The following is a 288,358-nucleotide window of genomic DNA, read 5'->3' as shown; positions in this document are numbered from 1 at the left end:
AGCACATATTTACATAAATAAATAAATTAACCTGGAACTCAGGTTGATGGCACAGCCAGCTCTAGGAAAAGTTCTGATTATTCCAAAATTATACATTAATAATCAAGGTCAATGGTCTTTTGGGGGACTTTCAGTGCAGCAGAATTGTTTTCTTTTCACCCTTCTCCAGATGTGTGCCTCCACACAATACTAACTCTGAGCTCTACAGGCAGATTTTTTACCACCTCATGGCTTGGTTTTTGCCATGTCTTCCCAAATCACGTCCAATCAACTGAATTTACCAATGGTGACTCCAATAAAGGGGAAAAAAAATCTAAAAGATGAATGTGAAAAATGGGAGCTAAATTTCACATGTCATAAAGTGTTTGAATAATAATGTTCATGCAAAATTTTAGTTTTTCCCTTTTTGATAAATTAGCAACAATTACGGTATGTAGTATTGTGCGCAGAGTGATGGGGTAAAAACTTTTTTTTTATTTCATTTAAATTTTAGCACACTCAACATGTAAAAAAGACGAAAAGATCGGAAGACTTTCTGAATGCATTGTATGTTTATCTCAAGCAGACTTACATTCACTTACTGTAGGTTTACCAATCACCAGTTCATTCTAATCAATGTGGGCTTTATGGCAGAGGGGCCAGAAGGAAACCTCCCTTCAGAAAAAGACAATAAAGGTTCACCTGAAGTTTCCAAAAAGCACCTAAAGGACTCTCAGACTGTGTTTTATCTGAAGGGAATGAGGCACTACTAATAACCTGCCCAATACCATCCTTAGTGAAGTATGGTGGTGGCAGCATCATGCTGTTGGGCTGGATTTTAGTGCCTGAAAAAGGTAGACTGGGCCAAAGATTTACATTTCAACAAGACAATGGGTAGATTTACCAAAACCTGTCCAGACAATGGGTAGATTTACCAAAACCTGCCCAGTAGAAAAGTGTTGAGTTGCCCATAGTAACCAATTAGATTGCTTCTTTCATTTTTGAAAAGGCCTCTGAAAAAAGAAAAGAAGTGATCTGGAGAGGTTTTGATAAATTTCCCCCAATGACTCTAAGCACACAACGAAGACAACAAAGAAGCAGCTTAGGGACAACTGTGTTAATATCTTTGAGTGTCCAAGTCAGAGCCCTGTCTGGAGAGATCTGGCTGTAATTACTGCCAAAGGGGCTTTAAGTACTGAGTAAAGGGTATGCATTCTTATGTCACTGCAAGATTTTAGTTTTTCCTTTTCAATAAATTGGCAAAGGTCTCTAACATTCTGTTTTCACTTTGTCATTGTGGGGTATTTTGGCCTTAAGGACCCAGCCAATTTTCTTTTTTGTGCTTTCCTTTTTTCCTCCTCCCCTTCTAAAAATCATAACGCTTTCAATTTTGCACCTACATACCAATATAAGGGCTTGTTTTTTGCTTCACCAATTGTACTTTGTAAAGACATCACTTATTTTATAACATAATTTGCGTTGAAACAAAAAACTTGTACGGTTTAGATAACCATATATTTTAATAGTTTGGACATTTACGCACGCGGTGATATCACATATGATTATTTTTATTACATTATTTTATTTTAAAAAAATAGGAAAACGGGGGGTGATTCACACTTTTTTATGGAAGGTATTAATTCACTCTTTTTTTTTTAACACTGTATTTATTTATTTTTAGCCCCCATAGGGAGCTATACCATGAAATATTTTGGTTGAATATACTGATCAATGCTATGCCATAGCATAGCATTGATCAGTGTTATTGGTGCTCTGCTGCTCCAGCCTGCAAGGATGGCTGGGGGCATAAGACCACTGATCAGATGGTGAGGAGGCAGGTAAGGGGCATCCTGCCATCCTCTCAGCTGATTGGGACATCAGCAGAGCTAGCGGGATACTTTTATTTTAGGTTAAGACGCCGCAATCAACTTTGATCGCAGCATCTAAAGCTTTAATACCAGGCATTGGCCCGATCGGCAGTGCCAGGCGTTAACCCTGGGCCCTGGCTACTAAAAGCAGTTAGGACCCACTGGATTTGAAGCGTGCTCAGCTCTTGAGCACGCTTTAAACCATGGTAAAGGGACCAGGGCATACAGGTACACCCTGCGTCCTTAACAGGTTAAATGATGGGGAAAACTTAAATTATTTTTTTTATTTATGCACAAGACCACAACACAATAAAATGTTAAAAAAGTGAAAGGGTTTTAAAACTTTCTCTCTCTCTCCCCTATATTCTATCTGTCTGTCTGTCTATCTATCTTTTTTCCTAATAAAAAAAAAATACAAGAAATAATATGAGGGCAATAATATAAGGTAGAATAAATGTACCAGGTGTTCTTTTTCTGCAGACAATCTTCTATGTTTCTATTTTCTATGCTGCCGGCCAACTGGCACATGCCAAGGCATGCTTTTATTTTGTCAGAATGCATGTCTGTGTTTAGATTCTGAAATACCAAAACTTTTTACGTACAGCAAAGACCATAAGGCCACCACTTTAAGAGCAGAAACAACCAGTCTATCTGGATTCAGAATGCAATTGTATTGGTTTACTGAATTCCACAGTTTTGTTTGTGTCTGTCTTTTTCCAGAATACAGTATAAATGACACAGAACAATTTGTCTTAAATGATAGTGATGTAAAATTCTGCTGGTGGTATTGTCTAATGGGTACAAAAATCTCTAAGGGGATGATCACAGGGGTGGCAGCACGTACAGCTGTACCCCACATGTCATCAGGGGCATGGCTTGTCAGGGAAGACAAGAAGAAGCCAAGCACCCTGTGATCAGTAGTTGTCTTGAGCCAAATAGGATCCTGGGAAAGGCTCAAGACAATACTCATCCAGAGTCCAGATGAATGCTTATCCTGGGGGACAATGAAATCACAAAAAAGGGTTCGATCCCCCCCCCCCCCCCCCCACACACATGTAAGACAAGTAAATCACTTAAGATATAACTTGGCTTCACATGTTCAATAGTGAAGAGTTAATAAAAACCTGGGCAATCCCTTTAAGGCTACTGAAACTGAGACGCACATCATCCTTCTGTGAACATACTGTACATGTCCTTCAAAGATGCAGTACAGATGTAGCAGAAATTGTTTTGTTATCACAAATTTTCCCTAGGACTGGCAGTATTACTGAGCCTCCCAAAGGCTGCAGTTATATTATCTATTGAAGACTCCACCCTAAGGCATTATGATGGCATGAAGAAAGCTGCCAGCAATAGGCTTGGCCACTCTTATAGGGTGGTAATTTGCCATGTTTACTCACTTGTATTTGTAATAGATCATAAAGGCTTCCACATTTCAAAAGTCTCAAGTAGCCCCAAATTTATTATTTCAGTTGTGCAACACCTGAATGACAAGTTAAGATCTGCTACACCTGTTAATTTGTAATATAATTCTAATAAATATACAAAGTTGTAAATGATCTTTTTTTTAAAAAATAGACAAGCCTTCACGTGCTTCTCAGCTGCTGTATACCTAGTAAGATGTCATTTTGTATTTTCAGTCACTCACATACAGTTTTCTCTGCTGCCACCTCTGTCTGTGTCAGGAACTATGCGAAGCAGGAGAGGTTTACTACGGGGATTTGTTCCTGCTCTGCACAGATCCTGGCATGGACATAGGTGGCAGCAGAGAGCACCGTTTCTGAATGGAAATACTTCATGACTTTCTCCTGGGCATACAGCAGCTGATAAGTTGTGGAAATCTAGAGATTTTAAAATAGAAGTAATTTACAAATATGTACAACTTTTTGCCACCAGATGATTTGAAAACAATTTATTTGCATTATAAAATAATTTGCATTGCATTCATGATATTATTATATTAGTGATGGGCATTTAGACAAAGTAAATGACGGCCATTTAGTCAAATAGATTAGATGAATTATTTCCAAAGTGTTGGGGCTGGCGACCCATCTATTGCCTAGATGGATCATCCTGAGTGTCCCCTGTGGGCAGATGGTGGCAGTAAAATAGATATGATATGTTGTTAGATCTCCCCATGTTTACACAAGAGATTAGTCACAAGCAGAGGTGTCTGGCGTTATCTAATTCTCCCTATTGAGAGTGCATGCATGCTTTGCCAAGCAGAGCATGCACGTTATGGGGTGGGGAGGGGGTAGCTGTTGACCGGACAGCTATCTAAGGCTAGCTTTAGGCTATTACCTTTCTGCTTTTTTCTGAAGGAGCTTTTGTGCCATATCTATATACTATATTTATCGGCCTATAACACGCACCCTCATTTTACCAAGGATATTTGGGTAAAAAAAGTTTTTTACCCAAATATCCTTGGTAATATGAGGGTGCGTGTGTGTGCATGCGTATACCCCGATATACCCCCCAGAAAAGGCAGGGGGAGAGAGGCCGTCGCTGCCCACTTCTCTCCCCCTTCCTTTCCTGGGGTGTAGAGCCCTGCTGCCGGCCCTTCTCTCCCGCTGGCTATCTGCGCCGCTGCCCATTCTCTCCCCCTGGCTATCAGTGCCGGCGCCGATAGCCAGGAGGAGAGAAGCGGCACCGGCAATGGGGCAGCGGCGCCGATAGCCAGGGGGAGAGAAGGGGCAACGGCACCCATTGCCGGTGCCGCTGCCCCGTTGCCTCCCCCATCCCCGGTTGTATAATTACCTGTTGCTGGGGTCGGGTCCGCGCTGCTTCAGGCCTCCGGTGTGCGTCACATGCGTCGTTGCTATGCACTGCACGGCTCGGCACAATGACGAGTGACGTCATTGCGTCTCGCAGCGCATAGCAACGACGCAGGGGAACGCACACCGGAGGCCTGAAGCAGCGCGGACCCGACCCCGGCAACAGGTAATTATACAACTGGGGATGGGGGAGGCAACGGGGCAGCGGCGCTGGCAATGGGTGCCGCTGCCCCTTCTCTCCCCCTGGCTATTGGCGCTGCTAGCGGCACCGATAGCCAGGGGGAGAGAACGGGCAGCGGCAACGATAGCCAGGGGGAGAGAAGGGCCGGCAGCAGGGCTCTAGACCCCAGGACAGGCAGGGGCAGAGAAGCCGGCAGTGACGGCAGGTCTCTGCACCTGCAAAGCTGCTGCAGTTCATTGATTTAAAGCGCCTGCTTTAAAAAGTGCGTGTTATACGCCGATAAATACGGTATATAAAACTCAATGTGTGTACGTATGTGTGTGTATGTGTATGTTCCAGCATCACGTCCAAACGGCTGATGATATTAACATGAAACTTGGCACACATGTTACTTATATGTCAACATCAAACATATGATAGGTGATTTAACCCTTACTCACCCTTATTTGCCAGGGTTGGGGTTTTTGTTCAAAGTCCCATACAAGTCTATGGGAACTATATTTTGATATTGGAGATATTTCGATAATACTTGGTCAGATGTTACTTATATGTCCACTTAAAATATACGATAGTTAAGTTAACCCTTAACTACCCCCATTTGTGAGGGTCGGGGTTTTTGTTTAAAGTCCCATGCAAATCAATGGATAATGCATCCACATAACTTCCACATAACTTCCGTATGGCTTAAAGCGTACCTTTCATAGTGCAAAAAAAAAAAAGAAAACAAGTGATATGTTACTCAGGACCCAATCCTGATCATGTGCATATAATTTTCATGTGTCTCGACCTATATATCCAGAGATATAAGCATTTATCTGCTGGTTAGTTACTTTTTCATTGTGCCGGCTGGAGGGGGCGGGTCAGTCTGTCTCCCTCACAGGAGCAAGCCTGTGCAGTCAGCCAATCAGTACTCTCTACTCTGTAACCCTTTCCTCTCTAGTTTTATGCTATATCATGTTACACAGGGAAAGATACTTGGAGCTTGCCTGCAGTAATCAGAAGACATTGGCCCTCATTTACTAAGAAAATCGGGTTGTAAGTCTATGTTGCTTTCTTACCCGACTGCTTTTTTCCCCTGGTATTTATTATTATGTCGCATCCTGTTTGTCGCACGTGGGTTTTGTAGGTTTTGGTTTCCAACTCCTCTGAGCTGTCGGGAAAAAATCCACAACAATTCAACTAATTCGGGTTGGAAACCTTAATAAATACGTGGGAAAGCTAAGAAATGTCGGGTAACGCCCCTTTTTCGGGTTTGGGAGAATCCACATCGGGTCCGTCGGGAAAAAATGTCGCATGGTGTCGCAGACTGGCGCAGGATGTCTGCGACATGGCGCAGACAAAGATGCGACAAAAATACCCGACAAAAGAGGTCGGGTTTAGAATAGTAAATGAGGGCCATTATGGTGAATTCATAACAGGATAAAATTCATAAATATAAGAATAGATCTTTATAAAATTAGTGCAAGGATTTTTTAGATAAAAGTACAGAATTTTTATGAATACATGTTCTCTCTGTTTTACCTTCTCCTTGTAAAGCTGGATGCAAATCAGCATAGCTTTCACTATGTGTGTCATTCATCTTTCACAGACTCCTGAATGTCTGATCAACTTCTTTGTCATTCAGGAGTCCGAGAAACTTTTGACTATTTCAGCATGCTGGGAGTTGTAGTTTAGTAACAACTGAAGCTGCAATGTTTGTAAATAATTGTGTTAGAGCAGTGTTGCCTCCAGCTGTTGTAAAACTTCACCTCCCAGAATGTCCACACATCCTTTATCTGTAGTTTTGCATACACTCAATAGAAATCTCCTATACTGGATACTGGTATGCTTTACGGCCGGTATCCAGTATGCTGTAAAATCTAGACTAGTCTGTCTGGCTAAAAGACAGGCGACCCCTAGTGGTGGCTGTTTTGAGCTTGAATTTCAGGTGAATTGAATTTTTTTTTAACAGGTGTATATTGTGAAATGTCATATTATAATGAGTCCTGCAATATATGAAAAGTTTTTAACAATGACAGCGCCTCTTTAAAATATTTCAATAATACCTGATACACATATTACTTATGTCAAATAAAAAGATATGATAGTTAAATTAACCCTTACATACACCCTTACATAAAAGATGGGTTTTTGTTTCAAGTCCCATGCGAGTATGTGGGACTTCCAGTACCTTACTCCACAAGCTCCGTTCTGCATCTCCTGGTGAATGTGTCAATCCAGCTTGCAAGCCATACCCCATCTCACACAGAGAGGAGGTCTGGATAGGAGGTCGAGATATGAGGATGGGATATGAGGTTGAGATATGTGGATGGGATATGAGATCAAGATAGGAGGATGGGATAGGAGGTTGGGATATGAGGACGGAATATGAGGTCGGGATAGGAGGTCGAGATATGAGGTCAGGATATGAGGACATGATATGAGCATAGGATATGAGGTCGAGATAGGAGGATGGGATATGAAGTTGGGATATGATGACAGGATATGAGGTCAGGATATGAGGACGGGATATGAGGATAGGATATAAGGTCGAGATATGAGGACGGGATATGAGGTTGAGATATGAGGACGGAATATGAGGACGGGATAGGAGGTCAGGATACGAGGTTGAGATATGAGGACGGGATAGGAGGTCGAGATATGAGGTCGAGATATGAGGACGGGATAGGAGGTCGGGATAGGAGGTTAGGATATGAGGTCGAGATATGAGGATGGGATATGAGGTCGGAATATGAGGTTGAGATAGGAGGTCAGGATATGAGGACGGGAAATGAAGTAAGGATATGAGGTTGAGATATGAGGACAGGATATGGGGTTGGGATATGACAACAATATATGGGAATGGGATATGAAGTCAAAAGCTTCCTCCTTTGTTGATTAGGATGGGATATAAGGACGGGATATGAGGACGGGATAGGAGGTCGAGATATGAGGTCGGGATATGAGGACGGGATATGAGGACAGGATTGGACGGAATGGGGATGGGATAGGAGGACGGGATATGAGGATGGGATAGGATGGGATGAGGACAGGATAGTAGGTCGGGATATGAGGATGGGATATGAGGACCGGATAGGACGGGATAGGGATGGGATAGGACGGGATAGGATGTCAGGATATGTGGACGGTATAGGAGGTTGGGATATGAGGTTGAGATATGAGGATGGGATATGAGGACGGTATATGAGGACGGGATAGGAGGTCGGGATAGGAGTTCAGGATATGAGGACAGGATATGAGTTTGGGATATGAGGCTGAGATATGAGGACGAGATATGAGGATGGGATATGATGATGGGATAGGAGGTCGAGATATGAGGTCAGTATATGAGGATGGGATATGAGGTCCGGATATGAGGAGGAGATATGAGGTCGGGATATGAGGTTGAGATATGAGGACGGGATATGGGGACGGGATATGGGGTTGGGATATGACAACAATATATGGGGATGGGATATGAAGTCAAAAGCTTCCTCCATTGTTGATTTTCCTCCCCAACAAGGATGAGGAAGTAAAAACTGGGCAATGCCGGGTACTCAGCTAGTCTTTAATAATGAAGAAAATATTTTTTATAACAAATAATCATTCTTTTGTGCTTATGGTGCTTATTATCATTAATTTTGTATTATGACTAGAGTTACATACATGCGGCTTCTGGCCTCGGTGAAACTGGGAAAAAAATTGCCACAACTGATGGCAGAAGTGGATCAGTTGGCATCAGTTGTGCATCATCCGGTGTCTGTTATTTGTGATCCCCGGACGGAGGAACCCAGCAAGATGGGTTCCCCTGTCTGTGCCGTCTGGCAACTTCAATCATCCAGCATCCAAACTGAGATGCTGGATGATTGTTAACTGTCCCAATCAAATGAATGGGATCAGTTCTTGCTTCATTTTTCCCTCCAGTGAATTTTCTGCAGCGCCGGAGGGGAAAAAAACTGACGACACACATATGTAGAGGAAGCCATTAGAGTAGTTCTTCACTTGCAACACGTCAGACTCTGACTGCTTTTGGATTTACGGCATGTCCTCTGCAAGTAGTCTGTATGAAGCAGAAAGGCACTGTCAGCAGTATAACCACTAAGGCATAAACGACAACATATAATGCATATTCATTCCATTAGCGTATAATTTCATTTTATGAGATCAAATAGAATAATGTATTTAAAAAAGCAAGCCAAAGATTGTTTTCCCGGGGAGCTCTGTTCTTGTAAAACAACTTTGGTCCCTATGAAAACTGGGAAGCTGGGTGTAATCTGGTGAGTCCATAGGGAAAGCTATGGGGAATGTAATTAATACAAGAAGTCCCGTCTAGACCAGGTCAGATCTGGGATCTCCTGCTTGAATAGACACAGATCAGCTTACTGGCTTCATTCTGCCTTGCTTTGATTTCTATCTGCTGCATCATTCGTAGAACATAATTCAATTTTCGTTTTTACTACACAATCCCCGTTTTGAAACAAAAACAAAAAAATTGAAGCCAGCCAACTAAGAGACTTATGGATTCCTTTAGCTGTCTGCCAGATGCTGTGAGGTTAACCACTTAGAGCACAGCAACCCTCCTGGAAACTGCTGCTGCCCCTTTAATTTATTTATTTTAACTAGGTTAAAAGTCCCATTCTACTTTGTAAATTGGTGAAAGGGAAAGGATCCTTCCAGCCTTGGAGAATAATATCTACTTTGGAGACGTCCATGTTGTTAGTGATATATTCTGGCAAACAACTGCTCTGAGTAAACAACACTTGATTCATAGGTGAAATGCATCATAGGGAATGTGAAAAGCTGGGGATTGTTTCTTTCTATCCTTCAATAAATCCAAAATGTGACCGTAATGCAGTATATGAACTAAGTCGCTCTGATAGATAACTGGTCATAAAATCAAAGGCTTTGTCTCAATTTTACCTTTTGGGTAAGATTGCTCTACAGATGTCACCCACTCCTTTGTAAACACTGCATAATCTGCAGCATATTTGTTATTTCCATTGTCAGGTCCTGGAGAAGAACTTCTAATCTAATATGTTCCAGAACTACTTGCATCGGAAGCCCTTTAGCCGGAGAAATGTTAAACAGTTGTCTGTTAAAAGCTGACCCTTCACCCCTACGAAGGTAAACCCTGAGGACAGGACACAGTAGCAGCATGACAGGTCTACATTTGCTGCCCCTTGATAATATAAGCTTTGGGAGGCAGGGACTGCATGACTGGATCAAGAACCTTAGGGCCCTGTTTATTTCTCACAAATTCTCATTCCTGAGTGGCCCATAAACACATAGAAGGTGTGAACATGTTCACAAAATTTATAAAATCTAAAGAATACCTGCCATTTCAAAAGATTTTAAGAATTTGCATGGTTTTGTTACATTAACCCTTAAAGGGGTACTCTGGTGGAAAACTTATTTTTTAAATGAACTGGTGTTAGAAAGTTAAACAGATTTGTAACTAACTTCTATTTAAAAATCTTAATCCTTTCAGATTACTTATTAGCTGTTGTATTATACAGGGGACATTCTTTTATTTTTGAATTTCTTCTTTGTCTTGTCCACAGTGCTCTCTGCTGACCCCTCTGTCCGTGCCAGGAACTGTCCAGAGCAGCATAGGTTTGCTATGGGGATTTTCTTCTGCTCTGGAAAGTTCCTGATACGGGCATCAGGTGTCAGCAGAGAGCACTATGGACAAGAACAAAAGAATTTCCTCTGTAGCATACAGCTGCTAATAAGTACTGGAAGATTTAAGATTTTTTAATAGAAGTAATTTACAAATCTGTTTAACTTTCTGGAACCAGTCAATAAAAAAAAAAGTTTCCCACCGGAGTACCCCTTTAAGATGGGTGACAAGGTGATTTCATGTGTTCTCACTGCTGTAACTGAGCCAGTGAAGGTCCCTCCATGGTGCATAGATATTTCCCAAGCTCTCTAATTCAGGGGTTGGGACAAGAACTGGGCTGTTTGTTAATAGTACACAATATAGTTACTTATTCCTTTACTTCTCTGACCAATCATGTTACAGATCACATAGACTATCACATTGAGAAAAGTAGTTTGAAACCACAGTGACACTTTACAGCACATCAGACACAATATATATATTATTGCTTTATGGGGCTTTTATTACTTGTAGGGTGAAGAAAATGTTTCTCTAAAATCTAATTTATCATTTTTTTTTAATTAAGGAATCAATATGCTTTATTAATAATAGTGGTATATATAAATCATATGTAGAACAAAACAGCTTTGTTAAAAATTTTCATTGCCTTTTTGATTGTTTTCACTTTAACAGCAAAAACAAATGACATGGGACGGATACATTAAAAGTAAAACACCATTTCCAGTCAAGGGTGGATTTACCATTCGGAGGTGGGCACTCACATTTGCAATTACAGCATTTGCAAATTTTTAACTACATAGTTACATAGTTACATAGTTACATAGTTAGTACGGTCGAAAAAAGACATATGTCCATCAAGTTCAACCAATTGAAGGGTAGGGGTGTGGTGCGATATTGGGGAAGGAATGGGATTTTATATTTCTTCATAAGCATTAATGTTATTTTGTTCCAGGAATGTATCTAATCCTGTTTTAAAACTGTTAATTTTTCCTGCTGTGACCAGTTCCTGAGGTAGACTGTTCCATAAGTTCACAGTTCTCATGGTAAAGAAGGCATGTCGCCCCTTGAGACTAAAATTTTTCTTCTCCAGACGGAGGGAGTGCCCCCTCGTCCTTTGGGGGGTTTAACCTGGAACAGTTTTTCTCCATATTTTTTTTTATGGGCCATTAATATACTTATATACATTTATCATTTATCATACGTTTACCCTTAAACGTCTCTTTTCAAGACTGAACAATTGTAACTCCTTTAATCGCTCCTCATAGCTAAGATGATCCATGCCCCATATTAGTTTAGTCGCGCGTCTCTGCACCCTTTCCAGCTCCACAGTGTCCCTTTTATGGACAGGTGCCCAAAACTGAACAGCATATTCCAGGTGAGGCTGTACCAATGCTTTATAAAGGGGGAGTATTATGTCCCTGTCCCTCGAGTACATGCCTCTTTTGATACATGACAATATCCTGCCTGCTTTGAAAGCAGCAGCCTGACATTGCATGCTATTCTGTAGTCTGTGATCTACAAGTACACCCAGATCCTTCTCTACCAGTGACTCTGCCAGTTTAATCCCCCCTAAGACATACAAAGCATGCATGTTATTAGTACCCAGATGCATAACTTTACATTTATCCACATTGAACCTCATTTGCCAAGTGGATGCCCAGACACTTCGTCTATCCAAGTCATCTTGTAACCTATACACCTCCTCTATAGACTGTACCTTGCTACAAAGCTTGGTGTCATCTGCAAAGATAGAAACAGAGCTGTTAATGCCATCCTCTATATCATTGATAAATAAATTAAACAACAGCAGTCCCAGTACAGAACCTTGGGGTACACCACTAATAACCGGGGACCAATCAGAGTACGGATCAATGACCACCACTCTCTGGGTACGATCCATGAGCCAGTGTTCAATCCAGTTACAAACTAAAGTTTCCAAACCCAAAGACCTTAACTTACCTGTCAGACGTCTATGAGGGACAGTATCAAATGCTTTAGCAAAATCCAGAAACACTATATCCACAGCCATTCCTCTGTCAAGGCTTCTACTCACCTCTTCATAAAAGCAAATTAGATTGGTTTGACAACTTCTATCCTTAGTAAACCCATGCTGGCTATCACTTATAATACTATTATCCCCTATGTATTCCTGTATGTAATCCCTTATAAGTCCTTCAAACAATTTACCCACAATGCACGTTAAACTTACCGGTCTATAGTTTCCTGGGGAAGACCTAGAGCCCTTATTGAAGGGCCTTCTCCAAAAAATTTTATGCAATTTGTTAACTCAACCTTTGCGTACCATGGAACTAGAAAGAGCAATAGGGGTTCCATACTAAAGCTCAGGCTATTTGATGTGGTTAACACATTTTTAGTCTACTGTACTCTATGAACATTAAAATCCCTGAAATATGCATTCTGTGTAACATTGTCTCATTTCTATTTACTAAGACTATGGGGAGATTTATCAAAACCTGTCCAGAGGAAAAGTTGCTGAGTTGCCCATAGCAACCAATCAGATCGGTTCTTTCATTTTTCACAGGCCTTTTCAGAAATGAAACTAAAAAAACAAAAGCAGACGAGCGCTCCAATGTGCAGTGATACCAAGATAAAGGATCCACAGGTTGGATAAAACTTACTAATTTTCGTTGTGCAACAACCGAGGCACAATGTTCAAAGAATTCAATGGACACTCGCGTCCTGCAGGCTCAAATGATGTAAATGGAGAATCCAACTTGGCTGCAGCTTCAACCCTTCACTCACAAGTTCATGTGGAGTCAGCAATTTACAAAAGGTTCCCACACTAATTAAAGTGCAGGCTATAGGGATGGGCAAAAAAGCACTGCCATGGATAAGGTGCGAAGATAAGGTGCAAAAATTAGAAAAAAAGTGCTAATTTATTATAAACATGTACATGTTTATAATAAATTTGCACTTTTTTTTTCAAATTTCTGTTAATTTTTGGGAACCTTTTGTAAATTTTTTCATCTGAACAGGTTTTGATAAATCTCCCCCTATGTTTACACAGTAGAATTTCTGCAAATCTGCACAAATTGCACCATCGGAATTGTGGAATTTTGTCAGAATTCCAGCAGAATTTCTATGTTCACAGATAACAGATTTCTGCCAAAATTCAAGCCCCACTGAGTTCAATGGGCTTCTGTTCCAGAATTTGACAAAATATAAGACTGGTTCTATATTTCTGCGGAAAGCAGAAGTTCCAATTTCAATAGGCAGTAAATTTCAGCGGGATTTCTTCAGCAGAATTCTGCATGAAAATTCAGCGTGTGAACATGGCCTAAAACTGAATGAAGTCATAGAAAAAGTTTTAAAGGGTGACTCTGGTGGAAATCAATTTTTTTCAAATGAGTTAATGCCAAATAGTTAAACAGATTTGTAAATTACTTCTATTTTTAAATCTTAATCCCTCCAGTACTTATCAGATGCTGTATGCTCCATAGAAAGCTATATTTGTTTCTGGAGTTCTTTTCAGTCTGAACACAGTGCTCTCTGCTGACACCTTGTTCTGTATCAGGAACTGTTCAGAGCAGAAAAGGTTTGCTATGGGGATTTGCTTCTACTATTTTTTATTTATTTTATTCATTTTATTTATTTATATAGCGCCTACAGATTCCGCAGCGCTTAATGGACCGTTCCTGACATGGACAGAGGTGTCAGCAGAGAGCACTGTGATCAGACTGAAAAGAACTCCAGAAAGAAACACAACTTCCTGTACAGCTGATAAGTACTGGACGGATTAAGATTTTTAAATAGAAGTAATTTACAAATCTTTTTAATTTTTTGGCACCAGTTGATTTGAAAAAAAAAAATATAAAAAATGTTTTCCACCGGAGTACCCCTTTAATCATGTGTCAGAGGGGTTTTGGGTTTTGTGGCTGCTAGTTTTCTACCCTTTGTAGCTTCTGTGCTTCAGATGCTTCAGATAAAACATCTACATATGTAGGAAGTAAGCTACAGTAAAAACCCAAAACACCCAAAAACTATTATTCTTCCTGTGAAAGAATGAATTTCTTATTCAAGTGATGAGATTACAGATAAATAAAAGCTGTAGCTACTGTATGAACATCTCTTAAAGGGGTACTCCAGTGAAAACCTTTTTTCTTTTAAATCAACTGGTGGCAGAAAGTTAAACATATTTGTAAATTACTTCTATTAAAAAATCTTAATCCTTCCAGTACTTATTAGCTGCTGAATGCTACAGTGGAAATTCCTTTCTTTTTGGAACACTGATGACATCACGAGCACAGTGCTCTCTGCTGACATCTCTGTCCATTTTAGCAACCAAGCATAGCAGATGCATAGCAGATGCATAGCAGATGTATGATAAGGGCAGCATGGTGGCTCAGTGGTTAGCACTGCTGCCTTGCAGTGCTGGAGACTTGGGTTCAAATCCCACTAAGGACAACAATAAATACATTGTTATTATTATTATAATAACGTCAGCAGAGATAACTGTGCTCGTGGTGTCATCAGAGAGCATTCCAAAAAGAAAATAATTTCCTCTGTAGTATTCAGCAGCTAATAAGTACTGGAAGGATTAAGATATTTTAATAGAAGTAATTTACAAATATGTTTCACTTTCTGCCACCAGTTGATTTAAAAGAAAAAAGGTTTCCACCGGAGTACCCCCTTTAAGGTATATTTGGATCTAGTGATATCAAAATGACATAAATATTTTGTATAAATTCGTTACCTTTTAATAAGGTTGCAGTATTTCCTCACACTCATTCTGTAACATATTACAAATCGTAACAGATGGACCCTGTAATGGCTTGAAAAGCAACATGCGGCTGGACTTGATGTAAGAAGGGGCTAAGGCTTCTCTCTCATTACTAGGAATGGGAATAATAATGCTTCTCATTGTATAGGATCCTTACAAATCCCACAGGACTCCACTGGGAACTGCACCTGCTGAGTCCGGCCCATTAATAACTCCTCTGTTTCTTGAGCCGCATCCAGTCTAGTATCTGTTTACAAATGTTTTCACCGAGGCACCAGTCTGTAATGAAGGCGCGGTGTCAAAGGTCTGTGCCGAGGCCAAAATATTATGGGGAAGGGAAAAATTTATCATGTGACAAGTATAGCAAGTGTCAAGCGAAAAGCCGATATTTGTCTGACAGAATTTGCTGTTGATTTTCACAGCTTAGGTTTACATTTAAATGACAGGATAGCCCCAACTGTAATAACAAGCAAAGATTAGACACAATGTGGATCAAAATAGCCAAGGCAGGGTTTGAACTTTTGCCTTATACTCTTTATTTTTGAACTGATCAAAACTTTTACAGGCCAATAATAAAATACAGTACAAATTGGGCCCACGACTACATCTACCGTATTTTTCACCGTATAAGATGCACTTTTTCTTTCTGGGGGGAAAAAGTTGGTGCGTCTTATACGGCGAATACACACCTATCGCGGCGGTCCCTGCGGCCATCAACGTCCGGGACCCGCGGCTAATACAGGACATCACCGATCGCGGTGATGCCCTCTGTTAACCCTTCAGACGCGGCGATCAAAGCCATCATCCAATAGGAGCGGCGTGCGTAGCGACGTGATGATGGCCACGGAGAGCGTGGATCCCGGGGAAGAAGACGTCCGGAATGATGGGGACACCACGGGGACGCGGCGACAGTGATGGAGCGATATCCAGGGCAGTGGTGACGGGTCCAGAGCGGCGGGGACACGTAAGTATTACTTCCTATACAGTGGTCTTCAACCTGCAGACCTCCAGATGTTGCAAAACTACAACTCCCAGCATGCCCGGACAGTCAACGGCTGTCCGGGCATGCTGGGAGTTGTAGTTTTGCAACATCTGGTGGTCCACAGGTTGAAGATCACTGTTGGGTTCAGAATCTTTTTTTTCTAGATTTTGCACCTTGGGTGCGTCTTATATGCCGGTGCGTCCTATAGGGCGAAAAATACGGTATATGACAAAATAAAATAGTGGTTGCCTATAGTAATATAATACACGTTTAGTCCCTTCAATCCTCATATACACGTATGTGGGGAGAATAGTACATTGCACATACATGCAAGGAGCTAAGTCAATGAGTCCAACAGCTCCGATCCCAACCTTTTAACCCCTTCAGCAACATGATCATTAGGGCTCCCTTTGAACAGCAATCACCACTGCAACATTCCATTTACAGAGATGGGCAAGCCTACATGGACAGACTGGAATTTACCTAAGGCGTTGGGTCTGTGTAGTGCTGATGCACGCTTATATATACATTGATATGGTCTTGCAGGCTTCCTGACCATCGTATAGTCACAAACTGTAATGTACTTTCATACAGTAGTACGTACTGAGCTTAGGTGCCTTTGTGTCCCTACTCTTCAGTAAGCCCCCTGTTGTGGCTTTAAACAATAGTAGACAACTCTTGCCTCCTTCCCCAGATAGTAACATACCATTTCTGTTCAACAAAATGGTAATAAGGCCTTTTTGTACCCTCCACATAAAATATGGCCCTATTGTGTCCCCATTAGGAGGCTTAATGAGAAAAAAAAATGAAAATAAAGAAAAATCTCGCTTCTCCCTGTTCCCAATTAGAGATGAGCGAACTTACAGTAAGTTTGATTCGTCACGAACTTCTCGGCTCGGCAGTTGATGACTTTTTCTGCATAAATTAGTTCAGCTTTCAGGTGCTCTGGTGGGCTGGAAAAGGTGGATACATTCCTAGGAGACTCTTTCCTAGGACTGTATCCATCTTTTCCAGCCCACTGGAACACCTGAAAGCTGAACTAATTTATGCAGGAAAAGTCAACAACTGCCGAGCCGAGATGTTCGTGACGAAACAAATTTACTGTAAGTTCGCTCATCTCTGTTCCCAATACTTCTCTATCCTCTTCATGCAGGATGTAACCCAAGGCAGTTACCCAAAGTGTGCACTGGAAATTTGTAGTTCCCAGCTCCCCTTGTAGGCCGCTGGTCTAAAGCAGCCTACAAGATGAAGTGTTGGCATTTAAAAAAAAAAGTCATATCAACTGGTGCTAGAAACTGAAACAAATTTGTTAATTACTTCTATGTAGAAATCTTAACCCTTCCTGTACCTATTGGATGCTGTATGCTCCAGAGGAAATTGAGTTTTTCTTTTCTGTCTGACCACATTGCTCTCTGGGGACACCTCTGTCCATGTCAGGAACTGTCCAGAGCAGGAGAAAATCCCCATAGCGAACCTCTCCTGCTCTGGACAGTTCCTGACATGGACAGAGGTGTCGGCAGAGAGCACTATCGTCAGACTGGGAAAACAACTTAACTTCCTCTAGAGCATACAGCATCTGAGTACTGGGAGGGTTAAGATGTTTAAATAGAAGTAATTTACAAATCTGTTTAACTTTCTGACACCAGTTGATTTGAAAAAAATGTGATTAAAATGTTTTCTACCGGAGTACCCCTTTAAGAACAAATGGCTCTCCATTCTGTCATACAGTGATGTTCCAGGGATCTGGAGTATGTGACCCACAATAATTATAATGAGATAAATGATCAAATCTTATTTCAATCTACATGATCAAATTCCAACTTTTTCATGTCCTAATACGGCATATAGAAATGTCATGTTAAATTAGCTATATATCTTTTTTTTTTTGTTCTAATTACTGTATTTTTCGTCCTATAGGACGCACCGGCATATTAGACGCACCCAATTTAAAGGTGCAAAATCTAAAAAAATAAAGATTTTGAACCCAATAGTGGTCTTCAACCTGCGGACCTCCAGATGTTGAAAAACTACAACTCCCAGCACGCCCGGACAGCCCGCATCTGAAGGGTTAATACAGGGCATCACCGCGATCGGTGATGTCCTGAATTAGCCGCGGGTCCCGGCCGTTGATGGCCGCAGGAACCGCCGTGATAGGGGTGTATTCGCCGTATAAGACGCACCGACTTTTTCCCCCCAGTTTTGGGGAAGAAAAAGTGCGTCTTATACGGCGAAAAATACGGTACTTCAATTTATGTTTTATTGTTTGAAAAAAAAAGTGTCATACACTAGCAGATTGACTGGCTGTTATGAGGGTCTAGTGCTATCAGTCTCTCACTATGCTTTTTTGGCAGCATCGGGGAACTCTGCTCTAAGGTCCTGTGATATATATACCTGTATATATATATATATATATATATATAAGATAGAGAAACAGCAATGCTTCAGCTCACCCCAGGTACGCACGGACAGAGCGCGGACCTCGCCCAATTGAACAGCAGAAGAAAGAGGAGTCCAGCGTCCAGAAACTCGGAGGATAATATTTATTCACCAGATGGTCATAACAGGAACACAGGGTACAGTGACGCGTTTCGGCTTTACAACAAAGCCTTAGTCATAAGTGTATGACTAAGGCTTTGTTGTAAAGCCGAAACGCGTCACTGTACCTACCCTGTGTTCCTGTTATGACCATCTGGTGAATAAATATTATCCTCCGAGTTTCTGGACGCTGAACTCCTCTTTCTTCATATATATATATATATATATATATATATATATATATATATAGTTTACAATATTAGTATTCTATTGCATTAGTAGGAAACTGTGAATTGTCAACATGTACCAACCTCTGCATGAAATAACATACAGCAATAAGTAATGGCATATAGATAAAATACTGCAGAGTATATACTGGTTTTCTTTTGTCTGAATGGGGTTGGTAAAAGTATGTGAGCTATTACAGTCCTAATTGACTGGTGGATGAGTGTTAATGATTTATTGTCTGGGTACAAATATTAAGACACCAATAAGAGCAAGTTGTCTGGGTGAGCCCGGGCCAGAAATATGTGTTTATTCTCTTGTAATAATCTAAAGATTATGCCATTAACTCCTGTTTCTTTTGTTTCATAGCCATGAGAACAGATTGTGTTCAACTGTTTCTCCTAGTCAGTTCCAGCTTCCTACGTATATTAAGCCTTCCTCAGACTGGCTTTAATACTCTGTTTGACAGAGACATAAGTGACAGAGCATAATGGCCTGCCGTCTGCCAAATGTAAAAGAGGACCTGACACCAGTCCTGATATATCTGTTTTAGTAAAGAATAACTACTAAAAAAAAAAAGCAGAGTATCTTTTTTAATAAAATGTGTATAAATAAGAAAAAAGTAAAAAAGGAGGCACCGATCCATAAAAACTACACGCCCAACCAAATCACTATCACCTGAACATATCCCAAGAAAAATAGTCCTACTAAAATGTCCATGGGGTGGTGCCAGGGCAGAAAAAGAAGCATTCAATAAACTATAAGTAATAAACTGACAGTCGTCCTGCACTCACCACAATCCACCGCTGTAGGAGAAGAGGCCTCATGGATCCAAACAGGGTATGAACGGGGGCTCAGAGGCATCTGCCTCTGAGCCCCCGTTCATACCCTGTTTGGATCCATGAGGCCTCTTCTCGTACAGCGGTGGATTGCGGTGAGGGCAGGACGACTGTCTGTTTATTACTCATAGTATATCTTTTTTAATAATTCTGTCATATGTGACTCCTCTATTAGTCCTCCTGGCAATGTATCAATAAATTATCAACTATTTGTCTTGTGAAAGGGGAGTATCCCAACAAAATATGCACTGTCAGCACAGATTGGACAGTGAAAGACTCTGTAGCAACAACCCCCAAATTAGTAACACCCAGTTCTATAAAAGATGAAAATACTTACATAGACATGCGGGGAGCATAGTATGTCTGTTTTAAACACACTAAGCAGAGGTGTTCTGGGGCTAAACTGAAAGCTGACAGCTAATGCTGCATAGCTAACAGGTCCTCTTTAAGGACTAGTCTGTCTATCTTCTTTATTCACCCTTTCTTAACATGTCATGTACATAATGCACTGGGTGGGGAAGTATGATGCAAGAACAATAGGTGAACCCACCCAATACATGGCAGGTGTCTGGTGCTTTATAGATATCCACCATCAATGACTAGCATCAGGGATCAGTCCAACATCAGCCATTTAACTCTCTAGATGCCCCAACTGGTAGCGATCTCAGCACTAATAAGTGTTTGGACAGATGTCGCACATGCCAGAGCTTTGATCAACACCTGTAATGCAAATGCAGGATCTTAATTAATTGTAAAGTTAGACCGTGGCCTTCTAAATGCCTCCATGGCTGCCATGAAAGATCTGCTAGTGTAGTCTGCCACAAGTGAGCTGTGCTGGTAGAGCTCCTATTTAGCAGCTTGATGCAATACCTTAGTATTGCATGTAATTGCATAAGCAATTAAATGATTGCTTATATAAGTCCCCTTGCAAGACTAACAACATATTAAAAAAAGTAAAAAGAATTTTATAAAAGTATAAAAAAAATCCCCAAATTAAAATGTTACATGTTTGACAATACTGCATGTGGAAATGTTCAAACTATTAAACTATAATGTTATTGATAGATAAAAGCAAACTATTCAGAAGTTTGATTCTGCTGGTTTGCCGAATGCTGAGAAAAAGTTCAGGTTCTGGCTAAACTAGTTCTGTCTAAATTTGTACTTCACCGATAGCCAAAAAATTATTTATACCATGGTCTAAGAGCTCCTTAAGCCATGTATATCACTGTTAGGTTACCTTGTAGCGTATCTACATACTTCTGAGCTGTTTTTAAGGCAGAGTTAATATCAAAGTTACGGTAACATGTATGGCTATGGGTAAACAGATGGTACCCAGTGGTAATAACAGGTTGAATAAAAACACACTGCACCAGAAAAATTTTTATGCTTTTTAAATTCATTTCATGTTTAGGCAATAGTAGGAGGAGAGAGCACACCACGTAGCTAAGCAGGTAAATGCAAACATACAATACCGTGAGGTAGTAAATGGGAGCTTCCGGACCCAATACAAACAATGTTTATTTGCACATACAGTGGGGATCAAAAGTTTGGGCACCCCAGGTAAAATTTGTATTAATGTGCATAAAGAAGCCAAGCAAAGATGGAAAAATCTCCAAAAGGCATCAAATTACAGATTAGACATTCTTATAATATGTCAACAAAAGTTAGATTTTATTTCCATAATTTACACTTTCAAAATAACCGGGAAAAAAAATGATGTCTGCAAAAGTTTGGGCACCCTGCAGAATGTATAGCATGCACTGCCCCCTTTGAGACCTGCCAGAGTCATGGATTGTTCTCAATCATCATCTGGGAAGACCAGGTGATGTCAATCTCAAAGGTTTTAAATGCCCAGACTCATCTGACCTTGCCCCAACAATCAGCACCATGGGTTCTTCTAAGCAGTTGTCTAGAAATCTGAAACTAAAAATAGTTGATGCTCACAAAGTTGGAGAAGGCTGTAAGAAGATAGCAAAACATTTTCAGATGTCAATATCCTCTGTTCGGAATGTAATTAAGAAATGGCAGTCATCAGGAACAGTAGAAGTTAAGGCAAGATCTGGAAAACCAAGAAAAATATCAGACAGAACAGCTCGCAGGATTGTGAGAAAAACAATTCAAACCCCACATTTGACTGCACAATCCCTCCAGAAAGATCTGTCAGACACTGGAGTTGTGGTACACTATTCCACTATAAAGAGATACTTGTACAAATATGGCCTTCATGGAAGATTCATCAGAAGAAAACCTCTTCTATGTCCTCACCACAAAAATCAGCATTTGAACTTTGCAAATGAACATATAGACAAGCCTGGTGCATTTTGGGAACAAGTTCTGTGGACCGATGTGGTTAAAATTTAACTTTTTGGCTGGAATGAGCAAAGGTACGTTTGGAGAAAAAGGGGAACAGAATTTAATGAAAATAACCTCTGTCCAACTGTAAACCCCTTAAGGACTCAGCGTTTTTTCCGTTTTTGCATTTTCATTTTTTCCTCATCACCTTCTAAGAATCATAACGCTTTCAATTGTGCACATAAAATTCCATCTGATGGCTTATTTTTTGCGTCACCAATTCTACTTTGCTGTGACATTAGTCATTTTACCCAAGAATCCACGGCAAAATGGAAAAAAATTATAATTGTGCAACAAAATTGAAGAAAAAATGTAATTTTGTAACTTTTGGGGGCTTCCATTTCTACGCAGTGCATTTTTTTGTAAAAATAGCACCTTATCTTTATTCTGTAAGTCCATACGGTTAAAATGATACCCTACTTATTTAGGTTGGATATTGTAGTACATGCAGGAAAATTTATATGTTAAAAATTCTCATCCTCTAACCCGTATACATTTTTTATTTTTCCGCGTACAGGCCAGTATGAGGACTCATTTTTTGTGCTGTGTTCTGAAGTTTTTATCGGTACCATTTTTGTTTTGATCGGACTTTTTGATCGCTTTTTATAAATTTTTTCATGATATAAAAAGTGACCAAAAATAAAATATTTTGGACTTTTGAATTTTTTTTGCACGTACGCCATTGACCGTGCAATTTAATTAATGATATATTTCTATAGTTTGGACATTTCTGTACGCGGCGATACAACATATGTTTACTTTTATTTATACAGTTTTTTTTTTTAATGGGAAAAGGGGGGTGATTCAAACTTTTATTAGGGAAGGGGTTAAATGACCTTTGTTAACTTTTTTTTCAGTGCTATAGCTCCTATAGGGGGCTATAACACTGCACACACTGATCTTTTACCCTGATCTCTGCAAAGCCATAGCTTTGCACGGATCAGTGAGATAGGGGCTCGATTGCTCAAGCCTGTAGCACAGGTTTGGAGCAATCAATCTCCGATCGAATGCCAGGGAGACAGGTAAGGAGACCTCCGCTTGCGTCCTAGCTGATCGGAACATCGTGATTTTATTGCGATGTCCCGATCAGCCCGACTGAGCTGCCGGGAAGTGTTCACTTTCACTTTCAGATGCGGCGGTCAACTTTGATCGCCCCGTCTGAAGGGTTAATAGCGCGCGGCACAACGATCGATGCCGCACGCTGTTAGCCCAGGGCCCTGGCTATGAATAGCAGCCAGGACCGAGCCGGTGTGATGCGGGGTCACGGCGTGACCCCCTTGTTAACACCAGGACCGGGCTCAGGGCGTACAGGTACACCCTGAGTCCTTAAGAGATTAAGCATTGGGGTGGGTCAATCATGCTTAGGGGTTGTATTGCAGCCAGTGGCACAAAGAAAATCTCACGGGTAGAAGGAAAAATGGATTCAATAATATTTCAGCAATTTTTTTATGCTAACTTGATGCCATCTGTGAAAAAGCTGAAGTTGAAGAAAGGATGGCTTCTACAAATGGATAATGATCCTAAACACACCTCGCAATCCACGGGGGATTACATCAAGAGGCGTAAACTGAAGGTTTTGCCATGGCCTTCACAATCTCCTTAATTGAAAATCTATGGATAGACCTTAAAAGAGCAGTGCGTGACATGCAGCCCAGAAATCTCAAGGGACTGGAAGACTTTTGTAAGGAAGAATGGGCAAAGATACCTCAAACAAGAATTGAAAGACTCCAAAAAGTGTTTACAAGCTGTGATAGTTGCCAAAAGGGGCAGTACAAGATATTAACTCTGCAGGGTGCCCAAACTTTTGCTGACGCCATTTTTTTCTTTTCTGTTATTTTGAAAGTGTAAATGATGGAAATAAAATCTAACTTTTGTTGACATATTATAAGAATGTCTAATCTGTAATTTGATGCCTTTTGGAGATTTTTCCATCTTTCCTTGGCTTCTTTATGCACATTAATACAAATTTTTACCTGGGGTGCCCAAACTTTTGATCCCCACTGTAGAGGAAACAGAAACAGTGTTTTAAAAATTATCAATTTTTTGGGAGTAGCAACAGAATTTCTGCCTGGAAAATGAAGACGCAGTGGCTTTTAACACACTGTGAAAAATAATTCTCCTATTTTGGGCGTAGTACACTTGTCACACTTAACTTCCAATAAAAACATATTTTGCAGATTTTGCTTTTCTGACAGAACAAATGCAGAATGTTCTCTGCTGCTTTACTACAATTATTACATATGTGTGCTTCTACCCATATCTGTGTTCTTTACTGCATATTGTCCCTCACAGAGATCTTCACCTATCACTCGCTATCTCTAAAATGACTATTAATGCCATGTGCATAGACTTAGACCCTTAAAGTGTACCTGTTGTTAACAAAAAAATATAAAATGCTTTTGTAAAATATAAATAATACGATTATGTGTATATTTGTAATATACATTGGATAAAAAAAGTGTATATTTTTGTCCCTGCAGCAATTGTCTGTGAGTCTCTGTGAGGAGACCAACTACAGGAAGTGTGGCAGGACAAGCAGTGCTCTGTGCACTGAGGACAAGCAGGGCTTTGTGCACTGAGGACAAGCAGAGCTCTGTACACTGAGGACAAGCAGGGCCCTGTACACTGAGGACAAGCAGGGCCCTGTACACTGAGGACAAGCAGGGCTCTGTACACTGAGGACAAGCAGAGCTCTGTTCACTGAGGACAAGCAGGGTTCTGTACACTGAGGACAAGCAGGGCTCTGTACACTGAGGAAAAGCAAGGCTCTGTACACTGAGAAGAAGCAGGGCTCTGCGCACTAAGGACAAGCAGGGCTCTGTACACTGAGGACAAGCAGGGCTCTGTACAATGAGGACAAGCAGGGCTCTGTGCATTAAGGACAAGGGGGCTCTGTGCACTGAGGACAAGCAGGGCTCTGTGCACTGAGGACAAGCAGGGCTCTGTACACTGAGGACAAGCAGGGCTCTGTACACTGAGGACAAGCGGGGCCCTTTACACTGAGGACAAGCAGTGCTCTGTACACTGAGAACAAGCAGGGATCTCTACACTGAGGGCAAGCAGAGCTCTGTACACTGAGGACAAGCGGGGCTCTGTGCACTGAGAACAAGCAGGGCTCTGCACACTGAGGACAAGCAGGGCTCTGTGCATGAGGGACAAGCGGGGCTCTGTACACTGAGGACAAGCAGGGCCCTGTACACTGAGGACAAGCAGGGCTCTGTACACTGAGAACAAGCAGGGATCTGTACACTGAGGGCAAGCAGAGCTCTGTACACTGAGGACAAGCGGGGCTCTGTGCACTGAGAACAAGCAGGGCTCTGCACACTGAGGACAAGCAGGGCTCTGTACACTGAAGACAATTGGGGCTCTGTGCACTGAGGACAAGCAGGGCTCTGGGCATGAGGGACAAGCCCCCAGCTCACACAGCAGGATGACTGACAAGCCAGGAGCCTGCACAGAGTCCTGCCTGTCCTGCCCTCATGTCCCGTATTTGGACTCCTCTTAGAAACACACAGGCTACAGCTGCAGGGACAGTATTTTTTCACCCAAAAATATACAAATGTTTTAATCAATGTATATTTTAAATATACATATAATAGCATTATCTCCATTCTATCATAAGTTTTTCTTAATGACAGGTATACTTTAAACTGCCTCCTGATTTCTGGTTGCCTAGGAAAGTTGTTTGAAAGACATTCATGTGATCCTTCTCCTTTCTGCCATGTGGTTGATGTTATTTTAGTAGGTTCTTCTGACCCAAACTGCCCAAAGTTGGACATCTAACTGAACTGAACTTTTAACAAAGTTCTGGCTGAACCCAGATTCTACAGGTTCAGTTTGCTCATCTCTAGTTATTGATCTCATGCAGTAAGCACCATAGATTATAAAAATACCCAGTGTCAGAATCATTGCTTTATGGACACCTCACATCCCAGAAAAATATTAAATAAAAGGGGATCAAAAAGTCACATGTATCTCAAAATAGTACCAATAAAAATTACTGATTGTATTGCAAAAATAGCCCTAACACAGGCCTATACTGTATAAAAAATTATAATATAAAAGTTATTGTCGGTCAGAAAATGGTTTCTATATGTTTTAAGTGCAATTAACCCAAAGAGTAAAAAGCACACCGCAGGACCATTTGCCTCCATGACCCATCCCCCCGCCCGAAGTTGCAGAATCATTTTTTTTTCAGTTATGTCCCACAAATATTTTTCTTTTATGTATTTTTTTTCATTATGACCAGAAGGGATTAACCATTTAAGGACACAGGATGCCTTGCGCCCGCTCCCCTTTATGACACGGGCTCAGAACCCGTGTCTAATGCTGGACATCACTGATCGTGGTGATGACCGACTTTACCTCTTTAGACACCGCAATTAAAGAATCATCATCGATCAGCTCAGAGAAGCTGATCGGGACCACTGCGGTAAGACTGCGGTGTCCAAATCAGCTGAGAGGAAGATGGGAGGGCCCTTAACTGCCTCCTCGCAGTCTGATCATTGACTCAATGCTCCAGGAAGTCTTAGCAGCTGGTATAGTGCACTTGCAACATGTACTTTTATTTTGAATAACTATAATGAAATGTGAAAATTAAATCTCTGTTATGTATTATAGTTGTAAAGATGCAAACCTTCTTCTCATGAACGATAATGGAGTCATGTTAAAACTTAAGAAACGTGCGCCGATCAACAGTGCTTGTTATTGGGTCCTATGTAAAGAAGTGTTTACACTAACTGGACCATGTAAATATACCATTTTACAAGACAGTTCAGGACTTTTGCAGTTAACACTGGGAGGTATAATCCCACAACCTATTTGCATGTCATGCCTTGTTAATAATGAAATATTCATTCAGGAGTCTTCTGCTCAGTCGGTCTAATGTGGTAACCAGATACCTAGCAAAAAAGCTTGGTGACTTTCTGTTATTTATTATTAGTATTTTCCTAGTGATGCCCTGCCCTGTAGCTGAGCAGAGGCTTGAATAACAAAAAGTAACACTAGTAGAAGGATGACCTTTGGAATATCAATATCCTGCATTACTTGAACTACCAAATTGATCAAGTCTGTCAGATGGTTCAGTACCAGTCAAGAAGCATACAGAAGAATTCCCCAATGCTTCATGGATCTCTGATGTTCAGGAGCTTACATAAAAACAGCTGGAGACAAGAAATGTCAAGGTCCACTAGCGGAAATTAATAAGTTTATATAGCAATATGATATTTAATATCTTGTCTTGTCAGAAGAAGATGAATAAAATCCCAGAATGTGTCTTCAAGCATCTCACCATAAAGCGTCTCTGCTTGTGGCCATCATGATTGTTATTGTACTTCTATAGCATCTCCTAAAAGCCATTACACAAACATGGCATCTAATGTTCTATTAGAAGCAGCCCAGAACCTACAGCACATATAGTGCATGCTTACAGTATATAAGTAGAGATGTAGCGAATTGTTTGCCGGCGAACAGTTCTCGGCGAATTTAGCATGTTCGCGTTCTCCTCGCCGGGCGAACATATGTGAAGTTCGATCCGCCCCTATACTTTAACATTGCAGTAAACTTTGACCCTGTGAGTCAGAGTCAGCAGACACATTACAGCCAATCAGCAGCAGTCCCTCCCTTCCAGACCCTCCTACCTCTTGCACGGACGCCATTTTACCCTCATTTGGCATGCTGCAGGCTTAGGAAGTGGAGGGTCAGAGAATCTGCTCCTGCTGTATAGGGAAAGCGATAGCTAGGTTGCTGCTAGGTGGTGTATTCAGGGTCCAGTTTACTCCTAAAGCACTAGTGTAACATCTGCTTTATGGACAGCACCCAAAAAAGCCCTTTTTAGGGCTCAAATATCCGTGTGATTTGCAACAGCTGGAGGCACCCTGGTTGGGAGGGAACCGCTGGTTAAAAGGGGTACTCCAGAATAAAACTTAAGATCCTTCAAGCAACTAACTACTACAGTATTCAAAGGGCTGAAAGATATCAATCCGTGTGTCTTGCAACAGCTGGAGGCACCCTGGTTGGGAGGGAACCGCTGGTTAGAAGGGGTACTCCAGTATAAAACTTAAGTTCCTTCAAGCAACTAACTACTACAGTATTCAAAGGGCTGAAAGATATCAGTCCGTGTGTTTTGCAACAGCTGGAGGCACCCTGGTTGGCGACCACTGCTTAAAAGGGGAAATCCGCTGGCTAGCTTTTTTTCTTTAAAGCAACTAACTACTACAGTATTCAAATGGCTGAAATATATCAGTCCGTGTGTTTTGCAACAGCTGGAGGCACCCTTGTTGGGGACCACTGCTTAAAAGGGGAACTCCGCTGGCAAGCTTTTTTTCTTTAAAGCAACTAACTACTACAGTATTCAAAGGGCTGAAATATATCAGTCCGTGTGTTTTGCAACAGCTGGAGACACCCTGGTTGGGGACCACTGCTTAAAAGGGGAACTCCGCTGGCAAGCTTTTTTTCTTTAAGCCCTTAAGGACTCAGGGTTTTTCCGTTTTTGCACTTTCTTTTTTCCTCCTTACCTTTTAAAAATCATAACCCTTTCAATTTTCCACCTAAAAATCCATATTATGGCTTATTTTTTGCGTCGCCAATTCTACTTTGCAGTGACATTAGTAATTTTACCCAAAAATGCACTGCGAAACAGAAAAAAAAATCATTGTGCGACAAAATCGAAAAAAAAACGCCATTTTGTAACTTTTGGGGGCTTCCGTTTCTACGCAGTGCATATTTCGGTAAAAATTACACCTTATCATTATTCTGTAGGTCCATACGGTTAAAATGATACCCTACTTATATAGGTTTGATTTTGTCGCACTTCTGGAAAAAATCATAACTACATGCAGGAAAATTTATACGTTTAAAAATGTCATCTTCTGACCCCTATAACTTTTTTATTTTTCCACGTACGGGGCAGTATGAGGATTCATTTTTTGCGCCGTGATCTGAAGTTTTTATCGGTATGATTTTTGTTTTGATCGGACTTTTTTGATCACTTTTTATTCATTTTTTAATGTTATAAAAAGTGACCAAAATACGCTTTTTTGGACTTTGGAATTTTTTTGCGCGTACGCCATTGACCGTACGGCTTAATTAATTATATATTTTTATAGTTCGGACATTTAGGCACGCGGCGATACCACATATGTTTATTTATTTTTTTTTACACTGTTTTATTTTTTTTATGGGAAAAGGGGGGTGATTCAAACTTTTATTAGGGAAGGGGTTAAATGACCTTTATTAACACTTTTTTTTTACTTTTTTTTTTGCAGTGTTATAGGTCCCATAGGGACCTATAACACTGCACACACTGATCTCTCATCCTGATCACAGGCGTGTATTAACACGCCTGTGATCAGCATTATCGGCGCTTGACTGCTCCTGCCTGGATCTCAGGCACGGAGCAGTCATTCGTCGATCGGACACCGAGGAGGCAGGTAAGGGCCCTCCCGGTGTCCGATCAGCTGTTCGGGACGCCGCGATTTCACCGCGGCGGTCCCGAACAGCCCGACTGAGCAGCCGGGATACTTTCAGTTTCACTTTAGAAGCGCGGCGGTCAGCTTTGACCGCCGCTTCTAAAGGGTTAATACCGCACATCGCCGCGATCGGCGATGTGTGGTATTAGCCGCGGGTCCCGGCCGTTGATTAGCGCCGGGACCGACATGATATGATGCGGGATCGCGGCGCGATCCCGCTTCATATCGCGGGAGCTGGTGCAGGACGTAAATATACGTCCTGCGTCGTTAAAGGGTTAAAGAAACTAACTACTACAGTATTCAAAGGGCTGAAATATATCAGTCCGTGTGTTTTGCAACAGCTGGAGACACTCTGGTTGGGGACCACTGCTTAAAAGGGGAACTCCGCTGGCAAGCTTTTTTGCTCATTGTCACACTAGTGCAAATCATATTTGGTGTGACAGTTGTGCAAATTAAAAAACAACCTTTTTTGGCTGTTAAATAAAACCAGTCGTCAGTTCACGTCACCGTTGCCAGTTTTTTTACCCGCAGGGCAAATTGTGTCACCCTAGTGCAAATCACATTTGGTGTGACACTTGTGCAAAAAAGAAAAATACCTTTTTTGGCTGTAAAATAAAATCAGTCACTTCACTTCACACTTGGGAGTCTTTTGGCCCTTAGGGCTCATTGTCACACTAGTGCAAATCATCTTTGGGGTGACCGACCATAGTGTAAATTTGAAAAAAAAATCCTTTTTTTGGCTGTGAAATAAAATCAGTCAGTTCACTTCACACTTGGGAGTTTTTGGGCCTGCTGGGCTCATTGTCACACTAGTGCAAATCATATGTGGTGTGACCGTAGTGTAAATTTGAAAAAAAAAAATTCCTTTTTTTGGCTGTGAAATAAAATCAGTCAGTTCACTTCACACTTGGGAGTTTTTGGGCCTGCTGGCCTCATTGTCACACTAGTGCAAATCATATGTGGTGTGACAGTTGTGTAAATTTAACAAAAAAATATACAATTTTGACTGTAATAGATTGAATAGCAGTTAGTTGTCTGCAAGCGTGTTTGTCAGGCCTACAGCGTCTACTCTACATCTATGTCTGTCAAGGACATGTTTGAGCGTAAGATGCCAATGTCACAAGGTCACCCCCTAGCCCGGCGTCTGACAGCTGGCTTGTCTGAACTCATAGCCCGCCAGCTTTTAAAAAATTAATTAAAAAAATTTAAAAACATTTAAAAAATAAAAACGTTTTTTTTTTAAAATAGCTAAAAAAATTTTTTTAGCTATTGGGACACTGCAGCGGCTGCAACAATACCAACTTTTTGAGCCATGTGTACATGCCTAATTTTTCTGTTACTCTCTGCTGACATTTCTGTCCATTTTAGCAGCCGTGCATATTAGATGTATGTTAAGGGTAGCATGGAGGCTCAGAGGTTAGCACTGCTGCCTTGCAAAGCTGGGGCCTTGGGTTCAAATCCCACTATGTGCTGACTAAAGGGGGGCTCTAACTATGTGCTGCCTAAAGGGGGGCTCTAACTCTGTGCTGCCTAACATGGGGGAATCTATGTACTGCCTATAGGGGGATCTAACTATGTGCTGCCTAAAGGGGGCTCTATGTGCTGCCTAAAGGGAGGCTCTACCTATGTGCTGCCTAAAGGGGGGCTCTATGTGCTGGCTAATATGGGGAAAGCTATGTGATGCCTAAAGGGGGGCTCTAACTATGTGCTGCCTAACATGGGGGAATCTATGCACTGCCTGTAGGGGGGATCTAACTATGTGCTGCCTAATATGGGGAAATCTATGTGCTGCCTAAAGGGGGGCTCTAACTATGTGCTGCCTAACATGGGGGAATCTATGTACTGTCTATAGGGGGATCTAACTATGTGCTGCCTAAAGGGGGCTCTATGTGCTGCCTAAAGGGAGGCTCTACCTATGTGCTGCCTAAAGGGGGGCTCTATGTGCTGGCTAATATGGGGAAAGCTATGTGATGCCTAAAGGGGGGCTCTAACTATGTGCTGCCTAACATGGGGGAATCTATGCACTGCCTGTAGGGGGGATCTAACTATGTGCTGCCTAATATGGGGAAATCTATGTGCTGCCTAAAGGGGGGCTCTAACTATGTGCTGCCTAACATGGGGGAATCTATGTACTGCCTATAGGGGGATCTAACTATGTGCTGCCTAAAGGGGGCTCTATGTGCTGCCTAAAGGGAGGCTCTACCTATGTGCTGCCTAAAGGGAGGCTCTACCTATGTGCTGCCTAAAGGGGGGCTCTAACTATGTGCTGCCTAACATGGGGGAATCTATGTACTGCCTATAGGGGGGGATCTAACTATGTGATGGCTAAAGGGGGGGATCTAACTATGTGATGCCTAAAGGGAGGCTCTAACTATGTGCTGCCTAATATGGGGAAATCTATGTGCTGCCTAAAGGGGGGATCTAACTAAGTGATGCCTCAAGGGGGGCTCTATGTGCTGCCTAAAGGGGGCTAAAGCACGTTATTCCAAAGAATTTAGGAATGTTAGGTGATTTATGCCCTTTATGGATTAAAACCAGACTCTGCATCAACTATGTAATTTTCCATGGGAGTTTTGCCATGGATCCCCCTCCAGCACGCCACAGTCCAGGTATTAGTCCCCTTGAAACAACTTTTAAATCACTATTGTGGGTTTTAAAATTTGCCTGCCCATTGAAGTCAATGGTGGTTTGCCTGGTTCGCGAACATTTGCGGAAGTTCGCGTTCGCCGTTCGCAAACCGAAAATGTTATGTTTGCGATATCACTATGAAGTAGTAGATTATAGATATAGTAGGTAAAGCATAGGATTAAGCAGCTTTAGACATGTCAGGAGGAGAGTTGGGGACTATTATGGGTTAACTACTATTTTTAAAGACAAGTCATAGTGACTTCTAAAAAGTTTTGATTGTTGGGGATCCAGGTGCTAAGACATCTGTTGATCACACTCTCAACAGAAAGAATGATGTCCCAATAGTTACACAATAGAACCAACACAACATATTATAGATGCCGTAACACCAAATATCATTCTTCAGAGTGTCTGAAATGGTTCAGACAGAGATAAGCATGTGCAATGGAGGAGCTACCTGTGTGTGGAGGGTGGACAAGAAAACTGTGCGAGCTTCTCATGCTTGTGGGTGGATCAAACAATCCTCCTTCTTGGTAATCTGTATGTAACATCGGGAGCCTGTTCATTGTGTGCGTATGCCCTCCCGTAACCACTGTTTCCATCACCTGCTAGCAGCTGCGTCAGAACAGTCAAGATAGGGGGAAATTTGTTAAAACAACCAACCTGTTTTTTTCAGTCATATGATTAGTCCAAACCTGTCAATTGGATAAAATATCTTTTAAATGTGTTGTAAAGGCATGTCTAGCAGTTAATGGTCTCTTAAAAAAAAGTTACCTTACCGGATGGTAGCCTCTTAAAACCTTTATTAGAGGGCACGTAGGGGGATGCATTTTTACACCATCTTGTGGAAAGATCCTGGGAAAAGGGGGATTGATCATTGGTTTTACCCTTTTTTTTAGTAGATTGTTGCCAATTTTTGCACAGTGGTGAAAAAGTCTCAACATTTTTGTATTTAACTCATTTTGGACTCTTTGTACACCCAGACAAATGAAGGTGAATAGAACTTGATTTACATAGAAAATTATACATTTTCTGCATGCAGTGTTTATCTATCTATCTATAATTTTGGGGTTTCCTTTTAGAGGCAAGTTAAAGGGTGCCCCCTATATTCATGCTGATAGTGATAAAGTACTCTTTGGCCGTGGTCTTCCTATATTCTTTGTTCTGCAATGAGCCCAAATTCAGACAGATATGAATTCCTTGGTTCCTCGTGCTGATGAGCTTCAGGGGGCGGTAATGATGCCCAATCACAGCTAAACATACTAATCAGCATTTTAAATGATGTTAATTGATAGCTGTGATTCCTCAGCCTTGTCTTCCTGCCCGTCAATCACAGACTGAGGCTGCTTCTCCCAGAGATAAGAAGGGATTAGAGAGAAGACTATAGCGTATTTTTGTATGATTTGCAACTAATTACACAGCGCTCTGACTGAGGTTATCTCTGCTTTATTCAACAAGTGCTCAGACAAGAGGCACATTTCAGTACAATAAAATGCAGAAGGATGTGGGTTCACTGCTTAGGGCACATGCTCACCAATCCACACTAGTGTTTTCTTGCATCGGCTGTCCAGTACATACTCTGTCAAAGGGGTTGTTTTGATTTTTTTCTTTAAAAGTGTTGTGGCTGAAATAGAAAATAAACAAATAAATACATAATTAAAGTAACAAATCTATGAATAAAAAAATTTAAAAAAATTCCCAATCCCCTGCCTATTCTGTTTGAAGGATTCTGGTTCACCACTTCTAACCACTTGGTTCCTGCTAAGCCCGCTCAGCCAATCACTGACAGACATAGGTACTAAAGATAGTGAGTGGGCTCTTGTTTGTGTTGAGAAAGGAAGAAGGAAATTTTGATCAACAGGAACTGGGCACAGAACACAATAAATAAATAGTCAAAATGTTGGATAACCCTTGTAGTAGAAAAAAGTTAAGAAATATATGTTTTTGTTTTTTTTATCTTTTTTTTCAAATACATTTTTTGGGGAAATGGATCTGACACTTTTATCATGTTTACTGCTGGACACCTGCGGGTGGCTGCTTACGGTGGCACTATTTAGTAGGTGGCACTTTATCTGACATTTTATTCTTTTCCAAACTACTAAATTAGGGCTGTTGAAGACAATGTGGTAATGTGGCAGAGTCATTTGTAGTGCCTGCCTCCTTTGGACTTCTAGGGTCACCCACGGCCCCTGGTAACCTTCCATGGCACTGAACATGTCCTCCTGACAAGCATTTCATTTACTCCACATGCATTGCTCCTGTTTTTAAGCTTGACACAAGAACAGGACAGCAGGAAACAAAAAGATGGCATATTTATCCTTGTCATATTTTTAAGTATAAATGGATACATGAAGCATTATTTAACATAGGGAACTTGTCACCTTCTAGTCTATTGAGCAACCTGTAATTTTGTGAATGTTCAGTCCGTAAAAAACTAAAATAAGGCTCAGTACACATACAGTTCTTGGACATTTTTTTTAATCATTATTATGATTAATAATAATAATAATTGTTATTATTATGGTAATTACAATTTACAAAAATGTCATAGCTATAATTTTTACCACTATGAAATAAATTCATGTCCAAGGCCTTTTATTTTGGCCATGTACAGCTCTAAACTTTAGTCTTTTAGAACTTTTGCATTTTTTTTTTTTAGCAATTTCGGTCTAAACAAGTCTGGTTTGCAAAGTGCAAAAAAATGTCTGAAAAAGTTTACAAATTATGTGTCAAAAATTGACCAAATGACAAGAAAAAAAATAAGACAAACATTTTCTGCCATTTTGCAATGAAAATATAGACGTGTGCACATGTAGCTATAAACCTAAAAAGCATACTGTACAATAGCCCAGAGCATGGCAAAAAATGTCTTTGATATTAACCTTGTCCTTTAATCACAGGAATGAGAAGAATTGTACCCTCACTGGGAAGAAGGTGCCTAGGGGTCTGGGAACAGAACAAAATATCTCAGTGACCTCAATGAGACATCTCAATGCATGTGGCTGGAGTCTAGGGATCACTGATCAGCTGTGAGTGTTCTGTAGCTGTAACAGTCAATGATCGGAAATGAAAGAGATTAGTAAAGATAATGTAAAAATACTCTAGTGTTAATCAGCTATGGACATTACTGTAAATTGGTAAATGGATTTTCTCCTTACTGCTCCACTTTTCTGTGATCCGCCACTAGCCATAGATCTGGAGTTGTGCTTCCAAGCTTTAATTCTTGGCTCTTGAAAACTATGTGGCGGTATGTGGACCTCTGCAGCCATATAGCATGAATGGTTTACAAACAGCCAGTTTTAAAGCACTTAGAAGAGTGAAATAATCTGACTTGGAAGGAAAAATAAAAAGACAGTGCAGTCCCATATAATAATGCCTTGTAAAAAGCACTCAGCCAGTTATCTACGTCTCTACCACATATGTTGTACGTTTGCTAATGCAATATATGTGTATTTAGCAGCTTCTCACATGTACATCAAGATGCCTCCGAGAAATACTGTGGAATGTGCAGCACAAACTGATCCCAATAGAAAACAGTGCTAATTTGATCCTAAAGTAAAGGGAGTTACACAGCTGTTGTAAAGAAATGCACAGCGGTGGCCATTTTTAGAGGCCATAGCACATGACAGAATTTCAGACTTTACATAACATTGGTTTAAGGCTCTTAACCCATTCTTTGCAGTTGATATCCAGTCAGACAAGTTAGGCTTAAACATAAAGACTTAAACTAAATCTAGAAGTTAATATGTCATATGAAAAATAATAAGCACAAGATTCTGAACAAAGAATTACATACATTGAAAAATATAATTATATTTAGAGAAAAACTATACTCGAGGGCAATGTAGACTTATGAAAAATGAAGTGGATGACATATTAATAATGGACAGGAAAAAGGTCAATTGCTACATGGATGCTGTCACTAATCTGACTTTTGCCTGCGTGACCTATACATTAGAAACATTTAGAAAGACAAGACGGGGGAGTGTTATAAGTGGCTCAGCTTTTTGGTAAATTTGATAAACACCTGCAACAATTTCCAAGGCCAAATGAAGAGAACCCAGGCAGACACATCCACAATGCAGCAGAAGGCTCTGCCAGTCTGCTGTTTGGCAAAGTTTTGTTGGCCGTTAGGGTCTTGCCCATTAATGGCATTGTGATTTTGTAAGAATACAGCAGTAAGGATGCATTTCCACTTGGCTTTTTTTTGGGAAAACTGCTGATGTTTATGAGCCAAAGCCAGAAGTGTAATCAGAAGGAATTATAAATAAAAAGAAAAGACTTAGGCTAGGTTCAGACTACGGAATTTCCGCCGGAATTTTCGCTTTGAAATTTCCGGCAGAAATTCTGCTTACTATAATGCATAGTGTAGTGAATGGTTTTCCGTTCACAAATTCACACTTCGGAATTTGTGAAGCGGAAAATCCGGATGAAAAATCCACTAGAAAATTTCTGCCTGAAGAAAGGGGTTGCTCTTTCTTCAGGCGGAAATCCTAGCAGAACACATAGTCTATAGGAGACTGCAGTGTCTGCGCGGTCCTAGCGGAACTCGGAACTCGGAAGATTCCGTAGTCTGAACCTAGCCTTACACTTCTCCTTTCTCATGGGACTACTTCTTGCTTTGGCTAAAAAACAGCAGTAGCAATTTTCCAAAAATAAATTATGAATTATGAAACAGTGAGGTACTTAGCTTGCAATTTGGTGGCCAAATAGCTTGGACCATCCCACCATGGTAAGGTGACCTCATTGGGACGGACCCTACACTATGAATATGCATGTGTGATCAATTCAGCAGGCACTGAAAGACCTGAAACATCCAAGACACCTTATATACACCTGATAGAGGTGGGTGGGGTGCAAGAGCCAACATAAAGGTAGCCACTCCCCCGTATATGTTATACAGACAAAGGATAAGCTAGCCAGCACTATTGATTCCAAACTATTATATGGACCTGGCTTACAGGTGCACACTGCTGGGCTAAATATACAGCAACATATACAGCACCCCACCCACCTCTATCAGGTGTATGAATTGATCACACAGAGGCATATTCATAGTGTAGGGTCCGTCCCAATGAGGTCACCTTACCGTGGTGCGATGGTCCAAGCTATTTGGCCGCCAAATTGCAAGCTAAGTACCTCACTGTTTCATAATTTCATAATTTCATATTTTCATTTATTGTACTACAGCTGTATAGCTTTTCATGTTCTATCTATATACTCATGTTTTATCTATATCTTTGTGCTAGCAGTGTGCTGCTGTATCCTTCTGTTGCTGTATATTTAGCCCAGCAGCGTGCACCTGTCAGCCAGGTCCATATAATAGTTTGGAATCAATAGTGCTGGCTAACTTATCCTTTGTCTGTATTACATATACAGGGGAGTGGCTACCTCTATGTTGGCTCTTGCACCTCACCCACCTCTATCAGGTGTATATAAGGTGTCTTGGATGTTTCAGGTCTTGCAGTGTCTGCTGAATTGATCACACAGAGGCATATTCTTAGTGTAGGGTCCGTCCCAATGAGGTCACCTTACCGTGGTGGGATGGTCCAAGCTATTTGGCCTCCAAATTGCAAGCTAAGTACCTCACTGTTTCATAATTTCATATTTTCATGTATTGCTTTTCATGTTCTATGTATATACTCATGTTTTATCTATATATTTGTGCTAGCAGTGTGTTGCTGTATCCTTCTGTTGCTGTAAACTTTTATTTAGAGATCAGCGCCAGCCTAATACAGAGATAACCAAAGGTATACCAAAGTATCCAAGCATACAATCTAAATTAATATGCCATGGAAGTGCAATTTGTCTCCAAAAATGTGTTTTTTGTCAAAGCTCTAAGCATTTTTGAAGAGTTGATTCTATTGATGAAGATGTGATTTCTTCTCTACTTGTTCCGAGATCCAAGTAAAATGCCTTTTGTAAATGATAAAAAAAAAAAATCTACTCCTGCTGTACTGCGGCCCAAGGGGCAGAGCCACATGATCATTGCTTTTAGTAGCTTTTTTGTGGCAACTTTGAGTCACACATATTTGTGATACTCAATACAATTCTATAGCCAGTGACATAGAGAAACACATTTTTATTTCTTGGAAAGAGGCATAATGGGTTTGAATAAGGTCAACAGACAACTTGATCTGTGAAGGTCTGATGTCTGAGATTCTGCCAAATGGGGGGTGCAGTCCTCTAATACTAAGATCTGGGCATATATGTTTCTATATCTCCCATAAAGAGCAGTGTGATAACTAACACCAACTGATCTCAAAATCAGTGGTAGTCCTATATGTCACCCTTCAGACCTCCATCAATAAGACATGTATAGTCTATCAATGATTATTGCAGGAACATTGCTTTAAATATAAAATTATGAAATAACTGCAGTCATGTATTTCTCGCCTTCTAGGTTTTATCAGCAGACCTTTGAAAATGGAGAATACATTATATTATCACAGTACATTGTAAAGTTCTAATGCTGTGGAAAACTTAAAGGAGTACTCCGCCTCTAGACATCTTATCCCCTATTCAAAGGATAGGGGATAAGATGTCTGATCGCAGGGGTCCCGCGATCTCAGCTACGCACCCCAGAAAACCGGTGCACACTTCGCTCTGTGCCTGATGACTGGTGATGCAGGGAGGAGGCTTTTGACATCACGGCCATGCCCCACTCGTGACATCACGGCCATGCCCCCGCAATGCAAGTCTATACGAGGGAGCGTGATGACCATCATGCCCCTTCCCATGGACTTGCATTAAGTGGGCGTGGCCGTGATGTCATAAGCAGGGCACGGTCGTGACATCATGAGCCTCCGAGGCGCTGCACCCGACGCTCAAAACAAATGCCGGGTGCAGCAAGGAGATCGTGGGGGTCCCCAGCAACGGGACCCCTGTGATCAGACATCTAATCCCCTATCCTTTGGAGGGGAAGAGTACCCATTTAACTCTGCTACATCTGCATTTGATTTTAATAGGAGGAGGTTATACTGTGTCCTGGCCTAGTGTCCTGGCCTAGTGTCAGAGTCATGAATAAAGATTAAGTAATGTAATAGACAGACCCCTATTTTTTATATTCAGGGACTCTATAGTAACAGGGACTGTTCCCCAGAACTGGCGCATGGCAAATGTGGTACCAATATTTAAAAAGGGGTCAAAAGGTAACCCCGGGAATAGACCTGTTAGTTTATCCTCTGTTGTATGTAAATTGTTTGAGGGTTTTCTAAGGGATGCTATTTTGAAATCTCTTGATAAAAATAAATGTATGACCCCATATCAGCATGGCTTTATGAGGGATCGGTCCTGTCAAACTAACCTGATCAGCTTTTATGAGGAGGTGAGCTCCAGACTAAACCAGAGACGTATATTGGGATTTTTTCAAAGCATTTGATACGGTGCCACATAAAAGATTGGTGTAAAAAATGAGAAGGATGGGGCTGGGGGAGAATGTGTGTAAGTGGGTAAGTAACTGGCTCAGTAATAGGAAACAGAGGGTGGTTATTAATGCTACTTATTCTGATTGGGTGACTGTTACTAGTGGGGTACCACAGGGATCCGTCTTGGGTCCTATTCTATTTAATATATTTATTAACCCTTGTAGAGGGGTTGAATAGTAAAGTAGGCATCTTTGCAGATGATACTAAACTCTGTAAAGTGGTAAACACTATAGAGGACAGTGCACTGTTACAAATGGATTTGCATAGGTTTGGGCTGGGAAGTGGAAGATGAGGTTCAACACTGATACATGTAGGGTAATGCACATGGGGAGGAAAAATCCGGGCTGGAATTATGTATTAAATGGGAGAACACTTGCGACAACTGACGTGGAAAAGTACTTGGGAGTTAATAGTAAATTTAGCTGTAGTGACCAGTTGTGAAGGCAAATAAAATCATGGGGTGCATCAATAATGGCATAGATGCCCACGACAAGGAAAAAATTCTACCACTGTACATACAAATCACTAGTCAGACCACACATAGAATACTGTATACAGTACTGGGCACCAGTGTACAAGAAATATATAGTGGAGCTAAAGAGAGGGTTCAAAGGGTAATACAGGGAATGGGAGGACTACAGTACCCAGAAAGATTATTAGAATTAGGGTTATTTAGTTTAGAAAAAAGAAGGCTTAGGGGCGACCTAATAAATATGTATAAATATATTAGGGGACAGTACAGAGATCTCTCCCATGATCTATTTATACCCAGGACTGTAACCATAACAAGGGGGCATCCTCTACGTCTTGAGGAAAGAAGGTTTCTACACCAGCACAGACGGGGGTTCTTTACTGTCAGAGCAGCAGTGAGACTGTGGAATTCTCTCCCTGAGGAGGTGGTCATGGTGAATTCTGTAAAAGAATTTAAAAGGGGTCTGGATGCATTTTTGGAGAATAATAACATCGCTGGTTATGTATACTAGATTTATAGGAACAGAGTGTTGATCCAGGGATTTATTCTGACTGCTATATTTGGAGTCGGGTAGGAATTTTTACCTCTAGTATGAGGGTTTTTTGCCTTCCTCTGGATCAACTCAGTAGGGACTCTACTATAACTATTGCAGGATTAGACTGCTCTGAAGTGAACACTATCATGGTGTCAGAATTATTTTACTGATCAATTGGTGCCAGGGAACAAGCATTGGTGTAAAGTAAAAAAAAAAATTAAAAAAAATCAGCAGACCCATCCATATTTCTTCTGTCTGACATTACATTTGCAGAGCATTTCCCCAATCTCTTTCAGCTCAGCATCCAGTGTAATTCCAGAAAATGGTCATATGGTGGCAGCAGCCACTAAGGATGGTAGCGTCTAGTAATGAAATTCATGTCACAAAGTAAAGGCTTCTTAAACACAATATCTGAATGTTGATTTCCGCTTGGAAAGCTCTTTAATCCCATTATTATAAGGTCAAAACTCAGCTCCAAGAAAAGAAATGTATTTCCAATTTTTAATCCTCCCGTGATCCTCCTTTTCCCTTTCTACCAGGAGATTACAAGCCCTGTTTCTGTAATTTGATTAGTGTACGGCTTCTGTTTCCTTTGCCACCCATATATTCCTCCTATCAAGATTTATTCCCATTGCATGAAGTGTCTGGAAAATGCATGCTGACGCACCCACTCGACTGTCACATTTTGCTGAATTCTTATGCTGAATCCTAATGTTAAATGCTCATAGCTGGTACACATACCCTCACCTTCACCTACCTATTTATTTCTAGGGAAACACATACACACACAAATATATATATACACACACAAATATATATATACACACACAGTTGCATACTAGCACCATTTTACAATACCCCATTGTTTTGGGAATGTGGTAGGAAAGTACAACCAGTCAAACTGTGTACAATAAACCAGTATATACTGAGGTCTTATCTATGAGAGCCCAAAGTTCCAATACCCCACTCTGCCCCTCAAGCAACACTGGCTTGGTTCCTTCTTCAAAGCATAAACAATCCTTTCCATATATATATATATATATATATATATATATATATATATATATACACACAGTGGTCCCTCAAGTTACAATATTAATTGGTTCCAGGAAGACCATTGTATGTTGAAACCAGAACTCTATGGAAACCTGGTAATTGGTTCTGAAGCCACCAAAAAGTCATCCAAAAAGAAGAAAAAGTGAGGATTAAAGAAAAATAAGTAGATAATTAATACAGATAAAGCAAATCCTTACATATCAAAGTAAGAAAGAGCTGCTGGGAGCTGTAAATCACTGTCTATTTTAGTGTTTCCCAACCAGGGTGCCTCCAGCTGTTGCAAAACTACAACTCCCAGCATGCCCGGACAGCCTTCGGCCGTTGGCAACATCTGGAGGTCCGCAGGTTGGAGACCACTGCTATAGGGGTTCATCTTTTAGGGTTTCATAAAGAAAAATCTCCTTGTTCCTTTATGTAACATAAAAGATACTGTATGGGCACCGTGGGTATCAAATTACAGATCTGTAGCATAAGAATCAACGCTACGGCCAAATGCATGAGCCCCAAATCAAGGCAAAGCTAGTATATGGCTAGTTAACTTGCTGTGACATGTTAGAGTGTTAACTCTGCTATATCTGTACCTTTAAAGGGGTATTCCAGGAAAAAACTTTTGTATATATATCAACTGGCTCCAGAAAGTTAAACAGATTTGTAAATTACATCTATTAAAAAATCTTAATCTTTTCAGTACTTATGAGCTTCTGAAGTTAAGGTTGTTCTTTTCTGTCTAAATCCTCTCTGATGACACCTGTCTCAGGAAAAGCCCAGTTTAGAAGAGGTTTGTTATGGGGATTTGCTTCTAAACTGGGCGTTTCCCGAGACACGTGTCATCAGAAAGGATTTATACAGAAAAGAACAACCTTAACTTCAGAAGCTCATAAGTACTGAAAGGATAAAGATTTTTTAATAGAAGTAATGTACAAATCTGTTTAACTTTCTGGAGCCAGTTGATATATAAAAAAAAAGTTTTTTCCTGGAATACCCCTTTAATGCAAATCTTTCTAAACACAGATGCAGCAGAGTTAACAGGTAGACCTGACGCATGAATTAGACGTGTTTACGTGCCAAATTTGTCTGTTAACTCTGCTGCATCTGTTTTTGGATAGACCTGCATGAGAAGTAATTGCTATGATTCTAACTCTGCTACGTCTGTTCATGTTTTCATGTTTTTTTTATAATAGTGAAGGCTTCAAGCATTGCAAATGTCTTCATTTTAAAAGGAAAAGCTGCAATAGAGACATTGATCGTGAGCCCAGCAAAACTTCATAAATATTTTGTTAACGCAGAATTTATAGAACATCTACAGTAAGCTGCTATTACAGACTAAATGGGAAAACATTGGGTAAAACTGGCACGGAAATACTTGGGGTTATTGGTTTTCACTGATCTGAACTGCAGTGTCAGGCTGCGGCTGCCAAGGCAAATAAGATCACAGGATACATCAATAGAAATATAGATGCACGCTGTAAAAAAATAGTTCTACTGCATTGCAAGTCACTAGTCAGACTACATAAAGACTAGTATGAACAATGTTGGTCATCGGTGTAGAAGAAAGACATAGCAGAGCTGGTGCAGGATTAGAAGTGGACAACTTGACTTAGCGTTTTTGCAATCCAGTTCCCGTGTCACGTTTTTTTGAAGGAAACGCATCGCTAAAAACCGTACTAAACCGTATGCAACCGTATATGCCGGATTCCGGTTAAAAACCAAATTGTAATAAAAAACGTATATACGGTTGCATACGGTTTTACACTAAAAACACTCCCAGATAGAAGATTCTAGAAGCTGGTGGAACTTTCGGAACCAACTGCGCATGTGCAAATTCGTAAACCGTATTGTGAAAACCGGATGTAACCGTAAGTGTATCCGGTTGAATACGGTTCTCATAGACCACCATTATATAAAAAACGGATACGGTTTAAATACGGTTTTTCAAACGGACTTCAAACTGTAGTAGACTACGGTTTGAAGTACGGGAAATTAAACGCTTTTAACCGTAACGGATACAAAACGTATGCAACCGCATGATACGGTTAACATACGGTTTGCAATACAAAGTCAATGAGTACGGTTTGCAATACGGTTCCATACGGTTTTGACGCTCAAACCGTATACGGGAACTGTAGTGCAAAAACGTGGTGTGAACCCACCCTTGAGCTGGGTTCACATCACGATTCATACATGCGGGGACCAGATCCGGCTGGGAGATGTGAAAATCGGGTGTTCCCGTATTCCAGCTGGACCCAGCCCCCCATCTCATTCATATGAATGAGCCAACCGGAGTCAGAAAGTGACTCCGGTCGGCAAATTTTTGCCCAGTATCCGGTTTTGTGACCTGACTTAAAACCATAGTATACCATGGTTTTAAGTCTGGTCACAAAACCGGATACAGGGCAAAAATGAGCCGACCGGAGCCACTATCTGAGTCCAGTCGGCTCATTCAAATGAATGAGATGCAGGCCGGGTCCGGCTGGGATACGGGAACACCCGGTTTTCACATCTCCCAGCCGGATCCGTTCCCTGTATGTATGAATCGTGATGTGAACCCAGCTTAATACAGTAGATGGAATGGAGCGACTGCAGGACTAAGAAAGCTGACCAAAAATTAGGGATTGAAGACAATAGATGGTAAAGGTGACATAATACCTATGTATGCAACAGATGTCAAATAGGTTATATCTAGTTATTAATTCATTCATCAAGGAAATTCACTATATCACAAAGAAAGAAAATTCCTGAGCCAAAGTAGAAAAGATTCTTTGCTGTAAGTGGAATAAGAGAATACAACTCTCTGCCTCGTTATTTAAAGGTTTATTGAACCATAAAAGATAAAAAGTTATATGTCCTAGATTTCTACAGTTAATTTAGGAATTTATTCTGAATAATTTAAAATAGGGAAGGAATTTTCCCCAAAGTGACACAATGATTCAATTAGAGATCAACATCAATGTATGTATAGAATGCAGACTGTTCAAACAACACAATGTAACTCCAAGTCAATTACACTTCTGTGAAATCACACTGTCCACTCAGGAAGCAGCACTGATTGACAATCAATTTCACATGCTGTTGTGCAAATGGAACAGACAACAGGTGGAAATGATAGGCAATTAGCAAGATACCCCCAATAAAGAAGTGGTTCTGTAGGTGATGACAACAGACTATTTCTCAGTTCCTATGCTTCCTGGCTGATGTTTTGGTCACTTTTGATTGCAGGCAGTGCTTTCACTCTAGTGGTAGCATAAGACAGAGTCTACAACCCACACAAGTGGCTCAAATAGTGCAGCTCCTCCAGCATGGCACATCAATGCGAGCTGTGGCAAGAAAGTTTGCTGTGTCTGTCAGCGTAGAGTCCAGAGCATGGTGACACTATCAGGAGACAGGCCAGTACATCAGGAGATGTGGAGGAGGCATAGGCGGGCAACAATCCAGCAGCAGGACCGCTACCTCCACCTTTCTGCAAGGAAGAGCAGGAGGAGCACTGCCAGAGCCCTGCAAAATAACCTCCAGCAGGCCACAAATGTGCATGTGTCCACTCAAATGGTCAAAAACAGACTTCATGAGGGTGGTATGAGGGCCCGACGTCCACAGGTGGGGGTTGTGCTTACAGACCAACACCGTGCAGGACGTTTGGCATATGCCAGAGAACACCAAGATTGGCAAATTCGCCACTGGCACCCTGTGCTCTTCACAGATCAAAGCAGGTTCTCAAGGCATTGATGCTATGGACTGGCCTGCCCGTTCCCCAGACCTGAATCTTTTTGAGCACATCTGGAACATTATTTCTCGCTCCATCCACCAACACCATGTTGCACCACAGACTGTCCAGGAGTTGACAGATGCTTTAGTCCAGATCTGGGAGGACATCCCTCAGGAGACCACCTGCCACCTCATCAGGAGCATGCCCAGGCATTGTAGGGAGGTCATACGGGCACTTGGAGGCCACTCACACTACTGAGCCTCATTTTGACTTGTTTTAAGGACATTAAATCAAAGTTGGATCAGCCTGTAGTGTGGTTTTCCACTTTGATTTTGAGTGTGACTCCATATCCAGACCTCCATGTGTTGATAAATTTGATTTCTATTGATAATTTTTGTGTGATTTTGTTGTCAGCACATTCAACTATGCAAAGACGAAAGTATTTCATACGATTAGTTCATTCATTCAGATCTAGGATGTGTTATCTTAGTGTTCCCTTTTTTTTTTGAGCAGTGTATTATAGAATGTATTTATATCACAAGATAGGCCAAGATAACAATAGTGACATAAAATAATTCTGATAATTTCAAGGCCAGCTCTGTATGGTCCTTTTTCTTAACATTTATTCAATCTGAAGATGCTTATAGAAAAGTGGAGCTATTTAGTGCAGTTATAGTACTAATATACAGGGCTTTTTTTTGTGTCTTTACAATAAAGTACAATATATGGCCTCTTGTATTGTTCTTTGTCAGATAGGTTACTGTATTAAGAGAAATCTGAAATATGTATTCTCAGAATATAATTGGCTCTCCTAGATAATATGTCTCTCTCAAGCAGACGGAGAGCAGACGCGTTTTGTGCTTCAGGGTCTTGTGTATAATTGCTTCTCTTTATTGCATCTTCTGCTTCTTCTTTAGAGTGGTATTTTCTGATATGTTGCTGATCACCTGTTTTCATCTTCACCACACGGCTAGCACTTATGCCTGGAAGATGATAGAACATTGATTCTGTCATAGCCAGAACAAGAAAGATAAAAATGGTAACACGAGGCTGAGATATTAAAACATTTGTTCAAGGCATCTGGAGCAATTACCATAACTTTAGTTGTATAACAAAGTCTTGTATTATATAATCATCTCACACCCATCTGTGCCTTAACCACTAAGACAAATGCCATCAGCGCTGGCATCAACGGGGTGGGGGAGGCTGATTGATGAAAGAGAGACATACTTAATATTACATAAACATACTATCTGGTGGAGCAATATATGGAATACGATGAAAGACAATTTATGTTTAAAAATGTTGTGTTGTAAAAATAAATAGGTAGAAAGATATATAGATAGATAGATAGATAGATAGATAGATAGATATAAAGTCCATAAGAAGCAGCACATCCAGATTAGGTGAGGTGGGTGCAGGCACAATTGAACCTCGGAGCCCTGGTTCCTCTTGATAGATAAAGTATAACGGCAGCACACCAAAGTAGTGACTCAATATTGCGTTATTTTATTCCAGGGATATAGAGACAATGTTTCAGCGGTCTCTCACCGCCATTTTCACTTAAAAATGGCGGTGAGAGACCGCTGAAACATTGTCTCTATATCCCTGGAATAAAATAACACCATTGATTCACTACTTTGGTGTGCTGCCGTTATACTTTATCTAGATAGATAGATAGATAGATATATAGATAGATATATACGATAAATAGATACGATAGATACACTGCTCAAAAAAATAAAGGGAATACTTAAATAACACAATGTAACTCCAAGTCAATTACACTGCTGTGAAATCACACTGTCCACTCAGGAAGCAACACTGATTGACAATCAATTTCACATGATGTTGTGCAAATGGAACAGACAACATGTGGAAATTATAGGCAATTAGCAAGACACCCCCAATTAAGGAGTGGTTCTGCAGGTGGTGACCACAGACCACTTCTCAGTTCCTACGCTTCCTGGCTGATGTTTTGGTCACTTTGAATGCTGGCGGTGCTTTCCCTCTAGTGGTAGCATGAGACTGAGTCTATAACCCACACAAATGGCTCAGGTAGTTCAGCTCATGCAGGATGGCACATCAATGCGAGCTGTGGCAAGAAGGTTTGCTGTGTCCTTCAACGTAGAGTCCTGAGCATGGAGGCGCTACCAGGAGACAGGCCAGTACATCAGGAGATGTGGAGGAGGCCATAGGAGGGCAACAAGCCAGCAGCAGGACCGCTACCTCTGCCTTTGTACAAGGAGGAGCACTGCCAGAGCCCTGCAAAATGACCTCCAGCAGGCCACAAATGTGCATGTGTCCACTCAAAAGGTAAGAAACAGACTCCATTAGGGTGGTATGAGGGTCCGACGTGCTTACAGCCCAACACTGTGCTGTAGCATTTGCCAGAAAACGTTTAGCATTTGCCAGAAAACACCAAGATTTTCAAATTCACCGCTGGCGCCCTGTGCTCTTTACAGATGAAAGCAGCTTCACACTGAGCAAATGTGACAGACGTGATGTGAGTCTGGAGACACTGTGGAGAACGTTCTGCTACTTGCAACATACTCCAGCATGACCGGTTTGGCGATGGGTCAGTAATGGTGTGGGGTGGCATTTCTTTGGAAGGCCGCACAGCCCTCTATGTGATTGCCAGAGGTAGCCTGACTGCCATTGGGTACCGAGATGAGATCCTCAGACCCCTTGTGAGACCATAGGCTGGTGCGGTTTGCCCTGCTAGACCTCATGTGGCTGGAGTGTGTCAGCAGCTTCTGCAAGAGGAAGGCATTGATGCTATGGACTAGCCCGCCTGTTCCCCAGACCTGAATCCAATTGAGCACATCTGAGACATCATGTCTCGTTCCATCCACCAAGGCCACGTTGCACCGTCCAGGAGTTGGCTCATGCTTTAGTCCAGGTCTGGGAGGACATCCCTCAGGAGACCATCCAAAACCTCATTAGGAGCATGCCCAGGCATTGTAGGGAGGTCATACGGGCACTTGGAGGCCACACACACTATTGAGCCTAATTTTAACTTGTTTTAAGGACAACCAAGGCTGATTCCACTTTCATTTTGAGTGTGACTCCATATCCAGACCTCCTTGGGTTGATAAATTTGATTTCCATTGATAATTTTTGTGTGATTTTGTTGTCAGCTCATTCATGTAAAGACGATAGTATTTCATTGATTAGTTCATTCATTCAGATCTAGGATGTGTTATCTTACTGTTCCCTTAATTTTTTGATCAATGTAGATAGATAGATAGATATTTCTCATTGTTTATCTGTTGTTTATCTGTTTTGTATTGCAAGCTGCAAATCATTTATTTGCCACAGAAGCGACAATAAGATAATGCCCTGACATATTGTACTCTTTCTATTACATGTGTGTAATCCTTGATCAACACCAGGGTTTTCTTCCAATATCATTTCCCTCAATAGAGGACATGACATCTTTAAGGAGCACAGTGGACCTTTTTCTACCTTGTATTGAAAACCTTTAATCCATTAATGTACATGAGGGATTTTAGTTTATGAACATTCTTCCATAACTTAAAAAATATTTTAGTAGACTGTAACCGCTACAACACAGGACTGTCGCATAGCACATATACCAGATATTTCTATGAATTTCATTGACACATTGACATTTATTAGAATTATTACACAATTGGCACCTATACCAGACTTAACCAGACTTTACATATGTTTTCCATTTTGAAATTACCCAGTACCTCACTTTTGGCTAACAATATAGTCACATTTCCCAAACAGACTATGAAAAGACTCAGCAAGGAACCTTTTTTGTGGCATTTTTTTTTTTACATTTTAAACAATAACATGTGGGTCCCTTTTTTTTTTTTTACATTTAACAAATAACACATTGTGGACTATTAAAGGGAACCTGTCTTCACTATCATGCTGCCTGAGCCATGAGTTATCGGGGCAATCCCTGGCTGCTTCTTCTGCCCCACCAGCCTTGATTGATACATCTCTTCCTGTTTGAGAGAGATCAAGGCTGGTGGAGCAGACAGAAGTCACAGAGGACTACCATGGTGGCTCGTGGTTCAGGCAGCTTCTGCAAGTTCCCTGCTGTGGGTTCAGTCACAGCAGACTTTCTGCATCAAAAAAATCGCATCAGAAACTAACAGAAGATCCCGCCCATGTAAACATATCCTTTAACCCCTTAAGGACGCAGGATGTAAATGTGCGTCCTGGTGCGGTGGTACTTAACGCACCAGGACGTACATTTACATCCTGTGCATAACCGCGGGCATCGGAGCGATGCCCGTGTCATGCGCGGCTGATCCCGGCTGCTGATTGCAGCAAGGGACCCGCCGGCAATGGCCGACGCCCACGATCTCGCGGGCGTCCGCCATTAACCTCTCAGATGCCGGGATCAATACAGATCCCGGCATCTGCGGCAGTACACGATTTCAATGAATGATTGGATCGCCCGCAGCGCTGCTGCGGGGATCCGATCATTTAGAACGCCGCACAGAGGTCCCCTCACCTTCCTCCTTCTGGCTCCCAGCATCTTCTGCTCTGGTCTGAGATCGAGCAGACCAGAGCAGAAGATAACCAATAACACTGATCTGTTCTATGTCCTATACATAGAACAGATCAGTATTAGCAATCATGGTATTGCTATGAATAGTCCCCTATGGGGACTATTCAAGTGTAAAAAAAAATGTTAAAAAATGTATAAGTAAAAGTAAAAAAAAATGTGAAAAATCCCCTCCCCCAATAAAAAAGTAAAACGTTCGTTTTTTCCTATTTTACCCCCAAAAAGCGTAAAAAATTTATTTAATAGACATATTTGGTATCGCCGAGTGCGTAAATGTCCAAACTATTAAAATAAAATTAGTTAATGATCCCGTACGGTGAACGGCATGAAGGTAAAAAAAAAAAAAAAAAAAAGTCCAAAATTCCTACTTTTTTAATACATTTTATTAAAAAAATTATAAAAAATTTATAAAAGTTTTTTATATGCAAATGTGGTATCAAAAAAAAGTACATATCATGGCACAAAAAATGAGCCCTCATACCGCCGCTTATACGGAAAAATAAAAAAGTTATAGGTCATCAAAATAAAGGGATTATAAACGTACTAATTTGGTTAAAAAGTTTCTGATTTTTTTAAAGCACAACAATAATATAAAAGCATGTAATAACGGGTATCATTTTAATCGTATTGACCCTCGGAATAAAGAACACATGTCATTTTTACCATAAATTGTACGGCGTGAAAACGAAACCTTCCAAAATTAGCAAAATAGCGTTTTTCTTTTTAATTTTCCCACAAAAATAGTGTTTGTTGGTTGCGCCATACATTTTATGATATAATGAGTGATGTCATTACAAAGGACAACTGGTCGCGCAAAAAACAAGCCCTCATACTAGTCTGGCGATGAAAATATAAAAGAGTTATGATTTTTAGAAAGCGAGGAGGAAAAAACGAAGACCTTAAAATTAAATTGAGTCCTTAAGGCCAAAATGGACTGAGTCCCTAAGGGGTTAAGTGATGACATTTTCCCCTTTAATGAATTTCTAGTTATAACTAGAGTCCTATGGACCTGATCCACCCCACGAGCCTGTTGTTTAAATACATGGGTCGAGCCATATGCTAGAATGTTACCAGCCATGCACCTTGCATCACTGAGTGACAGCCCCAAATTCAGAAGCAGTCCTATTGACCATGGAATGTATACTTGTTAGTGAAGGATAAATAGACTTGGACATGATGTTCAATAAGAAAATCAATTGTAATAATCTAATAAATGTTTGACCAGAAAAGCTACGTGGAATAGAGTAGTTGGATTCCACCAAAGGATTTGTGCAGGAAAATCTGCTGTGGATTACAGTACAAGGCATGTGGATATATCTTTCCAAATGTCATCAGTATGTTAAGAATTTTTTCCTGCTTGGAAACTGACCTGTTGTGTGGATTTAAAAACTGCAGCAAATTTCTACTTGTATGGAAGGGAAATCCATCCCGGGAGGTCGGGCCACTGGGACCCTTCCTGGTCTCCGGGCTGGCACCATGGTGTTGTGAACACGGAAGCTTGGTGTTTTCATGACGTCACACCACACCCCCTCTATTCATGTCTATGGGAGGTGGCATGACACCTGTGGTCACCCATAATCCTGCATGGAGTAGAGTTTACTCCATGCACCGGATGACTGGGGTGCCACGCCGGAGATCGTGGAGGGGGTCCCAGTGACCGAACACCCACGATCAGACATTTTATCCCCTGTTCTTTAGATAGGAGATAAGATGTTCAGGGGCGGAGTAGAGTGCCCCTTTAAGGAAATGTTATCAGCAGTGGTGTACCTACAATAGAGGCAGCATACGCCACTGCTATTGGGCCTGGTGAATAGGGGGCTGTCAGAGGATTCAGGACAGTTGTACCAAATTCCCCAACAAGTGCAACTTTCAACAGCGGCTACATCATGTTACTTTAGCTGGGGCTTCCTGTGTGGGCAGCGTCTCTCTGTTGTATGACTCTGCCAGCAGCGGGAGCAAAGATAGAAGAAACTGCAGGGAGCAGAGTAGCGGTAGTCTTTGGGGAACAATGGTAGATGAGTCATCTCCTTTTCATGTGCCTACTACTGTATAGGGACAGTATGGGGGCCTAATAGTATAAGGGGGCGTAACTAATATTTAGGGAAGTTTCAGGGCCTAATTACTATATAGAGGCAGTATGGGGTCCTCACTACTATATGAGGGCAGTAAAGTGGAATAATTCTATTAGAGGCCTTAATAGTATATGAGGCAGTATGTAGCTACATAGTATATGATGGCAGTGTAAGGGGCCTAACTACTATACTGGGGAACATAAGAGGCCTAACTACTATATGAGGATCACAGAGGTGCACAAAGTGGTCATTATTATTGTGCGGGGGAATGTGATGTCAGTGGGCTGTAGATGATGTAACACATGGTTCATGATGCCAGGGTAACAATAGCCTTCAAGTTCCAAGGTTTAGATAACTCTCCTTGGCCAAGCGCTGAGGACAATCATAGCCACAATGCATGCAGGGTTACGGAAAAATATCTTTTAATTAGTGACTTGCAACAATTCAGGAACAGTTCAAACAGTAGTGCAAAGTCACAGGAGTTTGCTGCAGGGATCACAGTGGCTTCAGGGCATTATGTGACTTATAGTTCTTGCTGCTAAACTAACTTCACACAAACACAGACACACACACACACACACCCCTTAATTACACATTTCCCTCCCCTCCCCCCAGGGGCGGACTGACAACACTAGGGGCCCCCGGACCAAAAAAAAAGGGAAGGGCCCCTGCTAGGTTCTGCAGCTTGTCAATCTTCTGCCACGCTCCTATTCCACCCAAATCCCACACACAATAAATTAAAATTTATATATGTAAGAAACACTTTAACGAAGGTAAATTTCCATGACCAATAATACTGGTATACAAGGAGCAAATATATACCACCACACAATAACTGGATAATACCACCATACTGTACTGAATTAAACCACTATATACAGACCAGTATACTATAAAGAATCTGTATACAATAAAAGTGATTATATACAGGACCATATGGCCGTAGATATCAGCTGTACACAGGATGTGTATACCATATAAGTGATTACAGTTACATTTTGGGACTCACAATTACGTCTTTTCTGATCAGCAGCATCCTCTTTCCTTTTCTTCTCCGTCCGGATACGACCGCCATGTGGATCTCTTAACATCTGCAGGAAAAACATGTCAGACTCTGCATTTTTTCAGTGCCCTCCCCTCCTCTACAATCTTTCCATCTATAGACCCACAAACTGTAATAATGCCCTCCTTGGTGTCCTACACAGTAAAAGGGCAGGTAGGTAGGTAGCCAGGTAACCCCCTCTTTCCCATAGGTATATGCAGAGTTACACCCCCCCTCTTTCCCATAGGTATATGCAGAGTTACACCCCCTCTTTCCCATAGGTATATGCAGAGCTACACCCCCCCACCCCCTCTTTCCCATAGGTATATGCAGAGCTACCCTCCTCTTTCCCATAGGTATATGCAGAGTTACACTCCCCCCCTCTTTCCCATAGTTATATGCAGAGCTACAACCCCCATCTTTCCCATAGGTATATGCAGGGTTACCTCCCCCCCCTCTTTCCCATAGGTATATGCAGATCTACCCCCCTCTTTCACATAGGTATATGCAGAGCTACACCGCCCCTCTTTACCATATGTATATGCAGAGCTACACCCCCCCCCTTCCCCATAGGTATATGCAGAGCTAAACCCACCCTTCCCCATAGGTATATGCAGAGCTACACCCCACCCCCTCTTCCCCATAGATATATGCAGAGCTACACCCCACCCTCTTTCCCATAGGTATATGCAGAGCTATACCCCCCCCCCCCCTCTTCCCCATGGGTATATGCAGGGCTACACAACCCTCTCCCTCCCTTTCCCATAGGTATATGCAGGGCACCCCCTCTCTCCCTCCCTTTCCCATAGGTATATGCAGAGCACCCCCCCTCTCCCTCCCTTTCCCATAGGTATATGCAGAACACCCCCCTTCCCTCCCTTTCCCATAGGTATATGCAGAGCACCCCCCTCCCTCCCTTTCTCATAGGTATATGCAGAGCACCCCCCTCTCCCTCCCTTTCCCATAGGTATATGCAGAGCACCCCACTCTCCCTCCCTTTCCCATAGGTATATGCAGAGCACCCCCTCTCCCTCCCTTTCCCATAGGTATATGCAGAGCACCCCCTCTCCCTCCCTTTCCCATAGGTATATGCAGAGCACCCCCTTCCCTCCCTTTCCCATAGGTATATGCAGAGCACCCCCTCCCTCCCTTTCCCATAGATATATGCAGAGCACCCCCCTCTCCCTCCCTTTCCCATAGGTATATGCAGAGCACCCCCTCTCCCTCCCTTTCCCATAGGTATATGCAGGGCACCCCCCCCCCTCTCCCTCCATTTCCCATAGGTATATTCAGACCACCCCCCTCTCCCTCCCTTTCTCATAGGTATATGCAGAGCACCCCCCTCTCCCTCCCTTTCCCATAGGTATATTCAGAGCACCCCCCCTTCCCTCCCTTTCCCATAGGTATATGCAGAGCAGCCCCCCTCCCTCCCTTTCCCATAGGTATATGCTGAGCACCCCCTCTCCCTCCCTTTCCCATAGGTATATGCAGAGCACCCCCCTCCCTCCCTTACCCATAGGTATATGCAGAGCACCCCCCCCCCTTCCCTATAGGTATAGGAAAGGTTAAGAAAAAAAAAAGGATGCTCACATGATATCCCACGCAGCGATCTCCTCAGCTGCAGGGCCCACATCTTCTCCCCTCCACAGTACAGGCGCCGGATGAGTGATGTCATCTGCGCTTGTACTGTGTGCTGTGTGGGGTCAGAGGTCACGTCTCCTCTGTGTGAGCTGCAGATGCGGCTCACACAGAGGGGACGCCTTCTCCTGTATGTGCGTGCATTGCACATACAGGAGAAGGCACCGCTGTCTGCTGGGGATCTGGGACGGGGATCCTCAGTAGTTGCGGCGGTGGGTCAGTCCGCCCCTGGCACCCTCCTTGAGAGTGGCACCAGGGGCAGGCCACCCCCCCCCCCCCTTGGTACGCCACTGGACAGAAGTATTCTGCACTGGGAGACCACAGAAATACTTATCGGAAGTTTGTAAAGAGGTGGTGATTGTACTGGAGGAAGGAACTGGACTTCTATGGATAATACTTATGTTACAGAATCCAACAGAAAAGTTTCCAGTATGGCATACAGATATTCAGTAAGGACCTGCAGATGTATATGGGTTGTATATTAAAGCTCTGTACCATGTGCATAGGGTATACCGCTCCTATCAACCAGTCATAATCAATACTTAATACTTTCAGTGTAATAAGAAAGAGGTCAATAGTTGGTTACTATGAACAACAAGGCCACCATTTCTTTGTGACAATTTTGATCCATGGGGCCCATTGGGTAAAAAAAGGCACTGTATAGTTCAGTTCTCATCTGTTTATACAGTGTTAAAGTGTTTCCTTAACTTACTAGTGTTTGTATAACAGTCCCTTGAATTCAACAGAATCTGCTTCAGGGCCAAAGCCATCAAAGACCCTGAAATCCGCAAATGTCATAAAGAAATAAGTGACTCCATAGCGACAAGAATGCTAGCCACAGCAAAAATTATTACACACCGGTCAGCCTTTCTGCAACTCCACGTTTTCACTGGAAAACCTTTACTCTGTTCGTCAGAGGTCAAAGACATATTTGCTAAGTTGAGGTCCTGGAGACAGCTTTATTTAACATAGCATTACTTCCTATTTCACGGCACAGGGTAATAGCTGTTACATTACAGAATTATAACCATAGGTCAGTGTAGCATGACGCTGTTATAATTGCAATTTTATTCAGCACTGACCAGCCTAATAGAATTGTGATATACTGTATATATTGATCAGCCATAACAATAAAACCACCAGCCTGTCCTGTGGTCTGGGGCATTTATAAAATTCCCCAACAATTCTTGCAGTTTGGCAGGGTGCATTATATTGTTGTAAAAGACCACTAAAAATATCATTGTCATGAAGTAATATTTTTTTTTTGCATCAAGTTTTAGGTAGTGTTTTAGGTAGTTGGAAGGAGTTAAATATAATACTCACAAGGTTTCCCATCAGAACATTTCCCAGAGTATGCCACTGTGATGTACTGTATATACAATATCAGTCTCAAGACTAAAGGTGAGCAAGCTTTTCAAAAGAGAGCTGTCAGTTCGCGGTGAACTTTTCATAGTGAACCGGCAATTAAAGGATTAACTTTCGTTGCACAGTGCAGCACAACTTTTAAAATTGTACCCGGATCACACTTTCCTGAGACCCACTGTGATCCTTATTGTCAAAAGTTTCTTTCATTTCGGTAACGCCAACTCCTTGCTAGGCTGAGAGAACAGAGCTCCGCCCGGCAAGGGGTTAAAGCATGAGCTGTGCATGCAGCTGTCCAGCTGCGGGCACAGTTCAGATCCAGCATTGACCTGAGCCAAACCTGGCAATGTTCGAAAGTTTTGTGAGCCCCTAACCTCCCAAAGTTTGGATCGAATCCGGGGGCTTGGTTCGTTCAACTCTACGCAAGACCATTTGCCACACATAAAGACATTTGTATAAATAAACCACACGAAAGAATGTGGGCCCTGTTACACATTTTGCACTAGATACCAAAACCTTTAAGGGGATCTTTCAGCTCTATATCATGCTCAGAGCTTAAGTGTCAAGGAGGGCGTGGTGAGCTGCAGCATGCACGCCTCTACCAACCCTCCTTGCCTCAGCTGATGTAAAAGGAGGGGTGGAGGAGGGAGGAGGCATGAATAGTGCAACTCAGCACTACCTCCTTGACACTTTAGCTCTAAGCATGATATAGAACTGATAGATTCCCCTCCTTGATCACATCTCCAAAATCAACCCGTTAATATACCCTCATTACAGCCCTGTTTTCCAAATGCTCAGAGATAGTATTGAAAATTACATAAGTAAATAGTTCCCAATACACCTGCTTACAAGATGTTGGTTGGAATTCATCATTGTGGGAGATTTTTGTTCACCTTTTTTGTGTGCTGGTAATGTGTAGGAGCACTACATTTATGAAATGGTTGCAGGGCATTTGATAAACTTTGTGCAGGTACACATTTTCTGGAATTTCTCTGGTTTATTCGTTGTGCAACATTTTTTAATTTTTCTTTCTAAGTCTGGGCTAGTGCGTTTTTGCTGAGTGGCTGAGCAAAAATGTGCAACTATTTAAAAAAGTTTGAGTTGATATATACATTACTGCTGCAAAAGACTAACCTTAACAGCTGATCTGTACACATAAAAAAAAAAATAATTTGTAAACCAAAAAGTCACAAAAAAGAGCTTGAGATGCTCCGCAGCACCAACTGTGAGACAAATATACACATAAATACAGCCGAAAGACAATGATTAATTCCCCCCAATGCGCCTACACTAGGACATTTAATTTTCACCTTGCAGATTTTCTTTACTATTGAGCTGATGAGTTTATATAGGAGAAATATTAGTGTCAGCACAGGAGAAATTTTCTTATAGAAAGTGTTTGGGTTGCCAGTGCTTGGGGCAAGCCAAGTATTGTGCCTCATTGAAAGATAAGTCGGCACTGCTATACTGAGTGGTATTACATGTACACCCGTGCAGTCTCTATCCCACACTTCAGATCCACTGTCACTCGTGCTGCTCAATCACTTGCAAGAGAGTGTCCAATATAGTAAAAGAATCACAGATGGCACTCACGATATTGCAGTATGTGAAGCTTATTCCAGTCTGGTCAGGATACAGGTAGGCCGACGGGCCGTTTCTCATTCTCAATCAGCGCTTTCTCAAGAAAAAAAAAGGTTCCATCTCTACATTTTACTGCAACGCACGTTACAATGTGTCACTTTGGAGCCCTAGCCTAAGTTTTTTGGACATTAAGTAGGGAAATGTGATTCAGTATTGATACCTGCACAATGTTATGGGTTTTGATACAATTAGCATGCACCATATGTCTTGGTGAGGGGGTAATATTGGGAGAGTCACCAGTGGAAAAATATCTTGACTGAATACCAGCCTGCCAGTCTACAGCTTCACGGTCAGTAAGATATTTTGTGCATTAAATGAGGTTTAGAGATAATCTTACCACTTTGCAGAGCATTAGTACGACATCCTTTAGATTATGTAGTTTAGTTCTGGACATCAATTAAAAAAAAGATGCTGTGGAACTGACAAAAAAAAAAAAAAGAACACTAAAGGGCAACAATATTCAAAAAACGTAAGTGTATGCATCTTGTGGGGGTGTCATGTGAGTGTTTTGGCTATGTCTTGTGGGGGCTATGAGAATATATTTTGTGTATTATGTGGGCTCTGCATTTACTGTAGCTGCAGAAAAGGGGCTGTATAAGTGCTATAGGGATAATTGTGCTGTTAGAAAAAGTAATTCACAGAACTACTACAGTATCCGTCAGCTGAACCTTCTGCAGGAGGCTACAGTAAGTTTATGGAGCCCGTCCCCTACAGTGAGGAGAGAGATGGGGACTGAAGTGTTTGGCTGAGCATTTTTTCCCAATCATTTTAGCAATCAGTGTAGGTCTTAGCACCTAGACCCTGACTGATCAAAACTTTTAACATATCCCTATGACATGCCAAAAGTTTTTATATTTGTTGAAATATTGAATTGAAATGTTACTATTTATTCTAAAGGCATTACTGTATTAAATTACTTTCTCTAAGTAAATATTCTATTGTAATTTAAAATGTATTAATATTTATAGATTACTCAAAATAATTTTATGGTTTCTCTTTTTTCTGTGTGGTATTTTATCTGGCCTAACATTTTAATGGGGTACAGTGACCCCTCGACCTACGATGGCCCCGACATACGATAATTTCAACATGCGATGGACTCTCAGAGCAGCATCAACATACAATGCTTTTGTATGTCGGGGCCATCACATAAACGGCTACCCGGCAGCGCTGACTGCTTCAGCTGCTGCCGGATAGCTGTTTACGGTGCCCCGTGTGGTTCGGTGATGATCACTTACCTGTCCTCGGGGCTCCAGCACGTCTTCTTCAGAATCCCCTGCATCGTCGGCGCTCTCCATCGACGTCATCACGTCGCTGCGCGCACCGTTCCGTCATTCAATAGGAGCGACGCGTGTAGCGACGTGATGGTGGCGACGGAGAGCGTGGATGCCGGGGAATCAGAGGTCTTGCCGGAGTGTCGGGGACACCTCTGGGACGCGGTGACAGCGATGGACGGTGACATCCCGGGCAGCGGTGACGAGCGGTGACGGTCCGGAGCGGCAGTGACAGGTGAGTACAACTTTCTCTAACAGTGTTCTTCAACCTGTGGACCTCCAGATGTTGCAAAACTACAACTCCCAGCATGCCCGGACAGCCGTTGGCTGTCCGGGCATGCTGGGTGTTGTAGTTTTGCAACATCTGGAGGTCCACAGGTTGTAGACCACTGTCCTATACTTTACATTGCACGGATCCCTCAACATGCGATGGTTTCAACAAACGATGGTCTGTTTGGAATGGATTACCATCGGATGTTGAGGGACCACTGTATTATGAAGATTTTTTTTTAAATCAAATAAACTGACATCAAATTACTTCTATTTAAAAATTTTAAGCATCAACTGCTGTATTTCCTGGAGGAAGTTGTGAAGTCTTTTCAGTCAGACACAGCACTTTCTGCTCTGTCCACGTCAGGAACTGTCTAGAGCAGGAGAAGTGGTAGTATGGAGCATTGTGTCTAACTGGAAAGAATACACAGCTGATAAGTACCGGAAGACTTAAGATTTTTAAATAGAAGTAATTTGCTAATCAGTATAACTTTCTGTTGCAGTTTGATTTAGGGCAGGGTCACACATGCCATATTCTGCTGCGTATTTGTTGTTACATATTTTCCTACCCATTGAAGTCAATGGGTAGCAAAATCAGCTGCAAGAAGTATGCAGCAAAATACCAGAATACTCCTTACCAAGTACAACTTGACAAACCAGGTAACGTAATTAGTAGTTCATTATAGACTATGTGTATTTACCTGTACTTTATATTCATAAATAGATACAAAAATAATCATATTACCTAAAACAAAACGGATTAAGTTTTTATTTCTAATAAACTCAAGTTTGCTGGTTAATGCAGCTGTAGCACTGTTCTTCTATTTAAAGGAGAATACTTCTCCCTTTGACATTGACACTAAATGAAAGGCAATCCTTCCTTATGATTTAAACATGAAGATCTGGCCATGTCATTCTTTACAAGGTCTGCCATATCGTACCATGTAATAAGCTTGGCACCCAGCCACCCTGCTGCCGCACACTTCTGACACAGCTGCCGGGTGATCCTTTCTCTGCGCTGTTACCTCACTCATCTCATGTTTCTGAAAACTTCATGTAGATCTTGAAGCAGCTGCCACTTCATTTCCAGATCATCTCATTATCTGAACTTAACAAATGGTTTTTAAAATCATTACTTGAAGCAGCTGATTTTTGTTTCCATACATGTATTGTTCCACAGATATTTAAGGGGCTATTAAAAAGGCCCTTTGTCCTCTATTAAATCTAAATATCTGTAATGGCTCATGCACACAGCAGGGCCCTGTGCACTGAACTTGTACAGTTTAAAGCAATGCTTATATGTGGCATGTCTGATTTGTACAAGATCTGACATAAAGTAGACATAAAGAGGCATATTGGCACTGTTATGGAGCCATCTTCACCAGAGCCCGCCGCAAGGCAGGATGAGCTTGCTGCATCAGGCAACACCCAGGTTGCTACCCCCAACAAGGCTCGACCACACAGGTAGCTGGGCAAGGTGAGGTACCAAAGAATAAGGCAGTAGGGTAGTCAAACGCAGCAGAAGGTCAAGGCAGGCGGCAAAGGTGCGAAGTCAAATAAAGGTCTGGATACACGGGTAAGGCAAACAGGCAATATGGAACGCTTAACCTCAGGCTGGGGGCACTGAAGATCCAGAAGGGATGTGTGGGAGGTGCAGGGACTTTATAATGTAGTGTCAGGTGCAACAACTAATTATGGACGCACTGGCACTTTAAATTTCAGAGCTCCGGCGCGCACGCCGTAGGAGATGGAGACACAGAGGAGGAGGTGGCAGTGGAGCGTGGTGAGTGACGGGCTGGGATTCGCATGCGACACGTCCCGCGATGCGAATTCCAGCCCCGCTGGCAGACAGGGACACTGCGCTCATGGCCGGAGCTTGAGTGTAACAGGAACCAATGCCCATGGTCAGCATCTGTCGGCATACTATGACTCCTGGCACTAACCACCGCCGGGTCTCTGCTCCCCTGTGTACCCCTTTGGCCCCTGTCATCTGATCTAGACTTGGCCCTCTCATCCTTCTCTTCCTGTTTCCTCTGATGCTGTAACTTCTGGTCTGGCCCATAGGGCAAGCGTGCATACTCCTTATCCTTCTCCTATCCCTGCCTGAGCAATAGTGTAGTTTTACTATAGAGCTGGGGTGCTGTTTTTAAACCTTATCTGTTACTCTGTCCTTGGCCTATGCCTGTTTTCCTGATGTTGTCTCTGCCTGATGATTGTCTACTACAGTGCTTCTCGTGCACTTGGCTCAGACCACGGTCCCTGAACTTGTACCAACTGCAATGTAACTTTTGCCTGTTCCACAACGTGTGTTGCACGCCACAATTCACCTGCCTGTACAAAACTAGCCTTAAACCCACAGCATTCTTGAAATAGCAACCTGATACCCTCTAAGGCCAGGATTACACTACAGGAATTCTGCTTGCAGCAGTCTACAAATTGCTTCTCAGTTCACACAGTGAAATTTCTCTAACAGTGTGGTGTGGATTTGAGTTCCTCCCAAAGAATGAACATGCAGGACCCTTAAGCAAAGTGCTATTGTTTAAATGGTCACTGTCAGATCAAATAAAATGGTTGCTATGTTGTTACTGATGAAAATTAAAGACCTTTTGTGATATGGTTGGTCAATTTTTTTGGAATATTTAATAAAGAAAACGGCCCCTAAAATTCTGCCACTAGGGGTCCCCATACCTACTGGGACACTAACTAGTCCTGCAGCAGCATCAGCTTGTCCATGGGTCGTTAGCCTCAGAGCCCTTGACAAAGCCAACTCATCGGCGAAATGTCAGGGAGGCTATAGTGTCTGTTTTTTTAATCTACCAGTGTTGAACTCTAACAAAATATCTGGACACCGCGCTGTCAGACACCACACTATTAAATAATAATTAAGAAGCCATTGATGCTCCCACTAATGAAGCTCCTGTGATAGAGTTACCACTAGAGTCAGTTAGGATTCTCCTGAGGGGGTTCCCCTTAGGTTGTTGTTGCATGGACAAGACATGACTGAAGGACAAGACCACATGAGCAGACACACCAATCGTCTCCCACCCCTATAAGGGAGGGACAAACCCCCTTCCTCTGAGAGGATTTCTAATACTGTGAGCTAAAGAAAAGAGGGATTTTTATAATAAATATAGGTGATAGAGGCAGAAAAATGAGATGTACATGGTCAGGAGTAAGATATTTAATTTAGTTTTTGTAGGATCTGACAGGTATGCTTTAAAGGATATGTATCATATGGGCAAAGGTGTTGTCAGTTTTCTTGCTTAAAAAAGCTTGTAATGCAATAAACTACTGTGGGGCAAAAAAAGATTTAATCAGCCACCAATTGTGCACGTTCTCCCACTTTAAAAGATGAGAGAGGCCTGTCATTTTCATCATAGGTATACCTCAACTATGAGAGACATAATGAGAAAAAAATCCATAAAATCACATTGTCTTATTTTTAAAGAAAAATAAGTATTTGGTCACCTAAAAACAAGCATGATTTCTGGCACTCATAGACATGTAACTTTTTCGTTAAGAGTCTTCTTGTACTCCACTCGTTACCTGTATTAATGGCACCTGTTAGAACTTGTTATCAGTATAAAAGACACCTGCTCACAACCTCAAATAGTCACACTCCAAACTCCACTATGGCCAAGACCAAAGGGCTGTCGAAGGACACCAGAAACAAAATTGTAAACCTGCACCAGGCTGGGAAGACTGAATCTGCAATAGGCAAGCAGCTTGGTGTGAAGAAATTAACTGTGGGAGCAATTGGAGAAAATGGAAGACATACAAGATCACTGATAATCTCCCTCGGGCTGGGGCTTCACGCAAGATCTCACCCTGTGGTGTCAAAATGATCACAACAACGGTGAGCAAAAATCCCAGAACCACATGGGGGGACCTAGTGAATGACCTGCAGAGAGCTGGGACCAAAGTAACAATGGCTACCATCAGTAACACTCTACGCTGCCAGGGACTCAAATCATGCAGTGCCAGACGTGTCCTTTTGCTTAAGCCAGCACATGTCCGGGCCCATCTGAAGTTTGCTAGAGAGCATTTGGATGATTCAGAAGAGTATTGGGAGAATGTCATATGGTTAGATGAAACCAAAGTAGAACTTTTTGGTAAAATCTCAACTTGTTGTGTTTGGAAAAGAAAGAATGCTGAGCTGCATCCAAAGTACACCATACCTACTGTGAAGCATGGGGGTGGAGACGTCATGCTTTGGGGCTGTTTTTCTGCTAAGGGATCAGGATGACTGATCCGTGTAAAGGAAAGAATGAATGGGGCCATGTATCGTGAGATTTTGAGTGAAAACCTCCTTCCATCAGCAAGGGCATTGAAGGCAAAACGTGGCTGGGTCTTTGAGCATAACAGGGATCCCAAACATATACCGCCGGGGCATAATTAGTGGTTTCGTAAGCAACTTATTTTAATTTGCAAATAAATTATTTAAAATTAAGACAATGTGATTTTATGGATTTTCTTTTCTCATTATGTCTCTCATAGATAAGGTATACCTCTCACATAGATGAGGTATATGATGAAAATTACAGGCCTCTCTCATCTTTTTAAGTGGGAGGACTTGCACAATTGGTGGCTGACTAAATACTTTTTTGCCCCACTGTATACCTTTGTTGAACAGATGCATTGCACTATTGTGTAGTAACCATCTTTTATTCTATATGCTAATGAGGTCTTTGCACTGGGGCATTGCGTTTGTGGCAGGAGCACCTCTGTGCTTGCCCAGGCCATTCCTGTCCCCTCCTGTGGTCCTGCCTTACCAACATGCCTTAATTGCCCCTCAGCAGTGACAGAGAGCCATGGCTGATGCAATAATGTGACAGTCCCTCCAAGACAGTCATGCTTCTGCAAATGTGCAATATCTCACATCGGTATTAACACTAGAGTAAATATCTCAGTTGTTTAATAAATAGGCAACAGCTTTCATGGCCATCTTGCTGCAAGTTTAAATTAATCTTAAATGTCAGAATCCAAGCCTAGAAATGTACTACAGTGGAACTGGGCCAAAAGTATACAATTCTCCTGCAGGGTATGCTCAAGTGCAAGTTATATAATCAATGGGTTGGATGCAGAGCACCCGGTCCATGAACTGAAAGAAGTTAACTGGCTGTATATTAACTGGCTGTATTTACTGTATAGCCTCCATGGACCCGTTAGATATTATGCATACAGTAAATAGCACACTGCTGGTAAAAATCTAGCAGGTATTTTCTATACATTCATTAAGATGTTAACAAATATATGGAAAATACCTGCTAGGTTTTTATAATAAACTGGTATGTTAATAAGTTTTTATATGTAATAAATATAGGTTTTCTTATATATATGTATATATACATGTATATATATATATATATATATATATATATATATATATATATATCTATGTCTTTGTATAGTTGTAATATAATTATGTTTGTTATATGTAGGTATATTTTACGTCATTGTTTTATGTATGTATTGTGGTATTGTGCTATCCTATGAAGGGTTAAGTTTTATTCTTGAATTGGTTAAATTCTATTTATAAAACTGCTACACTTACCTAATTATGCCTAAAGAAGTGGGATTGGCCCGTGAAACACATTGCATGCTGGGTATTATACAAACGTTTACCTGTTCACGGCTTTTTTGAAGTTTTTTCATCGCCCAAGTAATCCCATTGCCAAGTAAGGTCTGGAGAGTTATGGAAAGCATGTGGTGAGCTGTCCTTAGAAATCATTTCCACCTGAGAATGGTAAACTGGGGAAGTCTAGCTGCAGACATGAGCAATTGGCAGACAGTTCTGGTGGAGTATGCTAGCACGCGGACTAGTGTCAGCCAAGGTGGCAGGTTGTGGCTACAACTGAGTTGAGGAGCGGTTGTGTCAAACATCAGCCTGTGAGGGGTCGGTGAACAGCACGCAATGTGTGGTTGGGTGCCCTGAGGCCTATAGTGTGGCCGAGTTGGTTTAGTCTAAAAACAAAGTTTGATAAGAGAAATCTAGTGGGGCAGGACTCTAGCGATAGAGCAAATTTTAACCCAAGTTTAACCCAAGTAATAGCACATCCTAGAGTGTACTACAACCTTCAAGTTTCTTTGCCTTAGAAAAGATCTACTGCATATGCTGTGCAACTAATGTTTTCAGAAAATTCCTCTGTTCAAACCAACATAGCTCCTTAACACGGAACAACTCAAAAAACATGTTACAGACATATGGAACATATTGGCAGATTGTTATGGATGGGCAGGTCATATAGTGAAAAGTGGTATTGAAGACATTTATTGAAAGTTTTTTATTTGACTCTTTTTTATGTAAAAGTTAGCTTAATATTTTCTTTTTGCTTTTCAACTGTTTTCTTTTCATCTCTATTGTATACCCCTGCTTAACTTTAATACTGTTATTTCATCTACATACAATGCCTCCTTTTCTGCTTTGCTTGTCCTCTGCACACTATGACCCGTCTGATCCTGTCACATTGAATCAATGTCATCCCCATACACAGTATCCTGGTCCAGCCGGCAGCCCTGGGAGCCATCTCACCTAATCCCAGCACCGAACAGAGATTTCTACAACACCCGCAGGTCTGAGGGTCACTGGCGGGCTGAAGAAGAGTTGTGTTCATCTCCCTGGGAAAAAAAAGGAGACAAGGGACAAAGCTGGGATGCACAGAAAGGGGCAGACATGAGTTATTAGTAAGGGTGAGCATTAAGCACATATGTGGAATCATCTATACAAAGTTACATAATAAGAGGATTGTGAGGAAAACATGCAAAACTTAATTTGCCATTTACATCAATGGAGCATTTTTGTGAGACCAAAAAGAGCTGCTGGAAGCTGATGAATCACTCTCTATGTTTAGCTTTATGGGGGACTATACTGTATACACATGTACAGTAAAAATAAAATAGTACCACCTTCAACTGGTGCTCCATAGAGTAGCTTGTCCTGACACAGGTGGAGAAAATTAAAGTATATTAAGTACAGATAGAGAGCATTACAGTACATTTAGTGCATTGTCCTAGTTCTAGCTCACAGCTACTACAGTGCAGAGTAGTAGTTGTGTGCCTGAAGAATTCTAATATGTATCTGAGTATTGTGATTTAAACATGAATGGATTGTCACTTTGTATACCCCACTGCTACATCTGCATATACTGTAATATTTGAATGGATGGGTTAAATATTTTGTTTTTGACTGCAACCACTAGTTGTTTGTGTCTGTAAGCATGCGTGGAACATTGGTAACATGACTTCCCTCAGATTAATTTGTGATGTTGGGTGATGATAATGTGCAATTTAACCTTTTTGTGATGCCAGGGCACGGTTAACCTAAACACTGTCCGAGGTTGAGCCACCTACTCCTGGGCGAGGCACAGGGCAATGAATACTCCGACGCAAGGTTACGGATAAATTTACTTTACTGAGGCAGGATAGATAGTAAAAATTTGTTACAGATCAGATTGGTACAAAAGGATGTGCAGGTTAAACCTTGGAAGCTTATTGCCTTGCTGGGACTTGTAATTGATTGTGCTGTATATGACTGACTTGCTGTATAGCAACCCATGCTGACTTTAGTGGCTTGAATGACTGACTTGGATCCCTGGGACTTTAGTGCTTACTGCTAGGCTTTGACGTTCACCCGACGCAGGGGACTTGCCTGAGAGGATGCGTGGTTGCAGGATTAGACTTGTTAGATTGAGGCCTCCTCAGAACACTTCACGCTCTCTCTTCAGATTTTTTCCAAGAATATATCTCAGCTAAGAACTAACTAGCTAACTCCTCCCACCCTATACATGGGGCAAATTTGGAGGATTCCCATTGGGCTGACAAGTCACCTGGTTTACCACTTGCACACTCCCCTAACAACAGTGCTTAACAGGCTTAAAGCAACAGGTACATAGAAAACACCAATACATTAACCATAGCACAACATTACATTATATTGAGTCCTGAATAATGTGGGCCCAAGACGAGCACTGAAGGCAACATCTGCCACACAGGATGGGCAGTATGCTATATTCTGTACTGGGGCACCACAAGTACCTATGTAGAATCTTCTAGAGTGTTTGATGAAGTAGTCTTCCAAGTTCAACCATCTCTCCTTCTAGATTGGAACAATTTAGAAATGCCCAATCAGATCTATCTGTCTGTCTGTTTGTGTACCGTTACATCATTCATCCTATGTACTTATATTGTAAATAGCAATATCAGAACATAATACAGCCTGATTTGCATGCTGTCAATATTGCTTTCACATAACCAAAAAAAGCACCACATATCTATGAAAATCCACCAATACATACCAATCATATGTATGTATATATATATATATATATATATATATATATATATACATATATATGCAAATGAGCTCATCACACCACCTTCACAGGTAGTGTGTCCTGCAAACAGCTCAGGCTCCAGTTAAGAAGTCACAGAACTGATTGGGATTTATGCCAAGCCAGAACTCTCTCCAGAAGGAAAGAGAACACATCTGCAGACAGCTGTTTTGGGGTGTTTGCCCCTCGTCAGTACAGAGCAGATACCCGCGGAGTGCTCTATGGCCTACTTGAATCTCTGTCTTACACCAGAAGTGGTGTCCTCTCCCTGAGGAAAGTACTGACCCCATTCATATATATATATATATATATATATATAATAGCCTGGGGGAGTTGGGTGTAGGGAGTGTAGCTGTGCGGTGAATAAAGGGTGTCTGGTTTACCCTTGCTATTTGTGATGCCAGGGTGAGGGCTCCTCTGTAATGCTTGTCCTACCGCCCCCCTTCCCAAGAGTGATAGGGAGGTATAGAATAATGGAATGTCCACAACTGGAGAGTTTGCTGGAAACAGTTGGAACTTTTACTGAAGATTTTATGCAACTTCACAACAGGAACAGTCTCTACAAATACAAATTCTCTTAGAGATTGACAAATGTTGGGACCTTAAGCAATTTTGAGTCCTTAGACTGATATGCGCTGTTCCACTGGATATAGGGGAATTAGTTGCGGTCCAGTAGTTAAGCTAGCTTTAGCGGGGATTAGTTTAGAACTCACGGTTTAGGTTAGGCTGAGGCCGATTTTCAGGCCTAGCTTGTCTTTGAAAGTTGCGCAGATCTGTCCTGCTAGTCCGGCATCCACTAGAGCAGCAACTCAAGAGAGCGATAATTGGCGACAGCTCCCTTATATGGGCTAATAGAGCTAATTGGTCCAATATTGCTGTCAATCACCTTTACATAGCATTATGGGTAACATGTGACCCAAGGACCTCCAAAGGTCCTCCAACATACCAAAGAGGATTTAACATGGTCACATGACCGAAGGTCCTGCAACGCTAACAAGGTAAGCATACTATACATTATATTAAATATACACATTATTATTAAATATATACATGTATAAACATTACAAAATTAGCATAGAGGAGAGTTATTTGCACTAAAACTTTTATTACGCCAATATTAATCAGTGTCTCTCCTATTGTCCCCTTGTTTACTACAGCTGCCATCCCCCGGAATATGTATGACTTGATATAGTTTTTAATGTGTCTATTGCTTGGTAATAAACTAAATAATCTATATTTTCTTATGATTTGTGCCATTTGGTCTTCAGTTTTTTGTAGGTTTTCACACGACGAGAAAGAAGATTAGGCCTAATACAGTTTCACAGTTTCTAGTTAAAAATCTGATGTGAAGCAAACACTGGTTTCAGCTGCTAAAGTTCACATGAGTTAACTCTGGGTCAGTCATGGTGATCATGGCACTGGGGGGCATATACCCACGGCTTTCTCCTGATCATGCCAAAAGGGCAATTTGTGTCAAGAATCCTGCTCCTGTTCCAAGAAGGAGAATTGTCTAGACATGCCCAACCTGTGTAGGTCCTTATTGGTAGAAAATTACCTATGTTGGACTGTATCTATCACCATTTGCAACATTAAAGTACTTTGAGCATATTCAGAGACTTTCCTTGTTAGTATTACTGCTAACAATTACCGTATTTTTCGTCCTATAGGATATAAGACGCACCAAATTTTTAGGGGCAAAATCTAAAAAAATAAAGATTTTGAACCCAATAGTGGTCTTCAACCTGCGGACGTCCAGATGTTGCAAAACTACAACTCCCAGCATGCCAGGACTGCCGTTGGCTGTCCGGGCATGCTGGGAGTTGTAGTTTTGCAACATCTGGAGGTCAGCAGATTGAAGACCACTGCATAGGAGGTAATACTCACGTGTCCCCGCCGCTCCGGACCCGTCACCGCTGCCCTGGATGTCGCTCCATCGCTGTCGCCGTGTCCCCCGTCGCTCCGGAACATCTCTGCTGCCGGCCGGGTATCCTCGCTCTCCGTCGCCGCCATCACGTCGTTACGCACGCCGACGCACGTGCGCGACGACGTGATGACGAGGAAGCAGAGCGCCGGCCATACAGGGGATCCCTGAACGGAGAAGACACCGAGGAGGCAGGTAAGGTCCCTCCCGGTGTCCTGTAAGCACTAACCCGACTGTTCAGTCGGGGTGTTCGGGACCGCCACGGTGAAATCGCGGCGGTCCCGAACAGCCCGACTGAACAGCCGGGTTAGTGTCACTTTTCCTTCAGACGCGGCGGTCAGCTTTGATCGCCGCGTCTGAAGGGTTAATACAGGGCATCACCGCGATCGGTGATGTCCTGTATTAGCCGCGGGTCCCGGCCGTTGATGGCCGCAGGGACCACCGCGATAGGGGTGTATTCGCCGTATAAGACGCACCGACTTTTTCCCCCCAGTTTTGGGGAAGAAAAAGTGCGTCTTATACGGCGAAAAATACGGTAACTTACAAGAAAACTAAGACCAATCTTCATGCATCCATCCTAAAGTACTGTAACTTTGAAACCCTGTGCTGTGTGGAGAATATATAGTATGGATTGTGCACAGAGGACCCCAGTTACATTTACTGTACTCTTGTTTGCAGGTTACTTGTGTGTCTGGAGTTTTTCTATTGCACACCATCATGTGTACACCTCACTAAGTATATTGCAGGGTCAGGGACTACCAACTATCATGCAGATACCTAGTTACAAATGGTGCAAGGGCTCACAGGGACCCCTACAGGTTTAGCCAGCCACAGAGCCATACATAACTACACTAAAGACTCTGCCTAAGGGTTTATTACCCTCAAGTAATGAATGTAGAGATCAGTAAAACAAACAACTATTCTGGGAAATGCAACCTGGAAACCTCCTAATGGGAGATTAAAGGGTACTCCACTGAAAAAACATTTTTTTTTTTTAAATCCCCATAGAAAACCTCTCCTGCTCTGGACAGTTCCTAAAATGGACAGAGGTGTCAGCAGAGAGCACTGTGGTCAGACAGAAAGGAAATTCAAAAAGAAAAGAACTTCCTCTGTAGTATACAGCAGCTGATAAGTACTGGAGGGATTAAGATTTTTAAATAGAAGTAATTTGCAAGTCTGTTTAACTTGCTGGCACCAGTTGATTTAATTTTTTTTCCAGCAGAGTACCCCTTTAACCCCTTAAGGACCAGGCCCATTTTGGCCTTAAGGACCAGACCAATTTTATTTTTGCATTTTCGTTTTTTTTCCACCTCGCCTTCTAAAAATCATAACTCTCTTATATTTCCATCCACAGACCCATATGAGGGCTTGTTTTTTGTGTCACCAATTGAACTTTGTAATTTCATCACTTATTTTACCATAAAATGTATGGCGCAACCAAACAAATATTATTTATGTGGGAAAATTGAAAAGAAAACCGCAATTTAGCAATTTTTGGAAGGTTTTGTTTTCACGCTGTACACTTTCCGGTAAAAATCACATGTTTTCTTTATTCTGTGGGTCAATGTGATTAAAATGATACCCATGATTATATTCTTTTCTATAATTGTACCGCTTAAAAAGAATCTAAAACCATTTTAACAAAAATTTGTATGTTTGAAATTTCCCTATTTTGACTACCTATAACTTTCTAATTTTTCCGTATATGGGGCGATTTGAGGGCAAATTTTTTGCGCCATGATCTGTAGTTTTTATTAGTATCATTTTTGCTTAGGTTTCACTTTTTATTAATTTTCTATTAATTTTTTTTTGGAATAAAATGTGACAAAAAAGTAGCAATTTTGGACCTTTTTTAAAAATGTTTACGTTTACGCCGTTCACCGTAGGGGATGATTAACAATATATTTTAATAGTTCAAACTTTTACGCACGCGGCAATACCAAATATGTGTATTATTTTTCTTTTACGCTTTTTTGTGGGTAAATGGGAAAAACGGATGTTTTACTTTTTTATTGGGGGAGGAGATTTTTCAAATTTTTTTACTTTTTTATTTGAAATTTTTTTACTTTTTTTTTTTTTTTTTACACTTTTTATGTCCCCATAGGAGACTATTCATTGCAATCAGTTGATTGCTAATACTGTGCAGTGCTATGTATAGGACACAGCACTGCTCAGTATTATTGGTGATCTTCTGCTCTGGTCTGCTCGATCTCAGACCAGAGCAGAAGACCCCGGGAGACAGCCGGAGCAAGGTGAGGGGACCTCCGGCCGCCATGCTGGATGATCGGATCCCCGCGGCAGCGCCGTTCAAAGTACCGCAATGCCGCAGATGCCGTGATCTGTATTGATCACGGCATCGGAGGGGTTAATGGCGGACATCCGCGTGATCGTGGATGCCCACCATTACCAGCGGGTCCCTGGCTGCTGACAGCAAATGGACGTACGTGGTACTTAACGCACCATGACATACATTTACGTGACTGTTGATAGAAGATACGGCACTCTCTGTATAAGCGTGGGTGCACTGTTAGGGTCCCAACCCGTGTAGATTCAAAGAAATAATAACATAGCACTCCACTTTGCGGTGAAAATAGTAGTAATTTTTATTCTTGCAATCCAAAAATATATGTGACGTTTCGGTCAAACATGACCTTCCTCAGACCTATGTAAAATAGCATAACAACAGTATATATCATATACATAAATAGAATAGTCCATCTGAATAGTTGGTTTAACAACAAAAGTTATACACAGAGATCAGAACAGAACAAATTTGGACTAATGCTACTCAGGGATAGGTGAAAGATATTGAGGCAAATCGTTTGCATACACAACATTTGCAACAAAGCGAATTCTTAGTAATCTATAGTAGCGTGTCTACAGAAATTTGCAGGTATTAAAGTGATCAAAATTCATAACATAACATCAATATTGCGCCAATAATATACATAAATCAAAAATTGATGGCTAATCCTAGTACAAAAAAAGGGGAGAACATAACATTACAACCAGGTGATGAAGTTTGTATGACCACTGTGGATGGCTGGGTGACTCACCGGATTGCTGCGGAGGAGAGGTGGAGTTAAGGAGAAGACGGTATCCTGTGACCGTGTGGCAGGTAAGTAGAAATGGCGACAGAAGTCGCATGTGGATGAAGTAGGAAGTGAGATGTGGGCTTTAAATGGTGGAGCTGTAGTGCACTTCCAGTTCGTAGTACCGGAAGTGATGTAACTAGTGTCAAATCAGATGGGCCACATAACGTGTGGCTGGGAGCATGTTGGCTGATGAAATATGTGGATCGGGGAGGAAGCGGCTTTGTGGGAGAGAAGGGTCGATTTGGTACATACCTAAAAGGAAAAAGGCGGCCACTCCCGGCGCTCCGGGCGATACTTGCGGTCACATGACCGGAAGTTCGGCATTTGGAACGCAACTATGCGTTCCACTGCGCTCGAAAGGCGGAAGTGTGGGTATCAGCTGCAGGAGAAGGGGAGAAAGAGCCTGTAAGAGTGGCCAATAAAGTCAAAATGAATATGTAATAAATGGGGGATGATGGAAATGGGCTAATGTGTCAGTGAGAGTGTGTGGAACAAAAAAAGGGAATGAACTGTGGAGATGAGAAAAATAGAGGTGGAAAAACAGGAAAAAAAGGGGGAGGGAAAAAAAGGGGATAGAGAGAATATGAATGAAAATGGAATAGTGATGGAGAGATGATAGAATGGAAGGAAGGGAAGAAAAAGGGAAAGATAAGGATGTTACACAGGTTAATAAATATATAGAAAGACGGGGATGGAGTATGAAATGAAATAGCTGAGATAGAAAATAAGGAAAAGAAGCATGAAAAGACAGAGAAAAGGAGGAGAAAATGTGAGTGTTCTGAAAGGGTGGAGAGGTAATATGTCAGTAATATGATCATAGGTACAATTGTGAGATAGTTGAAGATGGTTATAGGAAGAGAAAGGGAGGGAAAAAAAGGGGGGGGGGGGGGGTTCCAATGTAGGAAATAGATAAAAATCGAGGAGCAGAGAATAAATGGAAGATAAGTGTGATAAAGATTGATAAAATATGTGAGAAATCAAGTGAAAGGGGCAGATCAAAGCAACGAATGTGAACAGAGTACGGAGAAACTAGGAGTAATGTGAGTGATAGAGGAATGAAGGTAGAGAGCACAAAAAAATAACTTATTTTTTTGTGCTCTCTACCTTCATTCCTCTATCACTCACATTACTCCTAGTTTCTCCGTACTCTGTTCACATTCGTTGCTTTGATCTGCCCCTTTCACTTGATTTCTCACATATTTTATCAATCTTTATCACACTTATCTTCCATTTATTCTCTGCTCCTCGATTTTTATCTATTTCCTACATTGGAAACCCCCCCCCCCCTTTTTTTCCCCTCCCTTTCTCTTCCTATAACCATCTTCAACTATCTCACAATTGTACCTATGATCATATTACTGACATATTACCTCTCCACCCTTTCAGAACACTCACATTTTCTCCTCCTTTTCTCTGTCTTTTCATGCTTCTTTTCCTTATTTTCTATCTATCTCAGCTATTTCATTTCATACTCCATCCCCGTCTTTCTATATATTTATTAACCTGTGTAACATCCTTATCTTTCCCTTTTTCTTCCCTTCCTTCCATTCTATCATCTCTCCATCACTATTCCATTTTCATTCATATTCTCTCTATCCCCTTTTTTTCCCTCCCCCTTTTTTTTCCTGTTTTTCCACCTCTATTTTTCTCATCTCCCCAGTTCATTCCCTTTTTTTGTTCCACACACTCTCACTGACACATTAGCCCATTTCCATCATCCCCCATTTATTACATATTCATTTTGACTTTATTGGCCACTCTTACAGGCTCTTTCTCCCCTTCTCCTGCAGCTGATACCCACACTTCCGCCTTTCGAGCGCAGTGGAACGCATAGTTGCGTTCCAAATGCCGAACTTCCGGTCATGTGACCGCAAGTATCGCCCAGAGCGCAGGGAGCGGCCGCCTTTTTCCTTTTAGGTATGTACCAAATCGACCCTTCTCTCCCACAAAGCCGCTTCCTCCCCGATCCACATATTTCATCAGCCAACATGCTCCCAGCCACACGTTATGTGGCCCATCTGATTTGACCCTAGTTACATCACTTCCGGTACTACGAACCGGAAGTGCACTACAGCTCCACCATTTAAAGCCCACATCTCACTTCCTACTTCATCCACATGCGACTTCTGTCGCCATTTCTACTTACCTGCCACACGGTCACAGGATATCGTCTTCTCCTTAACTCCACCTCTCCTCCGCAGCAATCCGGTGAGTCACCCAGCCATCCACAGTGGTCATACAAACTTCATCACCTGGTTGTAATGTTATGTTCTCCCCTTTTTTTGTACTAGGATTAGCCATCCATCTTTGATTTATGTATATTATTGGCGCAATATTGATGTTATGTTATGAATTTTGATCACTTTAATACCTGCAAATTTCTGTAGACACGCTACTATAGATTACAAAGAATTCGCTTTGTTGCAAATGTTGTGTATGCAAACGATTTGCCTCAATATCTTTCACCTATCCCTGAGTAGCATTAGTCCAAATTTGTTCTGTTCTGATCTCTGTGTATAACTTTTGTTGTTAAACCAACTATTCAGATGGACTATTCTATTTATGTATATGATATATACTGTTGTTATGCTATTTTACATAGGTCTGAGGAAGGTCATGTTTGACCGAAACGTCACATATATTTTTGGATTGCAAGAATAAAAATTACTACTATTTTCACCGCAAAGTGGAGTGCTATGTTATTATAAATTTACGTGACGACATGATCACGAGCACCGGAGTGGTGCTCGCGATCATGTCGGCACGTAAATGTATGTCATCGTGCGTTAAGTATCACGTCACCATGACGTACATTTACGTCCATTGTCGTTAAGGGGTTAAAGGTAAAGAACAAGGAGATTCTTTAGTCTTTCTGCCCCAGTCTAGCTAGCGACAAACTGATCTCTGTGAGAAATATAACATATTTCCTGCAGATCATTTATTATAAAAGCAAGTGACACCACAGCTATTAATAGATAAGGTTATGCTGCAAAGAACAATCTTCTGGTTGATGGCTAACCATTTTCACAGGGGATTTCTTTTACCGTGTGCAAATCTGAAAAAGGTCATCTGTGTGCATGTCACATTTCAACTTTATAAAATGAATTTGTTTTTTATTATTTTTCAAGTACATCACTTTTTTACAGTGTCAGAACTAATAACCACTGGGCTCCATTGATAAATTTGGCGTGAGACATTACAAGCCTCATGTTTTAAAATGTTCTCCCAGAAAAGGAATTTTTCTTACAATCAACCTGAACTTCTTGTTCTGTGACAAATGCAATTTTGGCCAGAAACTATGGACAACAAAGACAAGTTTATTTTGAAACAATTTTACAATGGGGTAAAAATATTCTTGCTGTTTATATTCTGAATACATCACTACTGGGGAAGTCTACAAATGAGAAGGATTTGGGTGTATTTGTTCATAGGAATTCAATGTAAACAAGATATTACCTCATATTAGGAAATATAGAACCTATATAAATATCATCCAAAAACTAGGGAATATACCGAAGGCAAAACCTGGTTAAAGCAAGGAAAAGGTGACCTTTGTGCAGGCGCTCAGGTGTCCAAAGGAATTTCACAACCAAGTCATGGAAGTGAGTTGAAGTTTCAGGTTTATTGGAATAAAGCACCGTTTCGGGGTGAACAAACCCCTTCTTCAGATTAGAGATTGATAAAGTACACCAAACAAATTGGTTTTATATAAACTTACTAATAAAAAAACAAAATTGGGGCAGGGTCAAGGGTCAGAGTAACAGACACAGGAGTATGGGCATGAAACGACAAATAAAGATAGTTTCCCCAAGAAGTATATAGTAAACTCGCTGTACATCAATAGATAATTACAGGAATCCATATACCGTAATCTATTACAAAAAAATTACAGCTTTTTTTTCCGTCCGGTTTGGTATAGGAGAGAGGCTTGGCGCACATTCTGTACTCGTTAGCGTGTCGTGGCTCTGATTGTAAACAGAGCGAGGAAGCGGCATGAAGATTGTCAAGGACTCATCGCAAAGGGGCGGATCCTTGCATCATATACACTACAGAGCGAGCGAATGGCTCGTCTGCGTGAGCAAGATTGCGCAAATGGAAGGATAATACAATGCTGGAGAAGATTACCTAGAAAGAAGGAACTTAGACATATAGATTAGTATATTCATAATTAGTAAAAATGTAGATTGATGTGTGCATGATTAGTAGGGATAAATTCATAGATATATATGTGTAGATATATTGCAGAAAACATGCATGAAGTATAAAAATGAGAGATCTCAGGCAATATAATGAGGATGGATAATAAATATAAATAAAAATGACAATAGAAGAAGGAAATGATGTCCGCACTCACCATGCCGTATAAAATTGGATATGCTTTATTAGCATTTTCAGAGTTCCATAAGAAACAATATCAAAAACACCCGGGTGCAGGGAGGGGGAGCTGCTCCTGGCAAGGAGACTGGGAGCGGCTGTCAGGATCTTTGCCAGGAGCAGCTCCCCCTCCCTGCACCCGGGTGTTTTTGATATTGTTTCTTATGGAACTCTGAAGACGCTAATAAAGCATATCACATTTTCTACGGCATGGTGAGTGCGGACCTCATTTCCTTCTTCTATTGTGATTTTATCAGGACTGTTACCTGTGTATGTCCAGCACCTTATCCAGCCACACCCGGGAATACTGATTAGATGTCTGCATAGTGGTTTTTCAGCAGTACCCACCCACTTCCTCTCTTACTACTATAAATAAAAATGAATTAGGGAACCACGGACTACTGAGAAAGGGGTCATTTATCGGCCTATTAGTACCCTGAAACGCATCTGATCTGAATTGGTGCAAACTGGCGTACTACTATTGCCATATGGAGGTCTTTTACCACTAAGAATTCATTCCTAAACCGGCTATTACAGCGGAACTTCACTTTACTAACATCCACCTGTTGCAGCTCAACCTTTGACGTCAGACGCCGGCCCACGGCTGCTCCGGAGCTACCGTCTCTATTCCTTGCCATCGGGACAATTGCAGACATCGTGAGCGGCAGCTCTAAACTCGTCAGGCTGGTGACTCGACCGCTGATCTCTTGCCATTAGGTCTGCTTCGCATAAGACCAGCTAACATCTAAGACGTCTGGAGCTTGCTAGGTGAAAGGTACGCATACCAACTATTGCTGTATATGCCGTATTACTGTTTCCGGACCATTGGCCTCGGATGAGAGGCATAATCACTGCCAAGTCTGTTACTGCTATCCGCAGACACTAAGGGGGAGATTTATCAAAACCTTTCCAGAGGAAAACACTGAACTCTGAAAAATAAAAGAAGCAATCTGATTGGTTGCTATGGGCAACTCAGCAACTTTTCCTCTAGTTAGGTTTTGATACATCTTCCCCTAAGTATCTATTGCATTGTATTGATACGGACAACAGGACTGGAATGAGAACTCCATGTTTATTTGATTCTTAAATCATTGTGCCAGAGTAACGGACGCCAGTTTGTGCAACATATTGATATTTGAATGAATTATATATGTTATTGTTTTACTTCATTCTATGATATAATAGAAAATAGTAAATATTATAAGCTGTACACTATATGTCACAAGCAGTAGTAGTGCATATGTACCATTTATTATTTTAGAGTATTACATGATCTATATCATATTAGGAAAGGCATTACTTCTGGAAAGCAGGTGCAATTTCAACTTGAGGATAAAATATAGCAACTTAATACATGAAATGTATGGAAGATCTTATTTACAAATATAGGTTGTCCCTGCACATAGCTTATTTTGTGGGACCTCAGTGTGTCGATTTTAAACCCCATAATTGAAATGTACAGGGGTGCTTTAAAGTTTTTTTTCTGTATAAATTTCAAGTAAACAGCATCAGATTTTCATTCAAGTCCTAAAAGTAGATAAAGAGAACCAAATCAAGAAAATGAGTCAAAAATATTAGACACTGTTATTTATTTATTGTTCCAATAGCTAATGTACGGGAAATGGACCAAGCATAAATACTGGCTGACAATGTTCAGTTCATTAAACTTAGGGGGCCTGCTTCCAGTATACAAGGCATATGCAAGAATTATTTTTTGACGGAACCTGAAGTGTACTTCCAACCTAAGCATATGATAAGTAGAAGACAATCGGCACCACCTGACAATACTCTCTGTCTGTATAATCAGGAGTGAGGAGAATTTTCAAAAATCTTTGGTGCTCAGTGTTAACACAAAGGAGGATATTTATCATTAGGTGTCTATTGTAGACACGGATCTACCCCTTTACACTGCTTGTCTAATTTACACTCTTGCTCCAGATTTATTGAAGTTGTGCACTAATTTCATGCATTTTGTGCAAATATAGAAACGCCCTCCCTCGTTCTACCGTGCACTCCTTCTCTACCTCACACTTCACAGAGCTGTGGCATTTTCCCGCGGTACACTGCTCACATACCAATCAGAGCTCCTGTCTCCTGGTGGCGGCAATTATGAATTATGAGTGGTATATACAGGAGCCGGCGGGCAGCACAGTGTAGCCCCATGTGCCGCCAGCTTGTTAACTTAATAAATGCGGATCACAGTGGGTCTCAGCAGAATGACCTGCTGCGATCTGCACCTCAGCCCCTGGACTATAACTCTCATCATGGACAGAGTCTATCACACGATGGGAGAAGTTGTAGTACCGTAGCATTGAGGGATGGCACTTGCACATTCCCCGGCTATGGGACTTTTAGGACTACTACTCCCATCATGGACAGACTCCGTCCATGATGGGAGTTATAGTCCAAGGGCTGAGATGCAGATCACAGCAGGTCATTCTGCTGAGACCCACTGCGATACGCATTTATTAAGTTAAAAAGCCGGCGGCACATGCGGCTCCACAGTGCTCCCCACCGGCTCCAGATGGGGAATACTGTATACACTGTCATAATTCATAATCCCCACCGCCGGGAGACCAAAGCTCTGATTGGTGAATAGATTTTCACTGATCAGAGCTCCTGTCTCCCGGCGACGGGGATTCTGAATTATGTGAGCTGTATACAGGAGCCAGCGGGGAGCACAGTGTAGCCGCATGTACCGTCGGCTTGTTAACTTAATAAATGCAGATCGCAGTGGGTCTCAGCAGAATGACCTGCTGCGATCTGCACCTCAGCCCCTCGACTATAACTCCTATCATGAATGGATTATGTCCATGATGGGAGTAGTAGTCCTTAAAGTTCCGCAGCCGGGGGGGGGGGGGGGGGTGTAAGTGCCATCCCTCAGCGCTGTGGTACTACAACTACTCCCATCATGGGACGGACTCTGTCCATGATGGGAGTTATAGTCCAGGGGCTGAGGGGCAGATCGCACTGGGTCATTCTCCAGAGACCCGCTGCAATCCGCATTTATTAACTGTAAAAGCCGATGGCACATGCGGCTACACAGACAGGGAAATACTGTATACAGCTTTCATAATTCTCATAGTAGTCCAAAATAGTTAATATATTATGTTTCCAAAATGCAAAGGGGAATACAAGTTTCACATTCTCAGATGCTTTCTTACACTCTGGAACGTGTCCTCCGAGGTGATGTATATTTGCACAAGAAAAGTGCTTTTGCGCATTTTTGTGCATTAAAAAAAGCAGTTAATAAATCTGATTCTACAGTAGAAAGTGCTCTAAGGTAAATGTAACCGTAGATATGGCTATGAGGAATTCTATCAGATTTTGTGCCCCCCAAAAAAATGCGTTAAAAAATACACACAACAAAGCTCTAAATACAATGATAAATTCCCTTCAAAGACCAAATCAACTTACAAGAAGAAAGGAAATCCATGCCGCTTGTAGCAACAGTTTTACCTTTATTGCTCTATAGCTTGGAGTGCAAATAGGACACAAAGCCAATACTTCCAATATGGCAATTATACAGTGTGAACCCAGCCTTTTGCTTTTACTTTGTTGATTAAAGGGGTTTTCCAACCTTTTCCAAAAATATTTTCAGGGAAAGACAGAATAAAAAAATAAAATTAACTAAAATATTCACCCTCTTATCAGCCCCAGACATTATAATACATTACACACTGGAAGCTACATCCAATTATTGGCTTCAGAAGTCATTTGCAAAAACAAGTGCACATGCCCAGTAAGTGCATGTGACTGTTAAGGCCAGTGATTAGCCACAGTGTCCCATGCACAGGGTACAGAGACGTCATTGATGCTCTGCTGCTGGCGCTACACAGGGTCCTAGTGAGTATAAGGTTGGGTTTCCCCTTGTCAGTTCTTTTTGAAATGCTGCTACTGCAGTTTTTGAACCAAAGCCAGAAGTGGATTCAAAAGGAATAGTAAATATGAAGGAAGGACTTATACTTATCCTTTCTACTGGATCTATGGATTTGGCTCTAAAACTGCAGTGGCAGTTTTGCAAAAAGAGCTAACAAGTGGAAACACAACCTAAGTCCCAACCCCCAATCCCTGCCTCTTGAAAGTGGTTGCAGTGTCCTGCCTATAGTAATGTCGCCAGGAGACTTCTGTTGGACAGTCTAGAGTGGGTTTGTTTTTTGTTATTTTTTTCCCCTCTGCTACTCAGAATTTTTTCTAAATAATTTTAATAATCCTTTATAGGGAAACAAACAGATGGTTCACCTGCACTAAATGCAATACATAGGGTTATACTGTGGGTGAACTGGGTTACATTGAGGTATCACTTACCTGGTCCGGTTTCGGAGATACCTGTTGTATTAGCCAGCAATGCTAATCTGAAAATTTACGTAATGGAGGCCGGTCCTGGAATACCCAGCATCCCTACCTCCTTCACCTCTGCTCCTATATGCCTTTCATGTCAAGCAAGGTGGACGGGCATATCTGTGCAAAGAAGATAGTGGCAGGGATGCTGGGTATGCCAGGTCTTACCGCCATTGGGCAAAATCGTCTATTTCTAGATTAAAAATGACGGCTAATACAATGGGTATCTCCGGAACCTGATCCGTGTAATCCGGTTCACCCACACTATAACCCCTATATGTTGCATTTAGAGTGGGTCAATCTGCTGTCAGTTTCCCTTTAACAGATGAGACTAAGACACAGAAGATAATTGTAGCTAAAAATACTAATAATAATAATGAAAATATTATTAATAATAATAAATACAAGCACATAACATCACCACTAAAAAATAAAGAAAATAAAAGTGTCTTCTGAATTCTTTATTGCTCGGAGCAAATCCATGCTGGATTGTGTAATAGTGTAACAGGTGATTTACAGCAGGGCCTGCCAATAACAGAGTTTATGTTGGAACAGAATAAAATGATCAAGCCAGACATGAAATCAGATCATGGAAAGAGACAGTAAATGGGAGTGAGTTATGTCAGGGCAACAAGACCTGTTAAAGCCTGCTTAGTAGTGGGACACACGAGGAGCTGTCACAAGACATTGCTGTAATTAGATTTCATTACGGATTGACCACCTACCTGAAAAACCAGCTACCAGTTTGGCATCCAGCAAATAATTCTGTCAACACTTGTTTTATGGGTAGAGAAAGTTCCTGAGTTTTATGGCTAAATAAGAAGTTTTGCTAATGAAACGGCCAAGTTTGAACATTCCAGCTGAGAGACAAGGGTCTAGCTCCAGGGGAGCCTGGGTGGGAGACACAGAACAATGGACGGGGAAGGAGCCTTAACCTTGGAATCTTCTTGTTAACACAGCAATGGCATGAAAAGACTTACCAGTGGCATTTCGGGCAGTTTAGAGTCTCTTCTACGTATCCTTTGTTGGAAAGAAAAGGTAAAAAAAAAATAGTGGTTTTATTATAAGTCTCAAAAGTGGAAAACCAAATAATAGAGTTATGTGTACTGGGGCCAGCGGCTTTAACCATGTGGTTTTAGCTCTTGTGCAAGAGGTATTTCATCTCTTACTTATTCTATATGCTGCAAACCCACAGATTTGGGTGATAATCCCTATTGCAATCACCAGATCATGATGTAAAACATAACTTTTTATTTCAATTCGTACAATTGTGGAAAGTGGTTACTATCCTCAGCATATAGAAACCTTGTCCTCCACTGGAGATATTTTCCCATAACAACCAATCCCAGCTCAGCTTTCCTATCTTAAAGGGGTAGTCCAGTGGTGAAAAACGTATCCCCTATCCTAAGGATAGGGGATAAGTTTGAGATCATGGGGGGTCCGACCGCTGGGGCCCCCTGCGATCTCTCTGTACAGGGGCCAGGCTCTTCGGCCAGATAGCGGATGTAGACCTCCGCTATCTGGCCGGAGAGCCTGGCCCCTGTACAGAGAGATCGCAGGGGGCCCCAGCGGTCGGACCCCCCGTGATCTCAAACTTATCCCCTATCCTTAGGATAGGGGATACGTTTTTCACCACTGGACTACCCCTTTAAGATAGGAAAGTTGAGCTGGGATTGGTTGTTATGGGAAAATATCTCCAGTTTTTCTGTCACACAATTTAATAAATTAAGGGTCAGTGTGTTATACTGAAATTCCCATGGTCCCTTTATATTTGATACAGAATCAGGGCTGTCTTTTATTTTGATTGGAACCTGGGCAAGCAATATTTTTGACCCCCCCCCCCCCCCCCCCCCTCCCACAACCACACACAATTGCACAGTCAATCTCAATACCTCATCCCCACCTCCCCCAGCATAGTTTACCCACATTAGGTAGACAGCATAGTTCCATCACATTAGGCTGCAGGCTCACTGTTTTAAAGGCCGTGGCACCACTTTAGAACAGTGAGCCGCAGTGCAGTGGCAGGGCCAGCCCTGCCTAGACCAGCAGCGGTAGCTAGCTGCTTTAGTGTTGGGCTAAAGGGCTAGCTTCTCTGGGCCACCAGGAATGACAGGGCTCAGGGCAGCTGCCCCTTTTGCCTCGCGTTAAAGACGGCCCTGTACAGAATGCCTCATTCTCTTCAAATGCACTGTTAAGACTATACAGTGAATAAAAATGTGGGCACTGTGTTACATTTGCTGAAAACCAGGGCCAGAATTTTCTATTAGGCAATAAAGACCAGTGGCTTAGAGATGCCCCATGTAAAACAGTAGTACCTGATCTGAAGAAAGACCACTGTCTTTTTATTCAAATTATAGCAGGTAGAATATGAGAGGGGGAAATGTTTTCTCCGTTAGAGAAAGAGAAAGATAAGACAGGAAGTTACATGAATTTCTAAACACCCTCCTCATAGTAATTTATGAGGCACCCATAAACACCTTTCTCTTAAAGCAGAAAAGCTTTTTCTTAAGTCTGTACCACTATATAAGGCAAGACTACAGGGGAATAGGCCCCACCCTCTCAAAGTCATGTCTTCCTTTGCTTAAGTTTCTGGGGGGTCTTCGTAGTGGTTGTGTGGGCACTGCTATGATTGACAGCTGCAGTAAAACAGCTGTTGCTGGAATTGGAGAAAGCCCCAAACCCACCTGTTTAAATCCTTGAACACCATGATGAAAAGTGATTAAGAGTAAAAACTTTTGGCACCTTTAATGTAAAGTAAGACAGTAAGGCCCTAAAATAGCAATTTCATTCTGGAATGATACTTGATGTTCGACATATTTCTCTACAGCCAAAGTCTAATATCAGTTTGTGGGAATGTATGTAAGCAGTGAAGGCTTGAAGCTGTAGAAGAGGTCATGTTATGTAGTAAGAAACCTTTTTTATCCATAGGCCCTTACAAGCAAGTGCATCTAAATACAGTAGCAGTCCTTGTGCCACCTCATCTGTATAAGGACTTTAAAGCAAATGTGTGAGCAATGTATGATTCAGAAGATAAAGTTGACTCTTCTTGCAGATTTGACTCTTGAAATATAAAAATCTATAAGAAAGTAGAGTGCCTATTAAACAGAAAGAACTGTTCCAATAATTGGAGGTTTTATCTACATTGTAATATGTAACAGTGTTTACAGCTGTATCTATACAAGGCTGCTCATTCCATTCATTTCAGTTCTTGCACCACATTTGAGCCTTGTGAGGCACAGAGACTACAAACTGCAAAAAGTCAAAATGGCATGCTGACGTGTCTGTGCTCGGAGAGGCATGAGCCCCATTGACTTCCGAGTGTATCTGAGTTTGCTACAAACTCAAAAGCACAAATTGCAGTACCTGAACATAGTCACTAGCTGACTACATTCAGGCACATCCCTATAAAGCAGCAATGATCAGGCATTAGCCTTTACTTGCACTGGTTCCATCCAATTGGTAAAAATAATTTTCACAGAGATATTCCTCAACACATAAAAATGAAATGTTTTCAATATTTTCTCACATAATCACTCACCACTGGCCAAACGTGCAATGTTTATAGCTTGGCACCTTATCACCTGTAGTTTACCTTCAGCTTGCTTGTGGCATGTACTCATATGAAGAAGGCAGTATTATTGGCTGTAGAAGGCAGGATAATCATTGCTCAGAGAGGCTGTAGAATGCCCCCATTGCTCAGAAAAACAAATGATCATATTTGGATGAATACATATTAAAAAGGAAAGGCTCAGCTGGCTTTATCTGGTAAACTTGCATTTTCAACAGCATCACCCACTCTATATTTTTTAGATCATACTGTATTACTATTAATGTGTATATTTAGGTTAGTGCAGTTGATGTTGCTGTCAGTTTTCCTTTAAATCTCTAAATATTAATGTTTTGTTTGGAGATTTAGCCCCTTGCTGTCACAGACTGTCCACAAAGAGCATTAGGATCCAAGTAACAACCTCTCACTTATGTATCGTTCAATTCATGCCGACTATCCAATTTTCAAGAAACTATTAAGTGTGAAAATCACATTGCTAACACACAGTTATGTCTCTTACAACTGGATTGTGCAATGTCATAATGGCTTCCATAGGTAGCAGCAGAAAGGAACTGGCCATGTCCTAGCCGTGTCTCTAGAGGAGAAGAAAGGAGTTAATAGGAATGATGCCCTCAGCTCAACTGGCACACAGAGAAGCCTGGCGCTGGAAGGAAGCCAAGATAATCATGGCTGAATGGAGCTTTCTATGTCCCTGAAGAGTCTTTACAAATTATTGGGCAACAGCTAGAGTTCAAGGGGGCACAGTCTAATGGGAGCCTGTATGATTACAAAGAGCAGGAGCCTGCTCTAATGCTGCTATGAGCCTGTCCTCTTGTCCTGCGCCATCAGTCGCCGCAGCTTCCCTATGCCTATTTCAATTTTAGCCCTACACTTGTTCACCCTTTGTTTTCCCAGCTGCATTTCTTCAATTTCCTTTGCCCCTCGCTGCCCCCACCTTTTTATTTGACTCTTTGCAACAGTCTGTTAACCATTGTAATTATTAGTAATCATAAGTAGGAAGAGGGAGCGAGGATGCCGAACAAAAAAGCTTAGAGCCTCCCGGGAAAACAAAATGGATCTGAACATGTTTCAATTTGGGGGGAATTATTCTGCCCTCTGAGAATTGGTCATACATCATTTCTTCTCACCCTGCTGACGTTAATTCTGTTTTCGAGCTCTTAAATAGAAATGTTCCCCTGTAAATACAGATAACAGCTGCCTGTTGGTTGCAAAGTGTTACTAATAACCAAGGAAGCCGAGGCTGACCTACTTGACATTACACATTAGTTCTGCTTCACTGCGGCTCTGCTTTGATGTCAGCCTTTTTTTTTCCCCCAAAAGTGACTTGAAAACCGCATTTGTGTTCTTTTGAAGCAGTTTTCCCTGTGACGGCTGCCCAGGAGGATGTAGAGTGGCTCATGGTGTGAGAGTGCTGTGCTTTCACACTACACATGACATGGAGATAATAGCAAAAGAATGTTCTACTTATCCAGCGAGCATGCAACCCTCTGTTTTGTCATAAAGGCTGTTGCACATTTATAGTCTTGGGAGATGCTCTTAATATAATAGGAAGTGAAACTAAGTGTTGGAGAAAACCGATTTTCGTATTTGTACACAGATACAACATCTGAAGTAATATTTCTCAGACTTCAAAGTCACCCCAAGATGCTTTTTTCTTGCTTATAAAAATTCAGGACTACGAAACTTTTTCTTACATAGTTGTCATCATACATAGAAGTGAGGAGCCCCACTGCACACATGAACCTTATGCATTATGTCAGAAGTCCTGCACAAATTGTGACATCTAGCAGCAAAGGAGATGAGGCCAACCAGGGATGGGCTCCTTCACTCCCAGGGGCCCCATAACAGCCACATATCCTGCCTCCATGGTACCTATACCCTTGCTAGTCAGCTCTTATACTCTGACCTAGAGAGCTGGGTTCATTTTTAACGCTAAAGCGGACAAATGAAGCAGTATCCATTTGGGGTTCAAAACAACCCAAGCAGGCCATGTTCACCTTGGTGAAGTGAGGACAGAGAAGAGAAACATTAGGAGAGGGGTTGAACAGAGTTTGTATTTCCGGTGGTGCAGATGCGGTGAATGTGACACATTAGGGATCACAACTGCAAAATAATGCCTCAGCAGGGACAAGGGTAAGTTACAACTTAAACCAACAAATCCCGTTCCCGGGAAAAAATACCCTTATTATTACCACACCCTAAAACACCACTTATATTAATGTGTTTATTAAAAGGTATAACCAAAAATGAAAAGTTTAACCCCTTAAGGACGGAGCGTTTTTCCATTTTTGCACTTTTGTTCTTTACTCCTTACCTTTTAAAAATCCTAACCCTTTCAATTTTGCACCTACAGACCCATATGATGGCTTTGTGCCACCAATTGTACTTTGTAATGACATCAGTGATTTTGGCAAAATATATATTTTTATAGTTTAGACATTTATGCACGCGACAATACCACATATGTTTATATTTATTTTTATTTACATTGTTTGTTTTTTTAAATGGGAAAAGGGGGGGAGGGCGATTCAAACTTTCATTAGGGAAGGGGTTAAATCACATTTATTAACTTTTTTTACACTTTTTTTTACACAGTTATGTACATTGATTGTATACACTGATCAATGCTCTGCCATGGCATTGCATTGATCAGTGTTTTCAGCGCTCGATTCCTCCTGCCTGGATCTCAGGCATGGAGCAATCAAACGACGATCAGATGCCGAGGAGGAAGGTAGAGAACCTCCTCGCGTCCACACACCTGAGCTGCCGGGATGTATTTTTTTAAATTTTAGACGTGGTGATCAACTTTGATTGACATCGGTGATGTCCGATATTAGCCATGGGTCCCGGCCGTTACTAGGTGTTATATCAAGGGAGTGGGTGCAGGGCGTACAGGTACACCCTTCGTCCTTAACAGGTAAAAACATCAGTGTCACCAGTCCAACTGTTATAGGTATACGTCACTGTGACATGAGGGTATGCGCCCACAATCATATAACACTGGGAGTATCACATCATATATACTGTTGATGGCTGCAGTCCTAACTACTAAAAGTTGAAGTAGGGAGATACTCCAAAACCTTAGAGACTCTAGGTCTCCACTATGGAAAAAATTGACATGATGGGCCAGGGGTGTTTCTTCTTTCCTATTAATTGTGCCCAGGTTTTGGGGTATCAACTTAAACTTGGTCCACAAAAGGGGAACCTGGATCGATTACTATTAAAAGAGGAAGCCAAAAGAATCCTACAGATTTAAAAGCCTGAGTCCTCTAAGCTTAAATGAAGGTTTTTCCTTCTCAGCTTATTTGTAGATTCGAAACGATAGGACTCTCTCTGATTGTAAAGCGGACTATTTGATAACGGTTTACTAATTTAATAGTGAGACATGACTATGCTATGGAGACTTATATTGTGATAGGCATATTTGGGAAGGGAATGATTCAAGTTTGTTATTGTGGAGAGTGTAATGGTGTATGGAAAACATGATGTTCTTGGTGGGATTTGAACCCAGGACCCTGGGCAGTAATAGGAGCTCTAAGCAGCAAGGAACATCAACAATTGGTGAGAATAACTGTCAGTCAATCTATTTGATTGATCTCCTTTTAGAATTGGAGAAGATCGCTGTCCATAATGAGTATGGAATTTTATTGGATTATGTGTGTGATGTCATGCTTAGTTACCTTGAAGGTAATTGGCTGGGCCTGACAACACATCTAGTATATCGGTAACCATCGATTTTTGTTCCCTCCCTCACTCTGTGATGTCATCGACAAAGGATATATGAGGCCAAACAGTCTCTATTTTGGAAGTCATTAGCCTAGAACTATGATGAAGCTATGAGGAGCAAAACATGTCAGGGGGGCTATTTGTCTGAGTTTTTAATAATCTTATGTCACCAATCATATTTTTAATTATACTTGTTTTTAGGACTGCAGCTATCAACAGTATTTATGATATGATAGTCCCAGTGTTATAAGATTGTGGGCACATGCCCTCATGTCACAGTGACGTATACCTTTTACAGTTGGACTGTGTTTTTAAACGTTTTGTTTTTGATTATACCTTTTAATAAAAACATTATTAAAAGTGATGTTTTAGGGTGGTGTAATAATAAGGGTATTTTTGATTCCTGGAACAGGATTTGTTGGTTTACGTTAGGGATCAGCTACAATAGCTTGCTGCCATGTAAAACAGTGCAAGTGTGCAACTTCAGCAAGGTCTGGCGGTATAAGCCGCACACAACATGTCTGTGATTGAGCAATGATTTACAGCAAAGAGGTTCTGTGGCCCTAAGACACAGAAGACCAAACATCACACCTCACCTAAGGGCATTTTAGGGGCCTAAAGCTATAAATGGTGGCAGTATAGGGGCCTACAACCCCAACCCATTTCTGCTATCCTAATATCCCATTTTTGTCTCAAGAAAATGTACTTTCATTTTCAGCCTGAGCATGTACATTCTCATCCTCATATCTGAAGTTTCCTTTTCGGGAACCCACACATAAATACTTAATGGTTTTTGAAGAGAGTTTGAGGCTTTAGGTCAGTTAGAATGAATTATCCATAAAATCTGAACCCTATTGTTAGGCACATATGACTAATAGCACAGCACAGACACCTAGATACATATTTTAAAAATGAGGATTTAATGGAGGGAAAATTCTTACTGAATTGTTACTCGACAATTCCACTAAATGTCAATACAATTAAAAGCTTCAGTAATGGTCGATCTCAACCTTGAGGCTGTGTAAATGTACAGTACACCTAGCGTATCACAACTGTTGCTACTAATACTCAAGGCTCAGTATAAAATACAAAATTCAAAGAATCTCTTCCTCTAGTGAATTTGAAGAGTGAAGTGAGAGATGAAATTGCTTCCCAAGGTCTTCTGAGGCTGGCACTGACACTGATTGGCATCTCCCATCTCTATGGCAATTTCATTAGCCACAAGGTTATTTTGTCCGCTGTTGATAGGTGTCCATCCCCTTGAAGCTTCAAAGGTAAAAAATAAATCAATAAAAACGTTCTTCACTGGGACTATATTGGTCATCTTTAATACCTGCATACATTGTAGTATCACTTTGCACATGCATATTTATTAAAATGGCAGAATTTTTTTAGTTTTTTTTCAACTGTTTTATCAATCTTCATTTTTTAAATATTTTAAAGAAAACTTTGTATGAACATGGCCCTACACTTGTCTCATCCTTTAGCTCATTAGACATGCAAGTTTTTAACAATAAATTTGTGTCATCAAGTAACTTACTCTCACTACAATATAGGAATCCCACTTATTGACATTAAGTACATGTATCTGTGTCACAAAGTAATTTTAACAAGACCATTCTCATCGTTATTAGTATTCATACTATGTCTTCCTATGAATAAACTAAAAATATCCAGAGGAATATTATTAATAACCTTAGAATAAACTGCCTTGCCTCACTAGTGTCACTGGTAAGTTTCGAGGGTTGAGGACCCCATAAAAATTCTCACCCTCTACTGTCTAAAGTTAAAGCTCTAAGGCTGCATTCACGATTTGGACATACGGCATGCTGTATCCCCCCTGGACCAGTGCTGTACCCTATTAATTCCAATGACCCGGACATCAGCTTTTGCTGCCGGACTGAAAACCATGATCTTCTGCATTTTCAGTGCAGCAACAAAAACAAATATGGGGTGAGGCGCGGGCCTGGCGGGCATGTAGCAACAGCCGTTTTTTTAATTCTCTCGATCTAGCTGCTGTATTCCGCAAACGTAGGGCCGGTGCTAGGAGTTTTCACTACACAGGCAAACATACATTTTGGTGCCCCCCCCCCCCCCCCCCGACAAGATATTGTGTTGAAGGTAGGTAATTTGCCCTCATTAGGTGGATGCTCCAGTAGGTAAGTATAGAATCCCCCATTAGGTAGGTAGAAAGGTAACAACCCCCCCTTCAATAAGGTAGATGCCCCCAATGGTAGATTTTAGACAATCCCCCCTGGTGGGTAGGTTATGGTCTGTGGTAGAATAGATAGGTAATGACCCCTGGTAGGTAGCTAGTGCACCCTGGTAGATAGATGGGGCCTGTAGGTAGATAGTACCCCATTGTAGGTAGGTAAGTAGTGCAGGTATGTAGATAGGTAGTTTAGTTAGGTAGGCAGATAGGGAAGTAGATGGATAGTTTAGGTAGGTAGGTAAGTAAGTAGGTAGGTAGATAGATAATACACATAGATAGTGTAGCTAGGTGTGTAGATAGTGTAGCTCGGTAGGTTGGGATAAAGGTAGTGCAGGTAGGCACAGCAGGTAGCTAGGTAGTGAAGGAAGTTAGTGTAGGTAGATAGGTAATGCAGGTAGGCAATCTCCTTCTTACTACCCATCCCTCTCCTTAATAAAAATCCAACTTTTCCTGTGCAGTATGGTGCGATGTAGATAATTATTTTAATTGAGGGGATATTCCCATTAACACTTATTCTTTCTATACAGGATAAGTGATGATTGCCTGATAAATTGGTACCTCCACTATACAATATAGTTTTATTTTTATTTTTTTTAATCCCCAATCTCACCCCTTCCTTTCCAGGAACCTACTTCTATGACCCAGCCATAATAGTAGATTCCGACCCCAGTCTGGAGGAGCAGTGGAGAACTGAGGGGCAGTATGCTGGGTTTCTGAGGCAGTATATCTGTTGGGACCACCTACCTACTACTATATATGGGGGCATAAAGGAGAGGGGGCTTAAAACTATATGGGGGCAAAGAAATGGCCTACAACTATATAAGGGCAGTATACAGGCCTACAAATATATATTGGAGGCAGTATGGGGGCCTACAACTATATGTAGTGGAAGCAAATGGGGCCTACAACTATATATGGGGTCAGTAAAGGGTCTGACAACTATATATGTTGACAGTATGGAGACCTTTGACTATAAAGAACCTTGTCTTGTAATATGGTCAGCCTACCTGATATGGCTACTTGGATAAAAAATAAAGGTATAAATTATGGCTATTTGAATACAGGTATGAAAAAAGGGAGAAAAAAGATACTTCATCATTAAATAACATTAAAGATTGACCTTGGGGGTTAAGTTCACATGTTCTATCACATGGCATCCGTGGAGTACTATTTTGACCTGCAAGACAAATGTCACCTTAAATCTGCGCTAATTAAATTGACCACTATTATGATATTATGTTAAATTGTCTTTATAAATGAATGATTATGCTCATGTAACATATGGGAAGGATTGTCCAGTCATCACAATATTTAGGCATTTCGGGACCTAGTTTTAAGGTTTATTTGCTTTCCTCTAAACGCCTGTGGCATCACTGACTGTAAAAACGCCAAAAGAGCTGTGGATAGTGAGATGATTAATGGGAGGCGTCCTCTGTATTGTTCTGTATTCTCACATACGCACATTACTGGGGGACAAAGTAGATGACAGATTTGCTTAGATTTCATTGCACTTATTAATGAAAGGAAGCTACAGTTTCATGTGGGTCAAGTCTCCATATGTTCTCTAGAAGTGTTTCACAAAGCCATCAAACAAAGGAAATTTAGAGTGAGCAGGAAAAAAAACATAATTTAAAACTTATATAAAGAGTTGAAAACATCATATTAACTATTACATTTCAAAAACTAGGTTTTTGCTCAGGGGGAAAACGTAACAATTCTCTGTTCAGTAATTCATGCAGCAGTATTCTTATACAGCAGGGAATGCTGAGGTTATTGCTGTGCCGTAACTGCAGAATATAAACATAAAGTTGAATCTAATGCCACATAAAATGTAATAGGGATATGCAAGATATTGCACTGTGTCTTTCAGCTTGTTTTTGTGTTCTCACATGTGGACCGTGTCTTTTTACACCTCTTGCTGTTTATGTATCAGCCATAAATGTGCTATTGTTCCTTGCTGATCCCTAGGGATCATTGATCCCTCGATGAATACCAGGATTCAGGCTTTTGCAATACCACACACAATTGCTGCCGCCTGTACCCTGGTCAATAATGAGAAACAATTAAGACTATATCAAAATAATTATGGTTTACAGAAGCATTTTTAAGACATTCTTATTGGTTTATAAACTCAAATAACATTATTATCGCATTATTTTTTTTTAGCTTAATAGTGATAATAAATACTTTTAGTAGTGATTGTAAAGGTTTTATCGCTATAGAAGATATTCTAAAGTTTGGAATGCTACTATAGCCTTAATATACAGCACTGTATTCATGTTCTGAATAACTTTATTGTGTAATAAATACATAAAACCCTATAACAACTTCATTCTCATTGCATGTACTCAAACAATAGTCACCTAGACAGAAAGGGAACTGCTTGCTAGGTAACCTCATACTTACGAACAGTCCATATTTTGTCTGTTCTATTCTGCAAACTGGACCACAGCAAAACTAACAGGGTTAATTCAACCTCTTTGTCTGGGTGTTCCTGGCCAGTCCTAAGGGTGGGGCACAAATATCCTAATTTTGGAGATATACAAGCAAAAACAGTAACCACATATTCAAATTTCCATGTTTACAGATCACATCAATTAATCTACATGAAAAGTTGAGTAATTTTGTGTACCACACAGAGGAAAAGATTGGAGTGATAGTCAGGCTAGCTGGTAGTAGCAGTCCCTTGATGATTTAGTGATGTCATGAGGCAAGGTCTTCTTGCTATCCTGAAGGTCCCCTTTCACCCCAACAATCCTTTTCTTAAATGGTTTGTACTCATAATGTCAGTTGCAGAAATAAAAGTGAGAAGTTGGTCCCTGTTCCTTTAAGAGTTGCCTTAATAGCAGACATACTGACTGGAAAGTCTCAATTTTTTTGCTTGTTTAGTGGTGAAATTGGTAGAAATGCAGTTACAGACTGGATACAGTAACATTCCATTTAGTTTCTCTCTACTGTGTTGGGCCTTTATCGAATGACAACCTTTTGGATGAAGTGTCCGAAACTTTGCCCAGTGCACATATTACGCAGACATGTGTTGGGTTAGATGGTTCTTAAAAGTGAAACAGAATTTAAAATTTGCTTGTAGCAGGCTTTGGCCTAAACAGACACAGGATAGTAATCCTACAAAATGATACCCAAACAATTATCTCCAAAAGAGATGAGCGAATTTTAGAAAAATTGGATTCGGCCGATTTGCCGAATTTTCCCAAAAAATTGTTTCAGTCCAAATTTATTTGCGGAGAATTTCTATTAAAAATGGCTATTTCTGGTCTACAGAGAGCCTCATTAGGGGTGTCGAACACATTGCCTTGCTATAACAGTTTAGAAGGTAGTAGGCCGGCGGAACGGCCTGTTCTGGCGGTGGGGCAGAAGGTGTCTCCGGTCCAGGTAGGGGTTTATAAAGATTTGTTTTTCTGTGGTGTTAGCCCTCTTGGAGTGCATGTGGCTATTGCGGTGAAGGAGAAGATTTGGGTAAATCAGTATGTGGATTTGTGGACGCTTGTGTCTGCTGATCAACTCCTTTCGGATTGGCGTTGTGACGGAGGCATCCAGGGCGGGCCTCTCGGTGGAGGCTTGGAGGCTATACAGCGTATAGGCCATTGGCGGTCTGGCTACTATGCTGGGTATGTACGTCCCGAGTTGCTATTATAACCTGCTTTCTTTTCTAGATGTGCAGAGGACTATGGTGTATTTTATTGACCACTCCTACTTCCACCAAGCTGCGCAGAGGGCAGAATGCAGGCCAGGTGGGAGATCTTTGGAGATCTTTGGGTTGTGATAAGGTCAAGCCCCACTGGAGGGGTATCCCTAGTATGCGGTGGACGCAAGTCCTGACGGAGGTAGTTGACATCGCCAGATCTGTCCGTTCTGGTGTCATTCTAGTGGTACATGCAGGCGGAAATGATCTCGGTTATTCCCGGGTCCCTGATTTGATCAAGTTGATGAAGGCCGATGTTGAATGGCTTTCTGGTTTATTTTCTGATTTAGTTCTAGTATGGTCAGAGATAGTGCCTAGAGTGTCCTGGCAGGGTGCTCGTAATGCCGATGCCATTGAGCGTTCACGGCATTTGGGGAACTCTTGCATGGCTCGGTTTGTACGACAGAAGGGTGGTATGGTGGTCCATCATAGGGAGTTGGAGGGAGATGACAGACTGTTCATGATTCCGGATGGAGTACACCTTAACGGACATTTTTTTGTCGGGCCTACAGGACGGTTTGGAGCAGGCCTTGTTCCTATTTGGTGGGGGTCGGATTACCGTGTAGGTGTACACGAGCTCCTCGGGGCCTGATGAGTGGAGAGTGGTAGTGTGATGGCCGTAGGCATAGTTGCCCACCGGGAGTCCGACAGCTGGCAAACCGCTTTGAGTGAAGTCGGTTTGATAAAGATTTATTTATTATGTTTATTTAATAAATTAAGCTGTGACCACCTTGGAGCCCAGTAATAAGAATACAAGTTGTTTGTCGTTATTTGGGGGGAAAGTGGGGGAGGGTTTTTCAATGTGGGAGGTAGAATGTTCCGGGCAGTCTGGGGCACTGCGTGTGCAATCTAATATGCCACCAGATAGGAGTGGTGTGTTAAGTAGTACTATTCCTATCAGTTTAATCACTGTTATGTGCCTTTTCTTTGGTTTGATTTTAGAAGCCACAGTGCAGCACCAGAGGCCAGAAAAATTAGGTATGTACACATGCCTGAAAAATTTGTTATTGCTGCAGCCACTGCTGTGGCAGCGGCCAGAAAAGTTGATGTTTGTTTCCCAGGCAGAAAGTGCCCTAAAACATTGCGGCTTGAACCCTATTTCATTCCGGCATTCAGAGGTAAAATACAGCAGGGTGTGGACCATTTTTTTCAGTCCCTTCAGGATCCATCCCTTATTCATCTTAATAAAGGTGAGGTAATCTAGACTTTTTTTTTACCTAGGCGACTTCTCTTCTCAGTGACAATACCTCCTGCTGCACTGAAGGTCCTTTCTGACAGGACACTTGAAGTGGGGCAGGCCAGAAGTTCTATCACAAATTGGGATAGCTCAGGCCACTGGTCAAACCTGCACACCCAGCAGTCAAGGGGTTCATCGCTCCTCAGAGTGTTAATATCTGCAGTTAAGGCGAGGTAGTCTGCTACCTGTCGGTCGAGTCGTTCTCTCAGGGTGGACACCGAAGGGCTGTGGCGATGCATAGGACTTTAAAAGCTCTGCATGTCCTCCATCAACAACACGTCTGTAAAGTGTCCTGTCCTTGCCAGCGTGGTTGTAAGAGGAGGAGGATCACTTTCACCTCTTCCCCTGTTAGATTCCCGTTGTGCTGTGACATGACCCTTATACGCTGTGTAAAGCATACTTTTTAATTTATTTTGGACCTTCTGCATCCATTCCGCCTTGCGGTAACATTTCAGTCGCTTTCTGCTTATACCGGGGGTCTAGTAGCGTGGACACCCAGTACAGGTCATTCTCCTTCATCCTTTTTATGCGAGGGTCCCTCAACAGGCACGACAGCATGAAATACCCCATTTGCAAAAGGTTGGATGCCGAGCTACTCATGTCCCGTTCCTCGTCCTCAGTGATCTCACTGAAGGTATGTTCTTCCCCCCAGCCACGTACAACACCACGGGTACCAGATAGGTGACAACGAGCACCCTGGGAGGCCTGTGTTGGTTGGTCTTCCTCCTCCTCCTCAAAGCTACATTCCTCCTCTGACTCCTCTTTCTCACAATCCTCTTCCAGCATTGCCGCAGGTCCAGCAAGCGATGCTGATAAGGCTATTTCTGGTGGTGATGGTGACCACAACTCTTCCTCTTCACGCTCATCTATGGCCTGATCCAGCACTCTTCGCAGGGCACGCTCCAGGAAGAAAACAAATGATATGATGTCGCTGATGGTGCCTTTGGTGCGACTGACTAGGTTGGTCACCTCCTCAAAAGGACACGAGCCCACATGAGAATCCAGTAATGTGGCAAAAAAATTCCCAGCTCCGCAGAGGCTGTCCTAGCACCACGGTCATACAAATACTCCTTAACGGCTTTTTCTTGTTGGAGCAGGCGGTCGGACATTAGGAGTGTTAAATTCCAACGTGTCAGGCTGTCGCAAATCAAGCGCCATACTGGCATGTTGTTTCGCCGCTGGATATCTGAAAAGTGCACCATGGCCGTGTAGGAACGCCTGAAATGGCCACACACCTTCCTGGCCTGCTTCAGGATGTCCTGTAGGCCTGGATACTTATGCAAAAAGCGTTGCACGATCAGATTACACACATGTGCCATGCATGGCACATGTGTCAACTTGCCCAAATTCAATGCCGCCAACAAATTTGTTCCATTGTCACAAACCACTTTGCCGATCTCCAGTTGGTGCGGAGTCAGCCACTGATCCACCTGTGCGTTCAGGGTGGACAGGAGTGCTGGTGCAGTGACTCTCTGCTTTCAGGCAAGTCAACCCCAAGACGGCATGACACTGTCGTATCCGGCATGTGGAATAGCACCTGGGGAGCTGGGGGGGGGGGGTGCCGTTGATGTGGACGCAGCAGTAGAAGAGGGCTCAGCCGAGGAGGTTATGGAAGAGGATGGAGTAGGAAGAGTAGAGGAGGTGGCAGCAGGCCTGCCTGCAAGTCGTAGCGGTGTCACCAACTCCTCTGCAGAGCCACTCGTTCTATGCTTGGCAGCTGTCACCAGGTTTACCCAATGCGCAGTGTAGGTGATATACCTGCCCTGACCATGCTTTACAGACCAGGTATCAGTGGTCAGATGGACCCTTGCCCCAACACTGTGTGCCAGACATGCCAATATTTCCTTTTGCACAATCGAGTACAGGTTGGGGATTGCCTTTTGTGCAAAGAAATTTCGGCCGGGTACCTTCCACTGCGGTGTCCCAATAGCTACAAATTTTTTGAATGCCTCAGACTCCACCAGCTTGTATGGTAAAAGATGGCGGGCTAAGAGTTCAGACAAGCCAGCTGTCAGATGCCGGGCAAGGGGATGACTTTGTGACATTGGCTTCTTACGCTCAAACATGTCCTTGACAGACACCTGATGGTTGAGAGGGGGCAAGGAGGACAGCAGTGGCTGATGTGGCTGAAGATGCTGGACCAGGAGGAGGATGACAGCTTTGAGTTTGTGTGCTGCTTGTACTGACGTGTTGATCCCATAGGCGTTTGTGATGTAACATCATGTGCCTTCGCAAAGCAGTTGTACCTAGGTGGGTGTTGGACTTCCCACGACTCAGTTACTTTTGGTACAGGTTGCAAATGGAATCGCTGTTGTCAGAGGCAGACACAGAAAAAAAATGCCACGCTACTGAGCTCTGCAATGACGGTATTCTGGTGGTGGCAACAGCATGCATTGATTGGCGTGCTGTCTGGCTGACCCCGGGTGCCGATGCATGCTGTCTGACTGTGCCACTAGCTCCTTGCGACGACCTCCTCCTGCTTCCAACTAGTCTCCTCCTCCTCTCTGTCTCCCCATCTGAACTTTCCCCCTGTTCTTCTTCTCTTCTAGCGGGCATCCACATAACATCCACGGACGCATCGTCATCATCAACCGATTCACTTGTATCGGACAACTCAGCAAAGAAAGCAGCAGCGGGTACAACATCATCATCATCACACCGTACGTCCATGTGTGTAATGCTGCCTGACTGACACATATCCCTGTTATCTACATCCTCTGGCAATAATGGTTGTGCATCACTCATTTCTTCAAACTGATGTGTAAATAACTCCTCTGACGGATCAAGTAAAGCAGCTGTGGTGCTAGTGTTGTGGTGGCGGCAGGCAGGCGAGTGGTAACTTGAGAGGTGCCTGAAGCTAAGCTAGAGGAGGAGGATGGTGCATCAAGGTTCCGAGCGGAAGCTGTAGAAGATTGGGTGTCTTGTGTTAGCTAGTCAACTATGTACTCAGAACTTTGCGAGTTCAGGGTACATGGCCTCTGAAAACTGGCCATTATTCTAGGGCCAAAGGGAATCACAGCACCACGACCACGATGGCCCCTGCAGGGTGTCCTGCCTCTGCCTGTCATTTTTTTTTCAATTAGTGGTACTATGCGTGCAAGCTACTGTGACAACAGATATGAGTGGCACTGTGCACTGGCAGAAGTTGGCAGAGTAGACGCTGTAGACCTGACACACGCTTGCAGACAACTCACTGCTATTCAATCTATTACAGTCAAAATTGTATATATTTTTTTACATGTACACTACTGTTACACCAAATGTGACTTGCACTGGTGTGACACTGAGCCCTGGCAGACCCAAAAACTCCCAAGTGTGAAGTAAACTGACTGATATTATTTCACAGCCAAAAAAGGTGTACTGGTGTAACACTGTGCCCTTGCAGGCCCTGAAACGCACTTGTGTGATGGAAAGTGACTCATATTATTTAACAGTCAAAAAGGTTTAGTTTTTTTTAAATGTACACTACTGTTACAACATATATGAGTAGCACTGGTGTAACACCGTGCCCTGGCAGGCCCTGAAACGCACTTGTGTGATGGAAAGGGACTGATATTATTTAACAGTCAAAAAAGTTTTTTGTTTTTTTTAAATGTACACAACTGTTACACCATATATGAGTAGCACAGGTGTAACACTGTGCCCTTGCAGGCCCTGAAACACACTTGTGTGATGGAAAGTGACTGATATTATTTCACAGTCAAAGATATCAGTGGTGGCACTGGGCAAGTGGGCACATTGTACGCTGTGAGCTAGCCTGCCATACAGGCTGCCAGGCAGGCAAATGCTATTAGATTATACAGGGGGAAAAAACAATGCAGACTGAGGGCTTTTTTGGGTGCTGTCCTTACAGCAGTGCAGTGGTAAGGAAGAAAAAGACCCTTTTCAAAGGGCGCTGCTGTTGTCCTGGTGAGATGAAGATGAAAAGTCTGAGGCAGAAGTATTTTGCAAGATATAGCTTCTTTATTGGTGTAGAATCATAGCAAGCAGGGATACAGGCTAGATATCTAGCCTGTATCCCTGCTTGCTATGATTCTACACCAATAAAGAAGCTATATCTTGCAAAATACTTCTGCCTCGGACTTTTCATCTTCATCTCACCAGGACAACAGCAGCGCCCTTTGAAAAGGGTCTTTTTCTTCCTTACCACTGCATATCTATCCAGGACTGGCTAGTCCTGTCCTGTACCCTGGGCTTAGCAGCTGTATCCGGTGGACTATTATCCATACTACTAACCCCACTGTGGGTCTACATGCGAGTTTGTTGCTCGCTCAAGGTGAGCACCCATCATCTACTCTTCGATTAACCCCTTCCACCTGTCATCAACGGTATCACACTAGGCGCCTTTCCGTCGGTCTTTCCTTCTTTTGCTCTTTTCAGATGTCCTTACAGCAGAGATCAGATGAGTCCTTTAGGACTTTAGTGGACACTGAATACTGTAGCTGATTAAAAGAAAACAAGCTTTCCACTGGAGCACCCCTTTAACCCAGTGGTTCCCATCCAGGGTGCCTCCAGCTGTTGCAAAACAAACGTGTGAAAGAAACTGACTGCTCTATTACTGCTATATTGCAAGCTATTGTGACAGCAGATATGAGTGGTGCCACTGGGCAAGTGGGCACAATATACGCTGTGAGCGAGCATGCCACATACGCTGCCAGGCAGGCAAATGCTATTAGAGTACACAGGGGGGAAAAAATGCAGACTGATGTTTGAGCCCTAAAAAGGGCTTTTTTTTGGGGTGCTGTCCTTACAGCAGAGATCAGATTAGTGCTTCAGGAGTGTAGTGGACCCTGAATAAACCACCTAGCTATCGCTTTCCCTATTAAATCAGGAGCAGGTTCACTATCCCTCTTCTCTCTAACCATGCAGCTTCAGAATGAAGCTAAAATGGAGTCCGTGCAGGAGGTGGGAGGGTCTGGAAGGGAGGGTCTGCTGCTGATTGGCTGGAATGTGTCTGCTGACTGTGACACACAGGGTCAAAGTTTACTGCAATGATGACGAATAGGGGGCGGATCGAACATTGCATATGTTCGCGACATCTCTAGTGGCAGGCTGTGGTCGTCTGTGACACTGCTAGAGACAAGCTATGGTAGCTCTATTAGGGTATTCAGTGAGACAGCTACTAAAGTAGGTAGAGAGGTGAAGCTAGGCTGAAGGGGAACCTGGCATGGGCTAAGAGACGGCATGTGGTGACCCAAATGCACTTCACTACAGCACTGAATATAGAAAGCAAAGACAAATTAAAGGTTAAATTAAAAGTTTGTTGCAAGAAAAAAAATCTGCATTGAGAATGGATTAAAAAACATGTAGAGCAAAATATATTTATTGTAGCAATCTACACTGATCTGTGAGAGAACAGACAGACAACAGATGCTCTTTAGCAATGAAATTACTTTCTGTTTTCTAGAGATGAGATGAACACTTTAACATAGTCTGAGATTTTATGAATTCCGCAGTTCATGAACAGAGAATGAACATTAAACCACTCTACAAAGGCCTCCATTAAAAACATTTGGCTCTGAATCCAGCAATTAGTAAATTAAGTCAAATATTTTTAGAAAGCATTGTAAACTTATTTTGTTCACAATTATGATTATAGATGAGTGAAACTTCTGAAATTTATTTTAGAAGGTTTAACTTAAATCAGGCAATTGATTTCATGCCTGGCCCATGGAGTATAAGGAGTTGTAAGCTAGGAGTGTAAGGTATGTGTCACCACTTACTTTTGTGGTCCATTCAGTAAACAGCGACGCAAATAGCACCACTGTTAATTGTTAAGGAATCAGCTTCCAGTAAAAAAGATAGGAATCACTTCTCTCTGATCTGAATCATTTGCATAGTATACCTGCTTACTGTAATAAAGAGGGGACACCTGTCAAAGTGACAGGAGTCTCTACTTACTTCCGGAAACAGCCAAAATATTTACCCATTCCAACTTGTGTTCATACATAGATGGTGGTTTCCTCTATGCTTCCAGAAGTCACTAAATGGTCACTAGAGGCGAAAGAGAAAGACTTTGTTCCAGGCCAGGCCAAAAACAGGAGTAGGGATCAGGTGAATAAGTTTGTAGCATAAACTACAGCACTTAGGGTCTGAGCGGGCACGTTTACAAAACCCTAAGCAAAAAATATTTGGATTTGGATTAAACCAATTTTTTAAGTAAATTTTGAAAGGATATGATTCATTCCAAAATGATATACTCATCTATAATATTATCCATTGAATATGGGAACATTTCAGTAAGTAACACATTTAGAGGGGTACTCCAGTGGAAAACTTTTTTTTTTTTTTAAATCAACTGGTCCCAGAAAGTTAAACAGATTTGTAAATTACTTCTGTTAAAAAATCTTAATCCTTCCAGTACTTATTAGCTGGTGAATTCTTCAGAGGAAATTATTTTCTTTTTGGAACACAGTGCTCTCTGCTGAATCACGAGCACAGTGCTCTCTGCTGACATCAGCATATGTTTGCTATGGGGATTTTCTCCTACTCTGGACAGTTCTTAAAATGGACAGAGATGTCAGCAGAGAGCACTGTGCTCATGATGTCAGCAGAGAGCTCTGTGTTTCAAAAAGAAAATAATTTCCTCTGTAGTATTCAGCAGCTAATAAGTACTAGAAGGATTAAGATTTTTTAATAGAAGTAATTTACAAATCTGTTTAACTTTCTGGCACCAGTTGATTTAAAAAACAAAGTTTTCCACTGGAGTACCCCTTTAAAACATTGAAGTACAGAATACAGATACTGCATATGGATATACATTCTGCCTCGTGTAATATAATAAGAGGTCTTTCTGCCTTCTGGACTCGGTGTAGGATGTAATTCTTTATGTTCACTGGTTTTGTCAATGGGTTGCTGGCTCCATTTTCAAGCAAAAGCCACCAGCTTTGACATTTATTGTAGACTGTAAAGATCAAAACCTGACGGGGCTGTCCCCCTCCACTAAGTATTTAGGCTGCTGCTGGCAAATGCACGAAAGAGGAGGGGGGTGAAATTGCACTGCTTGTTGTGCTGTGTTTTCCTGTCACCAGAGACACGTTTGCTATTGATTGGGATCCTGTTTGCATTTCATTTGCATAATGCACTTGTCATGTAAGTAGAAAGGAATAAATTAAATGAAACTGTAGTTTGGAATGAAAACTCAGTCTGATTCCCTCTGTACCTCATATTCAAACCATTCATTTACGGTCTGAACAGGTAGAATTTCCATAACATATATACAGTATAAGATGAATACATAAGAAAGTATTTAAGGATTTTTATTTATTAACATTTTTCGCACTTTGCTAGATTACAAAAACATGCAAATGTTCCATGGTCTTGGATATGGTTGGTATTATCTCATATATAAGTATGTCATCCATCACCCATATTTATTGTGCCATGGCTTATTCATAATGGTGACTTGGCATAGAGGCACAGTGTGGAGGAAGAACAGAAAACCCTTCTGGATTACTAGATGGCATGTTTGATTTTAGGGGGTGACAGAAAAGCAGTAATACAACACTGTGATGATGGATAACTTGCTCTTTACTAACTTGGTCACACAAACCAAAATTGTAATCCGGTTTGACATTGTTATCTGTCTCCCTCTTACCCTCGCAGGGTAATGATTGTATGTACCCGAGTCTGCTGTATAGCCATAATAAAGTAACTTAGGCATTATCTTGTACAAAAAGGTAAAAAGAGTGGTACACTATCCGTCATGAAACTCAGACCTGCTAAGCATATCTCCTAGGGATCTTAACCTGATATGCCAACTTCATATCTCAATCTCATATCCCTACCTGTTATGCCCTCTTACCTCATAAATAGAATGGAGGGGCTTTGCCGGGAGGCATGGCTTGCAAGCCGGATCGACACCTGGAGCTTGTGGAGTGAGGTGTGGTTGAACTGTGATAAAGAAGGTCAAGGAAAAATTTACTAGTTGTCAATAGAAACCAATCAGATTTCTTCTTTTATTTTTCAGAGGCTCTTTTCAAAATGAAAGAAGTGATCTGATTGGTAGCTATGGACAACTGGTCAGCTTATCCTCTGCACAGGTTTTTATAAATCTCCTTCATTATCGTTGAAAGACCTGTTATGTGGATGTATTGGGTTTTTCTGGCCTTGAGCCTTAAAAGAGCCAAAAATAGAAGGAGAGTGGCTTGCGGAGGGAGCTTGAAAGCTTAACAGACACATTAACCAGGAGATGCAGAGCTTGTGGAGTAAGGTACCCGAAGTCCCATAGACTTGAATAGGACTTCAGTTAAAACTCCCGACCCTCACATATGAGGGTGGGTTAAGATTAATTTAACTATTCCATATTTTTATTTTACATATACTGTAAGTAACATGTCTACCACGTTTCATCGAGTATAAGCCGACCCAAGGCCCCTAATTTCACCCCAAAAACCCAGGAAAAGTTATTGACTCGACTATAAGCCTAGGGTGGGAAATACATCATCCCCCCCGTCATCATACCCCCTGTCATAATTGCCCCCTTTCATCATCCAGACCCCCATCATTAACACCCCCGTCATCATCCCCTTGTCATTATCACCCCCGTCATCATCACCCTGTCATTTTCACCCCCGTCATCATCACCCTGTCATCATCTCCCCCCTTAATCATCACCCCGTCATCATCACCCTGTCATCATCTCCCCCCCTTCATCATCACCCGTCATCATCACCCTGTCATCATCTCCCCCCTTCATCATCATCACCCCGTCATCATTACCCTGTCATCATCCCCCCCTTCATCATCACTTCCTGTCAATCCCCTCAGTGTTCTTCAATCTGTGGACCTCCAGATGTTGCAAAACTACAACTCCCAGCATGTCCGGACAGCCATCGGTTGTCCGGGCATGCTGGGAGTTTTAGTTTTGAAACATCTGGAGGACCGAAGGTTGAAGACCACTACGCGGGCCTTTGTCATCATCCAGACACCCCCCCCCCCTCCCTTTAGTTTTCTACTCACCTCCCCTCAGTAGGAAGGAAGGGTGAGCTGGTCCGGGCCATCTATGCTACAGGGACCGTCCGGTGGGGAGGGTTAGTCGTTCCGGGCTGTACATTTTCATGTATTCATGCGCATGGAAGTCCCTGTGCGTCGTCGTCAAGGCAACGTCACTAGTCCGGGGCCAGCCCGGAGTGAGCGGAGAAGAGGGCCTCCCGGTGAAAATGTAGAGCCAGGAACGACTAACCCTCCCCAACGGACGGTCCCTGCAGCATAGATGGCCCGGACCAGCTCAGCCTTCCTTCCCACCAAGGGGAGGTGAGTAGAAAACTAAAGGGGTGAGGGTCTGGACGATGATGAAGGCCCTTGCAGTGGTCTTCAACCTGCGGACCTCCAGATGTTTCAAAACTACAACGGAGAGTTCACTCGAGTATAAGCCGAGGGGGGCGTTTTCAGCATGAAAAATCTTGCTGAAAAACACAGCTTATACGCTACCTCCATACATATGTTTTGTACATAGATAGATAGTTTTTTTAATATACTTAAAAAAATCGCTTTTTCTTAAAGAAAACTGTCTCTGAAGATAACTCCACTAGGGGTTCCCATAACTCTGGGGTTACTGACGAGTCCCACAGCAGTATCAGCTTGTCTATGGGTCATGGACAAGAGATGGCTGATGCACAAGGCTGCAGGAGAAACATAGCTTGCAACAACACTTCTGTAACACAGAGTCTTACCAAACACGTTTCTTCAGCTGTTGAAAAACTACAACTCCAAGCATGCCTGGATAGCCAAAGGATGTATGGGCATGCTGGGAGTTGTAGTTTTGCAAATGCTGGAGGCACACAGCAGAAGGCAACACTGCTGTAATAAGAAAAAGAATTATCCAAACACTGTATTATCCAAACAACTATTCAAAAACTACAAGTCCCAGAATTACAGGCCGGAGTGTAACTAGAAATCACAAGGTCCTGATGCGAAAAATTGTCCTGGGCTCCACTACCCCCTGACGACCCGCTTCCCCAATCCCTGACGACCCCCTTACTTGGCCTCTGTGCACAAAGATATTAAAGAGGTATTCCAAGCAAAAACTTTTTTATATATATCAACTGGCTCCGGAAAGTTAAACAGATTTGTAAATTACTTCTATTAAAAAAATATTAATCCTTCCAATAGTTATTAGTTTCTGAAGTTTTCTGTCTAACTGCTCAATGATGATGTCCCGTCCCGGGAGCTGTGCATGATGGGAGAATATCCCCATAGGAACTGCACAGCCTGGGACGTGACATCATCATTGAGCAGTTAGACAGAAAACTTCAGAAGCTAATAACTATTGGAAGCATAACATTTTTTTAATAGAAGTAATTTACAAATCTGTTTAACTTTCCGGAGCCAGTTGATATATAAAAAAAAGTTTGGGCCTGGAATACCCCTTTAAAGACTTACTGGCAGGGCCAGACTGGGACCAAAAATAGGCTCGGGCATTTTAAAATAAGCAGCCCATTTTTATGGTGGGGGTGCAACTGCTGAGACCCCATCACTCACCTTGGTTCAGTGGCTCTCCAGCTGTTGCAAAGCTACAACGCCCATCATGGAAGTTGTTGTTTTGCAACAGCTGGAGAGCCACAGATTGGGTCAGAATACAAAATGATATCAGTGAACTGAGTGACGTCTTCTCTGTCTTTCTTTTCTTCCTCATATTGTCTGAGCACCAGGACATCTTCCAGCTCCATCTTCTCTGCAGAGTCTGATGCCCGCACATCATTGATTCCTCAGTTTATCGGCAGATCCTCATTCTCTATTTAAAGACATAAATCATTATAATCCTGTCAAATACTGTGTCCCTGAATATAATACTGCCAGAAACTGTGCCCCTTGAATATAAAACTGCCACACACTCTACCCCCTGAATATAACACTGCCATACAATGTACCCCCTGAATATAAAACTACCACACACTCTACCCCCCTGAATATAATACTGCCACACACTGTGCCCCTGTATATAACACTGCCACACACTGGACCCCCTGAATATAACACTGCCACACACTGTACCCCCTGTATATAATACTGCCTCACACTGTACCCCCCGAATACAATACTGCCAGAAACTCTACCCCCTGAATATAACCCTGCCACCCACTGTACCCACCCAACCCCACACCCCATCCTCTGTCTCCTCACCTTCCTGGAGATCAGTGCTGTGATGTGGGGCGGCTGCACCTGCCACTGCTTGCCGTGTATCTGACCCCATTGCTACATATCCTGACCTTGCTTCTGTGCTGCCTGCACTCTGACCTTTTGCTAAGTGATCTGACCTTGCTACAGTGCTGCCAGTCCTGACCTCCTGCCTGTCCCTCACTACGACTCCGTCTGATTCCTTCTGTGCCACGCATCTCCTCAGCAGCCTTAGTGGATGAGTCATGCCAGGGGTAGTGACCTGGGAGCCGCCTGCCGCAGCAAGTCCATCCCACTGGTGAAAACCAATGGCTCCCTACCCTGGTACGGCTCACTTCATCGTCCACAACAGGTATAGTGGATCCACACCACCAGCCGTTACACCAGTATACCATACAGTATCTGTATATGTATTATATATAAGTGATTATATACAGTGCCCATATAGCAGTAGATACCAGCTGTACGGAGATTTGTATACCATATAAGTGATTATATACAGGACCATATGGCGGTAAATATCAGCTGTACACAGGATCTGTATACCATATAAGTGCTTACAGTTACATCTAGGGACTCACAATTAAGTCTTTTTTGATAGGCGGTGACTTCTTTTTCCGGTGGAGTCTGCATTTTTCCATTTTCCCATCTATAGGCCCACTGTAAGAACAATGCCCATATGTAGGAAGTTAGGTAGCCAGGTATGTAGGTAAGTAATCTCAATAAATGTGTTCTGTTCACACTTTAATCACTGCCCAGGTGTGGAATTTCACCGCTTACACTGGTAATAGCTTAGATACAAATACTTGGGCTACAGCTCATTGTAACAACATATTCAGACACTCACGATTGGATGAATTCTTTCTTCCATGTTATTCTTAGTTTTCTGTAATATTCAAAGCTTAAAGCATGTTTCAAAAAGCAGAAGTATCCACGCTAGCAGAGGTATTAACATGCTAGCCATCAGGGTCTGAGGCAACGTTTCGGGGGTACACCCCCTTACTCATGCGTACTAGAGCCTGGTCTTCCAGGGTATTAGAAGAGATACCTCACATGTAGGTAATCAACCATATTTTTATCTTCATACGTGGTATCTAAACCAATATCATGGATTACAAATATACATTTACACGAAAGCTTTCAAACTACAGACTTCATTCTAGCAATCGTTCCAAGGTAGGTAATCCAATATGCCTCTCGTTCAAACTGTCATTCGCATCAATGTGAACTTGTTCTAATATTTGGCAGCGTAATTCATTAACTCTGTGTTGTCTTTCTGGAAGGTGTCTTGCTACTGTTGTTTCACTGTATTTTGTAGATTCCCCTATAGATTTAGTACTTAAAGCTTTTCTGATAGAATTTTTATGTTCTGTTAGCCTCACTTTTATTTTTCGGCTGGTTTGTCCAACATAGCAGCTCAACATTTTAACATGTATATAACATTTTCACATGGGAAAAAATCCTTACTAGATATTTTTTAAACCTTTTTTTGGATTATATACCGTATATACTCAAGTATAAGCCAATGTTTTTCAGCACAATTTTTCGTACTGAAAACACCCCCCTAGGCTTATACTCGAGTGAACTCTCTGCCCTCAGTGGTCTTCAACCTGTGGACCTCCAGATGTTTCAAAACTGCAACTCTCAGCAAGGAGTAGTAGTTTTGAAACATCTGTAGGTCCGCTGGTTGAAGACCACTGTGGCCTTCGTCACATCCAGACCCCCCACCCTTAGTTTTGTATTCACCTCCCCTGGGCGGGACATTAGGGTGAGCTGGTCCGGGCCACCTCTGCTGCAGGGACCGTCCGGTGAGAATGGTTAGTTGTTCCGGGCTGTCCATCTTCACCGGGGGGGCCTCTTCTCCGCGCTTCAGGCCCGGCCCCGGAATAGTGACATTGCCTTGACGACGACGCACAGGGACGTTTATGAGCAACATCCCTGTGCGTCGTCGTCAAGGCAACGTCACTATTGCAGGCCTGAAGCGCGGAGAAGAGGCCTCCCCGGTGAAGATGGACAGCCCGTAACGACTATCCCTCCCCACCGGATAGTCCCTGCAGCACAGATGGCCCGGACCAGCTCACCCTAACGTCCCGCCGAGGGGAGGCGAGTACAAAACTAAAGGGGGGGGGGGGGCTGGATGATGACGAAGGCTGCAGTGGTCTTCAACCTGCGGACCTCAAGATGTTTCAAAACTACAACTCCCAGCATGCCCGGACAGCCATCGGCTGTCCGGGCATGCTGGGAGTTGTAGTTTTGAAACATCTTGAGGTCCACAGGTTGAAGACCACTGTAATCAGACATTGACAAGTGGTGATGATGAAGGGTGTGTGGGGGGGTGGGATGATGACAGGTGGTGATGATGAAGGGGGGGTGTGGGATGATGACAGGGGGATGATGACAGGCAGTGATGATGAAGGGGGGTGTGGGATGATGACAGGAGGATGATGACAGGCGATGATGATGAAGGGGGGGATGATGAAGGGGAGATGATGACAGGGTATGGGATGATGACAGGGGGATGATGACAGGCGGTGATGATGAAGGGGTGTGTGGGATGATGAAAGGGTAATGATGACAGGCGGTGATGATGAAGGGGGGTGGGATGATGACAGGCGGTGATGATGAAGGGGGGATGATAACAGGGTGATTAAGATGAGGGTGTTAATGACGGGGGTCTGGATGATGACAGGGGGGATGATGTTTTTCCCACCCTAGGCTTATAGTCGAGTCAATAACTTTTCCTGGGTGATTGGGATGAAATTAGGGGCCTCGGCTTATATTCGGGTCGGCTTATACTCAAGTATATAGGGTATATCTTCCCCTTTAATTGCATTATTACAGTGTGAACATGACAGGCAAGGATATGTTCCCTTGCTTTTTGAACCCAGAAAATGTTGGTAGTCTTTCTTTCTCTCACTTATGTCACCTCGTATTTAAGTATTTCCGATTGTTTTCCCTTTATTATATATGAACATAGGAGGCTACTGAACTTAGGATCAGATTTTATTATTTCCCAGTATTTATTCACTTTTTTTTATTTTTATTAGATTGGTATGTATATCTTATGTACTAACGTAGACTACTCTATCCATTTTCTTTTGAGATTTCTTCTCTCTTCAATAGATCTTCTCTGTCTGTAAGGGCCACTTCACCTTCTATTCTCTTTAAATCTTTTTTTTATCATAGCCTCTATTTAAGAATTTATTTGTTTTAATCTCTTTATTCCTTTCATATTCTTCATATTCATATACCAATCTAATAAAAAAAAAGTGAATAAATACTGTGGAATAATAAAATCTGACCCTAAGTTCGGTAGCCTTTTTAAAGAACCCTCTATGTTCATATATAATAAAGGGAAAACAATCAGAAATACTTTAATACGAGGTGACATAAGTAAGAGAAAGAAAGACTACCAAACTTTTCTGGGTTCAAAACGCAACTGCCTGTCGTGTTCACACTGTAGTAATGCGAATAAAGGGAAAGACATACCGTATTTATCGGCGTATAACACGCACTTTTTAGGCAAACATTTTTAGCCTAAAGTCTATGTGCGTGTTATACGCCGATACCGCCCCAGGAAAGGCAGGGGGAGAGAGGCCGTCGCTGCCCGCTTCTCTCCCCCTGCCTTCCCTGGGGTCTAGAGCCCTGCTGCCGGCCCTTCTCACCCCATGGCTATCGGCGCCGCTGCCCGTTCTGTCCCCCTGACTATCGGTACCGGCGCCGATAGCCAGGGGGAGAGAAGGGGCAGCGGCACCCATTGCCGGCGCCGTTGCCCCATTGCCTCCCCCCATCCCCGGTGGCATAATTACCTGAGTCGGGTCCGCGCTGCTGCAGGCCTCCGGCGTGCGTCCCCTTCGTCGTTGCTATGCGCTGCACGGCGCGGCGCATGACGTCAGTGGACGCACGCTGGAGGCCTGCAGCAGCGCGGACCCGACTCAGGTAATTATGCCACCGGGGATGGGGGGAGGCAACGGGGCAGCGGCGCCGGCAATGGGTGCCGCTGCCCCTTCTCTCCACCTGGCTGTCGGCGCCGCTTCTCTCCCCCTGGCTATCGGCGCCGGTACCGATAGTCAGGGGGACAGAACAGGCAGCGGCGCCAATATCCTTGGTAAAATGAGGGTGCGTGTTATAGGCCGGTGCGTGGTATACCCCGATAAATACGGTATATCATCCAAAAAAAAAGTTTTAAAATCTCTAGTAAGGGTTTTTTCACATGTAATTCAGGAAATGTTATATACATGTTAAAATACTCTTGTGGAGACTGCTATGTTGGACAAACCAGTAAAAATAATAAAAGTGAGGTTAACAGAACATAAAAATTAAAAGTACTAAATCTATAGGGGAATCTACAAAATACAACGAAACAACAGTAGCAAGACACTTTCCAGGAAGATAACACAGAGTTAATGAATTATGCTGGCAAATATTAGAACAAGTTCACATTGATGCCAATTAAATTTCGAACCACAAACGTCTCTTGCAGCGAGAGGCATATTGGATTACCTACCTTGAAACGATTGCTCCATCCGGCTTGAATGAAGTCAGTAGTTTGAAAGCTTTCTGGTAAATGTACATTTATAATCCATGATATTGCTTAAGATACTGCGTATGAAGATAAAAATAAAAATAAATATCTAAATAGAAATATGGTTGATTACCTACACGTGAAGTATCTCTTCTAATACCCTGGAAGACGAGGCTCTAGTATACACGAGTAAGGGGGCATTCCCATGAAACGTCACATCAGACCCTGATGGCTCATAACTAGCGTGTGAAGACCTCTGCTAGCATGAATACTTCTGCTTGATGGAACATGCTTTAAGCTTTGAATATTATCGGAATGTGTTAACAGACAGAAAATAAGGTGTTGCTAACGGAAGTAACAGGTAGGTAATGCCCCCAGGTGAGTAGTGTCCCCAGGAGGTAGTGGCCCTTGGAGGTTATGCCCTCAGGTAGTTGATGTCCCCCAGGTATGTAGTCGTGCCCCCTGTAAGTAAATTCCCCAGATAGTTGCTCCCTGTAAGACCAGGCTCTAGTACGTACCCTGCAAGACCAGGGTCTAGTACCCATGAATAAGGGGGCGTTCCCCTGAAACATCGCCTCAGACCCTGATGGCTCCCGACTAGCGTGTGAAGACCTCTGCTAGCATGAATACTTCTGCTTTATGGAACATGCTTTAAGCTTTGAATATTATAGAAAACTAAGAATAAAATGGAAGAAAAAACTAATCTAATCGTAAGTGTCTGAATATATTGTTACAATGAACTATAGCCCAAGTATTTCTATCTAAGCTATGTAGGTAAGTAGTTAGGCATCCAGGTATAAAATTGGTAAGTTGGTAGCCAGGTAGTTAGTCAAGTAGATAGACTGCACCCCCCTCCACCCAGTGGCGGATCCAGAGTCTAATCTCAGGAGGGGCACTATCAGAGCATTTTGTGTTAGCGGACAGAAAATAAGGTGTTTCTCACGGAAGTAACAGGTAGGTAAAGCCCCCAGGTGAGTAGTGTCCCCAGGAGGTAGTGGCCCTTGGAGGTTAGGCCCTCAGGTAGTTGATGTCCCCTAATTATGTAGTCATACCCCCTGTAAGTAAATCCCCCAGATAGTTGCCCCCTGTATGAAAACCCCCTATGTAGGTAGTAGTTAGCCACTCCTATTAGTTTGGTAGTTTGTCCTCATATTAGCTAGGCAGGAACATAGTGGATAGTCCCCCACATTAGATATAGGCAGCAGAATTCCCCCACATTAAGCATAGGCAGCAGAGTTCCCCCACATTAGGTATAGGTAGCAGAGTTCCCCCACATTAGGTGTAGGCAGCAGAGTTCCCCCACAGTAGGTATAGGCAGCAGAGTCTCCCCATACTAGGCATATGCAGCAGAGTCCCCCACACTGGGTATAGACAGCAGAGTCCCCCACACTAGGCATAGGCAGCAGAGTCCCCCACACTAGGTATAGGCAGCAGAGTCTTCCCCCACAGTAGGTATAGGCAGCAGATAGGAAAATTTGCTCATCTGATTATGTCCCACACAGCGATCTCCTCCAGAGCACATCAGGGGCCCCCGTCTTTCATCCTCATCAGTGCAGTGAGTGATGTAATCGGCACCTGCAATGTGAAGCAAGGGCGAAGGTCACATCTCCTCTCTGTGTAGGCCGCAGATGCAGCTTACACAGAAAGAAGGCTTTCAGCTGTATCTGCATGAGCCGTGCATATAGCAGAAAACAGCGCTGTCAGCCTGGGCATCCAGGAGAAGTGTCCTGGATCTTCAGAAGCAGTAGCTGGCCCTTTACCCGGCCGGGCCCTCAGACCACATCTGAACAGACCGTCCGGTAAGTCCGCCCCTGCCCCACGTCTATTCACACGTACAGTATTCTGCACAGATTTGATGCACAGGATTTCAAGCTGTGTTCAGTCATTCAGTTTACATTGAAATCTGCGGCAGAAAATCCTACACATCAAATCTGCGCAGAATACTGTAATAGACCATTAGTATGCTATTTTTTAGTGTAATATGGGTGATAAAGACATAACATGATTTCTGTACCTAATCAGGATAAGGTACTGAGTAACATACAGCAGTTTGTAATTTTCTGTGGGATGTCATAGTACGCTTTAAGGTAACTTTTTAGGATAAGCTATTGTGTGTACATGAGGCACAGCACTATTTCTGGCCATTATATATATGGTACATGGCATTTTTACCAGAGTTTTGTTTTGCAGGTTTCATCTCTAATTTAAATTTTTCTCTAAGCTAGTGGGTAGAATATAACCTTGATGATGGCTTCAATACACTGCAAATACACAGAAGGGGAAATCTTACTTTCATATGTCTTTATAATACATCCTGACCAGTAACAAGGAGGACATACAGATCAGTACTGATCAGTGTAAGCTGTAAATAAAGCCCTGGGATGAGATCTGATACTTCAGTCAGCATGTGTACTCACTCTTTTTTCTGTACGCAATTTCTCAGATTAATCAGTTTTTTCCAACATGGTCTACGCTCCATACTTTAAAATCTATGCTAGTGTAGATTTTAGCTACAACTATTGTTAATTCACTAGCATAGTTCACTAGAATAGATGTCCAGCACAAGCTAAACCACTTGCTAAGCAAAACTTTGTTGAGTGGCTGAGGTGTTGTAAGGTTTTGGTTGAAGGTTGAACAGTAAAGTGTGCATTTGAGCTGCTGAAGGCCCGAGTAACTGTATTTTCTACATTGCAAATGTATTTTCTTGTATTTTTTCCATACAGAGTCTTAGAGCACGCAGAGAGTTAAATCTTGTTTAAATTTATATCACATTGTATTTTCAAAAGTGTATTTTTCTTTACAGGGAGCAGTATTTAGTTACAGCTAAAGCTCCTAGCCAATAAATGCATGACTTGTCACAACATCACTCCCTAGCCTGGGAAGAGGTGGGTCCAGTTATCTCTTTAGTGAGTTAGTTAAAGCCTAGCCTTTGGAGAGAGCATACCAGTTTCTCTTACATCATAAATTCCTGAGGAGACTGATTTAAGTGAGCCTAAAGTATTGCTAGAATCAGGCTTACCAGCAACAAATAGGCCACACAATCAACTAGTCCTGTCTACATGAAAGTCAAGCTTGTTGGCTAGCAAGTACCGTCCTTCTCAAAGGATTAATTAGCTCTTCAGCATCATTCCTAAGGGGTATCACAGAGCTAAAATGTTCTCTGTTGTCTATACACTAGACCTAGTTTTTCTTACGATCAGACATGTGCCCACTTGTTAAAGGGGTACTCCGATGGAAAAAGTCTACTGGTGCCAGAAAGTTAAACAGATTTGTAAATTATAATTATTCCAGTACTTAGTAGCTGCTGTTTGGTCGACAGAACAGCTTCATTTTTAAAGTACATTGTGGGGTTTACAGAGGGACTCTGGGTTGCTTACATCATCATACCAACCCACTCATACAACTCCTCGGACATGCACAGGAAGACACATCTTTTATACTAAGCCTTGCCCAGTTGTGCAGAGGGCAATGTAATTGCTTGGAAAGATGTTTTACCACCAATAAACCATTCCATTGCTTTGTACTACCTGCATTTCTGGTTTGGTTTTTATTCCTACAGGAACCAGAAGCTCCTTCTCAAGGGTCCTTTTCTCCTATCCACACTCCTGATTTATGGTAGCCTGACTAAGTATAGAAAGTAAAGCATGCTTCTATATGAAAGCAAACAATACGGTTAATTGTATCACCGCTGGCAGAAGTTTGTTAGAACTTTTGTGAACTCTGTGTTCTTGCTACCGTATGTCTTTAAGAGCATTATACAGTTTCGGAGATGCACACTATTTATAGAGAAAATAATATATTTGTATAATGTCATGCACAACATATAAATAGTGGAAATGCCACATGTGTTGTTGCTGAAAGAAAAAAAAATCACAAGGGATTTACTAACTGAAAGTGGTGATTTCCCTGGGACGCAACTAAATATTTATGATCAGGGGTTTTATCTTGTCTCTTGGGTATGGCTGTGCTATGTGGATGGGAATTGCTAAGTATGCTTAATTAAGACACAGTTGCACATTTTATGCATCACTTCACATCTCCAACGTGGGTAATGATAACATGGAGGCTTATATTGTCAGTATCCGGTACTATCATTACTGTAGGTTCTCCGTGAACATACACAGTAGGGTCTTTGTACATATTTGGATTGTATTTTTGCATTTGTTGCTGTCCCAGATATCAATCCTTCCTATTTAAAATGTTGTTTCATGTATTATACATACCTATATATACACTCCAGGATTTGATGTCTTATTTCTCTCTTACTTTCTCCCTGAATACCTTAACTGCATAACCTTGAATTTGAAATTATAAGCTGCAGAAATCAAAAGAAGGGGTTTGGGCATTTCATAGTGCATTACACCACTGATGTTATCTTCTTACTTATCTATATGTTATGTGTAATTTCTCTGAATTTTGCTATCTTTACAGCTTAAGTGCCTCCAAGAATAATGGAGTTTATCATCAATCTTATATATGCACTGAAAGTATATGTTCATCTATAATTTACAAACTGTGTGCTCAAGCTGCGGCTCTCTGTATAATGGACTCAAATCCTGAGGCTTATGAAACTTTTAGAAAATGCATTATTTCTGCAGTCACCGGACAGCAGTGAAACTGAGGCAGTTTTCTAGTTAATTGTAAGTTTTACTTCTGATGTGTATACAGGTACCATGAAGATTGGACATCAATGAACCCCTTAAGTGACCTAAATACCTTAGTTACCATGTGGGACTATATGTGATGGTACAACAAGTGCTTGCTCATTGCTCTTTCTTAATTTCTCCCATCCTGTAATAAATGTGCAGCCCAGACTTAATCTGGCAGAACATTCCCTCCTCCTCCATCCTCCGCTTAGGCCCTGGAGGTGTCTCCATTCTAAAACAATTAGAACTACTAACCTTTTCCTTTAAACCAAAATCTCCAGAAGCTCAGAGGGAATTTAATACGGCTAATAACAAGGAAATTAAATAGCCTCCCCTGGGCCTGGGAAAGCAGAATATTTCACATTCTCAGCAGAAAATGACAGATTTGGCAAATAGGCAGGAAAATAATGCACTTGGGGATCACAATGGTCTAGCCTGAATATTGATGTCAATAGAACATAAATCAATGTAATTGTAAAGAGAAATGGTTTACAGCTTACTCATTCACACAAATATCAACATTTTGCTCATTAAAAAAAAACATTGTTCTGGTTTTGATTTATATCTGGAACTGGTAGACTTGACATTATGTAAGAAACATCCATATCACAATGGTGTATCAGAAAAGCTACCACTCTGCCATGAAAAAGAATGACTCATGCTACCAATCTGGACTGTGACAAAAGCATTACCTGGGTGGATGTGAATGTTCTGGTTTGCAATGTTTTTGGCTAAACGGGAGAGAGGTATGTGGTGTCCCGGTACAGGACCTTGTCCTGTCCCTTGTGTTAAGTCCCCTCAGCTAGAGTTCCTCCATCTCCACAGGGCTCTCCTGCAGGGCTTGCCCCTTGGTTGTCTCATATAATTGTGTTTATATGTATATTATTTAATGTATAGGTAAAATAAATGTATAGGACCTTCCCATGTCATGTGATCTACAGTTGTGAATGTACGGAGGTTTAAGGACCTTTCTGGGTCATGTGATGTACCCAGAGTTCACTGGGTTCAGGACTTACAGGTTTGCTGGCCAATGAGCTTAGTCCAGCCTCCTTAGTATATAAGGGGCTGTAGCCACTAAATTCACTCTCTTATCTCCCGGATCCAAAGCAAGCACAATCAGCATATCTTCATTCAATTCATCTAGGCCAAAGCCTAAGAACCAGCAGCCACTAAAACCGTGAGTTATAAAGCTCAACCTATCAATCTTGTGTGACTACTATTCTACTCAAATCTTATTATTAGTAGCACGGTGGCCTGCAAGCTCATTACTACAAATCCCAGCAAAGCCTGTGAGGAACCTGCATCCCGGTTACCTCGAGAGAAACTGTTTAATTGTAAAGACTGTTGCATAAGAGTTCAAGTAAAAGTTTCCAGTTATCTCATAAAATCTGCTGTGGACATTCTTATCCCTGCCGTTTGTGGGCCGGTTGGTGGAAGGACCTCCAATACTAAGCATACCGCACCCTGGCGTCACAAGAATTAAGGGTTAATACCAGCAGACCCTGTTACAACATTGCCTCACCCAGCTCACCACAGGTGTTCAAGGGATTCCTAGGTTTTTAACCTTTAATCTCTATACATACTGTAGATCTAGAATGTAGGAACCATACTCAGGCAGAGAATTGTGGGAGCTAGATCTTTGGGACACATTAGCTCTTATGTGGCTGGAACCCAGTGGGCGTGTATCCTATGAAGCAAATGAAAAGCACATCCATGCAAAAGAGAAAAGCAAAGAGGAAAGCAGTTGTAGTGGGAAAGAGAGCAGCAATGGCCACGGCCATTAGTAGGTATGATAGACCACCATAGATTTGTGCCCCATTACTACAAAAAAAAAAAACTACCTTCATCCTGTACATCTCATATAGCTATTTATTGGACCTTTTGTTTCCCAGTATAGCTAGGAGAAAAAAATGATGCAGGCAACCAGGTGTTGGAGCATTTGTGGCCAAAAGGAGTCTGACTACTTTCTTTGGGTCAAACTACTAAAGAGGTTCCCAACTACTATAGCATGGGGTAAACTACAGTGGTCGCTCAACATACAGTATTAATTGGTTCCAGGAGGACCATTGTATGTTGAAACCATCGTACGGTGAGTACATATCTCTATGGAAAACTGGTAATTGGTTCCAGGATGACCATTGTATGTTTAGTGTATGGGTAGTATTTAACAAACCAGCTTGCCTCCAGCTGTTGCATAACTACAACTCCCAGCATGCCTGTACAGCCATTGACTTTCTGAGCATGTCGGGAGTTGTAGTTTTGCAACTGCTGGAGGCACACTGGTTGGGAAACATTGATGTATGGGGTGTATTGTGTGTACTGTATGTGAAGTGTGACAGTGTCCCAGATTATAAAGACACTGCATATCATATCAGAGATACATCCATGACATCTTTATAATCTGGGATGGAACCACCACAGACCTAGACAATTTCATCTCTGAACGAAAAAATCTGGAATGTGGAGTTCACCCACCACCACTTTCTGAATCATGCAGAGTTCCTGGATGTCATCGTGTCACACAACGATCATAACCAAATCACCACCAAAACATTTTTCAAATCTGTAGACGGAAATAGTTACTTAGATTATACAAGCTGTCATTATCACAAATGGATTCATAACATCCCTTATGGCCAATACAAACGCATCCGCAGCAACTGCACCACTAACAAAGACTTCAACTACCAAAGCAAAATACAGGAAGAACAGTAAACTCAAAGCTATTATCCTGGACCAAAAAACCTGCCTATAACCCAAAATAAAAACAACAGAAGACTCCTCAGAAATCAAAAGAACATACAGTTCCAACTTTCTCACCACCTACTCCACCGATCACAAAAAAATAAAGAAAATCCTCCAAAATCATTGGAGTACCCTCAAATTGGACCCATTCCTGAAAGACGTCTTACCAGAAAACCCACAAGTCACCTTCAGAAGAAACAAAACCCTGAAAAGCATCCTAGCCCCAAGCAATCTGAAAAACCTCAAAAAACCCACCTTCTTAAACGAGGGGCTTATAGGATCATACAAATGTGGCACTTCCAATTGCAAATGCTTTCATAGCATAACCAACCGGAAAAAGGATTTTACATCCAATACCACAAAAGAAAACTACCCAATAAAAAATCTCATGACCTGCAAATCATCCTTTGTAGTATACTTACTTGAATGCACATGCGGCATCCAGTATGTGGGTAGAACGACTCAGACCCTCAGTGCACGATTGAACGAGCACCGCTTCAACGTGAATACCGGCTATCCACTACATAGTGTGTCCCGCCATGCCGCTGCCACCCACAACTGTGATTTTGCCCAATTCCAGGTGATGCCCATTGAACAAATCCCTCCCACATGCCACCGAAGGTATACGCAATTATGCAGAAGAGAGAACTTCTGGATATTCAAACTAAAAACCTTAACACCTCAAGGTCTTAATGAATATTTGGAACACACCACCTAAATGTGTGACACTTATCACTAATATGCTTGCAACCACCGGAATACAGCAAGCACCGGGTCTCAGCACCTGAAGATCGGTCCCTTCTACTCACATATAAAATTACGTTTGGTAGGCACTGCTACAATTGACCTAATACCTCCGTTCTTGCGAATCACCGCCTATCTCAGCAGTTTGGCTACAACGATATCATCTGTCAGTTTTCATCCTGCGCGAACCACACTTTACTAACATAATGCAAACCCCCATAAGCATAACATGGAGAGGTAGGCACTCTTCTGATTGGCTGTGCAAAAATGTCCTACAGCCAACAAAAGCTCCTGTTTAAATTGGTACTCCGGTGGAAAACTTTTTTTTGTTTTAAATCAACTGGTGCCAGAAAGTTAAACAGATTTGTAAATTACTTCTATTAAAAAATCTTAATCCTTCTATTACTTAGCTGCTGAATAGTACAGAGAAAATTATTTTATTTTTGGAACACAGAGCTCTCTGCTGACATCATAACCACAGTGCTCTCTGTTGACATCTTTGTCCATTTTAGGAACTGTCCAGAGCAACATATGTTTGCTATGGGGATGTTCTCCTACTCTGGACAGTTCTTAAAATGGACAGAGATGTCAGTAGAGAGCACTGTGGTCATGATGTCATCAGAGAGCTCTGTGTTCCAAAAAGAAAACAATTTCCTCTGTAGTATTCAGCAGCTAATAAGTACTGGAAGGATTAAGCTTTTTTTAATAGAAGTAATTTACAAATCTGTTTAACTTTGTGGAACCAGTTGATAAAAAATAAAAAGTTTTCCACTGGGGTACCCCTTTAAGATCACCACCCCTTTTAGGAAATGTGGCCCGTTCTATGCCCTGAACTTGCAGGGTAGAAATACTTCCTGCATGTTGTAGGGCACAGTGGGCTGAAACATCTGAAATGTGACGTGTATTAAAGTGGGGAATATCAGACAATTGCTTCCTTACCCTGACTTACCCCACATATTGAAGTCTGCTCTCTAGACATGATATAAGGTAAACCACATATGAGGTATTACAATTAATATATTGTTTAATATTATATGTGGTTCCAGTAACCTAAGAAGTGAAAGTATTGCCCATGGACATTCTGGAACAGCATATGCAGAGATAATGTCTGCATCTGTATGAACCAGGATGTCAGAGCCATGTAGGTGTTGATTTGTCCGAGCCAGAGACCAAACTAGAAGATAGTAGTTGTTCTAATGTAGGGGCACGTCTGGCAACACATCTGTAGCCTCCAGACATAGGAGTTGCAAAAGCAGGATCAGTAAGTATCAAGGGCATTAACTTTTGAATAGTTTTACAGATTTCTCTGAAATTGACACTGTATTGGGTTCAGAATATTGCTTTTTATTACGGTTAGAGACTGATCTATTTTGTCTGGAAGGTTTTGGTGTAATCAAAGAGTTCCTATCTTTACCACCCGTTTTATGGTCCAAGCCGGGTAGCCCCGATTGGTTAATCTGCTGTTGACGTCATCCATTTTTTTAGAAAAATCACTCAATTCTGAACAACTTCGAGAGGCACGAATTCCCTCGCCGATGGGTACATTTTTATTAACGTGAAATGGATGACAGGAACCAGCATGGAGGGCAGAGTTAAGCAAAGTTTCTTTTCTAAAAGTGGTAGATACAATTTTATTGGTATTGGGGTCTCCTCTAAGAGTTAAATCAAGAAACGCAACGGCAGAAACCTGATGTTGTACCGCAAACTGTAAAATGTCTAAATTAGAATTTAGATATGCAGAAAAAGATTGTACCTGCTGTTCGTCTGCAAAACAGACGAACAGCAGGTCATCTATATATCGACCATAATATAAAATGGATTGTTTAAACATCAATCCATTATCATCTGTAAATAAAAATGTAATCTTCCACCAGCTCATGTAAATATTCGCTAGGGATAGGGAGAATTTTTCCCCCATAGCCGCCCCCGTGATCTGCAAATAATATTTATCATCAAACATAAAATTATTATGAGAAAGAAGAAAATCAATAACCTTGATGATATAGTCCTGCAGATCATGGGGGTAGGATGAGTATGTATGGAGAAACCATTCGAGAGCAATCAGTGCCTTATCATGGGGAATCATAGAGTATAACAATGTAACCTCGGCTGTTACACCACTTGATATCATTGACACAATGTAGCAAATGCTTAGTGTCCTGAATATATCCAGGAGTGGTGGGAAGAAGAGATTGAAGTAAGCCATCCACGCATGCAGACATATTTTCATTTAAGGATCCAATACCAGCAAGCAGTATTGTTGTACTGCTTTTTTGCACTGTGATCTGTCATTTTTATTGATACCAATTGCATGTATGTGACTTTTGACTCATTGGACACCCCAATAGCAGCTGGTACCCTCAGTCTATAAAGCGAGTGCAGAACATATGCACACTTTATAGTCCAGAGGAGACTCAGGAAATCCTGGTGTGCCAAGTGCCAGGCAGCCAGATTGTACAGGTACATCCTGCCTCCTCTACAGGTTAAATGCAAACAAACAAAGCAAGTTTATGAGCTTGCTAGTGTGAAAAGTGTGGGACTTAAAATTAAGGAAGCTTAGATTCAGGGAGTTTAGAGGAAATTCAAGTGTATTGCAATATTTACTGTCTGTTTCTCTTTGTTTGATATCTTTGTAATCCCCATTAATTAAATTTCCTCCATGATTGGCAATGCAGTTCAATGTTCACCTTGCTCAATGTATGCAATGCTTGAACAGCAGTTCGAAAGTGTATACTGCAGTGCAAGATGTGTGCAAGTTGCTCATTTGAAAGCCCAAATCCTCGATCTAAAGAAGCAACTGGCAATATTGTGATCCAATGGCAACTTGGAGCGGAGCCTGCTGCTCAATGAACCAGCTGAGTTAGCACTGCTGCAGCAAGACACTACCTTTGAAAGCCATAGGGGTGTCTGCTCCAGTAAGGAGGGGAGGAGTACAAGGCAGGCCAGACAGGTGATGGTAGTGAGGGACATACAGGGCGATCTGTCACAAAAACTTGAATCTTCGCACAGTATGTTGTCTTACTGGCGCTCGCGTTCGGCACATCGCAGATTGGGTTGACAGATTACTGAGAGGGGCTGTTGAAGATCCAGCAGTCATGGTGCACATTGGTACCAATGAAATAGTAAAAAGTAGGTGGAGTGGCCTTAAAAATGATTTCAGAGACTTAGACAGCAAGCTTAAAGGGGTACTCTGGTGGAAAACTTTTTTTTTTTTTTTATGAACTGGTGCCAGAAAGTTGAACAGATTTGTAAATTACTTCTATTTAAAAATCTTAATCCTTTCAGTACTTTTTAGCAGATGTATGCTACACAGGAAATTATATTCTTTTTTCATTTCTTTTTTGTCTTGTCCCCAGTGCCATCTGCACTGACAAAAAGAAATAAAAAATAAAACAATTTCCTCAGTAGCATACAGCTGCTAATAAGTACTGGAAGGCTAAAGATTTTTTAATAGAAGTAATTTACAAATCTGTTTAACTTTCTGGCACCAGTTGTTTTAAAAAAAATAAATAAAAGTTTTCCACTGGAGTACCCATTTAACCCCTAAAGGAACGAGCCAATTTTCACCTTAAGGACCACAGCATTTTTTGCACATCTGACCACTATCACTTTAAGCATTAATAATTCTGGGGAGTTTTAACTTATGAATTTGATTCTGAGAATGTTTTTTGTGACATATTCTACTTTAACAAGGTGATACATTTTTGTTGATACTTGCATTATTTCCAAATTTCATGAAAAATTTGAAAATTTTGCATTTTTCTAACATTGAAGCTCTCTGCTTTTAAGGAAAATAGACATTCCAAATACATTTTATGTTGATTTACATATACTATATGTTTATGTTTGCATCATAAAGTTGACATGTTTTTACTTTTGGAAGACATCAGAGGGCTTCAAAGTTCAGCAGCAATTTTCTAATTTAAAAAAAAAAATTCAAAATCTGAATTTTTTTGAAAGTTTGTTCACCCTCAGGAATAGCAGCACAGCGAAAAGGTGAAAAAGCCCCTATAAATTTGTAACCCAATGTCTAAGGAAATACCTTGTGTGGATGTAAAGTGCTCTGTGAGTGCACTAGAGGGCTCAGAAGAGAAGGAGCGACAATGGGATTTTGTAGAGTGAGTTTTGCTGAAATGGTTTTGGGGGGGGGGGGGGGGAGGATGTCGCATTTAGGAAGCCCCTAACAGCAAAAAAACGGAAAAAAACAAACACATGGCATACTACTTTGGAAACTACACCCCTCAAGGCATGTAACAAGGGGTCCAGTGAGCTTTAACACCCCACAGGTATTTGATGACCTTTCGTTAAAGTCGGATGTGTTAATGAAATTTTTTTTTTCACTAAAGTGCAGTTCCCCCCCCCCAAATTTACCATTTTTACAAAGGGTAATGGGAGAAAATGTGCCCCAAAATTTGTAAACCCATTTCTTCGGAGTATGAAAATACCCCATGTTAGGGCGTAAAATGCTCTGCGGGCGAACTAAAATGCTCAGAAGAGGAGGAGTCACATTTGGCTTTTGGAAAGCAATTTTTGCTGATATGGTTTATGGGGGACATTTCGCATTTAGAAAGCCCCTATGGTGACAGAACAGCAAAAAAAAAAAAAAAACACATGGCATACTATTTTGGAAACTACACCCCTCAAGAAACGTAACAAGGGGTACAGTGAGCCTTAACCCCCCACAGGTGTTTGAAGACTTCATTAAATTTGGATGTGTAAAGAAATTTTTTTTCACTAAAATGCAGTTTTTTTCCCAAAGGGGTAATAGGAAAAAATGACAGATCATTGTTCCAAAAATCTGTCAGACACCTGTGGGGTGTAAATGCTCACTGTACCCCTTATTACATTCTGTGAGGGGTGTAGTTTCCAAAATGGGGTCACATATGGGGGGGTCCATTGTTCTGGCACTATGGGGGCTTTGTAAACACACGTGGCCTTCAATTCCAGACAAATTTCCTCTCCAAATGCCCAATGGCGCTCCTTCTCTTCTGAGCATTGTAGTTCACCCGCAGAGCACTTTACATCCACATATAGGGTATGTTCTTACTCAGAAGAAATGGGTTCCAAATTTTTTTCCCTATTTTTCCTTAATTTTCCCATCCAACTTTATTGAAAATTCATCAAACATTCCCTGAGGGGTGTAATTTCCAAAATGGGGTCACACGTGGATATTTATTTTTTTGCGTTTATGTCAGAACCGCTGTAAAAATCAGCCACCCCTGTGCAAATCACCAATTTAGGACTCAAATGTACATAGTGCTCTCTCACTCCTGAGCCTTGTTGTGCGTCCGCAGAGCATTTTACGCCCACATATGGGGTATTTCTGTACTCAGGAGAAATTGCATTACAAATTTTGCAGGTCTTTTTTTCCTTTTACCTCTTGTGAAAATAAAAAGTATAGGAGGGATAGCAAGGATAGGAGGCATGGCACCCCTGCCACCTCACTCCTATCCATTCAGGGGGATTGGGGGTGTCCTGGACAGCCCCAATCCCCCTTATTTTCAGGTTCACTGGGTCAGTGGAGACCCCTATGACCCAGTATTGCCGTAGGTCTCAATTGACCTGCAATTTGTGGTGATTGCATACATGGGGGGTTTGCACCGGGTGCCTGCTGAATGATTCCAGCAGGCATGGCGGTCCGATCCCCGCCTGGTGAGCGGCTGGGACTGGAATTCCCACGGGCATACAGGTACGCCCTGGGTCCTTAAGTACCAAGGAGCCAGGGCATACCTGTATGCCCTGGGTCCATAAGTGGTTTAGGCAAGGACCTCCAAGGTAGTATTTTTTGAACTATTACCTGTACCACGTGCCACACCAGAGAGGCAGCAGGAGATTAGGAAACTAAAAAAGTGTCTCAAGAACTGGTATAGGAAGGAGAGCTTTGGCTTCATAAAGAACTGTGCCAACTGCTCTGTTGGAAAAATCGGAAAAATCGAAAAAGGGGAGGGGTTTGCCTTTATTAGCCCAGTCTAAAGCCGCACTTCGGGGCGAAATATGGGAAATGATAATGTGGAGTCATTATGGGTAGAAATATATGGAGAGAAAGATAATAAAATACTGATCATGATTAGCTATAAGCCGCCAAGTACAATGGAAGCAACAGTTAACCTATTATTAAGGCACATACATAACACAGAAAATCACAATAAGGTAGTTATTATAGGCTACTTTAACTACACCTATATAAACTGGGAAACTAAGACCTGTGAATTACAGAGGGAAACAAGGTTTTTGGCTGCAGCTAAATATAAGTATCTGTCCCAAATGGTGCAGGACCTGACCAGAGGGGGCGCTCTACTCAACTTAATATTAACCAACTGACCTGAGTAACTAATGTGCAGGTACATTTCAACAAGAGCCACAAGAACAATGAACTTTAGGAAGACAAAGTTTGATCAGCTTAGAGAATCCCTTAACACTATAAATTGGGATAATATCCTCAAAAAGTACTGACATAATATAGAAAAAAAAATTAAAATGTTAAATTTTCACTGTCTGCAGCTCTGAGCATGATATAGAGCTAAAAAAATCCTTTCACACATTACCTATGATTTTTAGAACCTATTAGTCATATCCCATGGGGGAGATTTATTAAAACCTGTGCAGAGGAAGAGTTGTAGTTGCCCATAGCAACCAATCTGAACGCGTATTTCGTTTTGTTTTTTAAAGGCCTTTGAAAAAAAAGAGGGAATCTGATTGGTTGCTATGGGAAACTGCTCCTCGTTTCCTCTGCACAGGTCTTGATAAAACTTTCAGCATAAGTTTCGATCATGGAGATCCAAGTGTTGAGTCATCCACAGAATGCTTAAAGGGGTACTATGCCCCTAGGCTTTCTGTGGATGACTTAACACTCGGATCTGATGTCTAATAGCGCCGGGTATGGCTGCTGGGAACCCTTCGGTCTCTGGGCTCTGTTTTATTTTGTTATGTTCAGAACGCTGTGGCCGTGATGTCATGCCATGCCCCCTTCATTCATTTCTATGGGAGGGGGTGTGGCCGCCATCATGCCCTCTCCCATAGACCTGAATGGAGGTGGGGTGACATGACATCATTGCCAAAATTAATAACTGTGGGGGTCTCAGAATTCAAACACCATATTGATCAAAACTTATGACATGTCACGGTAATAGATCAAAAGTTCTTTTAGTAAACAATAACTAGAATTATTGGGCATAACATACTGTATGTGTTAAAAGACACAAGGACTAAATATTAATATTGACAACAAGGTCCTAAAATGATGGTGAGTACAATGTTATGTTCACACATGGTGGGTTTGCTGTGGATTTTCAATGTGAATTTTTAAAATCTACACGCTCAGGCTTTACTGTGGGTTTTCAAACCATGAACATGTTAAATTCTGCCATTTATTTGGTTTCTTGGACACTTAGTATTGTAGAAGGTAGATGTGATAGCCTTAGGGATGTAGGGTATGGAGAGTGTATCTGTGTGGTTATTAAAGGGTGCTTTTTAACCCTTGCTATTCACGATGCCAGGGTGAGGGCTCCTCAGTAATACTTGTCCTATCGCCACCTTTCCCAAGAGCGATAGGGAGGTAGATAATAATAGAATGTCCACAACCGGAGAGTTTTCTGAAACAGGTATAACTTTTACTGAAGATTTTCTGCAAGCTTCAATAACGGAACAGTCTCTTATGCATACAACTGCTTTCTTTGGAGATTGACAGAGGTTGAGACTTTAGCAAGTTAGAGTCTTTGTGTATTATGCGCTGTTCCACTGGATTTAGGGGATTAGTTGCGGTCCAGTCACGCTAGCATTAGGGGGGGTAGTTTAGAACTCACGGTTTTAGTTCTGCTGAGGCCGGTAGGTTTTTCAGGCCTAGCGTGTCTTTGAAAGTTGCACAGATCCGACCTGCTAGTCCGGCATCCACGAGAGCAGCAACCCAAGAGAGCGATAATTGGCTACAGCTCCCATATATGGGCAAGGGCTGGACTAGTGTTAATTGGTCCATTACTGATGTCAATCACCATTACAAAGATCTGTGGGTAACACGTGACCCAAGGACCTCCTAAGGTCCTCCAACATACCAGATCGAAGGTCCTGCGATGCTAAACAAGGTAAGTACTATACACTATCCTAGATATATACTATTATTAAATATTTACATATATTTACATTAGACAATTAGACTTAAGAAGAGGCAACTAGGCGTCGTCCCACCTGAGGGACCCTACCTGAGCGTAGTTACTCTGACCTTGGCTACCTCTACACTAGGTATGGTATGTAATACGGTACCGGGCCACCACAAAGAGATTTGTCCACATCAGAAATACACAGCTCTGATAACTGTAATAAGCTGGGCTCTTGTGTGTTATCACATGACCAGGACAGATTATTATCTACTGGAAATAAAAAATAAAGGTCTCAATTGAATGACTGGAAGCAAAGATCTTGAAACCTGTGATAAATTGATATAAAATGATAAAATACTCCGGACACCAAAAATTGTAGCATAGAGCCTTTTGGCAGTTGTTATCACCATGTGATACAAATCTTACCGAGTGAAATCTCAAATTGCGTAGAAAGACTTTTTGAAAAGAAATAAGTAATTTGTTCCGGTTGTCATTTTTCTTGTGCTGATAAGCTTGAATAAAAAGAAGAAGAAGAAAAAAAATATTTGAACAAAGCATCATTGAATCAGATCACAGCAGGAAAGGGGTTAATCTTATTTTCCAGTGTTAACAATACAATGTTACTTTGTACATTGAGTCCTGACCTGGCCATATGTTTCTTATTTTTCTGCAGTGCTGCTGGCAATCTGCACTGAACAATAACACACTAAGAAGCAAGGACCTTATTGTATGCAGGTTACCTGAAGAAGCTTCTGTACTGCAAAGTGGAACGTTCTTTGTACCAGCATCAGCGAAGCATTCCGTAAATGTCTGCTAACCAAAGTGTGAGGCCCTAATATTAAAGTAGAAGTATAAAAACAGCTTTATAGGAACAGTCACATTATAGGAACAGTCACATTATAAGAGTTCTAACGGTTTAGTCTACAGGACTGATGATGTGAAGAAGTAATCCATATTGAACTAATAGTATTATAGCAACCCTTTATAGTGTTGTCAATATTATTTCCTAAAGCAACAATAAATTTGAGTGTTAGTATTGAAAGTATTTCAAGAACATGAACCATTGGCAGCAACGTTTAGGATAGGGTTACATCTAGCATGTACATCATATTTCACGCTGCGCAAAATCAGCTGTGCAGCGGGAAATAAGCTATGTAGTTCCCTATGAGCAGGCAGTTGGGCTGAGTGCACTCATGTGACTGTGACACATGGAATTGTCTCTACTTTAGGAAATACATTTTCTGATACCCCTAAGGCTAGGTTCAGACTACAGAATTTCCGCCGGATTTTTCGCTTTGACTTTTCCGGCAGAAATCCGCTTACTATAATGCATAGTGTAGTGAATGGTTTTCCGTTCATAAATTCACACTTTGGAATTTGTGAAGCGGAAAATCCGGATGAAAAATCCGCTAGAAAATTTCTGCCTGAAGAAAGGGGTTGCTTTTTCTTCAGGCGGAAATCCTAGCGGAACACAGAGCAGTCTATAGGAGACTGCAGTGTCCGCGCGGTCCAGGCGGAACTCGCAATCACCGGGTGGAAATTTTCTGCCCGGAGATTCCGTAGTCTGAACCTAGCCTAAGGGTAAAATGCGGAACGGAATTCAGTGACAGAATTCCGCTAGCGGAAATTCCTCAGTGTGAACTGAGGAGCAGAATTTTCATTACATCCTATGGGGTTTTTCACTGCTGAATGATTTGGAGAGGAATAAGCAAGCAGAATTACTCGCGAAAATTCCTCTCCAAACCCTAAAGCTGGCGATACACATGGGATAACTGTCAAAAAAACTTTTCATGTGCATTTCAGTAGAAAAAGGAGGACAAGCCGCTGCTAGTCTCCTCTCCTGTTGGTAAAAAAGATTTGGAAGGTAAAAATCTAATATTCATGATCCCTCCCCATCAATATCAGTGGACTTGGCATTTTTTATTATGAATTACCAAAAACAGAAGGTTGTTGTCACCAGTTTCCCATAAAAAAAAAAAATATATATATATATATATAGATCTATTAAAATTAGGGAAAAAAAACACATGGGAAAGCAAAGATACTTTTTTGTTATTTATTTTTTTATCCCCATGTGTTTTTTTTGCAAATTTTTGTGGATCTATAATAAAAGTTATTTTTTAATGGGAGCTGGTGTCCGGAATAAACCCTCTATTTTTGGATGCCCACACTGGAAATGGCCCGCTCAGTTCCATGCCATTCGTGTTCTCCTAAAAGAATGCATGACCCGATTCCACACATATTCAGATATATCAGATATGCGATAATGAGCTCTTCTACATATTATGTATATGGTTAGCTTTAACCATACAGTATAAGTATTAGACTAACTACAATGTGTCTTAAAAGTTTTCTGTGATGCCGCCTTTTGACTAAAATCAACTTTAACAGTCTCTCCCAGAACCTGGCAAGGAGGCATAGAGGCAATACAACAGCAGCATCTAGCCACACTTCCCACATCCTCCTCCCACCCTCTCAGGCTTAATTGACACCCTGAATGCCAAGATTTGCATGTCGTTTCCAAAACTCAGGGCGGCATTGAAGCCTGAGTGGGCAGGAGTAAGGTGAGAACAGTGTGACTACATGCTGCTGTGGCACCAGTCTAGAGTAAAGGCCAAGTCTTTAAACCAATTAGCTCAGATTCTGTATAATTCCCAAATGGGTAGTAACTTACATTATTGCAGTCATCTTATTTATGCTTTCTTTTATTCATCTGGTTGAATTTTCATATTTTAGATGCAAAGGAGCAATACATAAAGATCATACATAACAGATATTGCATGCTGCAGTCTTTACACATATTCAGCACTCCCCATCATGGACACGGCAGCGTTTTCAGGGGCAGACCTATAGAGGTGATAGGCGCCAGCCCAGAGCACTCAGTGGATGAGGGCGCTGCCAGGGATCCAGGACCAGTGGCTCTGTCCTGTCACTGCAAACATGTGAAGAATATGGGGTGCAAAGTGAGGAATATGGAGTAAAATATGATGAATAAGGGAGACAATGTGAGTAATATGGAGGCATTGAAATGAATGTAGAGGGGCAATGTAGTGAATATGGCGGAAATGTGAGTGAATATGGGGGCAATGCATGTGAATGAGCGGGCTATGCCAAGGAATATAGGGACAATGTGAGAGACCTCCTATATGGCGGCACAAAGTGGGCACTATCACGGTGTGGAGCAATACACATGGATAGTTTGTATAGAGGTGAGAATTGTGCTGAAACAAATACACTGCTCAAAAAAATAAAGGGAACACTAAGATAAAATATCCTAGATCTGAATGAATGAACTAATCGTATGAAATACTTTCATCTTTACATAGTTGAATGTGCTGACAACAAAATCACAGACAAATTATCAATGGAAATCAAATGTATCAACCCATGGAGGTCTGGATATGGAGTCACACTCAAAATCAAAGTAGAAAACCACAATACAGGCTGATTCAACTTTGACGTAATTCAACGTGAGTCAAAATTAGGCTCAGTAGTGTGTGTGGCCTCCAAGTGCCCGTATGACCTCCCTGCAATGCCTGGGTATGCTCCTGATGAGGTGGTGGATTGTCTCCTGAGGGATGTCCTCCCAGACCTGGACTTAAGTATCCCCCAACTTCTGGACAGATTGTGGTGCAACGTGGTATTGGTGGATGGAGCGAGACATGATGTCCAAGATGTGTTCAATCGGATTCAGGTCTGGGGAACAGGCTGGCCAGTCCATAGCATCAATGCCTTCCTCTTGCAGAAACTGCTGACACACTCCAGCCACATGAGGTCTAGTATTGTCTTGCATTAGGAGGAACCCAGGGCAAACCGCACCAGCATATGGTCTCACAAGGGGTCTGAGGATCTCATCTCGGTACCTAATGACAGTCAGGCTACCGCTGGAAAGCACATGGAGGGCTGTGCAGCCCCCCAAAGAAATGCCACCCCACACCATTACTGACTCTCCACCAAACCGGTCATGCTGGAGGATGTTGCAGGCAGCAGAAAGTTCTACACGGCATCCTTAGACTCTGTCACGTCTGTCACATGTGCTCATTGTGAACCTGCTTTCATCTGTGGAGAGCACAGGGTGCCAGTGGCGAAGTTGCCAATCTTGGTGTTCTCTGGCAAATGCCAAAGTCCTGCATGGTGTTGGACTGTAAGCACAACCCCCACTTGTGGACATCGGCTCCTCATACAACCCTCATGGAGTCTGTTTCTGACTGTTTGAGTGGACATGCACATTTGTGGCCTGCTGGAGGTAATTTTGCAGGGCTCTGGCAGTGCTCCTCCTTGCACAAAGGTGGAGGTATCGGTTGCTGGGTTGTTGCTCTCCTACGTCCTCCTCCACATCTCCTGATGTACTGGCCTGTGTCCTGGTAGCACTTCCATGCTCCGCTGACAGACACAGAAAACCTTGCCACAGCTCGCATTGATGTGCCATCCTGGATGAGCTGCACTACCTGAGCCACTTGTAGGGGCTGTAGACTCCGTCTCATGCTACCACTAGAGTGAATGCACTGCCTGCATCCAAAAGTGACCAAAACATCAGACAGGAAGCATAGAAACTGAGAAGTGGTCTGTGGTCACCACCTGCAGAACCACTTCTTTATTGGTGTTGTCTTGCTAATTGCCTATAATTTCCACCTGTTGTGTGTTCCATTTGCACAACAGAATGTGAAATTGATTGTCAATCAGTGTTGCTTCCTGAGTGGACAGTGTGATTTCACAGAAGAGTGATTGACTTGGAGTCACATTGTGCTGTTTAAGTGTTCCCTTTATTTTTTTTTGAGAAGTGTATTTGTGTTTCTGATTTCTAGTGAATTACATTAAGTATAGTTCTTAAAAACTACAAAGGTTTGATACAAAAATGTATATACTAAAATAACTTGCCATTTTACAGCTCAATGGGAAAACAGCTGTTCCATCCGACATCTATCATTTTAACAGAATACTTTCTATATGTGTAAAATGAGTTGACACATCTTTATGTCTGCCATCTATGTTTTAAAATGTATATAATGCTTGCTGCTGTCATCTATTATAAGCATATGCAAGGTCAAAAAGCACTTAGATGCAAAAAGCTCCCTCCATACAAACAACAAACCTAAAAAGTGGCTTGTGATGTAGTGTAACTCTGAAAATAGCACAAAAAAGTGTCTTAAAATAAAGTATTTAACTAAAATAAATTTAGACGAATGGTTAAATTATGTTAAAACAAGATATACCGTATTTATCGGCGTATAACACACATTTATTATGCTAAAATTTTTAGCCTAAAGTCTATCTGCGTTTTATACGTCTATAGACTGTTTGTGACCACGCAAAAGCATGGCGCTTTAAATCATTAAACTGCAGCAGCTTCTGCCTGACCGGAGTCCCACTGCCACTGCCCGATTCCCTCCCCGTCTTCGGTTTTATAGTTATATGTCCCGCCGCAGCCACTGCCCGATTCCCTCCCCGTCCCCGGTTTTATAGTTATATGTCCCGCCGCCATTGCCCAATTCCTTCACCGTCCCCGGTTTTATAGTTAAAAATCCTGCTGCCGCCACAGCACAATTCCCTTCCTGTCCCCGTTTTATAGTTAAACGAGTACCCGGCGTTGCCCGGTTTTTCCTTCCCAATCCTTGTTGGGGAGAAAAATAAACAAAGGAGGAAGCTTTTGACTTCATATCCCGTCCTCATATATTGTTGTCATATCCCAACCCCATATCCAATCCTCATATCCCGACCTCCTATCCCGTCCTTCTATCTTGAACTCCTTTCCCGTCCTCCTATCTCGACCTCCTATCCCGACCTCCTATCCAGTCCTCCTATCCCGTCCTCCTATCTTGACCTCTTATCTCGACCTCTTATCTCGACCTGCTATCCCGACCTCCTATCCCGTCCTCCTATCCTGACCTCCTATCCAGACCTCCCATCCTGACCTCCCATTCCATCCTCATATCTCGACCTCCTATCCCGACCTCCTTTTCTGACCTCCCATCCCGTCCTCCTATCTCGACCTTCCATCCCGTCCTCCCATCTCAACCTCCTATCTTGACCTCCTATCCCGACCTCCTTTCCCGACCTCCTATCCTGTCCTCCTATCCCAACCTCCTATCCCGTTCTCCTATCATTACCTCCTATGCCGTCCTATCTCGACGTATAACACACATTTTTTATGCTAAAATTTTTAGCCTAAAGTCTATCTGCGTGTTATACACCGATAGACTGTTTGTGACCACGCAAAAGCCGCTGCAGTTCAATGATTTCATGTGGGCGCTTTAAATCATTAAACTGCAGTAGCTTCTGCCTGGCCAGAGTCCCACTGCCACTGCCCGATTCCCGCCCCGTCTCCGGTTTTATAGTTATATGTCCCGCTGCCGCCACGGCCCGATTCCCTCCCCGTCCCCGGTTTTATAGTTAAATATCCTGCTGCCGCCATGGCCCAATTCCCTTCCCGTACCCGTTTTATAGTTAAACTAGCTGAGTACCCAGCATTGCCCGGTTTTTCCTTCCTAATCTTTGTTGGGGAGGAAAATAAACAAAGGAGGAAGCTTTTGACTTCATATCCCATCCTCATATATTGTTGTCATATCCCAACCCCATATCCCATCCTCATATCCTGACCTCCTATCCCGACCTCCTATCCCGACCTCCTATCCCGTCCTCCTATCCCGTCCTCCTATCCCATCCTCTCATCCCGTCCTCCCATCCCTTCCTCCTATCTCGACCTCTTATCTCAACCTGCTATCCCGACCTCCTATCCCTGCCTCCTATCCCGTCCTCCTATCCCAACCTCCCATCCCCTCCTCCTATCCCGACCTCCCTTCCCATCCTCATATCTCGACCTTCTATCCCTACCTCCTTTTCTGACCTCCCATCCCGTCCTCCTATCTCGACCTCCCACCCCGTCCTCCTATCTCGACTTCCTATCTTGACCTCCTATCCCGACCTCCTATGCTGTCCTCCGATCCCAACATCCTATCCCGACCTCCTATCCCGTCCTCCTATCTCTACCTCCTATGCCGTCCTATCTCGACGTATAACACACATTCTTTATGCTAACATTTTTAGCCTAAAGTCTATCTGCGTGTTATACACCGATAGATTGCTTGTGACCACGCAAAAGCCGCAGCAGTTCAATTATTTAAAGCGGGCGCTTTAAATCATTAAACTGCAGCGGCTTCTGCCTGGCCAGAGTCCCACTGCCACTGCCCGATTCCCTCACCGTCCCCGGTTTTATAGTTAAATATCCTGCCACCGCCACAGCCCAATTCCCTCCCCGTCCCCGTTTTATAGTTAAACTAGCTGAGTACCAGACGTTGCCCGGTTTTTCTTTCCTAATCCTTGTTGGGGAGGAAAATAAACAAAGGAGGAAGCATTTGACTTCATATCCCGTCCTCATATATTGTTGTCATATCCCAACCCCATATCCCGACCTCCTATACCGTCCTCCTATTTCGACCTCCTATCCCGACCTCCTATCCTGTCCTCCTATCCCGTCCTCCTATCTCGACCTCTTATCTCGACCTCCCATCTCGTCCTCCTATCCCGACCTCCCATCCCGTCCTCATATCTCGACCTCCTGTCCTGACCTCCTTTTATGACCTCCCATCCCGGCCTCCTATTTCGACCTCCCATCCCGTCCTCCTATCTCGACCTCCTATCGTGACCTCCTATCTCGACCTCCTATCCTGACCTCCTATCCCAACCTCCTATCCCGACCTCCTATACCGACCTCCTATTCCGTCCTCATATCCCGAGCTCCTATCCCGACCTCCTATCCCGACCTCCTATCCTGTCTTCCTATCCCATCCTCATATCTCGACCTCCCATCCTGTCCTCCTATCTCGACCTCCTATGTCGACCTCCTATCTTGACCTCCTATCTCGACCTCCTATCCAGACCTGTAATATGTGTACCAGGTATTGAAATATCTCCAGCCGTACAGAAGTTATGTGGGAACATACATTTCACATTGATTTGCATGGGACTTTAAACAAAAACCCCGATCCTCTGTCCAATTGGATGCTAACTTGATGCCATCTGTGAAAAAGCTGAAGTTAAAGAGAGGATGGCTTCTACAAATGGATAATGATCCTAAACACACCTCGAAATCCACGGGGGATTACATCAAGAGGTGTAAACTGAAGGTTTTGCCATGGCCTTCACAATCTCCTGACCTCAACATAATTGAAAATCTTTGGATAGACCTTAAAAGAGCAGTGCGTGACAGACAGCCCAGAAATCTCAAAGAACTGGAAGACTTTTGTAAGGAAGAATGGGCAAAGATAACTCAAACAAGAATTGAAAGACTCTTGGCTGGCTACAAAAAGCGTTTACAAGCTGTGATACTTGCCAATGGGGGCAGTACAATATATTAACTCTGCAGGGTGCCCAAACTTTTGCAGACACCATTTTTTTGTTTTCTGTTATTTTGAAAGTGTAAATCTAACTTTTGGTGACATATTATAAGAATGTCTAATCTGTAATTTGATGCCTTTTGGAGATTTTTCCAACTTTCCTTGGCTTCTTTAAGCACATTAAAGGGGGTACTCCGGCGCTAAGACATCTTATCCCCTATTCAAAGGATAGGGGATAAGATGCCTGATCACGGTGGTCCCGCTGCTGGGGACCCCTGTGATCTTCCACGTCGCACCCCGTTAAAATCAGTCCCCGGAGCGTGTTCGCTCAGGGTCTGATTACTGTCGATCACGGGGACGGAGCATAGTGACGTCACGGCTCCGCCCCGTGTGACGTCACGCTCCGCACCCTCAATGCAAGCCTATGGGAGAGGGCGTGACGGCTGATTCTAACAGAGTGCGGCGTGGAAGATCACGGGGTCCCCAGCGGCGGGACCCCCGCGATCAGGCATCTTATTCCCTATCCTTTGGATAGGGGATAAGATGTCTTAGCGCCGGAGTACCCCTTTAATACAAATGTTTACCTGGGGTGCCCAAACTTTTGGTCTCCACTGTAGTTTTGCAACAGCTTTGAAACCATTGGTTAGAGACCACACACATATCTGAAGCAACAGTCACAAAAGTGCTTCTTGACCTTTCATATGCTTATAATAGATGACAACAGCATGCATTATCTATTGTGTGCAGCCATAGTATACAGTATTTCATGCCGTCATGAAAGTTGTATAAATATTCCTGCCAAGTGCTTGTATAACATTCAGTAGAAATAGATTGTGTTTAATAGTCTAACAGGCAATCTCAGCAACTTTCCCCCTGGCCTATCACATGTTCTGATACAATGTTACCTAGGATTTCCTCATGTACATTTTCCCATGGAAACCTTACAATAAAGGCTCTTATTGAGCTAAAGTCATGCTTTTAAGAATATTTTATGCATGAAAATGGGAATAGGAAGAAATAACAGGGCTGAAGAATAGATCTGCTTTGCTGTCTCTATGGGTGTTACTAATTTAACTATAATTAGATCCATAATTTTACTGTAGAAACAGTTTAAAGAAAGAAAAAGAAGAAATAGCACTTATAAACTGAACATATCCATTCATTCCTGACTGTGTGCTTCATAATGCACCAAATGCATCAGCTACACCACAGATGAAATGTGAGCAAGCAAATATTCCCATCCAATATTTAAGAAGCTATTGTGCCCACGAGGACAGATCTTTACTTAATTATCTTTAAAAATGTGGAAAATGTTTTATCTCCCATGTAAATTGTAGCTTTTACCGTAATTAGCCTTGAAAGTGCTGAGACTATCCTGAGACAGCAGGGAATCCAGGGAAATAACGTCTATCTATCTTCAGCCAGCAAGGTAGCGTAAGTTCAGATGGTTCCCTATTCATACATCTTCAGCACAATTCTAGAAATGATTCCGCACATCTCTTTTTGATGAGTCTATCTCATTGCTGTGTTATCACAAGTGCAATGTTTTGTTACTACATGTAATAAAGCAAAGTATATACAGTATATGATATTTAGGTAAATACTTCATAAAAAGATGCCTGACGCCAAAGGCGTAGCTTGTAGCTTCTGGGCCCCGATGCAAAATCTGATACTGGTCTATAATGGGGCAGATGTGCTTTGGGGCCCCCTTAGGTACCAACATAGCTGATTTTTGGTCATTTGACATCTTGGAATTTTTTTCTTTTTTTTTAAGTGATCAAAAATTCTAGTCCTAAAAGTGGTACTGATAACAACTACAGATCACGGCACAGAAAATGAGCTGCCTGTGTGGAAAAGTAAGAAATTTATAGTGGTCAGAATAGAGCATTTTTAAACATACTTACTGTAATTTGCTTAAAAAGATTTTTTTTTTCTGGTCGGGGCTCCACATTTGACCGGCAAGACTTACCTACACCAGTAGATAATACTTCTTCAGTGGTTCCTCTAAGGAAACTAATAAAACATAAGCATAATACTGTATAGTAAAGCGGTTGAACTGTGCCCAAAAACCGCAACTACTTACGGGGCACGGCGGTGACTAGTTCATATCTTTATATCCTCATCATACCAGGGCAGGAGCGTCCCCTGGGGATGGTGAGGATAAAGATTTTACCCTATATAACACTTTGTCAATCGTTATATAGGGTAAAATCTGATGATTAGTTCCCTTTAACCTTCCAATTTTGATGTTTCACCTCATATTGTGGCTTTTTCAAGGGAGCAAATCCTAGCTGGAAATTATATAACCTCCCATACCAAAAGTGAATTGATAGACAGCCAAATGACCCAATTGTGGGATCAAGTTAGACACAAGAAGAGCTACACAACTAATTGGCATCTTCTGATCCAATAGGCAAACAGCCCATCAACACCAATTATAATGCTTTGCATGCCCTCAGCAATACTGCACAAACACTTAATACTAATTTCTGCTAAATTATGGGCAGTAGAGCCTGCACTCAAATTTATATTCATAATTAGAGATGAGCGCATTTTTAAAAATTTTATTCAACTGATCCACCGAATTTTCAGAAAAATTTGATTTGGTCTGAATTTATTTGCAGCAAATCTCTATTAAAAATGGTTATTTGTTGCCTACAGAGAGCCTCAATAGGGGTGTAGAAGACTTTGCCTTGCTGTAACATTCATAGGGTGTGCGCTGGGTTAGTGAAATAATAATGTTATTCAGTATGACACGCAGATTAGAGGCGTCACTATTAGAATCACTGTCGCAGAGCAGCACAATGACAGAGCCTGGAGGGGGCATCATTATGAGGAGACCATATAGTGCCTCATTGACACAGTATGGAGGTAGCGGCAGCATGAGGAGACCATATAGTGCCTGAATGACGCAGCGTGGAGGTGGCGGCAGCATGAGGATACCATGACCTAGCCTGGAGGTGGTAACAGCCTGACGAGACCATAGGGCCTCACAACTGAAAAGATTAGAGATATTTTCTAACAATTAAATTGAAGATTTCAAATACATGAATCTAAATAGTTTTATTTAATGTGCCAGCAGCATGAGGAGGCTACATGGCGGTACAGTGACACAGCCTGGAGGTGGCGGAAGCATGAGGAAACCATATAGGGGCTAAATGAAACAGACTGGAGGTGGCTGAACATGAGGAGACCATATAGTGGCGGAATGACACAGCCTGGAGGTGGCGAAAGCATTAGGAGGCCAAATAGTGGCAGAATGAAACAGCCTGGAGGTGGCAGAAGCATGAGGAGAACATATGGTGGCAGAATGAGACAGCCTGGAGATGGCAGCAGCATGAGGAGAACATATGGTGGCAGTATGAGACAGCCTGGAGCTGGCAGTAGCATAAGGATAATATATGATTGCAGTATGAGACAGCCTGGAGGTGGCATCAGCATGGGGAGAAAATATGGTGGCAGCATGAGACAGCCTGGAGCTGGCAGCAGCATGAGGAGAACATATGGTGGCAGTATGAGACAGCCTGGAGCTGGCAACAGCATGAGGAGAACATATGGTGGCAGAATGAGACAGCCTGGAGCTTTCATGAGCATGAGGAGAACATATAGTGGCAGAAGGAGACAGCCTGGAGGTGGCATCAGCAGCATCGGGAGTCCTTAATCCCTTAACAACCATGGACGTGTATACACGTCCAGGGCGGATGCACGTTCCCGCACCAGGACGTGTATACTCATCCATGGTTCTCGTGGGTGCTGCCCAGTGCACCCACAAGATCGCGGCGGGGACTCGGCTGTAACACACAGCCGGGAACCTGCCGCACTGCCGGGACTGAAGTAAACTGCAGTTTAACCCTTACAGCCGCGGTCGGAAGTGACAGCGGGCTGTAAGTGTTATGACAGAGGGAGGGAGTTCCCTCTGTCACCCCTGCAGCACCCTGCAGCGCGATCGCAGGGTGCTGTGTGTGATCTCCGGCGGGTGGGGACCTACCGCACTGCCGGGACCAAAGACAACTTCGGTCCCGGCAGTTTAACCCTTACAGCCGCGGTCGGAAGCGACCGCGAGCTGTAAGGAGTTTTGACAGAGGGAGGGGGCTCCCTCTGTCTCTCTCCTGTAGCACCCGCAATGATCGTGGGGTGCTGCTGCTTACCTGGGCAGTCGGGGGTCTTTACAAGGACCCCCAGGTCTGCCCCGGTTATTGCCTGTGAGGATGTGCCAGAGGCACGTCCTCTTATGCTGCCTGCTAGTGTAAAACTAGCAGGCAGCATATATCTGAAATGCTTTGGAATACTAAGTATTCCAAAGCATTAAAAAAGGTTAAAAAATAAAATAAATAAAAGTGTATAAAAACAAGAAGTATAAAAAAAAGTGTAAATAAATAAATAAAAAAAAGTGTAAAAAAAAGTGTGAAAAAATAAATAAATAAAAAAAGTGTAAAAAAAAGTGTGAAAAAAGTGTAAAAAGTTTAAAAAAAATAAAAACACATTTATTAAATAAATATAGTAAAAAAAAAAAAAAGTATAATGTGTAGGATCACACGGCGCACATCCACAGCATATTACGTGCTGCGGATGCCCGCCAACAGTCACAATAATGAGCTCCCTGCTGCGGCTGGGTAGCTTTGTGTGTCCACTAATAGCGGTGGATTTCCCGCCGGCAGTCATGAGCGGACACACTGAGCTACCCAGCCACAGCAGTGATCTCGCCCTTCAGTACAGTATTGCAGTATTATCCAGTTATTGTGTGGTGGTATATATTTCCTCTTTGTATACTGGTATATGGTATTAATAGTCATGGAAAATTATTTATTTTATTTTGTGTGTAGGGGTGGGGCATGAGGAGGAATTGGGTGGAATAGGGGCGTGACAGAGGTGTGACCAGGGGCGGGGCCTTTGCTTTACTTGATCCGGGGGCCCTGAGTGTTGTCAGTAGAGACAAGCAAACCGAAGCTGATGAACCCGAATTCGCTATGAATTTCATGAAATATTCGATTCGCAACGAATGCGAATAGCGCCGTAATTCTATCGTGCCAATCGCTTCATTAAACTCCATTTACTGCAGTCAAGGCTTCAGGGCATCTAAAATGGCAGATCCACATGTCAGTACCTGGGGCAAGGAACGCTGGGAAGGCAAGGCGGGAAGGGAAGTAGGTGGGATGACCCTGAATCACATGCATGATGCAGCCTATCAGCAGCCAGTCACCCCTGTGATGTCACAGCCCTATATATTCAGCAGCCATTTTGCGGCTCGTCATATCATTCATTACACTGCATAGAGATAGGGCGGACATCGGTGTGTGTGTTACAAAGAAAAGCTTGTTGCAGCAGCGTAGTCGCCTCAGCCTTCTGTAGGACACAGAGCACAGCGTATTTGCACAGGAATTAATTCTTACTGCAGCGATTAACCCCTCAGTCTCTGTGAACAGCATTGTATTACGGAGAGGGGCAGAGAGCTGTGTGTTGCCTCAGCGGCAGAAATGTTTTCACAGGAGGGAGAAATAATTTTATAGGGCAAATCTGTGTCTTTGTTCCACAATAACTGGTCTGCTGGTTATACTAGTCTGTAGACGGTATAATCCATACCCAGCAGTCCATTTCTAATAGTATTTGAGAGAGTCTTTTTGCAATTTTGGGTTTAGTACACAGTGGCCCTCATTTACTATTGCAAACCCATTTTTTGTCAGGTTGTGCGCCAGATCCGATCGCATTGCGCCAGAAATTATGTCTGTGCCAGATTTTGCGCCAGAATGTGCGCCAGAATTGAAAAAACCCCGACTAACTCTCCTTTGAGCTAAGAAAACCCGAAAAAGGGCGTGGCCGCCAGGAAAAGGGGGGGGGGGGGGGGCGTGGTCTCTGAAAAGGGACGTGTTCCCGACATTTTCACAAAAACCCGACATATTTACTTAGGTTTCTTCATAAAATTTGGTGGATTTGAGCTGAGGAAAACCAGACAGATCAGAGCATGTGTAAAAAAGAAAGCAAAGTATAGGGAAAGTGGAAAATGTAGGAAAGCCTTAGTAAATACCGTGGAAAATAAATTGTAAGGAATTAAAACCCACAAAAGAAACCTACACAACACTCTTAGTAAATGAGGGCCAGTGATTGTGTGCTCCAGCATTGTTGTGTTCTGCTGGTGCTGTGGGAATTTTTTTTTTCTTTTTGCGTACTGTAACACATTTTTCTACCCTCATAAGTGCATACCACACACACAACTCTAAGTAGTCTACTATTTTGTACCTGTTACTCTGTCAAGGGCCTACATCCTGTGAAAGGACAGACAAAAGCAATCACCGGCTGGTGTTTTTACTCAGACACTTTTTAAGTGTACTGTAGCACATTTTTCTGCCCTCATAAGTGCATACCACAAACATACATCTAAGAACTGTACTATTTTGTACCTGTTAATCTGTCAAGGGTCTAGATACTGTGAAAGTCCAGGCAAAAGTACTCACGGGCTGGTTTTGTCCTCAGATATTTTTTAAGTGTACTATAGCACATTTTTCTGCCCTCATAAGTGTATACCACATACCTACATCTAAGAAGTGTACTATTTTGAACCTATTAATCTTTCAAGGGCCTAGATACTGTGAAAGTCCAGGCAAAAGTAATCACCGGCTGTTGTTTTAATAAAATAATTTTTTTTAAGCGTACTGTACCGCATTTTTCTGCCCTACTAAGTGCATATCACATACCTACGTCTAAGTAGTGTACTATTTTGTACCTGTTAATCTGTCATGGGTCTATATACTGGGAAAGGACAGCCAATAGTACACAACTGCTAATGTTCTAGACAAATACTGTTTTAAGTATAGTTAAGCGTATTGTACTCCCCTCATATATGTAATAAGTATGTCAGGCAGAGTAATGCCAGGACGTGCACAGTGGAGTGATAGAGGCCTAAATTCATCAAGTGCAGGCAGAGGTCGCAGCAGAGTAGGGGTTTGTGTCAGCCGGAGTCGCAGTGAGAGGTTTGAGCACCCAGTGTCAGCTAGCAGTCGTGTCTCGACCAGCAACCCAGCATCCGTGATTGATCGGTTCACTCAGTCATCACTTTCTCCCAAGTGACATCTGACACTACCAGTCAATAGCCGATGGGTTCCTCAGACTCAACCCCCATTTGACATGGCCCTCATGCTGCTGCTGCCATTTCAAGGCACTGTCATTGTGCTGATCTTTGGTCTCATGCTAATGCTAACACCTCCAGGCTCTGTCATTGTGGCACGATATGGTCTCCTCATGCTGATGCTACCACCTCCAAGCTCTGACATTGTGCCGCCATATGGTCTCCTCATGCTGATGCTGCCACCTCCGAGCTCTCTAATTGGGCTGCTCTGTGGTCTCCTCATGCTGATACTGCCTACTCCAGGCTCTCTCATTGTGCTGCTCTATGGTTTCCTCATGCTGATGCTACTGCCTCCACGCTCTGTCATTGTGCCACCATATGGTCTCCTCATGCTGATGCTACCACCTCCAGGCACTGTCATTGTGCCGCCATATGGTCTCCTCGTGTTGCTGCTGCCACCTCCAGGCTCTCTAATTGTGCTGATCTATGGTCTCTTCATGCTGATGCTGCTACCTCCAGGCTATTTAATTGTGCTGCTCTATTGTCTCCTCATGCTGATGCTACCACCTCCAGGCTCTCTCATTGTGCTGCCATGGATACTGCAAAACATAATTAAGGTGCTTGTCCCCAGTTTCAGAAATTCCTCTGCATAAGGGTAACTTTCAGTACTCCTGATGCTGCTGCTGCCACATCCAGGCTGTCTCATCCAGCCACTATATGGTCCCCTGATGCTTCAGCCATCTCCAGTCTGTGCAATTCAGCCACTATATGGTCTCCTCATGCTGCCACAAACTCCAGGCTGTGCCATTCAGCCACTATATGGTCTTTTCATGCTGCCGAAAACTCCAGGCTGTGCCATTCAGTCACTATATGGTCTCCTCATGCTTCAGCCAACTCAAGGTGGTGCCATGCAGACACTATAAGGTCTCCCCATGCTGCTCCAAACTCAAGGCAGTAATTCAGCCACTATATGGTCTCCTCATAGTGATGCCACCTCCAGGCTTTGTCATTGTGCCGCCATGTGACATTTACCATACCTGATCAAGACCAGTATATGGAGGGTTGAATTTAACTTTTGTTTTCATAAAGATTGCCCCTAGGGGCAATCCACTAGTTACCCTATTTTCCCATGTACGAAAAGTTCCCACAAGCTTTATTTCTTAATTGCTACACACAAATTTTTAAAATCCAATCTATGCTGTCACCCTACTAGTTAATAGTGAGTATTGGACTTGTCTCTCTCTGAGAGCTCGTTCTATAGACGTCCTTTCATGTAACACACCAGTGCGCCTGCAGGTCACACTGGTATTGCAATTTAGGATGCAGCAAGATTCTGATTAAAATGTCCTACACAGCTCCTACAGAGGGGGGCTGTGTAGGACATTTTCATTTGTGTATAGCAATTAAGAAATAAAGCTTGTGGGAACTTTTAGTATATGGGAAAATAGGGTAACTAGTGGATTGCCCCTAGGGGCAATCTTTATGAAAACAAAAGCCATGTGACATTTGACTCCTTGTTAAATTTGGTCCTTTGTACCCACACGCCGGGGCCCGGGACACTGAAACTTGGGAGTTAAAATGTAAATTTAAAAATCCTCAATTAAAAAATCTTAAATTTGTATTTAAAAATCTAAAATTTCAAAAGTCTCCTCATGTGTCTGCGACTACAGGCTGTTTCATTCAGCCAATATATGGTTTACTGATGCTGCTGTGCCTGGGCCTAAAAATATTTATGGTAGCACTATTTAAATTTCAATATTCATCTTTTAATCTTAGGGATTGTGAAGCCCTAGTGTCTACTCATGCTGCTGCCAGCTCCAGGCTGTGTCATTCTGCCACTATATATGGTCTCCTCATGCTTCAGCCAACTCGAGGCTGTTTCATTCAGCCACTATATGGTCTCCTCATGCTTTAGCCACCTATAGGCTGTGTCATTCAGCCAATATATGGTTTACCGATGCTGCTGGGCCTGGGCCTAAAATTTTTTATGGTAGCACTAGCTACCATGAATCTTCAATTTAAATTTCAAAATTCATCTTTTAATTTTAGGGATTGCGAAGCCCTAGTGTCTACTCATGCTGCTGCCAGCTCCAGGCTGTGTCATTCAGCAACTATATGGTCTCCTCATGCTGCCAACACCTCTACGCTGGGTCATTCAGCCACTATATGGTCTCCTCATGCTGCCAACACCTCCACGCTGTGTCATTCAGCCACTATATGGTCTCCTCATGCTGCCAACACCTCCACGCTGTGTCATTCAGCCACTATATGGTCTCCTCATGCTGCCAACACCTCCACGCTGTGTCATTCAGCCACTATATGGTCTCCTCATGCTGCCAACACCTCAACGCTGTATCATTCAGCCACTATATGTCACCTCATGCTTCAGCCACATCCAAGCTGTGTCATTTAGCCACTATATGGTCTCCTCATACTGATGCCACCTCCAGGCTCTGTCATTGTGCCACTTTGCGGCAGTGATTCTAAAAGTGATGCCTGTAATCTGCATGTCATACTGAATAACAGTATTATTTCACTACCCCAGCACACTCTATATGTGTGTTAGAACAAAGCAAAGTGTTCTACACCCCTATTGAGGCTCTCTGTGGGCCAGAAATAGCAGTTTTTAAACCCTTAACGACCCAGGACGTATATTTACGTCCTGCACCGGCTCCCGCGATCCCGCATCATATCGCGTCGGTCCCGGCGCTCATCAACGGCCGGGACCCGCGGCTAATACCACACATCGCCGATCGCGGCGATGTGCAGTATTAACCCTTTAGAAGCAGCGGTCAAAGCTGACCGCCGCTTCTAAAGTGAAACTGAAAGTGACCCAGCTGCTCAGTCGGGCGGTGAAATCGCGGTGTCCCGAACAGCTGACAGGACACCGGGAGGGCCCTTACCTGCCTCCTCGGTGTCCGATCGGCGAATGACTGCTCCGTGCCTGAGATCCAGGCAGGAACAGTCAAGCGCCGATAACACTGATCACAGGCGTGTTAATACCCGCCTGTGATCTGTGTAAAAGATCAGTGTGTGCAGTGTTATAGGTCCCTATGGGACCTATAACACTGCAAAAAAAATGTAAAAATAAAGTGTTAATAAAGGTCATTTAACCCCTTCCCTAATAAAAGTTTGAATCACCCCCCTTTTCCCATAAAAAAATAAAACAGTGTAAAAACAAATAAAAATAAACATATGTGGTATCGCCGCTTGCGTAAATGTCCGAACTATAAAAATATATCATTAATTAAACCGCACGGTCAATGGCGTACGCGTAAAAAAATTCCAAAGTCAAAAAAAGCGCATTTTTGGTCACTTTTTATACCATTAACCCCTTAAGGACCAGGCCATTTTACACCTTAAGGACCGGAGCGTTTTTTGCAATTCTGACCACTGTCACTTTAAACATTAATAACTCTGGAATGCTTTTAGTTATCATTCTGATTCTGAGACTGTTTTTTCGTGACATATTCTACTTTAACTTAGTGGTAACATTTTATGGTAACTTGCATCCTTTCTTGGTGAAAAATCCCAAAATTTGATGAAAAAAATGAAAATTTAGCATTTTTCTAACTTTGAAGCTCTCTGCTTGTAAGGAAAATGGATATTCAAAATAAAACATTTTTGGGTTCACATATACAATATGTCTACTTTATGTTTGCATCATAAAATTTATGAGTTTTTACTTTTGGAAGACACCAGAGGGCTTCAAAGTTCAGCAGCAATTTGGAAATTTTTCACAAAATTTTCAAACTCCCTATTTTTCATGGACCAGTTCAGGTTTGAAGTGGATTTGAAGGGTCTTCATATTAAAAATACCCCATAAATGACCCCATTATAAAAACTACACCCCCCAAAGTATTCAAAATGACATTCAATAAGTGTATTAACCCTTTAGGTGTTTCACAGGAATAGCAGAAAAGTGAAGGAGAAAATTCACAATCTTCATTTTTTACACTCGCATGTTCTTGTAGACCCAATTTTTGAATTTTTGCAATTGGTAGAAAGGAGAAAATTTTTACTTGTATTTGAAACCCAATTTTTCTCGAGTAAGCACATACCTCATATGTCTATGTTAATTGTTCGGCGGGCGCAGTAGAGGGCTCAGAAGGGAAGGAGTGACAAATGGATTTTGGGGGGCATGTCACCTTTAGGAAGCCCCTATGGTGCCAGGACAGCAAAAAAAAAAAAAACACATGGCATAACATTTTGGAAACTAGACCCCTCGGGGAACTTAACAAGGGGTAAAGTGAACCTTAATACCCCACAGGTGATTCACGACTTTTGCATATGTAAAAAAAAAAAAAAAATGTTTTACCTAAAATTCTTGGTTTCCCAAAAATTTTACATTTTTAAAAAGGATAATAGCAGAAAATACCCCCCACAATTTGAAGCCCAATTTCTCCTGATTCAGAAAACACCCCATATGGGGGTGAAAAGTGCTCTGCTGGCGCACTACAGGTCTCAGAAGAGAAGGAGTCACATTTGGCTTTTTGAAAGCAAATTTTGCTCTGGGGGAATGCCGCATTTAGGAAGCCCCTATGGTGCCAGAACCACAAAAAAAACCACATGGCATACCATTTTGGAAACTAGACCCCTCGAGGAACGTAAAAAAGGGTGAAGTGAACCTTAATACCCTACAGGTGTTTCACGACTTTTGCATATGTAAAAAAAAAAAAAAAATTTACCTAAAATGCTTGGTTTCCCAAAATTTTTACATTTTTAAAAAGGGTAATAGCAGAAAATACCCCCCAAAATTTGAAGCCCAATTTCTCCTGATTCAGAAAACACCCTATATGGGGGTGAAAAGTGCTCTGCTGGTGCACTACAGGTCTCAGAAGAGAAGGAGTCACATTTGGCTTTTTGAAAGCAAATTTTGCTCTGGGGGCATGCCGCATTTAGGAAGCCCCTATGGTGCCAGGACAGCAAAAAAAAAAAAAAAAAACACATGGCATACCATTTTGGAAACTAGACCCCTCGGGGAACGTAACAAGGGGTAATCTGAACCTTAATACCCCACAGGTGATTCACAACTTTTGCATATGTAAAAAAAAAAATGCTAAAATGCTTGGTTTCCCAAAAATTTTACATTTTTAAAAAGGGTAATAGCAGAAAATACCCCCCAAAATTTGTAACACAATTTCTCCCGAGTACGGCGATACCCCATATGTGGCCCTAAACTGTTGCCTTGAAATACGACAGGGCTCCAAAGTGAGAGCGCCATGCGCATTTGAGGCCTAAATTAGGGACTTGCATAGGGGTGGACATAGGGGTATTCTACGCCAGTGATTCCCAAACAGGGTGCCTCCAGCTGTTGTAAAAGTCCCAGCATGCCTGGACAGTCAGTGGCTATCTGGCAATACTGGGAGTAGTTGTTTTGCAACAGCTGGAGGCTCCGTTTTGGAAACAGTGGCATATCAGACGTTTTTCATTTTTATTGGGGAGGGGGGCTGTGTAGGGGAATGTGTATATGTAGTGTTTTTTACTTTTTATTTTGTGGTAGTGTAGTGTAGTGTTTTTAGGGTACAGTCGCACGGGCGGGGGGTTCACAGTAGTTTCTCGCTGGCAGTTTGAGCTGCGGCAGAAAATTTGCCGCAGCTCAAACTTGCAGCCGGATACTTACTGTAATCCTCCGCCCATGTGAGTGTACCCTGTACGTTCACATTGGGGGAGGGGGGAAAATCCAGCTGTTGCAAAACCACAACTCCCAGCATGTAGGGTCTATAAGTACATGCTGGGAGTTGTAGTTTTGCAACAGCTGGAGGCATCGTTTTGGAAACAGTGGCGTACCAGACGTTTTTCATTTTTATTGGGGAGGGGGGCTGTGTAGGGGTATGTGTATACGTAGTGTTTTTTACTTTTTATTTTATTTTGTGTTAGTGTAGTGTTTTTAGGGTACAGTCGCACGGGCGGGGGGTTCACAGTAGTTTCTCGCTGGCAGTTTGAGCTGCAGCAGAAAATTTGCCGCAGCTCAAACTTGCAGCCGGATACTTACTGTAATCCTCCGCCCATGTGAGTGTACCCTGTACATTCACATTGGGGGGGGGGGGGCATCCAGCTGTTGCAAAACTACAACTGCCAGCATGTACGGTCTATCAGTGCATGCTGGGAGTTGTAGTTTTGCAACAGCTGGAGGCACACTGGTTGTGAAACACCGAGTTTGGCAACAAACTGAGTGTTTTGCAACCAGTGTGCCTTCAGCTGTTGCAAAAGCTACAACCCCCAGCATGTACGGACAGCGGAAGGGCATGCTGGGTGTTGTAGTTATGCAACAGCGGGAGGCATACTACTTTGGCTGGGGATGCTGGGGATTGTAGTTATGCAACAGCTGGAGACACACTGGTTTGCTACTTAACTCAGTGTGCCTTCAGCTGTTGCAAAACTACAACTCTCAGCAGTCACCGACAGCCAACGGGCATGCTGGGAGTTGTAGTTATGCAACCAGCAGATGCACCACTACAACTCCCAGCATGCACTTTAGCTGTTTGTGCAAGCTGGGAGTTGTAGTTACACAATAGCTGAAGGTACACTTTTCCATAGAAATAATGTGCCTCCAGCTGTTGCAAAACCATAAGTCCCAGCATGCCCATAAGGGAATGCTGGGAGTTGTGGTGGTCTGCCTCCTCCTGTTGCATAACTACAGCTCCCAGCATGCCCTTTTTGCATGCTGGGAGCTGTTGCTAAGCAACAGCAGGAGGCTGTCACTCACCTCCGGCTGCTGCTGATCGACGCTGCAGGTCAGTCCCGCCGCCGCCGTCGTCGCTCCTGGGGCCCCGATCCCAACATTAATGCCGGGGATCCGGGTCCCCAGCACCCGGGGTGCACGTCCCGCACCCGCTCACGTCCTCCGGAAGAGGGGCGGAGCGGGTGAGGGAGTGACACCCGCAGCAGGCGCCCTGATTGGTCGGCCGGGAATCCGGCCGACGAATCAGGGCGATCGTGAGGTGGCACCAGTGCCACCTCAACCCTGCAGGCTCTGGCTGTTCGGGGCCGTCAGAGATGGTCCCGAACAGCCAGTAATTCCGGGTCACCGGGTCACTGGAGACCCGATTGACCCGGAATCGCCGCAGATCGCTGGACTGAATTGTCCAGCGATCTGCGGCCATCGCCGACATGGGGGGGCATAATGACCCCCCTGGGCGATATGCCTCGATGCCTGCTGAACTATTTCAGCAGGCATCGGGCACCGGCTCCCCCCCGGCTAGCGGCGGGGGGCCGGGAATGGACAGGACGTACTCCTACGTCCTCGGTCCTTAAGGACTCGGAAACGGGGGCGTAGGAATACGTCCATTGTCCTTAAGGGGTTAAAAAATGAATAAAAGTGATCAAAAAGTCCGATCAAAACAAAAATCATACCGATAAAAACTTCAGATTATGGCACAAAAAATGAGTCCTCATACCGCCCTGTACGTGGAAAAATAAAAAAGTTATAGGGGTCAGAAGATGACATTTTTAAACGTATAAATTTTCCTGCATGTAGTCCTGATTTTTTCCAGAAGTGCGACAAAATCAAACCTATATAAGTAGGGTATCATTTTAACCGTATGGACCTACAGAATAATGATAAGGTGTAATTTTTACCGAAATATGCACTGCGTAGAAACGGAAGCCCCCAAAAGTTACAAAATGGCGTTTTTTCTTAGATTTTGTCGCACAATGATTTTTTTTCCGTTTCGCCGTGCATTTTTGGGTAAAATGACTAATGTCACTGCAAAGTAGAATTGGCGACGCAAAAAATAAGCCATAATATGGATTTTTAGGTGGAAAATTGAAAGGGTTATGATTTTTAAAAGGTAAGGAGGAAAAAATGAAAGTGCAAAAATGGAAAAACCCTGAGTCCTTAAGGGGTTAATATAGATTTGCCACAAATAAATTCAGATCGAACAAAATTTTTTTCAGAAAATTCGGCAAATCGGCCGAATCTAATTTTTCAAAAGTTCACTCATCTCTAGTTGTCAGTCCGCCCCGGCCCACTCCTAGGTATTTAGAAACACTTACGCAGTTCTTATTCTGTTTTATGCTCTGTTACATATCTTTGGTAGTGTTCTGAAAGATGTTTTCATCGAGGCATAAACTATGCTAACCAGGAGGGATGAGTGAACCTTTCAAAAACTCGTTTCTGCAGGTTATCTGATCTCTGTCAAAAAGTTCTTGTTCTTACCAAATTAGTTTTGTCCGAACCTGTACTTCACCAATAGCCAAAAAATGTCTATATCACTGTTGGAGAGCACTAAAAGGTCTGTGTAATATTAATTGGTCACCTAGGAGTGTATCAATGTTCTTTTGGGCTGTTTTTAAATCAAGGTTTATTTCAGTGTTACAGCAACATATATGGCTATGGGTAAACCGGGAAGATTTTTTAATGCTTTTTAACCTCTTGAGGATTACGGTCATACCTGTACGCCCTTATCCCGCTCCTCTTTTATGCTCAGGTATGCTCAGCTCCTGAGGGGATTGGTCCCGGCCGCTATGTGCTGCCGGGACCCGTAATGCCAGACATCACTGATGGTGGTGATGTCTGACATCAACCCCTTAGATGCCACAATCAAAGTTGATTGTGGTGTCTAAAATAAGAAAAAAAAGGGTCCCGGCAGCCCAGCGGAGCTGATGGGGACCACCGTAGTACAATCACAGTGTCCTGATCAGCTTAAAGGATGGCGGGAGGGCCCTTATCTGCCTCACCGTCAGATCGTTGGTCTGAAGGTCCGATCAGCCATGGCAGGCTGGAACAGCAGAGCAGCGATAACACTTTCCAATGCTATGCTATGGCATATCATTGAGTAGTGTATGCAATCCAAGGATTGCATGTAATAGTCCCCTATGTAGACTTAAACATAGAGTAAAAAAAATGTAAAAAAAAATTTAGTAAGTGTGAATTAACCCTTTTCCTACTAAAACTTTAAATCACCCCTCTTTTCCCATAAAAAAAATATGTTAACAAAAATAAACATAAACATATGTGGTATGGTTGCATACGTAAATGTCTGAACTAAAAAAAAAAAATTATGTTAATTAAACTGTACAGTCAATGGTGTATGCGTAAAACAAATCCAAAATTCCAGAATTGCGTATTTTTGGTCACTTTGTATACCCTAAAAAAAAGTGATCACAGCGTAAAAAATAAGCCAGAAAAAAATAAGTCAGAATAGGACAATTTTAAACATGCAAATGTTTGTGCAGGAAGTTAAATATTTTTTTTTAAAGAAGTAAAACAAAATAGAACCTACAGTATATAAGTTGGGTATCATTTTAATTGTATGGACCGACAGAATAAAAAATAAGGTATAATTTTTACCGAAAAGTGCACTGTGTGGAATTGAAAGCCCCCAAAATGTTACAAAATGTTTTTTTTTCAATTTTGCCCCAGAAATTATTTTTGTTTCACAATAGATTTTGAGGTAAAAGGATTGATGTCATTATAAAGTAAAATTGGTGGCGCAAAAAAACAAGTCCACAAAGACCATTAGTACCGTTTATGCCCATCTTTTAGATACTTCCATGATGGACTCTAAGGGGGTGATTTATCAAAGGATTTAGACTGGTTTTCCCATCTAAATTTGTCGCACAGAAAGTTGCAGTCTAAATATGTGTGACTTTTCTACGACATTTGCTTTAGAGGATTTTTAGAACATGATGCATTCTAGTCTATTTTAGACGGAAAAATGCATTGGTGCTTAATTTATCAAAAGCGACTTTTCAGCAACAAGTCGCATCAACTGAAAGTACGCCAAAATGTCAGACCATGCTGGAGAAGATTTAAATACAAAAAGCATAGACCCGAAGTCTGTGCGCAGAATTTATCAAGAGCCATGCGCCTTTTGATATATTAGGCGCACAATAGATCAGCCTAACCCCCTGTAGTTTGGTCTATATTGATGCGGGACATAGACAACTTTGATAATTCTCCCCCTATGTTCTTCTGCTCAGCATGGGAGAGGGAATTGAAATGTTCCTTCTCTGATGAGGAGTGGAGGAAAGCCTTCTCGTGGTACCACCGGTCTTCCACTTCATGCAAGGCTCATGAAACCAATTACAAAATTATGACAAGGGTACCGAGTTCCCACATTACTTGCTTGCATCTATCCGAATGCCTCTAACACTTGTTGGCGTTGTGGGAAACCAGGAGACAACATGATACACATTTGGCTAGATTGTCCAGCACTTAACCCTTTCAGGACTCAGACTCTAGATATTATGTCCAAACTGACATCTTTCTCACTCTCTAAATTTCCCAAACTGACCCTCTTATCCATCCTCCCGAGCCACATACCAAGACCCTCTGCTCGGTTGCTCCATTTTCTGCTACTAGCAGCCAAGACAGTGATCCCCGATTGTGGAAGTCGTTGACTCCTCCCTCAGTTTTGTCCTGGCTTCGTGAGGTTTTCCATCTACATAGGATGGAGGATCTGTTTGCTCATTCTCAGAGCCAATTAGATAAATTCTGTACCATTTGGTGGTCCTGGCTTGACTTTATATCCTCTACTGATTTTGAAACCCTTCACCTAGATAGTTAACCTACCCTTCCACACATCTAACCATTCCTTTCACTGCCTGAACTCATGCTCTTCATTCCTAGGGATCACACAATTCGTATCATAATGCAAGATATTTACTCTTTTTAAAATGGGCCTTTACTCTTTTCTTGGCTAAAGGGGTACTCCACCCCTAGACATCTTATTCTCTTATTCAAGGATAGGGGATAAGATGTCTGATCACAGGGGTCCTGCTGCTGGGGACCCCCGCGATCTCTCCTGCAGCCCCCTGAGTAATCAGCTGTCCGGAGCTAAGTTTGCTCTGTGGCTGATGACAGGGACCCCTGCTATCAGAGATCTTATCCCCTATCCTTGGATAGGGGATAAGATGTCTAGGGGCGGAGTACTCCTTTAACTTCTGTCCCTCACTTATTCCTTCCTCTGACTCCTTGATATAAGGTGCCTTATTTTATTCTTCCCCTGTTCACCACTGTTTGGCCTACATTGGTCCTTTTTGTTATTAGTCCTTCCTTCCAGCCACAGGGATGTTGTACCCTAGACCCTTGCTGCGTATTTGTGTTGACGTTACTATACTGTTTTTCTTATGTTCATTAGCATTGACATTTTCTCTTGTGATTCTTATCTTTTGTCTAATGAGGCTCCTTGTAGACTCGTTGGATTGTATATTTGTTTATTTGTCTTCTATGATTGTATGACAATGTAAAGTAATGGCATGTTTACTTTTGTAAATGTAATAAACATATGCTTTGAAAAAAAATATTCAGACCACATTATAACAGTAATCAGTGTAGAAATTCAGGTCATTTTAAATAGTTCACCAACATTGTTGTATGTATAATGTCTTACTTTCACACTGTAAAATCTTTAGAACCAGAGATTTTAAAATACAAAAAGTGATTCCAGGTGGAATGCTTTTTAAATATATAATTTGTGTCTTTAATTATTCTTTAAAAATATGAATCTAAATGATTTTTGATTGAAGAAATGTTCTTGTGCACTATCCTGCGATGCCTTAGGTGAAAACTAAATGTGGAAACCTGTGACTAATCAGAAAACTAGAAAATTCATCAACATAAATCATAACATTATTGCAATCATGGATGAATTGTTTTGTTACAAAAACATAACTTCCAGGTATACATATGCCTTACTTTGAGAAAACCCAAAACTAAATTGCTTCATAAAAGCAAAAGACAAACCCACAGTGTTTCCAGATAAGCCTAATATGTATTGAATGTAGGAGAGAGTAGAAAAGTTGATGTAGATGATGGTTCAAAATTCCCATTTCTGGATAAGATAGAAGAAAATCAGGCAACCAAAGTCTCATGATTTGGCGTAATGAAAGATAGAATTACATTATCGACCTTGCAGTGATCTTGCGTTACTAATACTAAAATATTTTGTTGGTGACAGTATAATAAACAGTGAGCAAACCTGTAGTCAGACACTTGTAAATTGTATAGATAAAATAATACAGAACCTGTATTCTCTACAAACAGGCAAAGGAGCCCCGAGATTGATTTCCCACATGTGTGACGTGCATGGAGGCGATCATAGATGCCTGAAAGTTTTTGACATAGAAAGGGTGTTTTCAAGGGACGGCACAGACAAGCGCAAATTGTTGCTTCAGAAACATTTGGTAAGTTAGGATTGATTCATAGGCTGGATTTAAGCATGTTAATATAGCTGATCTGTGTTTTTCATGTGTATCTTTGTAGTTTTGTATACACCTTCACTTGTGTCATGTGAGGTGAGGCTTATATCTCGCTCTGCACAGGTGAAGTTTGTAGTCTGATGAATCAACGACTGGGTGTGAAACATCCGCTGTCACTACAGCTCCACTAGTGGTGTACCTTTCCCAGCACAACATGTGGTGGGGCCTCTTGCTTCGGTTTCTTTCTTTACTGCAAGTTAGTATATGTTTGAATGGAGATTGAGCACCCCAAGTTTGCCTTCTATAAAATCTGATAGTATCCGTTGGCATATAAAGTGCAGAAACAAAAAGGGGGAGATAAATTATGGCTGTGCTGACTACAGTGCCTGAATCCCTTAAGGACCAGGCCCATTTTATTTTTGCATTTTTGTTTTTTCTTCCTTACCTCCTAAAAATCCTAACTCTTATATTTTCACACACAGACCCATATGAGTGCTTTTTTTTTGCGTCACCAATTTTACTTTGTAATGGCATCACTCATTTTACAATAAAATGTACAGCACAAGAAAAATTCAATTTATGAAATTTTGGAAGGTTTTGTTTTCACGCTGTACACTTTACTGTAAAAATTACATGTTTTCTTTATTCTGTTGGTCAATACAATTAAAATGCCCATATTATATGCTTTTCTATAATTGCACCACTTTAAAAAAATCTCAAATTATTTTAACAAAATTAGTATGTTTAAAATTCCCCTTTTTTGACCACCTATAACTTTCTCATTTTTCTGCATATGAGGCGGTATGAGGGCTCATTTTTAAGCTGTGATCTGTAGTTTTTTATCAGTACCAATTTGCTTATATTTTACTTTTTAAATCACTTATTGTAAAAAAAATTTGGAATAAAATGTGACTTTTTTTTTTACATTTGAGCCGTTCACCATATGGTATAATTAAAATTATATCTTGATAGTTCAGACATTTATGCACGCAGCCATACCAAATATATTTATTAATAAAAAAATGTTTACACTTTTTGGGGGTAAAATGGGAAAAAGGGATGATTTATATTTTTATTGGGGGAGGGGATTTAAACATTTTTTTTTTTTTAATTAGTTAAACTATTTTATGCATAGGCATAGCACTGATTATTGTTATTGGCATTCTTCTGCTCTGGTCTGCTTGTTCTTTTGCTCTGGTCTGCTCGATCTCAGTCCAAAGCAGAAGACCCCTGGAGATGGCCAGAGGCAGGTTAGGGGACCTCCTGTTGCCATGCTGGATGATCGGATCCCTGCAGCAGCACTGCAAACGATCTGATCATCCATTTTAAGTAAAGCACTGCCGCACATGCTGTGATCTGTATTGATTATGGCATCTGAGGGGTTAATGGTGGACATTGATGATGTCCGCCATTACCGCTGCTGACAGCAGCCGTGACAGCAGCCGTGACCGTGACCTGTGCATGAGGCAAGCACTGGTCCGGTGCTCGAGTCATGTGCATGGCGTAAACGTACATCATGGTGCGCTAAGTACCACCGCACCATGATGTACATTTACGCCCATTGTCGTTAAGGGGTGTAAGGAACAGCTCGCATGGTGGGGTCGGCAATGTCAGTATTCACACAGGCAGCAAGTTTCAAACGACCAAGAGGATGTTTATTTAAAGGATTTTAGGCACAAAGCACAGTGTAAACAAAACAACGAAACCTAAGCCTGTCCGGCTCTAACTAAACATCAGGATACCTCACTATCTTACTGTGGGCCTAATGTCTGGCCCCAAGCAAACTCACAAAATGTCCATAGAGAAAGGTTCAGACCTGGTAGATTTGAACTACAGTTCTGGCTGTGGCTGCTTCTCATCTCAGTTTCTCCAGCACTCAAGCCCGAACAGCGCTTTTCCATAGGGCTTCCTCCCTAGCAATCAGCACAGGAAGCCTCACCTGAGAACACCTTGGAGTAGGGAAACCCGTAGCACTCCCACTGGAGCACTCCCACTTCCAACCTGTCCTCCAGTCCAGGAAATCCAGCCCATGTAACTTAAACAAAAGAACCCTTCTTCTTAGACTAGAGGTCTGGGAATTTTTAGTGACCATACAGCACACCCTGGATAATGCATCCGCATTCTCTTGTAATGTTCCTGGTCTATGTTCCACTTTAAAACTGAAATTTTGTAAGGAGAGAAGCCATCTGATCCTTCTTGCATTTATCTCTTTATTTTGTTTCATCCAGGCCAGAGGAGCATGGTCTGTCACAAACACAAATTATCTACCCAGATAATATTTCAGGGACTTCAATGCCCACTTCATGGCAAGACACTCCCTTTCCACTATGACATAATTTTTCTCTACTGGGGTCAGTTTCCTACTCAGGTACATTACTTGGTGTTTTTCCCCATTTTCCACTTGTCAGGACTGCTCCCGAACCTGTATCAGACACATTAGTCTGGACCAGAAACTGTTTTCTGAAATCTGGGGAAACAAACACTGGCTGTTCACACAGGGCAGACTTTAGGCTCTGAAAAGCCTTTTCTGCCTCTGGGGTCCACTTCACCATTACTGACTTACCGCCCTTTGTTAAGTCTGTCAATGGTGTAGCAATTGAGACAAAGTGGGGCACGAACCGACGGTAGTACCCGTTTATGCCAAGGAAGGCCTTCACCTGTTTCTTTGTTAATGGCCTGGGCCAGTTCTGTATTGCCTCAATCTTATTCATCTGGGGTTTAACCAGCCCTATACCAATAATATAACCAAGGTAATTTGCTTCCTCTACACCCACTGCACATTTCTCAGGGTTTATGGTTAAGCCTGCCTCACTGGTGTCTAACACAGTCTGTACCTTACAGAGGGGACCTTTCCAGCCAGATGAAAAAAGGACCACATCGTCCAGGTAAGCAGTGGCATAATCACGATGTGGTCTCAAGATTAGATCCATCAGCCTTTGAAATGTAGCAGTGGCCCCATTTACAACATACTAAAACAGGCCTTCTGGAGAGGAAAATGCAATCTTCTCTTTAGCCTCCTCAGATAGCGGTACAGTGGGGATCAAAAGTTTGGGCACCCCAGGTAAAAATTTGCATTAATGTGCATAAAGAAGCCAAGGAAAGATGGAAAAATTTCCAAAAGGCATCAAATTACAGATTAGACATTCTTATAATATGTCAACAAAAGTTAGATTTTATTTCCATCATTTACACTTTCAAAATAACAGAAAACAAAAAAATTGTGTCTGCAAAAGTTTGGGCACCCTGCAGAATTTATAGCATGCACTGCCCCCTTTGCAAAGCTGAGACCTGCTAGTGTCATGGATTGTTCTCAATCATCATCTGGGAAGACCAGGTAATGTCAATCTCAAAGGTTTTAAATGCCCAGACTCATCTGACCTTGCCCCAACAATCAGCACCATGGGTTCTTTTAAGCAGAAATCTGAAACTGAAAATAGTTGACATCCACAAAGCTGGAGAAGGCTATAAGAAGATAGTCAATCATTTTCAGATGTCAATATCCTCTGTTCGGAATGTAATTAAGAAATGGCAGTCATCAGGAACAGTGGAAGTTAAAGCGAGATCTGGAAGACCAAGAAAAAAATCAGACAGAACAGCTCGCAGGATTGTGAGAAAAACATTTCAAAACCCACGTTTGACTGCACAATCCCTCCAGAAAGATCTGTCAGACACTGGAGTTGTGGTACACTATTCCACTATAAAGAGATATTTTTACAAATATGGTCTTCATGGAAGAGTCATCAGAAGAAAATCTCTTCTACGTCCTCACCACAAAAATCAGCTTTTGAACTTTGCAAATGAACATAAAAGACAAGCCTGATGCATTTTGGAAACAAGTTCTGTGGACCGATGAGGTTAAAATTGAAGTTTTTGGCCGGAATGAGCAAAGGTACGTTTGGAGAAGAAGGGGAACAGAATTAAATGAAAAGAACCTATGTCCAACTGTTAAGCATGGGGGTGGATCAATCATGCTTTCGGGTTGTATTGCAACCAGTGGCACAGGGAACATCTCACGAGTAGAAGGAAAAATTGATTCAATAAAATTTCAGCAAATTTTGGATGCTAACTTGATGCCATCTGTGAAAAAGCTTAAGTTAAAGAGAGGATGGCTTCTACAAATGGATAATGATCCTAAACACACCTCGAAATCCACAGGGAATTACATCAAGAGGCGTAAACTGAAGGTTTTGCCATGGCCTTCACAATCTCCTGACCTCAACATAATTGAAAATCTATGGATAGACCTTAAAAGAGCAGTGCGTGACAGCCCAGAAATCTCAAAGAACTGGAAGACTTTTGTAAGGAAGAATGGGCAATGATACCTCAAACAAGAATTGAAAGATTCTTGGCTGGCTACAAAAAGTGTTTACAAGCTGTGATACTTGCCAAAGTGAGCAGTACAAGATATTAACTCTGCAGGGTGCCCAAACGTTTACAGACACCATTTTTTGTTTTCTGTTATTTTGAAAGTGTAAATGACGGAAATAAAATCTAACTTTTGTTGACATATTATAAGAAGGTCTAATCTGTAATTTGATGTCTTTTGGAGATCTTTCTATCTTTCCTTGGCTTCTTTATGCACAATAATATTTTTTTTTTACCTGGAGTGCACAAACTTTTGATCCCCACTGTATCTGCCAATAACTCTTTGTAAGGTCAATTGTTGTGATGTACCTTGCCCTCTAAAGCCTCTCAATAAGTTCATCTACCCGGGGCATGGGGTATGCATCAAATTCTTAGACCTTATTTAATTTTCTGAAGTCATTATAGAATCTCCACGTCCCATTGGGTTTTGGGATTAGCACAATGGGCCATTCACTAGTAGACTCCTCAATGACACCTAATTCAAACATGCGCTTGACCTCCGAGGACACTGCCTCCCTATGCGCTTCTTGAATCCTGCATGGCTTTAGGTTTATTTTACTGTGAAGCTCAGTTTTAATATGGGGTATTATTAGGTGAGTACGGCCCGGTAGGTCAGAAAACTTGCATCTGTTTTCCTGCAGGGATTCCCTCACCTCCTGCTTCTGGTGCCCTGACAATGTCTCACCTATTGCTACTGGGGAAACTGGTTGCATCACATCTTTAACCTCAATATGGGAGGCCACCAAAGCCTTGCAATCTTCCCATGGCTTGATCAGGTTTATGTGGTAAACCTGGAAGGGTTTTCTCCTGTATGGTTGATGGACCTTGTAATTCACCTCACTCATCTTTTCTACAATCTCATAGGGACCCTGCCCCTTTGCTAGAAACTTACTTTCGATGGTGGGCACTAAAACCAGGACCCTGTCCCCAGGATTTAAGGCCCTCACCCTGGCAGGTCTGTTATAAATTTAGCTTGGGGCCTCTTGAGCTCTCTGCAGATGCTCTTTGACTATAGTCCTCACTGTTGCTATCCAGTCCTGCATCTGGGCCACATATTCAATAACACTTTTATATGCGGTGGCCTTGATCTCCCAGGTTTCTTTGGCAACATCTAATAAACCCCTTGGATGCAGACCATAGACTAAATCAAAATGAAAACCCTATAGACGCCTGGGGCATTTCCCTGATAGAGAACATGAGGTAGGGTAATAGACTGTCCCTGTCCCGCCCATCCCTTTCTACTACCTTTTTTAGCATATGTTTTAGGGTTTTGTTAAACCTCTCTACTAACCCATCCATTTGAGGGTGGTACACTGATGTACGGATGTGAGTAATTTTAAAAAATTTGCATAGTGATTTCATGACCTTTGATATAAAGGGCGTACCCTGGTCAGTAAGGATTTCTTTAGGGATCCCTGTGCGAGAGAACATGTAAAACTATTCCCTAGCGATACTTTTGGAGGCCATGTTTCTTACGCCTCCGGATACTGAGTAGCATAATCCAATACCACCAATATGTATTGGTGTCCCCTAGCAAATTTGACAATGGGCCGCACCAGATCCATGGCAATTCTCTCAAAGGGTACTTAAATAATGGGAAGTGGCATCAAGGGGCTACGGAAGTGTGGTGTTGGGGCGCTTAATTGGCATGTGGGGCATGTATCTTTTCACTTCTTCATACACCCAAGGCCAAAAAACCTTTGGACGACCCTCTCTTGTGTTTTGTTAGTCCCCAAATGCCTCCCAAAAACATTGGTTATGAGCTATGTCCAGCACCATGCGGCGGTATGTTTTAGGCATCAGAAGCTGTTCCACAATTTCATTTTTAACTTTGGTGATCCAATACTCGAGATCCCCATTCATGGCAAAATGTGGAGATTTCTGGTCAGCTTCTGGTTACTGTGGTACATAATTTACTACCGTGACATTTGCCTGTGTAGTTCCCAGAGTGGGGTTTCTCAATTGCTCGGTGCCAAAGTTCCCCCAAGACACTTCTAGATCCAAGACCTTTTGGCCAGGTAGGGAAGTTTCTTCTTCTTCCCCAGCTAACACCTGAGAAGGAAAAAGGTCACCACTAGACATTTCAGGTGGACCCACATTTACATTTTTCCCCTCATTGTTACCATTGTTTTCAATGGTTGTCTCACATGACCCATTATTAACAGGGAGAGGTACGGATTCTGCCAGAGTTTCTTTCCCAGTGCCCTGTCTGGTTGATGGACCTTGTAATTCACCTCACTCATCTTTTCTACAATCTCATAGGGACCCTGCCACTTTGCTAGAAACTTACTTTCGGTGATGGGCACTAAAACCAGGACCCTGTCCCCAGGATTGAAGGCCCTCACCCTGGCAGATCTGTTATAAATTTTGCTCTGGGCCTCTTGAGCTCTCTGCAGATGCTATTTGACTATAGTCATCACTGTCGCTATCCGGTCCTGCATCTGGGCCACATATTCAGTAATATTTTTATATGGAGGGGCCTCGGTCTCCCAGCTTTCTTTGGCAACATCTAATAAACCCCTTGGATGCCGACCATAGACTAACTCAAAGGGCGAAAACCCTGTAGATGCCTGGGGCATTTCCCTGATAGAGAACATGAGGTAGGGAAATAGACTGTCCCAGTCCCAGCCATCCCATTCTACTACCTTTTTAGCATATATTTTAGGGTTTTGTTAAACCTCTCTACTCTTTCTCTGCTGTAGAAGTACCACCCCTTTTCCACAACTCCCAGAACAATGGGAAATCACGTCCTAATATAACTGCATACATAAGTTGTTTTACGACCCCGACTTTGTAGGTCACAGTTCCAGATGGAGTCACCAACTTAACAGGGGCCACTGAGTAAGCTACAATATCTCCGTGGATGCATAGCACTCTTATGTGTTTGTTTGGCACATAGTCCCTAGTCACACGGCTGGCATGAACCAAAGATACCAGGCTACCCGAGTCCAAAAGGGCCTTACCAGAGCAGTCATTTATCTTTACCATACATACACGTGGATCAGTCTCTGACCCTGGAACGGCTGCACAAGCAGGTTCTGCAAGTAGCGACTGTCGCCGGCTAGCGTCCCACACCATGGGCTCTGGGGAAAGAGGGCAATAGGCAGCTATGTGTCCCCACTCATGAAACCTCCAGCACTGGGATGTCCCTGGCCTCTTAAGCATGAAGTCCTTTCTTTGACTGGGAAGCCCCTTTGGGTTCAGGATCAATCTTTTTCCCTAACCCAAACTCTAGAGCCCTGGTCCCTTTCACACTTTTCCACACACCTCCATCTGGAACTCTCTAACCCACAGATGTAACAGGTTTGATAGTTCTGGAAGATGTTGGTGCTGCAGGGACATCACGGAGCTAGTCCTCAGTCGCTATGAACCTTTCCACCATGTTGACTAGCTCAGCAGTCTGGTGGCCTCCTTGTGCAACCCACCATTGTAGCTTGGCTGGGAGGGTCCTGAAGTAATGGTACACTACAATCTTTTCCACCATTTGGGCAGGTGTAGAGAATTCTGGTTCCAGAAACTTTTGTACTAGATGAATAAGATCATAAATATGTGGCCGGGCGGGTTTTTCCTTGGCGTAGCTCCAACTGTGGACTCTCCTGGCACGAACAGTTGGAGTAACACCAAGGCGAGCAAGGATCTCCATTTTTAGTTTAGCATAGTCCCGGACATCCTGCTCCCTGTGGTCATAGTAGGCCTTTTGTGGTTCACCTGTCAGAAGGGCCGCAATGACTTCTGCGCACTCTGCAACTGGCAGTCTCTCTCTCTTCCACTCTCTCAAATACCGTGAGGTAGGCCTCGACGTCATCATCAGGTGTAATTTTTTGTAAGACCTGCTGAAATCCTCACATTCACAGTCTCAGGGGGGCTTCTCGACACTTGTGAGGTCTTAGCCACAGCAGTCTCTCTGAGCACAGCAATCTGCTCATTTAACAGAAAATTTGTTTCCTGTTGTTGTGTTCGTTGCTGGGCTTGAAAAGCTTCTGCATGAAACTTCTGTTGCTGTTCCAAGGACTTTTCATGTCTCAGATTAGCCTGTATCAGCTGCTGTATCACCTCCTCTATTATTCTGGATGGGCCTTACAATGCAGCAGAAGCTTTCACCCAGTACATATGCTTCTGGCCCTTTAATTGTCCACAAAATTCAAATGCATTGGGGGGCGTGGCCTGGACGCACTGGAGATGAGTCGCAGCTAATGTGAGCTCCGTACAGGACAGGGATTTAAGGGCTTTATTCACCTGCTATGGGAGGCAATAAGCGGGGAAAGAAGAAGAGAACGACTCCTAACAACTCTGAGACCCTCCAGACGGACATTGCGAATTACTTTCAGAACCCGTCTGCTCAGGCGGTTCAGCTACGGACTCCGGCCTTGCTCCCGCCAGCGCTGCAAGACGCCGCTCTCACAGTACAGCCGACTCCTCCTCCTCCTGCCTCGCAAGGCATAATGGCTGCTGCTCTGGGCTCCCGGGCTGACGGAGCTGCGCAAGACTACACTCAGCCACCCATCCAATCTAAGACTACTGGAGATATCTCTGAAGGAGATTGCATGCTGCAACCTCGATCACACCATGCCTCGGAAGTGACCGCGACCATGAGCACCGCGGGTAACCAGGGGCGCGTGACCTCCTCTCCGTCGCCGACACCTGCGGCGGGGAGTAGAGGCCCCCCTGATCCTGCTCCTCCATCCTCCGCACCGCTGGACCCAGCGACAGCATATGAAGATTTAGGCCGGGGGAGATCGTCCTCCTCCCTACTTGTTCCACCCATGGTAGGGAGTGGAGGCCCCCCTGACCCTTCATGCAAGCTCCATCTGCAGACAGCGACCAGGACACCACGGTATGTCACAGCACAAGAGACTACAACCCCCTCCCCCCTACCTGTCTCACCTATGACAGTGACTGGGAGCCTCTCTGCTACATCTAACTCTATCTCTGCTGTACCTAACTCCCGGATTATGGCCGACCCTTGTGCTCACCCTCCCTCCTCTTCAGGGCCCTGCGCCTATAACACTACCATGCTGGTAGAGCGCCCACCATCCCATCTCTTCCATATTGATTGAGGGAACGCTCTGCCTTCTACCTGTCCAAGTCACATAGGCCTCCACCCTGTGTCTGATGAGACCTCCTGTGCACAGACTGCTGTGATGCCTCCCCTGGAGAAAAGACAGAGAGACACTATATGCCGCATTTCTCCCAAAACTACTGCTAAGTTACAGTGCTCTCCTGCTCCCCTGAACCCTCCATCACTTGCCTCTCCGCAGCCGGTCCCAGGTCCACCTCCTCAGGACGTCACAGATTGGTCTGTTGCCATGGACTCGGGTTCTGAAGGCGACCCTGAAAACTCTAATGTGGACAGCGACTCACCGGAATATTGGAGCGCCAGCCCACCGGCGAAAAAAACTCTTTTCAGAACACCACTTAAACAATCGGCTAGTGCTTCATTTAGGTCTGATCACTCCTCCTCTGATGACACCCTGACAGACTCTAAACGCCCCGTACGGCGTTCTCAAACGGCAGCCTTTGCTCCCTCCCTTACCCCGCCTCAGCCAACATCTAATCTACCTACACCCGAAGCTGCGGCAACTACATTGCAGAAGTTCCCAGAACTTCAGGCTCTACTCGCCCTGCTACCTACTAAACTGGACTTGCAATCGCTATCCTCTGACCTCAAAGCAGCCTGGAGACAGGACCTTAAACCTGTAAAAGCGGAGGTCGCACAGCTAAATGATCGTGTACAGAACCTTGAAGAATTCCGCACGTCAATTACCTCTCAGGTACACGCCTTGAGAGACTCGATGACTACCCTACAATCACAACAACTGCGGGATATGGAGCATTTGGATGATTTGGACAACAGGAATCGGAGGAACAATATACGGGTCAAAGGCCTTCCAGAATCAGTCCTGCCTACAGACATCCCTGCTACCTTACAAAGACTTTTTAATGAGATTCTCCAGAAACCCAAGGACACCCCGCTAGAACTGGATAGAGCCCATCGTGCATTAAAAAGCCACGTGATATCATCTGCAGAGTCCACCACTACCTAGTGAAAGATGAAATTATGAGAAAAGCAAGGGATCTCAAAAACATATCCTACAATGGCTCTCCAGTGTTTCTGTACCCAGATCTGTCATTACGCACACTCAGATTGAGAACTGCCCTGAAGCCTCTTCTTCATCTGCTGCAAAATGCCCGAATTGTCTATAGATGGAGCTTCCCTTTCTGCCTTTACGCCAAGCATGGCACCACCTCAGCTTCGCTCAGACGCCCTGAGGACCTACAACCCTTTCTTCAGACTTTCAAATTACCCCGGGTGCCGCTCCCTGACTGGGAACAATTGTTTCATCCTCCACACCCGACTCCCGTGATGACACCTGCTCAGCGTCCTCGATCTGGAGATACCGGACGCACCCAGGAATCTGTACCACGTCCTCCTGCTGGCCGCCGCAAGACCTGAGATGACTCAATGTGATCTGTCCTCCCTACCCAGAGAAGCTATCCTGCTCCTTGATCTCCTGTCTCATCTTCTGACCTGATATCGCAGTGCTTTGCTGGATCTGGGATTACATCCCACATTGCTAATTACCGGTTGTATGCCTTTTCATAGTTTTGCTGTTTGCCATTTACTGTTTATCTCTCTTCTGTGCTTCCAATATCTTCTCCCCATTGTACTTAGTCTACTCAGCTACATCTGCCTCCCTCATTTTTATTATTGGCCAGTCTCTCGACTGCCTCTGACTTGTTTTTGCCCTCACGTTTTAATGCTGGATCCCGATACCCCATGATTGGGCCTCGGCTTCACATAGCTTTCCATCCCTGCCCTGTACCTACCCTCTCACAAGACTTCTGATCCTTTATTCATGTCTGGTACTCCTACCACGTTTCCCCCCACTAGCTTGATGACTAGGCTGGTCCTAATCCTGATACTGACCCTTATGGTCGACTCTTCTAGTCCCCTTGCAGCCACTCACTTGTGGCGGCTACTCTCTCTTTTCTTCCATCTACTTTACCTATTCTCACTTCCTCCCCTCTTGCTTTTCTTTTACAGGTTTGTCGGCCTCTCCATTCACGCATCGCACGACCTGGGATTCCTTCTCCTCCGTAGCTCCGCTGGTAAGTGGACCATAACACATTCCTTCACTCATGGCGACTACCATTAAATTAGCCTCCCTTAATGTCAAGGGATTTAATACCCCAGAGAAACGAGCTAAAATTCTCTACTCTTTTCACAAACAGAGAGTACAGATCTTGTCCCTTCAGGAGACCCACTTTAAAGCGGGTCATCTACCCTCCATTTCCTTAAAATATTACTCGCACTGGATACATAGTGTCAACCAGGACTCCAGAACCAAAGGTGTCTCTTTAGCTTTCCATAGATCGCTGCCGATCACGGTTACAGCAACACAAATAGATTCTCAGGCCCGCTATGTATTTGCTAATTGTACTGTGGCTGGCCAACCGCTCACAATTGGATCGCTTTATGCTCCTAACCATAATCAGATTTCTTTCCTTCTCGGGGTCTTAGACGCCTTAGCATCCTTTTCCACTGGCCCGATACTCCTTGGTGGGGACTTTAATCTCCCCCTATTCCCAAGGGTAGATACATCCACTGGCTCCTCCCTCCTCTCACATAGCGGGCTCAGGGCCTTGAGAAGGAAACTTCACTCTATGCAACTCAGCGACACGTGGCGTTCTCTACACCCACAGGGCAGAGACTATACGTTTTACTCCCACCCACGTCAGATGTACAGTAGACTAGATTACATTTTCTGTCCACACCATCTCCTCCCGTCCATTTCCAATGCCCAGATAGGTACAATTACCCTCTCCGACCATGCACCGGTGTTCTGCTCGCTGACCCTTCCTGCTTTCTCCAAGCCTCATTCTACTTGGAGGTTGAATGATTCTCTCCTCCGTGACTCTCTATGTTTGCAAGATCTTAAATCTGCTATATCTCTTTTCCAACAAGACCATATCTCGGACCCCTCCTCCCCCATGATCAAATGGGAAGCATTAAAATGTGTACTTAGAGGTGTTCTGATGCAGCATGGGGCCCGGTTGAAGAGGGAACGGTCAGCCAAGTTTCAGACCCTGCATTCTAGACTTTCCGCGCTTGAATCCCTACACAAACAGTCTCAATTAGACAGCACATTCCGGGAACTAATCCGCACTCGTGGGGAACTTCTGGAACTTCTCTCTTCCCAACATAGATATTACTCACAGCTGACTGGGAGACGCTACTACGAGTGGGGTAACAAGACAGGGAAACTGCTTGCTCAGGCCCTGAAAGCTCGTAAATCTGCTCTGTTTATCCCGACTATCAAGAACCGCACGGGCTCACTCTGCTCCCTCACCCCTGAAATTTTGGAGGTTTTTAGGCAATACTACCATGACCTTTATAATCTTCCGAAACCTGATAGCGCCCCTCCCCAGACTTCTGAGACTATCTCCTTATCCCAATATCTAAACTCCACAGCCCTGCCCCGCTTACCTGACTCAGTAGTTCAGGATCTGGAGGGACTGTTTACAGCGGATGAGCTAGATTCCGTTATCTCCTCTATGTCATCGGGGAAGAGTCCGGGGCCGGATGGCTACACGGCTACCTTTTATAAAACTCTCCGCTCTGAACTGTCCACTCCCTTGCTTGAAGCTTTCAATAATATCTCCCAAGACTCTCCCCCTCCTCCGGATTTCCTACAGGCCTTTATCACCGTGATACCAAAGGAAAATAAGGATCCCCTCCTCTGTCCCAGTTACCGCCCAATCTCCCTCATCAACACTGATGCCAAACTCTTTACTAAGCTGATAGCCAATAGACTGGCGGTGCACATGCCCCTCCTGGTTCACCCGGACCAAGTTGGCTTCATACCTGGTCGCGAGGCCAGAGATAATACTCTTAAGACCTTCTCGGCTATCCACTTTGCCAAGAAACATAACTATCCTCTTATCACTAGATGCCGAGAAGGCTTTTGACCGGGTGGACTGGGGGTTCATGTTCGCCTCCCTTTCTCAAATTGGGCTAGGGAACAAAATGCTTGCACGTATAATGGCCATGTATGGGAGTCCGCGAACGCGGATCCGCATAAATGGTAACCTTTCTACACCGTTTATCATTAACAATGGCACAAGACAGGGCTGTCCCCTATCCCCCTTACTGTATGCCCTATGCATGGAACACTTACTAGTGGCAATCCGCAACAACCCGGATATCAAGGGCCTAACTACTTCCACTGCACATTACAAGTGCTCAGCCTATGCAGACGACTTACTGCTCTATATCTCCTCCCCATTCCTTTCCCTTCCCTCACTGATGTCCACTATACGCCAATACTCCTCTTTCAGTAACTATAAACTTAACCTAACTAAGTGCGAGGCTCTGAACATCTCCCTTCCCAAGCTATCTCTTCGCCCCCTCCTTGACTCTTACCCATTCAAATGGCAAACACAAGCACTCAAATATCTAGGCATTCAGGTCCCCGTAAATCTTGCAGACACCTTCAAACTCAACTTCCCTCCAATACTCCACTCTTTGAAGACAGACTTGGATAGATGGGTAACCAAAGACTTTTCCTGGTTAGGGAGGGTTAACATAATGAAAATGAACGCCCTACCAAAACTCTTATACCTATTCTCCAGCATCCCACTGCACCTCCCCCGTACCTTTTTGCAGAGACTCTCCAGACTTCAGTCTGGGTTTGTTTGGCAGCACAAACATCCTAGGTTGGCTAAACACGTCTTAACCAGACGAAAACTAGAGGGCGGCCTTGCCCTACCAGATTATATGTCTTACTATTTAGCGGCTGTTCTTAACAGGGTCTGTGATTGCTGTAGCCGTGATACGACTAAACAATGGGTGCTCCTGGAGGAGCATACTATTGGCACACGCCTGGCGGCCTTCCTTTGGACACCCCAAACTTCTCCGCCTGCAATCCCCCCCTCCCAGCTTCCACCAGTGCTACAATCGATATACTTGGCAAGGCGGAGATACATGTCAAACATACAATTGTTCTCTCCCGGTGGCCCACTGACGCCCCTTTTTGATAATCCGCTCTTCCCCCCGACCTCCTCCGGAGGTCCTTTTCTCTCACACACTAGAGACAGTCATATGGTTATTGGAGATCTCCTGTCCCCCACATCACTCAAACCATTATCTGAAATTGTAACAGGATCTCCTGTAGCACCTATCCATCTCTTTCAATACCATCAGCTAACACATTTTTACAACATCTCTAAGATAGACTTGAACTTACACCGCCAACTCACTGAATTTGAGCGAATATGCATACTTGACCGACCTCCACCCCGCACGATTAGTCTATTATACTCTCTTCTTTTAGGTAACGTGACCTCCATTCCACTACCCTTCCGGAAGGGTTGGGAATTGGACCTTGGCCACCAGATCTCTGACGACGACTGGCGAGCAGCCTTGCGCAATTGCCACAGATCCACTATATCCTGCAAGCTCAGGAAACTAATTATAAAATCCTTACCAGATGGTATAGGGTGCCGACTCTATTAGCCACCTTTTATCCGGGGCTAGATGACTCGTGCTGGCGTTGCCATGCTTCTGAGGGCTCTATGTTACATATCTGGCTGACCTGCCCGTTGTTGTCGGACTTCTGGTCTAATGTTTTCACCATATCTTCCCACATCTCCTCGACCCCCTTACCTATGTCACCGGAGATAGCGCTATTGTCTATATTCCCACCAGGCTTGTTAAAATCCTGCTCCAGATTGATCTCCTACCTGCTCATTGCGGCTAGGACGGTGATACCTAGACTATGGAAGTGTTCTCAACCGCCCACTATCTCCTCATGGCTCATGGAAGTGACACGTATTCACAGGATGGAGGAACTCCTGGCAGACTCCCCCTCCAGGCTAGCGAAATACAGCTCTACCTGGTCCCCTTGGCTGTCTTTCCTCTCTTCAAAGGAATTCGAAACCATGGGATTATCTCAAACCCTCAATATCTCCTCTACATCCACCATCCAACCCATCCCTCCCCTGCCAGATACTACTACATGAGCCACACTCGCCATGCCTCCTATCACTTGTTCTTTTACTCGCATTGGTCCAGCTGGAGTCTGCGGAGGTCTGGATCCCAGAGTCGGTTGCGATGTGTGTGTGGAGCGGAGACCAACCTGTACTATACATTTCCTCCTCCTTGTCTTCCCCTCTCTGCCTCCTCCTTACCCTTCCTTTCTTTCTTCCTCTCTTTATACTTTGTACTTACACTTCCTATATTCACAGTATTGCCCAGCAGACAACTTTCTGTTGTTCTTCTTGTTGCTACTATGTCTCTTTGCATAATACAGGTACCTCGCTCATTGGTTTTCTCCCTTTTGTGGAACTAACCTCACTGTTTTGTCCATCAGCAACCTTTCTCTCGTATAAGTAGCAATTATACTCATATCAATAAACTGTTCTATGTATGTTCCCTAACCTGCTGAGAAATGCAAAGAATGATATAGCTGTTATTTGAAACTCCATATGTGGAGCCCATTTTTATGCTCTATCTTGTACTTATGTGTTTTGGGCCCTCCGGGCTTTGTTTGATTTCTTGTGTTAAAACCTTAATAAAATTTACTTTCAAAAAAATAAAAAAATTCAAATGCATTGTTTTGTCATGCCGTTGACCCTAACAACAGTTTACCCACATCCTCCACCAATTGTAAGGAACAGCTCACATGGTTGGGTTGGCAATGACAGTATTCACACAGGCAGCAGGTTTCAAACATCCAAGAGGATGTTTATTTAAATGTTTTTAGGCACAGAGCACAGTGCAAACAAAACAACAAAGCCTAAGCCGGTCCAGCTCTAACTAAACATCAGGATACCTCACTATCCTACTGTGGGCCTAGTGTTGGACACAAACAAAATCACAAAATGTCCATAGAGAAAGGTTCAGACCTGGTAGATTTGAGCTGCAGTTCTGGCTGAGGCTGCTTCTCATCTCAGTTTCTCCAGCATTCAAACCAGAACAGCCCTTTTCTATAGGGCTTCCTCCCTAGCAATCAGCACAGGAAGCCTCACCTGAGAACACCTTGGAGTAGGGAAACCCGTAGTGGATTACGGGTGTTGACTGGAGCACTCCCACTTCCAACCTGTCCTCCAGTCCAGGAAATCCAGCCCATGTAAGTTAAACAAAAGAGCCCTAGCAGACTATGCTCTGCTAAAACAGCATATAACATTCTGCATTTCCTTTATCGTGCCTGAGGAAACCAGGTGAAATATACACCCCATCCACCACTTTCCCATACACTTTACCACAGGGCTTAAAGGGGTACTCTGCTCCTAGACATTTTATCCCCTATCCAAAGCATAGGAGATAAGATATCTGATAGTGGGGGTTCTGGGTTCAGAATTAAAATTTTAGAATGCCAGGGTGGCGTGCACAAGATCGTGGATAGGGGATAACATGTCTAGAGGCGGAGTACCCCTTTAACCCCTTAAAGACGCAGGACATAAATGTATGTCCTGGTGCGGTGGTACTTAACGCACCAGGACGTACATTTACATCCTGTACATGACCGCGAGCACCTGGATGGTGCTCACATCATGCACGGCAGGTCCTGGCTGCTATCAGCCAGGGACCCACTGGTATTGGCGGACATGAGTAATCGCGCTTATGTCTGCCATTAAACCCTCAGATGCCGTAATCAAGGCATCTGCAGCAGTGCAGTCAGAAAAATGGATGATCAGATCGCCTGCAACGCTGCCACGGGGATCCGATCATCCATAGCGGTGGAAGGAGGTCCCCTCATCTGCCTACATCCATCTCCAGAGGTATGCACAAGATCGCCGATAATACTGATCAGTGCTATGCCCTATGCATTGCACTAAACAGTATTAGCAATCAAATGATTGCTATAAATAGTCTCCTATGGGGTCATACATTTTTTTCCCATTTTATCTCCAAAAAGTGTAAAAAAAAAAGTATACAAATATTTGGTATTGCCACGTGTGTAAATGTCCGATCTATCAAAATATAATGTTAATGGTCCTGTATGGGGAACAGCGTAAATGTAAAAAAAAGTCCCAAATTGCTGCTTTTTTGTCACATCATATTCCAAAATTTTTTCATAAAAAATTAATCAAAAGTTTTATATACGTAAATGGGGTATCAATAAAAAGTACAGATCACAGCGCAAAAAATTAGCCCTCATACCGCCGCTTATATGGACAAATTAAAAAGATATAGGTCATTAAAACAGAGGGATTTTAAATGTACTAATTTGGTTAAAAAGTTTGAGATTTTTTTAAAGCAGTACAAAAATAGAAAAATATGTAATCATGGGTATCATTTTAATTGTATTGACCCACAAAATAAAGAAAACATGTCATGTGTTTTACTGTAAATTGTACAGCATCAAAACAAAACCTTCCAAAACATGCACAATTGTGGTTTTCTTTTTAATTTCCCCACACAAATAGTATTTTGTTTGTTGCACCATACCTTTTATGGTAAAATGAGTGATGTCATTACAAAGGACAACTGGTCGCGCAAAAAACAAGCCCTCATGCTCATCTGTGGATAAAAATAAAAAAAGAGTTCTGAATTTTAAATGGCGAGGAGGAAAAAACGAAAATGCTAAAATAAAGTTGCCTGAAGGCCCAAATGGGCTGAGTAATTAAGGGATTATAAAGTTATAATACTGTGGGCAACGAATGCAAGTCAGATTAGTGTACAAAACCTGCGGTAAAGTCTTCCCTTGCAACACTGCAGATTATCAGAACATGCTCTGTGCTTGCTGCTTGGAGACTTCAGCAAAGCTGCCTGAAGAGTAGTGTGTATACATTGCCTTGCAAAAGTATTCATTCCCCTTGACTTTTTTTTCGTATTTTGGTGCCTCACAACCTGGAATTAACATGGATTGTTTGAGGATTTTGATCATTTAATTTACAGATGGATCGAATGGATTGAGATCTGGGCTTTGACTAGGCCATTCCAACACATTTACATGTTTCCCCTTAAACCACTCAAGTGTTGCTATAGCAGTGTGTTTGGGGCCATTGTCCTGCTGGAAGGTGAACCTCCAGCCTAGCCTCAAATCATGCACAGAGAAGTACAGGTTTTGCTCAAGAATATCCCTGTATTTTGCACCATCCATCTTTTCCTCAACTCTGACCAGGTTCTCAGTCCCAGCTGCTGGATGGTGTTCTTTGGGTGATGTGATGTGTTGGGTTTGCGCCAGACATAGAGTTTTCGTTTGATGGACGAAAAGTTAAATTTTAGTCAAACCAGAGCACCTTTCTCCATACATTTTGGGAATCTCCCAAATGCATTTTTATTTTAAGCTGAAAGTAATGGCTTTCTTCTGGCCACTCTGCCTTAAATCTCAACTCTATGGAGCGTACGGCTTATAGTCATCCTATGTACAGATACTCCAGTCTCTGCTGTGGAACTCTGAGCTCCTCCAGGGTTACCTTAGGTCTTTGTGCTGCCTCTCTGATTAATGCCCTCCTTGTCCGATCTGTGAGTTTTGATGAGCAGCTGTATCTTGGCAGGTTTGCTGTTGTGCCATGTTCTTTCCATTTGGTTATGATAGATTTGATGGTGCTCCGGGGGATCATCAAAGATTTTTTTTTATTTTATTTTTATAACCTAACCCTGACTTATACTTCTCAACAACATTGTCCCTTACTTGTTTGGAGAGTTCCTTGGTCTTTATGGCAGTGTTTTGTTACTGATGCCTCTTGCTTAGGTGTTGCAGCCTCTGGGACCTTTCAAAAAAGGTGTTTATAAGTAACGACAGATCATGTGACACTTAGATTGCAGGTGGACATCATTTCACTAATTATGTGACTTCTAAAGGCAATTGGTTGCATCAGAGCTTTTTATGGAATTCCTAACAAAGGGGGTGAATATATACGCACATGCCAATTTTCTGTTATCGCTTTATAAACAATAGTTTAATTTATATATTTTTCTCATTTTACTTCACCACCTTAGACTATTGTGTTCTCATCCATCACATAAAATTCAGATTAACAAAACATGAAACTTAAGGCTGTATTGTACCAAAATACGAAAAAAGTCAAGTGGGGTGAATACTTTTGCAAGGCACTCTATATATATATATATATATATATATATATATATATATATATGGTAAAAATTTGTATTAATATGCATAAAGAAGCCAAGGAAAGATGGAAAGATGGAAAAATCTCCAAAAGGCATCAAATTACAGATTAGACATTCATATAATGTGTCAACAAAAGTTAGAACTAATTTCCATCATTTACACTTTCAAAATAACAGAAAACAAAAAAATGGTGTCTGCAAAAGTTTGGGCACCTTGCAGAGTATGCATACCGCATAAGTACATCAAAGTATTGTACCATTTAGTACCTGTTAAGCTGTCAAGGTGCTCCATACCGTCAAAGTCCAAACAATAGTATCCACCGCATGGTGTTTTACAAAAATACAGATTATTTTTTCTGCTAATAATTAGGCATATTACTGCCCTCATCAGTGCATACCGCATAGGTACATCCAAGTATTGTACGCTTTTGTACCTATTAAGCTGTCAAGGTGCTCCATACCGTCAAAGTCCAAACAATAGTATCCACCGGCTGATGTTTTACAAAAATACAGATTTTTTTTCTGCGTATAGTTAGGCATATTACTGCCCTCATCAGTGCATACCACATAGGTACATCCAAGTATTGTACCATTTACTACCTGTTAATCTGTCAAGGTGCTCTATACCGTCAAAGTCTAAACAATAGCATTCACTGGCTGGTGTTTTACAAAAATACAGAGTTTTTTCTGCGTATAGTTAGGCATATTATTGCCCTCATCAGTGCATACCGCATAGGTACATCCAAGTATTGTACCATCTAGTACCTGTTAATCTGTCAAGGGCCTACCTACTGTGAAAGGACAGCCGTAAGTAATCACCTGCTGCTGTTCTAGACAAATACTGTTTAAAGAGTAGTGTAGCGTATTGTAATATCCTCATAAACGCACTAATTATGTCAGGCAGAGAAGTGCCAGGACGTGCACAGAGGAATGGCAGAGGCCTAAATACTTCAGGCAGAGTTGGCAGCAGACTTGGGGTGAGTGGCAGCAGGAGTCGCAGCGAGAAGCCTGAGCTCCCGTTATCAGCCAGCGGTCGTGTCTCCATCAGCAACCCATATGCCGTCGTGGATTGGTTAACACGCTCATCCACATCATCCCAAGTGACATCTGACACCCCTAGTCAACAGTCGGTGGGTTCCTCAGACACAACCCTCAGTTGGCATGGCCCGGGAGCAGTCCCTGTCCTCCCATTGCCTTTGTCCTATTCTGTTACCTCTCCTAGAGAAGTATCTTATACTGTGGGTTCAGCTCCACTATTTTCTGAGGACGATCTAATAGAGGACAGTCAGCAGCTACTGGACAGCCAAGAAGGGGGAGGAGACATGCGCCGCTTGAACCGCTAGGCGGCCAAGTAGTGATGTGTACAGTGATGTGGGAGGCGGTGTTGCAAGTGTTCAGGGTCCTGAAGCAGACACTGTTGGGGAACCTGAGGAGGACATCAGTGACGTGCACACAACTGTTGATGATGATGAAGCCGCTCGCAATTGGGAGCCGGGTGCAGAAGGGGCTTCATCATCATCAGGAGAAGAGAGTTGCAGGTTGCCCTTGAGGCAGCAAGGCGGTAGCACGGTTGGCAGTCAGCGTGGTGGCAGTAGTGGAAATTCAGGAGCCAAACATGCCTGGGGGAGACCACCTGCATCGCGGCAGACTACCTTCTGGGAGGTAGTGGAACAGGGGTTCCTGGAGACGGCGCCAGTAGCAGTCAATTAGTGTGGACAGCGGGTGGGAAAATCAGCTACTCGGCGGTGTGGAAGTTTTTCATGAGGCATCCGGAGGAGGTTCACGTAGCCACATGCAAGATCTGTCGGCAGAAGGTGAGGGGTGGCCAGGGTCCCAATGTCGGCACCACAGCCCTGCGTCAACACATGCTTCGCCACCATAAAGCGGCCTGGGAGAACCGTGGCTCCAATGTAGTGGTCCAGCCTGCTGCATCACCCAGTGGCCATCCGCTCCCTCTTTCATCCAGCCAAGGCTCCACCACCTCAGCCGAAGGGAGCTGTGTGTCAAACCCTCCTTCTGTCGCTCCTGCTTCTCCCGCTTTTAGTCAGCCATTCCGCCAACAATCCATTGGCGAAGCCATGTCCAAGAGACAACAGTATGCGCCCACTCATCCAATGGCGCAGAAGTTGAATGTGCTCCTGTCCAAGTTGCTGGTGTTGCAGTCCCTCCCTTTTCAAGTGGTGGACTCTGCACCTTTCAGAGAATTGATGGCTTGTGCCGAGCCGAGGTGGAGAGTCCCAGGCCGTCATTTCTTTGTGAAGAAGGCAGTACCAGCCCTGCATAAGTTTGTACAAGAGAAGGGGCGCCAGTCCTTGAGCCTGTCGGCCTGTTCAAAAGTGCACGGCAGCGCCGACGTGTGGAGCTGTAACTATGGGCAGGGAAAATACTTGTCTTTTACGGCCCACTGGGTAAATGTGGTTCCTGCACAGCCACAACAGCAACTTGGACAGGTCACACCGATTCCTCCTCCACCCTCTTGCTCCCAGGCAGTTGGTCCTGTTACAATCCATTGGCGAAGCCATGTCCAAGAGACAACAGTATGCGCCCACTCATCCAATGGCGCAGAAGTTGAATGTGCTCCTGTCCAAGTTGCTGGTGTTGCAGTCCCTCCCTTTTCAAGTGGTGGACTCTGCACCTTTCAGAGAATTGATGGCTTGTGCCGAGCCGAGGTGGAGAGTCCCAGGCCGTCATTTCTTTGTGAAGAAGGCAGTACCAGCCCTGCATAAGTTTGTACAAGAGAAGGGGCGCCAGTCCTTGAACCTGTCGGTCTGTTCAAAAGTGCACGGCAGCGCCGACGTGTGGAGCTGTAACTATGGGCAGGGAAAATACTTGTCTTTTACGGCCCACTGGGTAAATGTGGTTCCTGCACAGCCACAACAGCAACTTGGACAGGTCACACCGATTCCTCCTTCACCCTCTTGCTCCCAGGCAGTTGGTCCTGTTACAGCCTCCTCATCCTCCACCATGTCCTCGGCCACCACTGCATGTCCAAATCTCGGTGGCCCTTCATCGTACCATGTGTGTAGGGCACGGCGGTTTCAAGCTGTTCTTCACATAGTTTGCCTTGGCGAACAGAATCACACAGGGGAGGAACTGCTAAAGTTAATACGTAAAGAAATCCCAGTATGGCTTACTCCATGAAATCTGGAAATGGGAACCATGGTGACCGACAACGGGAAGAACATTGTGTCCGCGCTGTGACAAGGAAGTGTGAAACATGCGCCCTGCAAGGCACCCGTGTTGAATCTGGTTGTCAAGCACTTCCTCAAGTCTTCACCCCATTTGCAAAACATCCTGAAAATGGCAAGGAAACTGTGTATGCACTTCAGCCACTCGTACACCACCAAGCACACCTTCCTTGAGCTGCAATGTCAGAATGGTATCCCACAACATAGTCTTATTTGTGACGTTGCCACACGTTGGAATTCCACCCTCCATATGTTGGACAGACTATACGAACAAAGAAAAGCCATCACCGATTTCTTGATGATCCAAGCAGATAGGAGTACTCCCCTGTGTAACTTCAATGTGAACCAGTGGCAGCTCATACGAGACACCTGCCGTTTGCTGAGGCCCTTTGAGGAAGCCACATTATTTGTGAGTCGCCTGGATTACGCCATGAACAACGTAATTCCACTCCTACATTTCCTACAACAAATGATTGAAACCATGGCTGGTCACGACAATGGAGACGTTGCTCCTACATCTCAAGGCTACATGAGCCCTGTGGGGGCTGAACTGGAGGAGGAGGATGATGAGGGGCAGAGCGGAGCCCAGTTTAGGTTGGATGAGATGGCTGTGGCAGTATGCAGTGGAGATGGAGGCAGGTAGTCCCTCCGAGTCACTGGCGCAAATGGCACGATGCATGCTCAGTTGCTTGCGTAGTGACCCCCGAATTGTCAAAATTCGTCAGCGGGATGACTTCTGGATCTCCACCTTATTAGACCCTCGCTACCGTCCCAAAATGGGGGCTTTTTTTACACCCACTGAGAGGGAGGACAAACTGACCTACTACAGAGAGATTCTACGTAGTCAGTTGGCTGATGCCTATCGGCCACATGGTCCATCCACTCGCAGGTCTGACTCGGGGGGCCCTCTGCGCTCACCTTCCACTGCCATGGCTGCTGGGGAGGGGAGGGGTGGCAGGAGCAGTACCAGCTCAATCAACAGCAGCCTGAGTCTACAGTCGCTGATGAGTAGCTTTCTTCCCCCGCATAGCGAAGCAACTCATCAGCAGCAGGTAGACATGGAGCAGGACCTGAACCAGCAGGTGGTGGCATACCTTGACATGCCATGCCAACAACCATTGAAGATCCTCTGGACTTCTGGGCAGCCAAAGTTGATTTATAGCCACAACTAGCAGAGTTTGCCCTGGAAAAGCTGTCCTGCCCGGCCAGTAGTGTGCCATCAGAGCGGGTGTTTAGTGCGGCCGGGGCCATAGTCACCCCAAGGCGAACTCGTCTGTCCACTAAAAATGTGGAGAGACTGACGTTTGTCAAGATGAATCAGGGATGGATCAGCCAGGATTTCCAGCCACCAATGCCAGATGCCTCAGAGTAGATTGACCATGCTGCTACACTAACATTTCCCAATGATGGTTGGTTGTGAAACCCTCTTGGGTTATCAATTAGGGTTATGAAACCCTCTTTGGTACTGCGATTGACTGCTCCTGGGTCATCCTGTGTCTTTCAGGAACTACTTGCCTCACTGATGCTTCTGGCCTTGGGTTTTTAATTTTTGTAAAGTAAATAAATAAATAAAGTAGCTAAATATATGCTTAATGCAAATGTCAACATTGATCTTTAAATGTAAGGGGTTATGAAACCCTCTTGGGTACTGTGAATGCCTGCTCCATACTCATTCTGTGTCTTTCAGGAACTACTTGCCTCCCTGCCCTCAGGCCTTCAATTTTTGGATGTTTAGCAGTAGCTAAATAAATGCCTAATGCAAATTTCAACATTCATCTTTAAATGTAAGGGGATGGTTATGAAACCCTCTTGGGTACTGCTCCTGACGGCTCCTGACTCATTCTGTGTCTTTAAGGAAATAATTGCCTCCCTGATGCCTTGGGCCTTCAATTTTTGGAAGTTTAGCAGTAGCTAATACATGCTTAATGCAAATTTCAACTATGATCTTTAAATTCTCAGCGCTCTGCTAGGGCCTTCTCCTACCCCACCGGGGCCGATCCGAGGACCTTACTAAACCATCCAATCGGTAGTAGAGACATGCGGTGTGTACAAAGGGCAGGGACTTAATGAACCAGAGCTTATGACCCGCGCTTAGTTGTGATTCTTCTTTCCTGGCAAATAATTGCACTCCCTGATCCCTATCGCGAACAGGGTTCAGCGGGTTACCCACACCTGTCGGTGAAAAATAGACACACGCTGGTTCGTTCAGTGTAGCACACTTGCAGCCCCGGACATCTGTGGGCATAACACACCTGTTATTGCTCGATTTTGCGTGTGATCGTGCAATGTATGGGGTTATTAAAGCCTCTTGGGTACTGCTGATGCCTACTCCTGACTGCTCCTGTGTCTTTCAGGAACTACTTGACTTCATGATGCTTCTGGGCTTGGGCCTTTAATTTTAGGATTTTTGAAATAAATACATACATGCTTAATTTAAATTTCAACATTTATGGTGCAATGTATGGGGTTATTAAACACTCGGGTAGTGTTTTTTTTTTACAAATTTTCTGATAATTATCACAGTAATAAACTTGAATTTTCCACAATAATAACCATTACACCATTGAACGATTGTTGCGTGTGATTTTTTAAGTAAAATTTTCAAAATAAAATACGCAGAGGGATTAACTCTGCTTCTTTATTTCATAAAAAATTATTTTATAGAAGAATGTCTTTTGGTGGTCCACCGTCCTGCATTATAGAGTCTTCTGGACTCTTGGATATGCGCTTGTTCTTAAACAAGCCCTGTGAAGCCCTGGTGTGTACTCGTGCATTAGCCAACTCCAGGCTGTGTCATTCAGGCAATATATGGGTTACTGATGCCGCTGTGGGGCCTGGGTCTGGGAATTTAAAATTTTCTCATAGGTAGCACCCGCTATCCAAAATCTTTTTCAAAAATTTCTAAAATTGTGGTATTTTTTGGGGGGTATTGTAAAGCCCTGGTATGAACTCGTGCATCAGCCAACTCCAGGCTGTGTCATTCAGGCAATATATGGGTTACTGATGCCGCTGTGGGGCCTGGGTCTGGGAATTTCTAATTTTCTCATAGGTAGCACCCGCTATCCAAAATCTTTGGTTTAAATTTCTTAAATTAATCTTTTAATCTTAGGGATTGTGAAGGCCTAGTGCCTACTCATGCTGCTGGCAACTCCCGGCTGTGCCATTCATCCACTATATGGTCACCTCATGCTGCCAACACCTCCATGCTGTGTCATTCAACCACTATATGGTGTCCTCATGCTGCCAACACCTCCACGCTGTGCCATTCAGCCACTATATGGTCTCCTCATGCTGCCAACACCTCCACGCTGTGTCATTCAGCCACTATATGGTGTCCTCATGCTTCAGCCTCATCCCAGCTGTGTCAATCAGCCACTATATGGTGTCCACATGCTGCCAACACCTCCACGCTGTGCCATTCAGCCACTATATGGTCTCCTCATGCTGCCAACACCTCCATACTGTGCCATTCAGCCACTATATGGTGTCCTCATGCTGCCAACACCTCCATGCTGTGCCATTCAGCCACTATATGGTCTCCTCATGCTGCCAACACCTCCACGCTGTGTCATTCAGCCACTATATGGTGTCCTCATGCTTCAGCCTCATTTAAGCTGTGTCATTCAGCCACTATATAGTGTCCTCATGCTGCCAACACCTCCACACTGTGCCATTCAGCCACTATATGGTGTCCTCATGCTGCAAACACCTCCACGCTGTGCCATTCATCCACTATATGGTCTCCTCATGCTGCCAACACCTCCACGCTGTGTCATACAGCCACTATATGGTGTCCACATGCTTCAGCCTCATCCAAGCTGTGTCATTCAGCCACTATATAGTGTCCTCATGCTGCCAACACCTCCACACTGTGCCATTCAGCCACAATATGGTGTCCTCATGCTGCCAACACCACCACGCTGTGCCATTCAGCCACTATATGGTCTCCCCATGCTGCCAACACCTCCACGCTGTGTCATTCAGCCACTATATGGTGTCCTAATGCTTCAGCCTCATCCAAGCTGTGTGCTGCCAACACCTCCACGCTGTGCCATTCAGTCACTAAATGGTCTCCTCATGCTGCCAATACCTCCACGCTATGTCATTCAGTCACTATATGGTCTCCTGACACTGATGCCACCACCAGGCTCTGTAATTGTGCTGCTGTGCGGCAGTGATTCTAAAAGCGATGCCGGTAATCTGCATGTTATTCTGAATAACAGTATTATTTCACTAACCCAGCACACTTCTTATGCGTTTTAGAACACAGCAAAGTGTTCTATACCCCTATAGAGGCTGTATGTAGGCTAGAAATAGTCTTTTTTAATATAGATTTGCCGTGAAAAAATTCGGAACAAAACAAGCTTTATCGCAAAATTCTGCGAATCGGCCGAATAGAATTTTTGAAAAGTTCGCTCATCTCTATCTGTGGGGAACACTTCCTACATAATGTGGGGGAACACTGCCTACCTAATGTGGGGGAACACTGCCTACCTAATGTGGGGGAACACTGTCTACCTAATGTGGGGGAACACTGTCTACCTAATGTGGGGGAACACTGCCTACCAAATGTGGGGGAACACTGCCTAGTCCTACCTAATGTGGGGGAACACTGCCTACCTAATGTGGGGGAACACTTCCTACCTAATGTGGGTGAACATTGCCTACCTAATGTGGGGGAACACTGCCTGCCTAATGTGGGGGAACAATGCCTGCCTAATGTGGGGGAACACTGCTGCACCTAATGTGGGGGAACACTGCTGCACCTAATGTGGGGGAACACTGCTGCATCTAATGTGGGGGGAACACTGCTGCACCTAATGTGGGGGGAACACTGCTGCACCTAATGTGGGGGGAACACTACTGCACCTAATGTGGGGGGAACACTGCTGCACCTAATGTGGGGGGAACACTGCTGCACCTAATGTGGAGGAAACTCTGCTGCACCTAATGTGGAGGAAACTCTGCTGCACCTAATGTGGAGGAAACTCTGCTGCACCTAATGTGGGGGGAACTCTGCTGCACCTAATGTGGGGGGAACTCTGCTGCACCCAATGTGGGGGGCACTCTGTTGCACCTAATGTGGGGGGAACTCTGCTGCCCCTAACGTTGGGGCCTCGTATCGACATTCGCTCACGTCACGCTCCCAGAATTCAAGGGTCGGCGTTGCTATGTCCTGACGCCAGCCCTAGAGCGTGACCACTCTGGATCCACTCTTGCTGGGGGTCCCCATGATTTGTCAATCCACCCCTGCCTCCCGCTTTAAACCTCACTGCCAGGCTCTGAAGGGTGAGCGGTTAATTTGCCGACGCTGGACTGGTACATGGCGCAACGTGCCTGGACATGGGCAAAGCTTTCTGTTATGTCACGCATATATAATTATGCAAATTAGCATGGCCATTTTTTTTTTATTTCTTTATTTTTGCCGGAAAGGTGGCAACCCTATCTATTAGTAGTTCAACAATGACACTAAGTAATGCTATGAAATAGTATAGCATTGTTTAGTGTTAGCAGTCTAATGATTGCATATAAAAGTCCGCTTTGGAGACTTACAAAAGTGTCAACAAAATAATAAAATAAGGATAGAAAATCTCCTCTCCTAATTAAAATTAAAACCATCCCTCTTTTCCTAGTTTTTAAATAAAAATAAAAAAACACATTTAATATTGTCCTGTACAGAAATGTCCATTCTATTTAACCCCTTAAGGACCCAGCCATTTTACACCTCAGGACCCGGCCTTTTTTTGCACATCTGACCACTGTCACTTTAAACATTAATAACTCTGGAATGCTTTTAGTTATCATTCTGATTCCGAGATTGTTTTTTCGTGACATATTCTACTTTAACATAGTGGTAAAATTTTGTGGTAACTTGCATCCTTTCTTGGTGAAAAATCCCCAAATTTTATGAAAAATGTGAAAATTTTGCATTTTTCTAACTTTGAAGCTCTCTGCTTGTAAGGAAAATGGATATTCCAAATAATTTATTTTTTTATTCACATATACAATATGTCTACTTTATGTTTGCATCATAAAATTGACAAGTTTTTACTTTTGGAAGACACCAGAAGGCTTCAAAGTTCAGCAGCAATTTTCCAATTTTTCACAAAATTTCCAAACTCACAATTTTTCATGGACCAGTTCAGGTTTGAAGTGGATTTGAAGGGTCTTCATTTTAGAAATACCCCACAAATGACCCCATTATAAAAACTGCACCCCCCAAAGTATTCAAAATGACATTCAGTCCGCGTTTTAACCCTTTAGGTGTTTCACAGGAATAGCAGCAAAGTGAAGGAGAAAATTCACAATCTCCATTTTTTACACTCGCATGTGCTTGTAGACCCAATTTTTGAATTTTTACAAGGGGAAAAAGGAGAAAATGTATACTTATGTTTGTAGCCCAATTTCTCTCGAGTAAGCACATACCTCATATGTCTATGTAAAGTGTTCGGCGGGCGCAGTAGAGGGCTCAGAAGCGAAGGAGCGACAAGGGGATTTTGGAGAGTACGTTTTTTTGAAATGGTTTTTGGGGGGCATGTTGCATTTAGGAAGCCCCTATGGTGCCAGAACAGCAAAAATCCCCCACATGGCATACCATTTTGGAAACTAGACCCCTTGAGGTACGTAACAAGGAATAAAGTGAGCCTTAATACCCCACAGGTGTTTCACGACTTTTGCATATGTAAAAAAATAAAAATAAAATTTCACTAAAATGTGTGTTTCCCCCCAAATTTCACATTTTTGCAAGGGTTAATAGCAGAAAATACCCCCCAAACATTGTAACCCCATCTCTTCTGAGTATGAAGGTACCCCATAAGTTGACCTGAGGTGTACTATGGGTGAACTACAATGCTCAGAAGAGAAGGAGTCATATTTGGCTTTTTGAGAGCAAATTTTGCTCGGGGGCATGTCGCATTTAGGAAGCCCCTATGGTGCCAGGACAGCAAAAAAAAAACACATGTCATACCATTTTGGAAACTAGACCCCTCGGGGAACGTAACAAGGAATAAAGTGAGCCTTAATACCCCACAGGGGTTTCACGACTTTTGCATACGTAAAAAAAAAATAAAAAAAAATCACTAAAAGGTGTGTTTCCCCCCCAAATTTCACATTTTTGCAAGGGTTAATAGCAGAAAATACCCCCCAAAATTTGTAACCACATCTCTTCTGAGTATGGAGGTACCCCATAAGTTGACCTGAAGTGCACTACGGGCGAACTACAATGCTCAGAAGAGAAGGAGTCATATTTGGCTTTTTGAGAGCAAATTTTGCTCGGGGGGCATGTCGCATTTAGGAAGCCCATATGGTGCCAGGACATCAAAATAACCCCCACATGGCATACCATTTTGGAAACTAGACCCCTTGAGGAACGTAACAAGGGGTACAGTGAGCATTTACCCCCCACTGGTGTCTGTCATATCTTTGGAACAGTGGGCTGTACAACATTTTTAATTTGCACAGCCCACTCTTCCAAAGATATGACAGACACCAGTGGGGGTGTAAATTCTCACTGCACCCCTCATTACATTCCGTGAGGGGTGTAGTTTCCGAAATGGGGTCACATGTGGTTTTTTTTTTTTTTTGCGTTTGTCAAAACCGCTGTAACAATCAGCCACCCCTGTGCAAATCACCTCAAATGTACATGGTGCACTCTCCCTTCTGGGCCTTGTTGTGCGCCCCCAGAGCACTTTGCGCCCACATATGGGGTATCTCCGTACTCGGGAGAAATTGCGTTACAAATTTTGGGGGGCTTTTTTCCCCTTTACCTCTTGTCAAAATGAAAAGTATAGGGCAACACCAGCATGTTAGTGTAAAAAGTTTATTTTTTTACACTAACATGCTGGTGTAGACCCCAACTTTTTCCTTTTCATAAGGGGTGAAAGGAGAAAAAGACCCCCAAGATTTGTTAGTCAATTTCTCCCGAGTACGGCGATACCCCATATGTGACCCTAAACTATTGCCTTGAAATACGACAGGGCTCCGAAGTGAGAGCGCCATGTGCATTTGAGGCCTGAATTAGGGATTTGCATAGGGGTGGACATAGGGGTATTCTACGCCAGTGATTCCCAAACAGGGTGCCTCCAGCTGTTGCAAAACTCCCAGCATGCTTGGACAGTCAACGGCTGTCCGGCAATACTGGGAGTTGTTGTTTTGCAACAGCTGGAGGCTCCATTTTGGAAAGAGTGGCGTACCAGGCGTTTTTCATTTTTATTGGGGAGGGAGGGGGCTGTGTAGGGGTATGTGTATATGTAGTAGTGTTTTTTACTTTTTATTTTATTATGTGGTAGTGTAGTGTTTTTAGGGTACAGTCACACGGGCGGGGGGTTACAGCGAGTTTGAGCTGCTGCGCAAAATTTGCTGCTGCGCAAACTTGCAGCCCGATACTCACTGTAAGCCGCCTGCCCATGTGAGTGTACCCTGTACATTCACGGGGGGGACCTTCAGCTGTTGCAAAACTACTACTCCCAGCATGCCTGAGAATGTTTGGGAGTTGTGGTTTTGCAACAGCTGGAGGCACACGGGTTGGGAAACACTGAGTTAGGAAACAATGTTTCCCAACCAGTGTGCCTCCAGCTGTTGCAAAACCACAACTCCCAAACATTCTCAGGCATGCTGGGAGTAGTAGTTCGGCAACATCTTTAGAGCCAGATGTTGCCGAACTACAACTCCCAGCATGCTTGGAGTTGTAGTTTTGCAACATCTGGAGGACTAGTTTGCAGACCACTAATACAGTGGTTCCCAATCTGTGCCCTTCCAGATGTTGCAAAACTACAACTCCCAGTATGCCAAAACTGTCCAGGCATGCTGGGAGTTGTAGTTCTGCAACATCTGAAGGGCCAGATGTTACAGCACTACAACTCCCAGCATGCCTGGACAGTAAGGGCATGCTGAGAATGTGTAGTTTTGCAACATCTGGAAGGGCACAGTGGTCTCCAAACTGTGGACCTCCAGATGTTGCAAAACTGCAACTCCCAGCATGCCCAGACGCCAAGGGCTGTCTGGGCATGCTGGGAGTTGTAGTTTACAGGGTCCTATTACAGCAATGCATGTCGCTTTACGGCGACGTGCATTGCTGTAAAGGGCCCGACCGCGGCTGAAGAGGAACTCACCTGTCGCCGCCGCCGCCATCTTCATCGTCTGGATCCGGGTCTTCAGGGACGAGGTAAGTACCGGGGCCGGTCCCCAGCACTCCCCCGTCCCCCGCCGCGTCCTCCGGTCTTCCTCCCGTCCTCTCCGGACTTTCAGGGGCCGGGCAGGACGGGAGGAAGTAACCGCCCCCCCTCCTGCGATTGGTCGGTTAACTAACCGACAGATCGCAGGGGATCGGAGGAGGTGGCAGGCTTGCCACCTCGCTCCGATACTCCAGCATGGTCCTGGCTGTCTGTGACAGCCGGGATCATGCGAAATTACCGGGCGGTCGGGTCCCAGAGACCCGATCAGCCCGGTATCGCCGCAGATCGCAAGGGCGATTTCCCTTGCGATTTGCGGCGATCGCCGACATGGGGGGCCTACATGGCCCCCCTCGGCGTTTGCCCTGGATGCCTGCTGAAGGATTTCAGCAGGCATCCAGTTCCGATCTCTGCCCGGCGAGCGGCAGAGACCGGAAAACGCCAGGACGTACGGGGACGTCCTGGGTCCTTAAGGCCCAGGGTGCGGGGACGTCCCCGTACGTCCTGGGTCCTTAAGAGGTTAAACATAATGGGGGAGATTTATCAAAACCTGTCCAGAGGAAAAGTTGCTGAGTTGCCCATAGCAACCAATGAGATCTCTTGTGAAAAATGAAATAAGCGATCTGATTGGTTGCTATGGGCAACCAATCAGATCGAATTTCCCTTTGGACAGGTTTTGATAAATCTCCCCCTATGTCTATGATCCCATACGATGAATGGTGCATACTCATTTTGTAAAAAAAAAGTGACTTCTTTTAACAGCTAAACCTGTTCAGGATGCAGGGCGTATGCATACGCCCTGCATCTTGAGTCCTTATGGACGTAGGGCGTATGGATACGCCCGTGGGAATTCCGGACCCCGCCACTAGCCAGTTGGGGACCGGACCGGGATGCCTGCTGAAATCATTCAACAGGCATCCCGGCACATCACCGAGGGGGGTCCTGAGACCCCCCCCCCCCCCCCCCCCCATGTCGGCGATCATCGGTGGAGACAGCGGAGATCAGCGGCGCAGGTAGGAAGACGACGGTGGGGGGTGAAAAGAAAGGTGACAGTAAGCGATATTTACTGCTGCCTTTCTAGTGGGTGCCAAACTGCAACTCCCAGCATGCCCAGACAGCCAAAGGCTGTCTGGGAATGCTGGGAGTTGTAGTTTTGCAACATCTGGAGGGTCACAGTTTGGAGACCACTATTACAGTGGTGCCCAAACGGTAGCCCTCCAGATGTTGCCAAACTACAACTCTCAGCATGCCTAGACTGTCCAGGCATGCTGGGAATTGTAGTTCTGTAACATCTGTCCCTTCAGATTTTGCAATTTTCATGAAAATTTTGAAAATTGCTGCTATACTGTGAAGCCCTCTAATTTTTTCAAAAAGTAAAAATATGTCCATTTTATGATGCCAACATAAAGTAGACATATGGGCCCTCATTTATCATGGTAGGTGTAAGTGAAGCATTTTTATACACCTTTTTTTTGTGTGCTGGTAATGTGTAGGAGCACCAAATTCATTAAATGGTCGCAGAGCATGTGATAAATTTTGTGCAGGTCACATTTTCAGAAATTTCTGTCTATACATACACCAAAAAGCTACACTAGGTCTGGGCTGGTGTAGATTTGCACCTTTTTGGCCAACTTGCGCCTTTTTACAAAAAGGCGCACTTCATAAAATCACGTCTACAGACTACTCAAAATATAAAAGAGTGTACAGATAGTGAAAAACATCTGGAAGAAGCAAAAATGTCTAGCTACAAAAGGCGCAATTTTTTTGAAAGATGCGCCAAAATTGCGCCAAATGTACGGGAAAAGGGGTGTAAAAACTATAGTAAATGTGGGCCATGGTATTTGTGAATCAATATAAAATTTATTTTGAATATCGATTTTCCTTACAAGCAGAGAGCTTCAAAGTTAGAAAAATGCTACATTTTCATGAAATTTTGGTATTTTTCACTAAGAAAGGATGCAAGTAATGACAAAAATGTACCACTAAAATAAAGTAGAATATGTCACGAAAAAACATTCTCAGAATCAGAAAAATCGGCAAAAGCATCTTAGAGTTATTAATGCTTAAAGTGACGGTGGTCAGAATTGCAAAAACGGCTGTGTCCTTAAGGTGAAAATGAGCTGGGTCCTTAAGGGGCTAAGGATGCCGCCTGTTTTTACCTTAAAGGGGTTCTCCGACCCTAGACATCTTATCCCCTTTCCAAAGGATCTACTATGCGGCACCCACCTTTAGCGGCTTACGGAACCTCAGGCTGAGTCCATCTCGACCACGGGGACGGAAGATCGGGACGTCACGATTCTGCACCGTGTGACGTCATACTCCGCCCCTATGTCATGCCCCCTCCCATAGACTTGCATTGAGGGGCGGAGTGTGACGTCACACGGGGGTGGAGATCTTCCTTCCCCGTGGTCGAGATGGACTCAGCCTGAGGACCTCCAGCGGTTCCGTAAGCCGTTAAAGGTGGGTGCCGCATAGTAGATCCTTTGGAAAGGGGATAAGATGTCTAGGGGCGGAGAACCCCTTTAAGGTAAAAACAGGCGGCATCCTTAACCCCTTAAGGACGCAGCTCATTTTCACCTTAAGGACGCAGCCGTTTTTGCAATTCTGACCACCGTCACTTTAAGCATTAATAACTCTAAGATGCTTTTACCGATTATTCTGATTTTGAGGACCTCCAGCGGTTCCGGAAGCCGCTAAAGGTGGGTGCCGCATGGCAGATCCCTGGGGTCCCCAGCAGCGGGACCCCGGCGATCTGACATCTACTCCCAGCGGCGGAGTACCCCTTTAATGACCAAGCCCAATTTTTCTAATCTGTCCGGTGTCTCTTTAAGTGGTAATACCTCTGACATGCATTTACTTAGCAACGTGATTCTGAGATAGTTGTTTTCATGAGATATTGTACTTTATATTAGTGGTAAATCTTTGTTGATTTATGCAGCATTTTTTGTGGAAAAACTCCAAAATATTGTGAAAAATGGGAAAAGTTCTGGCGTTTCTTTACTTTTTTTTTCCTTTTTTTATGGAATTCCCTGTATGGTAAAAATTACGTTATTTTAATTCTTAGGGTCGGTACGATTATAGCAATACCAAATTTATATAGCTTTTTTTATGTTATTTTTTTCTTTTCTCAACAAAAACCTTTTTTCCCTTTTTTGCGTACTCATGTTCTGACAGTCATAACTTTTTTTTATTTTTCGCCCAAGGCCATTGTGTGGGGGCTTATTTTTTGCAAGACAAGCTGTACTTTTTATTGGTAACATTTTTTTGTGATCCGTGCTACCTTTTGACCTTTTTGTGTTTTTTTCCTCTTTTTTTACCCGTGCGGGATAAATACAATTATCAATTTATTGTACATATCATTACAGACGTGGCAATACCTATTATGTATAGGTTTGATTGTTTATTTATTTATTTATACATTTTTTGGGGTGACAATATATGGTCATATATATATATATATATATATATATATATATATCCTGTCAAACCCATAGATTCCGTGATCAGGACTGATCACAGCATCTATGGGGTTAATGCTGCCGAGACCAGCACGATCACGGTATCGGCAGCTGCGGCGGGACCTTGGCTGTGATTGACAGCTGGGTTCTGCCGTCAAACTCCTGCAGCGCATCACGCAGAGCAGGAGATCGCTAGGACGTATACATACTTACAGTTGCACAATAATAGAAAATGTAAACATGGGTATTGTTGTAATCACTGACCCACAGAATAAAGAGAACATGTCAGTTTTTACCGTAAAATGCACTACGTAAAAATGAAAACCCCAAAATTTGCAACATTTTTTTTTCAATTTTGGCATTTTGTTTTGCTCTACATGCAAAATAAAACATGTCATTACAAAGTACAATTGTTTGCACAAAAAAAAAAAAAAAAGGTTCTTTGAAATGGGCTGTGACTCAAAGAGTTAAAAGGGTTATCCACCATAGGGTGATACTAGTACTTACCAGCCAGACAGTAATGGACATGCTTAGGAAGGATCTGTGCTTGTCTTGGGGCTAAATTACTGTGTTTTAAGTACACGAGAACGCTGCTGATTTTTTGTGAACTGTTTATATTTCCTGTTGGAGTTCCTTCTCTCCAACGACAAGTCCCAGGATTCCTTGTATGTAAATGTGAGGTCACTTTTTTCCTCTTACGCATCATCGTGTTCCTGAAAGCCGCTGTGCCGGCCTTGAGATTGCAGGGATCCCCAGTGGTCGGACCCCCCATGATCAGACATATTATCCCCTATCCTTTGGATAGAGGATAAGAAGTTTAGGGGCGGAGTACCCCTTTATCGACCGGGAAGGGAGTTTTGTTTTTCCTCCTCACCTTCTAATATCTATAATGCTTAAAATTTTTCCACCTGCAGACCCATTTAAGACTTGTTTTGTGTGCCGCCAACTGTACTTAGTACTATTTTGCTTCTGTGCTAATTTTTTGCGCCATGATCTGTAGTTTTTATCAGTACTCTTTTTGTTTTGATGGAATTTTTTGATCACTTTTTTTTCTGATTTATGAAGTAACCAAAAACATTTTTTTTTTTACTTTTCCGTAAACTTTTCACATGTTTTGTTACCCAGAGAGCACCAGCTAACCAGGTGACCTGCAGCTTGACCTATGGGCTCCTTGCTCAGCCCCCTTTATAATGAGGGGGAGCCATTATAATCTCTCTCTTCCACCACATTCTCTGCTAAGGTCAAGTTCAGTCCAGATGTCTCAGAGCCAGTGTCCAGCACATCTGGAGGCCTCAAGCCTAACCAGCAGCCACATGCCAGTAAGTCAAGTCATCTTTGTCTGCTGTCACTACCTACAGTCAAGTCAAGTCTATAGTCAAGTCTATTATAGTCAGCGTGGCTGAGATAAAGTCTGTCCAAACACTGCAAGTCCCAGCAAGCTGCAAGGTCCCTTCTGTGTTACTGTTCACCTCTCTGGGATCCTGGCCTAGCTGTAAAGACTGTACTATCTGTCTACCTCAGTAAAGCTACCGTTAACCCTAACCTGGTCTTGGACTATTATTACACTGCCTAACCTAGGAATAGCGGTGCTACTGTTAGGGTGGTTACCGGGAAAGCCACACCCTGGCATCACGAACATTTAGGGGTAAATAACATCTGCCCCTGGGCTAGAACATACACCTCACACCTTCACACCCTGTGGCACACCCCAATGGCATCTTGTGAGAAAAGAAATGAGTGGGCAGTTTTTTGTGGTGTTTTTGCTTTGTGGTGCCTTGGGGGGGATGTAAGGCAGTTGGGGTGTTGCTGTGAGGTATATCACGGTTATAATTAACTCTTATCAGTCGTGACGCCAGGGTGAGGGTTAATACTGTGATGCTTGGCCTATCGCCACCCTTCCCAAAAGCGATTGGGAGATGTAGAATAAATGCAATGTCCACAACCAGAGCTTTGCTGAAAACTTTCAGAAACTTTACTGAAGATTTTCTGTAACATGGGATAACAGGAACAGTCTTTATAACAAAGTCTATGTAGAGCTTAGCTGAGATTGACGTATGGTTGGGACTTTTGTAAGTTCTTTAGCTTAGTAGGATTTAGTATGTGCAGATCCGCCTGATTTAGGGTTATGTTTAGGTCCGGGGTCCTTGCTAGAAGTAGCGCGGAAGTTTGTGAGAACTCACTGTTTGATTCGAGCCGAGGCCGGCAGGCTTTGGCCCAGTGGTTGCCGATGACAGCTGCGCAGATCTTTACTCATCAGCAGCCCACGAGGAAAGAGAGCGAATAATGGCCGCAGCTCCCTTATATGGGCAGGGGCTGGTCGTTTTAGGATTGGTCGCCACCATCTGTCAATCAGCTTTACAAGGTATTGTGGGTATCACATGACCCAGAACCTCCGAAAGTCCTCTTACCTACCATAGAAACTAAACTACAGTCACATGACCCGCAGGCCCTGCGACGCTATGCAAGGTAAGTATACACTTTCTATACAGTATTTAAATTTATTTTAGCAATATATTAACTATATGAGGGGTGACTAGGGGAAGACTAAAGAAGCAGAATCCCACAGTTACTAGGAACTCTGACTTTGGGGACCCCTAACAAAGGTACGGTATGCAATACGGTACCGGGACACCACCTTTTTTTTTTTTGCTAAAAAAACCTCAAACAAAAATTGCATCTGTTCTTAGGCTTAGACTGGGATTAACCCCTTAACGACGAAGGACGATGATGCGGTACTTAACGCACCAGGATGTACATTTATGTCCTAAGCATAACCGCAGGCATCAGAGCGATGCCCGTATCAGGTGCGGCAGTTCCCGGCTCTTGATCGCAGCCAGGGACCCACTGGTAATGGCGGACACCCACGATCCCGCGGATGTCCGCCATTAACCCCTCAGATGCCGTGATCAATACCGATCACGGCATCTGCAGCATCACGGTCACTTAATTGGATGATAGGGTAGCCCGCAGCTACCACCACTATTCCGATCATCCAGCACAGCAGCCAGGAGGTCCCCTCACCTGCGTCCGCTGTCTTCTGGGAGTCTTCTGCTCTGATCTGCCTTCCCGCAGACCAGAGCAGAAGATGACGGATAACCCTGATCAGTGCTATGTCCTATACATAGCACTGAACAGCATTAGCAATCGAGTGATTGCTATAAATAGTCCCCTATGGGGACTATTAAAGTGTAAAAATAAAAGTAAAAAAAGTTAAAAAATAAAGCCCCCTCCCCCAATAAAAACGTAAATTGCCCCATTTTCCCTATTTCACCCCCAAAAAGTGTTAAAAAAATATATTTTATATACATATTTGGTATCGCCGAATGTGTAAATATCTGAACTATTAAAATAAAATGTTAATGATACCATACGGTGAACGGCGGGAACATTAAAAAAAAAAAAAAAAAAGGCCAAAATAGCTGCTTTTTTATATCATTTTATTCCCAAAAAAATCATAAAAAATGAATTAAAAGTTTTATATAAGAAAATATGGTATCAATAAAAAGTACAGATCACGGCGCAAAAAATCAGCCCTCAGATTGCCGCTTATACGGAAAAATTAAAAAGTTATAGGTCTTCAAAATAGGGGGATCTTAAACGTACTAATTTGGTTAAAAAGTTTGTGATTTTTTTAAAGTACAACAGTAATAGAAAAGTATGTTATCTAGGTGATAATTTTAATCATATTGACCCAAAAAATAAAGAACACATGTCACTTTTATCATAAATTGTACGGCGTGAAAATGAAACCTTCCAAAATTAGCAAAATTACGGTTTTCTTTTAATTTATCCACACAAATAGTATTTTTTTGGCTGCGCTATACATTTTATGGTAAAGTGAGTGATGGCATGACAACGGACAACTGGTCGCGCAAAAAACAAGCCCTCATACTAGTCTGTGGATGAAAATATAAAAGAGTTAAGATATTTTGAAGGCGAGGAGGAAAAAATGAAGACGTAAAAATAAAATTTTCTTCATCCTTAAGGCCCAAATGGGCTGCGTCCTTAAGGGGTTAAAGGAAAACGGTCACCCATTCAGTCACACTAAACCCAATACACAGGGTTATAGTGCAGGTGAACATGAGACCGATGCAAGCTCTTTGACCGATATGCGTACCTGTAGTCCAGTGCGGCATCCCTCTGAAGGTCCGCTTCTTCCTGCGCTGAATTGCACGCTGGAGGCGGCCCGCCGGCTGGACTTGAATATTCATGGGCGCTGGCCACGTGAGCGCTCAAAAGGCACAAGTGCTCACGAGACCAGCACCCACACTATAACCGGGTGTATCAGGTTTACTGTGGTGAACGGGTGACCATTTTCCTTCAAACACAACTTATGGGTAGCCTTTTTCAAAGCCCACATTGCTTCCCCCCCCCCCCCTTCCGACAGATGTCTGTCAAGCTGTTGCAAAACTACAACTCCTAGTATACCCTGACACACGAAGGCCGAAGGCTGTCAGGGCATGCTGGGAGTTGTAGTTTTGCAACTGCTGGACAGCCACAGGGGATCACTGATGCAGTATGTCAATCTCGGCCCATGCTGCCTGATCTTGAACTGGCAGCAGGAGCCACAACCACTTTAAATCAATAAACAGCGCTGGCTGCCGGGACGTCTGACGAATAATATCCTTCCGCTCCTACCGCAACGTCAGGGGCATCGCTCGTCATACGTCCCAGCAGCCAGCGCTGCCCATTGGGAGAGATTTATCAAAACCTGTCCAGAGGAGAAGTTGATGAGTTGTCCATAACAACCAATCAGATCGCTTCTTTAATTTTTTAGAGGCCCTTTCAAAAATGAAAGAAGTGATCTGATTGGTTGCTGCGGGCAACTCTGCAACTTTTTCTCTGGACAGGTCTTGATGAATCTCCCCCATTGAGCCTGCCAGAGCCGCAGTGATCTGTGTAAGAAACCTATGGGCCCAGGCTGTTAGGGTCACCAAATGATATTACAAATACTGAGTGTCTGGTTAGGAGAAACAAATATAATGTACCCATGGGGAGTGAACCATTTTAATAAAAATTGCCATAAATCCCTGAGATAAGTCATGCAGAATATGTTAAAATGTTTTTTTGATTTTCAGCCAATCAGAAAGCAGCACGACTCAAATAGAACTCCCGTGAGGTCACACATGTGATGTCATCACCACTGTCATCAGTCAGGGGCCTAAACTGTAGGAACCTAGGAATGCAACTTCATACCCGCCTGTGACTGGTAAGTATCACATCTTTTTGATCAGTTCCATGTGCATTTCTATAATAAACATGTAACTAATCTATCTTTTCTTTTCCTTTCTTAGATGCACACTTTCCAGGCTGTGGGGCAGCACATACACTGACACATTGGCCCAAATTCTAGAGGTAACCTCCTTTAGTATGCCCAGAGGAAGGGCAGTACAGTAGCCATGGATTCCCTACAGGTTTCCTCCCCTCTGGAGGTTTTTCCTGTCCTGAGTTAGTTACTGTCCGCTCTTTGTGAGTGATGGAGGTTACATAAAATCCCTACACAAACATTTTAATAAATAAAGTTCCTCTTTTTTAAACTGTTCTTTGACTTGTTCGACTCATTTATTTTATTTGTGTGTGTGAAAAATAGTGTTAGCAAAATGTGGATGACAGAAGTGTCCAAAACTGCTCTCCTGCAGGATCTGCACCATGTGATGAGGTGAGAGGCGGCTGGTGCTGGGGGGTACAGTTGTCCAGGCAACCGTAGGGCACCCAGCAAGTTCTGATGTTTTATGCCCAGAAATGGTTGGCAACTCACTTTGTCAGAAGATTCTCATCCTAGATATGAAGACAATCAGGGATCAAAACCTGTGGAGAGGAAAAGTGGACCAGTTGCCCATAGCAACCAATCAGATCACTTCTATTTTTCAGAGGTCTTGTTAAGAATGAAAGAAGCAATCTGATTGGTTGCTATGGGCAACTGCTCAACTTTTCCCCTGCATGGGTTTTGATAAATCTCCCCAATAATTATTACAACCATGTCACACACTTAGGGTTGCCACCTGGCTGGTATTTTATCAGCACAGCTGGTATTTTAGACACCCTGCCAGTATTTGTAATATAAAAATAGCTCTGATTGGTGAAGATTTCTCCCTCACACACAGGAGCTCAGCACACTCAGCACAAAGGGAGAGGATTAACCCCTTAAGGACTACAGGCGTATGGGTACGACATTGCTCCCTTGCACTTAAGGACCAAGGGCGTTCCTGTATGCCCGTGGGAATTTTAATCACCCCCTTGTGCCGGGCGGGGACCGGACCGGGATGACTGCTGATATTTATCTGCAGGCATCCCGTGCCAATGCCCAGGGGGGTCCTCAGACCACCCCATGTCAGCAATCGCCACAAATCGCAGGTGAATTCACAGCGGTGATTTGCGACGATTCCGTGTCACACAGTTCTCCGCTGACCCGGTGACCCGAAAAATAAGGGATAGGAGTTAGGTGGCAGGGGTGCCACCCCACCTATCCCTGCTATTGGTTAATCAGAAACGATCGACCAATAGCAGATTGGGGGTGGGGGATTAACGTTCGGTTCGTTACAGTGAGTTTCCTGCTTCAAGTTTGAGCTGTGGCAAATTTTCCGCCACAGCGCAAACTCCTAGCGGGAAACCCACTGTAAACCCCGCCAGTGCGAATGTACCCTAAAAACACTGCACTACACTACACTAACACATAATAAAGGGTAAAACACTACATGTACACCCCGTTACACTGTCCCCACCAATAAAAATGAAAAACTTATCATACGGCAGTGTTTCCAAAATAGAGCCTCCAGCTGTTGCAAAACAACAACTCCCAGCATTTCCGGACAGCCACTGACTGTCCAGGCATGCTGGGAGTTTAGCAACAGCTGGAGGCACCCTGTTTGGGAATCACTGGCGTAGAATACCCCTATGTCCACCCCTATGCAATCCCTAATTTAGTCCTCAAATGCTCATGGCGCTATCTCACTTTGAAGCCCTGTCGTATTTCAAGGAAACAGTTTAGGGCCACATATTGGGTATTTGCGTTACAAATTTTGCGGGGCTTTTTCTTCTTTTACCCGTTATGAAAATTAAAAGTTAAGGTCCATACCAGATTGTTAGTGTAAAAAAATGTTTCACTAACATGCTGGTTTTGCCTCATACTTTTTATTTTCACAAGCAGTAAAAGGAAAAAAAGACCCCAAAAATTTGTAACGCAATTTCTCCTGAGTATGCAAATACCCCATATGTGGGCGTAAAATGCTCTGCGGACGTCCAACAAGGCTCAGCAGTGAGAGAGCGCCATGTACATTTGAGGTCAATTCAGACTGGTGACCCGATCTCCCGGAAAATAAGACTGATCGGAGCTGTCAGAGACAGCTCCGACCAGCTTAAAGCATAGGAGCGAGGTGGCAGTGTTGCTACCTACTCCAATCCCCTGCCATTGGTCGGTCAGGCTGACCACCAATGGCAGGAGGGGGGCGGGGGGTTAGAGTTCATTTCCCCCCGCTCTGCGCACCGATCAAAGTCGGTACAGAGCGGGGGGAACACTGACGGCGAGGGGGGGGACATGGCCCGGCTTACCCGAACCGGCATCAGCGGCAGCAGGAACAAGCGGCGCGAGCAGGAGGAGCGGCGGCCAGAAAATGCGGCTGAGAAGGCTGCAGTGAAGATCGCGATAAGTGATCTTCACTGTGGCCTTCTAAAAGCTGCAAAACTACAACTCCCAGCATGCCCACACAGCCAAAGGCTGTCTGGGCATGCTGGGAGTTGTAGTTTTGCAACATCTGGAGGGTCACAGTTTGGAGACCACTGTGTAGTGGTCTCTAAACTGTGGTCCTCCAGATGTTGCAAAACTACAACTCCCAGCATGCACTGACTGTCTGGGCATGCTGGGAGTTGTGGTTTTGCAACATCTGAAGTGGCACAGTTTGGAGACCACTATATGGTGGTCTCCAAACTGTAGCCCTCCAGATGTTGCAAAACTACAACTCCCAGTATGCCCAGACAGTCAGGGATGCTGGGCGTGTAGTTCTGCAATATCTGGCCCTTCAGATGTTGCAGAACTACAACTCCCAGCATGCCTGGACAGTCTGGGCATGCTTGGAGTTGTAGTTTTGCAACATCTGGAGGGCTACAGTTTGGAGGCCACTGTTCCCCAGTTGTTGCATAACTACCAGTTGTTGCATTCCTACCCTAAAAACACTACACTAACAAATAATAAAAAGTAAAACACTACATAAACACCCCCTTACACATCCCCCCCCCCCACCCCCAATAAAAATGAAAAACGTCTCATACGGCAGTGTTTCCTAAGCGGCGCCTCCAGCTGTGGCAAAACCACAACTCCCAGTGTTGCCGGACAGCCATAGACTGTCCTGGCAGGCTGGGAGTCTTGCAACAGCTGGAGGCACCCTGTGGGAGACACTGCTGTAGGGTTTTGGTGGAGACAAGCCCCATCCTTGAAACCGGGTCCACCCCTACTGCAGATTCCTTATTCAGGCCTCAAATGCGCATTGGCTCTCACTTCAGAGCCCTGTCGTATTTCAAGGCAACAGTTTAGGGCCATATATGGGGTATCTCCGTACTCGGGAGAAATTGCGTTCAAGTTTTGGGGGGATTTTTCTCCCATTACCCTTTGTAGAAATGGTAAATTTGGGGGAAAAACCTGCACTTTAGTGAAATTTTTTTTTTCATTTACACATCCGAATATAACGAAAAGTCGTCTAACACCTGTGGGGTGTTAAGGCTCACCGGACCCCTTGTTACGTGCCTTGAGGGGTGTAGTTTCCAAAATAGTATGCCATGTGTTTTTTTTTGCTGTTCTGGCACCATAGGGGCTTCCTAAATGCAACATGCCCCCAAAAACCATTTCAGCAAAACACTCTCCAAAATCCCATTGTCGCTCCTTCCCTTCTGAGCCCTCTACTGCGCCCGCCGAACACTTGACATACACATATGAGGTATTTCCATACTCGAGAAAAATTGGGTTACAAATTTTGGGGGGCTTTTTCTCCTTTTACCCCTTGTAAAATTTCAAAAACTGGGTCTACAAGAACATGCGAGTGTAAAAAATTAAGATTTTGAATTTTCTCCTTCACTTTGCTGCTATTCCTGTGAAACACCTAAAAGGTTAACAAACTTAATGAATGTAATTTTGAATACTTTGAGGGGTGCAGTTTTTATAATGGGGTAATTTATGGGGTACTTCTAATATGAAGGCCCTTCAAATCCACTTCAAAACTGAACTGGCCCCTAAAAAATTCCGATTTTGAAAATTTTGTGAAAAATTGGAAAATTGCTTCTGAACTTTTAAGCCCTCTGACGTTTTCCAAAAGTAAAAACATGTCAACTTTATGATGCAAACATAAAGTAGACATATCGTATATGTGAATCAAAATATTATTTATTTAGAATGTTTATTTTCCTTACAAGCAGAGAGCTTTAAAGTTAGAAAAATGCTAAATTTTCAATTTTTTCATCATATTTTGGAATTTTTCACCAAGAAATGATGCAAGTATCGACAAAAGTTTACCACTAACATAAAGTAGAATATGTCACGAAAAAACAATCTCGGAAGCAGAATGAAAAGCATCCCAGAGTTATTAATGCTTAAAGTGACAGTGGTCAGAATTGCAAAAAATGCTCCCGTCCTTAGGGTTATAATGGGCTCCGTCCCCAAGAAGTTAACAAAAAGTCGCCAGTGCCATGTGGGGTTTTTCTTTGCTGTTCTGGCACCATAGGGGCTTCCTAAATGCGACATGCCCCCCATAAACCATTTCACCAAAATATTTTTCATTTACACATCCGACTTTAACGAAAAGTCGTCAAACACCTGTGGGGTGTTAAGGCTCACTGGACCCCTTGCTACGTGCTTTGAGGGATGTAGTTTTCAAAATAGTATGCCATGTTTTTTTTTGTTTTTTTTTGCTGTTCTGGCATAATAGGATCTTCCTAAATGTCACATGCCCCCCAAAACCATTTCAGCAAAATACTATATACTCTCCAAAATCTCATTATCGCTCCTTCCCTTCTGAGCCTTCTTGACATACACATATGAGGTATTTTCTTACTCGAGAGAAATTGGGTTAAACATTTTGGAGGGCTTTTTCTCCTATGACCCCTTGTTAAAAATCAAAAACTGGGTCTACAAGAACATGCGAGTGTAAAAAATGAAGATTTTGAATGTTCTCCTTCACTTTGCTGCTATTCCTGTGAAACACCTAAAGGGTTAACGCACTTACTGAATGTAATTTTAAATACTTTCAGGGGTGCAGTTTTTATAATGGGGTCATTTGTGGGGTATTTCTGATATGAAGGCCCTTCAAATCAACTTCAAACTTGAACTTGTCACTGAAAAATTCCGATTTTGAAAATTTTGTGAAAAATTTGAAAATTGCTGCCGAATTTTGAAGCCCTCTGATGTCTTCCTAAAGAAAAACACATGTCAACTTTATGATGCAAATGTAAAGTAGACATATTGTATATGTGAATCAATATATCATTTATTTGGGATGTCTATTTTCCTTACAAGCAGAGAGCTTAAAAGTTAGAAACATTCAAAATTTTAAATTATTTCATCAAATGTTGGAATTTTTCACCAAGAAATGATGCAAGTATTGTCGAAAATTTACCCCTAACATAAAGTAGAATATGTCACAAAAAAACAATCTCGGAATAAGAATGAAAAATTAAAAAAGTTATATGGGTCAGAAGATGAGAATTTTTTACGTAGAAATTTTCCTGCATGTAGTTATGATTTTTTTCAGAAGTAATACAAAATAAACCTATATAAGTAGGATATGATTTTAATTGTATGGACCTACAGAATAAAGATAAGGTGTCATTATTACAAAAAAAAAAATGCACTGCATAGAAACGGAAGCCCCCAAAAGTTACAAAATTGCATTTTTTTTTCAATTTTGGTTTGGTAAAATGACTAATGTCACTGCAAAGTAGAATTGGTGGCGCAAAAAATAAGCCATGATATGGAATTTTATGTGCAAAATTGAAATTGTTATGATTTTTTGAAGGTGATAAGGAAAAAATGAAAATGCAAAAACAGAAAAACCCTACGTCCTTAAGAGGTTAAGGTAGGATAAATCTCTGTATACAGATTGGGGTTTTGGAGCACAGTTCACACTAATGACTGCCAAGAGGGGGTTGTCCACTAATAAGCAGCATATACCCATCGCTACAGGACAGGCAAACCAAGCAATTGCTTGGGGCCCCGAACTGGCCTGGGGCCTCGAGAAGAGACGGTGCTTGCCCGTCCTGTAGCGACGGGGCAATTTCCCCCCATCACTATTAAGAACATCCCTGTGTCCCAAAATATGTTTTCGGGACACATGGATGCCCCCGTTAACTCTCTGCGGCCCCGTGTTAAGTTTGAAAATGCAGGGGCCGCCGGGAGATGGCGCACGCCCAGACATCACTGCGTCCCGTGCGTGCGCCCATAGCAACGGAGGCCCGACCACCGCTTCTCCGGTCCCGGGAACTAATGCTATGGCCGGACAGGAGGAGCGGTGGACAGAACACTGAATTGGGGCAGTACATAGGCATACAGCATCCAGCCATACACTGTATATGGTTGGAGGCTGTCTGTGGGGAACACTGCGTACATATTGTGGGAGAACACTGCCTACATATTGTGGGAGAACACTGCCTACCTAATGTGGGGGAACACTGTCTACCTAATGTGGGTGAACACTGTCTACCTAATGTGGGGGAACACTGTCTACCTAATGTGGGGGAGCACTGCCTTCCTAATGTGGGGGAGCACTGTCTACCTAATGTGGGGGAACACTGCCTACTTAATGTGGGGGAACACTGCCTACCTAATGTGGGGGAACACTGCCTACCTAATGTGGGGGAACAATGCCTGCCTAATGTGGGGGAACACTGCCTGCCTAATGTGGGGGAACACTGCCTGCCTAATGTGGGGGAACACTGCTGCACCTAATGTGGGGGGAACACTGCTGCACCTAATGTGGGGGGAACACTGCTGCACCTAATGTGGGGGGAACTATGCTGCACCTAATGTGGGGGAAACACTGCTGCATCTAATGTGGGGGGAACACTGCTGCACCTAATGTGGGGGAACACTGCTGCACATAATGTGGGGGGAACACTGCTGCACCTAATGTGGGGGGAACTGTGATGCACCTAATGACGGGGAAACTCTGCTGCACCTAATGTGGGGGAAACTCTGCTGCACCTAATGTGGGGGAAACTCTGCTGCACCTAATGTGGGGGGAACACTGCTGCACCTAATGTGGGGGGAACACTGCTGCACCTAATGTGGGGGGAACACTGCTGCACCTAATGTGGGGGGAACACTGCTGCACCTAATGTGAAGGGAACACTGCAGCACCTAATGTGGGGGAAACTCTGCTGCACCTAATGTGGGGGAAACTCTGCTGCACCTAATGTGGGGGAAACTCTGCTGCACCTAATGTGGGGGGATCTCTGCTGCACCTAATGTTGGGGCCTCGTATCGACATTCGCTCACGTCACGCTCCCAGAATTCAAGGGCCGGCGTTACTATGTCCTGACGCCAGCCTTAGAACGTGACGTGCGTGAACATCAAGGGGAGGCCTCCATGTCTATTTTGCTTGGGGCCCCCAAATTCCTTCAAACAGCCCTGGATCCACTCTTGCCGGGGGTCCCCATGAGTTGTCAATCCAACCCTGCCTCCCGCTGTGAACCTCACTGCCAGGCTTTGAAGGGTGAGCGGTTCATTTGCCGACGCTGCACTGGTAAGTGACGCAACGTGCCTGGACATGGGCAAAGCTTCCTGTTATGTCACGCATATAAAATTAATTATGCAAATTAGCATGCCCATTTTTTTTATTTTTGATTTTTTGCAAGAAAGGTGGCAACCCTATCTATTAGTAGTTCAACAATGACACTAAGTAATGCTATGAAATAGCATAGCATTGTTTAGTGTTAGCAGTCTAATGATTGCATATAAAAGTCCGCTTTGGAGACTTAAAGTGTCAACAAAATAATAAAATAAGATATATACACTGTATATGGCTGGAGGCTGTATGTCTGTGGGGAACACTTCCTACATAATGTGGGGGAACACTGCCTACCTAAGGGGGGGGAACACTGTCTACCTAATGTGGGGGAACACTGTCTACCTAATGTGGGGGAACACTGCCTCCCTAATGTGGGGGGAACACTGCCTAGTCCTACCTAATGTGGGGGAACACTGCCTACCTAATGTGGGGGAACACTGCCTACCTAATGTGGGGGAACACTGCCTGCCTAATGTGGGGGAACACTGCCTGCCTAATGTGGGGGAACACTGCCTGCCTAATGTGGGGGAACACTGCCTGCCTAATGTGGGGGAACACTGCCTGCCTAATGTGGGGGAACACTGCCTGCCTAATGTGGGAGGAACACTGCTGCACCTAATGTGGGGGGAACACTGCTGCACCTAATGTGGGGGGAACACTGCTGCACCTAATGTGGGGGGAACACTGCTGCACCTAATGTGGGGGGAACACTGCTGCACCTAATGTGGGGGGAACTGTGCTGCACCTAATGTGGGGGAAACTATGCTGCACCTAATGTGGGGGGGGGGGGACACTGCCTACCTAATGTGGGGGGAACACTGCCTAGTCCTACCTAATGTGGGGGAACACTGCCTACCTAATGTGGGGGAACACTGCCTGCCTAATGTGGGGGAACACTGCCTGCCTAATGTGGGGGAACACTGCCTGCCTAATGTGGGGGAACACTGCCTGCCTAATGTGGGGGAACACTGCCTGCCTAATGTGGGGGGAACACTGCTGCACCTAATGTGGGGGGAACACTGCTGCACCTAATGTGGGGGGAACACTGCTGCACCTAATGTGGGGGGAACACTGCTGCACCTAATGTGGGGGGAACTGTGCTGAACCTAATGTGGGGGGAACTGTGCTGAACCTAATGTGGGGGAAACGATGCTGCACCTAATGTGGGGGGGGACACTGCTGCACCTAATGTGGGGGGAACTATGCTGCACCTAATGTGGGGAAACTCTGCTGCACCTAATGTTGGGGCCTCGTATCTACAGTCGCTCACGTCACGCTCCCAGAATTCAAGGGCCGGCGTTACTATGTCCTGACGCCAGCCCTAGAATGTGACGTGCGTGAACATCAAGGGGGGCCTCCATGTCTATTTTGCTTGGGGCCCCCAAATTCCTTCAAATGGCCCTGAATCCACTCTTGCCGGGGGTCCCCATGAGTTGTCAATCCACCCCTGCCTCCTGCTGTGAACCTCACTGCCAGGCTCTGAAGGGTGAGCGGTTAATTTGCCGACGCTGGACTGGTACGTGGCGCAACGTGCCTGGACATGTGCAAAGCTTCCTGTTATGTCACGCATATCTAATTAATTATGCAAACTAGCATGGCCATATTTTTTTTCAAGAAAGGTGGCAACCCTATCTATTAGTAGTTCAACAATGACACTAAGTAATGCTATGAAATAGTATAGCATTGTTTAGTGGTAGCAGTCTAATGATTGCATATAAAAGTCCGCTTTGGAGACTTAAAAAAGTGTCAACAAAATAATAAAATAAGGATAGAAAAGCTCCTCTCCTAATTAAAATTAAAACTATCCCTCTTTTCCTAGTTTTTAAATAAAAATAAAAAAACACATTTAATATTGTCCTGTACAGAAATGTCCATACTATTTAAACATTATGGGGGAGATTTATCAAAACCTGTCCAGAGGAAAAGTTGCTGAGTTGCCCATAGCAACCAATGAGATCTCTTGTGAAAAATGTAATAAGCGATCTGATTGGTTGCTATGGGCAACCAATCAGATCGAATTTCCCTTTGGACAGGTTTTGATAAATCTCCCCCTATGTCTATGATCCCATACGATGAATGGTGCATTATCATTTTGTAAAAAAAAAGTGACTTCTTTTAACCCCTAAACCTGTTCAGGATGCAGGGCGTATACATACGCCCTGCATCCCGAGTCCTTATTGACGTATGGCGTACGGATACGCCCGTGGAAATTCCGGTCCCCGCCGCTAGCCGGTTGGGGACCGGATCGGGATGCCTGCAGAAATCATTCAGCAGGCATCCCGGCACATCGCCGAGGGGGTCCTGAGACCCCCCCCCCACGTCGGCTATCGCAGAAAATCGCATGCCGATTCAGACATGCGATTTTCTGCTATTTCGGGCTGATCGGGTCTCTGGTGACCCGATCGCCAGGAAAATAGGGATGATCGGAGCTGTCAGTGACAGCCCCGATCATAGTGAGGGATAGGAGCGAGATTGCAGCCCTGCGATCTCCTCCTATGCCCTGCCATTAGTCAGAAATGAATTCTGACCAATGACAGCGCACGACAGGGGGTTGCCATGGAAACCCCCCGTTCTGACCAGCCCTGGGTGTCAGGCAGAATGGGGGGAGAAGATGGCGGCCGGTACCTGCAAAGAAGATGCGATGGGGATCGGCGATCATCGGTGGAGACAGCGGAGATCAGCGGCGCAGATAGGGAGATGACGGTGGGGGTGAAAAGAAAGGTGTCAGTAAGCGATATTTACTGCTGCCCTTCTAGTGGGTGGCAAACTGCAACTCCAAGCATGCCCAGACAGCCAAAGGCTGTCTGGGCATGCTGGGATTGGTAGTTTTGCAACATCTGGAGGGTCACAGTTTGGAGACCACTATTACAGTGGTGCCCAAACGGTAGCCCTCCAGATGTTGCCAAACTACAACTCTCAGTATGCCTAGACTGCCCAGCCATGCTGGGAGTTGTAGTTCTGTAACATCTGTCCCTTCAGATTTAGCAATTTTCATGAACATTTTGAAAATTGCTGCTCTACTTTGAAGCCCTCTATTTTTTTTCATAAAGTAAAAATATGTCCATTTTATGATGCAAACATAACGTAGACATATGGTATTTGTGAATCAATATAAAATGTATTTTGAATATCCATTTTCCTTACAAGCAGAAAGCATCAAAGTTAGAAAAATGCTAAATTTTCATGAAATTTTGGTATTTTTCACCAAAAAGGATGCAAGTAATGATGAACATTTACCACCAAAATAATGTAGAATATGTCACGAAAAAACTATCTCAGAATCAGAATAATCGGTAAAAGCATCTTAGAGTTATTAATGCTTAAAGGGGTACTCCGGTGAAAACCTTTTTTTTTATAATCAACTTGTGGCAGAAAGTTAAACATATTTGTAAATTACTTTTATTAAAAAATCTTAATCCTTCCTGTACTTATTAGCTGCTGAATACTACAGAGGAAATTATTTTCTTTTTGGAATGCTCTCTGATGACATCACGAGCACAGTTCTCTCTGCTGATGTTATAATAATAATAATAATAATAATAACGCTATATTTATTGTTGACCTTAGTGGGATTTGAACCCAAGTCCCCAGCACTGCAAGGCAGCAGTGCTAACCACTGAGCCACCATGCTGCCCTTAGCATACATCTGCTATGCAGGGTTGCTAAAATGGACAGAGATGTCAGCAGAGAGCACTGTGCTCGTGATGTCATCAGTGTTCCAAAAAGAACGGAATTTCCTCTGCAGCATTCAGCAGCTAATAAGTACTGGAAGGATTAAGATTTTTTAATAGAAGTCATTTACAAATATGTTTAACTTTCTGCCACCAGTTGATTTAAAAGAAAAAAGGTTTTCACCAGAGTACCCCTTTAAAGTGACAGTGGTCAGAATTGCCAAAACGGCTGCGTCCTAAGGTGAAAATGAGCTGCGTCCTTAAGGGGTTAAGGACGCCACCTGTTTTTACCTTAAAGGGGTTCTCCGCCCCTAGACATCTTATCCCCTTTCCAAAGGATCTACTATGCGGCACCCACCTTTAGCGGCTTCCGGAACCGCTGGAGGTCCTCAGGCTGAGTCCATCTCGACCACGGGGACGGAAGATCGTGACGTCACGATTCCGCCCCGTGTGACGTCACACTCCGCCCCTATGTCACGCCCCCTCCCATAGACTTGCATTGAGGGGCGGAGTGTGATGTCACACTGGGGCGGAGTCATGACATCACGATCTTCCGTCCCCGTGGTCGAGATGGACTCAGCCTGAGGACCTCCTGCGGTTCCGGAAGCCGCTTAAAGTGGGTGCCGCATGGTAGATCCCTGGGGTCCCCAGCTACGGGATAAGGGGATAAGATGTCTAGGGGCGGAGTACCCCTTTAATGACCAAGCTCAATTTTTCAAATCTGTCCTGTTTCTCTTTAAGTGGTAATACCTCTGACATGCATTTACTTAGCAACGTGATTCTGAGATAGTTGTTTTCATGATATATTGTACTTTATATTAGTGGTAAATCTTTGTTGATTTATGCAGCATTTTTTGTGGAAAAACTCCAAAATATTGTGAAAAATGTGAAAAAAGTTCAGGCGTTTCTTAACTTTTTTTTTTTTTTTTATTGAATTCCCTGTATGGTAAAAATTACGTTATTTTAATTCTTTGGGTCGGTACGATTATAGCAATACCAAATTTATATATTTGGCATCTTTTTAGTTATTTTTTTTCTTTTCTCAACAAAATCCTTTTTTTCCCTTTTTTGAGTAGTCATGTTCTAACAGCCATAACTTTTTTTTTTTTTTTTTCGGCCAAGGCCATTGTGTGGGGGGCTTATTTTTTGCAAGACAAGCTTTATTGGTACTTTTTTTGTCATCCATGCTACCTTTTGACTTTTTTGTGTTTTTTTTTTTACTCTTTTTTTACGGCGATCACCGTGTGGGATAAATACAATTATCAATTTATTGTACAAATCATTACATACATGGCAATACCTATCATGTATAGGTTTGTTTGTTTACTTATAATTATTTATAGATTCCGTGATCAGGACTGATCACGGCATCTATGGGGTTAATGCTGCCGAGACCAGCGCGATCACGGTCTCGGCAGCTGCGGCGGGACCTTGACTGTGATTGACAGCTGGATCCCGCCGTCAAACTGCTGCAGCGCATCACAGAGCAGGAGATCGCTAGGACGTATGCATACTTACAGTTGCACTAACAAGCTAGCAACTTGGACATATACATACGTCCTGGGGCGGGAAGGGGTTAACAATAGTATAATAATAGAAAAAGTAAACATGGGTATTGTTTAAATCACTGACCCACGGAATAAAGAGAACATGTCAGTTTTTACCGTAAAATGCACTAAGTAAAAATGAAAACTAGTACTTACCAGCCAGACAGTAATGGACATGCTTAGGAAGGATCTGTGCTTGTCTTGGGGCTAAATGACTGTGTTTTAACCTCTTAAGGACTAGGCACGTATGCAGTGGCGTTACTAGGGTTGATGTCACCCGATGCGGTAGAAAATGGTGTCACCCCAACATGCTGGGAGTTGTAGTTTTACATCAGCTGGAGGCACCCTAATTGGGAAACACTGACATAGATAGATAGGGAATATATATAGACCAGGGGTACTCACCTATTTTTAGTGAGGGTCCGCTTATCCAGGTCTGCCATCCGGTAAAGGTCCAAGCTGTATGCTAAGGCTTGGTGCACACCTAGCGGCCTCAGTGCCATGAAGGCAATAGCAAATTAACAACTGAAGTGTGGAGGATGTATGACCTGAATACACTGTAACCACTGACTATAATACTGCCACACACTGTACCCACTGAATATAATACTGCCACACACTGTACCCCTGAATATAATACTACCACACACTGTACCCCTGAATATAATACTGCCACACACTGTACCCCTGAATATAATACTGCCTCACACTGTAGCCCCTGAATATAATACTGCCACACACTGTACCCACTGAATAGAATACTGCCACACACTGTACCCCTGAATATAATACTGCCACACACTGGGCCCCTGAATATAATACTGCCACACACTGTGCCATTGGTATATTACTGCCACACACTGTACCCCTGAATATAATACTGCCACACACTGTACCCCTGAATATAATACTACCACATACTTTGCCCTGAATATAAAACTGCCACCCACTGTGCCCCTGGTATATCACTGCTACCCACTGTGCCCCTTAAAATAATAATGCCATCCACTGTGCCCCTGAAAATAATTCTGCCACACACTGGGCCCCTGTTATATTACTGCCACACACTATTCCCCTGCAACATTACTTGCAGATGCTATGCTCTAACGCTGACTAATTGTACCTCTGTGTCTCTTAAAACAATAAAATGAAGCCACTGTGCCTATAGAATGAATGCCGCCACTGTGACCCCAGAATTAATGATGCCAGTGACCACAGATTTAATGATGCCACTGTGACCACAGAATTAATGATGCCACTGTGACCACAGAATTAATGATGCCACTGTACACACAGCATTTATGATGCCACTGTACCCACAGAATTAAATGATGCCACTGTGACCACAGAATTAATGATGCCACTGTACCCACAGAATTAATGATGCCACTGTATCCACAGAATTAATGATGCCACTGTACCCACAGAATTAATGATGCCACTGTGACCACAGAATTAATGATGCCACTGTGACCAAAGAATTTATGATGCCACTGTGCCCACAGAATTTGATGCCACTGTGCTCACAGAATTTATGATGCCAGTGCCCACAGAATTAAGGATTCCACTGTGCCCACAGAATTAATGATGCCTCTGTGACCACAGAATTAATGATGCCACTGGGACCACAGAATTAATGATGCCACTGGGACCACAGAATTAATGATGCCACTGGGACCACAGACTTAATGATGCCACTGGGACCACAGAATTAATGATGCCACTGGGACCACAGAATTAATGATGCCACTGTGACCACAGAATTAATGATGCCACTGTACCCACAGAATTAATGATGCCACTGTGACCACAGAATTAATGATGCCACTGTACCCACAGAATTAATGACACAACTGTATCCCCAGAATTAATGATGCCACTGTGCCTACAGAATGTATGATGCCATTGTGCCCACAGAAGTATTAATGCCACTGTGCCTCCAGAAGTAATGATGCCACTGTGACCACAGAATTAATTATGCCATAGTACCCACAGAAATGATGATGCCACTGTGCCTCCAGAAGTAATGATGCCACTGTGACCACAGAATTATGCCACAGTACCCACAGAAATGATGATGCCACTGTGCCTCCAGAAGTAATGATGCCACTGTGCCTACAGAATTAAGGATGCCACTGTGTCCCACAAAATTAAAGATGCCACTGTGACCACAGAATTTATGATGCCACTGTGCCCACTGAATTTATGATGCCACTGTGTTCCACAAAATGAATGATGCCACTGTGTTCCACAAAATTAATGATGCCACTGTACCCACAGAATTAATGATGCCACTGTGCCCCAGAATTAATACCACCAAGCCCCCATATGAACTTTGCCACTGTAACTCTCCATCTGTTGTAAACTACAAATCCCATCATGCGCAGACAAAAAGTCATCATGGTAGCTGTAGTTCTACAATAACTGGAGAGTCACAGATGGGGGAACACAAACGTTTACCTGAGAGCTTAGGCTCGCCCTCCCGCTCCTCTGGCCTCTTCTAGTCAGACCAGGCCAGAGCAGATGATGCAGGAAGCTAATGGTGCTACCTGCATCATAGGAGAAGCGCCGGGCAGGGACACATCGCTCCCTTGCTCCAAGCCGCGGCTATTCATTTGTATTGGCATCTTAAAGACACCGCTACAAATGAATAAGGGGAGATCCAGCGGATGGTCCGAATGACTGGCGGACGCAGTCCGGATCTGGACCGTGGTCTGCCAGTTGAGTACCCCTGATATAGGACATAGATCAATGTTTCCTAACCAGGGTGACTCCAGCTGTTGCAAAACTACAAAACTTAGCATGCTGGGAGTTGTAGTTTTGAACAGCTGTAGGCACCCCGTTACGGAAACACTGATCTATGTCCTATCTCAGTGTTTCCCAACCAGAGTGCCTCCAGCTGTTACAAAACTACAACTCCCAGCATGCATGGACAGCATTGTAGCTTTGCTTTGGAGACACCTTGGTTGAGAAACACTTATTTATGTCAGTGTTTCCCAACCCTCCAGCTGTTGCAAAACTACAACTCCCAGCATGCTAGGAGTTGTAGTTTTGCAACAGCTGGGGGCACCCCTGGTGAGAAAGGGGTGGGGGGGGGGTGAGCAGGGATTGTGCTGGGAAGGGGGTTGGGATCATGCTGGAAAAGGGTGGGCATGGATGGTGGGGGGTAGTTTACCTTACCTGCCTTAGAACACTGCTGGACTCCTGTATCCTCCAGGCACTTCCTGCTTGCTGGGGTCATGTGATGTTTTGGTGTCACATGACCCAAGCAGAGCAGTAGAAAGCTGCCAATCAGGGGCAAGAGAAGCCGAGTAAGTGCCCGATAACTCCACAGACTCGCTGTGTGCATGCTTGCTTTGCACTGCAGACTGAGTATACAAGAATAGCTTGTGACAGGGATGAGCTGGGCAGGGTGTCACCCCACCAGAGGGTGTCACCCGGTGCGGCCCACACCCCACGCACCCCCCTTACAACGCCACTGCACGTATGCGTACGTCCCTGCACCCTGGTACTTAAGGACCAGGCGCGTACTCATACGTCCGTGATAATTTCGGTCCCCGGCGCGCACCGGGCGGGGACCGGAGTGACTGCTGATATCTATCAGCATGCACCCCGTGCAAATGCCCAGGGGGGTCATCAGACCCCCCCATGTCGGCGATTGGCGCAAATCGCAAGTGAATTCACACTTGCGATTTGCGCGATTCAGGGTCATTACGGGTCTATGGTGACCCGGTGACCCGGAATATAAGGGGGATCGCGGGTGTCTAAGACACTCACAACCCACCTGAAGAAATAGGAGTGAGGTGGCAGGAGTGCCACCCCTCCTATCCCTGCTATTGGTGGTCTAGATGCGACCACCAATAGCAGATCGGGGGCGGGGGGTTAACTTTCGTTTCCCCCGTCCTGCCCACCCACAATAGGTGGGGTAGGACGGGGAAACGATGGAGGACCGGCGCCCGAGTCCACTTACCGATCTGCGGAGGCTGCGGGCGACGATCGAGTTCGGAGATCGGCGGGCAGCAATGTCTTGCAGCAGGCTCCCTGGATCCGACGGAAGCCGGTAAGTTGCCTAGCAATATCTGGAGGGCTGCAGTCCGAGACCACTATATAGTGGTCTCTATACTGTAGCACTCCAGATGTTGCAAAACTACTACTTCCAGCATGCCCAGACAGCTCTTTGGGCATGCTGGGGGTTGTAGTTTTGCAACAGCTGGAGGGCTACAGTTGGAGACCACTATATGGTAGTCTCTGAACTATAGCCCTCCAGATCTTGCAAAACTACAACTCCTAGCATGCCCACACAACTGTTTGCTGTCTGGGCATTTTGAGATTTGTAGTTTTGCAGCATCTGGAGGGCCACAGTTTGCAGTGGTCTCTATACTTTAGCTCTCCAGATGTTGCAAAACTGCAAATCCCAGCATGCTGGGAGTTGTAGCTGCGATCTCTCCAGCTGTTGCATAACTACATCTCCCAGCATGCCCTTCGGTGATCAGTACATGCTGGGAGTTGTAGTTTTGCAACAGCTGGAGGCACACTGGTTGGAAAATACAGAGTTAGATAACAGAACCTAACTGAAGGTTTTCCAACCAGTGTGCCTCCAGCTGTTGCAAAAGTACAACTCCCAGCCTGCATGGTCTATTAGTACATGCTGGGAGTTGTAGTGTTGAACTCTTAGCAGGGAACTCACTGTAAACCTCCGCCAGTGTGAATGTACCCTAAAAACACTACACTACACTACACTAACACATAATAAAGGGTAAAACACTGTCCCCCCCCCCCCCCAATAAAAATTAAAAACGTATTGTACGGCAGTGTTTCCAAAACGGAGCCTCCAGCTGTTGCAAAACAACAACTCCCAGCATTTCTGGACAGCCACTGACTGTCCAGGCATGCTGGGAGTTTAGCAACAGCTGGAGGCACCCTGTTTGGGAATCACTGGCTTGGAATACCCCTATGTCCACCCCTATGCACCCCTAAAGTCGTGCATCCCTAATTTAATCATCAAATGCGCATGGCGCTCTCTCACTTCGGAGCCCTGTCATATTTCAAGAAAAACAGTTTAGGGCCACATATGGGATATCTCGGGAGAAATTACACTACAAATTTTGGGGGGCTTTTTCTCCTTTTACCCCTTTTGAAAAGGAAAAGTTGGGGTCTACACCAGCCTGTTAGTGTAAAAAGAAAAAAAATGTTTACACTAACATGCTGATGTAGCCCTTTACTTTTTATTTTCACAAGAGTTAAAAGGAATAAAAGACCCCAAAATTTGTAACGCAATTTCTCCTGAGTATGGAAATACACCAGATGTGGGCGTAAAATGATCTGCGGGCGCATAACATGGCTCAGGAGTGAGAGCGCACTATTTACATTTGAAGCCTAAATTGGTGATTTGACCAGGGGTAGCTAATTTTACAGCGGTTCTGACATAAACGGAAAAAAAAAACATAGCGACATGTGACCCCATTTTGGAAACTATGGAAACTACACCCCTCACGGAATGTAACAAGGGGTATAGTGAGCCTTAACACCCCACAGGTGTTTGACAAATTTCCGTTAAAGTTGGGTGGGAAAATGAAAAATAATATTTTTTTTCACTAAAATGCTGGTTACCCTAACTTTTTCATTTTCACAAGGGAAAATAGGAAAAAAAGCCCCACCAAAATTTGTAACCCCATTTCTTCTGAGTAAGAAAATACCCCAAATGTGGATGTAAAGTGCTCGGCGGGTGAACTACAATGCTCAGAAGAGAGGGAGCACCATTGGGATTTTGAAGAGAAAATGTTTCACGAAATTGAAGGCCACATGTGTTTACAAAGCCCCCATAGCGCCAGAACAATGGACCCCCCAACATGTGACCACATTTTGGAAACTACACCCCTCACATAATGTAATAAGGGGAACAGTGAGCATTTACGCCCCACAGGTGTCTGGCAGATTTTTGAAACAGTGGTCCGTAAAAATTTAAAATGTAATTTTTCATTTCCTCGGCCCACTGTTCCAAAGATCTGTCAAATGCCAGTGGGGTGTAAATACTCACTGCAACCCTTATTAAATTCTGTGAGGGGTGTAGTTTCCAAAATGGGGTCACGTGGGGGGTCCACTGTTCTGGCACCACGGGGGGCTTTGTAAACGCACATGGCCCCTGCCTACCTTTCCAAACAAATTCACTTTTCAAAAGCTCAATGGCGCTCCTCTTCTTCTGAGCATTGTAGTTCAACCGCAGGGCACTTGACGTCCACACATGGGGTATTTCCATACTCAGAAGAAATGGGGTTACAAATTTTAGGGGGTATTTTCTGCTATTAACCCTTGCAAAAATGTGAAACTTGGGGGGAAACACACATATTAGTGACATTTTTTTTTTTTTACATATGCAGAAATTGTGAAACACCTGTGGGGTATTAAGGCCTTGTTACGTTCCTCAAGGGGTCTAGTTTCCAAAATGGTATGCCATGTGTTTTTTTGTTTTTTTTTTGCTGTTCTGGCACCATAGGGGCTTCCTAAATGCAACATGCCCCCCAAAAACCATTTCTGTAAAACGTACTCTCCAAAATCCCCTTGTCGCTCCTTCGCTTCTGAGCCCTCTACTGCGCCCGCCGAACACTTTACATAGAAATATGAGGTATGTGCTTACTCGAGAGAGAGATAAATTTTCTCCTTTTACCCCTTGGAAAAGTTGGGTCTACAAGAACATGCAAGTGTAAAAAATGAAGATTGTGAATTTTCTCCTTCACTTTGCTGCTATTCCTGTGAAACACCTAAAGGGTTAAAACGTTGACTGGATGTCATTTTGAATACTTTGGGGGGTGCAGTTTTTATAATGGGGTCTTTTATGGGGTATGTCTAATATGAAGACCCTTCAAATCCACTTCAAACCTGAACTGGTCCCTGAAAAATAGTGAGTTTGAACATTTTGTGAAAAATTGGAAAATTTCTGCTGAAATTTGAAGCCCTCTGATGTCTTCCAAAAGTCAAAACACGTAAATTTTATGATGCAAACATAAAGTAGATATATTGGAAATGTGAATAAAAAAAAATTATTTGGAATATCCATTTTCCTTACAAGCAGAGAGCTTCAAAGTTAGAAAAATGCAAAAATTTTTTTTTTTAAATAAAATTTGGGGATTTTATACCAAGAAAGGATGCAAGTTACCACAAAAATTTACCACCATGTTAAAGTAGAATATGTCACAAAAAAACAATCTCGGAATCAGAATGATAACTAAAAGCATTCCAGAGTCATTAATGTTTAAAGTGACAGTGGTCAGATGTTCAAAAAACGCTCTGGTCCTAAGGTGTAAAATGGCCTGGTCCTTAAGGGGTTAAGTACACGAGAACGCTGCTGATTTTTTGTGAACTGTTTATATTTCCTGTTGGAGTTCCTTCTCTCCAACGACAAGTCCCAGGATTACTTGTATGTAAATGTGAGATCACTTTTTTCCTCTTACGCATCATCGTGTTCCTTAAAGCCGCTGTGCCGGCCTTGAGATCGCAGGGATCCCCAGTGGTCGGACCCCCCATGATCAGACATCTTATCCCCTATCCTTTGGATAGGGGATAAGAAGTTTAGGGGCGGAGTACCCCTTTATCGACCAGGAAGGGAGTTTTGTTTTTCCTCCTCACCTTCTAATATCTATAATGCTTAAAATTTTTCCACCTGCACACCCATTTAAGACTTGTTTTGTGAGCCGCCAACTGTACTTAGTACTATTTTGCTTCTGTGCTATTTTTTTGCGCCATGATCTGTAGTTTTTATCAGTACCCTTTTTGTTTTGATGGGATTTTTTGATCACTTTTTTTTTCTGGTTTATAAAGTGACCACATTTTTTTTTTTTTTTACTTTTCCGTAAACTTGTCACGTTTTGTTACCCAGAGAGCACCAGCTAACCAGGTGACCTGCAGCTTGACCTACTTGCTCAGCCCCCTTTATAATGAGGGGGAGCCATTATAATCTCTCTTTTCCACCCATTCTCATTCTCAGAGCCAGTGTCCAGCACATCTGGAGGCCTCAAGCCTAACCAGCAGCCACATGTCAGTAAGTCAAGTCGTCTATGTCTGCTGTCACTACCTACAGTCAAGTCAAGTCTATAATAGTCAGCGTGGCTGAGTTAAAGTCTGCCCAAACACTGCAAGTACCAGCAAGCTGCAAGGTCCCTCTGTGTTACTGGTCACCTCTCTGGGACCTCGCCTAACTGTAAAGACTGTACTATCTGTCTACCTAAGTAAAGCTACCGTTAACCCTAACCTGGTCATGGACTATTATTACACTGCCTAACCTAGGAATAGCGGTGCTACTGTTAGGGTGGTTACCGGGAAAGCCACGCCCTGGCATCACGAACATTTAGGGGTTAATAATGTGGTGTCCCGCTACCGAATCCTATCTGGTACCTTTGTTTATGGGTCCACATAGCCAGAGGCCCTAGGACGTTGGGGTCCATTTGTATAGTCCACCCCTAGACACCTCTCACCCCTATAGTCATTGCTCTAATCATATGTTCCTTATTTGTGGAAGTTTAACTGTATAAAATGTAGATAAATAATTAATTACCTGTGAGAAGCGTAGCAGGACCTACGGGTCACGTGGTCGGATGAACTCTATGGTATTTCTGCTTGAGGACCTTTGAAGGTCCTTGTGACGTAATGCACTCATATCCTTTGTGACGGTGAGTGACAGATGGCTGGACCAATCAAAACGGCCCCGCCCCTGCCCATATAAGGGCATTAATCTCTCTCTTGGTTCCTGACTGTTGACGAGAAAGGATCTGTGCTGCTGTACTCAGTGAGTCTAGGCCTTAGCCTTGCGGCGACAGCTGTTTTATTCCAAATTGTGAGTGTATCAATCCCTAAACACTCTGCAAGACCACCGGACCTTATTTATCCCCTAAATCCGGACGGATCTTCGCAATATACCCTGAATTCAGAGACTATTGTCTAAAGTCAAGGTTCGCAACATCTGTCAGTCATTGAGGTATATGGAGACTGTTTGAGACTGTTACTGCTCTGTGGATGTACCGCAAGCCGTTAAGTAAAGTTTATGCAAGTTCAAATTCAACTACTTTGTGGACCTTCAGTCTTTATTCTTATGCACCTATCGTTTCTGGGAAGGGCGGCGATAGGCCGGAGAATCATCTCAGCATATTAGCCCTCAGCCTGGCGTCACGAACTACAGGGTTAACATTAACCCCTCATTTACCGAAACAATACCTCCACTACTAACACCCCCCCAAGGGCTACCACAATAACATCTGCCCCTGGGCTATAACATACACTTTCACACCCTGTGGCACACCCCAATGGCATTCTGTGAGAAAAGAAATGAGTGGGCAGTTTTTTGTTGTGTTTTTGCTTTGTGGTGCCTTGGGGGGGGTGTATGGCAGTTGGGGTGTTGCTGTGAGGTATATCACGGTTATAATTAACTCTTGTCAGTTGTGACGCCAGGGTGAGGGTTAATACTGTGATGCTTGGCCTATCGCCACCCTTCCCAAAAGCGATAGGGAGATGTAGAATAAATGTAATGTCCACAACCAGAGCTTTGCTGAAAACTTTCAGAAACTTTACTGAAGATTTTCTGTAACATGGGATAACAGGAACAGTCTTTATAACAATGTCTATGTACAGTTTAGCTGAGATTGACGTATGGTTGGGACTTTTGTAAGTTCTTTAGCTTAGTAGGATTTAGTATGCGCAGATCCTCTGGATTTAGGGTTATGTTTAGGTCCAGGGTCCTTGCTAGAAGTAGCGGGGAAGTTTGTAAGAACTCACTGTTTGATTCGAGCCAAGGCCGGCAGGCTTTGGCCCAGTGGTTGCCGATGACAGCTGCGCAGATCTTTACTCATCAACAGCCCACGAGGAAAGAGAGCGATTAATGGCTCTCTTATATGGGCAGGGGCTGGCCGTTTTAGGATTGGTCGCCACCATCTGTCAATCAGCTTTACAAGGTATTGTGGGTATCACATGACCCAGAACCTCCAAAGGTCCTCTTACCTACCATAGAGACTAAACTACAGTCACATGACCTGCAGGCCCTGCGACACTATGCAAGGTAAGTATACACTTTCTATACAGTATTTACATTTATTTTAGCAATATATTAACTATATGAGGGGTGACTAGGGGAAGACTAAAGAAGCAGAATCCCACAGTTACTAGGAACTCTGACTTTGGGGACCCCTAACAAAGGTACGGTATGCAATACGGTACCGGGACACCACATTTTTTTTTGCTAAAAAAACCTCAAACAAAAATTGCGTCTGTTCCTAGGCTTAAACTGGGATTAAAGGAAAAAATGGTCACCCATTCAGTCCCACTAAACCCAATACACAGGGTTATAGTGCAGGTGAACATGAGACCGATGCAAGCTCTTTGACCGATATGCGTACCTGAAGTCCGCGCGGTGTTCCTCTGAAGGTCCGCTTCTTCCTGCGCTGAATTGCACGCTGGAGGCCGCCCGCCGGCTGGACTTAAATATTCATGGGCGCTGGCCACGTGAGCGCTCAGAAGGCACAAGTGCTCACGAGACCAGCACCCACACTATAACCGGGTGTATCAGGTTTAGTGCGGTGAAGGGGTGACCGTTTTCCTTCAAACACAACTTATGTGGGGCCTTTTTCAAAGCCCACATTGCTTTTTTTTTATTTTTTATTTTATTTATTTCCACCACCCCTTCTGACAGATGTCTGTCCAGCTGTTGCAAAACTACAACTCCTAGTATACCTGACACACGAAGGCCGAAGGCTGTCAGGGCATGCTGGGAGTTGTAGTTTTGCAACTGCTGGACAGCCACAGGGGATCACAGATGCAGTATGTGAATCTCGGCCTATGCTACCTGATCTTGAACTGGCAGCAGGAGCCACAACCACTTTAAATCAATAAACAGCGCTGGCTCCCGGGACGTCTGACAAATAATATCCTTCCGCTCCATACCGCAACGTCAGGGGCATCGCTCGTCATACGTCCCAGCAGCCAGCGCTGCCCATTGGGAGAGATTTATCAAAACCTGTCCAGAGGAGAAGTTGCTGAGTTGTCCATAACAACCAATCAGATCGCTTCTTTAATTTTTTAGAGGCCCTTTCAAAAATGAAAGAAGTGATCTGATTGGTTGATGCGGGCAACTCTGCAACTTTTTCTCTGGACAGGTCTTGATGATTCTCCCCCATTGAGCCTGCCAGAGCCGCAGTGATCTGTGTAAGAAACCTATGGGCCCAGGCTGTTAGGGTCACCAAATGATATTACAAATACTGAGTGTCTGGTTAGGAGAAACAAATATAATGTACCCACAGGAAGTAGAGCCAATTTAATAAAAATTGCCAAAAATCCCTGAGATAAGTCATGCAGAATATGTTAAAAAGGTTTTTTGATTTTCAGCCAATCAGAAAGCAGCATGACTCAAATAGAACTCCCGTGAGGTCACACATGTGATGTCATCACCACTGTCATCAGTGAGGGGCCTAAACTGTAGGAACCTAGGAATGCAACTTCATACCCGCCTGTGACTGGTAAGTATCACATCTTTTTGATCAGTTCCATGTGCATTTCTATAATAAACATGTAACTAATCTATCTTTTCTTTTCCTTTCTTAGATGCACACTTTCCAGGCTGTGGGGCAGCACATACACTGACACATTGGCCCAAATTCTAGAGGTAACCTCCTTTAGTATGCCCAGAGGAAGGGCAGTACAGTAGCCATGGATTCCCTACAGGTTTCCTCCCCTCTGGAGGTTTTTCCTGTCTTGAGTTAGTTACTGTCCGCTCTTTGTGAGTGATGGAGGTTACATAAAATCCCTACACAAACATTTTAATAAATAATAAATAAAGTTTCCCTTTTTTTAAACTGTTCTTTGACTTGTTCGACTCATTTATTTTATTTGTGTGTGTGAAAAATAGTGTTAGCAAAATGTGGATGACAGAAGTGTCCAAAACTGCTCTCCTGCAGGATCTGCACCATGTGATGAGGTGAGAGGCGGCTGGTGCTGGGGGGTACAGTTGTCCAGGCAACCGTAGGGCACCCAGCAAGTTCTGATGTTTTATGCCCAGAAATGGTTGGTTACTCACTTTGTCAGAAGATTCTCATCCTAGATATGAAGACAATCAGGGATCAAAACCTGTGGAGAGGAAAAGTGGACCAGTTGCCCATAGCAACCAATCAGATCACTTCTTCTATTTTTCAGAGGTCTTGTTGAGAATGAAAGAAGCAATCTGATTGGTTGCTATGGGCAACTGATCAACTTTTCCCCTGCATGGGTTTTGATAAATCTCCCCAATAATTATTACAACCATGTCACACACTTAGGGTTGCCACCTGGCTGGTATTTTATCAGCACAGCTGGTATTTTAGACACCCTGCCAGTATTTGTAATATAAAAATAGCTCTGATTGGTGAAGATTTCTCCCTCACACACAGGAGCTCAGCACACTCAGCACAAAGGGAGAGGATTAACCCCTTAAGGACCACAGGCGTATGGGTACGACATTGATCCCTGGCACTTAAGGACCAAGGGCGTTCCTGTACGCCCGTGGGAATTTCCATCACTCCCTTGTGCCGGGCGGGGACCGGACCGGGATGACTGCTGATATTTATCTGCAGGCATCCCGTGCCAATGCCCAGGGGGGTCCTCAGACCACCCCATGTCAGCAATCGCCACAAATCGTAGGTGAATTCACAGCGGTGATTTGCGACGATTTCGTGTCACACAGTTCTCCGCTGACCCGGTGACCCGAAAAATAAGGGATAGGAGTTAGGTGGCAGGGGTGCCACCCCACCTATCCCTGCTATTGGTTAATCAGAAACGATCGACCAATAGCAGATTGGGGGTGGGGGATTAACATTCGGTTCGTTACAGTGAGTTTCCTGCTTCAAGTTTGAGCTGTGGTAAATTTTCCGCCACAGCGCAAACTCCTAGCGGGAAACTCACTGTTAACCCCGCCAGTGCGAATGTACCCTATAAACACTGCACTACACTACACTAACACATAATAAAGGGTAAAACACTACATGTACACCCCGTTACACTGTCCCCACCAATAAAAATGAAAAACTTATCATACGGCAGTGTTTCCAAAATGGAGCCTCCAGCTGTTGCAAAACAACAACTCCCAGCATTTCCGGACAGCCACTGACTGTCCAGGCATGCTGGGAGTTTAGCAACAGCTGGAGGCACCCTGTTTGGGAATCACTGGCGTAGAATACCCCTATGTCCACCCCTATGCAATCCCTAATTTAGTCCTCAAATGCTCATGGCGCTATCTCACTTTGAAGCCCTGTCGTATTTTAAGGAAACAGTTTAGGGCCACATATGGGGTATTTCTGTACTCTGGAGAAATTGCGTTACAAATTTTGCGGGGCTTTTTCTTCTTTTACCCGTTATGAAAATTAAAAGTTAAGGTCCATACCAGATTGTTAGTGTAAAAAAATGTTTCACTAACATGCTGGTTTTGCCTCATACTTTTTATTTTCACAAGCAGTAAAAGGATAAAAAGACCCCAAAAATTTGTAACGCAATTTCTCCTGAGTATGCAAATACCCCATATGTGGGCGTAAAATGCTCTGCGGACGCCCAACAAGGCTCAGCAGTGAGAGAGCGCCATGTACATTTGAGGTCAATTCAGACCTGCGATTTGCCGCGATCCGGGAAAATCGGGTCACTGGTGACCCGATCTCCCGGAAAATAAGACTGATCGGAGCTGTCAGAGACAGCTCCGACCAGCCTAAAGCATAGGAGCGAGGTGGCAGTGTTGCCACCTACTCCAATCCCCTGCCATTGGTCGGTCAGGCTGACCACCAATGGCAGGAGGGGGGCGGGGGGTTAGAGTTCATTTCCCCCCGCTCTGCGCACCGATCAAAGTCGGTACAGAGAACACTGACGGCGAGGGGGGGGACATGGCCCGGCTTACCCGAACCGGCATCAGCGGCAGCAGGAACAAGCGGCGCGAGCAGGAGGAGCGGCGGCCGGAAAGTGCGGCTGAGAAGGCTGCAGTGAAGATCGCGATAAGTGATCTTCACTGTGCCTTCTAAAAGCTGCAAAACTACAACTCCCAGCATGCCCAGACAGCCAAAGGCTGTCTGGGCATGCTGGGAGTTGTAGTTTTGCAACATCTGGAGTGTCACAGTTTGGAGACCACTGTGTAGTGGTCTCTAAACTGTGGTCCTCCAGATGTTGCAAAACTACAACTCCCAGCATGCACTGACTGTCTGGGCATGCTGGGAGTTGTAGTTTTGCAACATCTGAAGTGGCACAGTTTGGAGACCACTATATGGTGGTCTCCAAACTGTAGCCCTCCAGATGCTGCAAAACTACAACTCCCAGCATGCCCAGACAGTCAGGGATGCTGGGCGTGTAGTTCTGCAATATCTGGCCCTTCAGATGTTGCAGAACTACAACTCCCAGCATGCCTGGACAGTCTTGGCATGCTTGGAGTTGTAGTTTTGCAACATCTGGAGGGCTACAGTTTGGAGGCCACTGTTCTTCCCCAGTTGTTGCATAACTACAACTCCTAGCATGCCCAGACTGTCCAGGCATGCTGGGAGTTGTAGTTCTGCAACATCTGAAGGGCCAGATATTGCAGAACTACACGCTCAGCATCCCTGATTGTCTGGCCGTGCTGGGAATTGTAGTTTTGCAACAGCTGTAGGCACACTGGTTGGGAAACACTGAGCTAGAGTCTGTTTCCTAACTCAGTGATTCCAACCCGTGTGCCTCCAGCTGTTACAAAACTAACACTCCCAGAGTGCACTGACAGACCGTATATGCTGGGAGTTGTAGTCTTGCAACAGCTGGAGGCACATGGGTTGAAATCACTGAGCTAGAGTCTGTTTTCTAACTCAGTGGTTCCCCACCAGTGTACCTACAGCTGTTGTAAAACTACAACTCCAGCATGTACGGTCTGTCAGTGCATTCTGGGAGTTGTCATTTTGCCACAGCTGAAGGTTTGGGGTGCCCCCCCCCCCATGTGAATGTACAGGGTACATTCACACGGGCGAGTTTACAGTGGGTTTCCTTCAAGGAAACTTACTGTGAACCCCTGCCTGTGTGAATGTACCCTAAAAACACTACACTAACAAATAATAAAAAGTAAAACACTACATAAACACCCCCTTACACATCACTCCCCCCCCCCCCCCCAATAAAAATGAAAAACGTCTCATGCGGCAGTGTTTCCTAAACGGCGCCTCCAGCTGTGGCAAAACCACAACTCCCAGTGTTGCCGGACAGCCATAGACTGTCCTGGCAGGCTGGGAGTCTTGCAACAGCTGGAGGCACCCTGTGGGAGATACCGCTGTAGGGTTTTGGTGGAGACAAGCCCCATCCTTGTAACCGGGTCCACCCCTACTGCAGATTCCTTATTCAGGCCTCAAATGCGCATTGGCTCTCACTTCAGAGCCCTGTCGTATTTCAAGGCAACAGTTTAGGGCCACATATGGGGTATCTCCGTACTCGGGAGAAATTGCGTTCAAGTTTTGGGGGGATTTTTCTCCCATTACCCTTTGTAGAAATGGTAAATTTGGGGGAAAAACCTTCACTTTAGTGAAATTTTTTTTTTTCATTTACACATCCGAATATAACGAAAAGTCATCTAACACCTGTGGGGTGTTAAGGCTCACCGGACCCCTTGTTACATGCCTTGAGGGGTGTAGTTTCCAAAATAGTATGCCATGTGTTTTTTTTTTTGCTGTTCTGGCACCATAGGGGCTTCCTAAATGCAACATGCCCCCAAAAACCATTTCAGCAAAACACTCTCCAAAATCCCATTGTCGCTCCTTCCCTTGTGAGCCCTCTACTGCGCCCGCCGAACACTTGACATACACATATAAGGTATTTCCATACTCGAGAGAAATTGGGTTACAAATTTTGGGGGGCTTTTTCTCCTTTTACCCCTTGTAAAATTTCAAAAACTGGGTCTACAAGAACATGCGAGTGTAAAAAATTAAGATTTTGAATTTTCTCCTTCACTTTGCTGCTATTCCTGTGAAACACCTAAAAGGTTAACAAACTTAATGAATGTCATTTTGAATACTTTGAGTTTTTATAATGGGGTAATTTATGGGGTACTTCTAATATGAAGGCCCTTCAAATCCACTTCAAAACTGAACTGGCCCCTAAAAAATTCCAATTTTGAAAATTTTGTGAAAAATTGGAAAATTGCTTCTGAACTTTTAAGCCCTCTGACGTTTTCCAAAAGTAAAAACATGTCAACTTTATGATGCAAACATAAAGTAGACATATTGTATATGTGAATCAAAATATTATTTATTTAGAATGTTTATTTTCCTTACAAGCAGAGAGCATCAAAGTTAGAAAAATGCTAAATTTTCAATTTTTTCATCATATTTTGGAATTTTTCACCAAGAAATGATGCAAGTATCGACAAAAGTTTACCACTAACATAAAGTAGAATATGTCACGAAAAAACAATCTCGGAATCAGAATGAAAAGTAAAAGCATTCCAGAGTTATTAATGCTTAAATTGACAGTGGTCAGAATTGCAAAAAATGCTCCCGTCCTTAGGGTTATAATGGGCTCCGTCCCCAAGAAGTTAACAAAAAGTCGTCAGTGCCATGTGGGGTTTTTCTTTGCTGTTCAGGCACCATAGGGGCTTCCTAAATGCGACATGCCCCCCATAACCCATTTCACCAAAATATTTTTCATTTACACCTCAGACTTTAACGAAAAGTCGTCAAACACCTGTGGGGTGTTAAGGCTCACTGGACCCCTTGCTACGTGCTTTGAGGGATGTAGTTTCCAAAATAGTATGCCATGTTTTTTTTTTTTTTTTTTGCTATTCTGGCATAATAGGATCTTCCTAAATGTCACATGCCCCCCAAAACCATTTCAGCAAAATACTGTATACTCTCCAAAATCTCATTATCGCTCCTTCCCTTCTGAGCCCTATACTGCGCCCGCCAAAAACTTGACATACACATATGAGGAATTTTCTTACTCGAGAGAAATTGGGTTAAACATTTTGGGGGTCTTTTTCTCCTATGACCCCTTGTAAAAAATCAAAAACTGGGTCTACAAGAACATGCGAGTGTAAAAAATGAAGATTTTGAATGTTCTCCTTCACTTTGCTGCTATTCCTGTGAAACACCTAAAGGGTTAACACACTTACTGAATGTCATTTTAAATACTTTCAGGGGTGCAGTTTTTATAATGGGGTCATTTGTGGGGTATTTCTGATATGAAGGCCCCTCAAATCCACTTCAAACCTGAACTTGTCACTGAAAAATTCTGATTTTGAAAATTTTGTGAAAAATTGGAAAATTGCTGCCGAATTTTGAAGCCCTCTGATGTCTTCCTAAAGAAAAACACATGTCAACTTTATGATGCATATGTAAAGTAGACATATTGTATATGTGAATCAATATATCATTTATTTGGGATGTCTATTTTCCTTACAAGCAGAGAGCTTAAAAGTTAGAAACATTCAAAATTTTAAATTTTTTCATCAAATGTTGGAATTTTTCACCAAGAAATGATGCAAGTATTGACGAAAATTTACCCCTAACATAATGTAGAATGTCACAAAAAAACAATCTCGGAATAAGAATGAAAAATAAAAGTTATATGGGTCAAAAGATGAGAATTTTTTACAAAGAAATTTTCCTGCATGTAGTTATGATTTTTTTCAGAAGTAATACAAAATAAACCTATATAAGTAGGATATGATTTTAATTGTATGGACCTACAGAATAAAGATAAGGTGTCATTATTACTAAAAAATGCACTGCATAGAAACGGAAGCCCCCAAAAGTTACAAAATTGCATTTTTTTTTCAATTTTGGTTTGGTAAAATGACTAATGTCACTGCAAAGTAGAATTGGTGGCGCAAAAAATAAGCCATGATATGGAATTTTATGTGCAAAATTGAAAGTGTTATGATTTTTTGAAGGTGATAAGGAAAAAATGAAAATGCAAAAACAGAAAAACCCTGCGTCCTTAAGAGGTTAAGGTAGGATAAATCTCTGTATACAGATTGGGGTTTTGGAGCACAGTTCACACTAATGACTGCCAAGAGGGGGTTGTCCACTAATAAGCAGCATATACCCATCGCTACAGGACAGGCAAACCAAGCAATTGCTTGGGGCCCCGAGCTGGCCTGGGGCCCTGAGAAGAGCCGGTGCTTGCCCGTCCTGTAGCGACGGGGCAATTCCCCCCATAACTATTAAGAACATCCCTGTGTCCCAAAATATGTTTTCGGGACACATGGATGCCCCTGTTAACTCTCTGCGGCCCGCGTTAAGTTTGAAAATGCAGGGGCCGCCGGGAGATGGTGCACGCCCAGACATCACTGCGTCCCGTGCGTGCGCCCATAGCAACGGAGGCCCGACCACCGCTTCTCCGGTCCCGGGAACTAATGCTATGGCCGGACAGGAGGAGCGGTGGACGGAACACTGAATTGGGGCAGTACATAGGCATACAGCGTCCAGCCATACACTGTATATGGCTGGAGGCTGTATGTCTGTGGGGAACACTGCCTACATATTGTGGGAGAACACTGCCTACATATTGTGGGAGAACACTGCCTACCTAATGTGGGGGAACACTGTCTACCTAATGTGGGGGAACACTGCCTACCTAATGTGGGGGAACACTGTCTACCTAATGTGGGGGAACACTGCCTTCCTAATGTGGGGGAACACTGCCTACCTAATGTGGGGGAACACTGCCTACTTAATGTGGGGGAACACTGCCTACCTAATGTGGGGGAACACTGCCTACATATTGTGGGAGAACACTGCCTACCTAATGTGGGGGAACACTGGGTGAACACTGTCTACCTAATGTGGGGGAACACTGTCTACCTAATGTGGGGGAACACTGCCTCCCTAATGTGGGGGAACACTGCCTACCTAATGTGGGGGAACACTGTCTACCTAATGTGGGGGAACACTGCCTACCTAATGTGGTGGAACACTGCCTACCTAATGTGGGGGAACACTGCCTACCTAATGTGGGGGAACACTGCCTACCTAATGTGGGGGAACAATGCCTACCTAATGTGGGGGAACAATGCCTGCCTAATGTGGGGGAACAATGCCTGCCTAATGTGGGGGGGAACACTGCTGCACCTAATGTGGGGGGAACACTGCTGCACCTAATGTGGGGGGAACTATGCTGCACCTAATGTGGGGGGAACTATGCTGCACCTAATGTGGGGGTAACACTGCTGCATCTAATGTGGGGGGAACACTGCTGCACCTAATGTGGGGGGAACACTGCTGCACATAATGTGGGGGGAACACTGCTGCACCTAATGTGGGGGGAACTGTGCTGCACCTAATGACGGGGAAACTCTGCTGCACCTAATGTCGGGGAAACTCTGCTGCACCTAATGTGGGGGAAACTCTGCTACACCTAATGTGGGGGGAACACTGCTGCACCTAATGTGGGGGGAACACTGCTGCACCTAATGTGGGGGGAACAATGCTGCACAATGAGCAACCAATCAGATCGAATTTCCCTTTGGACAGGTTTTGATAAATCTCCCCCTATGTCTATGATCCCATACGATGAATGGTGCATAATCATTTTGTAAAAAAAAAGTTACTTCTTTTAACCCCTAAACCTGTTCAGGATGCAGGGCGTATGCATACGCCCTGCATCCCGAGTCCTTATGGACGTATGGCGTACGGATACGCCCGTGGAAATTCCGGTCCCCGTCGCTAGCCGGTTGGGGACCGGATCGGGATGCCTGCAGAAATCATTCAGCAGGCATCCCGGCACATCACCGAGGGGGTCCTGAGACCCCCCCCCCCCCCCACACCCACGTCAGCTATCGCAGAAAATCGCATGCCGATTCAGACATGCGATTTTCTGCTATTTCGGGCTGATCGGGTCTCTGGTGACCCGATCGCCAGGAAAATAGGGATGATCGGAGCTGTCAGTGGCAGCCCCGATCATAGTGAGGGATAGGAGCGAGATTGCAGCCCTGCGATCTCCTCCTATTCCCTGCCATTAGTCAGAAATGAATTCTGACCAATGGCAGTGCACGACAGGGGGTTGCCATGGAAACGCCCCGTTCTGCCCAGACCTTGGTGTCAGGCAGAATGGGGGGAGAAGATGGCGGCCGGAACCTGCAAAGAAGATGCGATGGGGATCGGCGATCATCGGTGGAGACAGCGGAGATCAGCGGCGCAGATAGGGAGATGACGGTGGGGGGTGAAAAGAAAGGTGTCAGTAAGCGATATTTACTGCTGCCCTTCTAGTGGGTGCCAAACTGCAACTCCAAGCATGCCCAGACAGCCAAAGGCTGTCTGGGCATGCTGGGATTGGTAGTTTTGCAACATCTGGAGGGTTACAGTTTGGAGACCACTATTACAGTGGTGCCCAAATGGTAGCCCTCCAGATGTTGCCAAACTACAACTCTCAGTATGCCTAGACTGCCCAGCCATGCTGGGAGTTGTAGTTCTGTAACATCTGTCCCTTCAGATTTTGCAATTTTCATGAAAATTTTGAAAATTGCTGCTCTACTTTGAAGCCCTCTATTTTTTTTCATAAAGTAAAAATATGTCCATTTTATGATGCAAACATAAAGTAGACATATGGTATTTGTGAATCAATATAAAATGTATTTTGAATATCCATTTTCCTTACAAGCAGAAAGCTTCAAAATTAGAAAAATGCAAAATTTTCATGAAATTTTGGTATTTTTCACCAAAAAGGATGCAAGTAATGATGAACATTTACCACCAAAATTATGTACAATATGTCACGAAAAAACAATCTCAGAATCAGAATAATCGGTAAAAGCATCTTAGAGTTATTAATGCTTAAAGGGGTACTCCGGTGAAAACCTTTTTTCTTTTAAATCAACTGGTGGCAGAAAGATAAACATATTTGTAAATTACTTCTATTAAAAAATCTTAATACTTCCTGTACTTATTAGCTGCTGAATACTACAGAGGAAATTATTTTCTTTTTGGAATGCTCTCTGATGACATCACGAGCACAGTTCTCTCTGCTGATGTTATTATAATAATAATAATAACGCTATATTTATTGTTGTCCTTGGTGGGATTTGAACCCAAGTCCCCAGCACTGCAAGGCAGTGCTAACCACTGAGCCACCATGCTGCCCTTAGCATACATCTGCTATGCAGGGTTGCTAAAATGGACAGAGATGTCAGCAGAGAGCACTGTGCTCGTGATGTCATCAGTGTTCCAAAAAGAACGGAATTTCCTCTGTAGCATTCAGCAGCTAATAAGTACTGGAAGGATTAAGATTTTTTTTAATAGAAGTCATTTACAAATATGTTTAACTTTCTGCCACCAGTTGATTTAAAAGAAAAAAGGTTTTCACCAGAGTACCCCTTTAAAGTGACGGTGGTCAGAATTGCCAAAACGGCTGCGTCCTAAGGTGAAAATGAGCTGCGTCCTTAAGGGGTTAAGGACGCCACCTGTTTTTACCTTAAAGGGGTTCTCCGCCCCTAGACATCTTATCCCCTTTCCAAAGGATCTACTATGCGGCACCCACCTTTAGCGGCCTCCGGAACCGCTGGAGGTCCTCAGGCTGAGTCGATCTCGACCACGGGGACGGAAGATCGTGACTTCACGATTCCGCCCCGTGTGATGTCACACTCCGCCCCTATGTCACGCCCCCTCCCATAGACTTGCATTGAGGGGCGGAGTGTGACGTCACACTGTGGCGGAGTCGTGACATCACGATCTTCCGTCCCCGTGGTCGAGATGGACTCAGCCTGAGGACCTCCTGCGGTTCCGGAAGCCGCTTAAAGTGGGTGCCGCATGGTAGATCCCTGGGGTCCCCAGCTGCGGGATAAGGGGATAAGATGTCTAGGGGCGGAGTACCCCTTTAATGACCAAGCCCAATTTTTCAAATCTGTCCTGTTTCTCTTTAAGTGGTAATACCTCTGACATGCATTTACTTAGCAACGTGATTCTGAGATAGTTGTTTTCATGATATATTGTACTTTATATTAGTGGTAAATCTTTGTTGATTTATGCAGCATTTTTTGTGGAAAAACTCCAAAATATTGTGAAAAATTTGAAAAAAGTTCTGGCGTTTCTTAACTTTTTTTTTTTTTTTTTTTTTATGGAATTCCCTGTATGGTAAAAATTATGTTATTTTAATTGTTTGGGTCGGTACGATTATAGCAATACCAAATTTATATATTTGGTATCTTTATAGTTATTTTTTTTTCTTTTCTCAACAAAATCCTTTTTTTTTCCCTTTTTTGCATAGTCATGTTCTAACCAAGGCCAAGGCCATTGTGTGGGGGGCTTATTTTTTGCAAGACAAGCTTTATTGGTACCATTTTTTTGTGATCCATGCTACCTTTTGACCTTTTTGTGTTTTTTTTTTTTACTCTTTTTTTACGGCGATCACCGTGTGGGATAAATACAATTATCAATTTATTGTACAAATCATTACAGACATGGCAATACCTATCATGTATAGGTTTGTTTGTTTACTTATAATTATTTATAGATTCCGTGATCAGGACTGATCATGGCATCTATGGGGTTAATGCTGCCGAGACCAGCGCGATCACGGTCTCGGCAGCTGCGGCGGGACCTTGACTGTGATTGACAGCTGGATCCCGCCGTCAAACTGCTGCAGCGCATCACACAGAGCAGGAGATCGCTAGGACGTATGCATACTTACAGTTGCACTAACAAGCTAGCAACTTGGACATATACATACGTCCTGGGGCGGGAAGGGGTTAAAAATAGTATAATAATAGAAAATGTAAACATGGGTATTGTTTAAATCACTGACCCACGGAATAAAGAGAACATGTCAGTTTTTACCGTAAAATGCACTAAGTAAAAATGAAAACTAGTACTTACCAGCCAGACAGTAATGGACATGCTTAGGAAGGATCTGTGCTTGTCTTGGGGCTAAATGACTATGTTTTAACCTCTTAAGGACTAGGCACGTATGCAGTGGCGTTACTAGGGTTGGTGTCACCCGGTGCGGTAGAAAATGGTGTCACCCCAACATGCTGGGAGTTGTAGTTTTACATCAGCTGGAGGCACCCTAGTTGGGAAACACTGACATAGATAGATAGGGAATATATATAGACCAGGGGTACTCACCTATTTTTAGTGAGGGTCCGCTTATCCAGGTCTGCCATCTGGTAAAGGTCCAAGCTGTATGCTAAGGCTTGGTGCACACCTAGCGGCCTCAGTGCCATGAAGGCAATAGCAAATTAACAACTGAAGTGTGGAGGATGTATGACCTGAATACACTGTAACCACTGAATATAATACTACCACACACTGTACCCCTGAATATAATACTGCCACACACTGTACCCCTGAATATAATACTGCCTCACACTGTAGCCCCTGAATATAATACTGCCAACCACTGTACCCACTGAATATAATACTACCACACACTGTACCCCTGAATATAATACTGCCACACACTGGGCCCCTGAATATAATACTGCCACACACTGTGCCATTGGTATATTACTGCCACACACTGTACCACTGAATATAATACTGCCACACACTGTACAACTGAATATAATACTACCACATACTTTGCCCTGAATATAAAACTGCCACCCACTGTGCCCCTGGTATATCAATGCTACCCACTGTGCCCCTTAAAATAATAATGCCATCCACTGTGCCCCTGAAAATAATTCTGCCACACACTGGGCCCCTGTTATATTACTGCCACACACTATTCCCCTGCAACATTACTTGCAGATGCTATGCTCTAACGCTGACTAATTGTACCTCTGTGTCTCTTAAAACAATAAAATGAAGCCACTGTGCCTATAGAATGAATGCCGCCACTGTGACCCCAGAATTAATGATGCCAGTGACCACAGAATTAATGATGCCACTGTGACCACAGAATTAATGATGCCACTGTGACCACAGAATTAATGATGCCACTGTACACACAGCATTTGATGCCACTGTACCCACAGAATTAAATTATGCCACTGTGACCACAGAATTAATGATGCCACTGTACCCACAGAATTAATTATGCCACTGTATCCACAGAATTAATGATGCCTCTGTGACCACAAAATTAATGATGCCACTGGGATCACAGAATTAATGATGCCACTGGGACCACAGAATTAATGATGCAACTGGGACAACAGAATTAATGATGCCACTGGGACTACAGAATTAATGATGCCAATGGGACCACAGAATTAATGATGCCACTGTGACCACAGAATTAATGATGCCACTGTACCCACAGAATTAATGATGCCACTGTGACCACAGAATTAATGATGCCACTGTACCCACAGAATTAATGACACAACTGTATCCCCAGAATTAATGATGCCACTGTGCCTACAGAATTTATGATGCCATTGTGCCCACAGAAGTATTAATGCCACTGTGCCTCCAGAACTAATGATGCCACTGTGACCAAAGAATTAATTATGCCACAGTACCCACAGAAATGATGATGCCACTGTGCCTCCAGAAGTAATGATGCCACTGTGACCACAGAATTATGCCACAGTACCCACAGAAATGATGATGCCACTGTGCCTCCAGAAGTAATGATGCCACTGTGCCTACAGAATTAAGGATGCCACTGTGTCCCACAAAATTAAAGATGCCACTGTGACCACAGAATTTATGATGCCACTGTGCCCACTGAATTTATGATGCCACTGTGTTCCACAAAATGAATGATGCCACTGTGTTCCACAAAATTAATGATGCCACTGTACCCACAGAATTAATGATGCCACTGTGCCCCAGAATTAATACCACTGTGCCCCCATATGAACTTTGCCACTGTAACTCTCCATCTGTTGTAAACTACAAATCCCATCATGCGCAGACAAAAGGTCATCATGGTAGCTGTAGTTCTACAATAACTGGAGAGTCACAGATGGGGGAACACAAACGTTTACCTGAGAGCTTAGGCTCGCCCTCCCGCTCCTCTGGCCTCTTCTAGTCAGGCCAGGCCAGAGCAGATGATGCAGGCAGCTAACGGTGCTACCTGCATCATAGGAGAAGCGCCGGGCAGGGACACATCGCTCCCTTCCTCCAAGCCGCGGCTATTCATTTGTATTGGCGTCTTAAAGACACCGCTACAAATGAATAAGGGGAGATCCAGCGGATGGTCCGAATGACTGGCGGACGCAGTCCGGATCTGGACCGTGGTCTGCCAGTTGAGTACCCCTGATATAGGACATAGATCAATGTTTCCTAACCAGGGTGACTCCAGCTGTTGCAAAACTACAAAACTTAGCATGCTGGGAGTTGTAGTTTTGAACAGCTGTAGGCACCCTGTTACGGAAACACTGATCTATGTCCTATCTCAGTGTTTCCCAACCAGAGTGCCTCCAGCTGTTACAAAACTACAACTCCCAGCATGCATGGACAGCATTGTAGCTTTGCTTTGGAGACACCTTGGTTGAGAAACACTTATTTATGTCAGTGTTTCCCAACCCTCCAGCTGTTGCAAAACTACAACTCCCAGCATGCTAGGAGTTGTAGTTTTGCAACAGCTGGGGGCACCCCTGGTGAGAATGGAGGGGCAAGCTGTGCATAACTAGCTTGCCCCCTGACTGGTGAGCAGTAAGGGGTTAAGAAATATACAGGCAAGGTTTTTTAGCCCCCTCCCCCTCCTGTTAAAACTTGTTGGTAACTATAGTGGTATGTCCCATGGGTGGGGGGGAAGGAGTGCACCAATCAGGGGTGTAATAGTTTCCCAGGCTTTCAGGGGCCCTCCCCATGGTATTTATAGCTGTGATGCCTCCCTTCCCCCCTCAATCTGCCCAGGACCCAGAGTTTTGCCCTCCCTCCCTCCCTTTTTTGTATCTCTGTTTATTGAAAGTCACAGCTTGGCGGTAAGAAGACGGTGAAAGCGGGGTCAACCCGGGGTAGACCTCCACACAGGACGGTGTGGCAGCACCTCTCGGGTTGGTAAGAAGCCAATCGGTGTCTTTGTTACAGTTAAATTGTTATTTATATAAGTAATTTTATAAATAAAGCTGTGGCCGATTCCCACCCACGGAAAAGTTAAATTGTTGTTGTGTCAGTTATTATTTATTTATTGTAGTAAGGGGGAGGGGTAGATATAGCCTGCTAGGAGCTAATTGTGTCTCAGCAGTCAGGGGGGGGGTGAGCAGGGATTGTGCTGGGAAGGGGGTTGGGATCATGCTGGAAAAGGGTGGGCATGGATGGTGGGGGGTAGTTTACCTTACCTGCCTTAGAACACTGCTGGGCTCCTGTATCCTCCAGGCACTTCCTGCTTGCTGGGGTCATGTGATTTTTTGGTGTCACATGACCCAAGCAGAGCAGTAGAAAGCTGCCAATCAGGGGCAAGAGAAGCCGAGTAAGTGCCCGATAACTCCACAGACTCGCTGTGTGCATGCTTGCTTTGCACTGCAGACTGAGTATACAAAAATAGCTTGTGACAGGGATGAGCTGGGCAGGGTGTCACCCCACCAGAGGGTGTCACCCGGTGCGGCCCACACCCCACGCATCCCCCTTACAACGCCACTGCACGTATGCGTACGTCCCTGCACCCTGGTACTTAAGGACCAGGCGCGTACTCATACGTCCGTGATGATTTCGGTCCCCGGCGCGCACCGAGCGGGGACCGGAGTGACTGCTGATATCTATCAGCATGCACCCCGCGCAAATGCCCAGGGGGGTCATCAGACCCCCCCATGTCGGCGATCGGCGCAAATCGCAAGTGAATTCACACTTGCGATTTGCGCGATTCCGGGTCATTACGGGTCTATGGTGACCCGGTGACCCGGAATAAAAGAGGGATCGCGGGTGTCTAAGACACTCACAACCCACCTGAAGAAATAGGAGTGAGGTGGCAGGAGTGCCACCCCTCCTATCCCTGCTATTGGTGGTCTAAATGCGACCACCAATAGCAGATCGGGGGCGGGGGGTTAACTTTCGTTTCCCCCGTCCTGCCCACCCACAATAGGTGGGGTAGGACGGGGAAACGATGGAGGACCGGCGCCCGAGTCCACTTACCGATCTGCGGAGGCTGCGGGCGACGATCGACGTCGGAGATCGGCGGGCAGCAATGTCATGCAGCAGGCTCCCTGGATCCGACGGAAGCCGGTAAGTTGCCTAGCAACATCTGAAGGGCTGCAGTCCGAGACCACTATATAGTGGTCTCTATACTGTAGCACTCCAGATGTTGCAAAACTACTACTCCCAGCATGCCCAGACAGATCTTTGGGCATGCTGGGGGTTGTAGTTTTGCAACAGCTGGAGGGCTACAGTTGGAGACCACTATATGGTAGTCTCTGAACTATAGCCCTCCAGATCTTACAAAACTACAACTCCTAACATGCCCACACAACTGTTTGCTGTCTGGGCATTTTGAGATTTGTAGTTTTGCAGCATCTGGAGGGCCACAGTTTGCAGTGGTCTCTATACTGTAGCTCTCCAGATGTTGCAAAACTGCAAATCCCAGCATGCTGGGAGTTGTAGCTGCGATCTCTCCAGCTGTTGCATAACTACATCTCCCAGCATGCCCTTCGGTGATCAGTACATGCTGGGAGTTGTAGTTTTTTGCAACAGCTGGAGGCACACTGGTTGGAAAATACGGAGTTAGATAACAGAACCTAACTGAAGGTTTTCCAACCAGTGTGCCTCCAGCTTCTGCAAAAGTACAACTCCCAGCCTGCATGGTCTATTAGTACATGCTGGGAGTTGTAGTTTTGAACTCTTAGCAGGGAACTCACTGTAAACCTCCGCCAGTGTGAATGTACCCTAAAAACACTACACTACACTACACTAACACATAATAAAGGGTAAAACACTACATATACACCCCCCTTACACTGTCCCCCCCCCCCCCCAATAAAAATTAAAAACTTATTGTACGGCATTGTTTCCAAAACGGAGCCTCCAGCTGTTGCAAAACAACAACTCCCAGCATTTCTGGACAGCCACTGACTGTCCAGGCATGCTGGGAGTTTAGCAACAGCTGGAGGCACCCTGTTTGGGAATCACTGGCTTGGAATACCCCTATGTCCACCCCTATGCACCCCTAAAGTCGTGCATCCCTAATTTAATCCTCAAATGCGCATGGCGCTCTCTCACTTCGGAGCCCTGTCATATTTCAAGAAAACTGTTTAGGGCCACATATGGGATATCTCCGTACCCGGGAGAAATTACACTACAAATTTTGGGGGGCTTTTTCTCCTTTTACCCCTTTTGAAAAGGAAAAGTTGGGGTCTAAACCAGCCTGTTAGTGTAAAAAAAAAAATTTTTACACTAACATGCTGATGTTGCCCTTTACTTTTTATTTTCACAAGAGGTAAAAGGACTAAAAGACCCCACAATTTGTAACGCAATTTCTCCTGAGTATGGAAATACCCCAGATGTGGGCGTAAAATGATCTGCAGGCGCATAACATGGCTCAGGAGTGAGAGCGCACTATTTACATTTGAAGCCTAAATTGGTGATTTGACCAGGGGTGGCTAATTTTACAGCGGTTCTGACATAAACGGGAAAAAAAAATAGCGACATGTGACCCCATTTTGGAAACTACACCCCTCACAGAATGTAACAAGGGGTATATTGAGCCTTAACACCCCACAGGTGTTTGACAAATTTTCGTTAAAGTTGAATGGGAAAATGAAAAAAAAAATTTTTTTTCACTAAAATGCTGGTTACCCTATCTTTTTCATTTTCACAAGGGAAAATAGGAAAAAAAGCCCCACCAAAATTTGTAACCCCATTTCTTCTGAGTAAGAAAATACCCCAAATGTGGATGTAAAGTGCTCGGCGGGTGAACTACAATGCTCAGAAGAGAGGGAGCACCATTGGGATTTTGAAGAGAAAATGTTTCACGAAATTGAAGGCCACATGTGTTTACAAAGCCCCCATAGCGCCAGAACAATGGACCCCCCAACATGTGACTGCATTTTGGAAACTACACCCCTCACATAATGTAATAAGGGGAACAGTGAGCATTTACGCCCCACAGGTGTCTGGCAGATTTTTGGAACAGTGGTGCGTAAAAATAAAAAAAATTATTTTTCATTTCCTCGGCCCACTGTTCCAAAGATCTGTCAAATGCCAGTGGGGTGTAAATACTCACTGCAACCCTTATTCAATTCTGTGAGGGGTGAAGTTTCCAAAATGGGGTCACGTGGGGGGTCCACTGTTCTGGCACCACGGGGGGCTTTGTAAACGCACATGGCCCCTGCCTACCTTTCCAAACAAATTCACTTTTCAAAAGCTCAATGGTGCTCCTCTTCTTCTGAGCATTGTAGTTCAACCGCAGGGCACTTGACGTCCACACATGGGGTTACAAATTTTTGGGGGTATTTTCTGCTATTAACCCTTGCAAAAATGTGAAACTTGGGGGAAAACACACATATTAGTGACATTTATTTTTTTTTTTACATATGCAGATGTTGTGAAACACCTGTGGGGTATTAAGGCTCACTTAATTCCTTGTTACGTTCCTCAAGGGGTCTAGTTTCCAAAATGGTATGCCATGTGTTTTTTTTTTTTTTTTGCTGTTCTGGCACCATAGGGGCTTCCTAAATGCAACATGCCCCCCAAAAAACATTTCAGAAAAACGTACTCTCCAAAATCCCCTTGTCGCTCCTTCGCTTCTGAGCCCTCTACTGCGCCCGCCGAACACTTTACATTGAAATATGAGGTATGTGCTTACTCCAGAGAGAGATAAATTTTCTCCTTTTACCCCTTGGAAAAGTTGGGTCTACAAGAACATGCAAGTGTAAAAAATGAAGATTGTGAATTTTCTCCTTCACTTTGCTGCTATTCCTGTGAAACACCTAAAGGGTTAAAACGCTGACTGAATGTCATTTTGAATACTTTGGGGGCGGGGTGCAGTTTTTATAATGGGTCTTTTATGGGGTATTTCTAATATGAAGACCCTTCAAATCCACTTCAAACCTGAACTGGTCCCTGAAAAATAGTGAGTTTGAACATTTTGTGAAAAATTGGAAAATTTCTGCTGAAATTTGAAGCCCTCTGATGTCTTCCAAAAGTAAAAACTTGTCAATTTTATGATGCAAACATAAAGTAGATATATTGGAAATGTGAATTAAAAAAAAAATGATTAGGAATATACATTTTCCTTACAAGCAGAGAGCTTCAAAGTTAGAAAAATGCTAAATTTTCAATTTCTTTAATAACATTTTGGGATTTTTCACCAAGAAAGGATGCAAGTTACCACAAAAATTTACAACTATGTTAAAGTAGAATATGTCACGAAAAAACAATCTCGGAATCAGAATGATAACTAAAAGCATTCCAGAGTCATTAATGTTTAAAGTGACAGTGGTCAGATGTTCAAAAAACGCTCTGGTCCTAAGGTGTAAAATGGCCTGGTCCTTAAGGGGTTAAGTACACGAGAACGCTGTTGATTTTTTGTGAACTGTTTATATTTCCTGTTGGAGTTCCTTCTCTCCAACGACAAGTCCCAGGATTCCTTGTATGTAAATGTGAGATCACTTTTTTCCTCTTACGCATCATCGTGTTTCTGAAAGCCGCTGTGCCGGCCTTGAGATCGCAGGGATCCCCAGTGGTCGGACCCCCCCATGATCAGAGATCTTATCCCCTATCCTTTGGATAGGGGATAAGAAGTTTAGGGGCGGAGTACCCCTTTATCGACCGGTAAGGGAGTTTTGTTTTTCCTCCTCACCTTCTAATATCTATAATGCTTAAAATTTTTCCACCTGCAGACCCATTTAAGACTTGTTTTCTGAGCCGCCAACTGTACTTAGTACTATTTTGCTTCTGTGCTATTTTTTTGCGCCATGATCTGTAGTTTTTATCAGTACCCTTTTTGTTTTGATGGGATTTTTTGATCACTTTTTTTTTCTGGTTTATAAAGTGACCACATTTTTTTTTTTTTTTTTTACTTTTCCGTAAACTTGTCACGTTTTTTTACCCAGAGAGCACCAGCTAACCAGGTGACCTGCAGCTTGACCTACTTGCTCAGCCCCCTTTATAATGAGGGGGAGCCAAATTCTCATTCTCAGAGCCAGTGTCCAGCACATCTGGAGGCCTCAAGCCTTACCAGCAGCCACATGTCAGTAAGTCAAGTCGTCTATGTCTGCTGTCACTACCTACAGTCAAGTCAAGTCTATAATAGTCAGCGTGGCTGAGTTAAAGTCTGCCCAAACACTGCAAGTACCAGCAAGCTGCAAGGTCGCTCTGTGTTACTGGTCACCTCTCTGGGACCTCGCCTAACTGTAAAGACTGTACTATCTGTCTACCTAAGTAAAGCTACCGTTAACCATAACCTGGTCATGGACTATTATTACACTGCCTAACCTAGGAATAGCGGTGCTACTGTTAGGGTGGTTACCGGGAAAGCCACGCCCTGGCATCACAAACATTTAGGGGTTAATAATGTGGTGTCCCGCTACCGAATCCTATCTGGTACCTTTGTTTATGGGTCCACATAGCCAGAGTCCCTAGGACGTTGGGGTCCTTTTGTATAGTCCACCCCTAGTCACCTCTCACCCCTATAGTCATTGCTCTAATCATATGTTCCTTATTTGTGGAAGTTTAACTGTATAAAATGTAGATAAATAGTTAATTACCTGTGAGAAGCGTAGCAGGACCTACGGGTCACGTGGTCGGATGAACTCTATGGTATTTCTGCTTGAGGACCTTTGAAGGTTCTTGTGACGTAATGCACTCATATCCTTTGTGACGGTGAGTGACAGATGGCTGGACCAATCAAAACGGTCCCGCCCCTGCCCATATAAGGGCATTAATATCTCTCTTGGTTCCTGACTGTTGACGAGAAAGGATCTGTGCTGCTGTACTCAGTGAGTCTAGGCCTTAGCCTTGCGGCGACAGCTGTTTTATTCCAAATTGTGAGTGTATCAATCCCTAAACACTCTGCAAGACCACCGGACCTTATTTATCCCCTAAATCCGGACGGATCTTCGCAATATACCCTGAATTCAGAGACTATTGTCTAAAGTCAAGGTCCGCAACATCTGTCAGTCATTGAGGTATATGGAGACTGTTTGAGACTGTTACTGCTCTGTGGATGTACTGCAAGCCGTTAAGTAAAGTTTATGCAAGTTCAAATTCAACTACTTTGTGGACCTTCAGTCTTTATTCTTATACACCTATCGTTTCTGGGAAGGGCGGCGATAGGCCAGAGAATCATCTCAACATATTAGCCCTCAGCCTGGCGTCACGAACTACAGGGTTAACATTAACCCCTCATTTACCGAAACAATACCTCCACTACTAACACCCCCCCAAGGGCTACCACAATAACATCTGCCCCTGGGCTATAACATACACCTCACACCTTCACACCCTGTGGCACACCCCAATGGCATCTTGTGAGAAAAGAAATGAGTGGGCAGTTTTTTGTTGTGTTTTTGCTTTGTGGTGCCTTGGGTGGGGGGGGGGGGTGTATGGCAGTTGGGGTGTTGCTGTGAGGTATATCACGGTTATAATTAACTCTTGTCAGTTGTGACGCCAGGGTGAGGGTTAATACTGTGATGCTTGGCCTTCCCAAAAGCGATAGGGAGATGTAGAATAAATGTAATGTCCACAACCAGAGCTTTGCTGAAAACTTTCAGAAACTTTACTGAAGATTTTCTGTAACATGGGATAACAGGAACAGTCTTTATAACAATGTCTATGTACAGTTTAGCTGAGATTGACGTATGGTTGGGACTTTTGTAAGTTCTTTAGCTTAGTAGGATTTAGTATGCGCAGATCCTCTGGATTTAGGGTTATGTTTAGGTCCAGGGTCCTTGCTAGAAGTAGCGGGGAAGTTTGTAAGAACTCACTGTTTGATTCGAGCCAAGGCCGGCAGGCTTTGGCCCAGTGGTTGCCGATGACAGCTGCGCAGATCTTTACTCATCAACAGCCCACGAGGAAAGAGAGCGATTAATGGCTCTCTTATATGGGCAGGGGCTGGCCGTTTTAGGATTGGTCGCCACCATCTGTCAATCAGCTTTACAAGGTATTGTGGGTATCACATGACCCAGAACCTCCAAAGGTCCTCTTACCTACCATAGAGACTAAACTACAGTCACATGACCCGCAGGCCCTGCAACGCTATGCAAGGTAAGTATACACTTTCTATACAGTATTTACATTTATTTTAGCAATATATTAACTATATGAGGGGTGACTAGGGGAAGACTAAAGAAGCAGAATCCCACAGTTACTAGGAACTCTGACTTTGGGGACCCCTAACAAAGGTACGGTATGCAATACGGTACCGGGACACCACATTTTTTTTTGCTAAAAAAACCTCAAACAAAAATTGCGTCTGTTCCTAGGCTTAAACTGGTATTAAAGGAAAAAACGGTCACCCATTCAGTCCCACTAAACCCAATACACAGGGTTATAGTGCAGGTGAACATGAGACCGATGCAAGCTCTTTGACCGATATGCGTACCTGTAGTCCGCGCGGTGTTCCTCTGAAGGTCCGCTTCTTCCTGCGCTGAATTGCACGCTGGAGGCCGCCCGCCGGCTGGACTTAAATATTCATGGGCGCTGGCCACGTGAGCGCTCAGAAGGCACAAGTGCTCACGAGACCAGCACCCACACTATAACCGGGTGTATCAGGTTTAGTGCGGTGAAGGGGTGACCGTTTTCCTTCAAACACAACTTATGTGGGGCCTTTTTCAAAGCCCACATTGCTTTTTTTTAAATTTATTTTTTTATTTATTTCCACCACCCCTTCTGACAGATGTCTGTCCAGCTGTTGCAAAACTACAACTCCTAGTATACCTGACACACGAAGGCCGAAGGCTGTCAGGGCATGCTGGGAGTTGTATTTTTGCAACTGCTGGACAGCCACAGGGGATCACAGATGCAGTATGTCAATCTCGGCCTATGCTGCCTGATCTTGAACTGGCAGCAGGAGCCACAACCACTTTAAATCAATAAACAGCGCTGGCTCCCGGGACGTCTGATAAATAATATCCTTCCGCTCCTACCGCAACGTCAGGGGCATCGCTCGTCATACGTCCCAGCAGCCAGCGCTGCCCATTGGGAGAGATTTATCAAAACCTGTCCAGAGGAGAAGTTGCTGAGTTGTCCATAACAACCAATCAGATCGCTTCTTTAATTTTTTAGAGGCCCTTTCAAAAATGAAAGAAGTGATCTGATTGGTTGATGCGGGCAACTCTGCAACTTTTTCTCTGGACAGGTCTTGATGATTCTCCCCCATTGAGCCTGCCAGAGCCGCAGTGATCTGTGTAAGAAACCTATGGGCCCAGGCTGTTAGGGTCACCAAATGATATTACAAATACTGAGTGTCTGGTTAGGAGAAACAAATATAATGTACCCACAGGAAGTAGAGCCAATTTAATAAAAATTGGCAAAAATCCCTGAGATAAGTCATGCAGAATATGTTAAAAAGGTTTTTTGATTTTCAGCCAATCAGAAAGCAGCATGACTCAAATAGAACTCCCGTGAGGTCACACATGTGATGTCATCACCACTGTCATCAGTGAGGGGCCTAAACTGTAGGAACCTAGGAATGCAACTTCATACCCGCCTGTGACTGGTAAGTATCACATCTTTTTGATCAGTTCCATGTGCATTTCTATAATAAACATGTAACTAATCTATCTTTTCTTTTCCTTTCTTAGATGCACACTTTCCAGGCTGTGGGGCAGCACATACACTGACACTTTGGCCCAAATTCTAGAGGTAACCTCCTTTAGTATGCCCAGAGGAAGGGCAGTACAGTAGCCATGGATTCCCTACAGGTTTCCTCCCCTCTGGAGGTTTTTCCTGTCCTGAGTTAGTTACTGTCCGCTCTTTGTGAGTGATGGAGGTTACATAAAATCCCTACACAAACATTTTAATAAATAATAAATAAAGTTCCTCTTTTTTAAACTGTTCTTTGACTTGTTCGACTCATTTATTTTATTTGTGTGTGTGAAAAATAGTGTTAGCAAAATGTGGATGACAGAAGTGTCCAAAACTGCTCTCCTGCAGGATCTGCACCATGTGATGAGGAGAGAGGCGGCTGGTGCTGGGGGGTACAGTTGTCCAGGCAACCGTAGGGCACCCAGCAAGTTCTGATGTTTTATGCCCAGAAATGGTCGGCTACTCACTGTGTCAGAAGATTCTCATCCTAGATATGAAGACAATCAGGGATCAAAACCTGTGGAGAGGAAAAGTTGACCAGTTGCCCATAGCAACCAATCAGATCACTTCTTCTATTTTTCAGAGGTTTTGTTGAGAATGAAAGAAGCAATCTGATTGGTTGCTATGGGCAACTGATCAACTTTCCCCCTGCACGGGTTTTGATAAATCTCCCTAATAATTATTACAACCATGTCACACACTTAGGGTTGCCACCTGGCTGGTATTTTATCAGCACAGCTGGTATTTTAGACCCCCTGCCAGTATTTGTAATATAAAAATAGCTCTGAATGGTGAAGATTTCTCCCTCACACACAGGAGCTCAGCACACTCAGCACAAAGGGAGAGGATTAACCCCTTAAGGACCACGGGCATATGGGTACGACCTTGCTCCTTGGTACTTAAGGACCAAGGGCGTTCCTGTACGCCCGTGGGAATTTCCGTCACCCCCCGTGTGCCGGGAGGGGACCGGGATGACTGCTGATATTTATCTGAGATTGGCGATTTGCGACGATTCCGTGTCACACGGGTCTCCGCTGACCCGAAAAATTAAGGGATAGGAGTTAGGTGGCAGGGCCCCCTCCTATACCTGCTATTGGTTAATCAGAAGCGATCGACCAATAGCAGATTGGGGGCGGGGGATTAAGGTTCGGTTTCCCCCCCCCCCCCCCACTCTGCCCACCCACTGTTGTCCATGCAGAACAGGGGAACCATCGGTGAACGGCGCCGGAGGTTACTTACTCTTGGCTGCGATCCCCGGTGGCGATCCCCGGCGGCAATCCTCGGCGGCAATCCTCGGCGGCGGTGATGACGTGCGGCAGGCTCCATGGATCCTATGGAAGCCGACAAATCTGGAGGGCTACAATTTGATACCACTATACAGTGGTCTCTAAACTGTATCCCTCCAGATGTTGCATAACTACAACTCCCAGCATGCCAAATAGCTGTTTGCTGTTTCGGCATGCTGGGATTTGTAGTTTCGCAACAGCTAGAGGGCTACAGTTTGGAGATCACTGTGCAGTGGTCTCTAAACTGTGGCCCTCTAGATCTTGCAAAACTACAACTCCCAGCATGCCCACACAGCAGTTAGCTGTCTGGGCATGCTGTGATTTGTAGTTTTTGAAACATCTGGGGGGCCACAGTTTGGAGATTACTGTGCAGTGGTCTCTAAACTGTAGCCCTCCAGATGTTGGAAAACTGCAAATCCCAGCATGCCCAAACAGCAAACAGCTGTCTCGGCATGCTGAGAGTTGTAGTTGTGTACCTCCAGCTGTTGCATAACTACATCTCCCAGCATTCCCTTTGGCGATCAATACATGCTGGTAGTTGTAGTTTTGCAACAGCTGGAGGCACACTGGTTGGAAAATACTGAGTTAGGTAACAGAACCTAACTGAAGGTTTTCCAACCAGTGTGCCTCCAGCTGTTGCAAAAGTACAACTCCCAGCATTCAAAGTCTGCCAGTGCATGCTGGGAGTTGTAGTTTTGCAACAGCTAGAGGTTTGCCTCCCCCCCCCCCCCCCATATGAATGTACAGGGTACATTCACATGGGCGGGTTTACAGTGAGTTTCCTGCTTCAAGTTTGAGCTGTGGCAAATTTTCCGCCACAGCGCAAACTCCTAGCGGGAAACTCACTGTAAACCCTGCCTGTGCGAATGTACCCTAAAAACACTGCACTACACTACACTAACACATAATAAAGGGTAAAACACTACATATACACCCCGTTACACTGTCCCCACCAATAAAAATGAAAAACGTATCGTACGGCAGTGTTTCAAAAATGGAGCCTCCAGCTGTTGCAAAACAACAACTCCCAGCATTTCCGGACAGCCACTGACTGTCCAGGCATGCTGGGAGTTTAGCTGGAGGCACCCTGTTTGGGAATCACTGGTGTAGTACACCTCGATGTCCACCTCTATGCAATCCCTAATTTAATCCTCATATGCTCATGGAGCTCTCTCACTTTGAAGCCCTGTCGTATTTCAAGGAAACAGTTTAGGGCCACATAAGGGGTATTTCTGTACTCGGGAGAAATTGTGTTACAAATTTTGGGGGGCTTTTTCTCCTTTTACCCCTTATGAAAAGGAAAAGTTAAGGTCTATACCAGCCTGTTAGTGTAAAAAAAATTGTTGCACTAACATACTGGTTTTGACTCATACTTTTTATTTTCACAAGCAGTAAAAGGAAAAAAAGACCCCAAAAATGTGTAACTCAATTTCAACTGAGTATGCAAATACCCCATATGTGGGTGTAAAATGCTCTGCGGATGCCCAACAAGGCTCAGGAGTGAGAGAGCGCCATGTACATTTGAGGCCTAAATTGGTTATATGCACAGGAGTGGCTGATTATACAGCAGTTCTGACATAAACACAATGTAACAAGGAGTATATAACAAGGGGTATAGTGAGCCTTAACCCCTTCATGACCCAGCCCATTTTCACCTTCAGGACCTGGGCATTTTTTGAAAATCTGACCACTGTCACTTTAAACATTAATAACTCTGGAATGCTTTTACTTATCATTCTGATTCCGAGAATGTTTTTTCGTGACATATTCTACTTTATGTTATTGGTAAAATTTCACTGATATTTGCATCCTTTCTTGGTAAAAAATCTAAAAATGTCATGAAAATTTTGAAAATTTAGCATTTTTCTAACTTTGAAAGTCTCTGCTTGAAAGGAAAATGGATATTTCAAATAAATTACATATTGATTCACATATAAAATATGTCTACTTTGTGTTTGCATAAAAAAATTGACAAGTTTTTTCTTTTGGAGGACACCAGAGGGCTTCAAAGTTCCGCAGCAATTTTCCAATTTTTCTCAAGATATTCAAAATCGTAATTTTTCAGGGACCAGTTCAGGTTGGAAGTGGATTTTAAGGGTCTTCATATTAGAAATACCCCATAAATGACCCCATTATAAAAACTGCACCCCCCAAAGTATTCAAAATGACATTCAGTAAGTGTTTTAACCCTTTAGGTGTTTCACAGGAATAGCAGCAAAGTGAAGGAGAAAATTCTAAATCTTCATTTTTTACACTCGCATTTTCTTGTAGACCCAATTTTTGAATTTTTACAAGGGGTAAAAGGAGATAAATCACCCTAAAATTTGTAACGCAATTTCTCTCGAGTAAGGAAATACCTCATATGCGTATGTTAAGTGTTCGGCGGGCGCAGTAGAGGGCTCAGAAGGGAAGGAGCGACAATGGGATTTTGGAGAGTCTTTCTGAAAGGGTTTTTGGGTGGCATGTCCCATTTAGGAAGCCCCTTTGGTGCCAGAACAGTGGACCCCATTTTGGAAACTATACCCCTCATGGAATTTAATAAGGGGTGCAGTGAGCATTTACACCCCACTGGCGTTTGACAGATATTTGAAACGGTGGATTGTGCAAAACAAAAATTTTATTTTTCATTTTCACAGACCACTGTTCCAAAAATCTGCCATACACCAGTGGGGTGTAAATTCTCACTGCACCCCTTATTACATTCCGTGAGGGTGTAGTTTCCAAAATGGGGTCACATATGGATATTTATTGTTTTGCGTTTGTCAGAACTGCTGTAACAATCAGCCACCCCTGTGCAAATCGCCTCAAATGTACATGGTGCACTCTCCCTTCTGGGCCTTGTTGTGCGCCCCCAGAGCACTTTGCGCCCACATATGGGGTATCTCCGTACTCGGGAGAAATTGCGTTACAAATTTAGAGGGTCTTTTTTCCTTTTACCTTTTGTGAAAATGAAAAGTATAGGGCAACACCAGCATGTCAGTGTAAAAAATTTATTTTTTTACACTAACATGCTGGTGTAGACCCCAACTTCACCTTTACATAAGGGGTTAAAGAAGAAAAAGCCCCCCAAAATTTGTAAGGCAATTTCTCCCGAGTACGGCGATACCCCATATGTGTCCCAAAACTGTTGCCCTGAAATACGACAGGGCTCCAAAGTGAGAGAGCGCCATGCGCATTTGAGGCCTGAATTAGGGATTTGCATAGGGGTGGACATAGGGGTATTCTACGCCAATGATTCCCAAACAGGGTGCCTCCAGCTAATGCAAAACTCCCAGCATGCCTGGACAGTCAATGGCTGTCCGGCAATACTGGGAGTTATTATTTTGCAACAGCTGGAGGCTCCATTTTGGAAACAGTACCAGACGTTTTTCATTTTTTGGGGGGGAGGGGGGCTGTGTAGGGGTATGTGTATATGTAGTGTTTTTTACTTTTTATTTTAGGTTAGTGTCAGTGTAGTGTAGTGTTTTTAGGGTACAGTCACATGGGCAGAAGTTCACAGCAAGTTTGCCGCTGGGAGTTTGAGCTGCAGCGCAAAATTTGCGCCATCTCAAACTTGCAGCACTCACTGTAAACCTCCGCCCATGTGAGTATACCCTGTACATTCACATTGGGGGTGGGGGGCAAACATCCAGCTGTTGCAAACTCCGAGCATGCCCTTTGGCTGTCCGTGCATGCTGGGAGTTGTAGTTTTGCAACAGCTGGAGGCACACTGGTTTGGAAACACTAAGTTAAGTAATAAACTTTCAAGTGTTTTGCAACCAAACTTAGTGTTTCCAAACCAGTGTGCATCCAGCTGTTGCAAAACTACAACTCCCAGCATGCATGGTCTGTCAGTGCATGCTGGGAGTTATAGTTTTGCAACAATTGCAACAGCTGGAGGCACTGAGGTAGGAAACGGACAATGTTTCCCAACTAGTGTGCCTCCAGTTGTTGCAAAACTACAACTCCCAGCATGCCCAGACTGCCCAGGCATGCTGGAAGTTGTAGTTTGGCAATATCTGAAGGATCAGATGTTGCCGAACTACAACTTCCAGCATGCTTGGGCAGTCTGGGCATGCTGGGAGTTGTAGTTTTGCAACATCTGGAGGTCCACAGTTTGGAGACCACTGTATAATGGTCTCCAATCTGTGCTCTTCCAGATGTTAGAGAACTACAACTCCCAGCATGCCTGGACAGACTGAGCATGCTGGGAGTTGTAGTTTTGCAACATCTGGAAGAGCACAGATTGGAAACCATTATACAGTGGTCTCCAAACTGAGGACCTCCAGATGTTGCAAAACTACAACTCCCAGCATGCCCAGAAAGCCAAAGGCTGTCTGGGCATGCTGGGAGTTGCAGTTTTGAAACTCCCAGAGGCAGCAGTGAGATCGCTTTACGGCGATCTCACTGCTGCCAATGAAGATGCCGCACTGCTGCCGGAAACTCACCTCCGGGACGCAGCGCCTCCAGGACTGCATGGAGGACGCCGGGACCGCCGGGACCGCTCGGGACACCGCTCGGACGGGTAAGTGACACCGGGGGACGGGTCAGGGACACTTAGCAGAGCGGTGTGTGTCCCGATCCCCGTGATCCGGACTCACACACCGCGCTGCTAAGTATTCTGATAGCGAAACGCTGCTATCAGCTAGTCAGATTTGACCAGCTGATTGCAGCGTTCGCTGGGGGGGGGTGGGGGATGAAACCCCCCGTGGTCGCATGGTAAGATGGCTGGCTATCAGTGATAGCCACCATCTTTCCGGGAGCTGCGGGATGCCGCGAGTAGCGGCAAAAATGTTCATGACGTACATGTATGTCATGGGTCGGGAACACCTTGCCACCCATGACGTACAGGTATGTCATAGGTCGGGAAGGGGTTAACATCCCACAGGTGTTTGATGAATTTTGTTAAAGTTGGATGGGAAGATAACAAAAAATATTTTTTTCACTAAAATGCTGGTGTTACCCTAAATTTTTCATTTTCACAATGGAAAATAGGAAAAAAGCCCCCCAAAATGTGTAACCCAATTTCTTCTGAGTAAGAACATAACCCATATGTGGATGTAAAGTTCTCTGCGGGCAAACTACAATGCTCAGAAGAAAAAGAGCACCATTGGGCTTTTGGATAGAAAATTTGTCCGGAATTGAAGGCCACGTGTGTTTACAATGCCCCCATAGTGCCAGAACAATGGACCCCCCCACATGTGACAACATTTTGAAAAAATACACCCCTCACAGAATTTAATAAGTGGTGCAGTGAGCATTTACACCCCACAGGTGTCTGACAGATTTTTGGAACAGTGGTCCGTGAAAATAAAATTTTTTAATTTTCATTTGCATAGCCCACTGTTCCAAAGATCTGTGAAATGCCAGTGGGGTGTAAATGCTCAGTGCACCCCTTATTAAATTCTGTGAGGGGTGTAGTTTCCAAAATGGGGTTACATGTGGGGGGCATCCACTGTTCTGGCACCATGGAGGGATTTGTAAACGCACATTCCCCCCAACTTCCATTCCAAACAAATTCTCTCTCCAAAAGCTCAATGGCGCTCCTCCTCTTCTGAGCATTGTAGTTCGCCAGCAGAGCACTTGACGTCCACACGTGGGGTATTTCCATATTCAGAAGAAATGGGGTTACAAATTTTGGGGGTCATTTTCTCCTATTACCCCTTGTAAAAATGTAAAATTTGCGGAAAAATCAGCATTTTAGTGAAGAATTTTTTTTTTTTTTCATTTACCCTTCCGACTTTAACAAAAAGTCGTCAATGCCATGTGGGGTTTTTCTTTGCTGTTCTTGCACCATAGGGGCTTCCTAAATGGGACATGCCCCCCATAAACCATTTCACCAACATTTTTTTCATTTACACATCCGACTTTAATGAAAAGTTGTCAAACACCTGTGGGGTGTTAAGACTCACTGGACCCCTTGCTACGTGCTTTGAGGGATGTAGTTTCCAAAATAGTATGCCATGTGTTTTTTTTTTTTTTTTTGCTGTTCTGGCATAATAGGATCTTCCTAAATGTCACATGCCCCCCAAAACCATTTCAGCAAAATACTGTATACTCTCCAAAATCTCATTATCGCTCCTTCCCTTCTGAGTCCTCTACTGCGCCCACCAAAAACTTGACATACACATATGAGGTATTTCATTACTCGAGAGAAATTGGCTTAAACATTTTGGGTGGCTTTTTCTCCTATGACCCCTTGTTAAGAATCAAAAACTGGGTCTACAAGAACATGCAAGTTTAAAAAAAATGAAGATTTTGAATTTTCTCCTTCACTTTGCTGCTATTCCTGTGAAACACCTAAAGGGTTAACACACTTACTGAATGTCATTTTAAATACTTTCATGGGTGCAGTTTTTATAATAGGGTCATTTGTGGGGTATTTCTAATATGAAGGCCCTTCAAATCCACTTCAAACCTGAACTGGTCCCTGAAAAATTCTGATTTTGAAAATTTTGTGAAAAATTGGAAAATTGCTGCCGAACTTTGAAGCCCTCTGATGTCTTCCTAAAGAAAAACACATGTCAACTTTATGATGCAAATATAAATTAGACATATTGTATATGTGAATCAATATTTCATTTCTTTGGTATGTCTAGAATAAACTAGAATATGTCACAAAAAAACAATCTCGGAATCAGAATGAAAAATGAAAAAGTTATATGGGTCAGAAGATGAGAATTTTTAACGTAGAAATTTTCCTGCATGTAGTTATGATTTTTTTTCAGAAGTAATACAAAATAAACCTATATAAGTAGGATATGATTTTAATTGTATGGACCTACAGAATATAGATAAGGTGTAATTTTTACTAAAAAATGCACTGCATAGAAACGGAAGCCCGCAAAAGTTAAAAAATTGCATTTTTTTTTCAATTTTGGTTTGGTAAAATGACTAATGTCACTGCAAAGTAGAATTGGTGGCGCAAAAAATAAGCCATGATATGGAATTTTATGTGCAAAATTAAAAGTGTTATGATTTTTAGAAGGTGATGAGGAAAAAAGAAAAATGCAAAAACAGAAAAACCCTGCGTCCTTAAGGGGTTAAGGTAGAATAAATCTCTGTATACAGATTGGGGTTTTTATCAATAATGCCGCTGAAAATATATAGCATAAATTCATATATGGCGTCAGTATATAGTATAAATTCAATACAGGGGTCAGTATGTAATAAACCTTCATATATGGGGTCAGTATATAATATAGATTCATCTATGGCGTCAGTATATAGTATAAATTCATATATGGGGTTCAGTATACAGTATAAATTCATTTGTAGGGACCAATATATATATATATATATATATATATATATATATATATATATATATATGTGTGTGGAGTCAGAAGGTAGTAACAATTCATATGTGGAGGTATTAAAAGATTTATAAAAAAAAAAAAAAAAGAGGAGAAATACATTTTAATATATGTGGGCAGCCCATCTATGTAGGTGTGGCTCACACATGGGTGAGTGGCTCATGGGGCCCCCCCATGATCCACTCAGGCCCATTGCTACAGGACAGGCAAACCAAGCAATTGCTTGGGGCCCCGAGCTGGCCTGGGGCCCCGAGAAGAGCCGGTGCTTGCCTGTCCTGTAGCTATGGGACAATTCCCCCCATCACTATTAAGAACATCCCTGTGTCCCAAAAGATGCTTTCGGGACACAGGGATGCCCCCGTTAACTCTCTGCGGCCCGACTTTAAGTTTAAAAACGCAGCGGCCGCCGGGAGATGGCGCACGCCGGGACGTCACTGACGTCCCGTGCGTAGGCCTATAGCAACAGAGGCGCAGAAGACCGGAGCATCAAGGAGGAGGAAGATGCACGCAGGCCAGCTTGGTAAGTGACCAGAGGGATGTCATCTTCGGTGCTCCAACCACCGCTTCTCCGGTCCCGGGAACTAATGCTATGGCCGGACAGGAGGAGCGGTGGACGGTACACTGTACTGGGGCAGTACACAGGCATACAGCGTCCAGCCATACACTGTATATGGCTGGAGGCTGTATGTCTGTGGGGAACACTGCCTACCAAATGTGGGTTTATTAGATGCAACGCGTTTCGCTGCGCATGCGCAGCGAAACGCGTTGCATCTAATAAATCCATTGATTTTACTTGGCTGCCTGATGGTTCCTCTCTGCGCCAGACAAACTCCTGACTCCTTGGTCATTCGGTTTTGATTTTACTCTTACCCAGGAGGGCTGCAGTGGACCTTCTTCTATATCTCTTCTGCTCTTAACCTTGTTGTGTATGGGCGCACAACCAACTTTGGTAAGCGGCTTGGGAATTACCGTCCCCTACCCCCACCTGCAAGATCTACTGATCCCGCACATGAGGCGCCTTCCTCCCTCTCTCTAGATACCAAATGTGGGGGAACACTGCCTACCTAATGAGGGGCAACACTGTCTACCTAATGCGGGGGAACACTGCCTACCTAATGTGGGGGAACACTGCCTAGTCCTACCTAATGTGGGGGAACACTGCCTAATTAATGTGCGGGAACACTGCCTACCTAATGTGGGGGAACACTGCCTACCTAATGTGGGGGGAACACTGCCTACCTAATGTGGGGGGAACACTGCCTACCTAATGTGGGGGGAACACTGCCTACCTAATGTGGGGGGAACACTGCCTGCCTAATGTGGGGGAACACTGCCTGCCTAATGTGGAGGGAACACTGCCTGCCTAATGTGGGGGAACACTGCTGCACCTAATGTGGGGGGAACACTGCTGCACCTAATGTGGGGGGAACACTGCTGCACCTAATGTGGGGGGAACACTGCTTCACCTAATGTGGGGGGAACACTGCTGCACCTAATGTGGGGGGAACTATGCTGCACCTCATGTGGGGGGGAACTCTGCTGCACCTAATGTGGGGGGGAACTCTGCTGCACCTAATGTGGGGGGAACACTGCTGCACGTATGTGGGGGGAACACTGCTTCACCTAATGTGGGGGAAACTCTGCTGCACCTAATGTGGGGGGAACTCTGCTGCACCTAATGTGGGGGGGAACTCTACTGCACCTAATGTGGGGGGAACTCTGCTGCACCTAATGTGGGGGAACTCTGCTGCACCTAATGTGGGGGAACTCTGCTGCACCTAATGTGGGGGGAACTCTGCTGCACCTAATGTTGGGGCCTCATATCGACATTCGCTCACGTCACGCTCCCAGAATTCAAGGGCCGGCGTTACTATGTCCTGACGCCAGCCCTAGAGCGTGACGTGCGTGAACATCAAGGGGGGGCCTCCATGTCTATTTTGGTTGAGGCCCCCAAATTCCTTCAAACGGCCCTGGATCCACTCTTGCTGGGGGTCCCCATGAGTTGTCAATCCACCCCTTTCTCTCGCTGTGAACCTCACTGCCAGGCTCTGAAGGGTGAGCGGTTAATTTGCCGACGCTGGACTGGTACGTGACGCAACGTGCCTGGACATGGACAAAGCTTCCTGTTATGCCACGCATATATAATTAATTATGCACATTAGCATGGCCATTTTTTTTTTTTTTTGCAAGAAAGTGGCAACTCTATCTATTAGTAGTTCAACAATGACACTAAGTAATGCTATGAAATAGTATAGCATTGTTTAGTGTTAGCAGTCTAATGATTGCATATAAAAGTCCACTTTGGAGACTTAAAAAAGTGTCAGCAAAATAATAAAATAAGGATAGAAATGCTCCTCTCCTAATTAAAATTAAAACCATCCCTTTTTTCCTAGTTTTTAAATAAAAAAAAAACACATTTAAAATGGTCCTGTACAGAAATGTCCATACTATTTAAACATAATGGGGGAGATTTATCAAAACCTGTCCACAGGAAAAGTTGTTGAGTTGCCCATAGCAACCAATGAGATCTCTTGTAAAAATGAAATAAGCGATCTGATTGGTTGCTATGGGCAACCAATCAGATCGAATTTCCCTTTGGACAGGTTTTGATAAATCTCCCCCTATGTCTATGATCCCATATGATGAATGGTGCATACTCATTTTGAAAAAAAAAAAAAAAGTGACATCTTTTAACCCCTAAACCTGTTCAGGATGCAGGGCGTATGCATACGCCCTGCATCCCGAGTCCTTATGGACGTAGGGCGTATGGATACGCCCGTGGGAATTCCGGTCCCAGCCGCTAGCCGGTTGGGGACCGGACCAGGATGCCTGCAGAAATCCCGTCACATCGCTGAGGGGGGTCCTGAGACCCCCTCCATGTCGGCAATCGCAGAAAATCGCATGCCGATTCAGACATGCAATTTTCTACTATTTCGGGCTGATCGGGTCTCCGGTGACCCGATCGCCAGGAAAATAGGGATGATCGGAGCTGTCAGTGACAGCCCCGATCATCCTGAGGGATAGGAGCGAGATTGCAGTGCTGCGATCTCCTCCTATCCCCTGCCATTAGTCAGAAATGAATTCTGACCAATGGCAGCGCACGACAGGGGGTTGCCATGGAAACCCCCGTTCTGCCCAGCCCTGGATGTCGGGCAGAACGGGGGGAGAAGATGGCGGCCGGTACCTGCAAAGAAGATGCGATGGGGATCGGCGATCATCGGTGGAGACAGCGGAGATCAGCGGCGCAGGTAGGGAGACGATGGTGGGGGGTGAAAAGAAAGGTGACAGTAAGTAATATTTACTGCTGCCCTTCTAGTGGGTGTCAAACTGCAACTCCTAGCATGCCCAGACAGCTAAAGGCTGTCTGGGCATGCTGGGAGTTGTAGTTTTGCAACATCTGGAGGGTTACAGTTTGGAGACCACTATTACAGTGGTGCCCAAACTGTAGCCCTCCAGATGTTGCCAAACTACAACTCTCAGCATGTCTAGACTGCCCAGGCATGGTGGGAGTTGTAGTTCTGTAACATCTGTCCCTTCAGATTTTGCAATTTTCATGAAAATTTTGAAAATTGCTGCTCTACTTTGAAGCCCTCTAATTTTTTCAAAAAGTAAAGATATGTCCATTTTATGATGCCAACATAAAGTAGACATATGGTATTTGTGAATCAATATAAAATTTATTTTGAATATCCATTTTCCTTACAAGCAGAGAGCTTCAAAGTTAGAAAAATGCTAAATTTTCATGAAATTTTGGTATTTTTCACCAAGAAAGGACGCAAGTAATGACGAAAATTTACCACTAAAACTAAGTAGAATATGTCACGAAAAAACATTCTCAGAATCAGAATAATCGGTAAAAGCATCTTAGAGTTATTAATGCTTAAAGTGACGGTGGTCAGAATTGCAAAAACGGCTGTGTCCTTAAGGTGAAAATGAGCTGCGTTTAGGGGTTAAGGACGCCGCCTGTTTTTACCTTAAAGGGGTTCTCCGCCCCTAGACATCTTATCCCCTTTCCAAAGGATCTACTATGCGGCACCCACCTTTAGCGGCTTCCGGAACCGCTGGAGGTCCTCAGGCTGAGTCCATCTCGACCACGGGGACCGGAAGATCGTGACGCTACGATTCCGCCCCGTGTGACGTCACACTCCTCCCCTATGCCACGCCCCCTCCCATAGACTTGCATTGAGGGGCGGAGTGTGACGTCACACTGGGCGGAGTCGTGATGTCACGATCTTACGTCCTCGTGGTCGAGATGGACTCAGCCTGAGGACCATCAGCGGTTCCGGAAGCCGCTAAAGGTGGGTGCAGCATGGTAGATCCCTGGGGTCCCCAGCAGCGGGACCCCGGTGATCTGACATCTTATCCCCTATCCTTTGGATAGGGGATAAGATGTCTAGGGGCGGAGTATCCCTTTAATGACCAAGCCCAAGTTTTCAAATCTGTCCTGTTTCTCTTTAAGTGGTAATACCTCTGACATGCATTTACTTAGCAACGTGATTCTGAGATAGTTGTTTTCATGATATATTGTACTTTATATTAGTGGTAAATCTTTGTTGATTTATGCAGCATTTTTTGTGGAAAAACTCCAAAATATTGTGAAAAATGTGAAAAAGTTCTGGCATTTCTTAACTTTTTTTTTTTCTTTTTTTATGGAATTCCCCGTATGGTAAAAATTACGTTATTTTAATTCTTTGGGTCGGTACGATTATCGCAATACCAAATTTATATAGCTTTTTTAATGTAATTTTTTTCTTTTTTTTGCGTAGTCATGTTCTCACAGCCATAACTTTTTTTTTTTTTTTTCGGCCAAGGCCATTGTGTGGGGGCTTATTTTTTGCAAGACAAGCTGTACTTTTTATTGGTACCATTTTTTTGTGATCCATGCTACCTTTTGACCTTTTTGTGTTTATTTTTTTTTTTACTCTTTATTTACGCCGATCACCGTGCGGGATAAATACAATTATCAATTTATTGTACAAATCATTACAGACGTGGCAATACCTAGTATGTATAGGTTTGTTTATTTATTTATTTATTTTTAGGGTGACAATATATGGTCATATATATAAACAGTGGTCCCTCAAGTTACAATATTAATTGGTTCCAGGACGACCATTGTATGTTGAAACCAGAACTCTATGGAAACCTGGTAATTGGTTCTAAAGGCACCAAAATGTCATCCCAAAAAATAGGAAAAAGTGAGAATTAAAGAAAAATAAGTAGATAACTAATACAGATAAAGAAAATCCTTACTCCCCCTTGACCGACGTTTATCCTCTGCTGGAAGTGACCTACCTAGTTGTTCCCCCTTGACCGATGTTTATCCTCTGCCGGAAGTTACCTACCTAGTTGTGATCCGAGCACTGCTGGAAGGATTTTGTGATTGTTAGTGTTCCACAAGGTAAGACCTTTTCCCCCTGCCTGACTTTGGTCCATTGTTTTCGACCCCCTGAGGAGTCATTCTGGTTTTTTCTCCCTTCTCTCCTTTCCTTCTTTATTTTTGTTTTCTTTTCTTCCCCTTGTTAGGGACGCCTCCCTCTCCCTTATGCGAAACATACTTTTTTGCATGGTGACTGGAGTTATGTTGTTGCTATCAGGGGCGGATCCAGAGTCGAGTCTCTGGAGGGGCACAATTAGAGTATTTTGTGTTGGCAGACAGAAAATAAGATGTTGCTTACGGAACTTACAATGTTATTAAATGTATCATACAGTCCTAACCTTGTTTAAGACATTTTGGCCATGCTCACATGTCAGAATAATAATCAAATATACCAACTGCCACAGAATGGGAAAGTGCTAAAGAAGTTTTTACCATTTAAAACTACAGCTTCCAGTATGACCTAAGTAGTGGTAAGGGGATGCTGGGAGTTGTTGTTTCACCCATCATTACTGCAAAACTTACAAGTGACTCCAGCTCTGATGGGACAGTCAGGACAATACACAATGATATCAGTGACTACAGGTGACGTCTTCTCTATAGTCTTTCCTTATCTAATTCAGATGGTACATACCGCCGGGACTTGTTCCAGCTAAATGTTCTCTCTGCAGAACTTGACGCCCAGATAGCTCCTCACTATGTCAGCGGATTCTGATCCTCTATATGAAAACAATAATTATTATAAACCTGCCAGACACTGTATTCTTCGAATATAATACGGGCACATACCTTCTGAATATAATTCTGACACACTGTACCCCCTGAATAAACAACACACTGTACCCTCTGAATATAATACCGCCACACACCGTATCCTCTGAATATAATACTATCATACACTGCACCCTCTGAATATAATACCGCCACACACCGTACGCTCTGAATATAATACTATCATACACTGCACCCTCTGAATATAATACCGCCACACACCGTACCCTCTGAATATAATACTATCATACACTGCACCCTCTGAATATAATACCGCCACACACCGTACCCTCTGAATATAATACTACCATACATTGCACCCTCTGAATATAATACTATCATACACTGCACCCTCTGAATATAATACCGCCACACACCGTACCCTCTGAATATAATACTATCATACACTGCACCCTCTGAATATAATACCGCCACACACCGTACCCTCTGAATATAATACTATCATACACTGCACCCTCTGAATATAATACTACCAAACACTGTGCCCTCTGAATATACTACCACACTGTGCCCTCTAAATTTAATACTACCAAACACTGCCCTCTCTGAATATAATACTACCACACACTGCACTCTCTGAATATAACTTGCTGTGCAGTGCACCCTCTGAATAAAATACCCAAATGTATTGTTGCCCATAAAAAAACGTACCACCCCAGAAATTCCTCATAATCTACAATATACTTCTGAAATGCAGAACACTCTGTGCCTTCACATATAGTAATAATGCCCCATCTTGTGCCCCTATATATAATAATTATGACCCGTCCTGTTCCCCCCACATAATAATGCCCTGTGCCCCTAACATTTATTGCCCCCTGTGCTGTGCCCTTCACATATAATTCCCCCGTTCTTTGTCCCTCACATATAATGCCCCCCGTGCTGTGCCCCTCACATATAATGCCCCCTTTGCTGTGCCCCTCACATATAATGCCCCCCGTGCTGTGCCACTCACATATAATGTCCCCTGTGCTGTTCCCCTCACATATAATGCCCCCCGTGCTGTGCCCCTCACATATAATGCTCCTGTCATATGCCCCACACATATAATTCCCCCTGTGCTGTGCCCTTCACATATAATGCCCCCGTTCTTTGCCCCTCACATTAAATGCCCCGATCATGCGCCCCTCATATATAATGCCCCCATCATGCACCCCTCACATATAATGCCCCCATCATGCACCCCTCACATATAATGCCCTGTGCTGTGCCCTTCACATATAATGCCCCCGTTCTTTGCCCCTCACATATAATGCCCCCATCATGCGCCCCTCACATATAATGCCCCCTGTCCCCTCAAGGGGCATTATATGTGAGGGGCACAGCACAGGGGCATTATATGTTTGGGGCACATGACAGGAGCATTATATGTGAGGGGCACAGCACAGGGGGCATTATATGTGAGGGGCGCATGATGGCGCATAATATATGAGGGGCACAGGATGGGGGCATTATATATGAGGGGCACATGATGGGGGCATTATAAGTGAGGGGCACATGATGGGGGCATTATATGTGAGGGGCACAGCACAGGGGGCATTATATGTGTGGGACACGGCACAGGGTGAATTATATGTGAGGGGCGCATGATGGCGCATTATATATGAGGGGCACAGGATGGGGGCATTATATATGAGGGGCGCATGATGGGACATTATATTTGTGGGGCACAGCACAGGGGGCATTATATGTGTGGGGCACAGCACAGGCGGAATTATATCATATAATGCCCCCTGTGCTGTGCCCCATACATATAATGCCTCCTGTGCTGTGCCCCTCACATATAATGCCCCCTGTGCTGTGCCCCACACATATAATACCCTCTGTGCTGTGCCCCCCACATATAATACCCCCTGTGCTGTGCCCCCCCACACATATAATTTATATGTGAGGGGCACAGCACAGGGGGCATTATATGTGAGGGGCACAGCACAGAGGGCCCCCCTGTCATGTGCTCTTCACATATAGTGCCCCCAGTGCTTAGCCCTGCAGCCCCTCACATTAAAAATTCCCCTTTCTCTTCCCCCCCCCTAAGTTTTTAAATCCCCCTCCTCCTGTATGATATAGTGCCCTTAACAGTGGCACATATTCTATCCCCCAAATCCCCTGGGCCCTGAGCATACTCTTTAGTACTTACAGTATGCTGGCCGCGGGGACGGGATTTCCGGGCGCCGGCGCGATGATGTGACGTCATCGCGCTGGCCTGCAGTGGATCGCGACCCCGCAGCTCGTGACAGCCAAGGTTAGTGAATGGTGGAGCGGAAGCTTACAGCTTCGGCTCCACCATTCTAGGGGGCGGGGGGGGGCAGCAATCTCGGGGGGGGGGGGGGGGCAATTGCCCTGTTGACCCCCCCCCCCCCCCTGGATCCGCCACTGGTTGCTATTACTGTTGCTTCATCCGATATGTATACTTGAGCTTGAAACTGCCAGCCTTAGTCTTTCTTACGACTGAGATATCACATTCTGTCCTGTTATCACGACCCTCAACTGTGTAATAGCTTATATAGATAGTCCGCTTATGTCTTATTGCATATGCTCCATGTCTCTCACTGCGGACTTCAGGTTTATGTCCAAAATAGTTACTGGATTCTAAGACAGTCTTTGAAGAGGGAAAAGTCCCTCCCACTTGTTATTGTACATCTTGATTGCAAGTACGTTTCCTGTTGTACCTTTTACTGAAAAAACCTTTAATAAAACTTTACTACTGAAAAAAAAAGAAAATCCTTACATATAAAAGTAAGAAGGATCTGCTGGGGGCTGTAAATCACTGTCTGTGTCAGAGTTTCCCAAGCATGGAGCCCCCAGCTGTTGCAAAACTACAACTCCCAGCATGCCCGGACAGTTGAAGGCTGTCCGGGCATGCTGAGAGTTGTAGTTTTGCAACAGCTCGGGGCACCCTGCTTGGGAAACACTGGCCTATTTAGAGGACAGGAGCTTCTTCAGGGTCATGTACAGTACACACAGAGTCCTAAAAAAGTAACATGGAGTCACCCTTACCTGGTGTCCAGAGGAGCAGATAACCCTGGTACAGGTAAAGAGTACAGAACATGTAATACCTTCCTGTACTGTAGGGGGCACTACCAGACACCAGTCAGTGCATACGCTTCAGTAATACAGGGGTTTTACCAGTGAATGCCCATTCTGATTGGTCAGTTCTTCCAGCCATTGACACGTTTCACAGATCTGAACTGTCTGTAGCATTGTATGCTGAATCTGGTTTCAACTTACAATGGTCCAGAAAAGACCATTGTATGTTGAAACTATTGTATGTTGAGGCCATTGTAAGTTGAGGGATCACTGTATATATATATATATATATATATATATATATATATATATCCTGTCAAACCCATAGATTCCGTGATCAGGACTGATCATGGCATCTATGGGGTTAATGCTGCCGAGACCAGCGCGATCACGGTCCCGGCAGCTGCGGCGGGACCTTGGCTGTGATTGACAGCTGGGTCCCGCCGTCAAACTCTTGCAGTGCATCACGCAGAGCAGGAGATCGCTAGGACGTATGCATACTTACAGTTGCACTAACAAGCTAGCAACTTGGACATATACATACATCCTGGGTCGGGAAGGGGTTAAAAATAGTACAATAATAGAAAATGTAAACATGGGTATTGTTTAAATCACTGACCCACGGAATAAAGAGAACATGTCAGTTTTTACCGTAAAATGCACTATGTAAAAATGAAAACCCCAAAATTGAAAAATTTGCAAAAAAACAAGGTTCTTTGAAATGGGCTGTGACTCAAAGAGTTAAGAGGGTTATCCACCATAGGGTGATACTAGTACTTACCAGCCAGAAAGTAATGGACATGCTTAGGAAGGATCTGTGCTTGTCTTGGGGCTAAATGACTGTGTTTTATGTACACTAGAACGCTGCTGATTTTTTGTGAACTGTTTATATTTCCTGTTTGAGTTCCTTCTCTCCAACGACAAGTCCCAGGATTCCTTGTATGTAAATGTGAGGTCACTTTTTTCCTCTTATGCATCATCGTGTTCCTGAAAGCCGCTGTGCCGGCCTTTAGATCGCAGGGATCCCCAGTGGTCGGACCCCCCATGATCAGACATCTTATCCCCTATCCTTTGGATAGGGGATAAGAAGTTTAGGGGCGGATTACCCCTTTATCGACCGGGAAGGTAGTTTTGTTTTTCCTCCTCACCTTCTAATATCTATAATGCTTAAAATTTTTCCACCTGCAGACCCATTTAAGACTTGCTTTGTGAGCCGCCAACTGTACTTAGTACTATTTTGCTTCTGTGCTATTTTTTTGCGCCATGATCTGTAGTTTTTATCAGTACCCTTTTTGTTTTGATCACTTTTTTTTCTGGTTTATGAAGTGACCAAAAATTTTTTTTTTTTACTTTTCCTTAAAATTGTCACATGTTTGGTTACCCAGAGAGCACCAACTAACCAGGTGACCTGCAGCTTGACCTATGGGCTCCTTGCTCAGCCCCCTTTATAATGAGGGGGAGCCATTATAATCTGTCTCTTCCACCACATTCTCTGCTAAAGTTCAGTCCAGATGTCTCAGAGCCAGTGTCCAGCACATCTGGAGGCCTCAAGCCTAACCAGCAGCCACATGTCAGTAAGTAAAGTCGTCTATGTCTGCTGTCACTACCTACAGTCAAGTCAAGTCTATAGTCAAGTCTATTATAGTCAGCGTGACTGAGTTAAAGTCTGTCCAAACACTGCAAGTCCCAGCAAGCTGCAAGGTCCCCTCTGTATTACTGGTCACCTCTCTGGGATCCTGGCCTAGCTGTAAAGACTGTACTATCTGTCTACCTCAGTAAAGCTACCGTTAACCCTAACCTGGTCTTGGACTATTATTACACTGACTAATCTAGGAATAGCGGTGCTACTGTTAGGGTGGTTACCGGGAAAGCCACACCCTTGCATCACGGACATTTAGGGGTTAATAACATCTGCCCCTGGGCTATAACATACAGCTCACACCTTCACACCCTGTGGCACACCCCAATGGCATCTTGTGAGAAAAGAAATGAGTGGGCAGTTTTTAGTTGTGTTTTTGCTTTGTGGTGCCTTGGGGGGGGGGGGTATGGCAGTTGGGGTGTTGCTGTGAGGTATATCACGATTATAATTAACTCTTGTCAGTCTTGACGCCAGGGTGAGGGTTAATACTGTGATGCTTGGCCTATCGCCACACTTCCCAAAAGTGATAGGGAGATGTAGAATAAATGCAATGTCCACAACCAGAGCTTTGCTGAAAACTTTCAGAAACTTTACTGAAGATTTTCTGTAACATGGGATAACAGGAACAGTCTTTATAACAAAGTCTATGTACAGCTTAGCTGAGATTGACGTATGGTTGGGACTTTTGTAAGTTCTTTAGCTTAGTAGGATTTAGTATGCGCAGATCCGCTGGATTTAGGGTTATGTTTAGGTCCAGGGTCCTTGCTAGAAGTAGCGGGGAAGTTTGTAGGAACTCGCTGTTTGATTCGAGCCGAGGCCGGCAGGCTTTGGCCCAGTGGTTGCCGATGACAGCTGCGCAGATCTTTACTCATCAGCAGCCCACGAGGAAAGAGAGCGATTAATGGCCGCAGCTCCCTTATATGGGCAGGGGCTGGCCGTTTTAGGATTGGTCGCCACCATCTGTCAATCAGCTTTACAAGGTATTGTGGGTATCACATGACCCAGAACCTCCAAAAGGTCCTCTTACCTACCATAGAGACTAAACTACAGTCACATGACCCGCAGACCCTGCGACGCTATGCAAGGTAAGTATACACTTTCTATACAGTATTTACATTTATTTTAGCAATATATTAACTATATGAGGGGTGACTAGGGGAAGATTAAAGAAGCGGAATCCCACAGTTACTAGGAACTCTGACTTTGGGGACCCCTAACAAAGGTACGGTATGCAATACGGTACCGGGACACCACATTTTTTTTTTGCTAAAAAAACCTCAAACTAAAATTGCGTCTGTTCCTAGGCTTAGACTGGGATTAAAGGAAAACGGTCACCCATTCAGTCACACTAAACCCAATACACAGGGTTATAGTGCAGGTGAACATGAGACCGATGCAAGCTCTTTGACTGATATGCGTACCTGTAGTCCGGCGTGACGTCCCTCTGAAGGTCCGCTTCTTCCTGCGCTGAATTGCACGATGGAGGCGGCCCGCCGGTTGGACTTGAATATTCATGGGCGCTGGCCACGTGAGCGCTCAGAAGGCACAAGTGCTCACGAGACCAGCACCCACACTATAACCGGGTGTATCAGGTTTAGTGTGGTGAACGGGTGACCATTTTCCTTCAAACACAACTTATGGGTAGCCTTTTTCAAAGCCCACGTTGCTTCTTTTTTTTTTTTTCCACCCCCCTTCCGACAGATGTCTGTCCAGCTGTTGCAAAACTACAACTTCCAGTATACCCTGACAGCCGAAGGCCGAAGGCTGTCAGGGCATGCTTGGAGTTGTAGTTTTGCAACTGCTGGACAGCCACAGGGGATCACTGATGCAGTATGTGAATCTCGGCCTATGCTGCCTGATCTTGAACTGGCAGCAGGAGCCACAACCACTTTAAATCAATAAGCAGCGCTGGCTCCCGGGACGTCTGAGGAATAATATCCTTCCGCTCCTACCGCAACGTCAGGGGCATCGCTCGTCATACGTCCCAGCAGCCAGCGCTGCCCATTGGGAGAGATTTATCAAAACCTGTCCAGAGGAAAAGTTGCTGAGTTGTCCATAACATCCAGTCAGATCGCTTCTTTAATTTTTTAGAGGCCCTTTCAAAAATGAAAGAAGTGATCTGATTGGTTGCTGAGGGCAACTCTGCAACTTTTTCTCTGGACAGGTCTTGATGAATCTCCCCCATTGAGCCTGCCAGAGCCGCAGTGATCTGTGTAAGAAACCTATGGGCCCAGGCTGTTAGGGTCACCAAATGATATTACAAATACTGAGTGTCTGGTTAGGAGAAACAAATATAATGTACCAATAGGAAGTAGAGCAATTTTAATAAAAATTGCCAAAAATCCCTGAGATAAGTCATGCAGAATATGTTAAAAAGGTTTTTTGATTTTCAGCCAATCAGAAAGCAGCATGACTCAAATAGAACTCCCGTGAGGTCACACATGTGATGTCATCACCACTGTCATCAGTGAGGGGCCTAAACTGTAGGAACCTAGGAATGCAACTTCATACCCGCCTGTGACTGGTAAGTATCACATCTTTTTGATCAGTTCCATGTGCATTTCTATAATAAACATGTAACTAATCTATCTTTTCTTTTCCTTTCTTAGATGCACACTTTCCAGGCTGTGGGGCAGCACATACACTGACACATTGGCCCAAATTCTAGAGGTAACCTCCTTTAGTATGCCCAGAGGAAGGGCAGTACAGTAGCCATGGATTCCCTACAGGTTTCCTCCCCTCTGGAGGTTTTTCCTGTCCTGAGTTAGTTACTGTCCGCTCTTTGTGAGTGATGGAGGTTACATAAAATCCCTACACAAACATTTTAATAAATAATAAATAAAGTTTCCCTTTTTTTAAACTGTTCTTTGACTTGTTCGACTCATTTATTTTATTTGTGTGTGTGAAAAATAGTGTTAGCAAAATGTGGATGACAGAAGTGTCCAAAACTGCTCTCCTGCAGGATCTGCACCATGTGATGAGGTGAGAGGCGGCTGGTGCTGGGGGGTACAGTTGTCCAGGCAACCGTAGGGCACCCAGCAAGTTCTGATGTTTTATGCCCAGAAATGGTTGGCAACTCACTTTGTCAGAAGATTCTCATCCTAGATATGAAGACAATCAGGGATCAAAACCTGTGGAGAGGAAAAGTGGACCAGTTGCCCATAGCAACCAATCAGATCACTTCTTCTATTTTTCAGAGGTCTTGCTAAGAATGAAAGAAGCAATCTGATTGGTTGCTATGGGCAACTGCTCAACTTTTCCCCTGCATGGGTTTTGATAAATCTTCCCAATAATTATTACAACCATGTCACACACTTAGGGTTGCCACCTGGCTGGTATTTTATCAGCACAGCTGGTATTTTAGACACCCTGCCAGTATTTGTAATATAAAAATAGCTCTGATTGGTGAAGATTTCTCCCTCACACACAGGAGCTCAGCACACTCAGCACAAAGGGAGAGGATTAACCCCTTAAGGACCACAGGCGTATGGGTACGACATTGCTCCCTGGCACTTAAGGACCAAGGGCATTCCTGTACGCCCGTGGGAATTTCCATCACCCCCTTGTGCCGGGCGGGGACCGGACCGGGATGACTGGTGATATTTATCTGCAGGCATCCCGTGCCAATGCCCAGGGGGGTCCTCAGACCACCCCATGTCAGCAATCGCCACAAATCGCAGGTGAATTCACAGCGGTGATTTGCGACGATTCCGTGTCACACAGTTCTCCGGTGACCCGAAAAATAAGGGATAGGAGTTAGGTGGCAGGGGTGCCACCCCACCTATCCCTGCTATTGGTTAATCAGAAACGATCGACCAATAGCAGATTGGGGGTGGGGGATTAACGTTCGGTTCTTTACAGTGAGTTTCCTGCTTCAAGTTTGAGCTGTGGCAAATTTTCCGCCACAGCGCAAACTCCTAGCGGGAAACTCACTGTAAACCCTGCCAGTGCGAATGTACCCTATAAACACTGCACTACACTACACTAACACATAATAAAGGGTAAAACACTACATGTACACCCCGTTACACTGTCCCCACCAATAAAAATGAAAAACTTATCATACGGCAGTGATCCAAAATGGAGCCTCCAGCTGTTGCAAAACAACAACTCCCAGCATTTCCGGACAGCCACTGACTGTCCAGGCATGCTGGCAGTTTAGCAACAGCTGGAGGCACCCAGTTTGGGAATCACTGGCGTAGGATACCCCTATGTCCACCCCTATGCAATCCCTAATTTAGTCCTCAAATGCTCATGGCGCTATCTCACTTTGAAGCCCTGTCGTATTTCAAGGAAACAGTTTAGGGCCACATATGGGGTATTTGCGTTACAAATTTTGCGGGGCTTTTTCTTCTTTTACCCGTTATGAAAATTAAAAGTTAAGGTCCATACCAGATTGTTAGTGTAAAAAAATGTTTCACTAACATGCTGGTTTTGCCTCATACTTTTTATTTTCACAAGCAGTAAAAGGAAAAAAAGACCCCAAAAATTTGTAACGCAATTTCTCCTGAGTATGCAAATACCCCATATGTGGGCGTAAAATGCTCTGCGGACGCCCAACAAGGCTCAGCAGTGAGAGAGCGCCATGTACATTTGAGGTCAATTCAGACTGGTGACCCGATCTCCCGGAAAATAAGACTGATCGGAGCTGTCAGAGACAGCTCCGACCAGCCTAAAGCATAGGAGCAAGGTGGCAGTGTTGCCACCTACTCCAATCCCCTGCCATTGGTCGGTCAGGCTGACCACCAATGGCAGGAGGGGGGCGGGGGGTTAGAGTTCATTTCCGCCCGCTCTGCGCACCGATCAAAGTCGGTACAGAGAACACTGACGGCGAGGGGGGGACATGGCCTGGCTTACCCGGACCGGCATCGGCGGCAGCAGGAACAAGCGGCGCGAGCAGGAGGAGCGGCGGCCGGAAAGTGCGGCTGAGAAGGCTGCAGTGAAGATCGCGATAAGTGATCTTCACTGTGCCTTCTAAAAGCTGCAAAACTACAACTCCCAGCATGCCCAGACAGCCAAAGGCTGTCTGGGCATGCTGGGAGTTGTAGTTTTGCAACATCTGGAGGGTCACAGTTTGGAGACCACTGTGTAGTGGTCTCTAAACTGTGATCCTCCATATGTTGCAAAACTACAACTCCCAGCATGCACTGACTGTCTGGGCATGCTGGGAGTTGTAGTTTTGCAACATCTGAAGTGGCACAGTTTGGAGACCACTATATGGTGGTCTCCAAACTGTAGCCCTCCAGATGTTGCAAAACTACAACTCCCAGCATGCCCAGACAGTCAGGGATGCTGGGCGTGTAGTTCTGCAATATCTGGCCCTTCAGATGTTGCAGAACTACAACTCCCAGCATGCCTGGACAGTCTGGGCATGCTTGGAGTTGTAGTTTTGCAACATCTGGAGGGCTACAGTTTGGAGGCCACTGTTCCCCAGTTGTTGCATAACTACAACTTCTAGCATGCCCAGACTGTCCAGGCATGCTGGGAGTTGTAGTTCTGCAACATCTGAAGGGCTAGATATTGCAGAACTACACGCCCAGCATCCCTGATTGTCTGGCCGTGCTGGGAATTGTAGTTTTGCAACAGCTGTAGGCACACTGGTTGGGAAACACTGAGCTAGAGTCTGTTTCCTAACTCAGTGATTCCAACCCGTGTGCCTCCAGCTGTTACAAAACTAACACTCCCAGAGTGCACTGACAGACCGTACATGCTGGGAGTTGTAATCTTGCAACCTTACACATCGCCCCCCCCCCCCCCCAATAAAAATGAAAAACGTCTCATACGGCAGTGTTTCCTAAGCGGCGCCTCCAGCTGTGGCAAAACCACAACTCCCAGTGTTGCCGGACAGCCATAGACTGTCCTGGCAGGCTGGGAGTCTTGCAACAGCTGGAGGCACCCTGTGGGAGACACTGCTGTAGGGTTTTGGTGGAGACAAGCCCCATCCTTGTAACCGGGTCCACCCCTACTGCAGATTCCTTATTCAGGCCTCAAATGCGCATTGGCTCTCACTTCAGAGCCCTGTCGTATTTCAAGGCAACAGTTTAGGGCCATATATGGGGTATCTCCGTACTCGGGAGAAATTGCGTTCAAGTTTTGGGGGGATTTTTCTCCCATTACCCTTTGTAGAAATGGTAAATTTGGGGGGAAAACCTGCACTTTAGTGAATTTATTTTTTTCATTTACACATCCGAATATAACGAAAAGTCGTCTAACACCTGTGGGGTGTTAAGGCTCACCGGACCCCTTGTTACGTGCCTTGAGGGGTGTAGTTTCCAAAATAGTATGCCATGTGTTTTTTTTTGCTGTTCTGGCACCATAGGGGCTTCCTAAATGCAACATGCCCCCAAAAACCATTTCAGCAAAACACTCTCCAAAATCCCATTGTCGCTCCTTCCCTTCTGAGCCCTCTACTGCGCCCGCCGAACAGTTGACATACACATATGAGGTATTTCCATACTCGAGAGAAATTGGGTTACAAATTTTGGGGGGCTTTTTCTCCTTTTACCCCTTGTAAAATTTAAAAAACTGGGTCTACAAGAACATGCGAGTGTAAAAAATTAAGATTTTGAATTTTCTCCTTCACTTTGCTGCTATTCCTGTGAAACACCTAACAGGTTAACAAACTTAATGAATGTCATTTTGAGGGGTGCAGTTTTTATAATGGGGTAATTTATGGGGTACTTCTAATATGAAGGCCCTTCAAATCCACTTCAAAACTGAACTGGCCCCTAAAAAATTCCGATTTTGAAAATTTTGTGAAAAATTGGAAAATTGCTTCTGAACTTTTAAGCCCTCTGACGTTTTCCAAAAGTAAAAACATGTCAACTTTATGATGCAAACATAAAATAGACATATTGTATATGTGAATCAAAATATTATTTATTTAGAATGTTTATTTTCCTTACAAGCAGAGAGCTTCAAAGTTAGAAAAATGCAAAATTTTCAATTTTTTCATCATATTTTGGAATTTTTCACCAAGAAATGATGCAAGTATCGACAAAAGTTTACCACTAACATAAAGTAGAATATGTCACGAAAAAACTATCTCGGAATCAGAATGAAAAGTAAAAGCATCCCAGAGTTATTAATGCTTAAAGTGACAGTGGTCAGAATTGCAAAAAATGCTCCCATCCTTAGGGTTATAATGGGCTCCGTCCCCAAGAAGTTAACAAAAAGTCGTCAGTGCCATGTGGGGTTTTTCTTTGTTGTTCTGGCACCATAGGGGCTTCCTAAATGCGACATGCCCCCCATAAACCATTTCACCAAAATATTTTTCATTTACACATCCGACTTTAACGAAAAGTCGTCAAACACCTGTGGGGTGTTAAGGCTCACTGGACCCCTTGCTACGTGCTTTGAGGGATGTAGTTTCCAAAATAGTATGCCATGTTTTTTTTTTTTTTTTTTGCTGTTCTGGCATAATAGGATCTTCCTAAATGTCACATGCCCCCCAAAACCATTTCAGCAAAATACTGTATACTCTCCAAAATCTCATTATCGCTCCTTCTCTTCTGAGCCCTCTACTGTGCCCGCCAAAAACTTGACATACACATATGAGGTATTTTCTTACTCGAGAGAAATTGGGTTAAACATTTTGGGGGGCTTTTTCTCCTATGACCCCTTGTAAAAAATCAAAAACTGGGTCTACAAGAACATGCGAGTGTAAAAAATTAAGATTTTGAATGTTCTCCTTCACTTTGCTGCTATTCCTGTGAAACACCTAAAGGGTTAACACACTTACTGAATGTCATTTTAAATACTTTCAGGGGTGCAGTTTTTATAATGGGGTCATTTGTGGGGTATTTCTGATATGAAGGCCCTTCAAATCAACTTCAAACCTGAACTAGTCACTGAAAAATTCCGATTTTGAAAATTTTGTGAAAAATTGGAAAATTGCTGCCGAATTTTGAAGCCCTCTGATGTCTTCCTAAAGAAAAACACAAGTCAACTTTATGATGCAAATGTAAAGTAGACATATTGTATATGTGAATCAATATATAATTTATTTGGGATGTCTATTTTCCTTACAAGCAGAGAGCTTAAAAGTTAGAAACATTCAAAATTATAAATTTTTTCATCAAATGTTGGAATTTTTCACCAAGAAATGATGCAAGTAATGACGAAAATTTACCTCTAACATAAAGTAGAATATGTCACAAAAACACAATCTCGGAATAAGAATGAAAAATTAAAAAAGTTATATGGGTCAGAAGATGAGAATTTTTTACGTAGAAATTTTCCTGCATGTAGTTATGATTTTTTTCAGAAGTAATACAAAATAAACCTATATAAGTAGGATATGATTTTAATTGTATGGACCTACAGAATAAAGATAAGGTGTCATTATTACTAAAAAATGCACTGCATAGAAACGGAAGCCCCCAAAAGTTACAAAATTGCATTTTTTTTTCAATTTTGGTTTGGTAAAATGACTAATGTCACTGCAAAGTAGAATTGGTGGCGCAAAAAATAAGCCATGATATGGAATTTTATGTGCAAAATTGAAAGTGTTATGATTTTTAGAAGGTGATAAGGAAAAAATGAAAATGCAAAAACAGAAAAACCCTGCGTCCTTAAGAGGTTAGGGTAGGATAAATCTCTGTATACAGATTGGGGTTTTGGAGCACAGTTCACACTAATGACTGCCAAGAGGGGGTTGTCCACTAATAAGCAGCATATACCCATCGCTACAGGACAGGCAAACCAAGCAATTGCTTGGGGCCCTGAACTGGCCTGGGGCCTCGAGAAGAGCCGGTGCTTGCCCGTCCTGTAGCGACGGACAATTCCCCCCATCACTATTAAGAACATCCCTGTGTCCCAAAATAGGTTTTCGGGACACATGGATGCCCCCGTTGACTCTCTGCGGCCCCGTGTTAAGTTTGAAAATGCAGGGGCCGCCGGGAGATGGCGCACGCCCAGACATCACTGCGTCCCGTGCGTGCGCCTATAGCAACGGAGGCCCGACCACCGCCTCTCCGGTCCCGGGAACTAATGCTATGGCCGGACAGGAGTAGCGGTGGACAGAACACTGAATTGGGGCAGTACATAGGCATACAGCATCCAGCCATACACTGTATATGGCTGGAGGCTGTATGTCTGTGGGGAACACTGCCTACATATTGTGGGAGAACACTGCCTACATATTGTGGGAGAACACTGCCTACCTAATGTGGGGGAACACTGTCTACCTAATGTGGGTAAACACTGTCTACCTAATGTGGGGGAACACTGCCTTCCTAATGTGGGGGAACACTGCCTTCCTAATGTGGGGGAACACTGTCTACCTAATGTGGGGGAACACTGTCTACCTAATGTGGGGGAACACTGCCTACCTAATTTGGGGGAACACTGCCTACCTAATTTGGGGGAACACTGCCTACCTAATGTGAGGGAACACTGCCTGCCTAATGTGGGGGAACAATGCCTGCCTAATGTGGGGGAACAATGCCTGCCTAATGTGGGGGAACAATGCCTGCCTAATGTGGGGGAACACTGCTGCACCTAATGTGGGGGGAACACTGCTGCACCTAATGTGGGGGGAACACTGCTGCACCTAATGTGGGGGGGAACACTGCTGCACCTAATGTGGGGGGAACTATGCTGCACCTAATGTGGGGGAAACACTGCTGCATCTAATGTGGGGGGAACACTGCTGCACCTAATGTGGGGGAACACTGCTGCACCTAATGTGGGGGGAACACTGCTGCACCTAATGTGGGGGGAACTGTGATGCACCTAATGACGGGGAAACTCTGCTGCACCTAATGTCGGGGAAACTCTGCTGCACCTAATGTGGGGGGAACACTGCTGCACCTAATGTGGGGGAAACACTGCTGCACCTAATGTGGGGGGAACACTGCTGCACCTAATGTGGGGGGAACACTGCTGCACCTAATGTGGGGGGAACACTGCTGCACCTAATGTGGGGGGGAACACTGCTGCACCTAATGTGGGGGAACTATGCTGCACCTAATGTGGGGGAAACTCTGCTGCACCTAAAGTGGGGGGAACTCTGCTGCACCTAATGTGGGGGGAACTCTGCTGCACCTAATGTTGGGGCCTCGTATCGACATTCGCTCACGTCACGCTCCCAGAATTCAAGGGCCGGCGTTACTATGTCCTGACGCCAGCCTTAGAACGTGACGTGCGTGAACATCAAGGGGAGGCCTCCATGTCTATTTTGCTTGGGGCCCCCAAATTCCTTCAAACAGCCCTGGATCCACTCTTGCCGGGGGTCCCCATGAGTTGTCAATCCAACCCTGCCTCCCGCTGTGAACCTCACTGCCAGGCTTTGAAGGGTGAGCGGTTCATTTGCCGACGCTGGACTGGTAAGTGACGCAACGTGTCTGGACATGGGCAAAGCTTCCTGTTAGGTCACGCATATATAATTAATTATGCAAATTAGCATGGCCATTTTTTTTATTTTTGTTTTTTTGCAAGAAAGGTGGCAACCCTATCTATTAGTAGTTCAACAATGACATTAAGTAATGCTATGAAATAGTATAGCATTGTTTAGTGTTAGCAGTCTAATGATTGCATATAAAAGTCCGCTTTGGAGACTTAAAAAAGTGTCAACAAAATAATAAAATAAGATATATACACTGTATATGGCTGGAGGCTGTATGTCTGTGGGGAACACTTCCTACATAATGTGGGGGAACACTGTCTACCTAATGTGGGGGAACACTGCCTACCTAATGTGGGGGAACACTGCCTACCTAATGTGGTGGGAACACTGCCTAGACCTACCTAATGTGGGGGAACACTGCCTACCTAATGTGGGGGAACACTGCCTACCTAATGTGGGGGAACACTGCCTGCCTAATGTGGGGGAACACTGCCTGCCTAATGTGGGGGAACACTGCCTGCCTAATGTGGGGGAACACTGCCTGCCTAATGTGGGGGAACACTGCCTGCCTAATGTGGGGGAACACTGCTGCACCTAATGTGGGGGGAACACTGCTGCACCTAATGTGGGGGGAACACTGCTGCACCTAATGTGGGGGGAACACTGCTGCACCTAATGTGGGGGGAACACTGCTGCACCTAATGTGGGGGGAACACTGCTGCACCTAATGTGGGGGGAACTGTGCTGCACCTAATGTGGGGGGAACTATGCTGCACCTAATGTGGGGGAAACTATGCTGCACCTAATGTGGGGGGGGGGGGGGGAACACTGCTGCCCCCAATGTGGGGCCCCCAAATTCCTTCAAACAGCCCTGGATCCACTCTTGCCGGGGGTCCCCATGAGTTGTCAATCCAACCCTGCCTCCCGCTGTGAACCTCACTGCCAGGCTTTGAAGGGTGAGCGGTTCTTTTGCCGACGCTGGACTGGTAAGTGACGCAACGTGCCTGGACATGGGCAAAGCTTCCTGTTATGTCACGCATATATAATAAATTATGCAAATTAGCATGGCCATTTTTTATTTTTGTTTTTTTGCAAGAAAGGTGGCAACCCTATCTATTAGTAGTTCAACAATGACACTAAGTAATGCTATGAAATAGTATAGCATTGTTTAGTGTTAGCAGTCTAATGATTGCATATAAAAGTCCGCTTTGGAGACTTTAAAAAGTGTCAACAAAATAATAAAATAAGATATATACACTGTATATGGCTGGAGGCTGTATGTCTGTGGGGAACACTTCCTACATAATGTGGGGGAACACTTCCTACCTAATGTGGGGGAACACTGTCTACCTAATGTGGGGGAACACTGCCTACCTAATGTGGGGGAACACTGCCTACCTAATGTGGTGGGAACACTGCCTAGACCTACCTAATGTGGGGGAACACTGTCTACCTAATGTGGGGGAACACTGCCTACCTAATGTGGGGGAACACTGCCTAGTCCTACCTAATGTGGGGTAACACTGCCTGCCTAATGTGGGGGAACACTGCCTGCCTAATGTGGGGGAACACTGCTGCACCTAATGTGGGGGGAACACTGCTGCACCTAATGTGGGGGGAACACTGCTGCACCTAATGTGGGGGGAACTGTGCTGCACCTAATGTGGGGGAAACTGTGCTGCACCTAATGTGGGGGGGAACACTGCTGCACCTAATGTGGGGGGGAACACTGCTGCACCTAATGTGGGGGGGACACTGCTGCACCTAATGTGGGGGGGACACTGCTGCACCTAATGTGGGGGGAACTATGCTGCACCTAATGTGGGGGAACTATGCTGCACCTAATGTGGGGGAAACTCTGCTGCACCTAAAGTGGAGGAAACTCTGCTGCACCTAATGTGGGGGGAACTCTGCTGCACCTAATGTGGGGGGAACTCTGCTGCACCTAATGTTGGGGCCTCGTATCGACATTCGCTCACGTCACGCTCCCAGAATTCAAGGGCCGGCGTTACTATGTCCTGACGCCAGCCCTAGAATGTGACGTGCGTGAACATCAAGGGGGGCCTCCATGTCTATTTTGCTTGGGGCCCCCAAATTCCTTCAAATGGCCCTGAATCCACTCTTGCCGGGGGTCCCCATGAGTTGTCAATCCACCCCTGCCTCCTGCTGTGAACCTCACTGCCAGGCTCTGAAGGGTGAGCGGTTAATTTGCCGACGCTGGACTGGTACATGGCGCAACGTGCCTGGACATGTGCAAAGCTTCCTGTTATGTCACGCATATATAATTAATTATGCAAACTAGCATGGCCATTTTTTTTTTCAAGAAAGGTGGCAACCCTATCTATTAGTAGTTCAACAATGACACTAAGTAATGCTATGAAATAGTATAGCATTGTTTAGTGATAGCAGTCTAATGATTGCATATAAAAGTCCGCTTTGGAGACTTAAAAAAGTGCCAACAAAATAATAAAATAAGGATAGAAAAGCTCCTCTCCTAATTAAAATTAAAACTATCCCTCTTTTCCTAGTTTTTAAATAAAAATAAAAAAACACATTTAATATTGTCCTGTACAGAAATGTCCATACTATTTAAACATTATGGGGGAGATTTATCAAAACCTGTCCAGAGGAAAAGTTGCTGAGTTGCCCATAGCAACCAATGAGATCTCTTGTGAAAAATGAAATAAGCGATCTGATTGGTTGCTATGAGCAACCAATCAGATCGAATTTCCCTTTGGACAGGTTTTGATAAATCTCCCCCTATGTCTATGATCCCATACGATGAATGGTGCATAATCATTTTGTAAAAAAAAAGTGACTTCTTTTAACCCCTAAACCTGTTCAGAATACGCCCCCCCCCCCCCCACGTCGGCTATCGCAGAAAATCGCATGCCGATTCAGACATGCGATTTTCTGCTATTTCGGGCTGATCGGGTCTCTGGTGACCCGATCGCCAGGAAAATAGGGATGATCGGAGCTGTCAGTGGCAGCCCCGATCATAGTGAGGGATTGGAGCGAGATTGCAGCCCTGCGATCTCCTCCTATGCCCTGCCATTAGTCAGAAATGAATTCTGACCAATGGCAGCGCACGACAGGGGGTTGCCATGGAAACCCCCCCGTTCTTACCAGCCCTGGGTGTCAGGCAGAATGGGGGGAGAAGATGGCGGCCGGTACCTGCAAAGAAGATGCGATGGGGATCGGCGATCATCGGTGGAGGCAGCGGAGATCAGCGGCGCAGATAGGGAGATGACGGTGGGGGGTGAAAAGAAAGGTGTCAGTAAGCGATATTTACTGCTGCCCTTCTAGTGGGTGCCAAACTGCAACTCCAAGCATGCCCAGCCAGCCAAAGGCTGTCTGGGCATGCTGGGAGTGGTAGTTTTGCAACATCTGGAGGGTCACAGTTTGGAGACCACTATTACAGTGGTGCCCAAACGGTAGCCCTCCAGATGTTGCCAAACTACAACTCTCAGTATGCCTAGACTGCCCAGCCATGTTGGGAGTTGTAGTTCTGTAACATCTGTCCCTTCAGATTTTGCAATTTTCATGAACATTTTGAAAATTGCTGCTCTACTTTGAAGCCCTCTATTTTTTTTCATAAAGTAAAAATATGTCCATTTTATGATGCAAACATAAAGTAGACATATGGTATTTGTGAATCAATATAAAATGTATTTTGAATATCCATTTTCCTTACAAGCAGAAAGCTTCAAAGTTAGAAAAATGCTAAATTTTCATGAAATTTTGGTATTTTTCACCAAAAAGGATGCAAGTAATGATGAACATTTACCACCAAAATAATGTAGAATATGTCACGAAAAAACTATCTCAGAATCAGAATAATCGGTAAAAGCATCTTAGAGTTATTAATGCTTAAAGGGGTACTCCGGTGAAAACCTTTTTTCTTTTAAATCAACTGGTGGCAGAAAGTTAAACATATTTGTAAATTACTTTTATTAAAAAATCTTAATCCTTCCTGTACTTATTAGCTGCTGAATACTACAGAGGAAATTATTTTCTTTTTGGAATGCTCTCTGATGACATCACGAGCACAGTTCTCTCTGCTGATGTTATTATAATAATAACGCTATATTTATTGTTGTCCTTAGTGGGATTTGAACCCAAGTCCCCAGCACTGCAAGGCAGCAGTGCTAACCACTGAGCCACCATGCTTCCCTTAGCATACATCTGCTATGCAGGGTTGCTAAAATGGACAGAGATGTCAGCAGAGAGCACTGTGCTCGTGATGTCATCAGTGTTCCAAAGAGAACGGAATTTCCTCTGTAGCATTCAGCAGCTAATAAGTACTGGAAGGATTAAGATTTTTTAATAGAAGTCATTTACAAATATCTTTAACTTTCTGCCACCAGTTGATTTAAAAGAAAAAAGGTTTTCACCAGAGTACCCCTTTAAAGTGACAGTGGTCAGAATTGCCAAAACGGCTGCGTCCTAAGGTGAAAATGAGCTGCGTCCTTAAGGGGTTAAGGACGCCACCTGTTTTTACCTTAAAGGGGTTCTCCGCCCCTAGACATCTTATCCCCTTTCCAAAGGATCTACTATGCGGCACCCACCTTTAGCGGCTTCCGGAACCGCTGGAGGAACCATCTCGACCACGGGGACGGAAGATCGTGACGTCACGATTCTGCCCCGTGTGACGTCACACTCCGCCCCTATGTCACGCCCCCTCCCATAGACTTGCATTGAGGGGCGGAGTGTGACGTCACACTGGGGCGGAGTCATGAAATCACGATCTTCCGTCCCCGTGGTCGAGATGGACTCAGCCTGAGGACCTCCTGCGGTTCCGGAAGCCGCTTAAAGTGGGTGCCGCATGGTAGATCCCTGGGGTCCCCAGCTACGGGATAAGGGGATAAGATGTCTAGGGGCGGAGTACCCCTTTAATGACCAAGCCCAATTTTTCAAATCTGTCCTGTTTCTCTTTAAGTGGTAATACCTCTGACATGCATTTACTTAGCAACGTGATTCTGAGATAGTTGTTTTCATGATAGATTGTACTTTATATTAGTGGTAAATCTTTGTTGATTTATGCAGCATTTTTTGTGGAAAAACTCCAAAATATTGTGAAAAATGTGAAAAAAGTTCTGGCGTTTCTTAACTTTTTTTTTTTGTTTATTGAATTCCCTGTATGGTAAAAATTACGTTATTTTAATTCTTTGGGTCGGTACGATTATAGCAATACCAAATTTATATATTTGGTATCTTTATAGTTATTTTTTTTCTTTTCTCAACAAAATCCTTTTTTTCCCTTTTTTGCGTAGTCATGTTCTAACAGCCATAACTTTTTTTTTTTTTTTTTTCGGCCAAGGCCATTGTGTGGGGGGCTTATTTTTTGCAAGACAAACTGTACTATTTATTGGTACCATTTTTTTGTGATCCATGCTACCTTTTGACTTTTTTGTGTTTTTTTTTTTACTCTTTTTTTACGGCGATCACCGTGTGGGATAAATACAATTATCAATTTATTGTACAAATCATTACAGACATGGCAATACCTATCATGTATAGGTTTGTTTGTTTACTTATAATTATTTATAGATTCCGTGATCAGGACTGATCACAGCATCTATGGGGTTAATGCTGCCGAGACCAGCGCGATCACGGTCTCGGCAGCTGCGGCGGGACCTTGACTGTGATTGACAGCTGGATCCCGCCGTCAAACTGCTGCAGCGCATCACACAGAGCAGGAGATCGCTAGGACGTATGCATACTTACAGTTGCACTAACAAGCTAGCAACTTGGACATATACATATGTCCTGGGGCGGGAAGGGGTTAAAAATAGTATAATAATAGAAAATGTAAACATGGGTATTGTTTAAATCACTGACCCACGGAATAAAGAGAACATGTCAGTTTTTACCGTAAAATGCACTAAGTAAAAATGAAAACTAGTACTTACCAGCCAGACAGTAATGGACATGCTTAGGAAGGATCTGTGCTTGTCTTGGGGCTAAATGACTGTGTTTTAACCTCTTTAGGACTAGGCACGTATGCAGTGGCGTTACTAGGGTTGATGTCACCCGGTGCGGTAGAAAATGGTGTCACCCCAACATGCTGGGAGTTGTAGTTTTACATCAGCTGGAGGCACCCTAATTGGGAAACACTGACATAGATAGATAGGGAATATATATAGACCAGGGGTACTCACCTATTTTTAGTGAGGGTCCGCTTATCCAGGTCTGCCATCCGGTAAAGGTCCAAGCTGTATGCTAAGGCTTGGTGCACACCTAGCGGCCTCAGTGCCATGAAGGCAATAGCAAATTAACAACTGAAGTGTGGAGGATGTATGACCTGAATACACTGTAACCACTGACTATAATACTGCCACACACTGTACCCCTGAATATAATACTGCCACACACTGTACCCCTGAATATAATACTGCCTCACACTGTAGCCCCTGAATATAATACTGCCACACACTGTACCCACTGAATATAATACTGCCACACACTGTACCCCTGAATATAATACTGCCACACACTGGGCCCCTGAATATAATACTGCCACACACTGTGCCATTGGTATATTACTGCCACACACTGTACCCCTGAATATAATACTGCCACACACTGTACCCCTGAATATAATACTACCACATACTTTGCCCTGAATATAAAACTGCCACCCACTGTGCCCCTGGTATATCACTGCTACCCACTGTGCCCCTTAAAATAATAATGCCATCCACTGTGCCCCTGAAAATAATTCTGCCACACACTGGGCCCCTGTTATATTACTGCCACACACTATTCCCCTGCAACATTACTTGCAGATGCTATGCTCTAACGCTGACTAATTGTACCTCTGTGTCTCTTAAAACAATAAAATGAAGCCACTGTGCCTATAGAATGAATGCCGCCACTGTGACCCCAGAATTAATGATGCCAGTGACCACAGAATTAATGATGCCACTGTGACCACAGAATTAATGATGCCACTGTGACCACAGAATTAATGATGCCAGTGACCACAGATTTAATGATGCCACTGTGACCACAGAATTAATGATGCCACTGTGACCACAGAATTAATGATGCCACTGTACACACAGCATTTATGATGCCAGTGTACCCACAGAATTAAATGATGCCACTGTGACCACAGAATTAAATGATGCCACTGTACCCACAGAATTAATGATGCCACTGTATCCACAGAATTAATGATGCCACTGTACCCACAGAATTAATGATGCCACTGTACCCACAGAATTAATGATGCCACTGTGACCACAGAATTTATGATGCCACTGTGCCCACAGAATTTGATGCCACTGTGCTCACAGAATTTGATGCCACTGTGCTCACAGAATTTATGATACCACTGTGCCCACAGAATTAAGGAATCCACTGTGCCCACAGAATTAATGATGCCTCTGTGACCACAGAATTAATGATGCCACTGGGACCACAGAATTAATGATGCCACTGTGACCACAGAATTAATGATGCCACTGTACACACAGAATTAATGATGCCACTGTGACCACAGAATTAATGATGCCACTGTACCCACAGAATTAATGACACAACTGTATCCCCAGAATTAATGATGCCACTGTGCCTACAGAATTTATGATGCCATTGTGCCCACAGAAGTATTAATGCCACTGTGCCTCCAGAAGTAATGATGCCACTGTGACCACAGAATTAATTATGCCACAGTACCCACAGAAATGATGATGCCACTGTGCCTCCAGAAGTAATGATGCCACTGTGACCACAGAATTATGCCACAGTACCCACAGAAATGATGATGCCACTGTGCCTCCAGAAGTAATGATGCCACTGTGCCTACAGAATTAAGGATGCCACTGTGTCCCACAAAATTAAAGATGCCACTGTGACCACAGAATTTATGATGCCACTGTGCCCACTGAATTTATGATGCCACTGTGTTCTACAAAATGAATGATGCCACTGTGTTTCACAAAATTAATGATGCCACTGTACCCACAGAATTAATGATGCCACTGTGCCCCAGAATTAATACCACCAAGCCCCCATATGAACTTTGCCACTGCAACTCTCCATCTGTTGTAAACTACAAATCCCATCATGCGCAGACAAAAGGTCATCATGGTAGCTGTAGTTCTACAATAACTGGAGAGTCACAGATGGGGGAACACAAACGTTTACCTGAGAGCTTAGGCTCGCCCTCCCGCTCCTCTGGCCTCTTCTAGTCAGGCCAGGCCAGAGCAGATGATGCAGGCAGCTAACGGTACTACCTGCATCATAGGAGAAGCGCCGGGCAGGGACACATCGCTCCCTTGCTCCAAGCCGCGGCTATTCATTTGTATTGGCGTCTTAAAGACACCGCTACAAATGAATAAGGGGAGATCCAGCGGATGGTCCGAATGACTGGCGGACGCAGTCCGGATCTGGACCGTGGTCTGCCAGTTGAGTACCCCTGATATAGGACATAGATCAATGTTTCCTAACCAGGGTGACTCCAGCTGTTGTAAAACTACAAAACTTAGCATGCTGGGAGTTGTAGTTTTGAACAGCTGTAGGCACCCTGTTACGGAAACACTGATCTATGTCCTATCTCAGTGTTTCCCAACCAGAGTGCCTCCAGCTGTTACAAAACTACAACTCCCAGCATGCATGGACAGCATTGTAGCTTTGCTTTGGAGACACCTTATTTATGTCAGTGTTTCCCAACCCTCCAGCTGTTGCAAAACTACAACTCCCAGCATGCTAGGAGTTGTAGTTTTGCAACAGCTGGGGGCACCCCTGGTGAGAAAGGGGTGGGGGGGGGGGGTTGAGCAGGGATTGTGCTGGGAAGGGGGTTGGGATCATGCTGGAAAAGGGTGGGCATGGATGGTGGGGGGTAGTTTACCTTACCTGCCTTAGAACACTGCTGGACTCCTGTATCCTCCAGGCACTTCCTGCTTGCTGGGGTCATGTGATGTTTTGGTGTCACATGACCCAAGCAGAGCAGTAGAAAGCTGCCAATCAGGGGCAAGAGAAGCCGAGTAAGTGCCCGATAACTCCACAGACTCGCTGTGTGCATGCTTGCTTTGCACTGCAGACTGAGTATACAAAAATAGCTTGTGACAGGGATGAGCTGGGCAGGGTGTCACCCCACCAGAGGGTGTCACCCGGTGCGGCCCACACCCCACGCATCCCCCTTACAACGCCACTGCACGTATGCGTACGTCCCTGCACCCTGGTACTTAAGGACCAGGCGCGTACTCATACGTCCGTGATAATTTCGGTCCCCGGCGCACACCGGGCGGGGACCGGAGTGACTGCTGATATCTATCAGCATGCACTCCGTGCAAATGCCCAGGGGGGTCATCAGACCCCCCCATGTCGGCGATGGGCGCAAATCGCAAGTGAATTCACACTTGCGATTTGTGCGATTCAGGGTCATTACGGGTCTATGGTGACCCGGTGACCCGGAATATAAGGGGGATCGCGGGTGTCAAAGACACTCACAACCCACCTGAAGAAATAGGAGTGAGGTGGCAGGAGTGCCACCCCTCCTATCCCTGCTATTGGTGGTCTAGATGCGACCACCAATAGCAGATCGGGGGCGGGGGGTTAACTTTCATTTCCCCCGTCCTGCCCACCCACAATAGGTGGGGTAGGACGGGGAAACGATGGAGGACCGGCGCCCGAGTCCACTTACCGATCTGCGGAGGCTGCGGGCGACGATCGACGTCGGAGATCGGCGAGCAGCAATGTCGTGCATCAGGCTCCCTGGATCCGACGAAAGCCGGTAAGTTGCCTAGCAATATCTGGAGGGCTGCAGTCCGAGACCACTATATAGTGGTCTCTATACTGTAGCACTCCAGATGTTGCAAAACTACTACTCCCAGCATGCCCAGACAGCTCTTTGGGCATGCTGGGAGTTGTAGTTTTGCAACAGCTGGAGGGCTACAGTTGGAGACCACTATATGGTAGTCTCTGAACTATAGCCCTCCAGATCTTGCAAAACTACAACTCCTAACATGCCCACACAACTGTTTGCTGTCTGGGCATTTTGAGATTTGTAGTTTTGCAGCATCTGGAGGGCCACAGTTTGCAGTGGTCTCTATACTTTAGCTCTCCAGATGTTGCAAAACTGCAAATCCCAGCATGCTGGGAGTTGTAGCTGCGATCTCTCCAGCTGTTGCATAACTACATCTCCCAGCATGCCCTTCGGTGATCAGTACATGCTGGGAGTTGTAGTTTTGCAACAGCTGGAGGCACACTGGTTGGAAAATACGGAGTTAGATAACAGAACCTAACTGAAGGTTTTCCAACCAGTGTGCCTCCAGCTGTTGCAAAAGTACAACTCCCAGCCTGCATGGTCTATTAGTACATGCTGGGAGTTGTAGTTTTGAACTCTTAGCAGGGAACTCACTGTAAACCTCCGCCAGTGTGAATGTACCCTAAAAACACTACACTACACTACACTAACACATAATAAAGGTTAAAACACTGTCCCCCCCCCCCCCCCCCAATAAAAATTAAAAACGTATTGTACGGCAGTGTTTCCAAAACGGAGCCTCCAGCTGTTGCAAAACAACAACTCCCAGCATTTCTGGACAGCCACTGACTGTCCAGGCATGCTGGGAGTTTAGCAACAGCTGGAGGCACCCTGTTTGGGAATCACTGGCTGGGAATACCCCTATGTCCACTCCTATGCACCCCTAAAGTCGTGCATCCCTAATTTAATCCTCAAATGCGCATGGCGCTCTCTCACTTCGGAGCCCTGTCATATTTCAAGAAAACAGTTTAGGGCCACATATGGGATATCTCCGTACTCGGGAGAAATTACACTACAAATTTTGGGGGGCTTTTTCTTCTTTTACCCCTTTTGAAAAGGAAAAGTTGGGGTCTACACCAGCCTGTTAGTGTAAAAAGAAAAAAAAATTTACACTAACATGCTGATGTTGCCCTTTACTTTTTATTTTCACAAGAGTTAAAAGGAATAAAAGACCCCAAAATTTGTAACGCAATTTCTCCTGAGTATGGAAATACCCCAGATGTGGGCGTAAAATGATCTGCAGGCGCATAACATGGCTCAGGAGTGAGAGCGCACTATTTACATTTGAAGCCTAAATTGGTGATTTGACCAGGGGTGGCTAATTTTACAGCGGTTCTGACATAAACGGAAAAAAAAAACATAGCGACATGTGACCCCATTTTGGAAACTACACCCCTCACGGAATGTAACAAGGGGTATAGTGAGCCTTAACACCCCACAGGTGTTTGACAAATTTTCGTTAAAGTTGGATGGGAAAATGAAAAAAAATATTTTTTTTCACTAAAATGCTGGTTACCCTAACTTTTTCATTTTCACAAGGGAAAATAGGAAAAAAAGCCCCACCAAAATTTGTAACCCCATTTCTTCTGAGTAAGAAAATACCCCAAATGTGGATGTAAAGTGCTCGGCGGGTGAACTACAATGCTCAGAAGAGAGGGAGCACCATTGGGATTTTGAAGAGAAAATGTTTCACGAAATTGAAGGCCACATGTGTTTACAAAGCCCCATAGCGCCAGAACAATGGAAACTACACCCCTCACATAATGTAATAAGGGGAACAGTGAGCATTTACGCCCCACAGGTGTCTGGCAGATTTTTGAAACAGTGGTCCGTAAAAATTAAAAATGTTATTTTTCATTTCCTCGGCCCACTGTTCCAAAGATCTGTCAAATGCCAGTGGGGTGTAAATACTCACTGCAACCCTTATTAAATTCTGTGAGGGGTGTAGTTTCCAAAATGGGGTCACGTGGGGGGTCCACTGTTCTGGCACCACGGGGGGCTTTGTAAACGCACATGGCCCCTGCCTACCTTTCCAAACAAATTCACTTTTCAAAAGCTCAATGGCGCTCCTCTTCTTCTGAGCATTGTAGTTCAACCGCAGGGCACTTGACGTCCACACATGGGGTATTTCCATACTCAGAAGAAATGGGGTTACAAATTTTTGGGGGTATTTTCTGCTATTAACCCTTGCAAAAATGTGAAACTTGGGGGGGAAACACACATATTAGTGACATTTTTTTTTTTTTTTACATATGCAGAAATTGTGAAACACCTGTGGGGTATTAAGGCTCACTTAATTCCTTGTTACGTTCCTCAAGGGGTCTAGTTTCCAAAATGGCATGCCATGTGTTTTTTTTTTTTTGCTGTTCTGGCACCATTGGGGCTTCCTAAATGCAACATGCCCCCCAAAAACCATTTCTGTAAAACGTACTCTCCAAAATCCCCTTGTCGCTCCTTCGCTTCTGAGCCCTCTACTTCGCCCGCCGAACACTTTACATAGAAATATGAGGTATGTGCTTACTCGAGAGAGAGATACATTTTCTCCTTTTACCCCTTGGAAAAGTTGGGTCTACAAGAACATGCAAGTGTAAAAAATGAAGATTGTGAATTTTTTCCTTCACTTTGCTGCTATTCCTGTGAAACACCTAAAGGGTTAAAACGCTGACTGAAAGTCATTTTGAATACTTTGGGGGCGGGGTGCAGTTTTTATAATGGGGTCTTTTATGGGGTATTTCTAATATGAAGACCCTTCAAATCTACTTCAAACCTGAACTGGTCCCTGAAAAATAGTGAGTTTGAACATTTTGTGAAAAATTGGAAAATTTCTGCTGAAATTTGAAGCCCTCTGATGTCTTCCAAAAGTCAAAACACGTCAATTTTATGATGCAAACATAAAGTAGATATATTGGAAATGTGAATTAAAAAAAATTATTTGGAATATCCATTTTCCTTACAAGCAGAGAGCTTCAAAGTTAGAAAAATGCTAAATTTTCTATTTTTTTAATAAAATTTGGGGATTTTATACCAAAAAAGGATGCAAGTTACCACAAAAATTTACCACCATGTTAAAGTAGAATATGTCACAAAAAAACGATCTCGGAATCAGAATGATAACTAAAAGCATTCCAGAGTCATTAATGTTTAAAGTGACAGTGGTCAGATGTTCAAAAAACGCTCTGGTCCTAAGGTGTAAAATGGCCTGGTCCTTAAGGGGTTAAGTACACGAGAACGCTGCTGATTTTTTGTGAACTGTTAATATTTCCTGTTGGAGTTCCTTCTCTCCAACGACAAGTCCCAGGATTCCTTGTATGTAAATGTGAGATCACTTTTTTCCTCTTACGCATCATCGTGTTCTTTAAAGCCGCTGTGCTGGCCTTGAGATCGCAGGGATCCCCAGTGGTCGGACCCCCCATGATCAGACATCTTATCCCCTATCCTTTGGATAGGGGATAAGAAGTTTAGGGGCGGAGTACCCCTTTATCGACCGGAAAGGAAGTTTTGTTTTTCCTCCTCACCTTCTAATATCTATAATGCTTAAAATTTTTCCACCTGCAGACCCATTTAAGACTTGTTTTGTGAGCCGCCAACTGTACTTAGTACTATTTTGCTTCTGTGCTATTTTTTTGCGCCATGATCTGTAGTTTTTATCAGTACCCTTTTTGTTTTGATGGGATTTTTTGATCACTTTTTTTTCTGGTTTATAAAGTGACCAAATTTTTTTTTTTTTTTTTTTACTTTTCCGTAAACTTGTCACGTTTTGTTACCCAGAGAGCACCAGCTAACCAGGTGACCTGCAGTTTGACCTACTTGCTCAGCCCCCTTTATAATGAGGGGGAGCCTTTATAATCTCTCTCTTCCACCCATTCTCATTCTCAGAGCCAGTGTCCAGCACATCTGGAGGCCTCAAGCCTAACCAGCAGCCACATGTCAGTAAGTCAAGTCGTCTATGTCTGCTGTCACTACCTACAGTCAAGTCAAGTCTATAATAGTCAGCGTGGCTGAGTTAAAGTCTGCCCAAACACTGCAAGTACCAGCAAGCTGCAAGGTCCTTCTGTGTTACTGGTCACCTCTCTGGGACCTCGCCTAACTGTAAAGACTGTACTATCTGTCTACCTAAGTAAAGCTTCCGTTAACCCTAACCTGGTCATGGACAATTATTACACTGCCTAACCTAGGAATAGCGGTGCTACTGAGGGTTAATACTGTGATGCTTGGCCTATCGCCACCCTTCCCAAAAGCGATAGGGAGATGTAGAATAAAGGTAATGTCCACAACCAGAGCTTTGCTGAAAACTTTCAGAAACTTTACTGAAGATTTTCTGTAACATGGGATAACAGGAACAGTCTTTATAACAATGTCTATGTACAGTTTAGCTGAGATTGACGTATGGTTGGGACTTTTGTAAGTTCTTTAGCTTAGTAGGATTTAGTATGCGCAGATCCTCTGGATTTAGGGTTATGTTTAGGTCCAGGGTCTTTGCTAGAAGTAGCGGGGAAGTTTGTAAGAACTCGCTGTTTGATTCGAGCCAAGGCCGGCAGGCTTTGGCCCAGTGGTTGCCGATGACAGCTGCGCAGATCTTTACTCATCAGCAGCCCACGAGGAAAGAGAACGATTAATGGCTCTCTTATATGGGCAGGGGCTGGCCGTTTTAGGATTGGTCGCCACCATCTGTCAATCAGCTTTACAAGGTATTGTGGGTATCACATGACCCAGAACCTCCAAAGGTCCTCTTACCTACCATAGAGACTAAACTACAGTCACATGACCCGCAGGCCCTGCGACGCTATGCAAGGTAAGTATACACTTTCTATACAGTATTTACATTTATTTTAGCAATATATTAACTATATGAGGGGTGACTAGGGGAAGACTAAAGAAGCAGAATCCCACAGTTACTAGGAACTCTGACTTTGGGGACCCCTAACAAAGGTACATACCGTACCTTTGTTAGGGGTCCCCAAAGTCAGAGTTCCTAGTAACTGTGGGATTCTGCTTCTTTAGTCTTCCCCTAGTCACCCCTCATATAGTTAATATATTGCTAAAATAAATGTAAATACTGTATAGAAAGTGTATAGAAAGTGTATAGTGCAATACGGTCCCGGGACACCACATTTTTTTTTGCTAGAAAAAACTCAAACAAAAATTGCGTCTGTTCCTAGGCTCAAACTGGGATTAAAGGAAAAAACGGTCACCCATTCAGTCCCACTAAACCCAATACACAGGGTTATAGTGCAGGTGAACATGAGACCGATGCAAGCTCTTTGACCGATATGCGTACCTGTAGTCCGCGCAGTGTTCCTCTGAAGGTCCGCTTCTTCCTGCGCTGAATTGCACGCTGGAGGCGGCCCGCCGGCTGGACTTAAATATTCATGGGCGCTGGCCACGTGAGCGCTCAGAAGGCACAAGTGCTCACGAGACCAGCACCCACACTATAACCGGGTGTATCAGGTTTAGTGCGGTGAAGGGGTGACCGTTTTCCTTCAAACACAACTTATGTGGGGCCTTTTTCAAAGCCCACATTGCTTTTTTTTTATTTTTTATTTTATTTATTTCCACCACCCCTTCTGACAGATGTCTGTCCAGCTGTTGCAAAACTACAACTCCTAGTATACCCTGACACACGAAGGCCGAAGGCTGTCAGGGCATGCTGGGAGTTGTAGTTTTGCAACTGCTGGACAGCCACAGGGGATCACAGATGCAGTATGTCAATCTCGGCCTATGCTGCCTGATCTTGAACTGGCAGCAGGAGCCACAACCACTTTAAATCAATAAACAGCGCTGGCTCCCGGGACGTCTGACAAATAATATCCTTCCGCTCCTACCGCAACGTCAGGGGCATCGCTCGTCATACGTCCCAGCAGCCAGCACTGCCCAT

The 288,358-nt window shown here is 43.7% G+C and overlaps 5 long non-coding RNA genes across 10 annotated transcripts; 3 read left to right on the top strand and 2 right to left on the bottom strand.

The window, feature by feature from the left end:
* Nucleotides 1–89,493: 89,493 nt before the first annotated feature.
* Nucleotides 89,494–92,731, bottom strand: LOC130290945 (uncharacterized). The gene is made up of 3 exons (XR_008847746.1): nucleotides 92,670–92,731; nucleotides 91,901–91,957; nucleotides 89,494–89,834 (listed from the first exon to the last, which is right to left on the bottom strand). It is a non-coding gene; the product is annotated as an uncharacterized LOC130290945 (long non-coding RNA).
* A 19,400-nt stretch (nucleotides 92,732–112,131) lies between these two features.
* Nucleotides 112,132–257,587, bottom strand: LOC130290944 (uncharacterized). Of its 5 annotated transcripts, none has more exons than XR_008847741.1 (6): nucleotides 257,537–257,587; nucleotides 128,329–128,420; nucleotides 128,015–128,100; nucleotides 127,691–127,858; nucleotides 115,584–115,675; nucleotides 112,132–112,935 (listed from the first exon to the last, which is right to left on the bottom strand). It is a non-coding gene; the product is annotated as an uncharacterized LOC130290944 (long non-coding RNA). The 5 variants fall into 5 exon arrangements; XR_008847745.1 differs by lacking the exon at nucleotides 257,537–257,587 and adding an exon at nucleotides 243,412–243,464; XR_008847742.1 differs by lacking the exon at nucleotides 257,537–257,587 and adding an exon at nucleotides 196,153–196,263.
* Nucleotides 195,450–195,888, top strand: LOC130290943 (uncharacterized). Its single transcript, XR_008847740.1, has 2 exons — nucleotides 195,450–195,603; nucleotides 195,689–195,888. It is a non-coding gene; the product is annotated as an uncharacterized LOC130290943 (long non-coding RNA).
* Nucleotides 201,391–243,194, top strand: LOC130290940 (uncharacterized). 2 transcript variants are annotated; one of them, XR_008847736.1, is made up of 5 exons: nucleotides 201,391–201,451; nucleotides 219,744–219,874; nucleotides 219,960–220,332; nucleotides 242,725–242,855; nucleotides 242,941–243,194. It is a non-coding gene; the product is annotated as an uncharacterized LOC130290940 (long non-coding RNA). The 2 variants fall into 2 exon arrangements; XR_008847737.1 differs by lacking the exon at nucleotides 201,391–201,451 and adding an exon at nucleotides 212,112–212,439.
* Nucleotides 257,588–264,711: 7,124 nt separating the features above from the next.
* On the top strand, nucleotides 264,712–265,169 carry LOC130290939 (uncharacterized). The gene is made up of 2 exons (XR_008847735.1): nucleotides 264,712–264,884; nucleotides 264,970–265,169. It is a non-coding gene; the product is annotated as an uncharacterized LOC130290939 (long non-coding RNA).
* Nucleotides 265,170–288,358: the final 23,189 nt, after the last annotated feature.

This window comes from Hyla sarda, chromosome 9 (genome assembly GCF_029499605.1).
Source record: "Hyla sarda isolate aHylSar1 chromosome 9, aHylSar1.hap1, whole genome shotgun sequence".
In the NCBI taxonomy this organism is placed as follows: Eukaryota; Metazoa; Chordata; class Amphibia; order Anura; family Hylidae; genus Hyla; species Hyla sarda.
Note: the sequence above shows the minus strand (reverse complement) of the source record. Positions and strands in the feature narration are given on the sequence as shown.